Below are 288,358 nucleotides of genomic sequence, written 5' to 3'. Positions count from 1 at the left end.
TTACTCCCAAGTAACAGCATATAGGATTGCAGCCTGAATAGTTAAAAATAAAGCAGATAATTTGTCAGCTTTAGAAAGCATATTTCTAAAAAATTAAATGTGTATTCTTAAAAGATCAAAACTGCTGTACGGAGAGATAATGAAACATACCATAAAACTATTAGTAATATAAAGCAATACAGCTGGAAAAAGATTGTTAGACTACATCAAAATGTCACAGGCATCATGCAGTAGGTTTTCATGATGATTTGATAGGCAAGCAACAATCACAATTGAAATCCCACAGAAATATGCATGTTGAGAGAAGCATTTGGATCTTGCACAACAAATGGATAATGATCATGTATTTATTGCACAAAAGATAGTTTGAAAAGATCCTATCTCATTATATTAGAATAATCTTTGGAAGATATGTTTAGAAAAACCATGGTTCCTGAGGGCCTACTTTCTCCTCTTAGTAAGAATAGATCTGCTGATGTGCCAGTGTATTTATTCAGAGAAATTTGAAAAGACACTAAATAAAGAGCTGGGACCTGCGGGTATAGGGCGGAATATAAATTCAATAAATAATATTTAAAAAAATAAGAATGCAATAATATTGTTTTACTTGCCCAAAATATTTGTGTTTGCTTTTTATCCATGGTCCTTCATGGGTGGAATCTAGACTGGATTTATATTAAAGCATATATGGATAAATATTGGCTTTTCCTTCTTTTTCTTTTTGAAAAAGAGAGCAAGTGCATGGTTTTTTAAAGCTACAGTTGTGTTGTAGTAGATTATTCTCAGAATCATATTAAACAGTTTCCACATTTGTATATATTTTTTGATCCACTCATGCAGATTTTTGCTATAGTTTGCATGGTAACTTGTGCATAAATTTTTGAAGTAAAATCTCATGTTTGCTTATTTTTCTATGTAGTGTCTCTTCTTGCAGTCAAAACAGAACCTATGAACAGTAGTGAATCAACAGCAACAACAAGTGGAGATGGATCTCTTGACACGTTTACTGGGTCAGGTAAAGGCATAATACACTCATTGTATTGTAAAGTCAGTTTTTGTCAGTTACTCTTATCAAAATAAGGATGCATACTCAAAATTCCTTAATAACAATTAAGTTATCTTTTTACTATCCTGATAAAGTAGTTAAAAGTCATGGTTAGTGGAATAACCAATCTTTGGTTAAAACTTAGGTAGCAGAGTTCAGAGTCCTAATACTGAATGGCCCTGTGTTTTTAGCAAGAGGGCAGTGACTCCTTGAGGATCCCTTATGTACCCTAGTGAGCAAAGAGGGGAGACCATTTGCAGCAGCAGCAACATGCCCATGACAACAGAGAGCAACTGAGACATCTGAATGTCAGACAAGACAAGGAGCTATCTGGAGCGGTGAAGGGATCCAGGCCAGCCTCAAACCAAAAACCATTTTTAACACTGCTTCTGTGGGAGAGAGAATTCCTGGGGTTCAAAGAGCCTCCACCCGATGCAAATAATGTGGTTTCAAATAGGCTTGCTGCCCCTTCTGGCTCTCAAGGCAGACTAAGGCGATAAGTTCCCAGAGAGCCAGACTTTGCCTTCCTCTGCTTTCCCTTCTGTCTAAATAGCTGCACTGCATGAGGCCCAGCAAATGCCACTAATGGTCCATAACTCATCAGTCTCTGTTGTTGCCATCTCTGGCAAAATGTAGTACAACAGCATCAAGAAAGAGCTCCTTTCACTCAGTTTTCTAGTAAATAAAACAGTGAGTTAGCTGTAGCTCTCACAGCAACTCAGCACAAAAGGGACACCCAAAAAATGAAACACTGTCCCTGTCTCAAGAGAGAACGGTCAAAATCAGTGGTTCATCTACTAACAAATTCCTCAGAAGACCTGATGGCCCTAGCCAAGATACTGCAGGTGATGGTATCTACCATCCAAGTAACACCATGGGTTAGGTTCCAGACCAGGCCTCTACAGTGAGCACTGTTTCCAAACCAATTCCTCATCACATTCAGTAAACACATAGTTTTTTCCTTCTACATTCTCTTAGTCTTACGGAGTATGGATTCATACGTTTTTGTTGTCCTAGCTTGAATAGGGGTGTAAGTGTGGTATTACATAATTTCCAAATGCTGTCTGTGTCTGTTGTGTCTGTCTGTCTGTTGTTGTTATTTGTACTGGGCATGGTCACTGGCTATGCTTACATTGTGAGGTAGAGGGTTCATTATTAGATCTGCCAGTTAGATCTTGAGGGTGGAATGGATCCTCCCCCTGGAAGAGGAAGCAAAAGACTTGAAAGGTCCTGCCTATCTGGTCCAGTGGGAGGAGTCATTCTATTAGTGAAATGTCCTCCAGTCTTCTCTTCAAACAGAAATTCATGGTAAGGACCAATTTCCAGTTTCTATTATATTGAGATGGAAATTTTAAATTCAGCTAATGAGCTTGTTGATGTAGCCAGGTTTCCAAAGAATTGCATTAGGGAGCTCAGAGCCCTTCATGTGCCATTGGGATTTAATTTATTTATTTTTGCTTTGATCAACAGGGTCCCATGCTGTCATGTGAAATAGTGGGGCCATGTTCTTTAAGAATCTCAAGCCCAAAACTCCCTTAAGCACCTAGAACTAGTTGTCCAGTTCTTTGGATCCTGCCCATAGTCTATTTCACAAAATAGTGAGGAACTATTCCATGTTTGTGCAATTCTGAAGGCTGTTTGCTAGTACCATTATGACATATTGAAGAAGGGTAAACTTTGAAATACAATTATGATCGATTAGACGAAAGAAATTCCAGAGCTGCTTTAATCTTTTTCAAAAGTGAATGAACAGCAGATGGCCTAATAAAGATACTCGGTATATTTGCCTAGTATGGATTTCTGTGAAGGCATTGGTTCAAAATTTTAGAATACATATATTTGGAACACATCTGTCTTAGTCAAGACAGATGGTTAGAGGAAAGAAACTTCAAAATGTTTGGATTCAGTCCAGGCTGGGCAGTACTCTTGAAAGATTTTTAATAGGATATGATTGTCATAATTCAAACTTGCCTAGAAATATACTCTTTGTATAGGCACGTAGTTAGTTGATGGCTACTGTACTAGACCACTTGATTTTTTCTGTGTAAAATTAAATAGATGTGCTACATCTATGGGGTGTGTGGAAATAAAGCAAGTCCTGGTGGCAGCCCTCCTATAAATGGAGATAATCAGATGTATTCATCGTGCAATAGTATCAACATAAGCCCAGGTTCCAAAGAAATGTGAAATCAGTTGAACCTAATGGTTTTCTTTTCTTGTTTGTTCTAAACTGACTTTACTTTGGACTACAGTCCTCTGCTTTGTCCTGCATAGCTTTTGAAAATCAGCTAACTTTGAGAAGTAGATCATGATATATGGCCTGGGGCGCAGCTGTTTAAAAATTCCGCTGCATTAATAAAAATCTCTTGTGCGAGCTTTGTATTATGACTCTATTTATCTAGCCTCCCCCCCCCCAATTTTTTAAAATCAAATCAAAACTTCTTTCACATGAACAATTGCCCCAAAGTTATTGCTATGCATCTAGAACTGTGCTGGCATCCCCATTCACACAGACTTCCTTCCCATGTAAGCAAGTTTTCTCATTCACTGTGGTGGAGATGGCAGTTCCATTCATCATTTAGCATTGCATGCATAACATGGCTTCCCACGCTCTCCTTATTGAATCCCTTGGAAGCACAGAATCTACTATGGGCATGGAGTCTCTACACTAGAATGACTCGCCCAGTTTGGTAAACAATTGCAACTCAGTCCATGGAGGGAAATAAATTAATGCCACTGGTTCTGCTGTGCCAAGTGTACAAAACCATGCTTTATGTGTAGGTGTGGTATGGTTTAAGTTCACATGGTAATGTAGTAAGACATGAAGCCAAACCTAACCCCAGACATCTCCAGAGTTTGTCACAATAACATGGACAATAGACTTCTATTGTTCCTACAGTTTTGTATAAGGATTTATATTTTTATTAGAAAATGCTAGTTTCATGAAGTATTTGCCAATATTGCAAAGGGAGCTTGTGGCTGGTTGGGGCTCAGAATAGGAAGATGAATAGAGAGACAGGACAAAATATTGGGTTCAAATAGGCCACAACTTTATTGCTTACAGGTGTAAGTAGGCTTTGGTGCAGACAATGGGTATGTATCCTCAATCAAGCAACCAACTGCAGGTTGATTATTGGCTTCGTCGACCCTAGGTTAAGGGTCATCCTATGAATACAGTGAGGGAGTATTTCCATAGCTAAGTGTCATGCCTGGCCTGCATGCTCACCTTCGGACAGCACCAAAGTCGGTTGCATAGGGTGTGAGTGTGGGGAATCCAACTCCAACTGAGCTGGCTAGAAGAGATGCAGCTTGACTAAATACCCAGCAAACGGACCAGACTGAAGTCCAGAGGTTTCTATGGTTCACTGCACAGGCCATGGTTGGTTCATTCAAATAGGCAGGCACACTTATTCATTTGTGGCCTACAAGAGGAAAAAGAGCCAGCTTTTTAAAAATGTCTGTATGTAGTTGCCTCTTAATTCTGCTCACCACAATTGACTAGGCAAGTGGTTATTTTTAAGTCTCACTTGTGTTTTGAATACTGTAATATGTTACTTTAAAACTTGTATTACTTGAGAAACTTTGTTGCATCTGAAACAAACACATTGTGTTTTGAAGTCCCCATCAGTAAACATAACAAGTATACCATACCCTTGTTAGGCCACCTTGCGAGGCTGGTGGGCTGCATTTGTGGGTCACCAGTTGTGCAGGAGTGATGGAACAGAATATTGGATATCATACTCAGTGACTTTTATTCATGCTGGGTTTCTAGATAAAAATATAGAACATAGCTGTTTAAATGTTGTCTGATTCATAGCAACTTTGATCAGAGCAGTCATACTTTGATTCAACAGTTTTTATATTGTTTATAAAATACCGTATTTTTCTGTGTATAAGACAAATTTTTTTTGCTATAAAAAATTGGCCAAAAGTTGGGGGTTCTCTTATACGTTGATAGAGAATTCATGGGTTTGGGCTCAGCCTCTGCCGTGGGTGGCTTGGATTTGGGTTCTTGCGTGGGCAGAAAAATATGGTACTTTGTTGGCTCCAAATATTCTCATACATTGAACATTCTGTACTCTTGGTTTTTTGCAGTAATAACAAGTAGTGGCTACAGTCCAAGATCATCACATCAGTATTCACCTCAGCTATATTCTTCCAAGTTAGTGAGCATGCACCTTCTTACATATTACTGCATATCATTTATTTTAGGTCATTTATTTAAAGAGTATTAAAAGTAACTGTTTTGTTTTATATAAAATGCATTTTATGTAATCTGAGTGGTCATTCAGTTCAATGGATACCAAAGGAATTTTTGTAACTTCTTTAGCAACGGAAATCAAGATATAAGATTCCTCTAAACCAGTGGTGTCCAAACTTTTTTCAAAGAGGGCCAGATTTGATGAAGTGAAGGGCCATGAGGCCAACCAAAGTTGTTAACCGTTTTTGAAGATTGAATATGTTGAGCTTTTTTTAGGATTTTACCCCAGGAAATAAACTGCCACAGGGGCCGGATTAAGCTGACCGGTGTGCTCAATTAAGCCCCTGAAACGGACTTTGGACATGCCTGCTTTAAACATATTTTCAATGTATTTCTGCAATGAATAACTATTGCTTGCTTCATAGTGTATAACTGTAAAGTAGGTTTCAACCTATAAGCCACAATTATTTTAGCCCAGAATAATTTTATAACAGTCAATGTGGCTTTATGGGGCTGTATCAGTAGTGTCCCTTGCTCTGACAGAAGACTTTTTGATATGGCAGAGGCTTCTGTTAATAGAATAGGTAGGCAATTTTCTCTTATTTCCCCTCCTTCCTGCAGCTCTCGCATTCCGTAAAATCTACTTGAGAAGGTTAGCAGACTCATTGGAGCAGACCAGGATCTTAAGGAGGAGAATTGGTAAAAATTGCCTTCCTCTCTGTTCCACTGGCAGAAGCCTCTGCTGGATCAAAAAGTTGTGTCTGTGTGAAGGACACTATTGTGTGCAACCCATAGTAGCTTAAAGTAATAATGATAGTTAATTTTTTATTTGCAGTGTTGGCTTTAGTGTGGAAAAGAACAATTTAACTATGATATGGTAGTCGTTACATATAAAGTCATCACAGTTTAGCTTTATTTTAATAATCTATTACTTAAAGTGTAATATGTTGCATTTTATGTAGGAAAAACGTATGCCAACAATGTGAGAGTAGTTTAAAAAAGAAAGCTGAAATGAAAAATAAATGAAATTAATAACATATTTAATCATGGATTTTAAAGGGTATGTTTCATTTAAATCAGCTTTTCTGTGTATTCATGTTAATTAAATTTCATTTTAATTATTAACCATTCAGTATAAAGTATGCATTTTGAAATATGTTTGTAATTCCTTTTAAGAAGAAAAAAGTGGGTGGTTTTGTGTAATGTGCATTTTTAGTTAAATGCTTCAAGTATTTTCAGTGATGTTTGGTTAGTCCCACTCTGTGATGACTTGAACTTGAGGACAGTCTTTTATTACATGCTCACATGTGGTAGACTGATAAGTATAGCAGTTTACTGATCTTGCTGCCACTATTCAGCTATTGTTTATACCATACCTCTTATGTAGATATATGTTGAGATTGGGAGTGGACTTTGGGTTTATGAGCATCATTTCTGCTATCTTCTCTGTCCCTTCGTTCACTGTGCATTAAATAAATGCTCAGACTAGATCCAGTGGAGTGTTTTTTAAAAAGAGACTTTTAAGAAAAAAGGGAATTCAATATTCGTGGTCACATAGAAATCCCACATTCTAATAGACATAGAATCACATGGTTCAGATTTTCACTTTTATTCATGGCTTGGGCTTCCCTGAAATGTACATAGACTTGAAGAGGAAAGTTTAAAGAATGACAGTCTTTCCTTCTTTCTCCCTCAGCTCTGTGTGCTTTTCAAGGTTCATATTGATTCTGCTGGTTCTGACTTTCTTCCAGTTTGCCTTCATGAATAATTGTGAGGAGGAGGAATGAGAATATGTGGGATTGTCTATTTGTTTGAATAAACTTGATATGTATATATTGTCACTTGTGATGATATTTCCCCCCCTGTTCTCTAGGCCCTATCCACATATTCTTTCTACTCCAGCAGCACAGACAATGTCTGCCTATGCCAGTCAGACCCAGTATTCAGGAATGCAGCAGCCAGCAGTGTATACAGCCTATTCACAGACTGGGCAACCTTACAGTTTACCCACTTACGGTATTTGACCTCAAGTTGTACTTTATTCTTATTCCAAGTATTTTTGACATCATGGAACTGCTGTGCTTTCCCCCCCATCTATAAGAATCAGATGAAAATTAATTTCTTATGCAGATTTGGGTGTAATGTTGCCAGGCATCAAGACAGAAAGTGGACTTTCACAAACGCAATCACCCTTGCAGTCCGGGTGCCTTAGTTACAGCCCAGGATTCTCCACACCACAGCCAGGCCAGACACCATATTCATACCAAATGCCAGGTCAGTCACCTATTGTCCTTCCTTGCTCTTTAGTGTTATCTTTGAACCAATTCAGAATCTATGTATTTCTTAACTTATGTGATAAGTATCTTGAGTGAAACTTCATGTCACCTGATAAACTCTTTCATTACAGTTACGATAGCTGTCTGTTGTTTAAATGAATGATAATCTGAAATTCTAAGATAATTTTGTTGATTATTTTCTAATATTTGTAAATAACAGCCTCATGTACCGTGTTAACAAAGTTACTCGTAAATTATCTGACGACAACATTTAATACACTGCTGGGGTACTTTAAAACTGAAAATAACTTCTTGAGAATGATGTAGACAACAATCCTAACTAAGCCAGCTGCACGTGAAATGATCCTTTGGGTGTTTGGCATTCATTTCTGAAATTTGGAGATCTCTAACAGGTCATTAAATCATTGAGCATATACATGTTCTAAGCATTTAGATTGTGTTGGATTCTACATTTGGAACAATCATGTTGGCCCTTCTGCCCATCTTGTTTGTTCCTAGTTATGTTGATAAAGGAAAACGGTGATACCTAGGGTGCAGGAATTCTAAAAATTCTGTTCTGCCCCTAAAATACCTAACAAAATGAAGGGATACAGAAGGACTTTCTGTTCCCTCTGTTCTTTTTAGCACATTAGTAAAGTGCATGGGTTGCCAGCTGCAGCCTCTTACAATTGAAATAAAAATAAAAATCAAGTAAGGGGACCGGGAACCTGCTGCAACCAAAGCTGACAGTTATTGGGTAAATGTGTATTAATTGAATGTTTTCTTAGATTTTTATCACATGATAGACCCTTTAGTCCTATGAACTATAAATTTGTTTGTTTGTTTTTTAATAAATTTTTATTGAGTTTTCAAATTTTTTATAAACAAACACACACACACAAACACCAAACACAAAAACAATACATATATAATTTTCATTACCCTCTTTCCTTGACTTCCCCACATCTCTCCTTCCCACATTCCAATTTTAATAGTTAATTCAGCAAGTTATTTCCTCTTCTCTGTATTATATTGTTATCTTCTGTTCTTAATATTTAGCATCTCTTGTTAGACTCAAATTTACTTATAAGTTTTTACACATTAACTCCTTTCTCTAAGGTCGACCTATCTTCTCTCACACGAATCCTCCCATTTTAAACAAAACATTTCCAAATTAAAAAATCATAACTCAAAAATTCTTACTATTCTACTCTCCCCCTCCCTCCCTGGCCCGGTTTCTGTCCCTTTCCACATTTCTATTCTGAAAATCAGTTTCAGCCCGGATTTCTCACATCCGAGGCCCTCAAGCCCCAGTTAGTCTCTCTCCGTCTATTTTGTTGCTTGTTGGCCTTCAATTCTCGAAGGAGTTGTATCCCAAGCTCCCTCTTCTTTCCTTCCGCCAAAGTCGATAGCAGTTGCTGCCAAGGATCTGCCAATCTCCCATGCTCAAACTCAAAGAAAAGGTCCCAGTCATACTTGTTCTTTCCTTCCACCGAATCAGTCCATAGCAATTGCTGCCAAGGGTCTGCCAGTCTCCCATACTCAAACTTGAGGAAGAAGTCCCAATCATGCTTGTTTATTCTTTTATATTCCAGTATTTCAGATATTCCAGGGGCTTCTTCCTTTGTCCTTCTCTCCTTTTGCAAATTTACGGTACACTGGTCCTGTTCATCAAGTCCTTTATTTTCTGAAGCTGCAGGCTTTTGGTTGATACTTTCCATCTGAACGTCCTCTCCTTCTTCTTCTTCCTTTCCCCCTATTTCCAAAACTATCTCTTCTGTTCTGGCTGCCGGGTTATTTTCCAGCTTTTTGTCATCAGCAGAGTTACACAATTTCAGATTCAAGGTCACAAGTTGTTCGCTCATATCTGCAGTCTGTTCTTGTAGAATTCCCACGAGAAAAAACATCCTTTCAATCTCTGCCAGTAATTTTCCTTCTGCAGCCATTGCAGTATCTTTTGTTCCCTCCAGGGGGATTGCCAGTCCAATCGTTCCTTTCCAACAGCTCGTTACTTTGTTATTCACAAATACTTTGTTTCCAATCAGTTCAGATACAATATGTCCCCTTTAATCCAAAAGAAATTTTCTAAGTCTCTCAATTCCAGCCTTTAGTTGCCCGTTTGACAGCTCTTTTGACAGCTGTCAAACTTTCTCCTTTTCCTCGGGCTTACACACAGGACCCTCCCGGGTCCAGACTGGGGGGGGGGGGAAATTACACAAAAACTTCTAAAGTTCCTCTCTCCTCTCCAGCACAATAGCTTTTTAATCCAATTCGTGCAAGTTGTTTTTCTAAGCACAAAAGTCTTTCCACCTCAGTGCTCTTCTCCTTGCTTAAATCTTTTTGTGGGGGGGGGAGTGTGGACTTCCTTTTAGCACATCCCCCGGTCGTACTCCAATCCAAGGTAAAATTTTAATATCAAATTTCCATTCTACTCACGGGTTCTTTATTTCAGTCCGAATTTCAGGAAGGAAGACAGCGCTCTCCGGCCATGGCTCGCGGCTTCGCTCCGCCGAGGTAGCGATGGACTCTCAGCACCGCGCCGCACCCCAGTCCACTCCGCAGCCTTTAAAAAGGCTCTTTGCGGGTCGGGGAGGGCGTTTAAGGTGCCCACCGAGTCACCAAGTCCGCAGGCTTCAGCGCCTGCGGTTTTTAAGGGTCCCCGTGTCGCCGGCACGGCAAGACCCGTCCTCAGCGGAGCCGATTCCCTCCGGAGCTCGGAGGGAATCCGCCATTACCGGATCGCGCTATCCCGGAAGTCTCCCTATGAACTATAAATTTGATCCATTCTTAATTATGCTTAGAGTGGACCCGCTGACATCACCATGACTTCAGTGATAAGTAGCTCGTTCTGTTGCTGTCTAAGTAAGAGCAAGTCTGAATCAAATTCTATATTCAAGATTAGTGTCGTTATCCCTGTCCCCCCCCCCCCCAGCCTTCTTTTCCAAGCCATCCACCATATTTCATTAGTGTGTCATTGGAACTGGATGCCAGGAGGGAAAATGGCAGGAAGCAGAAGAAAAGAAGCTGTTGAAAGAGAACAAGGACTCACCGATCAACACAGTGAAATTTGAGTGCATAGATTTCTTCATTAGTGCTTCTGTGAAGCTCTATATGGAAACCATAACATAGAATTAAAGCTTTGGCAACTAGATTTTTAAAGCAGAATATGGCATTGTTTATGGTATATAGTTATAAATAATGATCTCTTCAATGAAATATCAGAATAGCTAATATTTGCATATTTCACTTACATATTCTCTATATTTATATATGAAACCTTCAGATTTTTTACTTTTGATTTGTCTGCATTGTGCATAATGTATTACTTAGCTCTTATACAGAATTATTCTTTTAACTCTAGGTTCTAGTTTTACACCATCCTCCACTATTTATGCAAACAATTCAGTCTCAAATTCTACAAACTTCAGTAGTTCACAACAGGTATGATTATTACTATTTCTGTGAACTTCAAAGTCTATTTTATTTGACTTAGCAATTTTAAGTATTTTGAATGGACTGGACAAGAATGTATTTCACATTGCTGTATTTTAGATGGGAATGCTTAGAAAATCTTGCTAGAATTTCAAACATTGTTTCTTTCATTCTAGGATTATCCATCATATACAGCTTTTGGCCAAAACCAATATCCACAGTATTATTCAACATCAACATATGGAACATATATGACCTCAAACAACACTACAGATGGTACCTCTTCTTCATCATCAACGTACCAGCTCCAGGAATCTCTCCCTGGGCTCACTAGTCAACCAGGTACAGATCTTCATCCAGGTGAATGGTTTTTTGTTTCATCCATTTTGAAGTGGTGTTCAGAATTTCAAATATGACAGGTAAATTTTACTTAGAATCCGTTATTAATAAGCCATTAAGAGTTTAGAAAAGTAAGTATAGAAATTTGAAAGTAATGATATAAAAATCCTTACTGGAAAGAAAAGGAAATAATCACAAGATCTTAGAGAATATAGCATTTGAGAGCCAAATTACACGTGATGTAATTATGCAACATTTATTCTGGAGACTAACAATGGGAGTCTAATCCAGAATGTGTTCCTGGTCTTCATTGAAGCCTCATGCCATTTTTTTTGCTGAAAATAATCTTCACCTGACTTCTGTTTGTCCTGAAGTTGCTGACTTCAGGAAAGAGCACTTTCAGGGTCAAAAGGTACCCAGGAGAGAGGAAAACAGTGGAGAACCAAATCCCCAAGGAAGGATGTTCTAGATTGGGGCTCCATGGTTGCTATTTCTCCAAAATAAAAGTGGCCAAGTTAAGCATACTTTACAAATGTGTGACTCACCTCACAAACAGATTGTCTCTTGGAACTTGAGTCCTCACACTTGCAGAAACTCATTGCATTGTTACAGTTGCTGCAGTGTATGAACAGCTGCAATATCCTCTTTAGTAGGAAGATGGTGATGATGCAGGAAGTAGTCTAAGAAAGGTCCTTAGACTTTTTCCCAGTAGTCACTTCCAACCTACATGAAAATTATTTTAAAGGACTGTCACCATCTCCCTTCATTTATTTATTTATAATCTCAGAAAGGTGGCGGGGAGTGGGACTTGATATTTTGGTATTGGGCTTAACTAACACTATGTTACATGATCCTAGCTGTGGGTTCTTTGTGCTGTTTCCCACCAGCAGTTAATTCCCTGAAACCTTAAACTGGATAACAGTCTAAAAACATGTGGGGTGAAAAGTTATAGAAAAAGATATACAAAAACTGTGCCTTAAGGGTAGCTTTATTGGGGTTCAGAGGAACTGGGTCATTAGGACAGTTATAAAAGAAAACATTTTCCTTACTAAAACATGCCCCAACTAGGTAGACAGTAATTTCAGCACTGAGCTTCCAGAGTAGGTCACACAGAGGCCACTTGCTAATCTTCTCATCCTGCCCAGCAAGGGAAGGAATAACCAGAAATGTGAGGTGGACATGCAAGGTGAGGGAGGGGAAGCTCCATTGTACAGATGGAAGTCCTGGTGCTAGCAGAAATGCTTAGTTAGATCCAGCCGTATATTTTTAATGTTTTCTTTAAAAATCACCCTCCTTGTTCCCATGCTAGCTAAGAAGGACAGCAACATTACAGTGGGGAAACAGACTTCTTAATCATAAAGCTGATCAATTTTATTGTTATCAGTATAAAGCTATAAAGTGTCAGGTTTTGGCATACATAACATTTTAATCTTGTCTAGTTGCCTCACTGAAGCAGTAGAAGATGTCAGTGCTACCCCAGTTTTTCATAATGGATCCGGAAAGGAAATCAAAGAACCATTAACCCAGAGCTTTCCAAACTGTGTGTCGCAGTATATGGGTGTGTTGCGCAAATGCTCCTCACACTCCTCCTGGGGCTGGAAAGGGGTTAGTTTAACCTCCGGTTTGCTAGTAAAACTGAATTACTGTGTCACGAAATGATGCATGTCGAAAAAGTGTGTCACCAACATGAAAAGTCTGGAAAGGTGTGAATTAACCCATAATCTCTAAATTAGTTGAAAGCACTTTTAATATTAGAATTTAAGGTTTCAGTTGTAAAATATATAGAAGAACAAGCATTAATGATGAAGAATCACCATGGCTTCTGAACAAATATGGTATATAGATTGGGGATGATGCAACAGCATGTATATACTTAGGCTGCAATTCCATGCATACTGTCAGTAAGACCCACTAAATGCAGTGGAACGTTTTATCAAATAAGCATACATAGCCTTTCACCGAAAGCTCCCAAGTAGACTTAAAATCAATTAATGGGTTTTTGTTTTTTTTGCTAGAGTTTAGTTCTCCTGATTTAGACAACACTTTCAGTTTTAAAATGCTTCTTGCCTTTTGTAGGCTTTTGTCAAATATGCTTGCTCCTTCTTGGACTTGTGTCTTTCCTGCTACATTCCATTCCTGTTATATTTCCAGTTGCTCATTATTTCAACATTTTCTCGCTTGGCTACCTCCTTGATTTCTTTCTTCATCTCAAAATCACCCTCAGAGTTTTGGTGAAAGATGATGATATGTTCCCAGTACTAAATTGCATTTTGGGTTTGGCATTTCAACCCACATTGTTTCTGTAAATAAGTATATCCCTTGGAACTTTCCTAGTATGTTGGACTCTTGTCCTTTATGTATAGAGCAACACATACTCAATACACCTTTCCTACTTCTTTGTATAGATTTTATATCCTTGGACTGACATGCCCACTTTTTCAGCATTGCCTTTGAACAGCACTCTACCTTAGTTTGGAAACTTCTGTATTGCTATGTAAACCTATATATAGCAACCATTTCATGTGTCATTTCTCATAAGAAACTTTGTTTTCTTTAAATGTCTGTTCTTTTTTTCTATAGGCTCATTGCTAAGTTATGTCTGATCTCTTCTTCAGTGATCTGAAACATTTACACTATCTTCACAAAGGCAGTAACTACCCCAAATCAGATATTCCCAAGATCCTATCAGCTTTGACTCAGAAAGCATTTAAAAATTTCTTGAAGTTCAATGACAATATTCTGCTTCCAGTTTTGGTTGCAGATTCAATGGAATCTGTCTCTTTTGTACAAGTTCTGCTTGTTTGAAAACGTTCTCCAATGCCTAAGAAAAGGAAACGCTTTGTTCCAACACTGCAGTCTTATTTATGCACGGAGATTCCTCAGCGCTGCATTCCTTATGGGGCTTCTATATAGAACAGGATGTCCTGGGATGTTCAGGCATAAGTGCTTATGTAGCAAAATTAGCACCAGCCAGGCACAGGAGGGAGATACCAGCAGGCTTGACAAAGTCCTGAGGTTTGCAGCAGTACAAAAAATCTGATAAAAAGGAGCCTGAGGGAGGAACACCCCCCCAAAGGCTAAAACACTACTGTATATGGATAATTGCCTCTGCAATTCTTTTGCCATAAAAAAGTTGGTGTCAGGCTTCTTAAAGCCATTTCACAAACTCCAGGCTAAGTATAATGGCAGAAGGAAGTTGGATGAAGAACCAGTAGAGGTTGGGGAAAGATGTGAACAAAGAGACACAAGATAAATGAAGCTAGATCAGATGATGCAAAGGAAGAAGAAGAGATGGCAAGAAGGAGAAAAAGCAACTGAGACAAACCAAGAGGCTATTTCAGAGAGTAGAATGCAAATTGTCAGTGGAGACCAAGCAAGAACAGAGGTAGAATGAGAGAAATGGTAGGACAGTTTATAGACTAGAGAAGATAAAATGAGAGGTAATATAGAAATGTGGAATTGTGGAGGGTACATAAAGTATGAATTAACTGGCACAACATTTTGTTGTTGCCAGGCCCACACTTGTCCTGTCTAGAGACTTGACTTTTCTACTAGAACCTCTCTTATTTCCCAGCATCCAAGAAGGTCTTGTTTCTGAGCATTTAGCAGATGTCAGGTTCATTGTTTGAAATACACCTTGAAATACGGTATTCTCTTAGGCTGTTGTAGCTGATGTAAAGGATGGGTTTGTGTCTATTTTTCTATTTTGCCTGCACCAAAAAGGAGTCAGTCTATGACTCTCTGTGTCCTCATTCTTGCTTTGCTCAGTCTTGTTTGAAAAACTGAAAAACAAACACAGACCCATCCTTGACATCAGCTCCAATAGGCCTAAGAAATCCCATTCACTGTAAGTACCAATGGTCTTTTTTTTCTACATGAGCATATAGTGATAGTGTTTGAATTATTGACCATGCATGTGCACACAAATATAATATAGGGCACACTCTTCTGAGCATAATAGTTCTTTACAGGTGAAATAAACAAACACTACATGCAGCAGCTGTGATTTTGGCTACTAATGATTACCATTCTATTTTATTTCATGTCTTACATATAGAAACTTTCTATAGTAGACATATTAGAAGAAGGAACTATGTTCACTGTGTATGTGATAGAATTAGTTGTAACAAAATACATTCTGGCACATATTTTAATGACAAAACTTGTATTCTTATATCAGATTCTTTGAAACTAAGAATGAACAAGCTGGTGTGAAAGTTTTCACAGTGTTCTGCATTGCACGATAGAGAACTGTACTAAAGGTTCATGGTTTGCACATTCAAAACATTGCATTCCATTTAGATGAGTGTATTTTTAAAGTGGTACAGAAGGATAGAGGCATGTGGTGTATTTTCAGAGTGGGTGTGACACTGTGGCAAGTGTTGCATGATCACTTCAACACTACAGAGAATAGGAAGTGAGTGGGCAAGCTTATATTTCAGGTGCAAGGGCTATTTGAGAAGCCCCTGTTTTGAAAAGCATAGAATATATATACTTCTGCCTTATTATTATGTTATCATGGCAAATGTAAGTTATTGTACAAATAGATGAATAGATAAACTCGCATATGTCAGTATGGTAAGCCACTGTAGTGTAGTGGCTGGAATGTTGGACCTAGACCACACAGACTCAGGTTCAACTTTGTACTCTGCCATGCTTACATTTCTCCCTGGTTTTTTGTTACAGAGGACTAGGAGCCCTTGGGGTCCTTTGGATCCCATCTGCTCTGATTTTTTTTTGAACTGAATAGTGGCATGAAAGTGTCTAAATAAATAAATAAATAGATAAGTAAATAAAGGTTATTTATATCTAAACAAACTACATCTTTAAATAGGTTTGGGCTGATAAAAGAAGCAACCAGAGAACTACATATAATGCTGAATTCATGCATGGAAGTATTTCGTTCCCTGGGGCAGTCTGACTACATATAAGGTGGATAATGCTACTTGTACATATTTACTAGTCAAAAGAAGCTAGATCCATTTTACAGTCCTGGTTACTAAATCAGTCAGATTAATTAAAAACCTTTAATCAACATACTGTTGCAACTGATAATCAGAAAGCAGATTTGTGTTTTAAAAGATGTCAAACTAATTGTTATTATAAAAACTATGTCTAGGAAGTACCATCTTAAAAGAGGCATTTTCCTGTTTCTCATACACAAGAACAACAGCTCTTCTAAGTTACAGCATATATGCGTCATCTTAAAACAGAGAAAACATGTTTCATGCTCAATAAATATTGATTTTACCAATTTGCAAATTTAATTTATAGATGAATCTACAAATTGACAAAAACCCATATGGTTAATTACCGTATTTTTCGTCCTATAGGGCACACTGGCACATAGGACGCACTTATTTGGGGGGGGAATAAAGGGGGGGAATTATTTTCCCCCCCAGCCCCAAAGAGCAAAGAAGCCATGACAGTGAGCAGGATGGATCCCGCTCGCTCTCCTCGCTTCGTTTTTAGCCTCGGGGCTGGGGGTCCAGGAGCGAAGGCGAAGTTGTGCAACCTCGCCATCGCTCCCGGAGCTTGCGGGGCTGGGGAAGCCCAAGCTTCCCCCAATCCCAGCCCCCAGAATGGGTCCGAGAGTGATGGCGGAGTTGCACGCAGCTTCGCCATTGCTCTCGGAGCTTGCGGGGCTGGGGGGATAGCTTCCTGAAGCCTGCATTCACCCCATAGGACGCACACACATTTCCCCTTCATTTTTGGAGGGGGGAAAGTGCGCCCTATAGGGCGAAAAATATGGTAATTAAAATTTCTATTAGTGGGCTGCAATCTTATTTAGAAATGTTTATGTTTATTTCTTAAAACCTTTATAATGGTGACACAAGTTGAAAAGTTGTATAAGTTATATCCCTACATACCATTCAAGTAGCTTAAATTATTATTTCTTTTTGGAAATGATTTATTATTACTATTATTGCAGTCATTGCCCTATTTATGGAGCAGTATAATTGCAATTCTGCATTCAGAAAATCTAAATTCTGCATTTGATAATTATTCCTTTTGGACATATTTCATGTTCACTTTGATTTGTGCGTTGAAATTGTATAGTTGCGCATTTGTTTGCATTAGACGTTTGTTTTTTGCAGAATTTGAAACTTTGGAGAAGGTGTTAGGCTAGGGGGAAAATAGAGAGTATGTGGAGAAAGATAGGAACTGAGCCCTATAAAGAGGTACTGTACAATCAAATCCTACTTCTGGTCTACGGAATCCATATACATATCTGTTTTCTGTTTAGCAAAAGCTGCCATCTCGTTTCGAAGTTTTTTCATCCACAGTTGCCTGAGCTAAACAAGAAAGTTTAGTTGCCTGAGCTAAACAAGAAAGTTGAGATTCTCAGGATTCTGCCTCATAATCATAGCCACACAGATTTTCAGAGCCTTATATTATGCCTTTAACCACAAAACTATATCTCTGGGTCATTGGAAAAGTTCACAGACTACCTCATAACCTCCTTCTGGTATACTTTGTTTCATTTGGAAAGTCAAGTGTGTATTATTATTGCTGTTTCGACCTGGGGAAGTTTGACATAGTGCCTAGTTAAATAGTATAGTGCAAGAAGTTGTGATTGCCCTGTAGACAAACTGGGACTGTGGTATTTGTTCTGTCCATAGCTTTTCTCTTATGTGGAAAGTTCCATCTTTTCAGTACTTTAAATAACATATTGATAATATTTATGCCATGGCTGACTGCTTTTCCATAAAGTTTACCAATTATAGAAAGCTACTTCAGACATCATAGGTTTTGTAGCTATAAATATAAGTTATTGGTGTCTAGTCATCAGAAATGTCCGCCAAACTCATGTTTAACCAAGTTGCTCCTTGCGTATCAACTAGTGTGATGTTTTAGCAAAGACTGAAAACTACAACTTTGATTGTTTTAACAGTTATCTTATTGATTGACTACTTATGTATATTAGAATTGTATATATATGCAAAGAAAGAGCAAGTCACACAATCATGCGGTTCATGTGTAACAACCAAAACTTTAGTTGCCCAATGAAACTGAGCCTCAGGGTCTCACTCTGCCCCTTCCTCACCATTTAGAGGCAGGTTCTTGAACTGTTTAGTGCAAAGGTCGGCAACCTAAGGCCCATGGGCCAGAAGCGGCCCATGAATGTCGCTTAACCGGCCCAAGAGCCGCCCCCGAACTGAGCCACCCGTTTGGTGAGTCCCTGCACGCTGTGCTAAACCAGTGCAGAGAAGGGACTCTCTTCTGGAAATAGTGTCTGCGCATGTCCACAGCGCTGGAAATCGCTTCTGTGCATACCCAGATGCTGAAAATCGCTACTGTGCAGGAGCAATTTTCGGCATCTGGGCATTTGCAGACGCGATTTCTGGCATCACACTGAGCCAGTACAGCCCATGGAGGATTTCTGCAGGAGTGATCTGGCCCATGCCCGATAAGCTCTGATAATGAACTCTTTTATCAAGTAACCTAACCCTAGGCTTTCAGAAACATGCATGCATTGTTGCACTACACATTACTCAGTATGTTAAGCTCGTGAGTTGCAGCACTGAGAACCAGCATGAACCCCAAAGTTGTTTAATTTGCCCCATTCTTTGAAACATGTTGATTAAATCCTGTCCATTCCTGTTAGTTGTTTCTGCCACTAGAGGGAAAAAAGCAATCAAAGTCAACATCTTCAGCTTTCTTTCTTTCTACCCTTTGCCATGTTTACTATGTCACTGTGCGCAACTGGGACATTAATGCACCCAGAAATGTTCTATTTAACTACTCACAAATAGTTGTTCTGATATTTCAACACTGTTGTGTCTGTTGGCTTCCAGGAGAACTTTCAGATTTTATAACTGATATAAAGGGGTGGTTGTCTTATTTTGGACACAGAAAGGAATGATACAGTAATTTCAATAAACAGTTAATAAACCCTGTTGAATCTTTATTTTCTAGTGCTAGTAATATGGAAGAGTTTTCTCTACAGTTTCTACCACGGAAGGATTATTATTTATGCAATCTGGGATTCAAAAAGGCCTTTCATTTTTAATAGCTTGCTGTTCTTTCAGATTTATAAGCTAAAAAATGATAATTTCAAGTCACCCACAAAAGGATGGGGTTCTGGGAACTTCATCAGCTGTACAGTACACACTTGCGGAGGAAAAGGAGTGGGGGGGAGCGCACCGCCCCCAGCAGCGCTATCACGGTGGGGTGCCATCACGGCTGCCCCCCGCCTGCGCTGGGCACCACGCCCCGCCCCCAGGACCCGCATCACGCCCTGGCGGGTGGCGCACCACACCCCCGGGACACGCACCAGCCCCGCCCCCTCCTGCTCTCCAGCCCCCCCCCCCCGTGCCGGAGTATGAAGCTCCGCCACTGACAGTACAGATTTCCATTTTGAGCCTTGTCTGTGTTCATAGCAGGTTGCCTTGAACCTCTTCCACACATGCCTTTAAAGAAACTCACCTTGGCATCTATTCATAAAGTCTCAGAAGAGAGAATTCTCTTTTTGAATGGTTATTTGGGCTTGTTCTACAAAGTACTTGGCCTTCTACAGAGGCCAACTTCAGAAGGCAGGTAGCGCAAAATGTTCTACGAGAGTGATTTTTGAAGAGCTTAGAAAGAATGTGTACCACCATAGAATGGAACTGTTCTTGTACATCTGAATGAATATACAGCCCTACCACCATTAGTAGACTCATTTTTAACTTGTTTATAACTTTACTGTTCTTTCTAGTGAAAGTAAGGCAGTCATCACCCTACCCCCTAACATAAAATAATCAAAGATTTTTTTTTAATAAGTGGATTAGAACTAATCTTAAAACAGCAACTACCAAAATAACATAACTAAAATCCAATTGGAAGAAGTGGGATTTAAAGGCTTTTTTTTTTAAGACTGGTACTCATTGGTGCCAATCACATGTCCCTAGGGAGGAGTTCCATAAGTTAGGAGCTACCACTGAGAAGGGCCTGTCTTCACTAGGAAGAACAAGTAATTTACAGGTAAAACAAAATTCCCATTTTCAGAACTTTGGAGGCACTTTAAAAATTTGGGGAGGGGAGCAGTGGTAAATATAAAAAGCATATAGGAGTCTTTTATATGATGTTAAAAATAACATTGCCTTTTCATTAATTGTTTTGTTTGCAGGAGAGTTTGACACTGTACAGAGCCCTTCGACACCAATCAAAGATCTGGATGAAAGGACGTGTAGGAGTTCTGGGTCAAAATCAAGGGGCAGAGGGCGGAAAAATAACCCATCACCCCCTCCTGACAGTGACTTGGAGGTATGCAGGAACAGCAACAACAATTACATTAAGACATAGTTGTATTAAATGTAGCTCTGCATTCTCTGTACTGGCTACACTACACTTTCCTGCTCTACCTAGATGCATCAGTAAATTTCCTGATACCCTACTAAGTTACCTAATTTAGAATATTTATTTTACTTGTGTTTATTTTATTTCAAAATAAAATAGTTAACATTTCAGCCTGTATCTTCTAGGACTTCCTTTTTACTGTTAAGAAGGTGCTGTTTGTCCCATTCATGCAAATTGCTACAACCAGACAGATCAGTTCAGCATAGTCTAGATTTCCCATTCTTTGTTCCAACCAGTATACAGTGGTGCCTCGGGTTAAGTACTTAATTTGTCCCGGAGGTCCGTTCTTAACCTGAAACTGTTGTTTATTGGTGATTTTTTACAATTATTTCTGTTCCGTGCTGTCTGCTGGGGGATTATAACTTGTCTTTGGTTTCCCTACTGTTTTATGTCCACTGATGTTTGTCAATGCCTCTGTTTCAGCGCGTATTTGTTTGGGATTTGGATGAAACTATCATTGTCTTCCATTCACTTCTTACAGGATCTTATGCACAAAAATATGGAAAGGTATGTGACTCATAAATTCAAATTCAAAACATTAATCCTACAAGTTGCTTTTGTTGTGATACAATATTTGTGTATTGCCACTGTTAATCCACTTGTGAATCATGATTTTTGAACCTTGCAACAACCTCACAGAATTTGGTGGCATTTTCATATTCTTGTATTGGTGCTTCTTGTATCTTCATAGGATATTTCTCCTGTCTGTGACTTCTGGCAGATCCATTTTGCTTCCGTTCCCCACCCCACCCCCAGGCCGGTGCACCCAGAAACTCAAGATTCCATTATTGCCAAGGCTACCTGAGTTTTTTGTGGCTCATTGGGCAGGGATAAATTCTTTCAATATTAGTAAATGTTTGAGGACAGTTTCATCACATGGATAAAATACATATTCTAAGTATTCTGCATATGGGTAGTGTCTGGAGGAAACACTCTGCAGTCCACCTATCTCTTAAAATGAAGTTCTACTACTTAGAGAGTATCTGCATAGCATCAGTGTAAAGAAATATTCTCTTAAGCTGAATGCAGAGATTTTAGGGAAGACAATTTTAGTAATTTTATTACTTTTCAAATTGTGCCCCAGTGTAATTTGAAAAAAGGGTATCATATAAAGGAGCTTTATTAGTACATGTCCTTATTTAGTTGTATTGGGGGGAATATTTAAAGCTTTTCTCCTGATGCCACTACATAATATTAAACCATTTAATTTTGGCATCAAGAGAGGGGCAGTCTTTTGAAAGGATTCAGGCTCCTTTCCTTAGCCTGTCTCCTCAAAACTATAAGTGTTGGTTCTCCTGAGATATTTTTACTTTGTCTCCTAAGAGGCATTCACTAGTAGATGGCCCAATCTAGCACAGAAGTCCACAGACAGACTGTCTGGCTCCAATTTATGCCCACTGCTAACATAACCGAAGGCATTTGTATTTTGATATAGGGAAGTGTTATAGTTGATCTAGCTTCTCTTGCAATGCTGGCAATCTCTGGCTAAGTGCCATGTTCTCAAGAAGCAATGAACTAAGAAGTGTTTTGTTTGGTTTTTTAAATCAACAATACATCGGGGGGGGGGGTTAAATGGCTTACAGGGATGGGGAGGGTAATAATGCAGAACCATGCTTCGGATTTCCAGTGCAATTCTAACCATATTTTCTCAGAGTCCCCCTGTGCTCAACTCCTTACTAAGTGCATTCAGAATTGCAGCGTCAACCTCTCTTGCAGTAATTTCACTACTGAATATAATTAAAACACTTGTTTCTCGGCTTCTTCCTAACTTGCTTTCATACTTTATTTTAAACTGAAGGTCATTTCATGCATCATATTTATCATATAGCTGCAACCATGTGAAATTTGCTTCATGTGTGATTGGCACTCACCTTGAAATAAAAGCTTCTGCAATTTTCCACTGAAGTGATCTGCTCCTACATCAGCCCCGTGTATTATTCAGCCCAAAATAAACTGATTTAATAAATGTTGAAATGACCACAAGAAAAATTCTATCTGATCCCAAAAATAAAGCATTGACTGTTATTCTTAGGATCCCCCCCCCCAATTCCTACCTTACTCTTTGGCATCAACAATAACCATGTTTCTCCATCCCCAATCCCACTAAATATACAAGCAATACATTGTTTTGTATATACAGGCATTGTTATAGCAGTTAGTATAAACATTATTGTATACAAGTAATGAAGCTCACTGGATGACTTTGGGCCAGCCACTGCCCCTCAGCACGTTGTTGCCTATTGTTACCACCCTGTGCTCCGTGGAAGAAAGTTGGGATACTAATGTAATGCATTAATAAAATAAATAACTGTTATATACAGATGCATAAAACAGTGCATATAATTTCACAAAAATATTTAGAGAGGTGTGTGTGTGGTGCAGAAATATAGTAAAGCATGGGACTCTCATATGCACCATACTTATACATTTTGTGTGTATAATTTGGACTTTTTTTAAAAAAAAAAAGAACCAATCCATCAATGCACAAGTGGTTTGGACATAAGCAGGCACTTGCTGTAACAGGAGTTCCAATAAAGGCAAAATTTGAGTCATCAGGAACATCTCAAAATCAGTGTTTAGAACTCAGTTCTTCTCCATCTTTAATAAAATTTCATTTCCTCTGCCAGCTGTTTTCCCACATGTGAGAGGAAATACTGGACCTGCTAACTCCCATGTGGTAAGAGGCCAGTAAATCCTCAAATAGTAGGGAGTTTGAGATACTCTTCAGGATCAGAAGTGATTGAGTTATCTGCATATACTCATCCCTTTTCTTGGAATTGTAGACAAGAATCCTATTTGTGAGGCATCATCTCTACCCTAGCAGCTGGAGAGGGAATGATTAACCCTTACTTTCACAGTGGCGAACCTCAAAACCTGAACTCTTACCTTGGGTCAGAACCCCTGCAGTGCTGGGTTGCCATTTGTTGAAACAGAACATGTGACTTTGTATTGACTCCTCTTTTGCACATATAACATGTCATCATAGGGGTTCTGACCTCTGAGTGAGAGTAGGAGTCCACCATATCCCTTCCATGCCCCTACCTCCTCTCCCCCAGCCTTATACTAGCAGTGGGCTCTCAACAGTGCAAAGCTGTTGCTATACTAATGCATTTTTCCAGTTGTGGTGTGCTTCAGTACTGCAAGGGAGGTTGGAAGCAATCCCATCCTTCCCCTAGATAGGAACACTCTGTTAGTAATTTAATTTGTTTGATAATTGTTTTTAGTCTTACAAAAGAAATTAGATATGTTTTCAAACCAGACAGTGCTGTCACTATTTCAACATTGAGATCTCAAATTAATGGTTCTTTAATTTCTTTTCTTTGCAGCATTTTCACATAAAATAAAAGATTTATAGTTATAATACAATTATTGTATTTTAATTAACTAGATTGTTTGACATTAGCTTCCGAGCTGCTTAACATACATTAACAGCAGACTTTTTCTGTTGTGTAGATATCTATTTATATTTGCATCTAAAAGTAAATTATACCATTTCCGGCCATAATTACATGCAAATAAATCTATTTCAGTCTACAGGGCTTCTACATACATAATGCACAGAATTACCACTTTTAAGAGTTCAGTTTAATCTACTCATAACATGTTAAGGAAATCCATATTCTTTCCATTTTCCTCCCCAAGGATCCACCTGTGGCAGTGACTCTTGGACTTCGAATGGAAGAAATGATTTTTAATCTTGCAGATACACATTTATTTTTCAATGACTTAGAGGTATGTATCTAAAGAATGTATATTAGCCTACCAATATCCTAGCATCTAACCCCTTGTTTACTGCAAGTTATCAGTAGCTAGAAATAAAATCTTACAGAAGTAGGTTTGTAGCGTATATCCCCTTGTCAGGGGTTTCTTCTGTTGTTAGCCTGGCAGAAGTGTTTGAAAGTGAATGATAGCTGACAGTGATATTTATTAATTACCAAGTACCTACTACAATTAGGTACTACTGTAAACAGAAATTAAAACTGCAACTTTCAGGCTTACAATCTATAATGGAGGGTTTAAGTATCTCAAGATCTCAGTTAAAAACTGGATTATTCCACTGGCCCAAATATGCTTATCTAAGTGAATTTAAAAATAACCCTACTTTTAAAAAAGAAAAAAAAGTGAAGGGGACCCCTTAGTATTTTGTTTGTGTTTAAATCCTTGGTGGTTGTTTTTTCTCTTCCCTATATCTTCTGAAAACTTCTACCAAACTACTTTTTCAAGGGAAATACCTTTCTCAATTATTCAGTGCTGTGGCTTCTGGATTTAGCAAGAATTTGCACAGTTTTTAAGTGACAATATTATACTTTATTATGGATCTCTTGTTTCAGGGACAGATTTCTTACATTTCAGTATAATTATCTTCTACAGCACTATGATAGCTAAATTTCCATCTTGGACTAAGCCATGGTTTAGTGAGATGTGCATGAGCAGGAAGGTGTTGCTGCTAATCTCTGGATTGCATGTTCCCTTCCTCCCATATGGCCAGGATAAGATCTCTGGCAGTTTTTACCTTCACTTGGCTTGTTCAGCTAAACAGAATTTCTGTGTTGGTTTGTTTTGGAACTGATCAGAGTTTGTTTTATACCACAGTCCTTGGTCTGGGTGGCAGGACAAGCTGATATTCAGGCAAACTGGAAAAAAGCTGCTTGGATTTCTCCCATGCTTACAGGAAGGCAAGGGGTGAGCAAGTGAGTCCAAGGGTCACAGCGGCTCCTTCTTGCTCACACATCTCACTAAAGTATGGTTTAGTGTATTGTGTGAACCAGTCAATTCAGTATTCTTCCTGAACAGGAGGTGGCAAGCTCTGAAAATAAAAAGGGAAGATACTTGTCATGTGACACACTGAAGACATTTTTAAAAATAAATTAGTATCACTACCATTTTATTTACCTGTGTTTTGAATGAATATTCTTATGACACCTATCAACACATGGGTTCTCCCATAGTGAGTGACTTTTCAGAGATATAAATGGTCACTCCAGATTAATGAAAGTCCTACTCCATGTTAGCCCACTTTTTAAACTTTTGTTATTTCATTAAATGTTACTTTGCTAGTAAGATAATTTGAAGATGTAGTTGATGCAGTACTTGGAAAATGCTAGAAGTCACCTATTCAAAGAGATTACATTACAGAATATGAATCCCTTTTAGGCAAAATAAAATAATCTTTTCTTTAGTGTTAAAAGATTCTGTTGCTTGTGGCAGTTTTATGATGAGCTGTATGAAAATATTTTAAAGTAATTGCTTGTATAGGTTATATTTAGAAGTTGTACTGATAAGTGCAAGTAAGTTTCATATATGTCTCATTGTAAATCATGAAAATAGTCAACCTACACTGCATTTTTTACTATCAGGGAAGACATTTCTCGTATGCTTGGAAGATAATCCATACCAATTTTACTCTTGATTCCAGCAGATAATGGTGAATGGGAGTTGTTGTTCACCCTCAAGACTGTAACTTCTCAGATCTGCTACATAATAGGATTTTTGTTTTTACTGCAGTGAGTCATTGTTTTTATTGGATAATGAAATTACTGACAATTCCAAAAGGATCATTTTTGTGGGTCATCCGTAGGTTTTGCACTCCTTAGTAAAAATGTCAAGTCCTGAACATTCCTGCAAGGAACTTGTTGCACTGAGACATGAATTAAGTTAATGTTACTGCAATCAAAATCAGTTATTGTACATGAATTTGTAAACACACAGTAATGGAAAATATATTTTATCTTTCTTAGTTTTGAACTTGCACAGCCAGTGGTCCACTGTGACTTGAGTATAGCCAGTTCTGTAGCTGTTTTGAAAGGTATTTTACCTTAAAATTAAAATTAACAGAGAGCTTTTTTTACCATTTTTATCCCATCTCTATTACAATCAAACAACAATACCCTGATGTTATGCTAGCAGCCTGTTCATTTCCACTGGGAATGGGAGGGAATTAATTTAGGCTGATGTCCTAAAAGCACTTGGATTACATACTGAATGAACTATGTACAGTGCTAACTTCAGTAGAATTCTGCAGGTCCAAGTACATTTAGGAATTTAGCCTAAATTCTAGACGGCTCATCTGGGACTTGATGCAAACTACTGCATTTATTTATTTATTTTGCAGATTTTTGTCTTGTTACCTTGCGAAAATGGTAATAATTGAGTTGAGAATAAGTCTGGGGGAAGCATGTGCATGGAGCACAACAACTATTATCTAACACGTTCCTGTTAATGTTCAGCCATGCATAACAGGAAGTAGGTAACAAAGTAATGTATTAAAAGGTTGAGCCGTAGCACCACAGAAGGTGAAAAAATAGGCAACCCACTTTTTTTATCCTGTGATAATCCTATAGAGCAGGGTGTCAACTTGAATAAAATATTGTGGGGGCGCAGGTAAGCCCAGCCCCTGGCCCACATAATTGATCACATGACGCAGTGCACATGCACCATTTTAATGGGAATGCCCATAAACTTCATGGGGGCCCAGCCCCCTCAAATATTTTGTTGTGGGGGCCAAATCCTCCACAGCCCCTAGGAGTTGGCTCCTATGATATAGAGCATTCCGTCAGAAACAAACAAAAAACAAGGCAAAAGAGAGAGAAAATAATTTTCCTGGTACTTTTGATCCACATCATATATTCAAGATAGCGGTTTTCAGAACACAAGAAAAAAAGAAGCATATGCGCAGAGAAATAACTCCTTCATTGCTATTTTTAAAATTAAATTGTCACACATTTATCACTGGGATTTTAACAGTGAATGTTCCACTACTGTACTCTAGCAGCAAGACTATATATTATACAACTTCTGTCTTACATAATAATTTTTCATACTGATGTTCCATATGCCTGCATGTCCTCCTGTCCTGGTGTTGGTAAGAGAGGTACCCGGAAAAACTAAGAGGGATAGAATGATAATAGGCCATATGCGGAGAATCAATGGATTGTATTCAGCTCAGTCTTACTCAGAATAGACCCATTTAAATTAATGAACCTAAGTTATTTATTTAATTTCCAGTAGGTATCCTCTGATGAGACTAGCATTGAACACCATCCTGCAACCTTTTGTATGGGACAGAGCTGCTCTAAAGCCTTAATCCCAAAGAACCAGATAGGGGGAAGCACCTCAAAGCTTTCGGTGCCTTTGTGACATTACTAGCCAAAAAGTCAGTTCCACCACTCTTCTCATGATTGCTTCTCATTAAGCAAAGAGAATGCTAGGGTGGGATATTGCAGGAGCTACCAACGTGGAGGAACTATGTGATTCCGCAACAGAAACAGTCCTAACCAGCTGATGTAGGTTTGGAGAAAAGATAGTAAGTTAAGGGTTAAGGCAGAGGTTAGCTCCCTCCCTAGAACTAAGAGAAGGAGGAGTTGTAGGTGCTGTAATCTTGACTACCTCACTGGAGTTTCCTAGCCCTGCAAATGATAAAGGATGCTGCAGATTGTATGGGAGTATGAGAGTGAGTGATTGAAGAGGAAGGAGCAGGAACCACCAGCAACCAGCAGAACCTGTGTACACATGCTAATGGGAAGAAGTATTGAGTATTGTGAGGTGCAAGATCCTTGTGGGGAAAACATCAAGACTATTGTGCTAACTTTCCTGTGAGTTTACCATTGGCAGCTCACTCACCTACCCAAATTATGCCTTTTTTGCAGTGCTTGGGGAAGCCATTCAACTAAAAGAAAATACAAGGTCAGGAAGGAAATGAGATAAAAAGACCCCCCAAAACAATGATTGTCAAACATATTAGATACTGAACAATATTAGAAATGACTACGAGCACTTAGATATGAACCAAAGCTTATATAAATACAGCCGTACCTTGGAAGTCGAACGGAATACATTCCGGAAGTCGGTCCGACTTCCAAAACGTTTGGAAACCAAAGTACGACTTCTGGCAGGAAGCTTCTGCAGCCAAGCGGAAGCCCCATCAGAAGTTTGGCTTCCAAAAATAGTTTGCAAACCGGAACAGTTACTTCTAGGTTTGTGGCATTTGGGAGCCAAAATGTTTGAGAACTAGGCTGTTCGAAAACCAAGGTCCGACTGTACTATATACACACAACTGAGTGATAGTGAAGGATGTGAGAAAGTGGGGGTTTTGCCAGATGAAGGGTGGGGAAACCCATAAAAATGCTAATTGCACAAGGATTCACCTGTTCTTAGGACAGGTTTCCGTACAGCTTCTAGTGTAATGGGCCATGTCCATGGAGAGAGAAAGAAGGGTGAGATGGAACTAGACAGCGAGAGGCAAGAGGGCCCAAGGGAAAGAGAAAGGGAGAAAGATGGCATAGGAAAGGTAATAGAGGAAGCAGATGCTAACGGAAGAGAAACAGGGCAGGACTAGTTTGGTAGGAAACTGGGACTTGGATGGAAGAAGAAAAATCTGATGATAGTTGGATCTGGGACTTGTATTCCCATTCAGTTGTGGTGAATCTTAATAACCATTTCAACACTTTACACCAATACATAACAGCCAGACTTTTCAGCTGGGGAGAGAGCCTTCTAAAGAGCGCCCTAACCCTGGGAAGAACAGTAGGGCAAACCAGTGGTAAATGTCTTCTATGTTGTTAGAGGCCTTCATTGATACATTCCCTTTTTGTGTTTCACATAAACTTCCAAGAGGGTGCTGGACCATATTGCCAAATCAAAACTTAATATAGCAATCTACAGATTTCAATATAAGAGAAAATCAGTTATGCAGTTCTCAGAGAGACCCTATCCCTGAAACAGACATTCCCACAATGGAAAAAGGACGTTAATTAAGGCATTTATATACCACTTAATGGGACATGGGTGGCGCTGGTACGCGGGTGGCGCCGTGGGTTAAACCACAGAGCCTAGGACTTGCCGATCAGAAGGTTGGTGGTTCAAATCCCCGCGATGGAGTGAGTTCCCGTTGCTCGGTCCCAGCTCCTGCCAACCTAGCAGTTTGAAAGCATGTCAAAGTGCAAGTAGATAAATAGGTACTGCTCCAGCGGGAAGGTAAATGGCTTTTCCGTGCGCTGCTCTGGTTCGCCAGAAGCAGCTTAGTCATGCTGGCCACATGACCTGGAAGCTGTACACCAGCTCCCTTGGCCAATAAAGCGAGATGAGCGTCGCAACCCCAGAGTCGGCCACGACTGGACCTAATGGTCAGGGGTCCCTTTACCTTTACCTTTATACCACTTAATCACTGGCATTTCAGACACCTGTCTTGGGATCAAATGGGCAGAAGCACTGGAGGTACATGCTGGCCCCATCAGTAATCTACCAGCAGCAAACTAAACAGATAAAGTTGGTGCCAAAGAGTGGCAAAGCAAGCTGGGGCTGATCCTTTTCTCTTCACTTAGTTAGAACCCATCTTCATGGTGATGTTCCCATGCCTATACCTACATTTGGTGGGCATATTGTTTTAAGTTCCAGAAGAGCTGAATCTGTAGTAGGAAGAAAAAGAGTATCTTAGGAACACCAGCCCTCCTGATAGGAAGTGTTAATTTTTAATATAACCCATAAATATGAGACCTTTATTGCTAAACTCTACAAAATCTGCCATAACTCTATACTACCGATCTTCCCCATAAATTTCCCCCTTTGCAGATTCAAAGCATTTTCACTGCCCCCTCCTCTGCAAAACACATATTTTAATTCAAATTTTAACATTTGCTTGAAAAATATATAAACAAGAATTTCAGACACAGTTGAGTATAACTAGGCTTAATCTGTTCTGAACTGGTCTACTTTTGAGATTATGGAATTTTATTTATGGGAAACATGGCTATTTCTCTCAAAGGGTTAATATAGGTGACCTTCAGAATTAATAAACCTATGGAACATTTAAAAAAGAAAATGAGGAAAAAAACCCTGAAAATGTATCACCAGTCACTTCTACACCCCCCCCCCCAAGTCTCTGGTGCAATAAACCTGGTAGCCTCACCAGCCTTTAAAAAAACAACAAGTTTTTTTCAGCTGTCATTACAGTAAGCATGTTTTGAAGCAATTGCTGAAAGAGCATTAAATCTTGATGTAATGAGAAAGGTTGTAGCCTTTTCACTATATGGAAGGGTTGAAAGTGCTGTTGGCTACCAGAGCAGCCTAGAATTCCAAGTACAGCAATTAATTCAGGAACACCCCACTTTGGAAGGAATTGTTGGGGCAGATTCTGTGAAAAGAATAGTAGCCTTGCTTGTGAGAACTTAAATGTGCATATTCTGCCATCTTCTGGCAGTACAAGTACTACTCAGTATTAAGATCTTTTAATGTCTTAGAACTCTGCCACATTATGTTAATATTGCAAACAAGGTATCAAATGTTATTTTTAAAGAAATACTTTTTTCAACAGGAATGTGATCAAGTACATATAGATGACGTTTCGTCAGATGACAATGGACAAGACCTAAGGTAAGCAATGCCTTTTTTTAAAAAAAGAATTACATAAGCACATTTTTATAGTAAGTAAAAAGTATTCACTTTTGCATATTTTGGGTGTTTGCAGTACCTACAGTTTTGCAACTGATGGCTTCCATGCAGCTGCAAGTAGTGCAAACCTTTGTCTGCCAACAGGTGTAAGAGGAGGAGTTGACTGGATGAGGAAGCTGGCATTCCGTTACAGAAGAGTAAAAGAATTATATAATACTTACAAGAACAATGTAGGAGGTAAGAGTTTAATTATTTAGAAATGTCCGTAACATCTCTACTCTAAAATTCTTCTGAAAGAGAATTATAATCTCCCATTCATCTTACTGATGGGCGGGGGAGAGGGGGGTTGGAAAAAAATCTGAGCTATCTGCTGGTTTGTATTTATACAAGAAAATAGGACAAATAAGGAAAGAGAAGGAAGTTGGTCCTTCACTGGAAGTCTCCAAGCAGAAGACTGGACAACCGTCTGTTGGGCATGCTCCAGTCCTGAATTTCCTGTACTGAGCAGGCAGTTGCACTGACATGACTTATAAGGCTCTCCCTCCAACTCTGTAATTCTATATATCATTAAGGCATTTATTACTGCAGTTTGGAACTGAACTACACATTCTGAACTATCAACTCCTGTAGCGTTTCCCGCACCATACATCTCTTAGCCTTTTTCTAATGTGCTTTTTTATCTTATTTGTATAGGGAGTGAGCTATTTACATGGGATGTTTGTTGGGGGAACATCCACATCTTTTAGGAACATAGGAAGCTGCCTTGTACTAAGTCTGACTGTTGGTCCATCTGACTTAGTATTGCCTACACTGATGGGCAGCAGCTCTCCAGTATTTCAGGCAAGAGTCTCTCCAAGCCCTACCTGGAGATTCTGGGGATTGAATTTGGGACCTTCTATTTGTGAGGGAGATACTCTACCACTGAGCTACAGCCCTTTATTTCACACCTGCTGTCTAAAGTGGTATATACCACCTGAGGCTCTACTATGTAGCCCTATACATGCCTCACTCATGCATATATGTGCAGGAGACTGGGCTTGCCCCTTTAGCTCTAATCTGCTGAGTCTTATTCCTGCAACACTACACAATTTGCCTGCAAATAATTTCAAACAGCAGACAATTCTGCAGAAGGGGATTAAGTGACAGTGAAGATCTACATGTGAATAGCTGCTTTCAGGAAGGATGCTGGACTTGGCACACTGGATTTTATTGCCAATGAGGAGAATGGAAACAGGTGGAGATTAATCCCTTAATAACCTGACCATCCTGGCTTCTGATAACCCTCAACACTTGCTTTGTTGCTTGAGACCATCTGCTGAGTAGCAACATCTACCAGGGAACCACCAAGCGGAGGAAATTATGCTGAACTCTAGACTGTTTGGGAACTTCCTGCCCCAATCAAATATAAATAGCCCACTGCCACAGGCAAGCAGACCACCCATCTTCTTGGATATTCATGTCTGGATACATAAGTTGGGAAGGCAACACCCTTTTTAGTTTAGTGGTTGCTTGTGGTGTGTATGGGAGGGACTCCTGGATAAGAGCAGGGAACTGCACCTATGCTCAGGTGAATGCCAGATAGTGGGCACCTTCAGCTGGGTTGAGAAGCTAGCCGGAGTTGGTAGCTATCTATTCTTTATTGTATATATGATGAGCACCTCAGGGTATACATGGTTGTTAGAAAAACTGAGGAGTGCTCTGTGAAGAGGTTTAAGGTATAGTTACCAGGTGAAACTGGTGGGTTTCAGATTGTATAGATTTACTTGGGATGGTTATGAGTTGGTAGTGGTGGAGAGGTGTGTGGGATTGACTGGTCTTAAGTTAGTAGGGTGATTTTGTGTGTTTTTAAATGGATGTTGAGATTTGATGTTGTGGGGGTGGAGTAGAACTTTAGGTGGTGATTTTTGTCTGGTTTGGTGTAGAGGCGTCCATAGAAAAGCCCTGATACCAGTGACTACAGTCAGAGAAAGATATGGCATAGGTGGGATATTTAATTTTATTTATTTATTATGATGTTACAGTTATAGACCATCCTGTATCAGTTATAGTTATATGGAGGTAGGTCCATTCCAGAGTAAAATAAAGTAACATTTTTAAAATGTGTACATTTTCTTTTGTATATCAGGACTTCTTGGCCCTGCAAAAAGAGATGCATGGCTGCAGTTAAGAGCAGAGATTGAAGCTCTCACTGACTCCTGGCTAACAAATGCACTTAAATCACTATCAATTATTAGCACAAGGTGAGTATGTGTTTAATTTTAAATGCCAGTTGCAAAATAGCTTTCTGAAGCAAGGCAAAAGTAATTTTTTAGGCAAGCTGATATTTTAGTAGAACTGTTAGGAAGGCAGCTATCTCACTTAAAAATTGTCTATATTGGGTTGCTCCAGGTTTTATACAAGACTTCTCCCCCATCCGTATCCGAAGCTGCCGAGGATTAACCCTTAGTCCTTTTCTGTGCAGCACATATGTTCTCCCACTGAAGGTCTAACTATATGCGACACTAATTGTATCACTTGCAATTACATTAATTACAGTGACAGGGTTATTTTTATTGACACTGCTGCATGTGGAGAGCAGAGATTTAACCTTATCCTTCCGCACTTCATTCTCAATGAAAATATCAACATGAAGTTAGACTTAGCAGAGAAAACTCCTACAGATGCCAATATGCTATGCTGGGCCATCAAAAGGTTGCAGTAGTTTTCCAAATGAGCCACAAAAATGACATCAGCGTATGCTAATTCCCCCACCCCTCTGCTGATCTGCAAACTATTCTACAGAAGGGAATAAGTGATAGTGAAGATATAGGACAAAGGGACTAATAATTTTTCATCATAGTATTATCAGAGTTGTTTCAGTATCTAAATAAGCTTTGGTTGCAAGGCTTTTGCTGATAACAGAAAGAAACAGTTTTGCAGTAATAAGGCATGTAACCAACTTGTTTTAGAGAAACTTTTTATCATTATATGGATTTATGCTGTGTCTTTTCTCATAGGAGTAACTGTGTAAATGTTTTGGTAACAACAACTCAACTTATACCAGCTCTTGCAAAAGTCCTGCTGTATAGTTTAGGAGGTGCATTTCCTATTGAAAATATTTACAGTGCAACTAAAATAGGTAAGAAAATTAGTCTTCCCAGTCTTTCCTTGTTTTGTGGATGGGTCTCAATTTTCCCCTATTACTGCCAATACTTTGTCTCTTTTGGTTGGACTAAGCAATTTGTTCAATTCTGATGAGGACCAACATTAGTTGGCATACTTAGTTACAGGTAATGCACAGAATTGCATATCAGTTTCATGAACATTGTGAAAATGATCCACTTATGCTTGAAAACATTGGAGTTGTGATCTTTGAAGTTTAAAGCTCCTTGACAGGAGGAGGGCAGCTAAATTTTGGGAGATCCCCATCCTCTTGGGATGGGTAGGCAATCTTCATTTTTGTGTCTGGAGATGGAAGGCTTTGATCTTCAGTCCCCAGACAATTTCTTGCATTTGTGTGGGTAGTCAGGCTCCAGCAGAGTCCATGCTTGAAAGCCATATCAGATTTCTTGGGAGTCCCATATCAAATGGTAGCAGCAGGTAGATATAAATAAACAAATAAAGTGAAAGCTACTATGAAACAAAGACTGAGAAAAGCCCCGCAGTTGAGGACCACTTGAGTATTGCTCCAACTGGCTTAGTAAAAGAAAGATGGATTCTGTACAGGTGCTTCCCCAGCACTGTACTGAACACCATAGCCTCACACAATCAACATCTCCTTCCACCACCCACAGCACTCCAACCAAAGTCATGGTGTTCTTTCCATAGGAAAGTGACCTTCATCTGTAATGTTTCTTGCAGTAGCAAACTTTATCATTAGATAAAGCAAAGTAATTTTCCCCACCTTTAGCTTTATCTGAGAAACAGCCACAAGCCCAAATTGGTGTGAAAATGTGGGTTTTAGACACTCCTAACTTTTTACAGGACTCTCCTATCTTTTGTAGATCTTTGTGATGCCTGTTTTTGATAGCTCAAATAAGTAGTGCATTGTTTTTCAGGAAAAGAAAGCTGTTTTGAGCGTATAGTGTCCAGGTTTGGCACTAACATAACTTATGTTGTGATTGGAGATGGCCGAGATGAGGAGCATGCAGCTAACCAGGTAATATCTCTCAACTGTATCTCATTTATCTTCCAGGAAAAGAAAGTTGCTTTGAACGAATAATGCAAAGGTTTGGCAGAAAAGTAGTATATGTTGTAATTGGGGATGGTGTAGAAGAAGAACAGGCAGCAAAAAAGGTAACCTGTCTCATGAAATGTCGGTGTGATACGTAGATATTGATGCAAGCTTCTCTGTTTGCATTTCTGTTAGTGTGGCACATTGGCAAGTAATTGTTGTTAGATGCCAAAAGCCCAAAACATAAGACCTACAGATTAAACCATTTGGATTCGAGCATATTCTTTATGATGACTTGCATGATTTGGAGATAAATCAAAATGGATATTGATTATAGATCTTAAAAGAACTAAGTGGCTTCAGATATAATAAGCGTACATAAGATACAAGTAATATATAATAAAATGGGTGCTTTTGAAATTTGATGAAGGCATGCAAAAGGTTATCTGGCAGATGTGGAAAACCAATAGAAGGAATGCCAAGTTCAGCTGTCACAAAGTAAAATGTATCTGAAAAGCATGAATAAAAGGTAATTAGCTTCCTTCCATAGAGGGGCAGCTTCACCCATAGAAGTTCTATAGAAGACAAAAGCACCACCAAGAACTTACTCTGCTATATGCGAAGGAATTGCAATATGAACATTTGACAACTCAATAATAAGTGCACTTTAAAAAAAAAAACCTAGCTGGAGGTTTCAATATTCGTCACATTTCAGAATAATTGACAGCAATGTAGATAAGGCATAAACTTTATTAAATACATTTTGGGCTCTAACCAGAAATAGCCCACACTATCCTAGACTTGGGGAATCTAAGGAGACATATCATTCTGATATCAGATAGCATCTGTGGGTTTTGCTCTTTAGCTATAGTGGTTTTATTAACTTATACATGCTGGTTCCAAATGGTTGCTTCATATAGATGCAGTACAGGTGCTGGGATTGTCTTGTAGTTTTTTTTCCAGAAAATCAGGTGATTGGTTTCTTTACTTTATGGTTGGCATGCTTTCCTCTAACTGTACCCGTTGCTTGCATGAACAGTTGTGGAAGAATAAATGAATGCAAATTCTTCACAAATAGATCTGAACATAATGAAAGTAAGGTCCTTAAAGTCCAAATTATGTATCCACAACATTTTTGCAATGTTTTATTTACTGAGATTTGATTTCACAACTCTTGCACTGGACCCATTAATCCTAGGACCGACCCTGTCATGCCTCAGTCCTCCACCAGGAGGCTGAGAAGGATATCCAACCAATGCCTAAGCCAAATCCTACCTGCCTATGGAATCAGTAAAGTTGTGGCCAATTTCAAATCCTAGAACATTGTTTTGCCCAGTTTGTTCACCTTCTTGAGCTACTAGGCCTTGCTCCCTGGACAGGGGTCACTGCGAGTAGGTCCGCAATGATAATGTAAAACTAAATCTTTCACTTGTGGGGCAAAAAACATCTCCCATGTAATGTCCACAGCTGAAAAACTGGATCACTAGCTTTTCCACAGGTAGCTTCTGAAGGTGTGCTTGCATACATAATAACAAGTGCATAAGCTTTACGTATGGAAAGTACAGCTTCCAGTTGTACATAAACTTTGTGCATCTCCTTGCAGGGGAGAAATACATAATTTTCCATTGGAAATTGTCACCTCTTAACTATTCATAATTGATAAGCGTTATTTCTCTTTCACTCTCAATAGAAAGAAAATTGAGTTTACCCTATGGTCCTTACTGTAAGTTCATATCTATTTGGGTCTGACTTTTTCTTCGCTGTCTTACTAAGAAAAATCAGGATAATTCTCTGGTGTTCATTTAAACTCCATGAAAGCAAATATAAATAATGGTGGTTTTGGGGGGTGATTTGTCAAATATATTGTTCATTTCTCCTCACCTTTCCCCCTCTTAACTAACACAGCACAACATGCCTTTCTGGAGAATATCTAGTCACTCGGACCTCCTGGCTCTACACCAAGCGCTGGAATTAGAGTATTTGTAACTGCTGTCACATAGTTGACAAATACTTTTTATATTTCAAAGTACACTGATATTTTTTATGTGTGATCCAGTGCCTCTGGCTTTTACACATATGTATGGTCTTAAGAAGGAAAAGCAATATTTGGAATGAAAATTCCATTGTGAAGAATTGAGATCACTGATTGGTGGAGTTACAAGTTTTAATTCTACACAAGGATGTTCTACATGGTCTTATACACACAACATTTTTGACGATTAAAGAACTATAGAAGAAGGTTGCTGGTACACACCAATGAGCCCTAGCCAGAGTGAACAGCTTTTGCAATGGACTCAGACTGGGAAAGCAATGACACGCGTTTTCTGATCGACAAAGGGTGGTATTCAACAACATTCCTCACTATGGGATATATTCTCAGCACTGAGGTTTGAATCAAACTTTAGTCTACCTAGCCCAAAAAATCTGAATTGGAATGTACTCAAACTGTGCATTGACAATCCTGTCTAGATCTGTAATATGTGTAAATTATTGATGAAAATAATTTACTGTGACTTTTATTAGCAGCTGACTTTGGAAGTGGATGCAATTTCTTTTGTTTTGGAGGTGTGTGGGATGGGGGTATATAATAATTATTATTGTCTCTTTTATAAGTTTGGCAAACAGAATGTGCATAATGATGTGTTGTGCCTTAAAAGACAAGATCTTGTTTGTGTGTTACAATGTAACATTGGTTTAAAATAATGTAGATAAAAGAAATAAACCTTTGTGATAATTTTTGACATGACCAAATTTCAAATTCAAATAATCAAAAGACAAGGGTGTGTATCGAAAGCACTTAAAAGTTTGTTGCAGTAAGGGGTGAGGGAAGTATAATAACTGACAGCTGGTGCTTTTATTTAGTTTCTTAATAATTCCACAGATTGCAGGAGGCAAGTAACTTAAGAGAATGTCAAGAGGCTGAAGTGATATTGGGCACTGTGGGATTAATAATTAAAATGGCTGATTACTTGAGAACCATTTCTCCATTTTCATCTTTAAAGGAAAAAAAACAAGTACTTGCACTGCAATGAGTTTGATTTGATAAAGTACATATAAGGAGCAGCAAATTATTTCCCATTTACCAAGTCTCAAATTGTTAGCCAATAGGTTACATGAAAATATGGTTGATTCCTTCAAAAAAATATACAATGTGCCCTCTCCTTCCTTGTGTGCTGTTCTGGGGGATTCTCCCAACCCACCCAAGCCAATTTGGGAAGTGTGTACAGGGGAAGAAGAGTGAGGAGCTCTCTTTGAGCAAGTGGAAATCCTTGTGTGGGCTTCTGGTAGTGGGATCAGTTATCTGGCCCTTGGTAGCCACAGTACAATTCAAAAGTAACTCCCCATTGGCCATGTTGGCTGAGGCTAATAAGACTTATAGTGCAGCAACATTGGGGGGACGGGACACTATGTTCACTAGTCCAACTGTAGGTTGTTCACAGTATGTTGTAGCCAACAATCCAGGAATTTCCACCAGCATGTTGTTTATTAAAACATTTTCTAACTAATTTTAAGCTTGGAGAAAAAGATCAGCATAGCACTCAATGGAACTCTTTCCTTTTTCCCCTCTGTGGTCAGCCCTTTACCACACAGATCACGCATGCTAGCCATTAGTTTCAACAGTAGATCAGTGTGTGTGTCCTATATTCTTACCATCTCCATGGCTCCAGCTTGCAAGTTACTCTGTGCATGTGTAGCCACTGTGTGTGTGTGTGCATGCCATTGCTCACAATGGCGGGACAGGATGTGCTTTCCATATACCTACCCAGCCATTATATGCTCTGCTTTCTAGCTCTTTGCCTACCAGTTACACCTTTTATTGACATGTAGCTTGTGGAATGGATGCTTGGGAAGGAGAGAGGTAATACTGGGGCAGCTATAGATCAGCCCCTTATTAATGCCTGCTGCACTATGGTATGCATGCATGGCAAAGGATACAGCTGGATACAGACAGTGCTCCATGGAACTGTTTTCAGATGCCCTCTTACAGACACAACTGCATTTGTGTAGGGTGAATAATGTACTTAATTTTCTATTTTTTTATATTGAAATTCTAATTATTGGAGTAAATTTATGTCATTTTATTTCTGAAAAAGTTTATCTTTAACAACAGCACTGGTGTAGAATAATTCAGTGTGATAATTCGGTTTCTGGTTTTCTTTCTAGTAATGTTCAAGGAAAGAGAATTATATATACTTGTCCCTACACTCTTGTTCTCTACTTTGCAGTCCCAGTGTTTTAATTAATCTCAAATAACAACAAGTTCTCCAGTATCGACTTTGGGTGCAAAAGATCCTTAAAATAGTGTATGATGAGCCATATGCCATCCCACTATTCAGTGGGTACATATATACTGTTATTTGGGAGGATGAAAAAACTTCAAGTTTTGTAGCTTCAAAGATAAAAAGGCACATATGCAGTTATGTCATAAAAATCAGTTCAGATCATCGTGTGTGAAATGTAACCCATTCCTGTTCTTTAGTAAACGCACAACCTTTACAATAACTGATGTGCACAGAAATCAGTATTTTAGTTCCCTAGGGCACAGAAAAAGAGGGCAGGGGAACAGGCATTAAGTTAAGTGAATTAGATTATAATGTGAATGTAAAACCTGTACTACCTGAAATTGACAAATGCAGCACAATCCCACGCATGGTTATGCAGGAGTACATCCAACTGTGTTGAGTGTGGCTTATTTCTAGGAAAGTGTGCACAGAATTGCAGATTTAGATTCTCTGCTATGCTGTGTCCTGCATTAACAACATTCGTAACCAGCCGGACAGAGGGTCAGTGTTGCGACTTCTTAGGCTAATGTGTAAAAGTGTTTTTCACTGATACAAGAATAGCCAGGAAGGATGGGATATATAGTCAAAAATATCTGGAGGGCTCCATATGGGCTGACCCTGCCCTAATCTGTGCTGGATTTTGCCCCTGTGGACATACCAAAAAGGAATACTTACATCATCATATCAGATAATGAAGTTCCTTGCTCTGCATTGATGCACTCAGATGCATAAATCTGAGTGAGATGTGAGATGTCACTTTGGTGCAACTACTTACAGGCTATTGATTCAAGGTTTTTTGTTTTTTGTTTAAAGGAAAAGTACTTGGCATATATACTTTTTTAAAAAGGCAGCCATGTTGGTCCATAAGGGAAAACTCCAAAATCTGCAGTTTGAATGTGTTTTTTAGGACCAACCAAAATGTCACTAAATAGGAGAATTTTGAGTTCCCTGAATTTGTCATCAAGCTAGATTCGTCTTATAAATGTAGATTTCTTGCAGAGTTTTTTTCTTCAACCATTTTTTAAAGAGATCTATTCCAATGACACACAGAGAATGAAAACCAGCTTATGTTGACAAAACTATAGAATATCATTAATGCATATTTTATTCATTCAGAAATAGTGTGTAGTTGACAATATGATGTGGTCACAACAGATACACAGTTCTGATGTGGTCTGTATTCATTGAGCTCCCCCCCCCCCATATTTCCATTAATATTCTGATTCACAAAAACTCATATAAATGATGTTGATGCTGGAGGGAGAGGGGGCTAGGTTTGCAATGCAGGCCCTTCTACACCAGCCTCTGTGTCTGGAGAGAAGTGAGGTCTGTAGGCCTCCACTGCAGTGACAGCCCAAGTTTTGGGTAACCGGCCTCCAGTGTTGTCCCAAAATGGTCATTTTGTGGTGGGGCACACAGAAATTCAAAGTTCTTCAGATTCCCTGAGGGGTCTGATCCTCAGCTATACCAGCCTTGAAACTGTCACAATAAAAACTGGTGAAAAACACCCTTTTCCTATTCTCTGACCTAGCTGGCAGTAGTCAACAGGAGGAAATCTTAATAACAATTATTTTAAAAGAGAAAGAACAAACAAACACTCTTCAAAATGCAAAAGGGGGGGGGGGAGCAGAGGGCTTCAACACTGACTCTTCCTCAGCCCTGGCAGAATACTAAGGAATCAAAATTGCCAAAATTCTGGATACAGAAACAAACTGTGTCAAATACTGAGCTGCTGTGTGATAAAACTCTGCATGAAAAAAAATGGAATGTTGCCACTGAATTTTGCCTTAGGTGAAATTTGAAGCAATTTCGAATGTGCTCATTTAGGTAAAACATCTGTAGGAATTTCGATAAAAGGGGAAAGAACTGCAGTAAGATCAGTGAACTTTCTCAGAGGAGAATGGAGGGAGCTTCACACATCTCTAGGGAAGCTAGAATTTAAGGCATGCCAGAATATTCCAACCAAAGCATGGTTTTGTGCAAATTGAAATTTGGTCATTTGGATCGTGAGTTGTATTTTATATCATTATATATATGCAATCAAAAAACTTGTCCTCTTAACTCTTACCCTACCACAGAGAACACAACTATCCCATGTTTTAAAAGGTTGTGCAATTAAAATAGTGAACAGTGTGCCTTTGCAGTTGCTGTACCAATATAAATGGAAGCAGCACATAAATATTAAGCACTTTGAATATTGTGCTTAAGATACAGAAATAGAGCACAATTTGAATGCATGTAAATACAAAGAAATAAGGGAAAGGTGGACTCAATTCAGTAAACCACTAAACTGAAAAGTTTTTTTTAAAAAGCTATATATGCAGATTGTGCACAAAAATATAGAGCACAATTTATCCCCACAGTGCTCAATAGAGCCTCCCTCCCTCCCACAGGCCCTTGGCTAAAAAATACACATAGTGTAGTATATCAGTCATTACCTGTTTTGGGAGGCCCATATGTAGCCCACAACTGATAAGAACCACACACACAAGCTACCCATGCTCTGCTGTTGTGTTGGAGGAATTGTTTTTACTGCTGGATTTAACTGGGTTTCTTTAAATCTCAAGTAAGAGCAACAACTTGAGCATGCTGTAAAGAACTAAGCAGTATGTCTGTGTGTTTAAACTCCAAACTTTGAACTAAATGCTCCTGAAATAATAGATCAGAACTTAATCTAAATCTTTCCACATGTTGAGGGCGTATAAGCTATGCCCACTGCAGTTTTAGATGTGATTTTCATTTCAGATTTATTGGGGTAGGGTGGGGTGTTTTGGAGCCATGTCTAGATGCTTGAATAAATGTGATATTTAGTGTCTTTAGAAGGGAACTTAACTGACATGAGCCAATATTGCATTTGAACTCCCAGCAATTGCAGCCTTGTGGAACTGTTGAAGCCAAGGGTCTATGTAATGTAAGTTGTGATTTATTTGGGGATAACATTATTTAAGAAAATGTAAATTAATATTGAAAGCTTGTAAAAAATGTGTATATCTTTACTATTTCTCAATAAATACACGTGGAAATGTTGTCATTTTCTGCACCATCCCCATGCTACACTATCATTTTCTGATTGAAATTGTGCTTTTCCTACAGTTGATATTTGCCCAGATTCACAGGAGAACACATTTTGGGGGGGGGGGGTGTTAAAGATTAAAATCCCAGAAAGGTGAAATCAGGAGGACTGAATGCAGCTCCTGCTCACACTCCCAAATAACTGGTTGCAGGAACTTAAATCTTTTTGGAAAGGCTTGCATTCCTGGCTAGTCTCAGGTAAGGGACTCCTGACCATTAGGTCCAGTCGTGACCGACTCTGGGGTTGCGGGGCTTATCTTGCTTTATTGGCCGAGGGAGCCAGCGTACAGCTTCCGGGTCATGTGGCCAGCATGACTAAGCCGCTTCTGGCGAACCAGAGCAGCGCACGGAAACACAGTTTACCTTCCTGCCAGAGCGGTACCTATTTATTATCTACTTGCACTTTGACATGCTTTCGAAATGCTAGGTTGGCAGAAGCAGGGACCGAGCAACGGGAGGTCACCCCGTAGTGGGGATTCAAACCGCCAACCTTCTGATCAGCAAATCCTAGGCTTTGTGGTTTAACCCACAGCGCCAGCAGCGTGTCAGGTGTGGGAACATTACATTTTAAATCCTGCTTTTCCTCCAAGGTGTTCATGGCAGCATATATATAGCCACCTCTACCATCACCATTTTATCCTCACAACTGAAGAGTGACTGGTCACCCAGTGAACTTCATGGCTGAGTGAAAATTTGAACCTGGGTCTCCCCAGACTTAGTCCAATACTTCTTCCACTGCACCATGCTGAGTTAGAAAGGAGTGCTTGCTTTTTGAGCATGGTACCACCTGAGAGTGGTACCATTGCTACCACTGTCCTGGGGGTGCAGGCATTTTAATCCTAGTCCTCAGCAGGAAAAAATGTGCCACCTGGGACCTTGATCACCTGCTGTCCCCTTTCCTTGCCCAAATACTAGTTTCTGGGCTTTGGAGAAGGGAGGTGTGATGGAGGTAGGTGCTTTTTGACAAGCCATGCGGCTGTTTGTTTGAAATGCTCACAAAAGTTGGAAAGCTTTGGGGCATCAGTAAAAGAATGCTCATATATTGACTTCAAATATATTTTCTTGCAGTTTTCAAAAAACTAAACAAAACCTGAAATAATGCAACTAAGCATTGTGTGTAGTTTGAGCCTAAGTAATTAGGAAGAACCCCCACACAAAGCTTTTCTCCGTATCAATGCTGCTTTAAGTATTTGCTTACATCCACTAATCATCAGCTTTGGTGATTGTGTGTATTTTTTGAAAATGACCCCTTGGGCTATAATGAAATGCAGGCAGTTTTGCAACGAGGCCTTTAGCCTTTTATATTTAAAATTGGTTTTTGCAAACATTCAAACTCATCTCCCTGCCCTCAGTTACACCCGTTGGCGAACTGCCTGACTCACTGTGGTTTTGTGGTCATCAGGTACAATCCTGAACCCAAGCAGTTGTATACCTGTGAAAAGACTGACCTTTCAACTTTTAATGTTACGTTTGCTCCAATAATGAACCAACAAATCATTAGCTTGACATTAATAAGTCATTTGCTTAGATAGCTATATCTTCTCAAGCAGAACAGCTATTTTATGGGTGAAATTGCTTGTTTAAAAACTTTTGGTGCACAGATAAATTGCCATGGCATGACCAGAAAATACCTCATTTTAGCAGATGGTAAAAGTGTACATAATTAATGTATTCAGTATTCCCACCCCCACCCCCCAAAAAGCTGGTAAATGCAACTTATTAGAATTTCCTCTTGAAAGCTGGATTTATTAGCTTCAAAATACTGAGACTTTGCCAAATACATCTCTGGGAGATTGTATCCTGTGTTGCCATCTGTATTACACTAGATTCCAACAAGACAAAATTGAAAACTCTTGGGTGGCTCTTGTCCTGTCACATTCTATTCAAACTGAAGGGTAAGGATAGCGCACTCTTTTAGTGCCCCTTTTCACCTCTTCGTTCTTCTTTGCTTTGCTTTCTGGGTTGTTTCCCCTCCCCCCTTTTCCATTTTAAAATAAAGTGTGATAGGTGTACCATTTATTTCCACAAAATGAGTTTAAATTCATCATATTGGTAGTACCTAATAAAGTTGCATGTTTAACAATGTTAAAGGAAATCAGGCATTTTAATGTTTAATTTGGGGGAGGGACCATATTTATGTAGTGTTACAATAATACTGTTTACTTGGCTTCTTGCAGTCTATTCATCATTTGCAATACCTCTTCACAATATGCTTTTCAAAACTAAGCACTGGAATGCTGAGCAATAATTCAGAATAACCCATAAATAAGGCAGCCCAATTGACCCTTGGGTGTTGGCAGATATAGAAAGAGGGGCACATGGTCTAATATTAATAAATGAGGCAGGTTTGTTGTTTCAGCCCTGCCTCTTTTCTATCCATTTCAGTCAACCAAGTGCTTCTTCACAGTGCTTTTATTATTAAAACAGTAACACCACAATAATTTCTATGAGAGTCTCACTCTGAGGCAGGTTCTTGGTATGTCCATATTTTTGAGTCTTAAGTAGACACAAACATTTATTTATTTTTACAATTTTCCTGAGAGAGAATTTGCATGAGAGGTGCCGCTACTGAAAAATAAAAATGTGAGAAAACTATACTTGCACTGTGTTACTTGTTTTACAGTGAAATATACACAAATCCTCTTGAGCCCAAATCTCGCGTTAGCTGGATAAGAGTGCATAACCAGATTATTCTCAATTTTAAGGTATTTGTGGAAGGGGCTGTACTTTATTCAAATTCCACAGGGCACCCTGCAATATACCCATATCCACAACCAACACCCTCCCCCCCCTCACCTGAATCTGCATAAGTTCCTAGTGGAGAGGGCATTTCATATTTTAGGTCATTACTGATCACAACAGGAGTAGCAATAAAAAGAAAAGAAAGGTTAAGCGCAATGCCTTATTAAACACGTCTCCAGAAATTACATTGGTTGCCATTTGAACTTCAGCAATGAGGTGGACAATCAAGAATTTTGGCAAATAATATACATATTTGTTTAACATGCAGAAGACAACATGTACTGAATAAAATAGAAAGGGAAGATGAGGGGAGGGTGGGCATTGTAAAATGCAAAATTTTGGATATATGCAATTACAACTTGTTGAGACAAAGAAATTCAATAAAAATGTATTATTTTTTAAAAGAATTTTGGCAAATAATTTCACAGCTGATGTGCCACCACCATGAAAGCCCTGCTCTGCATAACCCCTAACTGCTTTTGAGATGGGGAACAGGGAATGACAATGGCTAGGGTGAACTGGGAGCCATATAGGAGGAGATTTTCAGATCTCTGTTCCTGGTGCTTCCTTTTTCTTTTCTCCCTTACGTTCACACACATACAAACACAGTTAAAAACTGGCACTCTGGCGTGTGTGTGTTCCCCCCCCCCAAAAAAAGTTGTGAGTTTCATTCGTTTTTAAAACAGTGCTATATACTGCCCTTCAATTTAAACTGCAGAATGCTTTACAGTAACTAATAAGAACACATGCACATAAGCAATGGAAGGTAGTGCTAAAAAATAATAATAGCAGGAGAGAAATAACACAAGAGATTATAAGCCTTTTACATAAGCATAGATGCCCTTTTGGGAGAGAGAATTTTACAAGTGAACTCCACAACTCAAAATACAGCATTATCGTACTGAGTCGGGGGTGTGTGTGCAATGCTTTCTCCAAATATTCATTCCAATGTTACTTGAAGACAGAATTGCACACAGTTGTTGTTGAAAATGCCCTTCTGGCATAACTTCCATGATTATGTGGGAAAGACCCTAGTTTCCTGTCTGTGTCCTTTCTTTCTTACTAGAAGGAGTGAATGTATTTGAAAGAGTTGGTCTATTTTTGTTGCTCTTACAACAGAACACTGGCTTAAATCTAATTTTAGGTATAAAGTCACAGAGAGGCACTGTCCTGCCTTCAGTGGCTATAAGCCCAGCAGGCTTATATGAGAGGGGCTTCCTCACAGTAGGACATTTAGCAGAATCGAAGGACAAAGGGGATTCCTGCTCCCTAGAGCGCAACTACATGCTTGGAAAAGTTCTAACCTCATACCTGCTAAATTGGAAAATTGAGATGAGCAATTCTACCCATCGACCATGACTTGGGAAAAAGCCATCCAGATGGTTACAGTTTCCTCTGAGGTTTTGTGTGGTTCTAAGAGAAGAGATTGGCTTGGGATCCCAACTGGAAAGGCTAAGCACAAATCTAGAAAGAAAACCCCCTGTGGGGTCTCTTCCCCCAGGATAGGTCCATCAATGGCTGTTGACCACAGTGGTCAAATAAACCCCTTCTGTGTTCATAGGCAGTATTCTGAGTTCTGGATGCTGAGAGCAAGCAACAGGGTAGGGCTACTACCACTCTGGTTATTCCCAAATGTGTCTTCCTGATGGCTGCTGAAAGCAAGACTGCTGCACTAGATTGACCTTTAACCTGAGCCAACAATAACATGCTTATACTCTCACATCACTGAACCTGCCACCCAAATACTTGCTGCTAACATCATCTATCTGTGTGCTCCAGCAGTGTTGGTTCTAAGAAGAATGGGGAGTAGATGTGATGAGTGGACTGACTAGGCCTTTTCCCCCCAGTTGAGCTAAAGATGTGCCCACCAGAAAGCTTACTAAGATGGGGTAAGAACATCACACAGTATTTCCTCTCAAGGCATGTTCAGATGGTACTAATTTCAGGAAGTTAAAACACTGGTGGTAAGCAGGTAGTGCCATAGGTTTAGGAAAAGCCACCCCCTCCAAAAAAGAAAAAAACAGCCTTGCTTGTACACACACGAGCTAGCAATTCATAGCAGAATGCAATTCACAACTCTGCTGCTTTTATTGACAGCTATCCGGAACTCAAGGCCTGGGCAGACAAAATCCTTTATTAGCAAGCAGCAGTGAGTCAGGATCAATTAAAGCAGCCTTGCGCAGGTACGCTGTTACTGAAAAAATAACAGCACCCAGCATGGGTGTGGGCCACAATTCAAGAGCTATGTGCCCTGTTTACTGCTCTATCTTACCTCTGCTGCCACCAAGCGGTGCCCACTGGGGGGGGGGATTTTCACCTGCTTGCTGCTTCCTTGGCAGCAGCCACCTACAACTGGATGCCCCACTGAATACACCAGCAGTGGCAGATGGTCATGTCTCAGTCAAGGCACCCACCAAATGAATGCTGGGTGCTCTTGAGCACCATAATGGTATGCGTTCAAATGTGTGACACACAGCATACGTCAGTGTATGGTAAATGTTTGGCAGTGTACACCACTGGCATCTAGCTGACACTGGTACATACAAAAAAAGCAATTGTCACACACACACACTTCTGTCCTCGCAGTGCCCCCCCCCAAGTCAGGTAAGAGAAGCACAGGGCTTTGGGAAGGAGGCAAAAGACTCTGGCAGGGTCCTAGAGCCCCCAGCCTCCTTCCTCAAGCTGGGGAAGTGCTAACTAGGCTGGAGGAAGGAGGACTCTAGCACCTTGTCAGAGTCTCAGGCCTCCTTCCCCAAACCCTCGCTTACCTGGGCTTTGAGATGGCTCAGCACCCATTGCGTGTGTACCACTCGCACAGCCCTGAATCTGCCCAAGGCTAGATGTAATGGGCTTACATTACAGGAGAGTGGATTTCAGTTGAATTTTTAGGAGAGAAATCTTGATAAGAGCAGTTTGGCAACTGTACCAATAAGCAGGGAGTTGAAGTACTGCACATAGATGTTCTATAAGCACCCCTTCAGCTCTATGGCCTAACAGAATGTTCCTGAACAGGGACTATTCTTAAAGGCAGGCATAGTTTATATTTCCCAATCACTCTGCTTAGCTATCATGACATTCTAGTCATTTATTTTCCAAGTATTGCTTTTTTTATTTTTAACCAAGGAGGTTAGCTCGCATCGTGACACTCAGGCTGATATTATAAATAAAACAAAGGGTTGTGTCCTCACCCACTGGGAATGCTCAGAACTGAGTGTCAGAAACAAAATGGATGTGTTGACATTTGCCCTGTCAGTAAAAGCCAACTGACTTAGTGGCAGAATATGCCATCTCTGGAATCCCGGGCTGGCAGGCTGGCTTTATCCTTTGCTACTTTGCAATCTAAATTGCCTGTGCTGAAAATTTTCAGTCTTTTTCAACATTTGGAAAACAGCTTAGTTTGAGTTAAAAGTTGTTGGTTTCAAATAACACAGACTCGTGGATTAGAAAAATAAGGTGTGGAAGCATGGCCATAAGCCAAGATTTTTGTTGGGGTGGCAGGCCTTTTGTTGGGGGGGAGAGAACCTCAGTTTACTATGTATTTTTATTTATTTCCATTGATTGGGGGGGCAGCTTCCCCTCCCTGTGCCCCGTCGTCCGTCCCCCCGGCTATTCCCATGTGTGGAAGTGAGCTTTTATTTAAGCAATAATTGAAAAAGTGAAAGTTTGCCTAGGACTGGTTTGGGCCTTTTTTGTTTCTGCTACTTGGTGTATTTTGTGTGTGTGTGTTGTTGTTGTTTTGCATTTGAAAAAAAACTGTTGACAGACTGCATGGTGTGACCTGAGGGAACACAAGCCACCACTATGATACTGCTTTCTGTTTTTATTAATTTGTCAGTACATGGAACCTCTGCTTACAACCATAATCCATTCCGGAGGTCCAGTCATAACTAGAAACGTACACAAGTAGAGGCACACTTTTCCATAGAAAGTAATGGAAAAGTGAATTGAACCGTTCTAGATGATGAAAAATACCCCCTAAAACAGCAATTTAACACGGATTTTACTGTCTAATGAGACCATAGATCCATAAAATGCAATAATCAATGTACTGTACTATAAAATAAATAAGACAGTATTGTAGGTGAAAAAAATTAACATTCCCCCCCCCCTTATGTGCACTGATGATACAGTAGCCATTGTTTGGATGGGGGAGGGGGGCTTTTATCCATTTATGCAGTCACACAACCAGTAGCTGAACTGGGTGCCACACAGTCACAAAAACAAGTGCTCTGCAGCCGGCGGGGTGAGCTCCAGCAAACCGGAGCCCTCTACCCGGCGGCGGAGGCCCCAGCACTGCCCCACAGCTGGCCAGGCGAGCCCCGGGCTGCCGGCAAGGCCTCTGTTTGTATCTAGAGGAAAGTTCAGTCGAAGCACCTACTGAAGGTCGTAATTGGAATTGTACGTAAGTAGAGCCATACGTAAGTCGAGGTTCCACTGTAATAGTATTTATCCCTCAGCTTTCCAAAGGAATATTACCAAAGGCTGAAAACATAGCATGCATCAAACTACAAATGAAAACTCATTGAAAAAGAACAGCGCTAAAAACAAAGACAATTCTAATCATAGTTGCATGCATTCAAAGAAACATCCAAATAATAGGCTGAAATCCAGCTTAACATTTGGTTTTTGAATTGCTATTGTAAAAATTAATCTTCTACATCAGACATGTTTAATGCGTCCACCACAATCAACAGGTAGATCATGCATGAATTCTGGTCAATCGCCACCCGCCCTCTGCTGGAGACGTTGGGAGGGACTGTTTTGACACTGCACGTGCGCCCACCCCTGCCCTGTTGGCACATGCCCATTCACCCTGCACCCATCCCTGCCCCCTTAGGGGAAGTAGCCAGTGCCCACCCACCTTTCGCCCATCCCTGGGTGGTAGATCACTACAGTTTTTATATTGGATTGTGGATCACAGTCAACTTCAAGTTGGACATGCCTCTTTCTACATCATGAGGTAACTCACCCATAACCTAACTGATGTTTTCATGTAGAGAGAGGCTGGGCTGTTTTTATAAGCCAGGAAGGGCAAAGAGACGCAAGGAAAGCCAAGGACTTGGCCTAAACTGGAATTAGTTGGGAGTGTTCGGTTTTGCTGCTCTGCCTCTGGTCCAGATACGTTCAGTTCCCACAAGAAAAAAAAACAGCTGCCACCTTCTTACAGCCAAGCTCCCGTGGCTTTGACAGCTGCAGAACAGGCAGGAAGAGGAGAGGTGCAGCTTTTCCCATCACATTTCTGTGCTGGGAAACACTTCACCTTTGGGGAGTCTGCTGTGCGTCTGTGAAAGGCACAGACCTAGTCTGCCCAGAGAAAGAGCGATGGGTCTGCCCTGCTCCCTCAGAAACTGGTCGGGTGGCAGGTCATGAAGGGCGGAATCTGGCAGAAATCTCCAGAAGCCACATCACTGTTGATAACTTGGTGTCACAAGGAAAAGGGAAGATACGCAGGTAGGATGGTAAAAATGATCCTAATGATTTATATAGCACAGTTTGAACATTCAAAGAACTCCAAATACCTTCTTTCAGGGCCATACTGCATATAAACCGCCCCAAGACCTGCGAGTATAGGGCGGAATATAAATAAATAAAATTATGCGGCTGCATATCACTTTTATTGGTCTGAACATTGTTTTGGGGAGGGGAGGGTTGATAACAGAACACTGCCTAGTGGAAGGGCACCCCCTCCAGCAGCAAGCTTCTCATTGAGCCTGGAAAAGAGGAGACAGAGCCATCTTCAAATATCTTAAGGGCTGTCACATGGAAGATGGCGGAAGCTTGTTTTCTGCTCCGGAGAATAGGACCCAAACCAATGGCTTCAAGTTACAAAAATGGAGATTCTAACTATAAGCATCAGGATGAACTTTCTGACAGAGCAGTTCAACAGTGGAACGGACTCCTTCAGAATGTGGTGGATTCTCCTTCACTGGAGGTTTAAAGCAGAGATTAGGTAGCCATCTGCAGTAGATTTTGCTGAATTTTTTGCATTGCAAGGAGTAAGACTAGATGACCCTCGGGATCCCTTCCAATTCTATGATTCTATGAGTGGTGTGTGATTTGTAGGCGCAACAGCTAAAGCAGGTAATGGTTTGTATCTCTTCCTCTACCCCAAGCTCAGAATACTTCAGTATTTTCAGGTCTGTCAGTATTTTCAAACTTCAGTCAGGCACACATTTCCATGTATGGCTGAGAAGAGATTTGAGTTCATGTCTGAAGCAGGGATATGAAGCATATTTTTAATCTTCCTATAAATTTTCATTTAATATTTTTACCAAAAAAGCAGTACTATTACTATTACTATTGTTATTATTATGTGACCATTATGTTTGATAGGCCACACAGTCAAAACAGAAGACAATATACAAAGTTAGGATGAAGGATGTAATTAATTCACCCAAAGTTTCAGTCATCCCATTGCTGCTAAGGGATTGAAATGAGGAAGAGTTGTGAAGGTGTGTTTTCATTTGAGTGATGATAAGGAGTGATAATGTCTATTGTGGAGGAGATGAGACAGATGAATCATATTACCAAAACATAGTTTAAAGGAACTGCTTTTATTTTATAAAGCTGAGCCTGGAGTCTTCTCATGGACTGCCTCAGAGCCTAATGCACAGAGGGTCATGGCCAATGTTAGTCCTACTCAGAGTAAGCCCATTGACTAACTTGGGCCTATCAATTTCAATGGGTCTTCTCCGAGTAGAAGTTTGTTGGCTACAGACCAGAATATCTGAGGTGATTTAAGTTGAAACTCAGCACAGTGTATGTGGTCTTGCAATCGGCTGAGAAAACATGGGGAAATTTGTACAACAAATGTGCTAAACTTTGGCAAGGAGACATTGGCTCTGGTAATGATCAGCAACATGGAGTAATTTGAAGTGTTTCAGAATGTCTCAGCCAGCCCAACGCATTTGCCAGGAGCCATGATTCATCCACAAATTGGACCGGACATAATGCTTCCTTTATAAAGGAGGAGGAAAACATTCTCAAGCAAGATTGTGGCAATCTTTTCACATTCCAGCGAATAAATGTTTGTATACTGTGAAGATAGTAGTCAGAGAAACTCCTGACTATAATTTATAAATATATAAATTAAGGCGTAAAAAAAGGACAGTCCTGCTGGAAGGATAGAGTCCAGCAGCATCCTGTTCTCACAGTGGCCAACCTCTGGGAAGTCCACAGGCAGCACTTGAGTGCAATAGCGCTCTATGAGCTTGTGATCGCCGGAAACCAGGGTTCAGAGGCTGTGCAAACACCATGACCAGTAGAAATCTGTGAGTTCTCCTGTAATCCTCCTTTAATGTCATTCAGGTTGGTGGGCATCACTTCATCTTGGGGAAGGGATTTCCAGTTGCACTAGGGGCTGTGTGAAGAAGCCCCTACTTTCCTCTGTCCTGAATCTTCCAACATTCACCTACACTGGATGACTCCATTATGAGAAAAAGAAATACTTACCCTATCCACTTCCTCCACACTTCACATACTTTTTATACTCCTCTATTGTATCCCTCCCTTACCTCCCCCCTCCTCCAACAAAGTCCTCAACATCGTGCCTTTCCTCATAGTGGAATTCCTCCACTCCAGCCTCTTGATCATTTTCACTTGCCCCTTTCTAAACCTTTTCCAGCTCTAAACCATGTCATTTTTGATGTGGGGCAGTGAGAACCATACTCTGTAGTACAAGAGTGATCACAGCCTCTGGATATAAGCCACCCATAGACAAAAAGACTTATCAGCAGCTCTCTAGAGCCAAGCTTGCACTTGCTTAGATGGCTTTCAAATGACACATTATTTTGATGGCAAATCAGTCTCAATCCCTATATGTGATGCTACAGCCATGTATTTTGAGCTGGAGCAACCAGCTCAAACTTCTTCCCATGTTGAGCTTATCAGGTAGAGTGAGGGGAGAATAAAGGCTTTGTTTCTAGTTACTCCCAAGGTGAGGAGAAGTGGATTCAGCTAAGCCTGGTAGGACAGCTTAGCCCCTTAATTCATTAATTAGACTTAAGCATGTTGGTTATATGGGGCTGGTTATCCCACAAAAAGTCCAGTCCACAGCATCTCAGCAGCATTTGCCTGGGAATGAAGAAGAAGAAGAAGAAGAGTTTGGGCTTGATATCCTGTCTTTCACTCCCCTTAAGGAGTCTCAAAGCGGCTAACATTCTCCTTTCCCTTCCTCCCCCACAACAAACACTCTGTGAGGTGAGTGGGGCTGAGAGACTTCAGGGAAGTGTGACTAGCCCAAGGTCACCCAGCAGCTGCATGTGGAGGAGTGGAGACGCAAACCCGGTTCCCCAGATTACGAGTCCACTGCTCTTGACCACTACACCACATGAGTCAAATAAAGTACTGTCCAGTAAAACACAAGGAAGTGCTGTCAGTTAGTGTTGACAGTACTGGATAATATGGGGTAGTTGTGGTGTGACCACATGCAAGGTACCATTCTATGTCCTTAACAGGCACATTTTCTTTATTCACTTTGAATGGAGCCTAATCTACATAATACTGTCATCAAATCATTGTCCTTCTGTGGTTTTGCTATGTTTATTCTATCTTTTTTTCAGATCACAGAAAATCTGACTTTTTTAAAAAAAAAAAAAAAGTATGGAGCAATAAAGGAGTCTGCAGGATTAAAAGGCCATCCTTTTGTAAATAAATCCCTTTACCTTTTTTAAAAAGATGTGTGCCTTTGAAATGTGCAGTGATGCATTGGGCAGGTGAGACTCATCATTTTTTATCCCAGCAACCCATTTTATCAGCATGGTTTTGTAAAAAAAAAAAAAAGCTTTCTAGGCCTTTGCTTTGCACTTGGATTCTGTGGTGTTGATTAGGTTCAGATATAATGATTTGCACAAGACCACCTGGAAAGAGACATTTCTAATCAGGATTTTGCATTTTACCTCCCAACCCTTTCTACATAGTGCCAGCCATTCTACCCCTCTTTCTACACAGCATCATAGTGGCCCCATCAAGTCTTTGTCTAGAAAACAACCGAGATCTGTCAAATAATAAATTCCATGTGCACAGAGTTCCTTCAAAGATTTCTATTTTACATAAAGGTCTGCCACTTCCTGCATTTCCATCATTGCAAAAGAGACTGTAACAGCTGCACAAGAGACAGAAACTAACCAATGAAGCTTCTCCTATTGCTTCATCACAATGTTTGGGGAAATTTTGAATTCTGCATGTTCTGTAACCATTTTTTATCCCAGCAACCCATTTTATCAGCATGGTTTTGTAAAAAAAAAAAAAGCTTTCTAGGCCTTTGCTTTGCACTTGGATTCTGTGGTGTTGATTAGGTTCAGATATAATGATTTGCACAAGACCACCTGGAAAGAGACATTTCTAATCAGGATTTTGCATTTTACCTCCCAACCCTTTCTACATAGTGCCAGCCATTCTACCCCTCTTTCTACACAGCATCATAGTGGCCCCATCAAGTCTTTGTCTAGAAAACAACCGAGATCTGTCAAATAATAAATTCCATGTGCACAGAGTTCCTTCAAAGATTTCTATTTTACATAAAGGTCTGCCACTTCCTGCATTTCCATCATTGCAAAAGAGACTGTAACAGCTGCACAAGAGACAGAAACTAACCAATGAAGCTTCTCCTATTGCTTCATCACAATGTTTGGGGAAATTTTGAATTCTGCATGTTCTGTAACCATTAAAGGTGCAGTGATTGTAGAGGCGGTTTTATGGTAGCATGACCAGTATGGCTGCACTGGGCACAGCACTGCAGGAGACATCATAACAATGTTGTAGAATGGAGTGAGAGAGGTGGAGGGGGTGTTGAGTTTTAGCATTTCACAGGCTGCCACTGAAATTTGAGAGCCCCAAGTCTGCCACGGAGTGATTGAACATCTCTCTGATAAAAGGTGGTCAATACAGCAAATGGAGGATGCCTTGATTTCATTCCTGTTTGGTGTTCCAAACTGTCTCCATCATTTCATTGTGTTCCATTCTTGAATGTCCCTCTTTTAAAGGTTCTCTGGCCAGTGGCCTGATGATTAAGGTCCAGATCTGAAAAGAATCTCTCCACAAGGAAGGGGGTTGAAGAGTAATCTCAATTTCCTGCATGGCCAAACGATATCTCTGGTGATTTATTTAGCCTGAGCATGAGGCCATAGGTCAACCATCCGCAAAGAGGATGTTTTGGTACTTGAAAACACTAAAAAATAAAACTTTGTTTCTGACTTATCACCACTATTTGCTAAATTTGTTTTAGTCATTTATTTCACAACATTGATATACTGCTGGATTGTGATAAAACCTCAAAGCGTTTACAAAGTGAATAAAATCAATAAAATAGGATCAGGATTTTCAAAATTCAAAAATTAATAATAATTAAAACCAACAATAAGCTAAAACCAGATAACGCATAACAGCTTTTACATGTTCAGAGAAGCTTGCCTAAACAAAAATGGTTTTAGCTGGTGCCGAAAATGTGTGCTACTATCTGACATGTTTGCTTGTTGTCCTTCTAGAGCTTGATATAAAGTTGGCTGCAATTGTGGGGTCAAATTTCTTGAAAGCAAAATAACTGCTCTAAATCTTTCTGTACAGAGAGGGTGTTTGTTTGTTTGTGCTACCAATATCTGAAAACCTTCCTAGCAAGAAACGATCTGTGTAGGGACATGCTGCCCTCTTCTGGTAATATCTGTGCCTTCTGTTCACTGCTCTTTCAAAAAAAAGAAGAAAAAGGAAAATATGCTGTAAACCTTTCTGGAGATCCTTTGAGCTATGTTGTCAAGTTACAGGGGGAAAATAAAAAATAAGCATAGCTTATAAACAATAGCAGTTTAACTGATATGGCTTGCCCCAAGGAATCCTTGAAACTGTAGAAGAAGAAGAAGAAGAAGAAGAAGAAGAAGAAGAAGAAGAAGAAGAAGAAGAAGAAGAGGAGGAAGAGGAGGAGGAGGAGGAGGAGGAGGAGGAGGAGGAGGAGGAGGAGGAGGAGGAGGAGGAGTTTGGACTTGATATCCTGTCTTTCACTCCCCTTAAGGAGTCTCAAAGCGGCTAACATTCTCCTTTCCCTTCCTCCCCCACAACAAACACTCTGTGAGGTGAGTGGGGCTGAGAGACTTCAGAGAAGTGTGACTGGCCCAAGGTCACCCAGCAGCTGCATGTGGAGGAGCGGAGACACGAACCCAGTTCCCCAGTTTACGAGTCCACTGCTCTTGACCACTACACCACACTGTAGTTTGGCAAGAAGCTCTGTTAAAGAACTCCACCCCAAATGATAGTTCCCTGCATTCACCAAAGAGGGGGAAATCACTGCTAAACCAATTTAGGTATGTACTGTAGACTAAAACAGAAGCAGTCGGTGAGGATGGCACCAACACACCTGGCCTCCCAGCAGCAGAATTGGTGCTTACTGGGAGGGGGGTGAAGCAATGGAGAGAACGATGCTGTGCAGGTGCATCAGTCCGGTCCTCTGCCAAGGCAGCCACACAGCACCAACTTCCCTGCTGCCTCTCTCTTCGCCCTCTCCCTGCAGGGAAGCGGCACTGACTCTGCTGCTGGGAGGCCGGGGGCTTGGTGCCACTTCCTGCAATAAAGCACCCAAGACATGGGGGATCCTTTGCAGCCCAAAGGCCACATCCCCTCCTGGGTAACCTTCCAGGGGTCACATCCCCGGGTTGGGTTGGGCCAGAAGCAAAAATGGGCACAGCAACAAATGGAGATGGAACCTTTGTAGAGTAGGCTGGTTTCTATATGCCTCTCGATCCTCCATGCAGGCAAGCAAGAGGCATCGTCTAGGGCACATTCCAGCCACGTGCAACTGCTTGAGGGTGCAATTCAAGGAATGCTAAGGGGCCTGGCCTAGGGAGAAGGGGTGCTGCTGGAGAGGGGGTGTGGTGAGGCAAGTGTCCTGTGGGCCAGAGAGAGAAACATCTAGCATTCCCCATCCATGCCCTAAAATATCCGCCCAGGACAACTGGTGCACAAAGTACAGGTAGCACATTTTTATGTTATTTCTCATGTGAAATTATAACCGCTGGTGTGCTTGTTGTTTCCTGCTCAGAAGCTGGTGGCAATTCTTAAAATGTACTTCCATTGCAATTTTGTTAGCAACATTTTAGCATTTTGAGGTGCTGTCTGTAAACCACACTGAGAACATGTATAAAAAGGTAGGGTGGATATATTTTAACTAGTAAGTAAACAAAAACCTGTGAAATGAGCCTATATTAAATGAGCAAATATTAATGTTTCAATAACCAAAATTCAACGAAAGAAATCACAAAGAGCAAACGGATACTATATTTTGGATATTAAGCTACCCTAGGGGACTATATATTGGGGACTAGGGGACCAGGCCTTAAATCTTTTGAGGCTTGTTTTGCTTACAATGGATAGCTTCCTTTACTCTTTTTTGTTTGCTTGCTTTATAGTCCCATATAAATGTGGCTTCTTTACTTTTTTAAAAAAGTTAATTGTCAAGTGCCCTATGTCTAACACAAGAGGGCATTGTAATCTTGGAACCGTGTTTTCTATGCTGCCTTCTGGTGTACTAAAGGAATGAATTCACCACCACCACCAATTTTCACTTTCTATTGTGCCAACACTTTGGAGTGTATATGGAAAATAATAAGACCTTTTTTTTATTTCTAAGAATGTGAATAGTGAATGAATGTGGGGTGCTAAATGATGCCATTAAAAAACCATCTTCGCACGTTTTCAGTTGTGTTATTCGTCAGCTAAGACAATGAAGTCAATCTAGTCCAGAACAGCTGGTTGTTTTGCAATGTGTAAAGTTAGTGAAAGTGCTAGAAATTATGTTGCTTTATGCCACAGGCAGCTTGCTTAGAGTGCAGGTGTTTGGAGGTATCTGCCATGTTTCTGAGTAGGGGTGCAGAGATTGTCAATTTTGGTTCTTAAATCAGTTCTCCATATTTCTGCAGCATTCTGCAATAGTAATTTCAAAAATCCTCATGACAATTCATCAGCATATTTATGCAAATTTTTCATCAAAACACCTTATAGTTTTGACTACCATACACATTTTGGCAAGCAATTTCCATAGATGATAGATAGATAGATAGATAGATAGATAGATAGATAGATGATAGAATGTTATTTTTGTTTATTTAGAAAGATGTAGATACAGGTTTTTATGCACTCTTTTCCTTTTTATATATGCATTTTTTACTAATTGATTGGAGAACTGCATCACAAAATTGGATACATGTGAATTTTATAGAATGGTTGTGTTTTGGTTCTCATAGTGTTTCAGAAAGTGCATATTTGAATACCTTTTGATACCAAATGAACCAAATTTCTCATACATCCCTGTTCATTAGTGACCTTGTCTGTGCTTATTGCTTCTTTTTGGGGGTGGGGGTGGTGGGTAATTACAAGCCAATCCAGTCCAGATTTTCAACAGCACTTTGGTGAAATAAAAAGATCAGGGATCAGTACTATGAGCTATTTGCCTACCTGTGACACCTCAGAGGACGAGATGGTTGGACAATGTTCTCGAAGCTACCAGCATGAGTTTGACCAAACTGCGGGAGGCAGTGGAAGACAGGAGTGCCTGGCGTGCTCTGGTCCATGGGGTCACGAAGAGTCAGACACGACTAAACAACGAAACAACAACAACACTTCTCCAAACTGGTAGATTTTTTTACTGGAAATTTCCTAGTATTTAGTCATGCATGAACAACGCATGGCCCATGGTTAAGTCATATTTGTTGCCCACTCAACATCAAATTTTGCAATTATTATCGGGAGGAAGGTCACACAGCCTTCTCCCAATGTAATTTGTTCTTCCCTAGCCCACAAAACAACTGATTACAATGGGCAACAAGGTATGTCGTGAGAGTTATCCCTGTGCACCTCCCCCTGTGTAAATTGGGTTTCCCTCAACGCCATCGCCAATTTCTGTGAGAGTCAAACTAAACGTGACATGATTTATGCAACTAGAAACTGTGAATGTTTTTTAAAGTGAAAAATGTAATGTGAAAATTACTGATGTGGGGCCACTGATTCAGAAAAGTGGGAGAGAGGGGGGCTCAACCCTTCAGACCTGCTGTGGTGGCCCTGACCTGGTTTGGGCCCTCCACATGTGCTTAAAAAAACACCAAACCGAATTAAAGTTCCCAATGGCATGAATTGTGTGAACAATGCCATGTTTAGTCTGGCCCCGGTGGAATAGAGAGGGTTAATGATTTCATGGTGTTTAATACCTGACATGGCTTGGGTCCCAAGTATCTGACAGTCTCTTTCCCTCAAGTCCTTACTGGTATTAAGATCATAGCTGTCAACTTTGATTTGAAAATAAGGGATCAGCAGCCTCATCTGTCCTGGGGACAGTCTATGGGATATCTAACAATCCAGGATAGCAGTGGGAAGCAGCGGGAAACGGTGCTGGAACAAGGGAATTTCCCGCAAAGAAAGGGAAGGTTGACAGCTATGATTAAGATTGGCAGAGGAAGCCCTGTTGGTGGTTCCACCACCTGTTGTTAGTTCCACTACTCTCAGACTTTTGAGAAGTGATGACCCAGGACAGGGTATTCTCTGTGGTGTCCCCAAAATTATGGAATGGCCCCCTACAGGTGTGCACTTACTGCCATCATTATTCAGCTCTTATCATAGGCCGAAGCTGGACCTCTTTACCCTGGCCTTTGAGAGCTGAGAAGTATTTTTCATGACCTGCTTATAAACAGTAATTAGCATCAGTGTTGTATATGATTGGTTTTATTTTGTTTTTGATGGTACTGTTTTTGTTGCTGTAATCTACCCTGGGACGTTATGGTGAAGGTAGGAAATCTAAATAAATAACTATTGCTTCAAATCTTTGCACTAAAAAGTTGAAGCTGGCTTTGTCTTGTGAAGGTGAAGTTGGTGGGTTTCAGTTTTATTCTGAGATTCTGTCTAGAATCTAGATGAATTAACTTCCATAACAAATTATTGGGCAGGAGGGTGGTGATTTTTGCTTGCTGTGTGGGACATGATAAAGGGAAATGGCCTTTTTTTCACCACCTGAGTTGTTTTTTTCCTTTCTTATCCATGAAACAAGAACTGGGTGAGGTTTGCCTTGACGCTGCATGCATTCCACTTTTGGGTGCACTGCATCAGCTGTTCTCTCAGCATGGAGAGCAAACATTTAGAAAAATCATCTGACATAATCCTCCTTGGATTATAACTGTTTTTGACTCCAGTTAAAAAACTTGTTAATTTTTTTATTACAATGTAAAAATATGTGGAAATACAGCAAACCAGCAGATCAAGCAGAAGGTCAGGCTGGAACTTTCTCTATCATGTGCCAGTTTTCTATATACATGGAAGTTTTTCTGTGGGGAATCATGACCTTTCCTGAACCAGATCCAGTACGGGGTATGGCTATTTGGAAATACAGTGATCAGTTCTGAAATATACCCTGTGCTAGCTGAATGAATGAATGAATGAATGAATGAATAACTTTGGATGTTGCACTTTTGGACACAGAGAAAGAGTCTGACGATTAAGTCCTTCCCAGTGCTTGTAACTGAATTAGTTCTAAATGAGTGTACTATATAAACCAATAGCATTGCAGTGATCTGTCATCTTTTGATGGAGATGTCATTTCATCTATTTTCTTTAGCCCTGCCTATAAAAACATTGGTTGCTTAATGGAAAAGTGAATAAACTATTGGCAAATGGCAGAAGACAGAAGGGTATAGAACAAGCGCATTGGGGGGGGGGGATACTCTAGAAGTGGGGCAACGGCATCAAGGGAACTAATGTAATCTAATTTGCTCCAGCTGCCAGATGAATAGCAGAGACAATGCCAGATGTACTGGAACATGAGCAGAAGAGATTATATGTTGTCCAGTGCCAGGAGGGGGGAATGTTCTTGAGCAGAAGATTAAACAATTCAGTTGTGAACAGAAACTGCCTTCTTGGAGGCGTTATGAACTGCTACGATGGTCGGGTTCTAATTAAGGTTGTTGCACAAAACTTAAGTGCTTCCAAAATTGTGTTTGAAGGGTAGACTTGCAAAGTAGCCATCTTGTCTGTGAATGTTTCTTTTGAGATGTCAGCAAAAGAGCTTCTGTTGGAGCAACCCAAGTGATCCAGGATTTTCTCAGGCATGGATAAGGACTTTGATGTCTCCTTGGCTGCTGTCTCATCACCAAAATCAACTAAGGCCATCCTGCTGCTGAACTGGTATCATGGAGCATCCTTGCGATATGATTTCATGCCCAGTTTACTAGTGATTCACTGAGTTTTGCAGATATACAGAGGTTTGGGTAATCAGAGGAAGCAAGAGAGACCACACAGAGTCAAGACAATATTCCACCATCTGTGGAATAATGAAACAGTTGGCTCTTTATTTACCTCAGAGTGTTCTCACAACCCTCACTGCTCTTCTTAATGTTTAGGTGGACAAGAGTAGCTCCATGTCCCACCAATAGTCTGTTCCCTGCCTCTAGAGCATGTGCTCTGAGCAATAGCAGAATGCCACCCTCACCCCCCAGATGATGGTACAACACAGAGGATTCATGCCAGCTTCTTCAGTACATCCTGGGGTCTTGCATTTGTCATCCTTCCATATGGGAACCTCAGTGCCCATTTTCCCAGAGGAATGGTTGGAAGATGGACTATATTAACCGATGACAAATTGCATGTGCATAATCTTGTGAAATGTTTTGACTACTAAAGCTGTTCCATAGCAGTTCATTACAAGACAAATAAAATATTTGAAGTTTACATTTTTATGTAAAGATCAGGAATGCTTTGGCTGATAGAAGAAAAACTATCAAGCATCTGTTTCTGATTTTTTAAACATTTTGCAGCAGTGGTTAGCCAGTTGTATATTAATAGCTGATCTTAACTGGATCAAAACAGTGTAGTTTCGTACCAAAGGTTAGCAAGTCACTTTCTACAACAATGCTTCCTATGGCTGCAACCAACAGCCATTCTTTGCACCAACATCTGGTTTCAAAATATTAAAACTGATAAACACTGCCAGATGCAGTCCACCTGGCCTTCCAGGATTGACCATCTGCATAATTTTTTGCTTTCCTTTTAAAACAATAACAGACTTAGTTAGTACTTAGTATACTTTTGAAAAATTGCCTGCCTTCCAAGTCCAGGGCAAGATGGAAGCTGAATGTCAGTAGATATCTGGTTGTTGTGTCTAAAAGAGATTCCTAAATGACAGAGACTGAAATTCTTGACTTGGTTAGCATTGATGCATGGCTGAATCAGGGGAGAGGTTATGCTGATGTGAATGAAAAGGACAGTGAAGTTTATAATAGGCTGTAGCTGTGGCAAATGACAGTGGTACTCCCTTAAAGGTGAACTTCTTATATCTACACAGCAATGATTTGTATATGATTGTATATGATTTCTGTACCACCATTACTGCTATGGGTTCCCATCTTTGGAACTATAGTCCTTCACTGTATCCTTCTAATCTAGAAGCAATATATTTCTTTAACGTGTTCATCATAGGTTCATTGCAGATTTGTGAAGGTTGTGATGCAGATTGGTACTTGTGGCTGTCAGAAAAGTTTGGGGTGATTGGCAAATAAGAATATAGCAGCTTTCTGATCAAAGGAAACTACTTGGAAAACTGGCTTCAGTGTTTGCATCTATATCACTAAAGCTACCTTGAAAACAGCTGCATTGCTAGAGCATGGAACTTTGAATCAACCACATATTGTGGAAAGTTTTTTTGTCTGTTTGCTAAGCATTTGGACATCCCGTAAGATACTTAACCCAAATTTGCATGGTGGTTCCTGAGATCAAGGAGCAGGTTTCCATGTGTGTTTGGATACAATTGGATGTCGTTTTGAATCAAGGGCTGAACCTTTCAAAATTGAACAGATTTTTACCACCAATTTCAAAGCCGCATTGATTGGGGGGGGGTCTTAGAATTCCTGAGGCTGCTAGTATGTTGAGCTCAAAGTGGATCACAATAACAAGAATTAAAATTTCCTAGTTCACAAGAGCAAAATCCAGCTCATGGACCATCTACACCAACCTCGGCTTGGAAGAGCCTTGGTCTACACAGAGTACACAAGTAGCTAACCCTGGGTACTGGTTTTAGTTTTGCAGCACAGGACTTGGGGTGAGGTTTTGGTTCAACCTTCCATTTCAAGGCTGGTGACTCACATACAGATGTAGGCAAATGAGCACATGTATCATTTTGTCTTCTTTACTATCCATTAAGAGTTCAACGAAATGCTTGAATGGAAAGTTTAATAACAAAAGACATTTATGATGTTTACTTAAATTTTCTGGACCATTACGTGCAAATGACATGAGTTATGGGACACCAAGAGTAGCCAAAAATTCTTTCTGACCACTCTGCTACAGGATGAGCTGCCAGCACCCCCCTTTTTTTGCAGTGAGGGGGGAGAGAAACCTTTGTGGCCAAAACGTAGTTTCTCAGTGGACTCTGGACTTAAAAATCACCATTTTGGCAAGGACATACCTATTGCAGTTTACATTACCATGGCTATTTATTTATTTCCCCTCGGCAACAATGACAGTGGTTGAGATAAACTGTTTAATTCCAAATAGAAAACACATCTGCTTTCTTTGCATTGTTTGTGGTTGCTGGAGGGGTGACAGTTTCAACCAAGTAGCATGCAGGACATTTTAAGTGAGACGTTATACGACAGTTTGCAGCTGCCGAGCTCTTCATTGTTAACCTTCGCAGCAGCTCCTGGTGGCTCTGTAGCATTTGAAGGCAGTGTTGGGGCCTACGGGCCCTTCAGAAGGATGTTTATTGAAGTAGCGTAAGGTTGGAGCTTTGCAACTTCTATGCAGCTGTTCAAGTCTACATGAACAGCTCTGAATGACTGCATGGGCTGCCCCAGCCACTTCCACAGCAAGGAATGTTCTGCGCAGTCAACAGGACAATGCCAGGGGCAAACGGCCAGGGGAAAGAGGTGCACCTTTAGGCTAGAGTCGAAGCTATACAACGATGCTAGGTGCAGCTCTGTGGAGAGGGAATGTCACAGTTTAGGAGCTGCCACAGATGAAGCTTCAGTGCTGGCTGACCGATGAGGCAAGGTGAGACGAGCACCTCAGGCAGCAGGACCCACAGAGGCAGCAGATCTGGCCTCCAAGGAATGCATCGCTTGCTGCTGCCATGGTGGCAGCAATGGCTGCAGTCCATTTCCTGGCAGTCCCTTCATGCTGCCTCTACAGCAGCTTCTCAGCAAATACAAGGTGCTGCTGGTCTCCCATCACTAGGAAGGAAATAGCGAGAGCTGTCCACAATACCTCAAGACCGCCTCTTTCCATATGAACCTCCCCAGACCCAGAGATCATCTTCTGAAGCCCTCCTTTGTGTGCCTCCTCAAGAGGTCAGGAGGGTGGCAACACAAGAACGGGCCTTTTCTGCAGTGGCTCCCTGTCTGTGGAATGCTCTCCCCAGTGAAGTTCTCCTGGCGCCTTCATTATACACCTTTAGGTGCCAGGCAAAAACGTTCCTTTTTAACCAGGCCCTTGGTTGATCCAATTTACATCCTATGCCCTTTTAAAATGTACTTTTTGTGGGGAGGGGCTACTGGGTTGTTTTTATTATGTATTTTGTGGTTTTATATCTTGATTTTATTCTGTGAACCACCCTGAGACCCCCAGGTATAGGGAAGTATATAAATTCAATAAAAGGGGGGGGGTTCTCCTGGGCTATGCAACCACCCAGTATGATTCAGAGAAGACCTCTCCACCCCTACCCACCACAGCCTGTTACTCCCACTTCAAATGTTTATTTGGATTCCTTCTCTTGTTCCCAATGTAGATCTTCACTCCCTCCTTGATCCCTTGTGGGGGAATACCGTTTTATAGTTTGCCTCAGGTGCCAAAATGTTTTGGGTCGGCCCTGTGAAGCCCTCGCCTGGGCTGCAATTCCCTGCTCTTCTTTGCCATACACATATCAATCGGTACAGATACAGCACTAAAAATGACATTGGTTTGAGGTCTTTTTTAAAAGATATTTTCATTTTAAGATAGATGATAGAGTCATTTTGTATTATTTTGATGCTCTTGATTAGGTTATTCTGAAGTATTTTCTGTTGCAATATATATATATATATTAATTTCCAGTGATAAGGAAATTTAAAAGAAAACGCCCAATTTTAATCCAGTATGTGTGTCATCTCTGAAGAGAATATAAACTAGAGTTACCAGTGATTAGCAAGCCAGTTGAAAATAGTTTTGGGTGGGGATAACTTTCGTATGCTTTCTAGTCACTGAAAATGACTTTATGCTGCCGATAAATCCACATCACAATTGAGATGAAGTACATTCAGAAGAAATGTACACTATGCAAAAAGGAGTGGGGTTCTTATATCTCCATTCAGCAGATTGGCTGAGAAGTCTATACCAATTACATCACCTCATTCCCAACTAGAGCTGGGGATGGCAAAAACGTATCATCACTTGATCATGTAGCACTTGATGACTCAGTGCCTGATGACTCTCAACCAAATGTATTAACTGGTCTCCAGTGAAAAGGGAGAAAGAAATGTCAATATGCATACAGCGGTTAATGTGAAAATTCTGTCTCTGGTGCTTCATTCATGAATGCAAGTCATCACTTTCAATTTTTTTGTATTATATTTTCAAAGCAGCACATGTTTGGTTCCTAAGTGGCCATCCATCCAGGCATGGCCCAGGCCCAGGTGCACTTCAGCAAAGTGGTGGTGGTGGTTTCATGTGCCTCCAGACCTAACAAGTGTTGAAGTTATCCATGCATTAACTAGTCCTTGGGTTTTCTTCCTTGAGCTCCAGAAATGCATACCTGCCTTCTTGATCACATATCCTCTTTTGGGTACCAAAGACATCAAATTGAACAAAAACCATTTTCTCCCTCCACAGTTGGTATACCATTTGAAGCTATTGTTAATCTTGGTTTTTCAGTGCTCCATAGATTTATGAACTGGTTGTTGTATAGGAAAGTTTGTTTGTGGTAGAACATATTGATGCAGTTTGCCCTCTCTATGTTATCACATCTCTGCCAGATCATTCTTTATCTGAGGGGACCTGGAGTTCATAATAAATACCATTTATTTCCCTTGAGATGCACCCAATTGTAGCAAATATTTTAGCAAGCATTCTCAGGGAGGACACTCTAAGCTAACCCCAGGGTCTCCCTCCATCCCACACAACCCTCTTCACATTGAAGAGTCTGAACTTTGTGCTACACTATTGAAGTGCTCAGTATATTTTCAGAAACAAAGTATAAACATTTCCATCCAAGTGGAGCTGTAAATGCAATTTTTAGCCTACTTGCCTTCTTATAGTCATGGGAGAACATTTTTATTTCACAGGAAGAAGAGAGGGGTGGGACTCTTCTTGATATTTTGAATCAAGCATTTTTAGCGTTGCCAACAGACTAGGTTGCATGTGTGCCTGGTTGTACAGTGGTGTGGAGCCCACAACAGTATCTCAGGCTTCCAAATGTGCCACCAGGTCATAAAACTTAGTGGCCCCTCCCATTCCTGATGGAGCCTGATGCATCTCCCTTGGCAAGGGAGAATGTCTTGCTCACAGTTGCCATCAGCAGTGCCTTTGAACTGGGCTTCAGATGACGATCAGACCATACAGAGAGCAGCATATGGAAGAAACCTCAAAGTACCCAAGCCCCAGGCTTCAAAGGTTAACACCAGCACTTTGAATTGAGCCTGGAAACAAAAGTGACAGTACAGGCCATGCAGAATGAGTTCAGTGAAGTAAAAGCACCAGTCATCCATCAATAAACTGGCAGCATCTTTTTGTACTACTTGCTGTTTCTGGGCACTTTTCAAGGACAGGTCCAGATATGGTGCATGACGGTAGTCCAATCTGTAAATGGCCACTAGGGTCAAAGTCAGTCTTGTATGGAAGGGTTGTGATTGGTGATCCAGCTGAAGCTGGAAAAAGGCATCTCCAAGGTATGATATTCCTTTTTGATACTGAGATATCAAAGCATTATGACACTGGCCATGTTATGTTACATACCTTTCCCAATAACCAGTATCTCTGAATTCGACTTTTCCATCACCTTCGCACACTGACTAGATGGTATAATTTGATCTCTCTTCCACAATGCCAAGATCTCCTTCCTGGTCCATCTCTCCCCTTTCAGGCCCTACTATTGCATATATGTGTTGTGGGAAGGAACCTCCAAAGAGCATCCCTTTAGACTTGCTTGCACTGGACCACACTTACATTTTGTTTCCCATTCTATTCATCCTTTTTGGAGAGGCCCCTTTGGAGCTCTTCCCAGTCTGCTTATGTTTACCATCCTCAGTAACTTGGTGTCATCTATGAACTTGGCTGCTTCACTGTTCACCCTTGACTCCGGATCATTTATAAATGTTAAATAGCATCAGTCCTCCCAGTACAGATCGAGGAAGCCCATTGCTTACTTTCTGCCTCTTGCTCATTTCTTCCTAGCTCCTCCCTCCTGTTCTTTAACCATTTATGAATCCTACCCAAGACCTTCTTACCTGTGACTTGATACATTTATGCAGAAACCTACAGTGAGGTTCTTCACAAATAGCTTTCTGAATGTCCAAGTATATCACATCTATCTTCTTTTTAAGGAGCACAGTCCATGTATTTCAGGATTGTTTGCACCAAGGCTGGAAAATCTGTGGCCCTCCAAAGACTGAGACTGATGGAATCCAACACTAGCCATCCTCATTCCTGCTCCACATTGGCTGTTAGTGGCTCTCTGGGGTTTCTTTCCCAATCCTAGCACAAGTAGCCACAGGTTGAACCTGGGAGTGTGCATGTGCTTTAGCATTGAACTATGTCCCTTCTTTCTTCATTACAGTCTAAAAATATTCTAACATTTTCATGAAAACATTTGCTAGAGTTGGAAAGGCAAGACTTTACTTAATCATTGCAGCTTAATGTTTTCCACACCTGGTATTAGCCATTAAAGTGAAAGATCTATTAAGTCCTAGCTCTGCTGAATCAGGGTCAAGCAAGCAGACATTCCACAGAATCAATGCCCAATCTTAGCAGCTATAAGAAAGTCAGGAAGATGTTGCCTTCTTTGTTTTTGTGTTGAATCGGGTTTTTAATTCTGATATCCATATTCGTTGAGAGGCTTTACGAATTCCACCCACATGTGGCTTTGTTGCAGGAGGTTAGAACATTTCCTTCTCTGTGGAAAACATCAAACATTGCACAGGCTCCTCATAAAGTTTATATAAGGCATCCATGTGTAGCTTGGTAGAGTTTCTTCCCCCTCCTTATTTTTATTGATCTGGTTCCAAAAGATTAGACCCCGATTACAAAAAATAAATAAGTAAATGTTGAATTATTGGATGCCTACAGAATGAGCTGCTAAGCACATCACACAATTCTGCTGCAAACATGGTTGTGCAATAAAATGAAAATGCCATAAACAGGACATAGGTCCTTGCTATCTTTTTGGAAGAAGCTGCAGCCTACATATTTCAAGTGATTGTTGGTATGTGTGCTACTTTATCTTCATTATAAAAACAACATGGATATGAGCTCTGGAAGAAATTTATAGTTGCTCCATGACACAATTAAATTATAAATGTCCCATTAGAGATTGCCAGTTTACCTCTGATAAAGGCTCTTTAGTCTTTCATTTCAATTTTTGTTTCCAGGCCCTTAAAAAATCCTGTACTCCTTTAAAATGTATGTTATTATAGAGGCAAACCATAAATATAAATGGAGGGCTTTTTAATGTAGATAAAATAACTGTAATTAAAAATTGAGGAGCCAATAATACCTACCAAAATTTAGTTCACAAGGAATAACTTTTCTTAATTCTCATTGCTGATAGCTTGGTAATTGCTGCCCCCCGCAAAGGGGTTTCAGTCACCTTCTGTCTTTCAGTCATTGGAATTGTTAGTATCATAGAATCTTAGAGCTGGAAGGGACCCCAAGGGTCATCTAGTCCAACCCCCTGCAATGCAGGAATCTCAGCTAAAGCATCCATGACAGGTGGACATCCAACCTCTGCTTCAGAACCTCCAAGGAAGGAGAGTCCACCACCTCCCAAGGGAGACTCTTCCACTGCTGAACAGCTCTTACTGCCATAAAGTTTTTCTGAATGTTTATTTGGAATCTCCTTTTTTGCATCTTGAAACCATTGGTTCAAATCCTATCCACCAGAGTAGGAGAAAACAAGCATGCTCTCTCCTCCATGTGACAGCCCTTAAGATATTTAAAGATGTTTCCCGTATCTCCTCTCAGACTCCTCTTTTCCAGGCTAAACATACTCAGTTCCTTCAAGCACTCCTCATAAGGCTTAGTTTCCAGACCCTTGATCATCTTGGTTGCCTTCCTCTGCACACGTTCCAGTAGTTTCTTGCCCTTTAGCAGGTTTCTGGAGCACCACCTCGGTTTCCTGAGCATCAGTGAAGCTATTATCTTCAGTGCCAGGTGCTCTTTTGTCGTTCGTATTGTTTTCTCCCTCCCCCTCAAGATCCAAGTTAAAGCTGTCCTGAACAGATTCTCAAGACTCTTGGCAAACACATTCTTGCCAACTGCTGTGAGGTGCAGCCCATCTCTTGCCAGAAGTCCTACCTCAAGGAAGTGAAGGCCATCTTCAAAGAAGCCAAATCCTTCTGGACAACACCACCTGCACAGCCAGTGGTTTACCTCAAATATTTTCCTCTCTTCTTTTAACAGGAAGGAGTGGTGAAAAGACTACCTGTGCCCCAAGCCACTTCAGCTCCTTGCCCAGTGTCTCATAGTCCCTTGCTATATGTTACAGGCTATGTGTGGCAGTATTATTTGTACCCATGTGAATCAGAAAAAAGGAGTAGCGGTCAGTGAGCTTTATAAGACTTGGCAACTTCTCCATCACATCGTGAATCTTTGCACCTGGAAGACATCCTGTTTCTTCCACACACTACTGCCTCTGTTCCCCTCAGTAGGGCATCACCTATCACCACCACTTGTCTCCTCTTCCTCTGGGGAGTAGCTGGACTCATTCTGTGGACTGTGCCTTCCAAAGGCTGCTTGGAGTGTTCTGAGGTCTGCTTCTGTTGCTCTCAAATCTTCCCCCTCTTGTTTATTGAAGCTTATATTGATATTGTTGGGATAAGTTACAAAGGCTGGAAACATATGGTTTGAGTACTTCCCACTCCTTCCTCCCAGCTTTTCATCTCTAGGCTTCAATTCCCTTTCTCTAATGTCATCTCCACTGAAGGTAGCAAGTACCTTCATGTCTTCTGAAGTTGGCAACTGCTGTCCTAGCTCTTCTGGTCCAAGGTGAGAGCATGGAAGTGATTTTGCAACTCTAATGGCAATGTAGTAATTTCTGTGCAGATGGGCTCGTATTTCCTTTTTCATTGGATGAATGCTCTTATTCGTCTATGTGTGGGCTAAAATAAAAGTATACATTTGTATGCTGTCATTTCAAAGAGCATACAGTAAGAATTCTACATGTGTCTACTCAGAAGAAAGAGTGTATAGGATTACAGCATTGGGGAATCTTAGGAGAATGTGTGGGGTGGGTGGTTATTCCATTTTATGTTATCCACCATGACAACCATGAAGTAAGTTAAGAAGAGAGATTAGGACTTGCCCAAGGTCACACAGCTAGTTGAATGGCTTTGCACCTTGGTAGGTGCACTTGGTATACACTTGGTATTCAAGTCTATTGTGTTTATTTATGTACCACCCTTCTAATGATCTGAGTGAACAGGTAAGGCTATATAGGAAATTATGTTCTCTTAAGTAACCTGATTCCAAGTTACTTATGCTACCTACATTTATAGACTGCCACTCAGCCACACAAAGGCAGTGGGTGACAGATGAAGATCCACATAATTCAGCTCTTAATGGTTCAAACAAACAAATCCAAGCACCAGTAAGGAATACAGTGGTACCTCGCAAGACGAAATTAATTCGTTCTGCGAGTTTTTTCACCTTGCGAATTTTTCGTCTTGCGAAGCACGGATTCCCATAGGAATTAACGGGTATTAATGGTTTTAAGAAAAAGGAAACAAACTTGCAAGACGTTTTCATCTTGCGAAGCAAGCCCATAGGGAAATTTGTCTTGCGAAGCAACTCAAAAAATGAAAAACTCTTTCGTCTTGCGAGTTTTTCATCTTACGAGGCATTCGTCTTGCAAGGTACCACTGTAGCTGCAATCAAAATACAGTGGTACCTCGGGTTAAGTACTTAATTCATTCTGGGGGTCTGTTCTTAACCTGAAGCACCACTTTAGCTAATGGGGCCTCCTGCTGCCGCTGTGCCGCCGAAGCACAATTTCTGTTCTCATCCTGAAGCAAAGTTCTTAACCCAAGGTACTATTTCTGGGTTAGCAGAGTTTGTAGCCTGAAGCGTATGTAACCCGAGGTACCACTGTAAAAACAAAAGCTGGACAATGACAGTACAACATCAGGATAAAGAAAATGATAGGGAGGAATTAAACATCACACTATGGCAGTTGTTCCATCAGGGCAAATATATATGGCTTGCCAAATGGAATAATCCCATCTGTTCCTCCTGTGTGCTGTTCTAGAAGTTCTCCCAACACCCCCAGAGCAAATTTTGGGGTGGTGCAGAAGGAAGAGAGGGGTTAAAAGCCCCAATGTGCAAGTGGAAGATCTTGCTCAGGACTTAAACTGATGGGATTTGTTAGTTGACTCCTGCCTATGGTTTGGGCTCATTTATATGCTGTCATCCCCCCCCCCCGCCCTCAAATGTAGATGAGAGGGAATCCATAACTCTTTTATTTCATCCTCTCCCCCTGCCCACTTGCTTTTTGCCCCTGCACCCTCAGAGATCTACAGAAGGTATCCTCTCTATTCTTAGTTTGGTTCGTGTTTGATAAGCTGCCTGCTAAAGAAAGTTACATTTATGGCCCTTTGCTGTTATTGCTGGATATTGTGGCATGACCACACTCTCATCCCTATTTTGACTAGACTGTTTTTTAAGCACCTGATCCCAGAGCAAAATAAATATGTATTTGCTTCATACTTCTTCAAATATCATCCCCATCCCATAAATTATTAAGAACTGATAACCTGCCAGAGCAGCATGAAGTTATTGAGTCTGCACATTTTAGTAACTGAGGAGGAATTAATGGTTGAGAGGATATTTGACTGTAAACATAGCTTTTGTTGTTTTCTGTTTTGGACTCCTTTAGGAGGAATGATGGGATAGAAATAAATAAAATAAATAATCTCTCTTGAGTTTCTTTAGTCCATGTTAAGGACACCCACAGCAGGCCAAGTGAATATTTTGACACTGCAAGGCATTCAGATCCTACAGCATAGAAAAAGAAAATGTTTCCTGCACTTTCTACCTAGATTGATTCAATTGGGATTAGTTAATGGGGAGTATATGAGAATCAGAAATTCCAGACAGTGAAATGCAATAACCTGCAAATTCCTGATGAGCTTTCTAATAAGCCAGATTTTAGGAAAGTCAAGAATTAGGTGCTTATAAGTAGAACCATTTCTCTGGAAAGAGTTAGATCTTCAAGTTTAGAAATCCTTGGCCTGTTCTCTAAACAAAGATGTGGGAAACTATTAATGTTTATATTAAAGATCTCCTTGAGGATTTATTGGTCACTGTGGAATATGAGCAGCAATGTCTTGTAAAACTCTTACAGTCATCTTCAACATTTTTATACGAGGCACCCAGATATATGGAACGCTGGAACAGGAATATGATCTGATGCGATGCAACTGTTAAAACACCTCACCTAGGTTTTACTAGTTTTAATTCAGGATGGGCCAGGCTGGAGGAGTGGGGAGGGGGACTGAAAAGTTGAGGCTGGGGGCTAAGCCTTCATCTTTTAAGCTTTCAAAGATTGGCAGGTATGCCAGTGGTACCACAGCCAACCATTACTAGGTAAAACACTTACCAAGTTTTGTTTATGGTTATGACTCTTAATCAGAATCAAAGATCCTTTTTAAAATGTTATGGTCTCTCTCCCTCTCTCTTTCTGTCGCTGTTTATCATATTTGGAAAGAAAGGAAGATAAAAAGCAGGCCCCTCATTATCTAAACCTAAATAATCTAAAGTCCTTAGGGCTGTTCACACAGGGAAAATAATGGCTTGCCTCCTCATGTAATCCTATTAGGGGAAAACATTTGCTCTGAAATCCACGTGCAGAAGATACTGCTGTATACAAAACCAATAGACTAGAATCGGCAGCGTACACATTCAGCCTAGGGCAATTTCTATGAGCCAAGAGGCACCGGGAAATCATAGGAATCATAGAACTGTAGAGTTGGACGGGATCTTAAGGATCATCTAGTCCAACCCCCTGCAGTGCAGGTAATTTGCAACCTTGGCATTATCAGCACCACGCTCTAACCAACTGAGCTACCCAGGCATGAGTGTTCATCTTTGTAGCCATTTTAGATACAGTTGTCGTTTGCATCATCTCAGCCAATACCTTCCATTCATAGCCAGAATGGTAAATGTTCAAAGCCCTGTTCAGGTATACAATTCCTTGTGTAAAGGGGTGGGTAGGAAAGTGTTCATTGGTCCTCCCCTCCATCACATCCCAGTTGACTGGCCCCGCTGCACTTTCTGTGTTTGCAGTGAAGGTCTGAAGAGGGCAGCTTGTTCTGTATGATTTAGAATCCTAATCACACACCTTTAGCACATGTGTTGCTTATGAGTGTGGAACAAGCTCCCAGCTTTTACAATACTCCAGTCTGCAATCCTAGCCACACTTACACGGGAGTAAGCTCCACTGAACACAGCACAACTTATTTCTGATTTCTTAGGGACATACAGGGCTGTGTTGTAAATCCTATCAGGATTAGAAGTTACCACGTCTTGATGCTGTTCACCTGCCCGAGCACAATGGCAGCTGTCAGAGATGAGCCAGGGAGCCACAGCCAGAAAGATCTTGTTCAATTAAGATACCAGTCCCACAAACAAGAAACGTTTTAGCACAAGACCAATGGGAAGCTCCTGTTTTCCACTGCCTCCCGCAGTTTGGTCAAACTCATGCTGGTAGCTTCGAGAACACTATCCAACCCTCTCGTCCTCTGTTGTCCCCTTCTCCTTGTGCCCTCCATCTTTCCCAACATCAGGGTCTTTTCCAGGGAGTCTTCTCTTCTCATGAGGTGGTCAAAGTATTGGAGCCTCAGCTTCACGATCTGCCCTTCCAGTGAGCACTTAGGGCTGATTTCCTTCAGAATGGATAGGTTTGATCTACTTGCAGTCCATGGGACTCTCAAGAGTCTCCTCCAGCACCATAATTCAAAAGCATCAATTCTTCGGCGATCAGCCTTCTTTATGGTCCAGCTTTCACTTCCATACTTCACTACTGGGAAAACCATGGCTTTTGCTATACGGACCTTTGTTGGCAAGGTGATGTCTCTACTTTTTAAGATGCTGTCTAGGTTTGTCATTGCTTTTCTCCCAAGAAGCAGGAATCTTTTAATTTTGTGGGTGCTGTCACCATCTGCAGTGATCATGGAGCCCAAGAAAGTAAAATCTCTCACTGCCTCCATTTCTCCCCCTTCTATTTGCCAGGAGGTGATGGGACCAGTGGTATAAAGCTCTATTATACCACTTTAACAGCCATGGTGTCCCTTCGCCGCAAGAATCCTGGGAACTGTAGTTCATTATGAGGAGTTCTCTGTGAGGGGTGTCTCAGCACCCTTAAGAAATTAGAGTTCCCAGGATTCTTTACGTGGGGAGGCATGGCTATTCAAGTGGTTGAAAATGGCATTGAGTGTATTATGTGGATGCAACATGCTTTGCCGGTAAGATGTTCCAAACTGCAATTCTGATAGCTCGCCACATGGGGCAGCTGCATGCAGAATGGTTCTAGCCTTACTGGTTCTAGCCTTGTCAAATCCTGACACCAAGTCAACAGAGAAATACCTTCTGTGTTCCTGACCACAACTTTAGCATAAAACTCTAATGTCTAATCTAGGTGGAATCTACACACATGCAATAAATGCTGTGAAAATGCCTTTTTTAAAAAAATGGTTTGAAAAATACATTGAATTTTGCATAGCTCACTTTTGCCATCTAGTGTCATATTTGTATATTGCACTTTACAACACATTTACAATATTTTATTTGCATCTGTGTAGCTGAGTCCCTAGCCACAGGAAAGGCCACCAATATCCTCAGTTTGTGAGGCTGAAAGACAGCACATCGATTTAACTGTCAAGCAAGACAGCAATTGGGCATGTTTCAAGTTAATAATAATAATAATAATAATAATTTATTATTTATACCCCGCCCATCTGGCTGAGTTTCCCCAGCCACTCTGGGCGGCTCCCAATCAGTGTTAAAAACAGTACAGCATTACATATTAAAAACTTCCCTGAACAGGGCTGCCTTAAGATGTTTTCTGAATGTCAGGTAATTCTTTATCTCTTTGACATCTGATGGGAGGGCGTTCCACAGGGCGGGCGCCACTACCGAGAAGGCCCTCTGTCTGGTTCCCTGTAGCCTCACTTCTCGCAATGACGGAACCGCCAGAAGGCCCTCGGCACTGGATCTCAGTGTCCGGGCTGAACAATGGGGGTGGAGACGCTCCTTCAGGTATACAGGACCGAGGCCGTTTAGGGCTTTAAAGGTCAGCACCAACACTTTGAATCGTGCTCGGAAACGTAACGTACTGGGAGCCAGTGCAGATCTCTCAGAACCAGTGTTATGTGGTCCCGGCGGCCACTCCCAGTCACCAGTCTAGCTGCCGCATTCTGGATTAATTGCAGTTTCCGGGTCACCTTCAAAGGTAGCCCCACGTAGAGCGCGTTGCAGTAGTCCAAGCGTGAGATAACTAGGGCATGCACCACTCTGGCGAGGCAGTCCGCGGGGAGGTAGGGTCTTAGCCTGCGTACCAGGTGGAGCTGGTAGACAGCTGCCCTGGACACAGAGTTAACCTGCGCCTCCATGGACAGCTGTGAGTCCAAAATGACTCCCAGGCTGCGCACCTGGTCCTTCAGGGGCACAGTTACCCCATTCAGGACCAGGGAATCCTCCACACCTGCCCGCCTCCTGTCCCCCAAAAACAGTACTTCTGTCTTGTCAGGATTCAACCTCAATCTGTTAGCCACCATCCAACCTCCAACCGCCTCCAGGCACTCACACAGGACCTTCACCGCCTTCACTGGTTCTGATTTAAAGGAGAGGTAGAGCTGGGTGTCATCTGCATACTGATGAACACCCAGTCCAAACCCCCTGATGATCTCTCCCAGCGGCTTCATATAGATATTAAAAAGCATGGGGGAGAGGACAGAACCCTGAGGCACCCCACAAGTGAGAGCCCAGGGGTCTGAACACTCACCCTCCACCACCACTTTCTGGACACGGCCCAGGAGGAAGGAGCGGAACCACTGTATGACAGTGCCCCCAGCTCCCAGCCCCTCTAGACGGTCCAGAAGGATGTTATGGTCGATGGTGTCAAAGGCCGCTGAGAGATCCAGCAGAACTAGGAAACAGCTCTCACCTTTGTCCCTAGCCCGCCGGAGATCATCAACCAGCGCGACCAAGGCAGTTTCAGTCCCATGGTGAGGCCTGAATCCCGATTGGAAGGGATCCAAATGGTCCGTTTCCTCCAGGCGTGCTTGGAGTTGTTCAGCAACCACCCGCTCAATCACCTTGCCCAAGAATGGCAGATTTGAGACTGGGCGATAGTTGGCCAAATTGGCCGGGTCTAAAGATGTTTTTTTAAGAAGCGGTTTAATGACCGCCTCTTTCAGCGGGTCTGGGAAGGCTCCCTCACAGAGGGAAGCATTCACCACCCCGCAGAGCCCATTGCCCAGCGCTTCCCGGCTCGCTTTTATCAGCCAGGATGGGCAAGGATCAAGGAGACAGGTGGTCGGTTTCACTCGTCCAAGCAGCCTGTCCACATCCTCGGAGGTAACAGATTGGAATTGATCCCATATAACAGGACCAGACAGAACTCTAGCACTCTCCTGCCCTGGCCCTGCTCCCACGGTGGAGTCTACCTCCTTCTGAATCTGAGCGATTTTATCTGCAAAAAACTTTGCAAAAGCATTGCAGGAGATCTTGGGGTCCCTACCAGGCCCCGGTGGTACAGGTGGTTCCGATAAACTGCGAACCACCTGAAAAAGTCTCCTGCTGCTGTTTTCTGCAGATGCAATGGAGGCGGCGAAGAAGGCCCTCTTCGCCGTCGCCATTGCCACTTGGTAGGCTCGACGTTGAGCTCTAACCCGTGTCCGGTCTGATTCAGAATGAGTTTTCCGCCACCGGCGCTCTAGCCGTCTCAACGATTGTTTCATCACCCTCAGCTCCGGGGAAAACCACGGGGCTGTCCGGGCTCCATGCAATCGGAGAGGGCGCTTCGGAGCCAGACAGTCAATTGCCCTGGTTAACTCCGCATTCCAGCGGGCCACCAGGGAATCAGCTGAAAGGCCATCAACTTGGGATAAAGCATCCCCTACCACTCTCTGGAAACCAATTGGATCCATTAAGTGGCGGGGGCGGACCATCCGAATCGGTCCCACCTCCCTGCGGAGGGGAAGGGTTGCGGAGAAGTCCAGTTGCACCAGGAAGTGATCTGACCATGGCACTTCTTTTGTTTCGCTTTTAGTTAATGTCAGATCACCAACATCCGTAGAGGTAAACACCAAGTCTAAGGCATGTCCGTGGCTATGAGTTGGGCCAGACTTATTCAGGGACAGCCCCATGGAGGCCATGCTTTCCACGAAGTCCCGAGCGGCTCCTTGTAAGGTCGTGTCGGCATGGATGTTAAAATCCCCCAGGACAACCAAGCTAGGTGTCTCCAGGAGCATATCCGCCACGACCTGAAGCAGCTCGGGCAGGGAATCCTTGGTGCAGCGGGGAGGTCGGTACACCAGTAGGAATCCTGTACTGCCCCTATTGCCCAACTTCCAGAACATGCACTCAGAAAACTGGGTCTTCCCAATAGGAAATGTTAACATTTAAAATGGGATAAACAGCCTCATATAACTAACATTCTCAAGTCTCATAAATGCATGAAGGGGTTAGTGCTACAGAATAAACTGTCCTTCCAGGCTTAGCTAGGTCACTCTGCTTCACTTTGTAAGGAAGGTAATCAAGCCAAGCCTTTTGCTCACCTCAGTCTACCCGAGAGTGTGTAAAGAGGTCTGAACCTAAATTATACCAATAATTTAGGAACTAAGCCAAGTTTTACTGTGTGTTTTCTGACTGCTGTATGGAAAAGCATATTAATCTGACCTTTGGAGAGTTGTAAACCATTTTTAACTTGAAAAAATGTATGGTCTTTTTCTATGCAAGGGGAAGAGGGGAACTTTGGAAGCAACTTAGGGCTTATTTTAAACGCTTAACAGTCTATTTTCATGCTTTATTTTGCTGCATATTTTACGATTTTAAATCTCTGCTGGGGTTCCTTTACCAAAGCGTACTTGCCCCAAACCTGGATCTTGCCATCCAGAAAATTCTCCTTTTATACTTATTTTTTACCTTGCCAGCAACAAAAAAATGCATTGTGTTAGACAAAACTGCTTTGCAAAACTGTTCATATTAGGCAAAATTGCAAAGAAACATCTGTCTATTAGAAGAAATTCACTGATTAATTTTCATGACATCTTAAAAGAATAAAATCAGAAACTTATGCAGGGAGCTGACCTTAATATTGGGGGGAAATGAGAAACCAAGAAACCAGATTGAATAGATTTGCCCATCACTGTGAAGACTCAACTTTTGCTTCGCCCCATTCTTCCAATATTTGGAAACATATGTGCTGGAATTTAAATTATGTCTGTACAACTTAGAGCCATTGTGCACCATCCTTTCCACTGACTTCTCTACTGTGTGGTGGAAGCTCATGTGAAAAAGGTTCTATGTTAGTTTCACTTTCACCTTGAGTCGGAATGGTAGAACATTCCTCCTAGGTGGGCCTCCTTGTATCTTATCAAAAATATTTGATTGCATTATGTTTGAAATAACATGTAACCTTAGAGACTCCCTTAGCTTTTAGGCTGTCATGATGATTAAGGTCTCATTAAATTTCAAAACTACCTAGAGGCAAAACTTGTTATCTAATGTTAAAGATTTTGGAGAGCCTTTATCAGCATTATGTTACATAATGAATGTGGAAGAACCCTTTTACACACTAATTCTTTCTGACATAGCTTACAAGAATTGTTTGGTGATTTACACACATTTCAGACTCTGCCTACTCAAGCATACCCTACATGGATAAATCTGTATTTTCCTGTGTCTTGGATTTCTTTGCGCTGTGTTATCTAAAGTTACTTCCAAATTAAATACCCTCTGACTAATATGTATCTTCCCCACCCCTACCTCCTCACTCCAGAAGCATTAGGAAAAGGGGGTTGTGAGATTACGCCATACATTAAAGCGCATGGCTTTCTTCAAAGAATCATGAGAACTGTAGTTTGTTATGGGTGCTGGGAATTGTAGTTGAGTGAGAGATCACCTACAGTTCTCAGAATTCTTTGGAGGAACTCCTGCGCTCCAAATAGGCACTTTTAATTCAAAAGGTCTAACTGGAGAACCCAGCAACTCACTCAAAGAACTTCCCGGTGTCACCTCTTCTGTAAACGCTGACATGGTTTTCCTGTGTCTGTAAAACATCTCAGTTCATTAGGCAGATGTGAGATAGCAAAAGGGCCATGATGCATTGTGTTTGGGAACCCCCAAAGCCTGGTGTGTGTGTTTGGGGGGGGGCACATGCCTTTCTGTAGCAAGCCTGAAGCCTTTAACCCAACAGCAACTTTCGTCTAACGGGGGAGGAACCTATTTATGACTAGTCATGCAAATTAACAAATGAAAAGTATGCTGTAAAGTATGACAAAACGCTTTAAATAGTGTTGTCTTCATTAAACTTTCAACTGCATTTCTGTGTTTTATGGCCACGGTCTATGCTCTTTCTCGGATGTTTACTTCAGCAAGAAATCCATCATGTGAGGACCTTGAAAAGAATTAATCCCCCTACCCCTGGCACAGAACTCAGCTCCAACAATTCAGATCTAAATATTTAGTGATGGATGATACATGTTTATAGAACAGAGGGCAGCATGACATTTTAAATGGGATCTGGAGCTGCTATGGTGAACCAATGTTGTTGAAAAGAAACTGGAAGCCGAAGCGACGTAGCTATCGGAAGCTGATAATGCCGACCCCTATTTTCTGTGCGTTTTCTCCCTCCTATCGACTCCTCTTGGGTTTTCAAAGCCTTTGCGGAGAAGGTTACGAGCCACTCTCTGAAAAGGAGAGGGGTTCTGCTGACTGTTGAACATTTACTGGTGCATCCCATGCTTAAACTAATAGCCTCCTTGGGTGTCAGCCAAAGGTTACAGGCCTCTCAAAATATTCTTGAAGGGGGAAAAAAAGTTTATCACTGAAACACAGTTTCTCATTAGTAACCCTATGTTGTCTAATCTGTGAAATTACATGATTTAACTCTTTGGCAGAGACAGCTCCGGATGGCATTTGCATTCCCACAGGAAGTTATTAAAAGTATCACTGCGATAATTTCCCTACTTTGTACTCCGTCCCTGGGGTAAAAAGAAATTCATCACTAGGTGAGCCCTCTACAATAAAGCTATAGTTCATTCACAATTATTAAATGACCATCAGGGCTGGTGGTTATTTTTAAAGGACTGCAGTTGATGGGGGCCAGGATGTCTAGAGGAAGATGGAAGAAATTCGTCTTTGCTTTTGTTTTTCTATTGAAATTAGGAGCATGTTTTCTTTCTTGTTCATTGGGATGTGATGAAACGAATGTAGGTTTTCTCTGCTGACCTGTTGGACTCCATCTCCCATCAGTCTTAGCAAGCATGATCAGTGGTCAGGGATGATGGGAGCTATAGTTCCCCTTCCCCATGGTCATTATTGCCCTTTCTAGTTCACAATGGTCTGGAAAGTGAAAATGCCCCCAGTTCTAATGTTCAGGAAGAGGTGTTTTGGCACCAGGGAAAACTGGGCCAGATAATGAAAGATAACGGCATGTAGATTTTCATAGAAAGTCTTTTTGGTCAGTAGAGGTTGAACTCAGAATAGTAGCAAATAGAAAGAATTCGTCGCAGAGATTGTCCATGGATTCTTGCATTTTGTAGGCTTAATGAGCAGCTCCCTGAATTGAAATTGTTCTGTCCGAAATATTAAATACCTCCTGTCCTAAATATTAAATATCTCCTGGTGTTGTTGGCGTTTTTAAGATGTCACCAGCAGTAATGGCACTGAAACCTTGAACTGAAATAAGGGTTGGGGAGCAGAAACTAGCTCCCCCAGTTTAAGAAGTAACACTTTTATCAGTGGCAGAGACCTCACCTTTCAAGACATCCATTACCACTCAGGACCTTGACAAATGGAGTTCTCAATCACCATATGAATCTGCCTTGTATACCATCAAGTCATTGGACCATCTCCCTTATGTATCTATCTAGACCAGTATTGTTTACTCTGGCTGGAAGCAGCTGTCCACAGGAGGCAGGGATTGCCACCAGCCTAGATGACTTTGAAAGAGGATTAGACAAATTCATGGCGAGGACTATTGTGGCTATTAGCCACGGTGGCTATGCTCTGCTTCACAGCTGGAAGCCAAAACGCTTCCAAATACTAGTTGCTGGAAAGCAGAGGAGGGGAGAGTGTTCTTATGCTTGGGTCTAGTTGGCCACTGTGAAAAAAAGGATGCTGGACTAGATAAGTCATTGACCTGATCCATCATACTTGTCTTGTTTTCCTTGCATTGTCCTCTCTGAAGAGCAGCAGCAGCTCTCACACTCTCAAGTTGGGAGGTAATGCTCATCCACCTGCTACTATTCTTTTTTTAAAGCCAAAATGCCTGAGATTAAATCTGGGACCTTCTGCATGCCAAGCATGCTCTCTTTCACTGAGCTATGCCCCTTTGCCAGTGAGGGGAAGGGAGCCATGTAAGTAAATCACTATCCACAACTGGAGAAAGCAAGCAAATCAAGAATTTACCCTGTGAATCATTGCTGGCTTCTACACATAGTAGTAGATGTTCTGGAACAGTAGGAGTATGCAGAACCCACATGCTATACTCATAAAGTAATGTGTGATATGGGCCTTGTGCCTTGAAAGATTCTACAAATCAGCTGTAAGTACTCGGAGGACACATGTCAGGGTAGGTGGGGGAGCTGCACCTATGCAGGTATTTGTTTAGATGCTACAACTTTTGAATAAAACTTGGACCAAACAATCATGCACAGTTATTCTCATCATGCCACTTGGTGCAACCTTGCAGGATTCCTAGGCAAGGAGTCTACTTTTGCAATGTATATTATAGCTCACATTTGAATTAATATATTTAGACCGGTTGCCTTGCCTGCACAACATCTACTCCACCACTACCCTGTGCACATCCCCTAGTATGCCTGGCCATTCCCATACTCTTTCTCCAAAACCTTCTTCCTCTCACTTTTTAAAACCTCTGCTCATTGAATGTGTGGGTGTATATAGGCTTGGGGAGCCAGGGAGGGGCCCTTAATTTTCCTCCTGGGAAATTTAGCTTGACCCTCTTCCTGCTTCTACCTTACTTCAAAGAGAAGAAAATGTTTCCTTGTGATCCACTTACCTCTTAATTTGTGTCAGCAAATACAAGATCTGTAGCAAACTCAAAAAGAGTGACGTTTTAACTCTTTGCTTGTGTTTCCCCATCTGAGCTCTGAATGGAATTAATTAAGCATCACAAACTCCTGTGTGGATTGTAGCTAAATGTGTTTCTGAATCTGCAGCTCTTACTGTAGTTTAAGTACTGTTCTCTTTAATTTTATTTTAAAAAGTTAAAGTTAACATGGTTAACACACACTGTTGCTATTTCAGACGCTAGCCCCCTGTAACACATTACCTTACTTTTCTTTCAGACTTTTAATCCATATTTCACTTCAAATGTGGAGGATTCCATTATTCATCATGTTATGTTTTCGTTGGTAGAACACCAGACTCTCAGATGATTAGTGATAACTGATGCAGTGAACCTTCGGAGAAAGTTCAGGGGGTCCTGCGTTATATAAAATCCAATTTCTAAAATCACTGCCTTTGATGTCTTACCAGGATAAACATTTTACTCTATTAAGGCACTCATGTTAAGAAGGGCAACTATGCAAGTAAAGGCAAATCTCATTAGCATAGCTTAAAAAACATGTTAATAGCTCCAATCTATTTCCAGCTTATGGGAAATGGTCAGATTCACTGTCAGTTGGGGCAAACCTAACTCCCTTAACAGGGCAGTCCTCGGGGGTCCAGCAGCAGCCACTAAAATGGGTTTGGGTAAAGTAGGTGAGATCCTATGCATCCTCAGCAACAAACTATACTGTACAGCATATTCACAGTGTGATACTCTTAATCTCAGGATCATGGGTTCAAGTCCCAGGTTGAGCAAGAGATTGAGGGGTTGGATTAGATGATCCTCATGGTCCCTTCCAGCTCTGCAATGCTATGATTATTAGTTCCATAAAGAAAGAATGTAGCAACTGTCAATGGCGTATGGTGCCCATTCCGCCTCTTGAAGTGGAACATGCAGCAGATCACTGTAAAACAGAGCCATGGCGTTTGCTAGTGTAACAAATCAGTTTGAACAACCCATTTCACAGAAAGGAAAGTGGTGGTGCACAGAGGTAACCAGTCTGCCTATGAAACTGAGTGCAGGCTGAAATTCTATGCATAATTACACAGGAGAAGGTCCCAATTAACTCAGCAGAACTTTCCTCTGAGTTGACATACATAGGATTGTTCAGCATATCCTGTTAATATCTCTCTTTCTCAGTTTGCCAGATGCCAAAAAGCAAAAAAAGGGGGGCAGTGGATGATAATGCATCATATTCAAACCCAAGACATGATTCCTTGTGCAGACAATAAATCACCTGTCTTATCCCACCACCCCACATATAGAAAGTAAATGTTGCAAAGTAAATTTTTATGAATACAAACCCAGAGGCAGAATGCACTGGCAAAGCATTCTACAGAACTGGTGCAATCACACAAAAAATGCTCCTTTCATAGAAGCTGCCAGATGAATTGCACGAGGCACAGTGAAAAGCACCACTCCAGCCACTCTCCATGGGTAGGGTCAGAAATGTCTGGAGAAAGGCAACCCCTCAGGTCTGGCTCAAAGTTATTTAGTGCTTACTATACTAACAATAGAACTTTACATAAAACAATTTTATAAAACAATGCCTGCACTCGCACATGCACACACCCAAGTTTGTGGGATAAATTTGGAAGCATAACAGATTTCTGTTCCAGTTATATACATCTTGTTTTGGGGGCGGGGGTGGATAAAATAAAGGAAAGACCCCTTCAGCGTGGTGGTCTCTTTGCTGGTGTCATTGGCACAATGATAATTCATTGGTGATTGACTTAGATTGGAGCATCCACATGCCATTTGTCCCTCTAAGTTGTTCTGCACTGCTTCCCCAATATTACTAGGCCAGACACAGGAGTCAAGAAAGGTCAGGCAAAAGAAGCAGATTAGAATGGAGCTCAGTTAGCTGCAAGTCCATATGCAACACAGCAGTTTCACAGCCATGATCACCAGTCGTGCCATTGTGCACAGGCGATTTCCCCTCATTAGCCACTCAGAACCAAGCCATGTATGACAATGGCAAAATGACCCCATGTTGCCAGCCTGCACATTACACAAGTCGCCTCACAGCAGAGGTCGGCAACCTAAGGTCCATGGGCTGAAAGCAGCCCATGAGGGTTGCTTAACCGGCCCATGAGCCGCCCCCGAAACAAACTGAGCTGCCCGCTTGGCGAGTCCCCGCACGCCATGATAAACCAGCACTGCGTGGCACGGAAACTCTTCCGTGGCTCCGGAAATTGCATCTACGCATGTCTGCCATGCCGGAAATCGCTTCTGCACATGCCCAGACGCTGAAAATCACTTCTGTGCAGGCGTGATTTTCGGTGTCTGGGCATGTGCAGAAGCAATTTCTGGCATCGCGCTGCGTCGGCCCGGCCCACGGAGGATCTCCACGGGAGTGATCTGGCCCATGCCTGGTAAGCCTTGCCAACCCCCGCCTTACAGCATGAATACAAACATTTTTTCTAAGGGTGTGGGCCAAGTGCTCAAGAAACAGTGAGACCCACGACAGGAAGCCAAGAAAGGCCAGCACCCCTCTGGTTTTCTACACAAGAAAGAGCACTTGGATGAGGAACCGCAAAGGGGGTTTCAAGTTCTGTTCATAGCTTGGTGAGCAACGTTTATGACAGAGTGCAAAGTGGGTGGAAGAAAAAAGGCTAGACTCTGTAACACCCATTCTGCAGCACAACTTGCTAACCACAAACCACAGGAAGAAGAAAGTCTGGAGATATGAGGCCTGACCCTCCCAGTTCTCTTTTCTTCAGTTACTTAAAAAAAAAAATTCAAGAAAACTAATCACGTCCTCCAAACTTTTCTCTTTGTTTTTCAGGGCCTTCATGTCTCTAAGAAAGAGATGTAACTGAATGCTTGTAATGCCATTGGGACCCAGACAGGACTTAGGGTGTGTGAAGAACTGGGACAGCACAGTTCTAGAACACATAAGGTCCCAGGTTCAAATGCTAGATACAACCTCCTGACAGAAAATGCTGGAAGGAGCTACGCATGCAAACTCACAATACAGTGGTACCTCTGGTTACGAACTTAATTTATTCCGGAGGTCTGTTCTTAACCTGAAACAGTTCTTAACCTAAGGCACCACTTTAGCTAATGGGGCCCGCCACGCCGCCACCATGAGATTTCTGTTCTCATCCTGAGGTAAAGTTCTTGACCCGAGGTATTATTTCTGGGTTAGCGGAGCCTGTAACCCGAAGTGTTTGTAACCTGAGGTACCACTGTAATGCAGTACTATAGCCTGTCAGAAAGAGCATTGCATGGGCCAGCAGTCCTACAGAGGTACCTGTCTGCTTCTTATATCCCTGCAGCTGCCTGAGATTTTCTAGCTCCTTTATCCCATCCACCCATGTCCCATGGTCAATTGGTTCATGGTTTCCCACTGTCTGTTGGTTTCATTTTGAAGTTGTTCCTGTTGATATTAGGAAAAGAAAACATCCGCCAACCCAGCAATGACTTGGAGGCAGCAAGGCACTTTCAAGAACAGTGGGGAAGACACTTTCCCCCAAACCTGCTCTTCAGCAGCCCTGGAGAAAGTTGGTCATGCAGGGATTGGAAAGGTAGAGAGCAGTGCCTTCTGCCAAATGGCTGTGCTTAGAAGCAGTGGCCCTTTTCCAAGCAGAGAGAGCCTCAGCTCTGCTTTATCAGGATCCCTCGTAAGCCGCTATTAAGAAGTATTTCTCAACAATCTCATTTTTATTAGCTGTTTGTGCCCATTATAATTTTCTAGTTGCGAGTTTGTTATGGCTGTAATATAAATAAGGTTTTTAAAATGTCTTATTTGAAGAGTTGCAGGGCTGGCTGTGCCATTTAAACACAGATAAAAACAGGCAAAAAGGGTTTTCTCTGTAATAGGTCTATTTTATATTAAATAGAACTGTCATATAAACCTGCACTAACATTTAAGATGCAGTTTCTAGGCTATAAAATAAACACCATTTCTAATATTACGGTTGGCTTTTACTTATAGAACTCGGTTTGCTAAACTGTCCATAAGGCACTTAATGTTGGAGTGTCATTTGCTCCATATAGAAGTGGCAGCAAGTGTCCAGGGCTAGATAGGACCAAGTGGTTCTTTGCATCTTTCTGGCTATTTCCCTGTTTCTTTCCTCTCTCCAATGAGGTCAGCATTTCACCTGTGATCCCCACTGTTATTAACATTGTGCTTGGATAAAAACATAAAGAACAGCCCTGATGGATCACACCAAATGCATACAAACATGTGTTTACTTGGAGAAATGTGCAGTAAAATGCTGGTGAATTCTCATGAAGATTTTTTTTAAAAAAATACTATTTTTTTGTAGAAACATGGACAGCTGAAATTGACATTCATCCCTAGGGGGTGTACCATACATCTGCCCTGAGGCTGTGCAGGTGCACTAGCAGAAGTTCCTGCCTGGCTCCGCTCAAGCTTTCTCCTCCCAGCAAAGGAGCCAACTCCTAGTGGCCAAGGGGCCTTCACCCCCCCCCCAGTGGCAGAGGAAGGGGGTCAGGGGGTGTAGCCCACCCCGGGTGTCATTACTGAGAGGAGGTGAAAAAATGATTTTTTTTAAAAAAAATGGGCTTGCAGAACTTTTTAGGAGTGACATGGTGGCTTAGGCGCCTGCAGGTTCCATGCTGTTTGAAATGGCAGTGTGGGACTTGTGTCTGCCTACTGCTTCTCCATCAGCTGCCCTACAGCTGAGGGGGAAGTGGCGAAGAGGCTCCAAGCAGCAGAGAGGATCGCCCGGCCCCAATGGACCGATTGCCCAGCCCCCAGCTGCAGGACACCAGGCACCTCAGCGGCTAGCTACGCCGCTGCACCCCCCAATAAAATATTTGTGGGCCATTCAAATTGCCATTCAAATGGCATTTGTGTGCTATGTCTTGTGATTTATTATGTGGGACAGGGCTTACCTGCCACCCCCAACCCCTATATTTTATTCAAGTTGGCACCCCTGGCTCCCTGCAATCGAAGAGGCTATTTTCCCTCCCAGTAAGCAGGACCCTTGCTGGTACTCTGCCTCCTAATGTTGCTCCTAAGGGACGTTCAGTCCTGCAATCCTCCACCAGTAACTCAAAAGACTGGCTTGAAAGTAGGGGTGCTATATGTACACCTCCTCGTTTATTTGTTTGTTTTGTAACAAAAGAAAATCGTTAATAAAAACTGATTTTAAAGAAAGCAGCTCAGGTACTATTTTCCCATCGGATCAGCTGCTTTTCTAGAAAAGTGTCGAAAATAATCTTACGATGTCCTTGCGCTCAGTTAGAAAGCTGGGGAAGCAAGGAGATGGTAGATAGGCTCTTGGTAAGATATGCAGAAAGGTCCCCATGTTAATCCATTGCAGCAGAAGCAGCACTCTTTATTGCCTTAGAGGGATAGTTGCTCAGGCAGCTGACCAGTTCAAGAAGTTGGTTCTATTCACTCCATGCTAAACTGCTACTCTTAAATAATTGCCTACATTCATCCAAAATGAAGACAAAAAAATGCATGTTTGCTCTGAAGCAAATTTCCAACCAACCTTTACAGAGAATGGTTCGAGTGTCTCCTTATAATAAAAGGAAGAATGATTTTGACGCCGAAAAGATTGTAAGGTCAAAACTGGTTTTGTCAGTTTGAATAACTTCTTTGAAAGCGAAGTCTTTCATTTTGGCTGATTTAGACGCACACTCTTGACTTAGCTGCGTAGCTGGTTTTAAATACTTTTGGTAGCAGTCGTCCGCAATATAAATAGCTTCATCTTTCTTGCTCCTTATCAAAGTCTGACATGGGGAAGATAATAAAAAGGATTTTAGGACTATTGATGGAAAACAGTTGCCTCATTTAATCATCTTAAGTCAATAGTCCTTATGAGTTAATATTTCAAAACCAGATGTTCTTGGAGGTAGGGGTGAGGAGATGGATAAGAGAGGAGGAGCGGGTCAGTTTCCCTCTGTCCAAACGCGATTCATTGCTCTGCAAAGGTAACACGTTCAAATGCTATTTTTGCAGTCACATATTTCTCTTCGCTTTCTAGGAGCATGAAGTTTTGTGAAGAAATACGCCATGCCCTTTTAAGAGGGCTTTCAGGGTTAAATGCATTCTGCAGGCAGAACGCTGTCAGCACCCTAGCAAGTTAGCAGGAAGATAGGATGGCATTGCAAGGCATATGTCTGTGCAGCTATAAGCTGTCTTTGAAAAGATAATAGTGTTTTAATTTCTTAAGGAGAGGGTTTCCTCTCCCCTCCCCCCAACAAAATTGAATTTTTGCTTTGTTACCCTGAGGATATTATGGGCTCCTATGCTTATTCCTGACTGCTCATTTATAAATCTTTTTATTTATTTAACCACTAACATAAAGTTCAATAGCATACAAAAAAAAATATGAATAGGAAATAATACCATTGCATGAAAACTGAAATTAAAAACATGCACGCTAAAACAAATTTCGGTTGTTGCATTCACAAACCCTAGGAAAGACTATTATTATTGATATTACTATGTTGATAAATATCAAGTTGTCCCTAAGATCCTTATGACATTTTCACTTGAAAATGAAAAGTTTCTAATAATTCCAAATAGTAGCATATTTCACAGGAGGCATTTGAACATGGTTCTCAACATTTATATACAAAATACTTTTTGCCACATAATTGAAAATGTATCTTGTAGGACCTGTCAGGAGTAAGCATGGACCAATGGTATAAAATAGTATGGGAAACAGCCTTATTAGAAAAACTAACCAATAAACTGAAAGTGACATGGGGACAAATGGAAGAAGACATCTTCACCCTGGTATGGCTCCCCTTTATCACCTACACAGCCCAACAAGATAATGACAAAAATCCACCAACAGCATACGAATCAATATGGCTAACCTGATTCAAAAACACCCACCCCAAACACACATGAAAACAAAGTTCAGCACAGCCAATCACAAACAACCACACCCTAGGCCAACCCCAACCTCTCCCACCACCAAAGGAACACAAGCGAAGCTGACACAAAACATACATTAAGTAAAACATAATCATTGCCACCCGACTCCACCCCCTTCCACCATGCCCCCCTCCACCTCTTCCCCCCTTTTCTTCCTAATGTAACACTGTCTCAACAAATGAACCTGATCTGTAGAAAATGTAACTTGAAAAAAGAGACATTACACATAGTTTTGTTAACCAAGAAATCTTTAATAAGAAATACGCTTTCTTAAAAAAAATATTCTCTATGATTTGTATTGTATTCGTGACGTTCCATTTCATTATTGCTATTTATTTTTTGCAAGCTGCTTTGCAATTCACGTGAATAAAAAGCAGCATAGAAATATAATAAATCAAATTAATAAATGGATTATATATATTTTTTAAATGTATCTTGTTATATTTGTCTTCTAGCTTAACAATACCACAAAAACTTATTTAACTTCTCAGGAAAGTTCAATTTCCTTAGAACAACCATCCTGGCATCTAACAAAAAATATAAAGTAAATTCTTTACTCAAACAGCCTCCATTTGGCCCAGCTCATATCCCAAGTAATCCTAACAAAGGGATTGTTATCAGTCTTTGTTTTGTTATTAAATTATGTCTAGGAACACCATCTCCCCAAAAGCTGCCAAGTGTATGCCACAACTGCCTTATCAGAAGCTCTCAAAAATATAGCTGTTACAAATACTTTACTACAAACTTAATTGCTACAAATAGAAAGTTCCTAGTTTTATTTATTTTTACTTGGTGTGCCTATCTATTAAAGGCTTTTTTTGTTTAGAAAAAAGGGAAGTAAGTGATTGTGGTGGTGGGACACAATTGAGGATTGCAGTGAGAAGAAAGGGGACAGAGATGGTTTTATTTTCTCTGTCCTAGTACTAGATATGCAGGATCATGCTACCACAGTCCACATAGCACTTGTAATTCAGGAGCTACCTGGCGAGACTCTTTCCATATATTTTGGGAAATGGTTTTCCTAGACATGATTTAATAATGAAACAAAGACTGATACCAATCTCACTGATTTGCATACTAAACGCAAAATGCCAAGTTTGTTCTTTTCCTCCTCTCTCTCATCCTTTTTTCATTTTGCTGCATGTCTTTTTTATTGTAATCCTAGGGGCAGGGAAGGTCTTAGTTTTTATTGATCTGTTCCTGCTCTGAGACCCAATTTGGGTGAGGGAAGGATGAAAATGCTTTAAAAAAAAAAGTTGTGCCAAACTCACTCTCTGCACTGCCCAGACATTACATATGACTTAAGCTGCAACCTGCGTATGACTATAAATCCTTAGGGAAAGAAAGGGCTTTGTAATAAAAAGGCTACTTTGACATTCCTGGTAGCAAGAACGAGCAAGGGAGAAGGCATGCCACAGCCTTTTCCTTTCTACCAAGGAGGACACATCACTTGGATTCATATGGTGTAGGATTTTCCCCTTTTCATGACATTTTTATGAAGGTTACGTATATGACCGTTCATCTTCATTCGGCTGGTGCTAATTGCTGTCTATTGGACTCCTGCTACTGTGTACAGAGAACATATGCTCTCTCCTGACCCTGCCATGCCTGCGGGTGCTCTGGATCGTTCTGCTGTCTACGGACAGGAGCCTGCTGCTGCTGCTGCTCTTCAATAAGGCCCGGTCGCAACAGCTGGGAAGATTCTGCTTCCAAGACCTTATCTTCCTGATAGCAATTACACATTGGAAGACAAAACGAACAAAGAGAGGACCCTCGGCAAGAAACCCATGGCAAGAGAAGAGAGGGGGAGAGGGAGAGGAGCTTTCTTGTAGTGCTTGAATGTTTCTTTCATCTTGGAATCGACAGAGATGTGTTTAACATAGGTACTTCCTGTTAAGGAGCTGTGGTGAGTGGACAAAACCAGAAACCAGCCAAAAATAAAATAGATAGACAAGTCTGCAACCTCTTAAAGTATGTCCACTGGGCTCCTGAGTTCAAACTTCCATGCAAGAGTCTAGCAAATCCAGGCAATTTTGTAGCTGGCATCACCTCACAATGCGAAGAACTTGGCAAACCGCCCTTTGCAACTTGGGAGAAATGTGGAATGAGCATTATGTGACACCGGTAGTAGTTTTTGGAGTGCCTTATTTTGTTTTCTTGGCTCATCATTTTATTATTATTGGATGTCTCTGAATCTCTGAGAAGACATCAAGTAAACCAGGGATCCAGGAAGGGGCTTTACACAATTCTGTGGGTAGTACAACAAATTAAACTGTGCAAAATAAACTCATATTTTGCACACTTTTTTCAGCTAGAAAATTTGATTGTTTTTGATGCAACATTTGATTTGGGTGACCTTTTTATTATTAGTATTATGTATACTTTCCCCAAAACTTTCCCAGCCTTATGATAATGTACATATTCAAGAATGCCACCCTTACATGACTGAGGGAAGTAGGGCAGTGGAGCATCAGTGCCAGCTTTAAAATGCGCATTACACTTTTATGTTAAGGGTTTTCCTGTCGTACATGAGGCCTGCCTCCAGTGTCTTTTCAACAGCATTATTACAGACAGTCATTTATCAGGTGTACTATACTGCGTGGCAGAGTGATGTTTAGAAATTCCATTTGCCATGTGTTATTCATGATCCTTGCACATTTCCTTCATTTGTCATGGGATTTAGATCTCAGCTGTGTTTAGCTTTAAGGGCTTGAGAACAAGTCAGCCCATAGGCAGACACCTAATGATATAATTTTGAGCGGTGCAAAAGGTTTGACTGCCCTCTACCAACCTTTATGCAGGCAGCTCCTTTGAATACAGTAATGGATGACAGTATCAGAACCATAAATCTCAGCCAGACTTCAAGGTTTCTTGAAAAACACTGCTCTTAAGCTTCATTCGCATAGATACTTGGCACAATGTCAGAAACATTTGGGGCTATTCATTTATTCAACACTAGCCAAAAATAATCCGGGTCTCTCATGTGTCTGTTGATTTGTTTTGAAATCCATTCAGAGCAGCAAGGAACTTCAAGAATTAGCAACTGGCAATTGAGAAATGAAACCCCTGAAAAACAATCTTTTTCTTTTCATCTTGCACTATGTAGTGCTAAGCAAGCTGTGCTATGTTCCTCCTGTAAAGTATTGCCTTAGCATTCATAAACAATATTTGAGCAGCATGGAAATAATGAAATAATAATGTTGTTAAAGAAACAAAAATCCATAGAGTTGAAGGTACATACACCCACAGTTCCCCCATTACTCTTGGACAAATATATATTGCATTTTTTTCAGTTGGCGTTCCTTACACCAATATGTTTGGCCAGAGACAATGGGGCAGAAGCAATCAGTGTGTCAACACCACAGCTAATGATGCTTCTTTTGTCTTGATCCAGCTTGGGACGATATGTGTGCTGAATTAGGCTTCCATTTCCCAACCTTATCCATCAGCCATGGATATCACTGTATATCATATAATTGGTGGCATGCTCTTTCATCTCAGGGAGGGGGGAGCTGTTGGTGGGGAGCACTGATTCAGGGCCACTGAGAACAATCTCCCAATTGTACCAAATTATTTGACATCACTGTTGTTGCAGGAATTGAAGGTTATATTTCTTTGTGGGGTGTTTTGTTTGTTACGTCATATTTTTAATGAAGGGGTTTATTGTGCAGCAGTACTTTGCTGATTGATAGAAGTCATCTTGATTTAACAACAGGATGGTAAGATTCTAAATAGTAAGAAAACCTGAATGCTTTATTTAGCTCATAGAATTGCAGAGTTGGAAGGGACCTCAAGGGTCAACTACTCCAACCCTCTGCAATGCAGGAATCTAAACTAGAGCATCCAAGATAGATGACCATCCAACTTCTGCTTAAAAACCTCCAAGGAAGGAGAGTCCACCACCTCCCAAGGGAGACTGTTCCACTGTCAAACAGCTCTTACTGCCAGAATGTTTTTTCGTGTGTTTAGTCGGAATCTCCTTTCTTGTAACTTGAAGCCATTGGTTTGAGTGCTACCTTCCAGAGCAGGAGAAAACAAGCTTCCATGTGACAGGCCTTTATGTATTTGAAGATGGCTATCTTATCCCCTCTCAGTCTCTTTTCCAGGCTAAACATACCTTGCTCCTTCAACCGTTCCTCATAAGGCTTGGCTTGATTCCAATGGGACTTCCAGGTAAATGTGTATAGGATTGCAGCCTTGCTACACTTTATATATCACCTTTCCTCCAAGAAGGTCAAGGTACTGTATGTAGCTCTCCTTTTCTCCATTTTATTGCCACAACAACGCTGTGTGGTAGATTAGGTAGAGAGAGTCACTGGCCAAAGATTACCCAGTTTGCCTTATGGGGATTTGATGGATATGTGTAAAATACAATTGAGACAGGAGATTTCTTTTTTTAAAATGAATACAATATATAACTGTCATGGCACTTCCAGTCTTACTATTTTCAACTCCCATTTGCTCCACACCCAGTGGGCTCCCACCACTGGTTTCGGAAGTGGTGTACACATGATGTTAACCCCAATCTATATCTGCCATGTACAGTGGTACCTCGGGTTAAGCACTTAATTCGTTCTGGAGGTCAGTTCTTAACCTGAAACTGTTCTTAACCTGAAGTACCACTTTAGCTAATGGGGCTCCTGCTGTCACCGCACAATTTCTGTTCTCATCCTGAAGCAAAGTTCTTAACCCGAGGTACTATTTCTGGGTTAGCGGAGTCTGTAACCTGAAGCATCTGTAACCTGAAGCGTCTGTAACCTGAGGTACCACTGTATATATATCCTGTTATTTCAGATGAAATATAGCATCTTGCTATGTTTTTGCCGAAAGCGACTTCGATCGAAGTTGAGAAGAATAATGACTTAGCTGGATTTTAAGCTGGCAATGTGGACACAGCCCTAGTCTAACCTCCCTGTAAACAAATCAACATGGATGCTCAGAAAACTAGTCAGCTGGAAGTGCCCTGTATGCATCCTTGTTGTATCGGAAAGCTCACGTGAGAACCTGCAAAGCAAAATGCAGACTCTGAGTTCATGTATGTGACCATCCCATGGGGTAAAGGAATGTTTTGCAGGAAGAGGCTACAAAAGAAGAAAGCAACTGCAAGCCTAGGAGGAGGTTTCCATTATATCTAGGAAATGCCAGGAAATTTGATAAAACAACACTAAACAAAAAGAAAGGAGAACTATTTTGTCTTTTATGAAGTCCCTCAGAGGAAATAAATCTTTAGGAAAGATGCATAAGGGGAGTATGTCAAAGCTCTAACTTAGAAGTTGGCCATTTGTTGTTGAAGGGTTGGAGGTTAGAGGTGCAACCCGCCCAGCCACAACATTTTTCTTTAGGTCAGTAATCTTGGAGCAGTCAGGTATTTTTTAAAATTTCAGATAGACCTTCTTGTGTGTTCTACCATAAACATAGTTGTGCATGTGTGTTAAGGAAGATGTGTCATTCAAGTATGATATGGGCCTGCTTAGATTATTGTGCCTTTGTTTTGTATTTGCCTTTTAATCGGTTTGTTTTTATTTTAAATGAAGAATTTTCGTGAAACCTATAATGTGAAGTTTCCTAACTGTCCAGCAAACCTCCCACAAAAAAGAAGCACTTCTGAGAACCAGATGTTTTATCTAGGGCTGCCATACATCCAGATTTTCCTGGACATTGCCGGGATCTCAAAGGTGGAATTGACATCTGGGGGGAATTTATGAAAGGTGGTGCTTTGTCCTGGATCTTAGGCAAGTCAATAAAAAAAATCGCTCGACAACTTCTGGTGGTTTTCTTGTTGTTTCTCAAAAACTTTCAGGGTGTCTAATCTCTGAAAGTTGTCCTTCTCTTCCATCTCATCTCCCCTGGACTCATGCTTCTGTCTCTGCACTGTTGAAACAGACTGTAAGTTTAATAGGGCAAAGACATATTTGCCTGTGTTATTCTGAACAGTTTCTTGAACCTTAAGAGTACAGTAATAGGGATGATTAAGAAGAACATTTTCAGATTCCAGGCTTGGCCTACCATTGGCAAAATGAAGCAGTTGCCTCAACCAGCTGATTTTGAGGGCTACCTCCAGGTAGCCTTTTTATTGCATATTCTTTATGATTTGTGTTCATGATGGTATTGGAGCATGATGGCATTGTGCTCATGATGGCACTGGAACCATCCTGTTTTCATCACTGTGCCTGCAAAAGTTTTGGAGAGCTCATCCTGCTTAATGTCCAGTTAGTCCCATAGCCTCCTGCTATTAACTGCTATTAAGAGAGCCATCAAACTGAAGCTCAACTGAAGCTCAATCCAGATTAGAATGAGAACAGATGGATGGGTGGTGGCCTACTCATGATGGGGTTAAACTACCTCTGAAGAAGCAGGTACATAGCTTGGGGATACTTCTGTATCCGTTGCTGTCAAGTGAGACTCAGGTGGCCTCAGTGGCACAGAGTCCCTTCCATCAGTTTTGGTGGTGGCCCAGCTGCACCCCTATATGAACAGGGATAGCCTAATTCCTGTTGTCTATGCTCTGGTAACCTCTAGGTTAGATTACAGCATATACAAGGGGCTGCCTCTGAAGACAGTTCAGAAACTTCAGCTGGTGCAGAATTCAGCTGCCAGGTTGCTCACCGGGGCAAGATGGTTGAGCATATAACTCCAATCCTGGCCCAGCTACACTAGTCCTGCCTCATCGCAAGTCTACTGAAAACATCAGAGAGAGAGAATGGCCTGGCGGTTGCTCAGTGCTGCTGACTATGAACTGGCCGTGTTCCACCCTTAAGTGAAGAATGACCTTTTTTTATTCTTGGCGCAGGAGTATGTGAGTGCAGGAAGAAGAGAAGCTGGAAAGGAGGAGCAGCAACTGAGTTCTTTGGAACGTAGAAACGAAGGATCATGAACTGTGAATCATGCACTAACAATACAGCCAAAATTTTGGATCGCCTGAGCTCTTAATAATTAATTAATAGCTGAGTTTTATTGCCTATGCTGCAGATGGGCCCTTAAAGGCAGTACTATTATACTTCCAGGAAGAATTTCTCCTGCGCCTAAAGCATGAATATAAAACCACTGTGCAAATTATAATTTAGGCTTCCTTCTGCAGGCACTTGCAGCCTTTTGAGCTCCAGGTTCTGCTTTGTTTTCCACTAGGAGGTCCACCCACCGGAGCCAGGTACAAAATAGGGTCTTGGGAAAGCAGCCATAGAAGAAAGGAAGCTGCCTTGTACTGAACTGGCCTATCTAGTTCAGTATTGTCTACACTGACTGGCAGTGACTCTCCAGGGTTTCAGGCATGGGTCTATCCTAGCCTGGAGAAGGCAGGGATTGAACCTGGGACATGCTGCATGCAAGGCCAATGTTCTGCCCCTAGGCTGCAGCCCACAGAAGGAGGTGGTTTGAGCATATGTTGAGCCTGGGAATTTGTTTTCAGTACCAGAACTGGACTTCCCACACAACTCCTTTAAAAGGAAAATCTACTCTTGCTTTTTCAAGCATCCTTGATATCAGAGTCTTAATTTGTAAGGAAAAGGAGGGCTTTTGGTCATTGTTGTTAAGCCATTAAGAACAAGAACTTCTTGCTAGTCTACAATCAACCAGATTTCATCTGTCTTCTGCTGCCCCTGCCCTACGGTTTTAAAACTGTGTAAGATTTCCATCAGAAAGAATCTGATATGTCATTCTCATGCTGTCTGGAATTCAGCAATTCCTCTTCCAGTTCCTGCGTACATGTCATTTCCACAAGTTGGATTTTACTCTGTCATTTGTAAATATTTATATCTCTTTTGAAAGAATACATGGGCAGAGTTGCATTTTTCCCTGATTACTTAATGTGCCTTTTACATGTATATATTTGTGCTAGGTTTCACATCTTGTATTTTTTACATGAAGAACTTGAACAGACATAGTTCTATGAACAAAGCTATGTGACAACTCTTCCTGCTAATGCAGGAAGAAGAAGAAAAATTAAGGACACAAGGTTTAAAGGGGCTTTTCAATTTACTTAAAGAAGACATGTCCAAGATTATAATCTCACAGATCTTTGAACATGCCTTTAAGTGTGCAGTTCTTTTGTCTAATTGCACATAATTCTATATGTCAAACAGTTGTGTTGAATCCTGATCATGTCTGTGCTCTGAAGCAGGTTTAAATTCCTCTGCAGGAAAACAGCCAGGTGCAGTTGGGCTAAAGGAGACAACACTCAGAAGATCTGAGCTAAGATTTCTTTTAAAAACATAAAACAAAAACCAGCTGCAGGGCCATGGTGCTTGGGGCAGGAAAGTATGGTCAATGCCATTTTGTTTCAAAGGAATCCCTCCCTCACCCCACAATGCAAATTGTAAGCATGAGCAATTGCAGGCATTGGTAGCTTTATTCAGATGGTGATTGCAGATGAGGACAAAAGACCTGAATTTAAGAAACCTGACTGATCAGAAGGTACATGGCTTCCCTTGGGTCCACACCCTGGCCATTTAAATGGCCCACTGCTGGAGCACATTTATGCAGAAAAGCTGTGTGCACATTGAAATCATCACCATCTGCCTTGACATAATACCTCATTGATCCTCCCCATGCCCCAAATGGCTCCTTGTACATGGGAATATATTTATATTCATTGCCTCCTATCTTCACCTGTTTCAGATTGTTCATTTGTGAGGACAGTTTTAATATCCAGGAAGGATCTGAATACTAACGTTAATGATGAAGCAGCAGCAGCAATGTGGTACCAAAGTCTAAAAGGCTATAGGTACTGTACAAAAGTCTAGGAACCAAAGTCTTGCCCAAACACAGGCATTGTAATGGTTGGTTTGCTATCAATATAAATGCATATAAAATAACACATTGTTCTACCAATTATCACTGGCTTCTAAACAGTTGAAACTCTCTAATGCTTGTAGGATGTTTGTGATTGTGAAACTCTCCAGAGACTTGCTCTTGGTAAACGAATTGCAGCCTATCTAATCTAGCTGGGCTCTTTGACTATCTGTCCAATCTTTCTGAATTCTTAACCTCATGCTTCCTCCTTCCTCCTACTAGATGTCCATTGGGACAGATATTGGATACTTGGGATGAAACATTTTCATCCCAGTGCCTAGCCTCTTGTCAGCATGTACAACCTAGGACCCTGTTTAGTTGTTTGCTTTAGCTGCATTCTCCTGCCTCTTTGCTTGTTCACAAGAAGGCGGGTGGGGACTTCCTCCCTCAAAGAAATTGGAGCCTCTCCCTCGTTTCCTCTACCACCTCAGGACTTTTCCACACCATCATTTTAGCACAATAAATGCCCAATAATTGCTTATTTGTTATATCCAAAGAAGAATTCAGGTATCTTTCCTCCAGGTTGCATATGCATTATGAGAACATTGTATTTCCCTGGAATTCAAAGCACAATGTGCTGCTACTGCGGAAATTTAAATCTAATAAAGATTAGAAAAATGTTATTTTACCATCCCCAACTAGCCTGTCTATTGTGCTTTTGCAAATGTCACACCTGTCTCATCAGTAAGTAACATATCTCTATACAGCCACGGCAGGCGCTGTAACCACAGTTTGACTTCACCTCCAAAGGCAAAGCCCTTTTTCCATGGAGAATTTCATGGAGAATTCAGGCAAGGTGCTTGTCACATCATTGCAGACCACTACTTTCTTTGTTACCATCTTGTGGTGAATTTTTATTTTATTTTATTTTTAGAAATTGCAATAAAATATAATTGCAGTACTTACCTGGGACAGGCAAAGCACTATTGTGATTTTGAAGGGGTCCTGTGCATTTAATTAAATGTTTCCTGCTTAAGAATTCTGTCTGTTTTATTGCTTCCTATGTGATATTAGTGATAAATGCCCCTTGACTGTTCCATTTGTGTAAAAAGGTAAAGGGACCCCTGACCATTAGGTCCAGTCGTGGCCAACTGTGGGGTTGCGGCGCTCATCTCACTTTATTGGTTGAGGGAGCTGGCGTGCAGCTTCCGGGTCATGTGGCCAGCATGACTAAGCTGCTTCTGGCGAACCAGAGCAGCACACGGAAACACCGTTTACCTTCCCGCCGGAGCGGTACCTATTTATCTACTTGCACATGCTTTCGAACTGCTAGGTTGGCAGGAGCAAGGACTGAGCAATGGGAGCTCAACTCCGTCGCAGGGATTCGAACTGCCGACCTTCTGATCTGCAACTCCTAGGCTCTGTGGTTTAACCTACAGCGCCACCTGCGTCCCTGGTTACATTTGTGTAGCAGTGAGAAAATCAATATGTAATTAACTTAGTAAGTAAAGCCTCCCCCTTTGCCCTCTACAAAGGCTGAACATGTGAAACTCGTTTGTGAAAGCCATGCACTTTCCCTTTGCAACTCAAATACATATATTCTTCATTAAAAGTAAGAGTAGACAAGAAAGCAACCAGCAGAAGCAGAGCTATTCCCTTGGAGCAAGACTATACCCACTTCCATTGCATGAATGGAGCAGAATGATGCTGAAGCAGGGTTTGTGCACAGGATGAAGGAAAGTGTTTATCACCTAAATGGGAAGCATGGCCAGAAGGGCTACACATAACAATTTTCATTGCACAAGTTGAAATTTTCATTGCACAAGTTCAAATTCCACACTTCTTCAACTTGTGTGATGCAGAAATGAAGCCCTGCAGTTTCTTTCTCAGAGCACTCTCAGGAGACAAATGACTTTATAAAGCAGTGTCAGTGGGTGGATGCACCAGCAGAGAAAGTGTTCTGCTCTTTCTTTCTGCTAGTCCTACTGGGTTTGAACTCTCTCCAGCACATGCTCACTTGGTAGGGATCTGGAGATGCAGGATTGGGGGGTGGGTAGGAGGGCCATGGACGCCTGATGGTACATAGGCCTGGATTTTCCAACCGTTGTCTTCTTCCAAAGAAGACAGTGAAGACATATGCACATTTTATTTTATATTTATTTTCCAATATCTAAATCCTGTCTGTACATATTATAAAACTTGGGTTTCCTTAAGTAATACTGGAGTAGGTTGTCTACGAATCCTTCCCTTTTAATCAACTCTCACTTGAGCACCAATAGGAACAGAAGCTTACTCTTAGGAAGCACTTTTTTCTACTACGAAAATAATGGATTAGCAAAGTGACCTTTGGGGCAAAGTTGTTGGGACAAGGTGGAGGGTCAGTTGAGAAGCAATTAGATGGTTTCCCCAAGGGAAATGGCTAAATGTGACCTGAATAAGGTCATAGTAATGCAAAAGTTATTTTTTTAATAAAAGAAGATCAAGAACAGGAATCTTCAAGTTTTTCACAAGAAGCTGAGAAGGTAACTCAGAGGTTCATCTCTAGTACATTTTCGTTGCACTTCTGCACATACACCTGGCATTAAAAACATTATGATAGAAGTGTGGTTGTAAGAAACAACCACCCAGGCTGACCTTAAAGGAGGAACAAATCCCAGTAGCTGCTTGTGTGTACTGTAGTATACTTTCTGAACTTTGGATCAAGGTCATTCCCTTCAATAGGATTCATGCTAATGGAAAATATTCTTGCTCAAGTTCATGTATGTTTGTTCTTTTTTTCCTAAGGAAAAGGACACATCTCTTTTTGATTATCACAGATCGCAAGAATAGAGAAATCAGAATATATTTTCATTAGAACATGCACACAGGTGTCTTTGTCCATGTCTTCTTCTCTTATGAATAGACCTTGCCTAGTTCATTCTTAAAAATCAGAAAGTACAACTTTGGGTATTCAAATGGCCTGAATGAAGAAGAAGACGACGAAGAAGGACTCTGTGTTGTTCTGCACATCCCATTCCAAAGCCATTGCACCCTCTACTCCAAAAATGTTTTGATCAGGCTATGTTATTTTTTTACTCATATTCTTTAGTACTTCAAAACTAAATAAGAAAATGGGGACACAACGGCAAATACTCCCAGCTTGCCTCTATTTGTCAAGCATTTTCAAAGTCTCTGTGTACATGGGACTCCCAGATTGCATATTAGTTAAAATATTTAACAAATTATACTCCTTGCTTTAGATATCTATCTGAGCCTTTGAGTCTTTAATGTAATTTAAACACAATTGTCCCCGTGGGAAGGCCTGACACTCTGACCAGTTGCCGTGAAGAATGTTTGAACTCCCGAAGAAAACCTCTGGAGGATATATGAACCGAAGGGTAAAACTTCCTTGCACAGTCATTTCTGGAGGCGATAATGGTCCAGAATTTATATTTATTAATATGGCTTTATTTGGGTCAGACTCCCACAGGAAATGCTGAGGCGTGAATGTCTCTCTCTGGCATGCTTTATCTGAGATAGTTCCGTCCTTTTGGTATTGTGGGCTGATAGCGAGACGGATGAATACCTCTGAAAATCTCTGGTCTTTATAGGAGCTGAGGATGACAACAAGCAGGGCCTTCAACACTCTGCACAGACAATCCATCTACTTTCCCTTGTTATCATTAAAATGTCTTTTAGACGTAGGTCATACTGGGAACCTATAAATGATGTCTGTGTATTGGGCACCTCCCACAAAGCTGGATCCTGCTGTGATTACAATTTATCACAGTGTTCTTCTGGTTACAAATTCTCTTGAAATGTGTCATTCCTTGAGAGTATTGCCTGGAATCTTTTTGACGCTGATCCAAACTGCTTTGTATTCTCAGTTTCCCATACAAGTCCCAAGACTTGTGCGTGTGTGCATTTAAAATGCTGCTATTTGACAAATTGGCTTTTTATTTGTTTTCATTTCATACAGGTCAGTTATTTTATCTTCTGGTTAGGCATTTCCTTGCACTGAAGCATTTTGTGATGGGAAGCTTTTCATTTCCCACTTTGCTCAAGGAACAATAAACGGTGCATAAACTTGTATGGCCTGCTAGCTTTACCGTTAGTTTGCTTCTGAAAAGTCAGGGAGAAGGTTAAGCAGGACACACAGTAAAATATTAGCAAAGGATATAACATAGAATGGAGGAAGCGAACTTATTCTGTGTGCATCTTATCCTGCGGCATCTCTCCAAGGTCTTTAGGAATCAGTCTTTCACATTTCCTTCTGCCTAATCCTTTTTTGTTGGTTTAATTGGATTTAGCAGGGATTAAACCTGGAATTTTCCCCATGCATGTGTCCTTCCACTGAGATTCAGTCCTTTCCTATCTGTGCACAACTGGGATGTGCTGTTGCATCTACATCAAATTTGGGCTTCGTTAAATGTGCAAGATGGAACTCAAATGAAAATGTAGAGATGCATTTCAAAATAGGCAATGTACTGCAGGTAACAAGTATCTGAAAATGGCTGTGGTCTCTTCTAGAAACCAGTTAAGCTCAACAATGTACATAACTTTGGCTGGATCTTCTTCTGCTGCCTCTTCAACAGTTTATTAAGTCTTTCCATGTCAGAGAAAAAGAAGCAAAGAAGCAATAAAAACTCGGAGCACGTACACCTTTTGGTTACAGCAAACACAAGAGCAAAAGAAGTAGACAACAGAAAATCTCCCACAAAGATACAATCCATAACACACACACACACACACACAAACAAACAAACAAACAAACACTTAAATGAAACAATCAGACAAGCATCATGGAAGTAATCAACTAGCCAAGCATAAAGAGAAGAAGAAATTAACGCAATCAGCCTGTAATATCATTCCATGAGCCGATGTAAGAAACCAGTCATGCTCTTTGACCAAAAAAATACTTAATAAAACAAAAACATTTCACATAAAACATACATTCTCTTTGTGGTGTTCCTTTCCCACAATTGGCAAGTAAGTTTTTCCATAAGGGCCACCAACCAAATCTGAGAATGCCACTCTTCCATCAGATTGGTTGCTACTAATTTCCAGTTGAGGCTACCACCATAGGGTAGCCACAACAGAAAAGGAAACCAATAAATTTGTAAAGTATTTTTTGCCTCCGTCATTAGACAATAGTGCATAAATGGATCTGGGGTCACCGGCTGCCATGTAATCAGTTGGAGCTCATGAAAAGCCTTCTTCCAAAAGTCCTCAATCACTGGGCTTGTCCACCATACATGGTAAATTCTTGAAAGAGACATGGTGCTAAAATCAACAGCCTGGTGCTTGTCAAGGAAAGTGGTGAGCAGGACACAACATATGCCTCAGTTCTCAACCCAATGAAGCTAAGAAACCTGAGTCAAACATGTTCAGAACTCTGATGTGCTGAACTGACACTTAGATCCCCAAGCAAATTGTACCATAAATCAGTCTTGTTTCTGATAAAGGTACTGGGGGGGGGGGGATATATAGCAAGGCAAGTCATCCAAGCCTATGCTCAAGTGCTGAAAAGTGGAGAGGAGGGAGGGGATGGGGTGAAGCAGTGCATGAATAAAGTGTTTCACTTGCGTTGTGATGTTTTTAAGTAAACTATATAAGAACGGTCACAGACTTCAAAGTCGTTCCCAGTTTTTGAAATTGTCTGATGTAAAAGGTGCTAGTGCAGGGGGAGGTGAATGGAATAGCTGTTTCTCAAAGGCAGCTCTGTAAGGGGTCAAATGCTGGGCTGGCTTGCAGGGCTGTTTCCTCCAGTTGTGTAGCATATTGTGTAAACTAAATATAATGTAAAGATGCAAATGCTTCCAGAAATGTCATCTTATAGAAGTTGGCTTGGATTCAATCCACAGCTATGTGAAAACATTTACTTTGGGATCTGAAAAGATTATGTGAGTGTTCTATACATTTCGCTTTAGGAATATATTACTACCCAGACAGAAGCCATGGGAAAGACTTAGGGGGCAACCCTAAGCATCCAGACATGGAAGCTCCATTGAGATGAATGGCACTTCCTTTGGGGTAAATAAATTTAGGACTGTGTGTTCCAGTTGTGTTCCAAAGTGCAAGAACAGAAGAGTATTTAGAGATGAGGTTTGCCAAGTTGAACCTATGCAGGCTAAATTGGCTAGACTCATGGGTTCATTTGAGCCTGAAACATCACACATTTGGAGTTCCAGTAATTCCTCGGACATCAATACTTTAGAAGAAAACAAAGGATTCTGAGGTAGAGTCTGAGCTCCTGTGCAAAGACCTTCTCCACTCCTTTCCCCAAACAGAGCATCTCAGTACTCTTGATCCAACTCTAAGGGGGTGCAACTTTTTGTGTGAAATAACTAGCAAGCCAGATAAGAATAGACACTCCCACTGAAAGACGCATTGACACAGTAGCCAGTTCAGCATCATGATGCAATTACACACCTCTGTGCATTGCATCTGCTGCTTGAGCAAGAAACCTGATTCCAGACATGGACTTCCTTCTCTGGGTTGCGGCAACAGCATCAATCCCTTCCTGCATGTGAAGTTGCCCTCTAGATTGATAGCCTTGTGGACATACGAGCTCCATTATTCTTTTTCACACATCCAAAAGCCAGCTGCACAATGCTGACAAATAAATTGTATCTCCAACGCCCATCATGGCAATGCTGTAATAGAATACCAATACCAAGTTCTTGCTAGGTGAATCAATAGCACTTGGCTCGTCCACAAGGAAAGCACTGCAGTTGCATTGGAAGTCTGAAGGAAGTCTGAAAAATTGCCAAAAACCAAGTCGAGGAGCTCAGCAGGGAAAATTCTGGGCTGCAATGGTGCCTCAGTCATATCATCTGGATTTTTATAATGATGTGAATTCCAGAGAAAAATGACTAATGTAGAAGGGGGATGAGTTTATTTGTGTCCCAAGAGAATATCAGTGCGGTGCTTCTGAGAAATACAAATACAGAAGTAGAACACAAGAATTTATTTATTCTACCTCGAATATTGGAGACAGTTTACCTCTGAATACTAGCTGGGAAGAGTGCTACTGCATACAGATTTTGCTTGCAGGCTTCTTAGGGGAATCGTGAACCACTGTGAGAACAAAATGCTGGACTTGATGGGCCTTTGGCCTGCTCCAAGAGGGTTCTTCAGCCTCCCTGCTGAAATTAGGTGTGAAGAAGCATTGTGCTGTAGCCAATAGAATAGGTTGCTGTGTGTGTGATGCCCATGACAGTTTTCTGGCTCTCTGGATCAAAAAGGCTGGTGACCTCTGGCATAGTCTCAGATGGGAGTTGTAGTCCAACAACAGCTGGGGAACCAAAGTTTGAGAAACACTGCTAGGTTGCCTCTCGTCCACTGTAGTGCTGTGGCCTGGCTCAGTCACGTGCAAACAGACATAACTTCAGTGTGTGTTATGCATAATACTGGGTCATGTTCAAATCAGATCTTTTTGACAGGGCAAATCAGACACGTAAGTGGGAGAGCATTACTTAACTTTCAGCATGTTGAACATTACAGTCGGTGTTATCTCTGCGATGTTTTTCTTGGAGCTCAACCGAGAGCAGCTTTCGAAAGTCCAAGGAACTGAAGCACAGGAAGGCTGTGACTGCAGTTTTGGCAGGATCCTTGCTGGCTGCTTTTAAAAAGCGAGAGCAGTTTGCTCTTCGGTTTGTTCTAGTGAGACCTCTAGCTGCCTTTGCAGGTCAGTAACTTCTGGAAATGGAAATAAAATTGTCTTCAGAAGCTGGAAGCTTCAAGGGCTTAAAGAGGGGGCATCGGTAGGCAGGAGCGGATATCAAATAAATAGTACAGTTTTCGTAACCCAGACAAAGGGATGTAATCAAGGGCAGTGGCGTAGCGTGGGGGGTGCAGGGGGGGCGGCCGCACCGGGCGCAACATCTGGGGGTTAGGGTTAGGGGGCGCAAATCCACGGGTTAGGGGGCACAAATTACTTGCCTTGCCCTGGGTGCTGACAACCCACGCTACGCCACTGATCAAGGGGAAGGGAGTAGTACCTTAAATCCGATGCCATATAGTGGCTACAACTGTGATCCAATGCACATGTACCTAGGAATATACCCCCACTGAACACGGTAGGAGTTACTGAAGCCCAACTCTGTCATACTGGTGAACTGTAGGCATCACACTGCGGCCACATGAAAAAAGCCCTAGTGTAGAGGGCAGGAACCTTTTCCAGTCAAAAGGCTGCATTCTCTTTTAGACTACCTTGCGCCACTGGTGGGCGAGACCAGAAAAAGCAATGTAAATTTTGTCTTTTATGGTACGATACTTTCTACACCTATACACACCTTTATCCATGTTGTCATGGGAGCTGATATGCACAAGCGTCTTTTGGTTTCATGCTCTCGCACATGTGTGAAAGCTCAGGAACAAAAATGGAGTGTCCTGGTTTCAGTGGAAAAAATGTTGGACGGTATGCTGTAGTGTCAAAATGTACTTCCCTAAGAATATAGAGTTCTCTGGGAAGAGGGACCGGCTGTTAAGCCACTCTGAGCACTGTGAGGGGAACAGAGGTCTCACAACAACTCTCACACTCTTAATAAGCCACAGTTCCCAGAATTCTTTGGAGGAAGCCAAACTGCATTAAAGCCTTGGAAGTGACTGTTAGTCCTCTCTTGCAGTATTTGTGTGGACATACGAAGATTGCTAAAGCCAGATAGAAATGAAAAGGGAGACATTTTTAAGTTTTAACCATGTCAGAGCAAACAGTTGTTATGTTTGTTTGACACAAAAGAGGGTGAAAGAAAGAAAGAAAGAAAGAAAGAAAGAAAGAAAGAAAGAAAGAAAGAAAGAAAGAAAGAAAGAAAGAAAGACAGGAAAATATCTCAAATCTCACAGTATATGGTAAAGCTTTGATGACGTCCCCAGAAAGATATAAAAAGCGCACTGAATTTGCATTGGTTTTGCATGCATAAACTTCACCTCCCAAAGGACATGTAAAAACATTGTCCTAAATCTTCATTAAAAAGATTAATTAAATGTAGGAAGTTGCATGCAATTGAGGCTTGTTATACTTGCATGGTTTTGGCAGTTCTGAAATAAACCAGCAAACCTTGATGAATTGTGCCATATTTGCTAATAAGCAGACAGACAGCTCCTGATTAGAAAGCATTAAAAATGGTTGTAAATGGGGTGGGGTGGGTGGAAGTCAAGCGAGCAAAAGAAGATGCTGAATCTTTTAAAACTATTTTTGCGTCTTAACATTTTATGGGAAGGAATGACAAATAAATATGAATGGCAGTTGTTTACAGACTCTCTCTGCTCCTCCTCAGAAAACATGATAAACTTGTTTATGCTGTTGGCCACATTTGTATTTCTGAACTTCATCAAGTCTGTTATCTTTTTTTCAGTAAGCAAGTCTGGCTCAAGAATAGGTCACATACCCTGAAAAGCAGGACAGGGAATGGCCTTTCTCTAGTTCAAAACCCTGAAAATAAAATACAGTATCAGTACCGTGCTATTCCAGAGCTAAAAATAAGCTTACACAAATGGTTCCATTTGAACAAAACTTTGTCAAAATAAAAGAAGGCTGTCAATGGCTACTAGTTTGTGATGGCTATATATTACGTCCAGCATCAGAAGCAGTATATGATACTGAATCCTACTTGCCAGGTAGTACAAGTGGGGAAAGTTGCAGTTGGGTCCTGCTTCTGGGCTGCCCATAGGCATCTGGTTGGTCACTGTGGGAATGAGATATGTCTTTGGCCCCCAGCAGAGCTCTTTTCATGGTCTTAAAACCCTGGCATAACTGTTTCAAGCTATTATGGGTATGTAATCAATCCCCTTTCCCCAGTTTTTCAGTAATGAATTGGGATAGCACAGTCAGTCAACCAGAGGGTTGCAGGAGCTTGAAGCAGGGCTGGATTTAGGTTTGATGAGGCCCTAAGCTACTGAAGGTAATGGGACCCTTTATATGTCCAGGTGTCCTTTGTCAACAACAAATTGTCGCTGTTTTTGTGTGTTGAATATATGCTATATTGTAATTTATGGACCTAATAGGTATCTAAAGCATAGCTGTCAACTTTTCCCTTTTCTTGTGAGCAATCCTATTCGGAATAAGGGAATTTTCCTTTAAAAAAGGAAAACGTTGACAGCTATTATCTAAAGCCATTTGCATATGCAGAATGTAGGCACCCTGTATATAGAAATGAGCAAACCAGTGATATTTTAGGGAGCAGGCTAGTAGGCAGGGCCAATTACTTACATCATAGGAGTCTACACAACACAAAACACTGTTGTTGTATGTAGCTTTTATTTGTTTTTTTCTCTTATATTTTGGAAATGTACATCCAGGTTTTTTTCCCCTTTAATTTTTTGGGGGGGCCCCCAAGAGAGTGGGGCCCTAAGCTATAGCTTGTTTAGCTTATACGTAAATCTGGCACTGGCTTGAAGATCCATTACTATTTCTGCAGCAGTTTCCTAGCAGGGACCCTGCCTCCAGTGTCTTAGAGCTATCCAATCAGCATGGAAAGGAAACCTTTTAGCCACTAGTAAGGCATCTTCTCACCCTTTGTGATGATTGGAGCCAATAAGAGTGAAAGAAGGTGGGTCAGCCACTGAGGATTGGCTACTAGGGTCACTCTGGGGAAGGTGTGCAGCAAAAACTCTGAGAAATTGTGATTCTGTATGCTCCAGTGTAAGTATTTTGAAACACTGAAAACAGAAGTGTGCAAGTTCTGCTGCGTATAATGGAACTTCAAGAAAAACACAACTTAAGTCACTCTGAAAGAAAATATTGGACACACATATACCCCAAATCATTTGCCCATGTATGTGTACAGAAAGTAGTAGATCTAGCTGTAAGACAACACATGAAGATCAGCATTGACCATTACAATGGATCTATTATCATTATTATATCTTAGAAAGGACAGTGGCTGTGAGAGGGCATGGAGAGGCTGCACCCTGAATTTGCCACTACACTGCTGCAATCAGGATATTATCGGGCACTTCCAGACTATCACAATTTGTGGGATTTAATCTCATACTAGTCAATTCTGGTTGCACAACTAGAGTTGATTGGGAGGTCTTGTGCAACAAAGCTACCTCCTCAAAAGATCTGACTTTTTGTAATAAGAAAAGTGACCGGAAAATACACTGGAAAGTGTGAGATATTTGACACAACATCATCTAACCTCCCCACAAATAATTCAGAATAAATGCTTATTAGGAAGCCAATGTTGCCTAATCTCCCTGCAAACCAAATCTGAACAAATGTTTAATAAACAGGACCTAAATACCCTAAATCTTGCTAGAATTGCTGCTTCATAACAGAGCAGCCAAGTATCAATTGCAAAGGGTGGAGCACTACAGTTAGCAGAATTAGGAGGATGAAAGCCCTTTAAAAGAATGAGAGTTACAGAGATATTTTTGACAAATACTATAAAATTCCTAGGAAATCCAAGGAAGACCAGAACTTCTCTGAGCTTTCTTCTGATATGATGGCTGTAATTATTACCCCTTTGGTCACTCCTGGCTTTCTTCTCCTTTCACCCTATCTAACCTTCCAGGAAGAAAAGGCAGGAAGCTACAGGAAATAGTGCAAGATTTTAATGAGTAAGTACATCCTGAGTATGCTGCTTGTACAACTCCCTTAAAATATTTCAAGAGAATAATTTTTCCCCATTTCCCAAATGTTTGGAATTTGAACCCAGGGCAGCAGGATGGTGGCGTGTGTACTGAATTTTACTCATTCTGTAGCTGGTTTTGTTTGCAGTGTAGAGGATCTTCTGGCTTGGTTGGTGTGTAGCCAAGGTGCAGCTGAACTATACCAATTTGCCACAGTGCAGATAGCTTGCTTGCATCAGCAGTGGTGCACTGAAGAAATTTCAGACTCTGGACTAAATGGTCTTACATGGGCAGGCCCTCTTTAGATGGTGGCGTGTATTCATCCACTGACTTCAAAGTGTGCCAACACTGTTGCATTTGGGAAGCCTACTTTTTCTGCTGGTGTAGGGCTTCTCTTCTGCCCCAACATTCTGTCCTGGTGGCACAATTGGGCATCAGACTTTGCACTCAATATTGAGCATATTCTAGCTCAGTATTGTCTACTGTCAATAGCTCCCCAGGGTTTCTGTTTGGAGGCATTTCCAGCCCTACCTGCAGATGCCAAGGATTGAATCAGACACCTCCTGCATACAAAGCTGAGGATCTACCACTGAGCTACAGTCCTTCCCTCCACCAGCCAAGAAGTCCCACTTGCCTGGCTCAAATACATCCCCTTGGTGCCCACCAGTGGTTATGCCATGATGTAATTTGTACATGAGTGAAATTTCACCTAGGAAGTATTAGAATGGTAAGTGCAGGCTCCAAAGGGAAGCACTCTTGCACACAGCAGCTGGAGCCTGTTTTCACTAATATTTGACATCGCTCCTTTGGATCACAGCCAGTTTAAGCAGTGCCCAACACTTCCATGCTTCCTGCCACTCCAGAATCCTTTGTAGCTGCTCCTCAAGATTTAGATTCAGGGCAATCCAAGCCCCTTTCCTCCTCTTAATGTGCAGGCATCCCACCCTAATTAATTAACCCAACAGAGATTTCATCTTGATGCTCTGCAGCTTCCCACACTTTGCCCCCTCGCTTCAGCTCAAGGACATCAGCACATTCCTGACTTCATCACTTGTCAACTCCCTTCTGTCAAAGGCCAGTGTTCCCTTGCTGTGACCTGCGCCTTGGCTTGATCTTAATCAAAACTATCCTATTATTGCAAAATGGCAGGGCTCTGCAGAGCCGCACGGTTGTTCCCACCTCCCGAGAGACTCTTGAAAAACATTTACCTGTGAGTTTATATCAACTTATGGACTTCAAAGAAGTTACATTGGAATTACCTTCTGTGAAATGAGCTCAGTGGCAATATTACTTATTTATTATTTCAGATCGATAGCCTACCCTTCCTTACCAAGGGGAGCTCAAGGAGGCTTATCAAGCACATAAAACTATTCAAAACACTGCTACAATCTATTACAGACCAGAGTTAAAATCAGCAGTATAAAAGCTTCATAAAACTACAGTATCAGGCAAAAGCTTGGATTTTTTTTTTAAAAAAGTATTCACATGTTTTCTGAATGAAGGGAAGGAGGGGGACTGTTTGATTCCCCTTGGGATCGAGTTCCATAACTGAGATGCCACCACTGAGAATGCCATGTCTTTGTATTCTTCCTGCTGGGGAACCCATGAGAAGCCTCTCCCTCAGACTGAAGATTTGAGGGTGGCTTGTACTGCAGAATGTGATCTTTCTAGTACATGGGTACGAAGTCTTTTAAATCCTTTAGGGCTTTGTACACTAGTATTAAGACCTTGACTTCTTCTCACAGGTAGCTGGTGCCCACAGGATGGGGTGATATGATCTACTCTTGCTATATCATACATTAAATAGGCAGCCACATTCTACATATGACAGTGGTCTATCTCTGGCTAAACCAGGAGGGACTTCAGCCTGCAAAGCCCTGACTGAGCTCAGGCTCAACCAGAGAAAAAACTATTTGAAACTTTCCCGATCCTGGTAGATCTTGGGTTTGGATTGCTTCCTATCCTCAGCTAGTCAGACTTTCAGGATATGTACCATTTTCCTGTATCTCTGCTGTATTTTGCTTTCAAAATTGTTTTTGCGGGTCTTTGGGCTGCAATAAAAAATGTGTATGCGCTAGTGGAATCATCAAGCAGCAGCCATATGTCACAATAGTACACACAAAGTTTGCAAGTTTGTACTTTCCAAGTTTATAGATTTCACTGATTTTATACATTTCACTAATTTTACCATCATTTTGACATTTCAAAACTTGATTTCTTTCCCCTTCTTTCTGCAGTTCCTTAAATTTATTTTTAATATATTCTGCATATCCAAATTAACCTAATTTGCTCATTTATTAATCCTCTTTAATTACATACGCTTATGAAACTGCAGGTTATTACAAGAATCCTGCCAATGTTTTTATCTGTTTACAATTTATCTGTGAATATTCAATAAACCATTTCCATTGCTTTTTTGATTTCTTATTCTTCCAGTAAGTTTTGCCATTTCCTCATATTCCATAAGTTTTTGTATCCATCCTTCCTTTGCTAGGACTTCTGCTCCTTTCCATTTGGGGGCAAATAACATTCTTGCCGCTGTAGTAGCATATATGAATAAGTTTCTATACAGTTTAGGTAGTTCTGTCCCTATAATTCCCAAAGGAATTCTCTTTTTTTTGCAAAGGAGCTCCATAAATGTAGCACTCATATTAGGCTACCTGAACCTCAGCCCTCCAGATGTTTTTGGCCTACAACTCCCATGATCCCTAGCTAGCAGGACCAGGGGTCAAGGAATTGTAGTCTCAAAACATCTGGAGGCCCGAGGTTGAGGAAGCCTGACTCATATCATACATTACCTCTTGCACACAGTGGGAAGGGTTCACGTGTATACTCCTCCATCACACATAGTATATCTTGAGCTGGTTGAGTCTATAAGTTGGCCCATTGGGAATAACAATTCAATGTTCTTTTTCTTTTAATGTTCCTCCAGTATTTACTCTGTTGGAAAGCGAGACTGACCCAGTCAACTTGACCCAGGTTGCTGCAGCTTTTCAAAAGTTCAAAGAGCAGACATAAGTTTGTAGGGTGGCGGGAGAGTCCTAAAGAGATAAAAGAATGTCCATTTAACTAGTTTAACATTTGAGTGATAGTGCATTGCTCTGCTTTAAATTAAACTATGAGGCAGGTTTTTATATGAACCCTGAGGATAAGAAGGAAATGCAGTGCTGAGCATTAGTTTTCAAAAAGAGCATCCCACAACTAGTGCAAAAATGGCAATATAGCCGTTGACAGAAATCCAGGAGCAGAAGCTCGTACGTATCTTCCTAAGCCAAAAAGCTACTTAGCACCTTTCTTTCGAATCACAGCAGAATTAGAAATGAAATCACAAATATAATAGCAATGCAGAACCATCCAATTACTTTTAATTTTGTAGTATAAATAAATAATACAAAGGGATGTTGCTGCTGATATCATTAATGGTCAGATGTTGGCAACTAGTCCTCTGCAAGCAAGCCTTTGAGCAACACATTCAACAGACAAGTAAGAGGGACTAGACCAGCAAGGGAATACAGTCACTCTGAAATCTAGTTGTGTTTATGCCCACTTGAAACCAAGTAATGGGATTAAGGTGCTGGTCAATTTCCTAATAGGTCAATTCACATGAAGCATTTATTTCAGTGGGGCTGAGGCATATCTAATTCTCTTGCTTGGGAAAGTTCATACAGGTTGACCCATTCTGTCACAGTCTCCCCCACATTCACACCTGATTGTAGTAAAACCCTCCTTATTCTTTGGTGAGATTATGCAGATCACCAAGCTATCCTAGAATAGAAAAGCTTGTTCTAGAGTAGTTTGGTTTGCAAAACTAAATGATCTCGGCCCAGTATACCTGAAGGAGTGTCTCCACCCCCATTGTTCAACCCGCAACCTGAAGTCCAGTTCTGAGGACCTTCTGGCGGTTCCCTCATTGCGAGAAGCAAAGTTACAGGGCACCCACCCTGTGGAACGCCCTCCCATCAGATGTCAAGAAAATAAACAACTATCTGACGTTTAGAAGACATCTGAAGGCAGCCCTGTTTAATGTATTTTTAACCCTTTGTTGAAAACTGCCCAGGCAGGGTATAAATAATATATTATTATTATTATTATTATTATTATTATTATTATTATTATTACTGCAAGTTTTGGAACAGAAAGCATACTTCATGATACTTATGTTACTTGTATGAGGTTAAAGTTTTGACTGATTTTTTGTTTAATGACAACACCTTAAACCCATTAGTTTGGGGCACACAAGAAGTATCTTCTCCCTCTTTGGTTTACTTGAAATATTGAGAATGAAGACCAAGGTGGCCTAATTTAACTAAGTAAAACCTAGAGTGAAGATTCTCAAGCAACATTTGTGCATCTCTGGCATGGCATCTTCTTTGCGTTGTATCTTGTCAGTGACCACAGTGGGTAATGATCTGTTTTGTCTTAACGGAACCTACTTGGTAGCAGCAAAAGAAAACAAACAGCTAGCAATCTTGATAACTACAGAGGTCTTGTTTAATGAATAAATGCATATGCATACTTTCTATCAGAAGGCCAGCTTTAAGATGATCTTACACGGATATAAATTTATAGTTTTCATTTACACATGGATCGAAATTTTCTTTTTTTCAGTTTCCATTATCTAATGTTAAAGTTAGGCTAAGGTTAGCCTTCTAATGGAAGGCTAAACGCCCATTGTAAAAAGCTGATAAGATTGAGGTCTATGAGGTCTGGATTTCCATTAAATGCTTTGGGTGCTATCCAACTAAGAGTAGACCTATTAAAAGCAATGGAATCATTTAAGTCCATTAATTTCAATCTGACTAGCGCTGGACACCATCCATCCTTTTTGTGCTTTCTCTGGAAACAATTTGTCTTTAAAATGTCAAGAGCAATGGTGTTATTTTTTAAAGCCATCAAAATGAAACCACCCTAGGGGAAATCAGGCCTGGATCCCTGTTTAGGTGTTGCATTTGGTTGTTGTACAAATCACCCTATGTTAGGAGCAAAGCCAATGGAATTCAATGAACACTTGTATTTATTTATTTATTTATTTATTTATTAAAAAATCATCTTCTCTATACCATTAAATCAAGAGGAGGGGGATCCTCTCAAAGTGGGACATGCAAAATAAATTAAAAACCAAAGATAAAAAGAACCACACTTTTTAAAATGTTTGTAGTTTAGCTCTCATATACTAATAGAAGTTTGACAGCTATTGTGGATGAATCATTCCAGAGCAAAACTGTGAAATTTAGAAACATGTTGCGTGAAGGATTGGGGGGAAGCTAAACTATTCCTGTACAATCGCACAGATCTGATTGGGATGGGTTAATTTTATCATAATATCTATATTTGCTCAGTGGCAGACATTGATAATAGTCACAAATTAAGGCAACACTTTTTAAAAAAGTTGTTATCTGTGACAATGAGCTCAAAAAATTATCCAAATGCTTGAGGAGAGAGAATGGGATTGATGAGTTGCTTCTACCCATTCTAAACTGACTGTTTACTAATTTCCTTAGGAAGCCGTATCTCTTTTTTGGTGGAGTTTACAATTACAAGAGTGGCTTATTAGTATAAACCGAGTCCTTTTCTGGGTCGAATTAAGGTTTAAGAACAACAAATATAAATCCACTTGTGATGCTAACTGGCCAGAGAACAAGTTGAGAGAAGACTTTTGCCTCTTTTATATGTTGGTGGCCTCTGGGCTACAGTCACAATATACCTCCTTCTCACTTGTCAGCGTTAATCTGTGTTCAATTATTTACCCTTTAAGGCTCTCCAGAGTGATTTATTCTCAGGATAACCTAATAATGTCAAACCCAACACACGGCTATGCTCTGTCACCCTCCAGAACGGTCCACAGACAGGGTGGGGGAAGGATCATAGAGAATCACCCTACCCTTCCCCTTTTCACGTGAACCTCTGATGAATGGCTAAACCACCAGTTTGGAAATCTAAGCTGGTTATTATAAACAACTCCCTTACACTTTCAAAAAAATAAGACTATGATAGAACAATTGCAACCTCAATGCCCAGCTCTTATTACCTGAGCTAATTATTGCCCAAGCTTAATTTCAAGCCCCTTCTCTCTCTGTGTGTCTTGTCCTTACAGAGAGAGAATAATGTTTTATGTTGCTAAAGCAATTAAGGGAAACTTTTAATATCCTCTGGCTGGAGAGATAAGGTGTTTAATTGTTAGCTTTCTGTTAAGAGCAGTGAAGCTTTTTCATTTTTGCTTTGTATATGTAACTGTACCTCTTGAGGAGCTCGTTGAAATAAAGTATACCTTCACACATCATGGGAGTGTAGAGGGGGATCAGTTTGGTTCACATTTAAAGGTGAACTGACCTGATTTACCCTTCTCCAAATTTTGCAGTGCTGCTCTCCAGCCAAGTAACTTGTACAAAAATGCATATTTTAGGGCCAGGTTTTCATAAAAATGCAGATATTAGTGAGAAAAACAAATACAAATGCATTATACTAGGCAAAAATGCTTTGAGAACTTGAGTATATTAAGGACAATTGCATACAAAAATATGTATACCATATTGCCCTGAATATACAGTAAGCCTCAATTTTTTTTACCAAATTCCGACCATGAAAAGTTAAAGTGCGGCTTATATTTGTGACTTTATGGCATGCAGCCAGGAACATGGGGCAAACAGTGTCAGGAGTGCAGCAAAGTGGTGCCCACCCTGTGCATAGTCCCCCATCCTCTCCCCCAAGGCCAGAGAGGGATGGAGCAGGAGCAGCGAGGAATGGAGTGGTTTATATTCAGGTACTTTTTCTTTTTTTCTTTTTTCTCCTCCTACAGGTGTGGCTTATATTCAGGTGCAGCTTATATTCGGGCCAATACGGTATTAGGAGAAATTCACACTATAATGCTGAGGATTATTTTTATTTTTTTAATCCTACTTGTATGGAAATGTGGATAACTGAATTTAAGATTGGAAAAAATAAGAAAAACAAACTGGCCAATTTGCCTCTTGCTACTTGAGTGTCTGCCCGGCAAGCAGTGCTTTCCCCCCGGGGGGGACACAGGGGGACGCATAACCCTGAACATTTTGTGAATCTAAGTTTGGCCTCACTGAGGGGCAGTATTTCAATATTAGGAAAATGAGAGTATCCTTAAACATTTTTTTAGCACTGCTGACAAGTATATTTAGTGGAGAGACATATAATTGATGGCATTCTGGATATTTGCCCTCAGCCCAAAGCACCTTAAATCAAAGACCTTTAATTTACTTGCAGTTTTGTCCAAGGGACAATATCTCTGCCTGTCTTGTAAATAAGGTTGCAGTCTTAACCTCCCTTAGCTGGGAGTAAGCCCCTCTGAATTTAATAGGACTCACTTCTGAGTAGACCCAGTTAGGATTATACTGTAAGCATATTCCAGTTTTCTACTAGTCCCCTCAAAGTGGCTTACAACATTTCTAAATTACAACAGATACACCAAGAATCATACACTCAAAATAAAATCATCAGCTCCACTGGAGCAGAAGCTGCCTTCTGAGATTCCCTCTCGTAGGGCAGGTGATGTTAGATGACAAAACACAAAGCACAATTCTTTGAGCTCCTTGGCCCCATTGTGTGATTTACTTTTAAGCGCTGAGTCTTGGAAGCAGACTGGCTAATGATGTGAAAAAGTGAGGACTGGCTTGGCGTCTGTCAGGTTTATGTCTAGAGAGGGGTGATAGCCATTTACTTTGCTGCCTTTGCCCACTTTTTACTTTTCCCCACCAATACTTGACTCTCTGCTTCTCTCTGGGATCCGTTACTGGTAATCATGCTTGTCCTTCTCTCTCCCCCCCCCACACCCCCAGTCATTTGTACCTATACTTACTCACCCTATAGTTTTAAGATGTCTCAGCTAAAGCCATTTACCTTACTGAATGACTTGCTCCCCTCAGAAGACAGATGTCCAGAGTACATGTATAGAACACTGATGGAAAGTTCTCACAGCTACCTGATGACGACTAAATAAAATGGAGAAGGCTTGCAGCAGCCTCCATGGGAATTTTATTCCTCACATTCTGTGAAACGAATGAGAACAGGCGTCCTGTTTCAATTCAGCCTTAAATAACATATCAATATAAGTCTCGCCACAATTTTCCTTTCTGATTTATGTTTAGAACATAGGATATTAGGGAAAGGGATTACAAATGGAGAAATATGTGAGTTATACCACTCACTAAACTCGGCTCTTTGAAACATCCCCCTATTAGGATTGATAATAACTGGGAATGTTTTGGCTTGGCCAAGGAGTAGGTTGGTGAGGCAGGGCAAACAGGGAGATAACCTTGGAAACAAAATATTGGTTTTACACTGTAGGGTATCTGTTACAAGAGAATTTCCTCTGGCGCCATCAGGTATTTGAGTAGGCATCTGGATGGATCCCAGTGGGGGTAAAAGTAAGATGGGATTTTGGGGCTGTGGGGATCAGGACATTAAAGCCACAAATACACCAGCATAAAGTGCTTCCCTAACCCACCACAATCCAAGCTTTTTTGTTAAAATGTCATTCTAAAACAGATTATAGCTTGCGCAAAAACGAGTTCAATTCATTGACTCTGAAGCAACTGCTTATTCATTTGGAAAGGCACTGCATTGATTAAAAGCCTCCGAAAGGTATTTATGGACAGTTTTCTGCCATTTGCTCATTTTGAACAAGGCATGTGGAACACCCTTCAGACATTGCTGGACTCCAACTTCCATTAGCCCCAGTCGGCATGGCCAACAGGGAGGGATGAAGGACAGAGACTGATATGAGAGAGACAAGTTTTGTTGCAGCTGGGGAAGATGAAGGTGTCCGGTTTTGCAGTTTTGAAAGCTTTCCCCCTCATGCAAATAAAATACTGAAGGGCCCATGTATTGGTCAGTGACATAAATATTCTGAGCTATAAGAAAACCTTAATTAATTTTTTCAGCCTTGCACAAATTTAAGGTGTTACAGAATTTAGATTTTTCTGGCAAATTTAGGCTGCATTCCAGCCCCAGTTCTGCCAGGGTGTGGGGGTTTGAACTGAACAGAGACATCCCTAGGGTCACTTCTGCCAACTATGCAAGTGGCACTCTGTCAGTCCACATCTCCCCCTTCTGCCCAGAAAACAGGCAAGCAGGGGAGCCACCAGCTGTATCCCCACCGGTGGAGCCCAGTGGAAAGCACTGAAATGGGGAGTTCAGAGGGTAGGGCTTTCTCAACTGGCACCAGCTTAGAGCTGGCTCAAGGACTGACCCCACATCTGCCCACAACACCTTCTGGTGTTGCTGACATGAGGGGCCAGACTGTGGATGAAACAGTGGCTGTGCAGCTTTGCAGAGCCATGGCAGCTGGAGGTTAGGGCTGCTCTGACCCAAAATGGAAATTCAATATGAAATCTTAATTTTGAATTGGAAACGTTACGGCAAAGTTGGGCATCTGAGTTGTTTTTTATTTTGACACTGTCAAATAGGAAATCCTGTAGGCAATAAGATTGGAACCCAGCAACCCATTGCAGTCAAATACCAAATGCCCTTGAACATCAGTCGACAAATATCATATCAAATATTAAATACTGAGATAAACTATATATAATATAATTTGATGTCAAATACCAATAGCAAAAATTCACTGAATATTGGGAAAATGTCTAGAATAATTGAATATCCTTCATCAACATTTATTTACAGAGGACAAGTTTGGAGAGCAAATTCATTCCCATTCTACTGAAACATACTATTTGGATGTAGGCAGTAGTACTGGAATATATTACTTAATATAGTACACATTTCATTATCAAGCAGGAAACAGGTGGTATCAAATTGGCTTCACTATAAAATGTGTGGTTTTTTAGCCAGCCTTTCATCTCTGTAGTCTTGATGTGATATAACTTCATTGGAGGTCTGAAGGCCAATTCATTAGGCAGCTGTCTGCTGAAGCGCTTAGCGAAAGGGTGTCTCAGATTTATTTGGGTTTGCCACTATAAAGGTCTTGGGAGACAGTTATTTATCTGATAGGATACTTGACTAATTGGTCCTGAGGATCTGGACAGAACACAGGAAGGGTTATCCCACATAGTACCACTTGAGAAGAATACCACTTTGAGGATTTTTTAACAATCAAGCAATGCATAAATTTTACAAAATAAATAAATAATAAACAGGTAAAAACGTATTCTCTACCTGCTCAAGAGCAAAAGGGAAAGAATAAAGCTCATCCACAAAGCCTCCACTCAGTGCTATTTTTCTAGAAAAACTCACCATGAACACCTCTCTTGTTCTCTTATAATAGCAATGGAGCCCACCTGATTGGTGCCGGAACTGAGTCTCGGTGAGTTCTAGCTGAAAAAAGTCCTTCCTAGAAATTAGTTACCACCATGTGCAAAGCCCATATTACACTTAGCTAGCTTCCCCCCCCCCCCCACTTTCAACTATTTTTTAAAAAATAGGTTCCAGTAAGCTAGCACTTAGAGCCAAGTTTTAGCAATTGTGTGATTATGTGTTTGTTTGTTTGTTTGTTTGTTTGTGTAGATGGCAGGTGGCAAGATCCAGATTGGGCTACAGTTATGGGAAATTTAACCCTGTGGCCCTTGCTGTGGTTCCGTTGTTACCAATGGAAGTTTTCCCCATCATGCAAATAACTGGTGTGGGTGTGCTCATTGCCACAAGCAAATGGCAAAGACAGGGAGGATCCCCCCACATCTGAACTGGGCCCTCCACCTTTCACTATGGGAAACGCCATAGCTCAGTGGTAGACCTTCTGTTCTTGGGCCACCTGCTTTTTACATGGTAGCTATCTATGGTGGCTTCCATACAGGAGCTTACTACTGTAGCTGGATTCTCCAGTTTATCATGAAAGAGTCAATCGCTACATTTTTTTTAAAGTTAAAAATTCACACAATTGCACTTAAGTCATCATTGATCTGTTTTATTAAAGTTTATGGATGCAGATTGTGTGTGTGTTTAAAGGAAATGGTGAGGTTAAGGGCAGATGAGAGGAAACCAGGAAATTATTAATTGAAAAGTCCGTGTCAACAATGGCAGGAGAAGCAGGAGCCCCGTTAAACTGCATCAAAGGGGAAGGTGCCGGAAGGCTTCCATCTATGTACGCTTTCTAGGGCATAGCCCTCATTGAACAGAATGGAACTTGTTCCGGAATAGACATACGCTCTATCTCACTCTAGGATTGGCAAGCCAACTAAGTGGGGACAGAGCAATGGCTCAGGACCACAATACCTCAAGGACCACCTCTTTCCATATGGACCTACCGGGATACTGAGATCATCTTCTGAGGCCCTCCTTCATGTGCCTCCTCCTCAAGAGGTCCAGAGGGTGGCAACACAAGAACAGGCCTTCTCTGCAGTGGCTCCTCGTCTGTGGAATGCTCTCCCCAGGGAAGTTTGCCTGGCGCCTTCATTATATACCTATATGCACCAGGCAAAAATGTTCCTTTTTAACCAGGCGTTTGGTTGCTCTGTTTGACATCCTATACCTGTCAGGGAACTGACATCGGAGCCAGAAGTGGAGGCAGGGCTCCCAAGCAATGCCGGAGAAGGGCCAAGCAGGGAGAGAGGGGACTCAGCAGCTGGGGAAGGAATTCAGTGTAACACCAGGGATAAAGGGGGGCGGATGGGGGAATCGGAGAGAGGGCTCCAGGACTCTTCACTGGAGACCAGCGGGGAGAGCACAGGTCCTCCACTACCCACACCCACCCTGCGCAGAAGACTTCCGCGCAGGGAAAGTAGGCGGAGACTTGGTGTCAAAGAACTTCTTTGCTGTAAGAAGTTCAAGAAATGCCCACTGACGGATTCTGCTAGCGACTGAACAGCCACGAAGTGAAGGGCTGTCCAGCCAGGAAAGGTTTAACCAGGCTACCTAGCCAGGAGTGGCGGCAACTTACGCACGAGCAACGCCATATAACCATTACAATACCCTTTTAAAATGTGGCTCTTTTGGGGGGCGTGTTAGTGGGTTGTTGTATTTATTCTGATTATATATGCTGTGATCTTTTCTATGAACCGCACTGAGACCTCTGGGTATAGGGTGGTATATTAATAATAATAATAATTAATAAATAAATAAATAAATAATGGGAGGTTAAATCACCCTATAAAGTGTAGTGTAGAACCACAGCAATGGTTCTCTTTCCACCTCATCCTTCTTCAACAGTAATGCTTCAGCACCAATACAGAAAACTCTAGCATGGAAGCACTCTTAGTTCTCAATGGCCATATAGAGCCCAAACTCTATCATCAAACTCATTTGATTCGCATTTCTCAAGATGAGAATGGATTATTAGAATTTCAGCACATTCTGTGTTCACCCCCATTACAACTGTCAGGTGCCTTCCACATGTGCTGCATCAGGAAGATTTTGGGCATCATGTGGCAGGACAGAGTGTCAAAGAAAGATGCATTCTCCCAAGCCCACATTCCCACCATGTTCACATTCTTGTCTCAGCGACGTCTACACTGGCTTGGTCATGTCCACAGAATGGAAGATGGCAGGATCCCCGAGGACGTGCTCTATGGGGAGCTGGCTTCAGGCACCAGGCCCATTGGCAGACCAAATCTGCTTGGCAAAGATGTATGCAAGCATAACATGAAGGCTGGCAACAATAGCCCCACCGCGTGGGAATCCCTTGCAGATGGCAACAGTGCCTAGGGACACAGTCAGGTCGTGTACCCACAGCAGTGACCAGAGGAGGAATGATCACTAGGAGAAGCGATGAAAGAAGAAATGCCATGGTGTTTCTGTAGCAGCAAAATTGGACACCTTCATCTGCCCCAGCTGCAATAAAACCTGTCTCTTTCATATCAGTCTCTGCCCATCATCCCTCCCTGTTGGCCATGTTGACTGGGGCTAATGGAAATTGGAGTCCAACAATGTCTGAAGGGTGTTCCACATGCCTTGTTCAAAATGAGCAAAGGGCAGAAAACTGTCCATAAATATCCTCTGGAGGCTTTTAATTAATGCAGTGCCTTTCCAAATGAATAAGCAGTTGCTTCAGAGTCAATGAATTGAACTCGTTTCTGTGAAAGTTATAATGAGTGGTTTCCACAGTGAGCATTTTATTATACCAACTAGATATCTTTAAGAATTTTGCCTTGGGAAACTTCCTACCTTATCTCTATTCCTAAAATCAAGGGGAAACTGAACTGTACCCTGTAACCGATTTAGGAAAAGAAAGAAAACACTCAAATGATGGCTCATCCATCATTGAACTTCTCTCCCACCCCCCTGACACTTCTATAATGCATCCCAGAGCCATTTTGCTGCTTCTTTTTAAACATTGTGTTTATTCTAGAGGAAAAAACAATGGAGGTATTCCCTCCCCCCTCTCAAACAAAGTAATTTTTTACCATTTCTTTTTCAGTGGCTGAGAACTGTGCTCTTCTTGAAAGGTAATGTGGACTGCACTGCTTTGTAAAACATTTGGGATTTTCTAAAAACAAAAGTAATGGACCTCTGGAAGTAAAAGCTATATTTAAATCTAACCAAAATAGAGTTTGCATATACTTTGCCTGGAAACTCTTGTGCAAATAAATACGTGTGGCTAGACCATTATGGGTGCAGTTAACTATTTCTGATTAATGGCCTCTTTGAAAATCTGATCATGATGAACTCAAACTGGCAATGAATTTAGTGAGAGAATTGCACACAGATTGACCTTAAATTGTATTGGTTAAATGGGTATGTGGTTTTTTTCAAAAAGAAATTAAGGTACACAGATTTTTAAACATATCTTCCTAAATAATGCAGACTTGAAGTAAGCGATTTAACAATTTAGGCTGTAATCCTTATCTCGTTTACCTGGGAGTAAGTCTCGTTTAATGCAATGGGACATACTTTTAAGTAATAGGATTGGGAACTGTTAAGCTTTCCTTAAAAACAAGTGGGAAGGGGAGAATAATTAGAATAAAGCCAGTGCAGGACACAACTGAAAATTTAGAACAAGAAAAGCTGACACGAGTTCCCAAGCTTGTTTCACTTGTAAAATTCTGCCCCTTACAAAGGGGAATCATATGAGGAAGGGTAGCGCATTTGCTTCTCATGCAGATGATCCCAGGTTCAATCCCACCTGGAATACTATCTCCAGTTCTGGGCACCACAATTTAAGAAGGCTATTGACAAGCTGGAATGTCTGCAGAGGAGGGCAACCAAGATGATTAAGGGTCTGAAAACCAAGCCTAATGAGGGATGGTTGAGCCTGATAAAGAGGAGACTAAGAGGAGATACAAGAGACATCTTCAACTATCTAAAGAGCTGGTAACATGGAAGGTGGAGCAAACTTCTTTTCTCCTGTTCTGTAGGTTAGGACCCAAACCAATGGATTCGAGTTACAGTACAAGAAAGGAGACTCTGACTAAACACCATGCAGAACTTTCTGACAGTAAAAGCTGTTCAACAATGGAATGGTCTCCCTCGGGAGGTTGTGGACTCTCTTTCCTTGGAGGTTTATCAACCAAGGTTGGATGGCCATCTGACATGGATGATTTAGCTGAGATTCCTGCATTACAGGGGCTTCGATTAGATGATCCTTGGGTCCCTTCCAGCTCTACCATTCTGGTCCCATAGGGCTGCCAGAATTCCCCAAAAGTTGTTGAGCTTTTTTTTAGGAAGACCACTTTCGAAACAGTAATCCTATAGGAAATCCTGAAATCCTGCAGCATGTAAAAAAAAATTGCTGAGATGATGATGATGATGATGATGATAATTATGATGATGAATTTTAGTCAGCCAGCAGACTTTTTAAATTCTCCAAGGCTTTTAACCTCTTTATATGTTTTTTGTTCCTGCTGTGACTGCTTTTAGCACTGCCTTTTATTAATTATTGTAAACCACCTTGGAAACTTTGAATTGAAGTATAGAAATGTTTCAGATAAATGATCATTATTATGATTATTTGCTGCTGCTATAAGTCGTACTGCTTCTTATACACCACCACCAATGCACACAGTGCTTTAAATATTAAAATTGCATTACATCCACATTTAAGAAAAACAATTATACTGAGTCTTTGGTGATGGGACAGATTAAAAATCCTGATGAATCAATAAAGCAAGCAGCCAATTTAGGAAACCAAATGGGCATGTCTTCAAATAGCTGAAGTTCTTTCTTCCCTTGTAAAGTCAACGTTGCTTATATCAATTTCACTCTTGCTTATATCTAGCTAAGTGCCTATCTACTCCATTGTATCAGCTCAGAAACTTTCATTAAATCAGCACAGCCAAAGTAAGCATGTCCATGTAATTGATTCCCAGACATTGCTGAACCAGGTTCAAAACCATTACATTAAGTTTGGCACCATCGAAATACCTGTTTTGCTTCTTTATAGGCAAGAGGGGGGGGAGTTTCATGCTGAGGGTTTAGGGATGTGAGCAGTGGTTGTGAGATTGTTTTGAAATTAGATGTGTAGAACCTGAGACAAGTGAGAAGGCTAGAGTGCATCGTCAAACGTGCTGATGGACATCAGTCTTAAATCATCATTTGTAGAGTAACACTTTGATCATTTTCTTGCACGCAGAGGCCCTGTGCATCAGTTGTTCAATTGTTTGTAATGAGTGATTCTCCTTTGATGTTGTGTACAAATTTGGCCTTGGAACTGCTCTTCTCAATAGTTAACTTCTAGAGGCTTTTATTTCTCTGTGAAACACCGAGGTGACAAATCATAGAATGTTGCATGCACTATATTTCCTTCCAGCTACAGTGGTACCTCGGGTTAAGTACTTCATTCGTTCTGGAGGTCCGTTCTTAACCTGAAACTGTTCTTAACCTGAAGCACCACTTTAGCTAATGGGGCCTCCTGCTGCTGCTGCGCTGCCAGAGCACGATTTCTGTTCGTATCCTGAAGCAAAGTTCTTAACCTGAAGCACTATTTCTGGGTTAGCGGAGTCTGTAACCTGAAGCATATGTAACCCGAGGTACCACTGTATTATGTTCAAGTTTTCAGGGTTGTTCTGTTTGTTTTGGTAAACTGGGCTTTTTAACAAACGTCATAAATGAACAGTCAGCAGAAGTAGATTTAAGGCGGGAATAAAATTAATCTGCTTGGATCTAGCAGTGGGGATATTTATTCATGTAAGTAAGCAGGATCCTGCATCCAGTCACTGCCTACCCTGTTGTAAACATGACACATGAACAAATCTAGCACCCTATGCAAGCAGTTAAGATCAAAGACTTGAAAGGCACTTCAAGGATCATCTAGTCTAGCCTTCTGCCAACGCATGAAATCTACTGTGAGAACATCTGTTCCAGGTGTCCATCCAGCCTCTGCTAAAAAGCTGCTTGGTTCATAGAGGACAGGTCTATCAATAGCTGATGGCCATAATAGCCAAATCCAGGATTTGGTGGTGACCCTCCGTCAGGGCATCCTCAGTAGATTTTTTAACATGGAAGAGGCACAGCACGCAAAGCAAGCATTTATCTATTTGTTGCCTTTATTTACTAGATGCTTGGGAGAGATTGCTCTCTGGACATCCTACCAAGAAGACATGGGGGCGGGGAGAGATCCATTAAAACATGCTCAGCAATGAAGAGTCAACAACAAATATGAAACCAGCATTAAGCGCGTGTAAAATGGAACTAAAACTATATTAATCAGCGAGCAAACTTGTAGATACCACAGAGTAAAAACACATTTAACAACGACAGAAACTGAGTATTGTAACAGGACATGCGAAGGCTGCAGATTTAAAAAACTGCATTCCTTAAGACTGTATGCAGCCGTGACGTTGGAGCAGGCGGAATATCTGTGAGCAAAGAGAGTGGTATTGTACCCATTGACACCCCCATGTATGATAACAGAGGCTCTTTCAAAAGTTTACAAAAGGTGCATAGGAAGCAGGTGCAGTGCTTTCTCCCCCTAGAAAAATAGGTGTTGGTACTCACCATGAAGTTCTTACAGTAAGTGCCACACTTTTTAACAACAAAAAAGAGGCACCAGTACTACGTACTCTGGAGTACCCCCTGGGGGGAGCACTGGGCAGGCGTGGTGTGCCATCCTACTTACCTCCATCAAGTTAACTCAGAAAATAATACCTACATCATTCTATCAATAGCTGGTTCCGCAAGAACACCAGGAGGACAGCTTAGAAAGTTTCACCTTCTGGATAAAACCTCTTTTTAAAGAATGCTTACTGTTGTAAAATGTGGGTGGGGAACGCCACAGTTATAAAATATTTAAAAAATTCCCCGATGGACTTTTGAATTGTTTCCTTTAAGCACAATGAACTAAGAATTCCCAGGTCATGAAATAAAAACTTCTTGCCACAAGTTCCAATGCACTCCCTTTCTGAAATGTTTACTTGCAGAGAATTTACAGCAAAAGCTAACGTTATAAAGGCTCTAATCAGATCCAAACTGTTGGAACCTCTGTCTGTGCCACTGAAAGAACCAGACAGTCACCAGGTTCAAACTTTTACTTCCTTCTCAGGAGAATCGTCTTTTCTTTTCTCTTTTCTTTTCTTTTCTTGTGACTTTTTCTGATTTCTCCAATGAAGGGAGTAAAGTTTCTGGGAAGTTAGGAAACAGAAGAAACCCTCTTCAAAACTCCATGTAACAGAATCACCTCCAGACTGTCACTATTTTGTGGGAGGGTACAATCACATCCAGGAAATTTAGGTTTGCACAGTGGAGTAAAGCTTTGGGGGGGGGGTGTAATGGTAAATGACTATTTGCAGCTAGTAAAGTGATCGGGGAAATGCACTGAAAGATGTGGAATAAATGACTGACGAACAGGAAGACATATAACCACCATCATGGGCATAGCCAAGGGGAGCAGGGGGCAGGGGAGCAGCTAGATCAACTAAAACAATAGAAATACTTGACTAACTGACTAATCATGTCGGTTATTCCCCCCCAACAAAAGTCCTCCCCCTCTAACAAAGTCAATCCCCCCCCCAACAAAAACCGTGGTTATGCCCATGACTACCATGCAAGCTAATCAGGATAAACGTTTATCACTCCGAATGAAATCTCCTCGCAAAAGAAATTAGAACTAATGCTCAACAAAAATTGGACATCACATAACTTCCACATAAATTTTGCGCAAGCAAATTACGACGAATAAAGTGTTGCACACCACCCCAGTCTTCACGTGATGTGATATTCCAGGGGTTTCAAGTACTTATCCAGGGTTTGGTTTCCTCAGGATGAGGGACAGCAGAGATTGTGGGTTTTTTTATGAGATGTGGTTTATTTACCCATATATACAACCTGAGCCTACGATGGTGAGGTTTACAGCATTAACAGCCCAAGAGGGTATTGCTTCTCTCAAGGCCACAGACTGGGATTCCACGAGAGATCAGGCCTGGCTCTGTTTCCTTGCTGCCCAGCCTGCAGCCTCCTGCTTCTAGCTCAGCTCTGATCTTTGTCTTTCTAACTAACAGACAGTTGAGGGAAGACGGGGCACTCATTTTTCTTCTGGCACAAAGCCACTTTCTTTGTTCACTTAACCACCCATAGTTTGAGGGCCATTACCAAGAAACTTGTCTGGTTATCCCAGCACTTGTTGGATCCAGGAATTAGAAGGGATTCAGGTATACAGCCTGCCTCCTCGCAAACTCACAACAATGTATTTTGGAGAGAGGTTTGTAGATATGTCTGCCCATCTATTCTCTGTGAATTCAGACACCTCTCGAGATATTTATTGCAAAACTCAGCATGAGAGGGGAAGCAGTTTTTATCAACATTTGGATGCCAGCCACCATTTTAAATAAATTTTTTGAATAAAATTGGTGGACTGAAATATTACTTTGGCATGACTTTGCCCATCTTTCTGCCAAAGGTTCAGCCACCTCTCAAGGTACCATCACCAATCTCAGTATCACTCTCTCAAGGTTAAATTAATCTTAGCTTGCAGTTTTTACCAACACACTATGCTGGAGACTGACTGACTCTCCTTTACCTTCACTTTAAAGAAGCATGTTGAGCAGCCATTGCGTAGAGGAGACTTAAACATAAGCATATAAGTTACCACTAAAAATGAAACATGTACACAAACTCTGAATTGTACTGTAGAATTGCATTAGTTGTTATAATGCAGGAGAAAGTACAGAATTAGTCATTTTGTAGGGGAGGTCCAGCTATAACCAAGGTGTAAGAAAACACTCTAACGGTTAGTCTAACCTATGACAGATCTCCTTTGAGACTCCAGTGTCATCCACAAGCGGAAGGATTAGAGGAAACTTTTAAATAGTGCTTTATTTTCCTTCCTGGGGAGCCAAGGGACTTCTGAGTACTTTACTAAGGTCATTTGCTATTTTCTGCTATAATGTTACCAGCCCTGGCTTTTTTCTTTTCTTTTTGCATTGCCTCAGTTAAAGCCTTTTTAGCTTAAATCTTCCTTAGTATTCTAACTAACCTGGTTCTAACAATGGTTTTTTTTCGTCCTGAGGGTATTTATATTGCTTTGGCATTTTGAAAGTTGCCAGAATGATGCTGGCTTATGATTCAGACATAGAATGAAGTACTTTTGCAAGTTTAGATAGCCAATGGAAATCCACATAGGGATGCTTCTGAAAATCTCCCGATCCAGTTGTTTGCCCAGTTTTTGGACCTCCAAATTTATCTAGGCAATAATTTAGGTAGAGGGATGTACCCTGACTCACTTGTTTTCATCTGCATATCAGAAGGGTCTTCTGTCTTGTTTCCAACATAATCCCAATCCATTAAGAATCCATCACCTGAATTATGAATCTGAATAGTGTGCAGAAATCTCTGTGCACACAGCTTGCTACTATTTCCTTTAGCTCATTTCCTTTAGCTCATTTCTATTTGCATGCCCATCTCATAAACATTGTACATGTATATATTGCTAAATATTCCAAATATAAAAACCACCACATACACAATATCATGTGATCACACATACCGCTGCCTCCAGCTTCTTTGTGTGCAGTGATTTGCTGATGTATAGTTGTGTGAATTGATACAATCCTACAAAAAAAAGGCTATAAATAGCTACTAGTTATGATAGCTATATTGTCTCCAGTATGCCTCTGAATACCGGTCACTGGAGATCGTGAGCAGGAGAAGGCAACTGAACACATATCCTGCTTATGGAACGGGCTTCTTGTGATGTAGGCCATTGTGAAATCCTAACACTGCACTAGGTAGACTGCACTTGTGTTCTTATTTTACTAGATTCCAGTAAAAACAGTGTGCAAAAAATATGTATTAGGAGCATAGAATTGTAGAGTTGGAAGGGAAGTTGGACAGGACCCTCAGGGTCACTGAGTCCAACCCCCTTGCAATGCAGGAATCTCAACTAAAGCCTCCATGTCAGGTGGCTATGCCTCCTTAAAAGCCTCCAATGACTTCTGAGGGAGTCCGTTCCATTGTCAAACAGCTCTTACTGTCAGAAAGTTCTTCACACAATCACATTGATATGGGGGGGTGGGGAAAGGTTGCTGTGTTTTATCAATGCACACATGAACATTGGTAACGTTTGAGGGCAGTGTGTGTGCAAATATGCCAAAGAAAATGAATCCTGCAAGAAACTGCATGTGTTCTAATTCCAGACCGGATTTGCCTAGCAAGAATTCATGATGAGTGAGACTTGAAGCAGTGTGTGCAATGTATGCATTATCAGCTAAACCTGGCTTGTGGCCTCTTTATGAGGAAGAGTTATGACCCAGAAGGCCAGCTCCCAGAGAGCTGACTCAGAGGTGTGGCGTGGCTGGAAGAGTTAGTTACTATTCTGTGCTGGCCCCCAAGCCTCATCAAGAATAAAATTTAATTTCTCATTAACTCAGGTTGTAGCGAGTTCATACATAAGCAGCAGAAGACAAGACCAAGTGGATCTACTGAAAAATAATGGAACAAGTAAAATCCTCTAGCCTCTACGTAATACTAGAATGTAGCAGGTTCTCCCAGTAAATTGTATGGGAGTAGATTCAGAATGGACCAAATGCAGCATTTCTTCCTACAACACACATACTTAATGTCTGGGATTCCTAGCTACAAGATGTGTTGATGGCTACTAGTTTAGATAGTTTTAAAAGGGGATTAACGTATTCATGGAGGCTAGGTGTATCATCAATGGCTGATAAGGATACTTACAGGGAAGGAAACGCCATGTTATGTGTTCATTTTGTACATTTCTGTCTCTTGCATTTTTCCCTATCTTGGGATTCAAGGCAGCATCCATAGGGTTCCCAGGCAATCTCCCGTCTGGATACTGACCAGGCCCAGTTCTGCTTAGCTTCAGCAAGGTGGCTGCTTCATGTGTGAACAGCAGTTACTGGGGAGCAACAGCTGGGAAGAGCTATTGTCTTCAGACCCTGCTTGTGAGTTTCCAGAAGCATCTGTCTGGTCAGTGTGGGAAACAGGATGCTAGACTTTAGGCCTCTTTAGGTCTCTTGTGTTCTTATGCGCCTCCTGCGAATGTGCTTGGTAGCAATCCAGCCAGGCCCCAAGTGGTAGTCCTCAACTGATTTAAGGGGAGGCACTCTACCTTAGCTGGTGAGAGAACCAGGGTTTGAAATTTGTAGTTCTATGCCTCTAAGAAGCTGGAATCATCTTTCAGAACTATATCCAAGTCTAATTGCTGGGAAGGAAACCCAACGAATGATTTCTTATCAACGGGTTTCATCATGCTCGTAAACCACAAAAATGTAAAGGATTAGCCAACATAGAAACAGCATGTAAAGAGAGATTCGGAATCAAAACACTTTTAATCTTTGGGTTATAAGTTGTCGTGAAACACTGGAGTCGCCCCCCTGCCCCAAACACACTCAAAGGCTTTTCTGAATATTTCGAAGAAGGAATTGCAACATTTAGTGTGATAAAACATTTTATAAATATTTCATAGAATTGTGGAGTTGGAAGGGACCACAAGGGCCAATTAACCCCCTGCAATGCAGGCATCTTTTGCCCAACATGGGGTTCAAACCCATGACCCTGAGATTAAGAGTCTCATGCTCTGCCAACGGAGCTATACTGATGCATTTCTCGTCACTAAGGCCAGATTCAGCATTACGCTTAAGAAACTTGCAGCCTCTGCTGTGCTCTGATTACATCACTGTGACTCTGTGTGGAAAGCATGTCAAACCTTTTATCTGCACTGGGGATTTTTAAGATTGCCTACAGCTCAGTGTGGCTATTCTTTCATGTGATATAAGGCCATATTCTTTGTTGTGAAGAAACCTTGTTGTGGCCCAACTGTAAAACCAGATGTATTATATGGTATGTGTCAGGGGCTCAGGAGCAGAGGCAAAGGAAAGGGAGGAAATGGAGAGCGAGGGGGAGGAATCCGAAGGAAGCGTAAGCGATGACAGTGGCCCGAGGTCTCTGAGTCTTTCCAGCGAATCGGAAGATTCACAGAAAGGGGCTCCCATGGTCAGAGCAAGGGGGTGCCTAGGGGGACACCCCAGGAAGAAGGGGCCAGAGGGGACTCAGAGAGCAGCAGTTGGAAATCAGGACCAGCTTCCCCACCAGAGCGCAGTAGGGGGGAGGAGTCCCAGGTATCGGGATCAGGCTGCTCACCGCCAGCGGGAGGAGATGAGTCAGGATTGGCCACGCCTCCATCGGAGAGCGAGGAAACGGTCAAGAGGAAGGTTGGAGGCTGGGCGCGCGCGCCAAGTTCAAATATACAGGCGAGCGGCACAGTCGGTAGCCCGGATAGGGAGCCAGGTCCTAAAGCCCGCCGAAAGGAGGGACAGGAGTCAGGGGGGTCAGCGTCAGAAGAGTCCAGAAAGGAGGAGACCCCGGGGGGCAGAAGGACCCAGAGGAGAAAAGAGCGACGGAAGAGGTGGAGTAAGGCTAGAGTCTTAAACTGGTGTACAGGCGGTGGAGACTCAGACGGAGCTTCGCCGATCTAGCTTCTAGACGTAGAGCTGCACGCTGCAGCTTGTAAATGGAAACTGAACTTCAATAAAGACTTCTGTACATTACTACCGGCTAGCGTTGGTCCTCTGTGAGCTGGGACCTGGAGGCAGCTCTGACAGTATGTAATATTGTAATCAATTTCACATGTGACATTAGCAAGATTGCAGTAGTGTGCAATCAGGCTATGGAATCACTAATAAATGCAGTTCTGAACTGGACCTGCCACCTCACTGAATCTATGGCTGCTTGGATATTCTAGTGCTGGCAAAATGCTGGCATTCTCACTGCAATTTTAAAACTTTAGCTTATATCAGTGACACTTCTACCACATTTGGATTCAAGTCATGTGCACATTGAACTGGACATTTTAAAGCCTATGTACATGTGTACCTTTTTTAACCACACACACACACACCCCTAGCAATCATAGAGTTAAAAAACACTGTATTATTATTTTATTTTAAAAGGTCATTCAAGATGCATAAACTGAATATTAGCAATTTGTCCAGGCAGACTCTTTCAGAATATTGACCAGCAATGAATCTGGGTTGTTGTGTAATAATGCTAAATTCATGTTTTGAGACAGCTCAAGACATTCCATATTTCCTGCTCTTGAACTTTCAATGCTACATTCTCTTCCATTACATGCTACTGATACTTAAAGGGATTTAGGGCATGGGCCCCCAGTGGTAGAAACCTCTGTTGTTAACTTTTACGTCGAATCAATACTCTTACAAGCCTTTATCTCAGTTTAAACAGCCATGCATGAAAGTATCCAGGAACTCCATTGTCTCTTAACCCTGCACTGTCCACTAGAGTTCTGGGTAAGAAACTTTCATTTTGTGTGCCATCACTTCAGCCTGCTCATGTTCAATGACATGAGTGACTGTCTACCTGATATTTTGGTCATCCTCAAACTGAGGGAGGCTTCTCGTACAAGTTTCTGGTATCAATCACTTGGATCATAAATCTTGACTGTGGAAAACAGCCATTTAGAGGTCCACCTGCACAAACAACAATCAGGCACGTAAAATAAGAAAGACCATAAATCTCAGACCTGATGATTAGTAATTTAAAGGGGGGCGGCTGGAAGAAGGGATGGTCTAAAGTAACAATTCCTAATAATTAATTAAGCCCGAAATGCTGACAGTCTGTTTAGTTAAAAGTACAGTGAAAACACAAACAGACTGCATCACATGAAGCTAACACTTGTAGACGTGTTGACTCAGAAGAAAGACTCATTAATTTTAATAGGACTTACTCTCAGGTAAGCCTGCCTAGGGTTGGAGCATAAGGGGAGCATGGAGGGTGTTAGCCAGTGCATGGAGCGTGTTAGCTTGCACTGAAATGGCAAGGGGTTCAGTTTCACTCTTGGCTCTTTGGTGTTTTCCATGGCTGAATGAAGCACATGCAGATAAAGAGGTAATACAGTTTTGTTGCTCATTATTAAGGAGGAGGATCAATATCATGCAACAACCTTTAGCACACCTTTAAATGCTGAGGTCTCCATTGAACTGGGTCTCCTGAAGCAGCCAAAGTATAGCTGGCTCCCCTGTTGGTATGCTCACCAAACCTCAGAAACAACACTGGATCTAGTTTATATGAAGTGTGATGAAGACCATCACCTCTTGGGAGTTCTTTGGGCACTCTCTATTAATAATTATCACATCTTTCTTGGGGGGGGGGGTTAATTCTCTGAATCCAGTTCCACATCTTACAGTTGGCAAGATTCAAATACAGCATGTGATAAGGTTCAGTCCCTGGGTCCAATCTTGTGACCAGAAAAGCGTAAGCTGAGGGCCAAATAACATCCAAGAACTTCAGCATCTGCAGATACAGGACACAGATGCACAGGGACAGCAGATCCAGCCTCCTCAACTAGATCATACATGACAGATGGCCAGCCAACCTCAGCTTAAAAACTTCCAGTGAAGGAGAGTTCACAGCCTCCCAAGAGAGTCTGATCCACTGTCAAACAGTTCTCACAATCAGAAAGTTCTTCCTGATGTTAAGCCAGAATCTCCCTTTGTAACTTGATGCCATTGGTTCAGATCCTAACCTCTGCAGCAGGAGAAAACAAGCTTTTTCCATCTTATGTTACCATCACATTTGAAGATGTCTCTCATATCTCCTGTCAGCCTCCTCTTTATCAGATTAGACATACCAAACCCCCTCAACCATTCCTCATCAAGCTTGGTTTCCAGACCCTTGATCATCTTCTTTGCACACATTCCAGCTTGTCAACATCCTTCTTAAATTGTATTGCCCAGAACTGGACACAGGACTCCAGGTGTGGTCTGACCAAGGCAGAATAGAGTGGAACCATTACCTCCCTTGGTCAGGACACTATACTTCTGTCCCATCAGCCCCAGCCAGTATGGCCAGTGGTCAGGAATGATGAGAGCTGCAATCCAGCAACATCTGCAAGGCCACAGATTCTACATTCCTGTCCTGTGGAGATCCCTTTGTGTGGGAGTGCATGCTGCACTCACAGTGAACTGGATTGAGCCCTATTTGTTTATTCAAATGCCATCCGCCAGGAAGTGGATCTTATACACATCTTTTCCAGGCATATAAAAGAGCCAGATAAATATAACCATAAATCCAATATATAGATATTGGAAGAAGGAAGTCGTTACTTGACATGACATTTTGGTTTAAAGGCAACTCGTTATGCAATCTTTTAAATGTACAGTAGGTAATCATCTGTTTAGGCTTTTATTTTACTTTTTATTTTAGGATAGGAGAGGGAAGGTTTCTTTGTGTGTTTAAAAAATGTAGCATCAAAGAAAATATTTTTAAAACACTTCATTCTACATTTACGTCAGCAGTACACAGGGGAAGAGCTCTAGATTTCCAGCAAAACATTGATGAATTACATCTCACACCACAGCTGTGAATAAGTGAAACTCTAGTATCTATCATTCCCATTTCACAGATGGGGAAACTCAAACCCTGAGAGGTTAAACTGACTTGCCAAAGGTCGTGCAGGAAGTCCATAGCAGAGCTGAACAATATCCAGATCCCTTGGCTCCAAACTGTAGGTCTTAATCACGACTCAAGCCATGCTTCTGGGTTTCAAACTCCTCTTCCCTGCAAATTTACTTGTGAACAAAAAAAGGGGCACCCTCCAATAGCCAGACACACAAGACTGACCCTCTGTGTGTTGACCCAAAATCCCAGGTATGGAGTCTCAGACTGAAGCCACAATTTTCCTTCAGACAATAGCCATGATTTCCAACACACGGAAACAGTTCCCATGATGGAACTATTCAGAAGTAAATGAGTTGCACCCTTTTGTAAGGCGTACTAACTTTAGAACTGACTTCACAGACAGAGGTGAGAGTAGGCAGGGTCAGTTGAAAAATAACAATAAACCCTGAAAACGCTAGAATACCAGTGTAACATTTCAGCATCATTCGTTGTTGCGGGGACTACAACTCCCATCATTCTCTATCCTTGGCCATGCTGGCTGGAGCTGATGGGAACTGTAGTTCACCAACCTCTGGAGGACACCAAGTTAGCTACCCCTGCACTTCTGAGTATATTATTATTATTATTATTATTATTATTATTATTATTATTATTACTATTACAACAACTGAATACAGGTTGTAGCCCAACAGAAACTAGGGCAGACATGAATTTAAGTCTACACCATGCAAATGGCTGGTGCTTTAATTGGTTGTGCTGCTGTACCTATCTTTGGCCCGGAAGAAGAAGAAGCTGGTATAATCAGCAGGGCAGATGATGTGCAAGGTCCACATCATCAGTTTCTGCTCCACTGAGACAAGTTCCTCTCTCTGCTTCCCTCACAAGCCTCCTTGCTCCACGGGTCCTTGGGTCGTTGTAATGACAGAAAACTGCTTGAAAGCTCAAGAGCCAAATATTACAGTTTCTCTCAGTGCGCTGATAGAAAGAGAGAGAGAAAGCTTGGCATTGGATCCATTCGGCAAAAAAAGAGAGAGTCGTGATATTTGAAATAGGAGACCTCTATTCAGGCCTGAAAGCAACCAGGCCTCTTCTTAGAAAGGCTCATCTCTAAGGGAGACATCCAAGGAGCTAGACTGGGTGACAAAGGAGAGAGAGAGACAAAATCCAAGGGAAGTGAAGAAGGTGGCAGCCCTGCTAAGATCCCTGTCCCTGATCTACTTCTGGAGTCCCTCTTGCTTCACCCAGGAACGCGGGTGGGGAGAGACTGGCGCGATCAGGCAGGGGCCGTGGCCAGCCCCGGGGAAGCCCCTCCCCTGGGCCGGCCGGCTCCCCATCCATCCCCCCCAGGATAAATGACTCCGGTGTCCGCTTCGTCGAACTCCTCGCAGCCTTCCCTCTCACCGTCCGAAGGCGGGCGAGGGAGGGAGGTCCAGGAGGGGATCCGAGGCGCGGCGGGCTCACCCGCCTGCGGCTGCCCACTCCTCCCCGGTGGCATCTGCCGGCCCCCACCATGTCCACGGGCTCCCTGAGCGATGCAGAAGACCTTCCCGAGGGGGAGATGCTGGAATGCGACGGCAGCCTGAAGATGGGCGGCTGCTCCCCGACGCCGCGGCCGCTGCCGGCGCCTCCGGCTCCCCTCCGCTGCCACGAGAGCAACGACGAGGGCTCCGGGGGAGGCGGCGATCGGGTCTCCCCTGCCAAGGGCCGAGGCAGCGCCCCCTCGTCGGGCAAGCGGAAGAAGGCGCCGGGCAAGAAGAGCCCGCTGGGCGGCGTGGGCGTGCTGGGCCCCGAGGGCAAGCAGGTCCAGCGGAACGCGGCCAACGCCCGCGAGCGCGCCCGCATGCGGGTGCTGAGCAAAGCCTTCTCCCGCCTCAAGACCACCTTGCCCTGGGTGCCGCCCGACACCAAGCTCTCCAAGCTGGACACGCTGCGCCTGGCCTCCAGCTACATCGCGCACCTCCGGCAGATCCTGGCCAGCGACAAGTACGAGAACGGCTACATCCACCCCGTCAACCTGGTAAGCGGCCTGGAAGGGAGAGCGCCCCCCACCCCCACCCCACGGAAGGGAGGCAGCGCCCGGGACCAGCTCGGAGTCCTGACAGGCCCCTTCGTGCAAAGGAGCCCATACCTCCAGCTCTGCCCTCTTCCCCTTTCCCACCACCTCCGCTTGGGAGGGAGGGGGGTCACGTCGGTTTCTGCAGGCTTACAGCCAGCCCGATCCATCAGCTCCGGGTAGCTAGGTTTCTTTTTAGACCCAGAAACTTTACCATCCCCGGCCCTCCCCGTCTGTCGCTTTTTAAGTAACAACGGTACCTTATTGTCCTTGCTTGGAAACGTGGTCCATTAGCCCCGGTCATTCCACTGAGTGGAGGCTCTGGTCTCTCCCCCCCCCCCCCCGCCAAGTGTTGCCCCGACGGCACCATAGCCTCTTTTTTCAAAGCACACACCATCACCACGGACGTGTTTGACCTAAAGGCGACCCTGATTCCGTGAGGGGAAACGGGAGAGCAGCCCCCGCCCCACTTGGCACAAACCGGGCAGGAGCTGTGGGGCGCCCCAAAGATCCTTCGACGCGCTTGCTCTCGAGGGGTTCTGAGAATAACACCCCCCCCCCAGCAAACCTCGCTTGTCTGCTCTGCTGCTTTATTTATTCGGAGGAGCTGTCATTCCCTGAGCTCAGTTCTCTATACCTAAGTTTTTGTTGCTGTTGTCATTTATTAAATTTGTATACCGCCCTTCATCTGGAAATCCCAGAATTTCCTGTTCACAACAGGAAAAATACAAAAAGAGAACACAAAATACATAACTAAGAAACCAAGGAACCCCAACCACCTTTGTTGTTGCTGCTTAAAAAATTCGTCGAATACGGCCTGGAACGGTTGGGCTGGGAATTTCCTCCCTTCCTCGTCATTCCAGCCGAGCTGGATCACCCCGGAATAAGTGCAGGGAGGGGAGAGGGCTGCTACTTCGCATTAAGTCCTCTCCAGTCGCCTTTGGCGACTAGACCCCGGGTGGCAGCCTGCTTCAGACACAGCGAGGCTCTTTCAGAGCCAGTCCTTTCTCACCTCCCTCTCGCTCAGGGTTGAGGTTGGGGGCTTGGGTGGGCACCACAGAATTAGGTTAGGCACTTGGGCCACCCGCTTCGTTTTATTCAAACGGCGAGATGCGCTTCTCTCGCCGAGGACACTAACTGAACTGCGAGAGACGCCCGATTAATTCACTGAAGGGCGTCGAACGTCGGAACGCGCGACCTCCCGTGTCTATTTCCAACCCTACGTCGTAACTTTTATTATTGGAAGATCAAGATGAAACAACAACAAACGAATTTTGAAGGTTAGCGTGCAGCTGCCCCCATTATTTTCATGTTCTGTCGACAGGAGTCTCTGTCAGTTCCAGTTGGTCCGGGGGTCGCGGGCGATGACACACCTTCACATTTCTGACCACTGGTTCCAGTAAGGGAGCTGGAAGGGAGATGGAACAGGGCGGCTTTGAATGTTTGGGAACCGTCTGCATCCCACTTCCGGATAACTAAGAGGACAGGGGAGATTCTAAATGGGGCAGCCATAAGGCATAAAAATATATTTAAAACCCCGTTTCAAGAGTGGGTGTGTAACAGTTATGTCCCCAGGAATTGAGATATTTAGCATCTCTTACAGCGCAAGCCAATGCCTGTCTAGTGGTTACTCAAATGTAAATCCCATATACGTAGTTCCATGGGGCTTAGTCCCAGGTAGGAAGGGACAGGGTAGCAAACTCAATAGCTTGCTGCAGCGACTAAAATGGTTTATATTTTTAAAACACAAAAGCAAATCCTTACAGCTCAGTGGAACAAACTCCATCCCCCAGGTTTTAAAAGTCCAAGACTTTTTATTTTAAATGAATGAGTACCATGGGGGGGGGGGGAAATGCATTCCTTTCTCTATTTTCCATAAAAATTGTCGTTTTGGAAAATTAAAAAAGTAGTCATTTTTTATATAAGCAAAAACGATTACAAAAACAGCAGCAGCAATTAAATATGTTAAAATTAACAGAATCCTTTTTGAATTAAAATGTATTCGTTATTAACAAAAATTAACACAATATTGGTGTCCATACTTATATGAGTATAATTATTTTAGCAAAAAGATGCCCCATTAATCAGAAAGCAACGAAGCACAAAAAATGTTTCCAAAATATGTTCTGGTTGAAGATAAGATTTTTTGTTATATAATATGTCCGGACTATGTTAATTTGGTCATTGTTATTGTATTATTGTTTAATATTATTCTAAACCATAAGATAGTAGTGCAGCGATTGCTGTAACAAGCATAAAAAGATGCGCAGATTTTTAAATTATAAGTATTTGCACATTTTTTAAAAATAAAAAGCAACCTGAAGTAATTGTAACGCTTTATGTCTGGAAAGAAATTTAGCGGATATAATGGGCTTTTGCAGTTTTAAAATTTACACACCCACTGCGTTCAGCTGAAGGGCTTTTCACCTCAAAGGAACTTTTTGGAAACCAAAAGCCAAGTATATCGTGGAAGAGAAACGAAATGGCCAATTCTGAAACGCTTTTAGAACCAGATAGCGCTGTTATCATTTTCAAAACAAAGCAGCAGCCGTGCCTTGACGTTACCCAGTAGAGAATGGACAGGTTTTAAATCTGTCTACCACAATCTGCCTGTGTGAGCCGTGTCAATTAATATGCTTTAGGGAAACATTATCATTTCTAATCGAACGTGGCACATTTTGCTATCGAGGATAAATAAAGCGTGACCCGTCACCCAGAGGATTACAGAGAACTATGGGGAGAGGGGGAGAGGGCGCACCCGCGCGCCGCGCAAAGAGAGAGCGGGAGATGCTGTTATGGACCAAGTGTTTTGTGTTTGCGCTGTGATTCCAGACAATACGGCGGAGCCATCTTAAAGACCTGGTTACGCTCAGTAGCTGAAACTGTCTAGTCTAACCACTTCTTCTCATTGTTTAGAAAGAACACCTGGGTAGTCTATGAAATTCTGACAGTTGGCTATGCTCTATCGCCGTCCAAGTGCTACACCATTTAAAGCACACTGATCTCTCTCTCTCTCTCTCTCTCTCTCTCTCTCTCTCTCTCTCTCTCTCTCTCTCTCTCTCTCTCTCTCTCTCATCTCTCCTTTCCCTCTTATTCTGTTTTTTCTGTCCCCCCCCCCTCTCTCCCTTATGGCTCCAGACATGGCCCTTTATGGTTGCTGGCAAACCGGAGAACGAGCTGAAAGAAACAGGGAGCACCACTCGGTTGTGTGGCCCTACAGCATCCTGACCCAAGATGTCCAAGCCTGGGAACAGCAACCTTGTTTGCATGCAGCGGTTTCTGCCTGTGCATGCAAGTATGTGGGCTTACTCGTGTGCAGGACTGTTGGTGATGAGAAAGGAAGGAGCCGACCAGATCGCTTCCCCGTGAGGAATAAAAACACACACTAAATCTGAAGAGGAGACCAAATGCACCATGCCAAAGGAAGAAGGGGGGGAAATCCCACAGTGCACGTATTTAACTTTATTAACTTGTATATATTTGACTATCCTGCAACAACGCCTTGCTGGTTCAAGGACTGTTTTCTGGATTCCTCCTCCTAGACTTTGCCACTGTCTGTTTTTGTGTGTCCCTCCCCTTTCTTGTGAAAGACTGCGATTCCTAGAATCAATTATTTCGATAGTCACATCTCTCTCAAAGAATTCACATTAAAGATATTCTATGGATATATTTTCTTCAGACAGGCTTTGCTATATTTTGTTTCAATTAAAAAAGGGGGGGACCACTGGTCCTTAGCTGGAAAAGAAAATAGCACATATAGTGACTTGGGTTTCTTTTAAAAGATACAGTATTTTTTAAAAAGAAATTGCTGAACAGGATCATATTATCAGTTCTTCTGCAAACCTTTAAATGGCGTGATGCATCACAAAGCAAAATTGTTTGACTCTAGATTGCAAAATGTTTATTTTTATAATTAAGAAGAGCTAGACTGTGTCCTTGCGGGGTGGGTGGTTTGGAGGGCTAGAAAAACAGAGCACAGGGGCTGCCAAACTTGTAGAAAGCACACACACACCCCTCCAAAATGTAATGAGAGTTTTGATTGGGAAATGGATGCATTGTGACATTAGTTGTGGAATCAGATGTTTTGTGATGTTAACTCAATCCAGAAACTGATTGAGGTGGAGGAACTAGATTCTGAAACATTTTCACTATTAACAACTTTAACAGACTCCTGTGCATAAGTAAGTAAATTCAATGGGTAAATATATATAAGATTATAGCCTAAGACTAGGATTTATCATATGCAAATATGGTTAATATGGCAATGGATGTGGGAAACACAGTTTTAAATTGCCCATGTACTGAAGACACTATAGGGAGCACTTTTTACTGAAGATGCAAACTATGTCTTTTAGTATAGAGTGTGTCCCTTTTGAATGTTGCCGAAGCAAAGATTGAAAGTGGAAGAGCGCAGCTTGGAAGTAGGCACCATTTCTTTCAATGGAATTGTCTGGAAGCAAGGTGCTTGCAGGATTAAAAAAGTTGTTTCCTATTGGGAAATATGTTCTGTGGTTTCAAAGGGATTTGATGCCCAGTGTGTGTCTAGAATTAGGTTGCTGGCTTTGTTTGCTTTCAGTGGGATTGCTCTTAAGCCATTTTGTTTGGAAAAGTGCTCCACTTTCAATGGCACATAATGTGTTTAGGATCTGGGTGCAATGTGGAGAAAAGTTATGAGTTTACATTTTTACATCCTCGTTCAGCTGTGGACCTTCCTTTATGTAGAATAGGTTACTTTTTTTGAAAACCAAATTATAGAGGGTATCAAATTAAGCTGACACAGGTGGCGCTGTGGGTTAAACCACAGAGCCTGGGGCTTGCCGATCAGAAGGTCGGCGGTTCGAATCCCAGTGATGGGGTGAGCTCCCGTTGCTCAGTCCCTGCTCCTGCCCACCTAGCAGTTTGAAAGCACGTCAAAGTGCAAGTAGATAAATAGGTACCACTCTGGAGGGAAGGTAAATGGCGTTTCCATGCGCTGCTCTGTTCGCCAGAAGCAGCTTAGTCATGCTGGCCACATGACCTGGAAGCTGTGCGTCGGCTCCCTCAGCCAATAAAGCAAGATGAGCGCCGCAACCCCAGAGTCGGCCACGACTGGACCTAATGGTCAGGGGTCCCTTTACCTTTACCCCTAAATATTCTATGAAGGATCCCCTAACCATCCAGAAACAATGGGGGGCAGTGAGACTCCGGGGGATGCAGTCAATAGAGCCAGTTTCTGTTGTGAGGACTAAATGAGGGAGAACCATGTACTCCAACTCAAGAGAAAAAGATGGGATAAAAATGCAACCCCCCCCAAAAAACCCTTAATCTCCCCACTCCCAAACCTTGAATCCCCCAAGTTCAAGCTTCAGCACCTTGAGGAAGTGTTGTAAGACCTACCTGGGTGAGATGTTCTTTAAAGCTCAGGAAAGAGATGGAATTTTAATAAATCTGATGAAAACTTGCTGGGATGCATGTTTGCTTACTCTGTTATCCACCTGATGTGGAGCGAGTTGAATGGGTTGTGCATCTACATGAACACTTATATTTCCTGGCAAGCACTAACACAATCCTGGCTGGCTACCACTCTTCATCCTCCTTATTCCAATCCTAGGCTCACTGACGTTGGTACAGAGCGTCCCATATGCTTGCTTTCTATCAGAGGTGTGTCTCATTTTGTTGTCTGCCAGACAGATGACCAGAATTAACTAACAGACATTGCATCACAGTTTGGGGGGAAAGGTGTTGTCAGAATTTTCTAAAATCAGGATGTCCCCCAAATACACATACCAAATCTGTGCGTTCTATGCATCGCAGAAGGCACTTAAACAATGTTGTTCAGTTGCATGATGATTGAATCACTGAAGCCTTGTTATATGCACAGACATACACTGATGATTCAGTGATAATCTCAGTATAAAATATTAGCGATGCTTAATTTCTTAAGAGGTTTGCTGGCTCGGATCTCTTTCAACTTCATGTAACTTGACATCCTCCATTCCTAATCCATTAAAGAAAAAATGTAATTGCTCTCAAGTGAACACATAGCATTCTGTAGTACAGTGGTTCCCAAAATCCTTTGCCACTGAGCCACATGGAAATTGCTGGGAGTCCTAATGCTTTTCCTTAATGCTTTTTCTTCTGTTTGTTTTAGCAGTTGCAATGAGTGGTGCTGGTTGCCGTATGCTTTTCAATTATATTTTTACTTTCATTTTTTATATTTCATTTCATTGTATTACAACCCGAATTCTATGGAATTCAAATTGTAATACATTAAAACGCAATAGAAGAAGCGAAATAGTAAAAATACGGTTTAAAAACCAATACGAAATATTTAATACGGACACTCCACGGACCATATTAATCTTGCTGGTGGACTGCTGGAAATGCACGAACCACAGTTTGGGTGCCCCTGCTGTGGTATATTCTCAAATGAATTCTCATCTTTGTTTTACTTCACATGAGCCTTGGCTATCTAAACAGGTTTGGTGCTAATCCCTTTGCGATGTGGCTTGAAGGAAACATTACCCATGAGTGGTAAAAGCCTGATTCAAAGATACGGACATGATCACATTAGGAGGTGGTGGAGCCAGGGGCTGCACCTAAGGAGAATTAAGGAATACTGATGGAGTAGAGTGATTTGCATTTGGGGGGAGGGGTATACCTCTGCTTGGCCCAGCTGTATGGTGCCTTCTGGCTTCTTAACTTAAACAACTTTCTTTCTATTGAATTGAATTGATTTGTTACTCGGTGGGAGATTAAGCCGGGAGATAAACAGAAAGTGCTGGTCTCTTTCCCCTGAACAAGCTCAGTCCAGAGGCAGCTGATGCGCCAGATCCCAGAGAGCTGTTTAATGTTTCAAGGTTATGACCGCACTGTTTACAAGATGTCTTCGGTTATTTATACTGTTTTTCCCAGCAGAGGGGCTTTAAATTTCCGCTTCACTTGCTCTTTCAATATATATATATTTCTATATATTTCTGTACTGTTCAATTCAATAGCCTAGAGATTTTATTGCCCTTCTCCTTTTGGGAAGAAAGGGAAATACGTCATAACATTATCACAGGGGAAAAGCATGATTTGGAAATGTACAAACGCCCAGCTGAAAGTATGCAAGTAAACAAAAGGAGATTTGGTAGCATGGAGAGATGTCATTAAGAGCTGTTGCCCACTGGCTGCTTTTGACTACAGCTGCCATCAGCTCCAATCAGTGGACATAGGTCAAAATAACAGTCATGCAGTAGCTGCTTCCCAACTGACACTGTTTTCTAGATGTGATCCATATCTAGATCCATGAGAGATATGATCATACACAAGCAAATTGAGGTTGCACAGTTGAAGGGGACTTGGTGCTCTCATTCAACAAACACACTTTAAAAAAATGTGATAAGAAAAGTGCAAGAAAATGCACCGGAAAGTGGCGTGTAATGATGCTGTCAGTGCTGACCTTTAAAGCCCTGAACGGCCTCGGTCCTGTATACCTGAAGGAGCGTCTCCACCCCCATCGTTCAGCCCGGACACTGAGATCCAGCGCCAAGGGCCTTCTGGTGGTTCCCTCATTGAGAGAAGTGAGGTTACAGGGAACCAGACAGAGGGCCTTCTCAGTAGTGGCGCCTGCCCTGTGGAACGCCCTCCCTTCAGATGTGAAGGAAATAAGCAGCTATCTTCTCTTTAAAACATATCTGAAGGCAGCCCTGTTTAGGGAACTTTTTAATATTTGGTGCTGTATTGTTTTTAACACTCGATTGGAAGCCACCCAGAGTGGCTGGGGAAACCCAGCCAGATGGGTGGGGTATAAATAAAAAATTATTATTATTATTATTATTATTATTATTATTATTATTATTATTATTTAGTAGCAATGTATGTAGTGGAGCAGAATCATGGAGCTGCCCTGCTTCACTGCTGCTTACCTGAATGGGGCTGGAGCAGGTAAGGCTGTGGCTGTGCGGCTGCAATGAAAGGACCACCATCGGCCAATCCGCTGTCCCATCATCCCCCCTCCCACTGCCCTGACCTTGCCGTTATCCATCCAGGCAAGCAGTGTCACTGTGAGGAGGGTGGCTCTGTCCACATCATCTCAGCACAAATGAGAATGAAACTTAGCAAACAGTGGCCGTGTACAACCTCCGCACAAACTTTGTGCCAACCAAGCAGGAGGAGTGTGCAATTACATGGGTCCAAAGACCTTGCCTGTGGCAGAAGATTTTGTGAACCAGAACCCATTTTTCAAGTGCATGAAATAGTCTCATAAGTGGGTGGATTACACAAAGAAGAAAGACTTTAAAAAAACACAACCCATGACAATGGCTATTTAAATGTTGTGTTTCAATACAAAGTGATGGAATGTTAAGAATGCTGACATTTGGGGGAACAAGGTACAGGGCCAGCCCAAGGCATTTTGCTGTCTGAGGCAGAGTAGCAACAGTGGGGAGATCAGAGTGTCTGATTAGGATGTGGGAGAGCAGGGTTCAAATTCCCCCCTTGGCCATGAAGTTCAGTGGGTGACCTTAGGCCAGGCACTGCCTCTGTGCCTAACCTACCCCATAGGGATGTTGTTGGGATTAAATGAGGTGAGACAGAACCCTGCATGCCACCTGAGTTCCATGGAGAAAAAGGTCTGATATAAATACAGCAAAGAACCAAAAACTCACCATCCAAGTCAAGGTGCACTGCACTAGGTATTTTGGTGCTTGAGGCAGAAAACCCCAAAATTCAGCAAGTATTGTGTTTTTACTCCAATTTCTTTTTACTGGAGATAAATCGGCTAAAAGGCTAGGGTTGCAGTGGTTAGAATTAACTGGAAACAAGTAATATTTACAGTAGAGGCTTGCAGCCTTTATCAATTAACCTGGACATGCAGAAGGCACACTGACAATATATAAGGTAGAAATAGTTGGCATTGTGAATGAAGTCAGCCCCCAATAGCAGAAGTATGAGCAACACATTTCACTGATAGGTGTGATGAAATACCTAACGGCTGGCAGCCCTTGCATTTGGCTTGAAACTCAAATTCTTACCCTATACTACTTTAGATCTGGAGTAGCTAATGTGCTGCCTTGCACATGTTGCTGGACGACAATGCTTCTCTTCCCTTGACCACATGTGCTGCAGTCCAATGACATCAGGAAAGTACCGAATGGCCTACCCCAACTTTAGATGGTGATACTTGTGGGGAATGGTGACTGGTCAAATGTTGGCATTGGGATTATTTGTGTTTATTGAATTTACATCCTGCCTTTCCTCCCAAAGGAGCCCAGGGTTTCAAACAGATCCACAATTTAAAAACAATTACTGTTTTAAAAATATTCTAAAAGCAGTCGCAGTTAGAAAACATTCTTCCATCTAGCGATCTCGGGTTTGCCAGGAACAGTATTCTGGGATTGGAGACCTGATCTTTACATTGGGAAAAAACGAGAAACTGAGAGAAGTGAAATTGACTGATCCTTCCACCCCAGGGTAGCCACTTAAGCATTGCCAAGGAAAAAGGAAATGCCTCAACACGAAAGAGCATACATATTAGTTTAATATGTTAAATTGTATGCATAGATGCAATTTTATAATGACAATTATTGAAACTGAAATTCATCTCCAGGTGCTGTTCCTGGGCATTGCTAAGACCCACCCACCTGCATATGCTCCCTTCTTGGAGTTCTTTACCTTTAAACCAGATGTGGACTGGAAACCCCTTCAAACAGAGGACTCCTTCAAAGAGAGGGCTGTCCTCCGATAACCTGTCAAGTAGAGAACTGTCCCCTGTAAGAGGACACATGGCCACCCTGACAGCTGATGCATGCCATTCATTTCATAAATGGGGAAGAGAGGAGGAGATAACTCCCACTTTCTGCGGCACCCACACTTTAGCTGTAGTTACGGTCATAACCCACAGCCTCAGTGTAAACAGCGCACTAGATCAATGGTGAGGGGAAACACAAAAGTTGTAAATGAAGAATGCCAGAACCCTCTCTGGTTATTTGACGTATCTCCTGGAAATCACATAAATTGGGACAGCTCAAACAGGTTAACCAGTCTCTCTTCTACATTCTATAATCTTTCCTGGGAATTGTTTGTTTAACATCAGCTGAGTTTGCATCACAGCGTTCCTTTCTGATATACAGTGGTATCTCGGGTTACAGACGCTTCAGGTTACAGACTCCGCTAACCCAGAAATAGTACCTTGGATTAAGAACTTTGCTTCAGGATGAGAACAGAAATCGTGAGGTGGTGGTGCGGCGGCAGCAGCAGCGGGAGGTCCCATTAGCTAAAGTGGTGCTTCAGGTTAAGGACAGTTTCAGGTTAAGAACGGACCTCTGGAACGAATTAAGTTCTTAACCCGAGGTACCACTGTAAACATATTGTGGATTATTATGCTTCTTCTAGTTTCTCCCTTTTCCACCCTCCTCCCTCCAGAGCCTTTTTCCTTATGTGTCATGTGTTTTAGACTGTAAGGCTGTGACCAATGCCCTGCAGCCAGTGCCCTGCCTTTGGCAGCAGCAAGGCTTAACAAAGCAGTGGGGGGGGGCACTGCCATATCCACAGCCCTGCTGCTCACACTGGCCAGAAAGTGGGGTGGGGTTGCTAATTAGATCCATATTTTGCAGGAAGGCCAGCAGATCCCAGACTAGCTCTGCTCTTCCCCCACCCCTGCAGTTCCCCGATTCAGGTCTTTCTCGAAGCTGAAGCTGGCAGAGATCCCGCCAGTGGCACTTCTGCCCTCCTGCACGTTTGGTGTGTGAAATGGAGACCTGTGTGCCAGCAGACATCTTCATCCAAACCAACCCCACTCCCAAGCTTTGTGCAAAGGCGCTTTGGCCTGCAGTCCCCACCTGAGAGTAGAGACTATTTTATCATTCACATTTGTAAGCGACTCTAGGAACCACTTTTTGGCTGAGAAGCGGAATAAAAATGCTTTTAATAAACAAACTCTGAACCCATAAATGTAGGTCTGCATACAGGAGACAGAATCTATGAAGAAGCATGATTGAACAATACAAACAACGTCTTATAAAAAGCTATAATCTCAGGTTACAACTGGGTGCTTATTGAAGTGGAACTTATCAGAATATATTAACAGCCAACTTGGGGCTCTTAAAAGGTTCATTTGAGGAAATGCTCAAAGGAAAAATAATTTTAAAAAACAACAACTTTGCACCAAGTTGTGGATTGTGTAGCTCAACATGCCTTCATAACTACTTTAAAACAAACAACTATTTCCTCAACTGTTAGCAATGCTAAAGTGATTACCAACAACTACCATTCTGAAGGATCACTGTGCTTGTTTTTCATACAGTTAAGCTCTAACTGAATTGGCAGACTGTGCTTTCTACATTTCATTGCTATTTAACTCAGACCTCTACATTTCCTTCCTTATAACCATGTGTGTGCATACCTGCCAACTGAGGATTACACTTCATATATTTGATGAACTGGACTCAAACCTAGGAAAGTTCATGCCGTAATAACTATATTAGCCTATAAGGTGCCACAAGATTCTTTGTTACTTTTGCTGCAACAGATGGGAACACGGGAACCTTTCTGGAAATTATTTCCATCATTTTTTTTATTCATGGGTCAGCAACTTCACTTGCATGTAACTTAATATTCTACTTTCAGATGCCACAGGGTGGCAGTCTTGCTACATACAAAAATAAACAGATAGTATTAAATAGACTCTGGACTCTTCAACTTATCTTTTGCCCCGCTTTTTGCAGGTAGAGGTCTGAGCTTTAATCCCTCCCAGCTTTCCCTGAAAAATCACACTCTTTCAAGCTGAATCAGAGCAAACCTCAACTTGGGATTTTTGCAGATTGATAAAGGGTGGGTTTTCACAGGGAAAGCTTTGAGGCAAACAAAAATAAGAGCGTTCAGACGCAGAGCTTTAATGTGTGGACCACGTGTGAAAAGAGCGGAGGAAAGTTAATTGTAAGCCTTCCATTGTTTACAAAAAGAAGACCTTGGCACAGACTTTGGCTTGCGCTTATCTTTGGCAGAAAGGAACTCCAAAAACTGTATTCAAGAGCTATAGCTCTATTCTGCCCTTGCACACCTTCTTGTTAAGCCCTTCAGCCTTGCTTCTGCTAAGCTCATATCATGATAATTCTCTGTCAGCCCCCAAATCTTTGTTTGGGGCCTGCAAGTTCCTCATCCTTCCTTCCTCAACCCTTCTCTCAATTTATAGCTGCCACAGCAAAAACTCAGATGCCCAAACTGGCAATTACCACCACCACCACCATTTTTTATTTGTATGCCGCCTTTCCAGTTAAAACAATGCTCAGGGCTGCTTACAAGATGAAAAGATTTTCATAATTATAAACATAACAAAGTAGTCATAAAAATAAAGCACATTAAAAACTACATAACCAAACTGAACAATTTCCACATAAAAATAACGATGCAAAAAGTTAGTATCAGTACTCTCAGTTAATATCAGTAACAAGAGCAAAAACTCCCAGCAAAACTTCCCTCAAAATACCCTCATCCTTGCTGGTTAGCAGCCGCAGTTGCAGTTCTTATAGCCACGCTGGGCCAGGTGGAGATTGGCCGGAACAGGGCCCTCAGGCAGGGAAGTCCTCCTCCCAGCCTCAACAGACTGAACTGAGTGGAGGTTGAGGCACCAAGTTATCCATTTGTGCCCTAAACCTATTCCCATATTAGCAGGTCTACTAAAATCTCAGCAGCAATATATGCTGACCTACTGGTTGTCTGAAAAATACCTTCCAACGAGACTAATCTACTGATATTTGGCCTCACTATTTATATCTATATGTACATTCCACAACAAAGCAAAAATACACTCTGCACAAGTTGCTCCTTCGGCCAGGTGGCGCAATAGTCAAAGCAGTCGGACCGGCAGTCGTACTCTGTGCTGCGATCAGAAGGATAGTCTATCCAGTTGTCAAGGGCTGTCTGGATGCGGAAGAGTGGTGGGAACCGCCTGCCCAAGAGCCCCCCAGGGAGGACACAAAAGACTCAGATCCCAGATCCTGGTGGTGGTACACTAAACAGCAGCCTGCAGAATGGACAAGCTGGGAGGTGCTAGAAGCAGGGTCTGAGTGATGGGGGGAGGCCAGGAAGAGGGCCTTCCAGGACAGGGTTAGAGGCCTAGAGTCATGGTGTGAGTGCAGATTCAGAGAGGAGTCAGAGGTTGGCCCTGCTACACAGCAGCAGGACAGTCCCAGTCCTACTGGCTCTACTCCCGCCCCCCCCAATCAAATAGAGTCCTGTACAGGCCAGACAGGCACAGAGGAGCTCACACCCCCCCCCTCGACGCAGCCTCCATTTGCATGGGAGGGATCCAGAGTGAAAGACTGGGGAGGATAAGGGTGGAGCTAGTGGTCAGTTTCAGCAATGTCCATAGGCGCCGACTCCATGGGGCTTGAGGGGGCCCGAGCCCCCTCAAAAATTCGTTTGGGGGGGCTCTGCCCCCTCAATAATCTCCGGCGCCCCTCCAGCAGAGCGCCATCGCCGCCCCTCCCCCAGCCCAAAATGCACAGGGAGGGGCGGGCTGCATGCCTCCTGCCCTCCCTCCCGAGCAAAAGCTCCACCCAATTTCCTTTGGAGCTGATTAATAGGCGCAGCACGCTCTCCCCTATTCGCTCACGAGGAGGCGGCGCCACTTTATTTGCATATTCATGAGCTTATTTATTATTCATGAGCTTTCCCGCCCCCCCCCCCATATTTTTTATAAGTCCGCGTCCCTGGCAATGTCTCAACTGGATTAAGGCAAACCAGAGAACTCTGCTGTGTTGTTTTCTGTTAATAAAAAGCTAATTGCATTCCATACCTCCCGTGTGTGCCTGCCCTGCAGTTGACCCGGCTCACTTTTCAGTTCCACACCAGTTCCCTCTGCCGGAATATCTTGGGCTACCTGCAGAATCAAACTGCCAATGGAAGTCCCTGCCCCCCCCCCCACACACACAAAAGAGGGTTTTAGGATTGTCTGTAGTGTTCTAGGTCATCAGAGCCTACAGGATTCCTGCTTCCCAAGTTTGAAGAAACAGTCAGAAATGTAGCTTTCATAAAATTAATAGAACCAGAGCATCTTGGACTAATGTTGGGGTTGCGACCTTTGGTCAGGCAAAATAAGGGATGGGGCAGGGGAATTGGGGCACTAAAAATTGTCATACATGGTGCAGAAATGACTTCAAGGTCATTACAATGGCACACAGTGCTTTATTCAGTGGAGAAAAACAAAAGCTTTATGATTTGTAATTGGTTTGACACAAACCAACATGAAGCAACTTAACATGGTGTTTAATATCTTTATTTCTGTGGAAAGGGCCACAGAAGTCCCTCTGTTTTGAGACAATAGTCTCTGTCTCTCTCTCCACTTCACCTTCCATGACTACTGTCACTCCTTGCTGCATTTAGCAGTGCTTTGTCCTTCAAAATAAGAGTGCACATGGCACATGGCTGTTCAAAGTTCAGAGAACTCAGGATCTCACTTTTTATCAGTTCCACAGAGCACCGGTTCTGAACATTACTCCATTTGTTCAACATCATGGAGGAAATCCACTCCACAGGGCAAAGCGGGTAGATCACTTGCTGTAAATATAGCCATCCACTTTGCAGCCACAACTTTGTTCTTTCACTGAGCAGCCTTTAAAAGCTGCTCCAGAATGCAGTTGGCTGTTACACTTTCATCATATAGCTTATCCATGTCCACTCTGGTAGCTGAGTGGAAGCTGAGATTTTCATAGACCTTTTCAATGTGTCTGTAGATGAACTTGCCATCTTGGAGGGAGAGGGGCTGGAGGTAGAAAAGCCAGTTGCAATTTGAAAAAGCAAACCATTTCTCAATGCAATGGCAGTCTCAATGAATAAAATGAATTCTCCCATTGCCCTGTTTGCATCAACTGGAGAAAAGCGCTGCAGCTTGACTTTGGTCAGGCCTCCAACAAACTGTTCACCACACTCTGTGCCAGTTTGGCTCTAAAGGAATACAAAATGGCATACAGCTCTATGCAGGTGGTGTTATTGGCCTCAAGCTTAACAGTATCTACAACGAGGGACAAAAAAATGTGATTGCAAAAAAGGAGATAAACCTCCACAACATAACTGTCTTCCTCATCCTGCACTTCTGCATTAATGTCTAGCTTCAGCTAGTGAGGAGTAGTCTGGGGAAATCCTCAACAAGCCTAATGAAGCAGGAGCAGAGACATGGTTCAACTGAAAGCCAAGTTATGCACAATATGAGCCTTGCGGTACCAACAAAGGGTTGTTTCTTCTTCTTTTTCTGTTTCTGTTTCTTCTTCTTCAACACTGTGTAGACCAAATTGTGAATACTGAAGTTTACATTGAGCAATCCCAGTTTTCTTAAAGTGTGCAGTATGCAATCCACAATCCCTTGGGATTCTCAATGAAATCAATCATCTTGTTCATGACTCCACTTTCAGAAGTGAAGAACTGCACTGCACGAGGGAAGGTTTTTCTGTTTTCCTTGTTGGAGGCATCTGTTTGAATGGAGAAAAACATTTCAACTTTCAGATTTCAACTTTTTCACCATATCTTCAACAACTTTTGGCTCAAGAACATCCCTTACTAAGGTCTCATATTTTGTTCTCCCATAGCTCAGTCCTGCAGTATCTTCTGGTTCAGTTCGTATGCACAATTAGCACTGTTACAACTGAAGTTGTGTTTAACAGTCTGATACGTGTGCACCAACTCCGCAGCTGTAACCTGCATAAAAGGAGTCCTAGTAGTACATAAAATATTAACTCAGCTATTAAATAGAAAAAGATTGATGGCTTTAATTCTTAGGAAATAAAAGCAACTTTGAAATATGCAGCAAGCTTTTGGATTGCAAAAGCTGGTAGTTATTTAGCCACACTGTATTGTAAGGTAAAGGTAAAGGTACCCCTGCCCGTACGGGCCAGTCTTGACAGACTCTGGGGTTGTGCGCCCATCTCACTTAAGAGGCCAGGGGCCAGCGCTGTCCGGAGACACTTCCGGGTCACGTGGCCAGCGTGACATCGCTGCTCTGGCGAGCCAGAGCCGCACACGGAAACGCCGTTTACCTTCCCGCTGGTAAGCGGTCCCTATTTATCTACTTGCACCCGGAGGTGCTTTGGAACTGCTAGGTTGGCAGGCGCTGGGACCGAGCAGCGGGAGCGCACCCCGCCGCAGGGATTCGAACCGCCGACCTTTCGATCGGCAAGTTCTAGGCGCTGAGGCTTTAACCCACAGCGCCACCTGCGTCCCCCCCACTGTATTGTACACTGGCATATTTAGATGTATATTATTTAATTATAAAATTGGTATAGGTGAAGACTGTAATAAAACCAAAGAAAGTGCCTCAAATAAGCAGGACCAATTTGCAGATAACTGCCTAGATCTTTGCTGACTGTATAATATAGCCAACATTAAGCTATAAGCCAATGTTACACTGGCAACACAAATAATTGAACCATATACCAGGTCTGCTTCGAGGGAGGTCTGAGGAATGAGAAAAGTAGCAATGGAAACCTGTGTATTTTGCTGTTTATTAGCTTGGATACACTCTGCCCTATACACTGACAGCCTCCTCTGCTTCTGGGGTTCTGCAAACATCCGGACTACATTTACAAACGGCAAAGGATCCTCTATGGAGAAAACAATGGAAATACTTGTTATGTTTCTCTTATTCAAAGAATCACAACAGTAACAATGCCCCCTCCTCTCCTACCCTGGGTCCTACCCCACAGGCACAGCCTGCCTGCCTCTCATGCTCACCTGTGCTGTGCTGCCCTCCAGCTCCTTGCCAGCTTTTTCTTTTTTATTAAAGATTTTCTTGTTTTACAGAAGTGTAATGTCTCTCGTATTTTTTTTATTGTAACATTTTTACAAATCCGTTTCATTTGTTGAGACATTAGGGTGAGAGGGGAAAACGGGGGTGGAGGGAGGGAAGATGGGTGGGGGTGGGGTCGGGTGGCGATGTTTCTATTATGCTTAATGTATATAGGGTTTGGTGTCAGCGTTGCTTGTGCTGTTCACTTGTGTTCCTTCGGTGCTGAGAGAGGTTGGGGTTGGCCTAGGGTGTGATTGTTTGCTTGTGTTTGGCTGTGGTGATCTTTGTTTTCGTGTGAGTTGGGTAGGTGGGTGTTTTGGATCAGGTTAGCCATATTGATTTGTATGCTGTTGGTGAATTATTGTCATTGTCTTGTTGGGCTGTGTATGTGATAAAGGCATCTTCTTCTGTTTGTCCCCGTGTCAGTTTCAGTTTATTGGTTAATTTTTCTAGTAGGCAACTCCTTGCCAGCTGAGCTCTGGCTGGCCTGCTGCTGCTCCTTTGTTCTGTCAAGAGGATATTTTGAAGGTGACTTATTTCCTGAAATCCAAGAGAAAGAAGTGTGAGGAGGAGGAGGAAGATGTAAAACAGGGTGTTTCAGTCTAAACTGGTGCAATCCATGGTGTATCAGTCTAAACAATGAAGAAACAGGGAAGTCAGCTGAGAGAGGAGTCACTTCATTCCAGGAATGTTCTCGAGGAGCCACTGGAAAGGAAGTCTCGCCCAGCCTGAGATGCCAAGGACTGGACCTAGGACTGTTTGCATGCAAGGAAGGTATTCTGTATCTGAGCTATATGGCCCTTCCTTCTGCATTTGGGAGATTTAACAGAACAAGAGCAGCCCTGCTGAATTGGGGGGGGGGGGTGTGCATCTAGTTCTGCATCCTCTGCCCTGCTGTGATCCTGCCAGGTACAACAATAAAAGTCAACCTAGCTTGAACAAATGCTTGGTTGTTGCCAAGCCACCACAATGTTCTTCTCACACACTTGACAAAAGAAATGTTTAAGCCTGGCTCCCAAGTAAGTGTGTACTGGCAAGAGTCCCAGTACATGAGACAGATGCTCCTATACATGCAAAGTAGAACAGAACACACGCACCTGAACAAGCAGACTGTGCAGTGATGCCAATAGCCAAAATGAACAACAATCTAATTTTGATGCATATAATTATATGAAATTTAACTCAATGATAGTATGCTTCAATGAAACCATTAATATTCCTGGACAATATATTAATGTTCTATGGAGTTTTGGGGGCACATTCAAAATTTAAGGAAGTGGTAGATTTAGTAAAAATATTAATTAAACTTGTATATGATTAACAATTTAATCTATTTGCAACTGAGAGGGCCAGCTGCAATTCTATGCAAGAAGAAAGCCCACTCAGTTCAACTAACTACTTTCCTATGAGTAAGCCACATTAGTAGTAATAACTTTATTATTTATACCCCACCCATCTGACTGGGTTTCCTTAGCCACTCTGGGCAGCTTTGAGCATATATAAAACCTATAAAACCTAATAAAATATAAAAGATTAAATAAGGATAATTTTAATTGCATCAGTAGGGCTTACTTGTGAGTAGATATGAATTTGCTTGCACCACTTACCAACAAGCACAAAGCATCCCCCCCCCTCAATTTGTCTCACCTCACAACTACCCAATCTCCCATTTCAGCAACAGGCTACCACTGTTAAATCTCCCCTGCCTTCATTTCCCCCTACTGTGACTGACAAAGGCCCTGCCCCAAAGGGCCCATCAAAGAAAGGGAGGGCAAGCGAGCAAAAGCATCATTTAATATATTTTTAAAAATTTAAATTTTAAATTTAAATAAAACATCACCTTATTCTTATTACTGGGAGGGACTCCATCCCAGCATTAAGCCCTGCGCCAGCCTCAGACAGGTAGCAAAAAGGCACCAAGGGTCGGTCGCACACCAACCAAGAAGAACCTCGTGGAGCCTCACCTGCTAGCGCGCTCTGCCTTCCCTCCTTTTATCCCTGCAGCAGGGCGGGCGTACAACGCTTACTCCAGCTCCACCGGCAATCAGGCAGCGCCAGTGCGAATGGCAAGCTAAACAACCAATCGCTGCAGTTTCTCCATGCCGTGCAAACCCCTCGCTATTTTAAGGCTCGCAATTTAAGACGTGCAGCGCGTGGGGAGCAGCAGCCGCAGCCGCAGCCCCAGATTCCGCGCCTCCGGGCTAGCCACGCCCTCCTTCCGTGGAATAAATCCCACCGCCTGGCCTTTCGCCCCGCCCCCTCCTCGCCCCAGCGGCCGTTATCCGGAAGTACACCTTCCAGGGAGAACATCCGGCTGCCGCTCTAGGCGGCGGGGATGCGGGCTCTGTCTATGGTGTTCGCGCGCTTTGTGATGTTTTATTGTGTCGCGGGGATTCGGTGGCCTCGAGACCCGGAACAGCTAGAGAAGGAGGCGGCGGCGGCGTCGTGTTGGAACGGCGGCGGCGGCGGCGGGTCGCGCAGCAACTGGGCTGCGCGGGAGCCTATAGGATTTCGGTGAGGAAGAGAAGGGGGGAGGAATCAGCGGCCGTTGCGCGGCAGTAACGGTCCTCGCGTCGCTAAGGCGTCCTCCGCCGGGCCGGGGGGGCGGGAGAGGGGGAGGGGCAGATCCGGGGGACTTCCCTGCTCCCGCCGCCCCTTCTTGCACCTGAGAAGGAACCGAGCACCGAAAAGAAGGCGGGATTCGTGTGTCCTTTAAATACGAAACTAAGCAAAATTCGGCAGCTGCTTTTCTACCCGGGGCGGAGGACTCTCTCTCCCTCCTCCGTCCTCCGCCCGCCCCACTTCCCCCGTCTTGCTTCTTGCTTACCGCTGCATGTGAAGCGCAGCCCCCTCCTCCTCGGTAGGAAGGGAAGAAGCGCAGGAGGAGGAGGCAGGAGAGCAGGTAACCCAGCATCCCTCCCCCACCCCCCTCCGCAGATTCTGGTTTGTCTCCTGGCAACCCTGGGTGACTCAGATTAGCCAGGAGCCTTTAGGAATAGGGACCTGCTCTGATCACTGCCAACAGGGTTTAGGAGAGAATTGCCTTTTTTAAAAAAAAAACGAGTTCTCTTCCCCCCACCACCTCAATCTCTCCTAATGGCAAACGCTGAACTCCCGTGCCATATCGGTATTGCAGTGAAATTAGCCTATGTGCAGTTAAGAAAGAGGTTTCCGTTCTCGAAGGGATTGCGGCTCATGTAAAGGACGGGGCTTGCAATCTGGGGGGGCCAACAAGAGCCAAGATTGTCACTGGAAGGGGCAAGTGGCGGCGCTCAGGCATGCAGCGCCCTTCGCAAGTTAGGGTTAATGCAACCCCTTCTGGATAAAGCTTGGCCAGAGTTGTTCATCGCATTGGTAATTTCTAGTCTGGATTGCTGTAATCACTTGTATATATAGGACTGCCTTTGAAGATTCTCAAAAAATTGAGTTAATACAAACCACAGCTACAAGGTTACTAACTTGGGTTAGTTATAGAGAGACCATATCATTTTGCCAGTTCTTAAACAGCTATACTTGTTTTTTGCTCTGTTTCTGGGCACAGTTCCAAGTCCTGGTTTTCTATAAAGTCCTATATGACTTCAAGCCTGCCCACCTGCCCAAACACTACAATGCCTACCAGAGGCTTTCTTCTGAGTGCCACCACCATCTGAGTTTAGGCAACTGATGACCAGAGAGAAGGTTGTCTTGACTGTAGAGCCTTCATATGGAATGCCGTACTAAAGAAGCATCCCTCTAGGAATATATATACCTTTATTATGAGGTATCACATAAGATTGCTATGGTTCAGTTGCCCCACAGAGCCAATTGTTAAGGTTAAAGGCTAGAAACTTGTATGTATACAAGTATCAAGGCTTGGGAATTGGATTAATGCCTCTTGAAGAGCTAGAAAGTGTAATATCTGTGTATGTACTACAAATACCTGAGTGGGTGAGCTGGGTGGATTGGATATGACTCAGCTTTACCAGCCCAGGTACTCTGTGCAGCACCAACAAATATGTGTATGCTTATCCATAGAGTTTCAATCTGTCTTACTCGAAAACTTGTTTGGGAGCTGGATTGTGAGGCTTTCTACCTGATGTTTGGCTGGAGAGACAGAAAATGATCTTTGCCTTTCACTACAGGGTATACATTAGGAGTGAGCCAGTGGAAGGGGCATGTGCATGTTGCCCTATTGTCATAGACAGACTACTCCCTGGTGATATTTGGTGTGATCGTGGCTGACTTCCCCTGAAGGGATAGGGACCTATTAAGGCCCTTTCCCAAAGATTTATGGTACCTAAGGTATTCCTGAGCACACTGGCTTTTCCAGCCCTTGCTCCAAGGCATTTTCCAGGCAGCACTGCTGGTGCTCCAGTCTCACTGTGGAACAGCAGGATGATCAGGGCTATCAACACAATCATTCCAGAAAGTCATGAGGAGCCCAGAAGGTTCCTTGTTTTTCTGAGGACCTGGAAAGCAATGAAGCAGGTTGGTAGATGGCCACAGTGACACCAGTGCCATCAGTGAACCACCCAACGGAGCTTTCTCAAATGGTGAGCAGGCTGGTTAAGTCCAATTTGGGAGTAGAAACAGCTAACCATTCAGTAGCAAAACACTGAGAGCAAAGTCAGTTGCATCCATCCCTAACTTGACATGGCAGTTGCTGCTGTCTGTGGAGGCTTTTAGAGCACCGTCTGGTCAAAATTTGTGAGATAAACATCAGTTGTTACAGCCTGAGGATGCTGGCAGGTTGCAGGGGTTAAGCCATTTGGTTCTCTTGACCCTTGCCCATCATGGCTCATCACTGACTATGTAGGTCTAGGTAGCAATTTATGTCCATCAATCAGCAATGATGCAAAGCAGAAAAGCAAGCAATTGGTGTTCCCATTTTAAATTAAATCTCCTTGGTTAACTTCCACAAATATAAGTGGTCAAGGGAAAGAGTGCTTCCCCCCCGCAAAAAAATAAAAACAGAGTGGCATTCATTGTTATACCCATTGAAATCAATGGACTTAAGTTAGAAAGGCTGTTGATTTCAGTGGGTCACCTCTGAGTATGACTTACTTGGATATCACCCAATACTAGTACTAATAATAAATAATATTATTTTTAAAGTGACACATCTTTGTGACACTATCTATAGAAAATATTATAGAATTATCTCCTTGGTGCTATCCTGAATTCATCCCTAGGTGTTTTGCAAAGATTTGTCATGCTTTTCAAAGCAGGACTTGTAGGATATTGAGGCAATCAGACTTTTTTCTAGATAACTGACCTGTATACCTTCTCTCCTTCACCACAATCAAGGATGTGATCTTCATGGTGTCGTCTTGGAATCTTGAGGTTTTAATCTGAGTCACCCCAATGGATGCAGAGAGTGATGTTGCCTTGGACATTTTAATCACAAATGTAGTCTGTGTCTTCCGAACAAGATGTCATTTAAACTTGCGAAAGATTGCGTTAGAGGGAGCAAATGTAATATACAAGCGTGATGTTGGGGTAAGTTACTTCTCAGTTGTAGTTCACTCGTTGACTTCTTCTAATAAGGCATATTCAACACATATACACCAATGTGTTGATTTTCATTCTCTATGCAGCAGTTTTGTTAGTGTTTCAGGGGCATTTTTCTTTTAATAAGAAATTGCAGAATTTAACACCGTCATACCCGATTTCAAAATACTGCCGTTGAAGACTTCTGAAGTTGGGTGATCTGATAAGTTTCATTTCTGTGTATTGTGTCATTTATTTATTTATTTGAAGTGACAAAATGCAGCTGTTTATTGAGCAGTACACAATTCAACACATTCTGAATTTTCATTAACCCCACCTTTTTTTAATAAGTATTGTGTCATTTGTGTGAAGGTCATTTCAATATTGCAGATACAGCAGCTTTGAGGAAACATCATGTGTTGACATATACAGCATATTTGTTTGATCAGAGGTGTGTGTGGTGTTTGAAAATATTTTTTTTAAAAAGACCTAAACTTGCTAAGTGTCAGATTGTAGCCTATGTATGTGAAGTTCTTGACAGTGTGCTTTCTTTTTATTAGCTTGAAATTCGGTTATTAAAACCTGTAGCAAAGCAAAATGTGCATTACAGTGGTACCTTGTGTTGCGAACTGTCCCCCTTACGAATGCTGCAGGTTATGCGCTCCACTAACCCGGAAGTAGATGCCCCTTGTTACGAACTTTGCCCCGGGATGCGAGTGGAAATTGCGCTCCGGCAGTGCGGCAGGCACCATTAGGGAAAGCTCGCCTCATGTTATGAGCGGTTTCCGGTTATGAACAGACCTCCAGAATGGATTAATTAATAATTCGCAATTATTCTATAACCGGAGGTACCATTGTAGTATAACCAGTAATAAGTAGTACATATTTCAGTGACCAAACATGCAGGAAAATGTTATTTTTGGTAGTGTAACTACCATGTGTGCCATTAGGAGCTGGCTTGGTGTAGCTGAACCCTGTAGCACCAGGGTTGAAGTACCCACTCAGCCATGAAGCTGATGGTGATGGATGTCCTTGGACCAGTTGCCTGACTCTCAGCCTAATCTACCTCACAGAGCTGTTGCGAGGATGAAATGAGGAGAACTATTTACACCACCTTGTGCTCCATGGAGGAAATGTGGAATATAAATGCAAGAAATAAATGAGTTTACTCCCCTTTCATTAAAATAATGACTATTGGGGAAGTTCAAGGGCTGAAATAGTTTTTAAAAAACAAAACAAAACTTTGGAGTTCATTAATGCCTTTAAAAAACAGGAGTGCATACATGAAAAACAATTTTTAAAAATCTTGTCCTGTTACAACTGCCTGTCTACAAAGGATAGTTGCAAGAAATACTGTATAGTATGTTAATTAAATAGAATAAATTAATATCTAAAAGCTTTACACCTTGGCTAAGGTTAAAATTATCCAGAAGGAAGCCACGATGAAATTAACAAATAATGGGAATAGTAACATGAACATAACAATAAAAGTGTATGAACTTTAGCAAAAATGGCATCATTTAAACCTGTAATTCGTTGTTCTCTTTTGCTACATCAGTAAGTTTCTTTAAAGTATATTTTTTCCTGACTGATTTCAGAAAGTATTAATGAAACTTCGGAAACCAAGGATTACAGCAACAATTTGGTCCTCAGGAAAAGTAATTTGCACAGGAGCTACAAGGTATATATTGTTTGTGTTTTTTATCATCCATAAAATCACTTGTGTGTTGCTGTTTTTTAACCCTTGCTCCCTTAACTTCTTAACCAATCACTTGTGTGGGTTTTTTCCCAATCTAGTGAAGAAGAAGCTAAATTTGGTGCCAGACGATTAGCTCGTAGTCTGCAGAAACTAGGTTTTCAGGTAATTATTTCAATCACTGATGAATTGTGGCCTTTTAAAATGTTTTTAATTCAGAGAATTGCTGTCTAAAGAGATCTGTTTCTAGAAAACCAGGTGATTAGGCTTACTGCTGAGCAGATTTCCAGAAATTTGCTTGGCAGTCGTGAGTATTCTTCCTTTGCGTTGCAAGTCCCTGGGTTTTGTGCTTATATAAAAAACCACACACATAGGAGATAAACCATACCTTTCTACTTATGGGAAGGAAACAAGGGGTGACGCTCTGTTCTTTTTCTGCAAAGGTTTTCGCTGCTGGTGCTGCCTTATAAAAAGGGGAAGGGAAAGGAGAAAGCAGCCCTTTTATTTGTATTTATTCAATTTATATCCTGTCCTTCTTCTAAGAGGAGCCCAGGGCAAACAAGTATAAAACACTAAAAACATCTTAAGACATTGGTTTCTCATTTGCTCTGGCAGGCACAAACCTTTGCCAAGTCAAGGGAGATCACTTGCTGCCGCTAAGAGGAAAAGAAGAACTGAACTGTTGCTTTTAAAAGTTAGAGCCCATCAAAATTTTCTATAAAAGGGTTTGTTTGAAATGAAGCAGGAACATGATTACAAGAATGATTATGATTACAGTGATTGTATTTCCCAATACTCAGCAGAATTTGTGGTTGTTGACAGCCATTGTAGCAACTAGTATAAACTATGCAAAGCTAACTGAACTGATGTCAATGCACTTCAGTTAACTGGAAGTTGACATCCTTTCTGAAAAGGTATAAATGGCACACCCTAGCAACAATTGAGCACTTTTAGGTTTAATGTGCTTAATTCTCTCCCATTGAAATCAATAGGACTTATTATCTTTAGCTTTGGAATTATTGTGCCTAAATGTAGCCTTTCATAGTTGTCTGTGATCTCCTTCAGGTAATTGAAAGCTATATTAGTACATTGTTAGTAAGCAAGAGAGTTCCAATATAAATTACACTAACTTAATTAGTTGTAATGAGACCTGAAAAGAAACTTACCTTGCCCTAGAACTGTCAAAAATTTCTAACCATTATAGAGTTTAAATTGCCCTTTATGTTGTATTTTTGTTCAAAGTTGTATTAAACCACTGCTGGCCTTTTAGTTAAAATGAAGCCAAAATGTGTATAAGTCCTTGGCTTTCAGATTAGTTCCTAATATTTTCATTTTTGTTCTTTTTCTTTCTAAAAGGTGATTTTTACAGATTTTAAAGTTGTCAATGTTTTAGCAGTATGCAATATGCCCTTTGAAATCAGATTGCCGGAATTCACAAAAAGCAACAGACCCCATGCTAGGTATAGTAGATTTTATATCCATTTTCTCTCTCTCTCTCTTTATTTTGCATTTTCATTTTTTAAAGTGAACTTTGCATTTCTCCTTAGTTATGAACCGGAGCTTCATCCTGCAGTGTGCTACAGAATAAAATCTCTCAGAGCTACTTTACAGATTTTTTCAACAGGAAGTATCACAGTTACAGGTATTCACCTTTTTGTGAATAAGTAACTTTCTCCGTGTTGTAGCTCAGGTAATTAAGTGTTTGATAAGGTCAGCATGTGTATATGACTTCCCACTAATTTCTGTGTACCTGTGCCATCTGATTATTGTTGTAGATCAGGCATGTCCAACAGGTCAGTCATAGGTGTGTCCCAGGTCAATTGCAGTATACAATTCAGTGATCTCCTTAGTGTTCCTTTTAGGACCCCCTCCCCCAAGAAAGCTCAACAACTTTGGCCAACCCTCCCCCGCAAAAAGCTCAACAACTCCTGGCAATGACAATGAGTAGATCACAGCCGGTCTCTTTCTACTGTGAGTAGATTGCACTCTCTTGGAAGTTGGACGTGCCTGTTGTAGATTAAAATGAGAGTTGGAGTATGATTTGTTTTGGAGATTTCGGTGGTTGCTTGAGCTAACTCATTAGCAAATAGGATTGCCGCATATTTAAGAAGAGATACTTTGATTTAAGCTGTCTCATCTCAAAGCCAACAGGGCGCTCAAAACTTAAATCAAAAGTATAACTGGGTTAGGTGTTGGACTGCTGGACTTGCCGATGGCAGTGTCCCAAACAATTTAGAATACTAAGTGCAGGAAGCATTCTTTGAAAAACGAAAGCATCTCTGCTGGGTTTTGTGCTGCCACTTCCTGTGTGGATTTCTGGCCTCTCTTTTTCTTGGTCTTCAGTGTGAGACAATGGAGATCAGACCAGAATGTACACAGATGTGATGTGGGATGTGTGCACATGGGTGAGGTGTGGCATGTGCTGAACAAGCATTTTCAGGTTATCCGAATTTACTTCCTACTTTGCCATGTAGCAGTTTCAAGTAATGCTAGAAATGCTGATATATATTGAGAATATTGGTCAATTCAGGTTTTGTTAGAGTTAAGTTCAAAATATATTCATGATCAAGGAACTGAAGCCATAGGGTTAGCTTTTGTGTGTATCCTTATTCTAATGTTTTATCTTGTCCTACCCCCAGGGCCAAACGTAAAGGCTGTTGCCACTGCAGTGGAACAAATTTATCCATTTGTGTTTGAAAGCAGGAAAGAAATTTTATAAGTTGCCACTTCACGGTTAGGCGACCTAACCAAGCACCTTTTATAAGACTGCTGCGCATTGGACTAATAGCAAAAAAAAGAAGGTGGGGAAGAAAAGGACAACTGGACCAACACAGCTGAGGAGGTGCAAACTCTTGGCCGCGGTGATAAACTCCAGTCCCTTTTGGATTTTATTTGGAACAGTGCTGTATTGTAAAAACAAACGTTTACAAGATACGAAATTGCTGCTTTTTACAAGACATTCTATTTATTTCTGCAGTAATTTCTGTGTGTTCATAAGCAGATTTGTCATGATATGCACTAAATTTGAAAACACTTCTATAGGTTGAGCTTGTGTTTTTATTTGTGAATATTCTTTACATTTTTGTACGCTGACTGTTGGGCACCAAAGAAGCTGTAGACGTTACCCTTTTTCACCTGATAAAACGTGCACAAATAAAAGTCTGCAAAACTTTTCTTTATACCTGTTCTGTTACGTTCCTTCTCCTTTTTCTATTAACAATTGTATATTGGCAAAGTAACTAGAGCAATGTTAGTGTGATCTTCTGCTCTGATTTTATTCCAATTTTTGTGCGCCTGTAAAGTGAATTGTAGCAGACTAGATTGACATGAATGAGAGATGTGTATGTGTTCTAAGGACAGAATTTGGTTTTATTGTAATATATTTGTAACTAAATGCAGAATTTAGGGGATCTCTTTCCAGCCAGTCTAAGCAAGGGTTAAGCATAATAGGCTTGAGTGATGAGAGAAGCTTCTGTTCTGAAGTATTTGACGTTAGTCAAATCAGCTATCCTATTTCCAGATGCAGGGTTGTTTTTAAAAGGAAACCTGCCTTGAACTACTGCTAGTGACTGATTTTAATTTTCAGGAAAAAGTGTATTTTTTCATGGATGCAGTTCTATACTACTTCTAAAGAACTCTGCACATATTTGCCAAATGTTGCTATAGCACTGTTAGAATTATTTTTTAAAAAATGCTAACAAAACAAGAAAGCTTGGCTTTGGCATGTAATCTTGGACTTGAAAAGCCAATATTGAAACTGCATATGGAACAGATGAGTGGTAAATCATAAGGCAAATGAAAATGGTACCCTTGCCAACTACAATAAATATGTCAAAATGCATCTATGTCTCTTTCTAAGTCTCGAGGTGAACAAAATGTGGGCATGACTGCTGCAGGTGCTAAGCATTCATTGTCCAGATTTGTACTTCACATTGAAACAAACTCAGTGGAGTACTGTAAATAAATTCCTTTTGAAAGCCTGCCCTTTTTTATTTTTGCAAAATACTGCAAAATATAATGAGAATCTTTGAGGAGGAAATGGATACAGAAGAATCAACTTGTTCGTGAACGGGGGGGGGGGGGGAATGGACAATGCCAACCAACCCTTAAAAGTTCTCTAAAAATGTATTCTCCTAGCAAGTGCCATGCAGTCAAATGTAAATAGTGACACATGAACCAGGTGATCAGGAGAAATATAGTTATAATTCTAATGGACGGTGAGAAAGGGCTGCCACAATCAGAAACTGCCACTATGGACTGGATTCAACAAAGTACAGTGGTACCTTGGTTCTCAAATGCCTTGGTACTCAAACGCCTTGGAACCCAAACACTGCAAACCCAGAAATAAGTGTTCTGGTTTGCGAACTTTTTCGGAAGCCAAATGTGCTCTGTTTTGAGTGTTACGCTTCCATTTTGAGTGTTATGCTGAGGTCTGTCTATTTTTCCTATGTCCAGAACAGCATGCAAGGGAAGGTTGTTTCATTGTGCAAAAAAAATCTTGTGTTGATGGAACATTTCTTTTGGTGTAGCGCTGAATTCCTTTATCTTTGGCTGCCGGTTTTACATAGAACGTTACACACCATAAGTGCATGCCTAAGAACCTTTGGGACCATTTGCATTTTTAAAAGTGTGTGAAATAGGAGGAGAGACAATTTGGCAAGTCTGATAAGGGGAGATAGCTTAATAACTTACTTGATATGTGTTGACTTTCATGACAGTGGCCCAACCACTTATGTAAGAGTTTGATACGTGGCACAAAGGCCAAATCACACAAAGTCAGGAATCCCAGAAACTCCTCCCACCTAAGAAGCAGAGGGCTGCTTACCAGGGTCTGGGAAGGTTGCAGGGTAACCCTGAGAGCCCTCACGCCTCCTTCCTAGAGGGCTGGTTAGGAAGCTGCCACCATACTTACCAGGCTTTGGGGAGGCCGTGCAAGGGCTCTGGGATGCTGTCCCAGAGTCCTCTGCTCTCTTCCTTAAGCAATGAAAGCTCAGATAAATGGAGAGCAGAGAATGGTGGATTTTCCAGGCTTTCCATGTATTTATTCGCCCTACTCCCATGTAAAGTTGCGATCTCATAAGCAAAGCAAGTGCAACTTGCAGCCTTGTGTTTTGCTAATCAGACTTAAATAGAAGTACCAACATTTATAAAAAGAAAGTTTCTGCCTGTTTGCGAGGTGAGTCGAGGAGCTGTAGAATAGAGCGGTTGCCACCCTCTCATCTTCTCCAACCTTAGGAGGAAGGCTGGAGGTATTCTGTCAGTGCGTTTTCAAGACAACTGAATAACCAAGGCATTACAAGCCAATCACATTAGTTCCTGTCACCCTTTTCTGCACACAACTGTTAAGAAAACAAAACACTGGGAAACCAAACTTGTCATGAAAATATAGGGTTTTTCATGTGTCTTTTAAAAAGTATTCTTGTTTCAAAGAACCCACATACATGTGGCAGGTGAAGATGCTTCTGAATCAAATTACTGTATGCTTACCATATTGACTTTCTGGACTAGCAGATTGGGGGTGGGGAACAAGGATGGTGAGCGACAGCAATCAAATACAGGCTGATTCATACATTTTACTGAGCCATGTTGTTTATCTGTTTTACATGTAGTGTTTCAAGTACACTTGAACAGCTGTGATAGCTCAGTCAGTAAAGCATGAGACTCTTAATCTCAGGGTCATGGGCAAAATATTCCTGCACTCTACAATACTGCACTTCTATCTGTTTTGGCTACTTCCTACTTAAGATAGAAGGGGATCAGGTCTTTCAAGGCTGCTAGGCCATAGATGTTGCTTCCCTACTGAAGTTTTTAAAATAGTTTGAAAATACAGCTTAATGGTTGACGCAGCAGTCATTGAACACAACAGTAGTTGTTAAACTATAATGCTTTTATGAGTAATCACAAATAATTAAGAGTGATCTGCCTATGCCATCATGGAAGTATACTTTATCATTCTTGATATTTGCTAGAGAAGTTGTAGCCCAGGGGTAAGTAATCTGTGACCTTCTAGATCATTTTGGATTCATCACTTCCATAAGCCCCAGGCAGAATTGCCCAATGGTCAGGGATGGTGGGAGCTGCAAGGCCACAGGCTAGCCATTCTTGCTGTAACCCCTTATGCCTGAGATTTGCTAAAATTCAAGTGTGCATAGTCTTTCAAGAAACAGCAGAGAGGCCTGTTGAGGACCTCCTACTTTAGTGCTTATGCATTTCCTCTCCTCCTGCGCTATGGAAACTGCTGCTTTCTCCTTTAAACTAATCAGAGTTTCCTGTTGCAACCTAACAGGGCCACACTGGTTAGTTTGTGGTGCGCTCAAACTAGAAAGCAGATGCTTCCTGCTTCACTGATGTGCTGGAGGAGAGAGAAGGGGTCGAGCAGGCTCATTCATTTAACACTAAACCATGGTTTGGCTGCTGTGCTTTAGTTTGGTCATTATGCTAAACCAGGCTTCCTCAACCTCGGCCCTCCAGATGTTTTTGGCTTACAACTCCCATGATCCCTAGCTAGCAGGACCAGTGGTCAGGGATGATGGGGGTTGTAGTCTCAAAACATCTGGAGGGCCGAGTTTGCCCATGCCTGGTATATTACTATATTACTATATTATATCATTACTATTCTTGCCCATCCTTCATCATAAGGTTCCTGGGTGAGTTGTAGCATAAAAATAAAAATAAAAACAACCCGTCCCATAATAACAACAACAACAAATGCCCACATTTTGGTCAGATTCACAAGCTCTAAATCACTGGTGGAAGATTCTCTCTGGTATATCCCGTTCACCTACCATAATGTGATATTTGAGAGATTTGTGCGATACATCGTGAAAAACCTTTTATAGAGTCCATTGAACCAAAAAATACAGAAAAGCTTATTTATAGTTGAAGAATATGCATATGGAAGTACTGCCAGCATTTCTGAGTATTCTACCATTTTGTCAACCTTTAAAAATATATTGATGTGGGTTTTGTGCACCATCCTGCCTTAGTAGAATTGTTCATGGGTCTCTTTGCTGGGAAGTTCTATAGGCATCAGTTGATCCTGGCGTCGGCCCCTCCAGCATTGAGTACTTGTTGCATACTTTCTGGAAGAAAAGGGAGGCAGGATCAAAGCAATATATTTTTACTATAAGAATTTCTATCCCTTACAGGCAACATTGGCAGTTGTGCTTTTGGAGCTAATTGAGTTGTGGTTGGCATGGGTCTTTGCCATCTTAGACCAGTGTGGTTTAGATATTTTTCTTTAAAGTTTTAACATTAAATGGAATTTAGTGAACTTCACACTTGTCATCAGATATGGTCTGACAACCATCATGTGACAGAAAACTGCTTGTTAAAAGATGAAACGCAAAGCTTGTTTTGAAGTGTATAAATCATGCAAATAGTACAAGTCTGCATTTTCTTTGCATACATAACATCAATTTATATGCACTGTTCCAAATTTTATAGAATTTGGATTTCTCTTAGTTTTTGCAAAGAACACACTGATGAAGAGACAGATACCATTTACAAAGAGCAGGTGAAAATATTTTTAAAGGCAATTTCTCAAACTCCTACAGTGGTACCTTGGGTTAAGAACTTAATTTGTTCTGGAGGTCCGTTCTTAACCTGAAACTGTTCTTAACCTGAGGTACCACTTTAGCTAATGGGGCCTCCTGCTGTCACTGTGCCGCCACCACGAGATTTCTGTTCTCATCCTGAGGCAAAGTTCTTAACCCAAGGTACTATTTCTGGGTTAGCGGAGTCTGTAACCTGAAGCGTCTGTAACCTGAGGTACAATTGTATTCTGAACAGGGAATTTAGACAAATAATAGTATTTTTAATGTTAAAAAAATGTAAAACAAACATGGCTGCAAGAGTGTTTTTCAATGCTAACTTCCCACCCCAGCTATAAAATTACTATGGATATATTACCTGGCTGACCTTACGAGTTAAAAGGTAAAGGTAAAGGTACCCCTGCCCGTACGGGCCAGTCTTGACAGACTCTGGGGTTGTGCGCCCATCTCACTTAAGAGGCCAGGGGCCAGCGCTGCCCAAAGACACTTCAGGGTCACGTGGCCAGTGTGACATCGCTGCTCTGGCTAGCCAGAGCCGCACACGGAAACGCCGTTTACCTTCCCGCTGGTAAGCGGTCCCTATTTATCTACTTGCACCCGGAGGTGCTTTCGAACTGCTAGGTTGGCAGGCGCTGGGACCGAGCAGCGGGAGCGCACCCCGCCGCAGGGATTCGAACTGCCGACCTTTCGATTGGCAAGTCCTAGGCGCTGAGGCTTTAACCCACAGCGCCACCTGCGTCCCTACCTTACGAGTTAGTTAGGAATAAAAAATAGTACTGTATATATAAGCATCAGCTGAGGTGTGAATTCTGCTATTAAAACAATGGACTGATTCAAAAATATCTTCAAAGGCCATGGGCGTAGATATTTGTCAGGAGGGGCAGAACCTCAGTTTGCAATGCATTTATTTTATTTTATTTTTTTATTTTTATTGATGAGGGGGACAGCTGCCCCCCCCCGGCTATGTAACAACATCTCACCTGGTTTTGTTAAAGGTCACAGAATTGGGCTCAGTGTGGCCTCTCCATGCAGGATTTATTAATAATGAAGCCACAGTATAGACAGCCTTGCTCTATGGAAAGCTTGCATATAGGTTCTGAGCCCATGAAGAAACCAACCACCGGGAATGGAGTCAGTGAGCTCTCAGTTCCCTTCAGCTGCTGCCATGTGTGACACATTACATGCCCACTAGATGGCAGTTTTTACTTCCAAGAGCATTTGTAACCTCATGAGGAAGGGTGTGCCATTTTTCACACTGCCTTACTAGAATTCTGTTAAAAACACTGTAACATCCATACTTACTGTTTTGCCAGTTTCATAGATATCTGCTCTAGGGAACATCCTTTTGTCTCGGGGATGAAGAAGACGACAAACGCCAACGCTGCCAGGCTCATCATGGCATAAACAAAATAGACCCACGGTAAACCAATGAGATCTAAGATTTTTTTAAAAAAATAAATAATTTGTTATTTTAGGAACCTTGTTCTCAGTCCAGGTCAGCAGAGCAGGGGGGAGGGGGAATCTGTGGCTTTCCAGATGTTGCTGAACATCAGCTCCAGCAAGCATAGGCAATGGCCAGAAAGGACAGGGGCCATCGGCCACTGCTCAGTCCCCTGCCTCCTCCCAAAATGTCACATGACATCGCATGTCACACATGTGACGTCACACACGCAACTGGCCCCTCAGTCATTGGTAAATGAGTTTCATTTCGCAGGCATGCCGTGTGCATGAACGCATTGTCTCTCATGCAAGGGTTGAGTCACAATAACCTTAGAGAAATGGGCCAAAGGGTGGGATTTTGAAATTCTCCCAACAGTTTTTCCTCAGAAAAATTGTCAGCTAAGAAATGTTAGTTCTCTAAGTGCAGAAGCAGCAATGTTATAGTGGTGGATGAAGGAAGCAAGGGATTAGAGGTCAGGAAGGACCTTTCTGAAATAATAAGCGAACCAGGAGAAACAGCCATTCTACAAAATCTGTGCTTTCTAAATGTTGCAGCGCAGTTCTCCAGCCAAGTAACGTATGCATTACATGTGCCTTTACATGCATATGTGTGAAAATAAGATATAAAAACACATTATATTAGGGAAAATATACTTTGCATGTATATTGGGCAAACTTGCACAACCCTTGGTCAAACACACACACACGAAATTTGAAGCCAACCATATTCTTGTGATTTTACACTCTTCTTAATGCTGCATTTTACGTTGTGGTGACCCATTATGCTCACCCTTACCCATACCAGCCTTACCTGTTGTAGTCAAAAAGGTTGAGGAGATTAGAAGATTAACACCCCAGTTCATGCTGGAGGTTAGAGCCATCGCTCTTCCTCTGATCCCACCAGGAAATATTTCACTCAGTACCAGCCAGGACACTGAAATTAAAAACACAAACGTAACAGTGTGTGGTGTTATGTAAGGGTCATCTAGTCTACCTTCGCAAACCTCTGTCCTGATACTATGCTCCCTCGTTCCACTAAACTGGGCAGGGGGGGAGGGGGGGCCACAGGTGCCAGAAGCAGCAAAGCCAGTGGGAGTTTTGGGTATTCCTTGATGCACAATACAGAATCAGGCCTGCACTCCTGCTTGTCTCTCCCCAGTATTGTACTGAGCTTCTTGCTGTACCTAGTTCAGCATACTAAAGCAAAACCACCTCAATACCTCAAAGGTACTGGGGCAGGGGGATGCCTGTGACCATGGATGGGGAAGCCTGGATAACTCAGTTGGTTAGAGCGTGGCGCTGATAACGCCAAGGTTGCAGGTTTGATCCCCGTATGGGACAGCTGCGTATTCCTGCACTGCAAAGGGTTGGATTAGATGATCCTCACGGTCCCTTCTAACTCTATAATTCTGCGATTCCAAGTCATGGAAGAACACATTATTTTCATTCTGAGGCTCACAGATGGTTCCAGACTATCAATATGTTGTGGGTGGGATATTAGTGGCAAACTATAATTGCACAATTATGGCAGATTTTGTGCTCTTCCAAACTGGACTTTTTGCGGTAAGGAAAGTGATGGCAAAATGTACTGGGAAGAGTGGGATAACAGTCATTTTACCTTCTGTTGTATAAGCTCATTACAAATCACCGCTCAATAAACAGCCAGAGAAGTATAATCTCCATGGAGACTTTGTGCAAACAGATCAGGAGGGATGCTCAATAAACAATTCTGAAAGCAACCTCAGCTTCCATTTTTAATGTCTCTAATTAAGAGGCCTCAGGTAGCTGGGAAATTTACTTAAGACATGTGTATGCTGTCTTTGACAGCAAAGCCCTCCCAAGGAAGTGGCAAAGCAGAATGAAAACATTTTTTTAAATTTTTTATTATTCTACCACAATCCAACTTCACAACGGAAAAACAGCAGCAATTTAAAAGCCCAATGTAACTGTTTTGTGAAAATGCAGTTTGAAATACAAATGTTTCAAATGTCTGGCCAAAGTGGGGATATGTACTTAACACTGTAGAACTGTAGAGTTTGAAGGGACCCCGAGGGTCATCTAGTCCAACCTCCTGCAACACAAGAATCATTTGCCCCACATGGGGCTCAAACCCACAACCCTGAGATTAAGAGTCTCATGCTCTACCAACTGAGCTATCCACCACCATCCCGCTTCTCTATGAGACCATTCCAAAGATATGGGGCTGCCACTGAACAGGCCTGCTTCCTAGAACAACACATCAGATAAACCAATGGTGGACCTGTGTACAGGGCCTCTGAAGCTGATCTATAAATGACAGCCAGGTTTGTAAGGGAGGCAGCAGTCCTTCAGATAACATAGTCCCAGAGTTTCAGTTCTTCTGTTTCAGCATCTCCTTGCATTGTTATAAAACTATTTTCCTTCTGCCACGAAGCAGCAAGAACCCAAAGGGATATGTCCACTTGGGCGATACCAGTACCCAGATGCCAGCTTTTTAAATTGGCAGCTGAAAATCTCCAAATCTCCATCTCTCTTTTCTCAACTGAAGAATCTGAAGCACTCTATCTGGCACAGTGCTTAGCTTCCCATGCCCATTCATTGAAGAAGCTACATTTCAGAATAGGATTAGACTGACCCCTGCCCACCCTTCTGCCTTTAAAGGACAACATTCCAATATCTGGTTGAAGTTCCTCACTGATAATGATTGATAAGTTTGGGTTTAAGAGTTAAACTGTACAGTTATCATAATAGTACTCTGGCAGATTAAATGTGGATGGAATGCAGGAAATAACCTCTTTGGGAGGCGAGTTATGGAAGGCTTTCACTGTGGCTGATGATATGAAAATAAAGTAGCTTAGAGTCTTTGGTCTGATGAACAAAACTTGCTCTGTTTCAGCTCTTATGTGAAACCCTCTGGCTTCTTATTGTGGGCATCCAAGCTGTATTCCAAACAGGCCTACGCAGAGTGTGCTTCTGACCTTGGAGGAGAGGATTACCTGTGAAACAGGCACTGAGCCAGAGCTAAAGACTCCAGACTTCCCAGCTCCATTAACTTCTCTGAGTTATGCATGTTTGCAGATAAGGGACAATACATACTGTTTTCTCCTGAGCACATATACCTGAGAAATTCATTTAAGAACTTTCTTTTTTGACCTTAACCCTTGCCACTGTAACAGGTGCAGCTATGTGGCTGTAATCTAAACAATATAGCAAAGAATTAACTTGGTTTTCTGACTTTTCTTCTTCTCTGTCTAGCAGGTTCAAGACTATTAAAGGAAAGTGGTGTGTGTGTTTCTTTAAAAAAGTAGAGTTCAAAGTACTTGAAATGGTTTATTGGGTTACAAAGGTACGCATTGTGGGGGGGGGTGGAGATCAGACAGATTTACAGCTTAGAAATGAATGAGGCATGGGATATGAAAGCCTCTGAAATAAATGCATGATTAAGAAGTGGTGTAAGCTGAGGGACAATAAGTAAAAGGGATTATTCGTCAAGCAATAGGGGTGGGGAAAAGAGAGCCATAGGCAAACTCGGCCCTCCAGCTGTTTTGGGACTACAACTCCCATCATCCCTATCTAATAGGACCAGTGGTCAGGGATGATGGGAGTTGTAGTCCGAAAACAGCTGGAGGGCCGAGTTTGCCTATGCCTGGCTGAATACATACAGCACATTTCCAAAGGCAAAAGCAACAAATGGACTAATGAATGCAAAAAACCCTGCTCTGTGAAGAAGGGACTCAGAAGGTACAGCTGATGACTTAGATGATGTTAGGAAGAAGCCCAGTGTGGCGTATGCACAGTCCTGTGGAACTTCTATTTATACATGCATATGATTGGGCTGTCTGAATCATTTGATGAGTTTTCTCAACTGAGATACAAGCCCTGAGAGAAATATGATCCTTGGGAGAGCTGATACTCACAGGGACATATTTTCTCTGCCTTCTCATCCAAACCAATCAAGGAAGGAAGGAAGGAAGGAAGGATTGTCCAAGCAAACCCAGCTTGTGCCTACAAGGCACTGAAAAGTAAAGCTCAGAATAGGCATCTTTATTTCTTAAACTTCAGGCATCACACAGATGCTTGAGACGACAATCCTATACACAGAAGGGGCTTGGCCGATTTGCTCCTCTGCTGTGCTTGTACCATGCTGGCCCTTTCCCCTCTCCCTCCCAGTAAGCAAGAGCAACTCACCTGCCAGGAAGCTAGCAGATTGGGCTCGCCCACACTTCCACTTGCCCTGTGCCTAGGAAGCCTTGGTCTGAGAGGTTTTCTGCTTGTTCCATACCGTTTGCCCTGCCATTTCCCCCCAGGAAAACCTGCTCTCTTCCACTGAATTGGAGCAAACCTCAATCTGCTGTAAACCCAATTGACATTTGCTCCAATTCAGCAGTAAAGAGTGGGTTTTCCCAGGGGAATGTGGTATGGCAAGAAGACATGTGGATGAGCCTGTCTAACAGAGCCCATGTCCCACCCAGCAAGCCACTCCTGCCCATAGACACTGTGGCCTCTTCTTACTTATCAGTCAAAACAACTTGCAACAAATAAATTGAAAAACACTTACTTGGTCCAAGTCCTATGGAGAAAGCAGCAATGTAAACAAGCAAGCAGGCCAAAGAGAGCCATTTCAGAGCTGATCGAACTTCCATTGCTTCTGTTGCTACCTGAGACTCTGTGTGGCTTGTTTCAGGGGCTCTGCCCCCCACTGACAAGGTCTTGTTCCACCTTTCCATATTAGAAATGTCAGCCTTCCATTGTGAAACTGTGCTGGACGAAGCCATGCTAGCAAATTGCTCCTCAAGAGTTTCATTTGTGGAGGTCAATTGTCCCACTCCGTGGAATGTGGCATCTTCCCAGGACTGGTTTCTACAGACAGCAGTGGCATTCACATGTATATTACGTGTGATCAATCCCATGGTGAACAATGAAACAGACATGAGGGATGAGCCAATAATAAGAAACGTCTTGCTTCCTATCTGGTCGACGAAAAGGGTGGCTGGGATTGTACTGACCACTTTGACCACTCCAACACCAGTAGAAGCCAAACTAGCTGCCTGGTTGCTCTGAAACCCAACTGCTTTCAAAACAGTGGAGGCATAAAACAAGATGTTAGGCTGTCCTGTTGTTTGTACAAAAAACACTAGAGTGATTCCGATCAGCATCCGAGTCCTCATATTGTCTTTTGAATGGAACAGATCCCAAAAACGGTACTGGTGCTCATCTTTCAAGGAAGATTTGATCATAGCAAGTTCTTTGCTGGTGTCTGTGGTTGTCCTGAGTTTTCCAAGCACTTGGCTGGCAGCTTCGTCAAAGCCTTTCATAACGAGAAAACGAGGACTTGGCAGAAGGAAATACAAAGCAATGGCCTGTAGAATCCCCAATGGAATGACCAGGCCAAACATATACTTCCAGCCATGGGAAACACTGGCAAAGGCATAATTTGAAACATAGGCAAAAAGTATGCCCACTACAATCATGAGTTCATTCAAAGACACAAGCAAGCCTCTTCTGTGCTGCGGGGCAATCTCTGCGATATACACACAAGTTGCGGTTGAGGAGAGTGAAATGGAAACGCCTATCACAATCCGCCCTATTATGAGGAGTCCGTATGAGGCGAAGAGTATCAGCACGAGACTTCCCAGTACAAGTAACCCAGATGCCAGCATAATGGCAACTCGCCTCCCATATTTGTCGATCAGGATCCCACCAGTCAACGAAGCAAGAAAGGCACCAATGAGAAGTGCACTTACAACTATCTCCTGTTGTCGGCATGAAAGGACTAGGATGCTAGTTAGCTGAAGAAGAGCTCCAGAGATAACTCCAAATTCATAACCCATCAGAAGGCCGCTGATAGCAGCAATGCCAGATGATAGAAGGGTGAGCATTCCGAATCCTGGAAATAAAGTTTATAGAAATATTCAGTTTTATTTTAGTATTTTCAGAAAGTACAGTATATCTTTGCCCAAGATTCTTAAGCCAACAGAGATGAAATTTCCATCCAAGATGATTAAAAAACAACCACCCAGATCTTTGTTTCTGATACTTCCAGTTATTAGAATTGTATAGTTAGTTTACTAATAATAACTACTTAAGCTTCATATTTTAAAAAGAGGGTATATGTCTGAGTGTCCCTAAATACTTGCATGCTTGCTTTTGTAGCTATTCCCCATGTTCTGAGCCCAACTGATCATGTAATCCTTGACTTGTTTAAATTTGTACTCATACTGTAATTTTAAGATCCGCCCGGTCAGCTCGTTTTCTCAATGGTTTTTTAATTACTACTTTTATGGTTTTGTTTTTGTACTTTGCACACATGTGTTTTAATTTTTATTGTAAGCCAGGCTTGATGCCAAACCGAAGAAGGCAAGATATAAATGCTTAAATAATAAATAAATAAAATTAAAATTGCATTGTGGGCCATAGCATGGCCCATTTAGAACTACATTCAGTTTCAAGTCAGGTGGCTCTGAAAAATCATGTATCTCATGTTGTTTCTTCCTAAAAGCCAGGTTTAGTTCAGTTATCATGATTAATAGTTCTGAATCACGTGCCTAAATCCTGTTGGTTGCCATGGTCATGTATTGGGCTGGATAATTCCACAGGTTAATTAAACAGCACTCCCTCTGTTTGCAACATTCAGGCTGTGAGTGCCATAACTAACGCAGCCAAAAGGGCACCAGACGCGTACAATAAGAAGACTACTGACAGACTGGGGGGGGGGACCCAAGGTTTGCAGAAGTGTATATCTTTATATATAAAGCTTCAGGGGGGAAACCCTCTGGGGAGGGGGGTGTTGCTGTGAGAACTGAGCATGCTCTGGTCATGGAATGTAGGCTGACTACTAGATAGGATAACGGGGGTGGGGTGGGGGTGGAAATGCTGGGGCAATTGCCTCAGGCGCATTTTCTGGGGAGAGAGGCTCATATCCCCCTCTTTGAGCCAGCCCTGCACCACTTTGTGAGGTTGGGATCTGATCAAATCCTAGCCTCACAAAGCGGCTTGAGGAGGGTGGCATGAGAAGGACGCCGTGCGCCCTTTGATCACAGCCTCCCCCTCCCCAAGGGGCTTGAACCAAAGGGCACGTGGTTGTTGCATCTTTCTCATGTCGCCCTGCAACCTCACAAAGTGGGACCGCCCTGTGGAGACATTGTGGCCTATCAGGTGTACAACAGTGCATTGTGCCCTGACAACCTCCTTACACTCCTTGTTTTGGCAATCTCAGAAAGGCAACAAGAAGAGATTTACCGAATATCTGGTGGGCTGTTTCTTGTGTCAGGTGGGCTGCATTTGGATCGGTGGGTCAGAAGTTGTGAAAGGGAATGGGGGTGGGGGGGTGGCAGCACCAAGCACAAGAAAGCAGAAAAGATAAAGGAAAAGTGGTAGTGAAAAGGAGAAGGGAAGAGAAAGCAATTTAACAGTAACCTATTTATTTATTAGATTTATAGACCACCCTTCCTTATAAGAGCTCAGGGCAGTTCACAGAATAAAATGCAGGATAAAACTAAGTAAATAACAAACTAGAAAGCAAAACAAAACAGCAAAGAACTTATTCTGATAATATACACATAATCGCTAATTATACCGAAACAACCCATTTTTAAAAACAAGTAAAGGACTTACCTTAATGCAACAAACCTAAATCTTTGCTAACCATCATACAAAACATCACACCTGAGCTTTGCAATGGAACATTAAAACTCTCAAGGTTCCTCCTTACAAAACCACAGTGTTATAATTAAAATGCATGTTGGTGCATAAACCCCTACAAGAATTATAACTGACAAGTAGGAGCCGCAACAGACTGGGAGCGTCGCTGTTCCGTGTTCAAGTTAGTCAGCGAGCCGTGTTTTTGCTCTACTCTATTCCAACCACAATGGATTTGTTCAAAGTAACATAGGTCTCCTTCAGGTAAAGGGCTGTAGCTCAGCCAGAGAGCACATGATTTCATGCAGTAGATCCCAGATCAGATACCTTGCATTTCCAGGTCAGAAACAGTAAAAGACCCATGTCTGAAATCCTGGTGTCACTACCAGTCAACATAGACAGTACTGAACTTGATGTACCAATTGTCTGACATGGTGAAAGGAAGCACCCAGTGTTCTTACTGCATAAAGTATTTTACACGTTGACTGCCATTCAGCCATGTTCCTATTAGCAATTGTGTGCATTGTAAAATGTCTTTTAAGAGAGTGCACTTTATAAATCCATGGCTAATTTTGTTTTAAAACTACTTTCTGTATGTATAAGAAACACACAAAAGCGTGAGCAGGCACTGAAAAAGTTTAAAACTTAAAATTCACTTTCAGTTGTCAAATGAAAAGGCCCCAAGATCAGTGGATTAAAGTATAATCTTTTCCTTATTCAGCACCAGTACATTCTGTGTGAATGTATTTACCCCATGTAGCTGTTTTGTGTTACTTTTGGAACTCGACAGCTTGGAAGTCAGTGAAAGACCAAGAATGAACAACATGTGGGATAAACAAACTGAAGCAACACTGACGCTGAGGTTCTTAAAAAAAAATTTAAAATAAATAAAAAATCTAGAAATAGCTACACTCCTCTTGGTGTGCTTAGAAACCAAAGCCAAAATCACTGGTGAAACATGGAAGAGAAGCATATTCTATAAAGTCTAGAGCAGGGTTTCCCAAACTTGGGTCTGTAGCTGTTGGACTACAGTTCCCATCATCCCTGACCACTGCTCATGCTAGCTAGGGATGATGGGAGCTGTAGTCCAAAAACAGCTGGAGACCTAAGTTTGGGAAACATTGGTCTATAGACTTGTTTTCACAACACAACACAACACAACCAGCCAGCAGCCATCATGGGCAACAGTGGTGCTCCAATGCTTAATGCGACAGAGCTGCAAAATCAGGGTATAGAAATTTATAAATAAACAAATACAAATTGCAAGCCCCATAAGAAAAGCCAGAAGCCAAAAGGCTTTTCAAAGTCCCAACTAGCCACCATCTCTTAAGTACACCTCAGTGATGCTGAGAAAATAAATGAGATCACTGGGGTCCTGTGTGTTTACTTCCCCAATTCCCTGAAAGCAGAGATATAAATGTGATGAATACCTAACATATTATAAAACTGTTAGTTCAAAAATAGCTCTTCCTTGTACATTAGTACAGTGGTACCTCAGGTTACAGACACCTTGGGTTAGACACTTCAGGTTACAGACTCTGCTAACCCAGAAGTAGTACCTCAGGTTGAAAACTTTACCTCAGGATGAGAATGGAAATTGCACGGCGGCAGCATGGGGGGTAGCGGGAGGCCCCATTAGCTAAAGTGGTACTTCAGGTTAAGAACAGTTTCAGGTTAAGAACGGACCTCCAGAACGGATTAAGTTCTTAACCCGAGGTACCACTGTAATTAGAAAGCCTAAAGACTAAAGGATTATTTTAGAAAGAAAGAAAGAAAGAAAGAAAGAAAGAAAGAAAGAAAGAAAGAAAGAAAGAAAGAAAGAAAGAAAGAAAGAAAGAAAGAAAGAAAGAAAGAAAGAAAGAAAGAAAAGATTGTCCCTTTGGCTCTTGTATTTATTGTTGCTAGGACTTTAGTCACATTCTATCACCATCTATTGCCCTGCAGGCACACTTGTCACTCAGACTATGTGGCTGTACCTGTTTGAGCAGGAAGCTTGTGCAGGCTGCAGTTGCTGCATTCCTCTCCTATATTCTGACATTGCTGGCTGAGGTCCTCTGTGTCCTGCGCAGGTACCATGGCTGTAGAAAAACAGCTCCCCAACTTGGTTACTTCTCAGCGATGATGCCAGGCTCTACAGCGAGAGCGTTTCACCCTTGCTGTCAAATCTGGTGCCTCTGGCTCTTCTGTCCATGGCAGCGTGGGACAGGAACAAAGTGAAATCTGGAAGTTACTGAGGGATCCGGGAGCAACTTTTTCTTTCTCTTCCAGCAGGTTTTGCCCTTTTTGGTGACACAGGCTGTTGCTATTTTGGGTAAGCCTATCATGAGCAAGTGGGAGGGCTTTTGCTCAGAGGTATTGTTTTTGCCTTTGAACAAATAGCTGGAGACCTTAGAGGGTTGCGCAGAGAGCTCAACAGGAGTTTCAGAGGTTTTGCTTACAGCTTTCCTCTCCTCCAAGCTGCGTATTCCCCCTTCTCCTTTTTTTCAATCTGTGAAAAAGAAAAAGAAAGAGTTAAAAGAGGCTGCTGTGTCAGCAAGAAGTGGTGCACTGAGCAAGCACACAACAGATGGTATTCATTACTGTGCCATTATGAGCAATTAAGAAATAAAGTAAGAAAAATGATCACTTTCAGCATACGAATTAGGTTTTAATAACAACAATAACAATAACCATCATCTGTGCCACAATAAAGAGAAAACAGAACCGCCACCTGAGAGAGGAAAATAGGTATACTCATAGACTGGAGAAGCTCAAAAGCTTCAAAAAATAAATGTCGGTGCCTGCCACAAAAAGATGGCCAAGTCGTAGCCAGTCAAGCCTTTCTGTGGAAGGAGATCCATGTGTGGAGAGCCCTAGTATGGCTGCTCCTCACCTCACAACAGCAGTGGCCACGGCATGGGAGCAAGAAGGGGAGGTGTGGGAATGGGGTTGACCCTGAAAGCCGGGGATGGTGGCTTCATAACTGGGCGGACGGAGAAAAGGGTACTTGGTAGTTGGAGTGTGTAGGAGAAGGCAGCTGCCGGAGGTTATCATGTGGGTGGTTTGTGTGTGAGGAGGGTTGAATGGAAGGAGGGAAAGGAAGCAGGGAGCTAGGCATGAAGGTGCAGAAGGGTGCAAAGAGGGCTGCAGAAGAGAAGACCAGAAGTGGCTCCCAGAAATGGGCCTGGGAAGGTAAAAAGCAAACTTAGTAGTTGGGTTGGATGGGGAAGCTCTAGGGAGTTAACAGGGGGTGGTAGGGGGTGTTGGGGTGACCAATGGCACAGCCCCTAGTATGTGTACACACACACATACATCCAGGTTCAAATTTCCACCAGTCCTCCACAGTTGTGACTGATGCCTTTCATTTACAGTTACAGAAACATGGGAACACATGTCCCTTACACTGAATGCCAATGCCCCAGACCTTATTGACAGGGATCTTAGGTATGTTCACATGATGCATGTGTCAATTTATTTATTGAACTTATATACCAACCTATACGTGGAAGTCTCGGGGCAGTTCACAGTAATGTCAGGTAATGTAATGTAATGTACTCCATGTAAGTACTTACTTTAAAAACAGCCTTTACATCATTTCTACAATATTGTGTCCTCTAAGTATATTAGTCTTTAATGACCTCTGTGCAGTAAGAATCGGTTGTAAACAGTGTGAGTGAGAAACAAATCTTTGGTTTTAGAGAAAGAACATTGCTACTGGGGAAGCAGCAAGAAGAGGCAATATTAAACTTATCCAAGATGCTTGGTATTTCAACACTTCAAAACAAAACTGGACAAAGACACACATCAAAAACCGAGGTGCTTCATTTCCTTGGAACTAAAAGAAATAACATGGAGCCAGCCCACGCTCCCTGCCGCCGCCGAAGAACAACTCAAGATCAGCACATATCGGATCACCAGTATTGTAGGACTAAAGTCTCTCTGACCATGTGTTGACTGACAGAGTGTGAAAGAAGGAGGCTTGAGCAACTAATCCCCAGACAGTGAAGCAATGAAGATCTAAGAGTCTGGACCGAAGATGGCACATTTTCACAGGATGGGCAAGAACTCTGCAGCCACTTGGAACATCCCGAAGTATCTGATGCAACAGCTCTGTTCCTTCTTCTTCCTTTGTTTACTGAACTAGGATGTGGCATTCTTATGCCCCCCCCCTAAAAGTGTCTCCCTATTTCCTTGAGGTTGGGCTTTATGCAAAACGTTCTACATAACACCACACACAGAAATTCATTTCCTACCCCTCCTATACCGGGGGTGCTGTATTATAAGGTCCTCTCTTCACACTCATCTGCCAATCATAATGATGAGCATTCTGCTATCCAGTATAAAATAGCACCATCTCTTTTGCATTGAAAGAAATGGGGATATGCTTTTCTACCAGCCCGATTGCAAATACAACAAAAAAGCATGAAGCCATACTCACATCAAACAACAGTAATGGGGTACTAGAGGTCTATTCCTCACAACCATTGTGAGGAAAGTTGAGCAGGTCCTGTGCATGCCTGTCATCTGCTGAATATTGATTATGTGTGCTATTACCGCTACCTTCAATCTGAGTTAGTAATGAGCAAGTTCAGAATGTGGTGCTGCATGCACACAATGCTAGCTAGGGACAGGTCGAAGCAGCTGGGAATCATCAAGGGTTAGGATTTTCCCAAAGTTGCACTTAAACACAGTAGATTCTGGTTCCAGAAGCTATCCAGCATCAGCTGCTGAAGTGAATGTGGGAGTTGACAGCAGCACTCTCCTGGTAAAGTTAAGCAGTGGATGAGGAGAGTGATGGAATTATGAGTCAAGTCAAGTCAACAGGCCCCAAAATAAATCAGGAGCAGCTGTTGAAGAAGAACTTAATTCTGCTTCTTTCTGGTCTCATTTTTTATGGCTTCTCAAAGTCTGACTCAAATGAATTTTCATAGCCATTAGGATGTGTTCTTTGTATAAATTGGGGACAAGTCACATTGAATGGATTTCTATCTACTATGCCACAACTGGAACTGCTCATTTGTCTTAAAATTGATGAATTCATGCTCACCAAAAGAAAAGAATTGTGTTTGTGACCTTATTACTAGTATTGCACACAACAGCAGATAATCTGTAACTCAGAGGGAAGCCATTCATGCCATGTTGGGTGAAAAGCTGAGACATCAATATTATTCATGCGCAGTTGTCGATCTACTGTAGGAAGGAACTGGAAAGGGCTCTGGCTGCAGTGAATGCATACAAACAAAGAGAGGAAGCACAGGCAAGTCCACACTGTTCAGTAAAGAAAATCCTTTGGAGAGAATGTATCATAAACCCAGAATGCACACTGTACGTACACTCAGTCAACAAAAGGCAGGTCACATCGCTTCAGATTTTTTCTCTGTGGGAGGGAATCGTAAGTACAATTAGCTATGTTCAGAATTCAACAGACATGTGACCTCATGAGCAATGCACTCCCCACAGCGCAAAATGTCTTGTTAACAAACATTAGTACCGTCCAATATCCCAGAACTGACGTCTATAAAGCAGCAGGCTATGTACATCATCTCTACAAGTTACAGTTACTGCAGTAAACCCACTGCTTTTATTCTGGTATTTTGAGAGTAAACCTGTCTTTTAGAACACTGACATAAATATGTCTAGAAGCCTGAACCCAATTATGATGTTTAAAGAAGTGCAAGCATGCATTAGCTGCACTTCAGGTTTTGCTGAAGAAACTGCTGGTGCACAACACTAGTGTCTCTACAGTCATAAGGTGCGGAGTTGACTTTAGTAAATTAAGTGTACACCTTTGACCTTTGAATTTAAGAGTCCAGAAGGGTAGCTGTGTTGTGAAAACAGCAAAGATGCAGACCATTCAAATAGGTTAAACCTATCAGCACCAGCCTGCAAAGAAGATGCATGCCTGAGACAATTTTTATTGATGCCTAGTGATTGAGCTAATGTAAGGTCCCATCACCTCCTGGCAAATAGAAGGGGAAGAAATGGAGGTAGTGAGAGATTTTACTTTCTTGGGCTCAATGATCACTGCAGATGGTGACAGCAGCCACGAAATTAAAAGACGCCTGCTTCTTGGGAGAAGGGCAATGACAGGCCTAGACAGCATCTTGAGAAGTAGAGATATCACCTTGCCAACAAAGGTTCGTATAGTTAAAGCTATGGTTTTCCCAGTAGTGATGTATGGAAGTGAGAGCTGGACCATAAAGAAGGATGATTGCCGAAGAATTGATGCTTTTGAATTATGGTGCTGGAGGAGACTCTTGAGAGTCCCATGGACTGCAAGAAGATCAAACCTCTCCATACTGAAGGAAATCAACCCTGAGTGCTCACTGGAAGGACAGATTGTGAAGCTGAGGCTCCAGTACTTTGGCCACCTCATGAGAAGAGAAGACTCCCTGGAGAAGACCCTGATGTTGGGAAAGATGGAGGGCACAAGGAGAAGGGGGCGACAGAGGACGAGATGGTTGGATAGTGTTTTCGAGGCTACCAGCATGAGTTTGACCAAACTGCGGGAGGCAGTAGAGGACAGAGGTGCCTGGCATTCTCTGGTCCATGGGGTCACGAAGAGTCGGACACGACTAAATGACTAAACAACAACAAGGTACCCAAGCTTTGGGGATATTTCTCTTTTCTCTTCTTGTGTAGCGGTGGGCTCTCTGCTTCCTCAAGTCTGTGTTCATAAACATCTAACATGTTCTCTGTCCACAGATGGAGGACTCTCTTGCCCATGATAGATCACACAACAACGCATTTATTGGTCTTCAAAATGCCACTGGGCTATTTGCTATTTCACATATGCATGCTTAAGGCACTTGTGAATATGTCTCATAAACCCTGAGGTTGTTACAGCAATAAAACAGACTTTGCAATGCAAATTTATCCCCTTCTTCATAACTATATATGGTACCGAATTGACAAGCAGCAGAACAGCACCAACTGGCTCCTGAAGGAGGAGGCAGGGCCCTGCAGTTATCATGCCATTGGCCACCAACACAACCCCTTCATAGGTACTTCACTCTTGGATTTAGCTGCACGGTTGCAGCTTCCGTCTGAAATTTAAGTGTAGAAATAAACAAAACAGCAACTTATTTATCACCTCATGCTAATCAGCCATGCAAATTATGCCATAGGCTGCATGGCTCTGCACTCCAACAGGTTTGTAACAGATGCTAGGTGCTGCAGCATCTAGGTTTGTTTTCTTTCCCTCCCTCCCTCCCTCCCTCCCAATTTCTTTTCCTTTTGTGCCATGATTGTAAGCCTAAGGCAGGGACTGTTGTCAATGATATAGAATCATAGAGTTGAAAGGACCCCAGGGTCATCTAGTTCAACTCCCTGCAATGCAGAAATTTCAACTAGAGCATCCATGACAGATGGCCATCCAACTTCTGCTTAAAAACCTCCCATGAAGGAGAGTCTACCACCTTCCAAGGGAGTCTGTTCCACTGTTGAGCAGCTCTTACTGTCAGAAAGTTCTTCCTGATGTCTAGTCAGAATCTCCTTTCTTGTAACTTGAAGCCATTGGTTTGAGTCCTACTCTCCAGAGCAGGAGAAAACAAGCTTGTTCCCTCTTCCATGTGACAGCCCTTAAGATGCTTTGGGAGATGCTCTGCGAACCTTTTGTCAGCTGTAGAGTGGGATAAATATGTTTTCCATAAATAAATATAGATATATTTGGCAGAACTCTGAAATACAAATTGACCTGGTAGTCCTGTATTTCGATGCCAGACATGTGAAGATTGGCTTTTGTGGTTACAAAGTGAATTACTCTGTGCATGCATGCTGGGTGCTCAATTCCACTCAGTCTGATAAAATACCATCAATACCATTCCGGGCCTGACAATGACTTCTAAAACAAATTTCCTACCTGAAATTAGGGAGCCATAGCATGTATGTGTGTATGTATGTATGTATCATCCATGTTATCTATCTATCTGTCATCTATCTTGGGGTGGTGGTGGTTGTAAAAGTGACTACCTCGACACATAGTCTATGCTTATAGGCTTATGCTATGTTTACAAGATGTGGTCATTCCCAGTTGTAGATCCCCACAAAAATAACATCATATAGCAGGGCCAGGGGACCTGTGTCCCTCCAAGAGGTTGCTGGATGAGAGTTCCAACACTTCAACCCAAACATCCTCTTGAGGGACACAGGCTCACCAACCCTATCACATGTCAGGTGTCCAAAGGACTTTGCATACATAACATTATTCATTCCATTCCCTTAGTCTTCCCATATGTGGCAAATATCAGCATCAGCTTCAGTATACAGGTGGTTATCACAGGCAAACAGCATGGAAGAAAAGGGTTAGCCCCCCCCCCTTATCTCAGCACTGCAGTCCTGATCACATTCAGGGGCCCATGCGATGGCTACTGAGATTACAAAGAAACAAGTAGGGCAACCAGTCAAAGGTTTTCTGGTGTCATATCTAGGCTGCAAACACACTCCCATTTGCTCTGCGTCCGGTGCACTCCCACTGCTTGTTTGGGAAGCAGCATACACACAATGTTCACTACAGTCCATAGGTATTGTGTCATTTTTAAAAATGAAATATTGCCATCGTCCCCCCCCCCCAAAAAAAAACCCAGCTTCAGCCCAGCTGAGAAAAACAACCTCATTGAGTTTTAAGCCAGTGATGGGTACACAGCCCTAGTTTGGTCTTGTGAGGAGCTGTCAGTTTTGACAGCGGGTGCTAACACAGGAACATAAAGGAAAGCACAGCTTTGGTCTGCCAAAGATCCATCTAGTCAAGGATCCTTTAGTCAAAGTTGCCAACAAGATGCCTGTGAAAAGTCCAAAACCAGGAACTGAGGGCAGCAGTGCTCTCCACACTTGTGATTCACAGCAACTGGTGTTCAGAGGCATACGGCCTCCAACAGTGGAGGGAAAACACAGCCATTGTGGAGGAGCCTGGGGCGGGAGGGAAAATAGCTCATTTGGTTAGAGCGTGGTGCTGATAAGGCCAAGGTTGCAGGTTCGATCCACGAATTGGATAGCTGCATTGCAGGGGCTTGGACTAGATAATCAGGGTCCCTTCCAACTCTACAGTTCTATGAAAAGTGGTCCAAGGATGTGGCCACAGCTAAGTGCCACCCTGAAGCAGCAGCTTCCTCACTCACACTCTAGTCTTAGCCACTGAGTTTTCCTGCCTTCTTAGTGGGAGAAAACGACCTGGAAACTGGAAAACATCCTTTCCCCTTTCTTTTTAACAAAAGATACCACTGCGTATGCTTTTACAGCTGCCTTTAAATTTTCCGGCAGGACTGAGCTGTGGCATTAAAAACAAGCTCAGAGTTGAAGTGGCCCCTCTTCTGATAAAGCCCTGGTGAAAGATGCTTTCTCATATTTGGGCTCTACATAATCATGGTTTCTTTTTTTAAAAAAGAATGTCAACCACAAGGGTTTTTGGAAGCCAACATTGAATGACAATCTGTCCTCTCAGTTGCCCGAGACCCTCCAGCCCAGCCTTCCCTTTCCCCCTGCCCTTTGCTCGCCCAGGTGTATGACCTTACCTGCTGTTGCCAGGCAGCAGGGCTGCAATCTCTTCTGCAGGGTTTCCTTTCTCTCCCTGACCTGAGGCTGTGAGAAGCGAGGAAGGCGGAGAAGCAGGGAGACGCCGGCCGACCTTTCTACGGCTGCCTCTTTTCAGCTGCTAGAGTGGCCCCTGCTGACAGGAGGGGAAACTGCGGGACTCTCTCCCAAGTTAAAACGAGGCCTGCAAGAGAAAAGCGATATAAGAGAATGGCTCGGGTGTTTGGCCTCCATTAGAATGTGCCAAAAATGCAATTTGCAAATAAGACAAGCACAAGCTTGTGTCAAGGGAGAAACGTGCTAAGAGGAAGGCACCGTGATCAACTCCCGCCCGGGAACCAATGTCCCCACTGTGGAAGGACGTGTGGATCCATAGTCACTTACGGACTCGTTGTTAAAACCATGTTTATGCAAGACAATCTTACTCGGCTACGAGTGATTGCCAAAGAAGAAGACATTAAAAGCACACCACTTCCCTCAAAGAAGCTCAAGAACTGTAGTTTACCCCATTACACAGTACAGTTCCCAGGATCCTTTAAATGTACAATATGGTATGTATGCAGCAGTAATAATAACAACAACAACAACAACAACAACAACAACAATAACAACAATAATAATAAGCCAGGACTAGCTCTTTCCTAGGTACTGATCTGACATTCAATAGACTTTTGGGTCAGGAATCTGAGACCCTCGTTCCAACAGAGGATTTTCCCTCTGTCTCTGTGTTTCTGATTTTAGAGTCCTTTAGACATGATATAGGAATTTGCCACCTGAGGTTCCCGGACTGGAACCTGCTTCTCCCTCCAAGCGAGTTTGCAACCATAAGAACTATGTAACAAGGTCTATCCTGCAAGACGGCAGAAAATCCCAAATAACCGTAGTGCCTCATCCGATAAAGAAAGAAGCCACTGCATGTGCTATGTAACAAATGAAAACTTTATTCCGGGTGTCAAAACATTGTATGTAGTTACCTCTCAGGAGGTTTCAAATTGTATGTGTTACTTTGTGCTTGTTACTTTGTGTTCAGTGAATATCTAAATGGAAATTGCAACCTTTCCCAGTAATTGTCACTTCCTTATGTAAACTATGTTTCTTGGGAGGATGAAGGCCTACTCTGTATCCAATCAACCATGCACTATCTGCTGCAACTGTGAAATCTTGAAAATCTATGGTTAAATATCAGCCACCAGTCATCCTTTCTTCCGTGCACTTGGGAAAAGAAAGGGTCGGCGTGTTCACTCAGTCACCTAGACTATACTTAGCATTTGACGTGCCCAGAGGGAACAATCTCCCCACACTCCACCTAAACCCAACACCCATCCACAAAGCCCCAGGTAACCCATGGCATACTTTCTTACATGTACATGATGTAGGCCTGGCACAAACAGGGAGGACATGGGAAATGTAAGATCACCACCAAAGGATATAAAAGCAGGGCCTATCTTTTGTTCTGGGTTCTCTCACCTGCCTCTCACAGACGTGGAAGGGGAGGGGAAACGCTGTTGCAACAGTACTTCAATAAAGATCAGGTCTACTAACCGCCTTGCTTCAAATACTTTGGCCTCAGGCTCCTTCCATCCCGACTGACAAAGGGCTCTTTGAGCTTCTTTGAGTGCGGGGAGGGTTCTGTTGGGTTCAATCTCTCTCCCGTTCATTGCATTCATCAGACATAAGGTACAATCTGCAGAGGAGAAGGCAGGCAGGTAGATGGTTACATTGCTCAGTGACATCTGTTACTGATTGCTAAACATAAGAGGCTTTGACAATGAAACAGACCTTTAAGAGAGCATGAAGTTATCTGGAGATTGTGCGTTGACTGGCATTCAGAAGGTGATGAATACTCTTTTGGATACCAGAACTGTCATCTTTTGTGCTATAAAGCACCTCACAAATGGTCTCATGCCATTGAAAAAGTGACTAGATGTACTGAGAAGATAAGCAGAGCAGTTAAACCTGCAATGCAGGCTATATTTAGGAAGGATAGCTGAAAGCATTGTACCAAGAGGGCATAACAGGCACCGGTTAGTGTCAGGCGTTCTCCTTCTATAGGAGGCTGTGCCAATAGACACAAAGGTTGCATTTTACTCTCACCTTTCAGTGGAATGTCTAGGGCTGTAGACCACCTATGTGGAAGTAAGTTCCATTTAACCCAATGAGGTTTCTGGGTAGACAGGAATTATCTGGACACATGTTAATTGAGATTAAGTGATTTCCTTTTTCACCAGGTTTTAAAGATTTTGAATTCGGTAAAAGAAATTGCTGTCAATAACAGTTTTTCTAATAGCCAAATAAGCCATCACATGAGTATTATGAGATTATCTCACAGCCTTTTGCTTTCTTAGAAATGAACGACATCTCACTTTCTGTATCTGCATAGATTTTGTACCTTTATGGACTTATTTTAAAGCTTTGTATTATTAGTTTAGCTTTCACAATATTTAGCCATATGGACTGACTCAGACCCTGCAATCATCATCTGAAGCCCTTTGTTGTGTGTCAACACAAGAAGAGGGCTTTTCCTTTGGAGGCTCCCCGTATGTGGAATGCTCTTCCCAGGGCGGTTTGCCTGGCACCTTCATTACATATATTTAGGTGCCAAGTGAAAATGTTTCTCTTCAATCAGGCATTCAGCCGGTTAACATTCTAAGGCTTTTTAAATGTGTTTGTGGGAGGGGGGTTATTGATTTGCTTTTGCTTTATTGTGTATTTTGTGTTCTCATTTTATATTTTTCTGTTGTGAACCACCCTGAGATCTTTGGGTGAAGGCCAATATACAAATCATGTAAATAAGTAAGTAAGTAAGTAAGTAAGTAAGTATTATTAATAATAACTATTTGAATTATTGCTGTAATTAAAATATGCAAACTGATTTATTCTTACTGAGCAAGAACCTGGACCGCATGTCTTTTCCAGCCCACATGGTGGCATCGTTCATCTAAATTTCACTTTAAAAACAAAACAGTTCAGTAGAAAATTCTGCTAGTAGTCCAAAGTTTTCTATAGAGAGCAGGACTCTAATAAAACTCTGGCAAGTGTTAACTGAGTGTTCTGAGTCTTCTTTGGTCTCTCAGCACTTATGCTAACAGGTAACATTGTCCTGTCACTTGCTACTGTTTGCTATAGAGGCCAAAAGTATAATCAATGTACTGATGGAAAAAATCCAGAAAGATAACTGTGCTAGTTCTCTTGCAGCAAAAACAAGGAGCCTTGTGACAACTTAAAGGCTGACAAATTTAATGTGGGATAAGCTTTAGTGCATTAAGACCCGCTTCATCAAATGCATGAAGTGTAAGCTGCAGTTGGCAGGCATATATGCACACGGGTGTAAGGGGGGGGGGAGTAAGCACTGGAGTTAAATGGCAATGGGATGCAAAAAGTACAGTCTGTGATCATTTAACTGGAGCTTGAATGTACGCAAAAGAAGCAGAGTGATAAATATATGTGCCCTGCGATCTTCAGACCATAAAAGCTATGGAATGCAGTTTGTGATTCCTAGAACATTTCTACTTGGTGAATGCAGGGCTTGCCAATGTGGCACTGTGGGCACCGTGGCACTCTCAAGTCTTCATCTGATGCCCATGAAGCCTCTAAGTCTCCTTGGTCGTGAAGTGAGGAGGGTGATTACCTTTTTCTCCCTTTAAAGTAAATAGAGCTGAGGGAGCAAACTGGAAGAGTCACACTCTTTCCCACTTCCTCTTTCAGCTCTGTGTGCTTTTCCAGGCTCTGAAAACCTGCTTTATCAATTCCCCTGGAAGGCCAACCCAGGGGGATTGGGGAACTATGTTTTCGGCAAGCACAGACAAGCCCTCTTCCAGTAAATGAGACAGAGCCTGGATGGTTTGTTTATCCACGCTGGCAATTAGCACAGCCGCCTGTGCGTGTACTTTTCACCCTAGTGTAAAACTGTATTGCACCTATACTGTAGTGATAAAACAAGGCTTTTATTGCCAATATGGTCAACAGAATCATTGCATATAACAAGTCCACTACATTCCTCTTACATCAGGCATGCAGGTGCAAAACAAGGCCATTTGCTGCTATGGAAATAATTTGGCTTCAAAGCAAGACCTTAAATTGGCTATCAGCCACCTCTCACAGCTGAGCTGACTGCACTCGGCTGCAAGACATGGCTGATGGCCACATTAGCTCTTCCCTCTGTGGCAAATTAATTTCATTTCATATAAGCATTTGCAAGTCATGAATATATACAAGAGAAGCAGAGCTGTGTGTATTATGAATTCCTGCAGTCACAACATCATATACCACATGTTTGGTGCCAGGTGAGGAATCTGGTGTGGTTCAGTTTGTTAAAACACACACACACACACACGGGGGGGAAGCAGGTTTCTAGATCTTCTGGCTGAAAAATAAGGTTGAAAAGATGCTCAGTGAGATGATGCTCACAGGATGAGGGGGTTGGTGGTCTGAGAGAAAATAGAAGCTGTCTTCCTATAAGGACACAGAAGGTAGTTGCTCTATACTAATACCATAGCTCAGGCTTGCTTTCAGAGAGTGGTAGCATCTTTTCTGGATTCCACGTATTCTCCCCCAGCCCTGCTTTATCTTGTTAACTGAGGATGCTGGGAACTGAATTTGGGAACTTGTGCAAAGCACATGATCTGTCACTGAGCTATGATCCCTTCCCAAAGGGGAGTGGGGACCTGGCTCACTCCCATCTCCCATGTCGTATGTGGTGATACTTTTGGAGCCTCCCAAGAGCAGGGATTGAATGAAAGATTTGGCATTTTCCACATCTGCTCTGCAAATCATCCCAGCCCCCCAGTCTCTTTAGACAGTTTTTTTAAAAAGCAGAGCTTGCCCTTAAATATTAGGTGGTGCTCAGCTATGAGTCAAACATAGTAGGCACATTGAAATTAATAGGCAGAGCTTAGTCACAACCATGAATTTCAGGGGGTCTACTTGGAGTTGGGTACCACCCATTGTAGAAGCACAGGCACACGTTCAAAGCAAGGTTCCTTGCTATAGGGTGTGCATTTTCTCTCAGATCAGGTTGGTTAACAGTGGGTGGAAGGTGAGCAGGGAGTTGTGCACACCATCTCCTCTAGCAGAGATGTGAGATGACTCACTTGTTTGAATATCGCCAGGTCCTTTTGCTAATCTAAATACATGATGCAACAGGCATGTTTAGCACTATGCGTAGTGACAAGTGAGGAGCAAACTGCTTTAGCCCCAGGTGACCCTGTGGTTCATTCCAGCTCCAGCTTCCAGATTCGTACTTGTAGTAAGAATACTGTTACCGCAGTAACATGAACAAGTGGGTTCAACCGCCAGGGAACACACTAGGGGGGTTTTGATTTTGCACAGCATCTACACAAGTTTCTAGATACGTCTCTGGAAATCACTCCTTTAGTCTGCTGTCCCCAGCATGCATGTGCTACTGGCAGCCTGAGAATGCCTACCCACCAAGTTGATTTGACAGCTGGCAATCGGAAAGTGCCAAGCCAAAGGAGGTCAAATGGCTGTGATAGCGTCAACAAATTCTGTGCAAAGCAGGTTTCTGGGATAGGAGTTTTCACTAGCCTATTACCAAAGCTTAGCTGGGTTGGTGGACATGCTGGACTGCTTGAGGGGTTTCTCACCAGGATCTGGTTGGCCACTGTGAAAACAGGACACTGAACTACATGAGCCTTTGGCCTGACTTTTCTTATGTCATTGATTTTCTCACTGGCAAGCATTTTATCAAATAGCCTGACTGTACAATACTGAAAAGACTACTCTTTCTATAGTAGTTTTTGACCCTTGGATATTTAAAAACATACGCATTTCATGTCTTGTGAAGGAAAATGCTAATGAAAAGGTGGTGCAGAAGAAATGATGTCTTGATCTTATAAAAGGAAGAACTGACAGCATTTATAGAAATATTGTCCAAGATTTTACTGCAAACCAATGAGTTTGGTCACAAAAATTATACATATTGTATAATAACCATGTAAAGTACATTATAATAGTGGTATACATTATAAGCCTTTAAAGGTTTTTTTTTCCTTTTTAAATATACATCTACTATTGCAACCAACTGTACAAGTCTTTTTACAAATACGTACAACCAGGAATGAAAAAAATTACAAACCATAAATAATGCCCAGTTTTACAGATGAACAAAAAAATGATAATGAAATAAACCAACAGCTTTGATAGACTGCAGCTGGGGCATTTTGGTCCCTAGAAACCCATTCTAAAAATAGAAATATTTATATATATATATATTTATATTTATATATATTTTTCCATAGCAGCAATGCTTTCTTCAAGCATTATGGGTACTAAGTCATTGAAGCCCATCATCATTATTTTTTACATTTTTTTTCTTTAAAAAAATCATCTATCTACACATATTAATTTATTGTCTTCCAAATATGGAAGGAACAAGCAATGCCCCCTATTGTAGAGTCCTGCAAGTGTCGCACTGATGCTTCTGAACAAAGTCCATCTGAAAAATGTGCACACCACACTGACACCATTGTCCTCATAGCAAACTCGCACATACACACAAAAGAAACACACGTGTGAATCAGGAAACACTCTTGTGACAGGAAAAGCTTTGGAGCTCACAAGATCTCAGGGGGAAAAAGGCACGTTTTCGTAAAATCATCCCCATCGTATCCAGAAAGATCTTCAAGCTAGGCTTTTCAGAACAAACTCTCTCAAAAAAAGGGGGGAAAGGGGGGGATGCACACAGGATGTTGTTCTTAAGCTTACAATCTATGGCAGTCTATGGCAGCAGTAGCTTCTTCCTTCTTTCCTTCTAAAGGCGATAGCACCACTTTGGTGGGTGGGAAGAACTGGAAGTTGAAATGTTTTGCAAGTTCATTTAAAAGTAGTTAGAATGTGCTCTTCCAAATGAACGGCAGGGACGACGACAACAAAAGCTTCCAGAAAAATAAAATAAAAAACGCAGTTGAAATTAAGGCTGCAAAGCTGCCACACAGTGAGAAGATGTGCAAAATAAAAATTCCCTCTCCTTTTTGAAGGTGACCGGACAAACTGGCAGCTCACACAGAAGGCCAACAGAAGGGTCATTATTAAATGGAAAAAAAGAGAAAAAGTACAAACAGATCACTATAATAGAAATTCACAAGAAAGAATCCATGGGAGGGGCATAGGAGAAGCCCAGAAATGCTTCAGCAGCTTCCTTGACGCTGGCAGTGATGAGGATGCTGTCTGAAGACTGGCCAATGGAGTTCGGGACAGGCTCATCTGTAAACTCAGGGTCAAAGTGCCGCAGGTCATTGGGGCCACTCTGAGAAAACAAAGAAGGTTCTGTTGTTAATGTCGGACTGGGAAGAAATGTTCAAATATTTCCTTAACTGGGAGTGGGGCCTATGTGTTTTCTTGTGTGTGTGTTTTAAAAAAGTAAAACCAATCTAGGCACTTCATGAGAAGGCAATTACATAAAACAAAACTGGATCACCCCCCTGAACTCGTTTCAAACAAAAACTAGAAATCTAATGGTGTGTGTGTGTTGGACTGGAGACGGATCTGGATTGGCTGCAGCGGTCTCACAGGTCAACATGCACCTCCAAGCTCATAGAGTTCACCTGACCTGATTGCCTCACCTCATACCTGAACTGCATGAGGCAATTCTGTCCACTTATGTATAAACTCAAGGCGGCATTTAAAAATTAAGACACCTGCCCGATTGCTTCACATTGATAACACACTAGAACCTTCTAAAACTTAGCCTGTCATTATTTTTATCTTCAACCCCTGGGTACCCCAGTATAAATAGAAAAGTCTCTCCCATAATTAGAAGACAACACTTACCACATTTGGGTTGAAAGGGGGTGTAATCTTCTTATTAATGAGATCATCCCAGTTAATTAGGGAGAAGAAGATGTGGTTCTTAATCTCCATCTGTTGAGGAAATGGAAATCAGATCAGTTCAGGCAAGAGTAATTGGAAAAGATTGTTATCGTCTAGCCAACTTCCGAAACTCCCCCACCCACCCCTCACAACTCGCAGGATTATACTTACAAAGTCCTCCTTTGCACCCAGCCTCTTGGTCCTGTCCTTTTGCAGAAGACCTTCCAAAAGGTGTCTCGCAGAGTTGGTAATATTTGGCTTCAGCTGCAGAGGTTTGTTCAAGATGTTGTCATACATTTCTGCTGTGTTTCTGCTATAGAAAGGGGGCTGGAGAGAGAGAAGGGGGAACAGATTTTTAGTCCCAAGAGTCTAACTTACTGTACTGCCAGTATCACAATACACTTAGTTTGATACCTATCTTGAGGCACTGGAATGGCTATGACACCTGTAACTACATCTTTCCCCTTCTCATGTCCCACCCACCCAAGGAGCATAAGGCAACTGCTTATATCGGGTCAGACCAATAGTCCATCTAAGTCAGTATTGCTACATGGCTCTCCAGGGTTTCTCAAGTAGGGAATAATTCCCAGCCAGGGACTGAACCCAAGACCTTTTGCATGCAAAGCAGATGATCCATCACTGAGCTATGGCCACAAATATGTGCACCATGTTAGAGATCCACATGCAAAATATTGGCTCCAACTGAAGTTCGCAACATTTATAAATTCAGTGGGACCAAGATTCAGCTCTTTCTTATGCTGGTAACTACTACAGATGGAAACATGACTGGTATGTGTTTGCAATTAGCCAGTTGCTCACTATTTTTGCTTACCAGTCCATAAAGCATCTCGTACAAAACAGCCCCAAGGCACCACCAGTCAACAGTCCGGTCATAGGGTTGCTTGTGAAGGACTTCGGGGGCAAGGTACTATCGAAAACAAAAAGATAGGAAACATTAGAATAAAGTAGCCAGCCTGCATTCTTTTAAATGCTCCACTTAAAAATAACCTTAGTGACCTGATTGAGTGGGGGCTGCACTTGTGGATAGATGACCACACCAATCTTTGCATCTGTAGAACTTTGTTCTGCAGGAATCCCTAGGTAACTTTATTTTTGCCCTTAAAGCCTTGCATTTGTAACCTCTGACCTTTCTCTCCCTCCCCCACCCGCTGCAGCTTTGTCAGCAGGGCTCATCAATCAAAGCCTGTCTGACTGCTTCACCTAAACAACACAACATGCCCTTTTGTCCCATCTGGGAAATTCCTCTTCCCTCTGCACACTTTGGGCACATGCATCACTGCCATGTGGATAAAGAAAGCAGAACCCAGACCTACCTCAGGAGTGCCACAAAATGTGGAAGTTGTGCCATTGTGTTCTATGTTCTCTTTGCAGAGTCCAAAGTCAGTCAAGACAATGTGGCCTTGAGAATCCAGCAAAATGTTCTCTGGCTTCAAGTCCCTAGGGCAAAGGAAGGAAAATACACAGGTGAGCCAATGGCTCTCAACTCTTATGTTTATTATAAGCAATGGGATTTTATCAGGTTTTTTTTTTTGAAGGGGGGGTTGTCCCTTTGAAAACAAACGGGTTTGATGGATAGCCCCCAAGCACTTTCTAAAGGTCATTTACCAACAGGATTTAGTCTGTGTGCATTAGCAGCATCTATTTACTGGTTCTTAACCCATAACCTGGAAGCGAATCTAAAAATTTTGTGCTGCACTGATCCCAGTACCCAGGGCCAGTGTCTTGGGAGCCTATTCCACAAGGTTCCTGACCTCCCCTTATTACATATTACAGCCTACTTCCCACAGTTTTCACAGAAACCATGCACATGTGCAAACCATCTGCCCTGCTTACCGGTAAACTATATTCAGTGAATGCAGATAACCCAGTGCACTGGCGATTTCAGCAGCATAAAAACGAGCTCTTGGCTCCAGGAAGCAACGTTCCCTCTGGAGATGGTAGAACAACTGCAGGAGACAAGGAAGGAGGGGGAGAAATCTGTTAGCGATCCCAAAACCATTCAAAACAATGCATTTAATTAAGCTCAATCTATATATATATAGCTAGAGAGAACAATGGTAGGAAATGGCCTAGTAATCCGCTGGCTGCTTCCTGCTGTGAGAGGCTGGCAAGCTGGAGACCCTGAATCTAGTAACTCCTCCCCAAAACTCCTCTTCATACTTAATAGGAAGAAAGCACTGCCTTATTTGTACACATGGCAGGGCTGACTTTGTTTTCAGCAAGGAGTTTCAATGATCTTTGGATCAAGCCCTGTGTATCTTTGGACACCCCCCCTTATGGTTCTGTGCATTCTTTCTGCTTACCTCTCCACCATTGATGTAGTCTAGGACAAAATACAGCTTGTCTGCAGTCTGGAAGGAGAAGTGGAGTCCCACCAGGAAAGGGTGCTTCACGTTCTTCAGTAGGACGTTGCGTTCTGACATTATGTGTTTCTCCTAAGAGGAAGGAAAGTAGGAAATCATTCACTGACTGAGCAGTAGAACAGTAGGACTATTATAATTAGTTTGCTGATTGGCATTTCTCGTGAAATGGGTATAATTCAGTTACGTACCTCTTTCTTTTTCAGGATTGCTTTCTTCTGGAGGACTTTTACTGCATAGAAGTGCTCTTCTGCCTTGTGCCTTGCAAGAAGAACCTGAAATAAACAGAGACACCCCCTTTGTTTAGGTGTGATCATGATGCAAGGGAACTATCAAGTCACAACTCAGCTATGTCCTTTCTGCTATCATGAGGCCCAGCCATAGAGCAACCCTGCACAACTCAATGGACTGGCAGTAAAATACCATCTATCAACATAATGGGTGGGTGCCACTGCCTTAAGGCAGGGAATGGGACAATACAGCCTTCATTTCCCCTTTGTGCCGTATGATCCATATAGCAAATTTTCTTACATAAATTTTAATGGAACCTTGATTTTCAAGAATACTCCACCTCACACCCCTTCAGAGTCACCAGTTCGCTTCTTATTAAATCCCCCTGGCACTCCCAAGTATTTTGATACCCTTAATATTACAGGCCCATTGACCAAATGAATATGTATGCTTACCTTCCCAAAGCTGCCTTTTCCAATGACCTTCAGGAAATGGAAATCTGATGGTTTAGCATGTGGGTTAGAAGAAGGGCCAAGGTTGATCTGCTGGGATGGACTGGGCTGCAGTGAACAAAAAGAGAAAAAAAATCAAACATTTGTACTGAAATACTTGGGTGCAGATTATTACTTTTTTAAAAACACACTAAATTGCATTGCATTCTTCTATGAGGGAAATAATATGCTTGAAATATTATGTCATTTTAAAAAGAGTTTTATCTGCTCTGGAGGGAAATGCTAAATCTTTATTGCAAAACACTTCTTTCCAAGTTGCATCACTACAATGTGTCCTGAATGGAAAAAACCCATGCCAGATTACCAACGGACAGAACATCTATCTTTAAAACCTGTTGCTATTACTGTCACATTAAAGTCTTCTCAAGATAGGCTGTGCATAATAGAAGCTACTTACTGGAGGAGAAGGATTGGCATTCATAAGTTCAGGCTCTTGAGGCTGGGAGATCTTCAAAATAGATTGAACTTCAGGGCTGCAAGAGATTAAAGTCAGGATAATTTGTAGAGCTGAACAAGGTACAGAACATTAAAAACATTTCACCACTAGGGGGCATGGTAACATTCTAGCTGGAAAGTTTCAGGTTGGCAGGCTGCTAAAAACAACTGGCTTACTAGGTTTCAGGGCTAAGATGAAACCGGAGACAGGAACAAACCATTCTGAGCAAAGAGACTTAAGTTTCCTCTGTAATTAAAGGTCAGAGGAGGGAATGAGGGATCAGGAAATCTAAACTAGGTGCCTTTCTCCAGTTTTCTATTCTTCAGCCAAACAGTAAAACTTAGCTGAATGCAATTAACTCAAAACTTAGAATATAATTTTCTAGATTTAATAATATCACGTTTCCTACTATTTTTTTACAGCATCTACTCTACTGCTGGTCTTTTATCTTTTCTTTTTTTGGCATAAGGTGTATCTACTCAAAAGTGAGCCCAATAAGATCTATTCCAAAGTGCATATAGGATTGCAGCTTTAATGACACCCGCTTCTACCACACAGGTGTCACTAAACTAAAGTTACTTTCTAGTAAGTATACTTAGGAGTGTAAGTCCCACTGAACTTACTGAAATTTACATCTGAGTAAGCATGCATGATACTGTAAACATTTTTTTAATTAAAAAAAAACTGCAAAAAAATAAATAATTTCAACAATCTCCCGCTGAAAGGAATCATATAATCTCTCATTTTCTGTTAAATTTTAGAACAAAATCCATGCAAGAAAAAAACACAACCCACAAAAAATACTTACTGTTTGCATGCGTAGGAGTTGGTGGCTATCTTCTGAATGAAGTCATTCAGCCCCATTCGTCTCTGTTTCATGAAAGCTGCAAACAATCACAAGAGAGAAGGGGGTTGTTACAGATTAATTCCCCATCTTCTTTCCTTTCCTTTATTTAATTAATGCGCGCGCGCGCGCCCTCTCCATCCCTTGAATGCAACAAGAGAGCCTCACTTCTACAACACGGTTACAATCGGGAGGGCGCACACTGTTTTATGCTCTTTTCTCTATTGCTATCTCCTCCTCGTTCCCACTCACCGATCAGTATTGCCACCATCCCTCTCATCTTGGAATACGTTAGCGTGGATCCCGAAGCTTCGGCTTTAACCGTCATTGCGGACTTTCTAGGTTTCTCAGTGTTGGGAAGAATAATAATCCAAGCAGATGCGCGAGGGGTAGAGAGTGGATGCGCGAGCGCCTTTCCAGGCACCTAGCTGCTTGCTTGCTTGCTTGCTTGCTCGCTCTGCTTCCGAGTTAGGGAATTAGCAGCGGGGGTAAAGCGCGCAGTGTCAAGATCGTTCACCCTGTTGAGTCAGCTCGCGTCTGCCGCTCCGCCGCTCGCCCCGGGGCTTTATATAGGCGCGGCCTCGGCGACAGCCCAGGCGGAGAGGAAGGAGGGGCGGAGCCAGAGGGGAACAATGAGGAAGAGTCTCGCTCTCCCCCCGCCCCAGGCGCCCGGAGCTGCCGGGAGACATGCAGGCCTGGCGCCCGGCCCTTCCCTTCCCCATGACATGTTCCCCTCCCTTGACGTTAGAAAGGAGTCTCGCAAGCCGGGTGGAGAGGAAGAAGCCCGCCAGCTACCACGCACCAGCCCCCCCCCCTTTATCCTTTTCCACCCTCAGCAAATTGCAGTGGCATTAATTGGCCCCAGTTCTAGAGAGGGAAAGACAATGTAACAAAGCTCTGGGGTTGCAAACAAACCTTGGAGAGAGATCCCACCCTTATTTTTATGTACTGATTTATTGCACGGCAGAATTAGAACTCCGCTCTTTGCCTTGGCTAGGCGCTCGGGGCACTCGCTTCGTCCTTCTGGGGTCTCCTCCCGCACTCGCCCACCGTGTGAGTTAAAGAGATGTGCCCAGGAGGTCGCTGACCCTCGAAGGCGCTAAATTAGCCTTGGCCAGCAGCCTTTTTTTTGTCCTTTAAATGTACCTGCCTTGTTCCTCAAGGCCACCATAACGCGCAAAGGAAGTCCCATTTTTGCCACTCTTTACACTTCCACAGAGAGACCCGCCGCGGGATAGGATAGCCTTGGTTTTTTTCAGACACCCCCAGGTCCGAAATGGACCTCATCCAAGGATCGATTTGTTCCAGAGATAAGAACAAAGGCATTTCCGTTGCGACACTCAGCCCTGTCTCCTACAAGAGGCGCCGAGGGCGGGGGGGGGGGATTGGGAGAGCCATCTCCAGGTCGTTCCCCCCTCCCAACCTGATAATCGGAAGGTACAGCCCCTGGACGTGGAATTTCCATTTTTAATCTATTATGGTTAAATCCACACTGAGGGGGGAAGCCCTTCGCGACCTTACTTAGCCCCCGGCAACTTACTTTTTTATATATAAGAAGTATCCGTACAGTTATTATATAAAGCTGTAACCGAGGGTGTCCTTGAACATATTTAGATGTTCTGTGAATCAGTGGACAACCACAGCTAATCCACACACACAAACACACACACGGAATTAGACATCGGGGTTTCCCGAGAGCTGTGACTCCCAGGCAGGCCGGGGCATCCTTAGACCTTCAGCCCTGCCCTCCTCCTTAGCATTAATCCGGCGGCATTCCCTCCAACATTAGCTATTTATGGCACACCTACATAGGAAGAAATCTCCTTAATCTAAGGCAATGAGAGCAAAGCAGGAATCCCATTGGGTCGGAAGGTCCTGTGCCTCTGGATTCCTCCATCAAGGCAGGCAGAAACTTTTCCTACTCTTGAGAAAATACGCCTTGCGGATCTGAGCCGCAGAGAGCAGACAGGGCTGCTTTTGAGGAGTCTCTGAACTTCTTCTGTCTGTTTCCACCCTCCCTTCCCTCCTTTGCCCTTTTCTTTATAAAACCACCTCAAAGCAACTCCACTGCCGTTCAGACTGCGAAACAGAAACCGCTGGAGTCACACGGTTCCTGCTTTTACCAGATGGTATTTATTAATCGCCAGAGAGCGGCGGGACGGGGCTGTCCAGGGGCTGCCTTGGCTGGCAAGCGCCGGGAGGCTCCAACCACGCGGCTCCAAAGGAATCCAGGGCCGAAGGGAGGCGTCCGGGGGCGGCTGTCAGTTAAGCAGGAGCTCATAGTAGGGAGGAGAGAGTCTCTCTCCCTTCACCCTGCAAGCAGCCCGAACGCAAGAAAGGGAGAGAGACGCAAGCAGAGCTGTAAAGGTCCCCGGCGCTGCGCAGGACTTCCTTACCCAGATCCCGGCCAGAAGCCCTGGTCTTTTCCGTTCCTTGCAACACCGGCGGTTCCTTCTCTGTCTCACATCTGCAGATGTTAAATTTATGGCAGCCTCCCCACCCCCAGTTCCAAGTATGTGAACCAAAGAGAGCCCCCCAGAGAGGATCTAAAGGAGCACCTCTGGGGTGAAGGCCGATAAGCAATGGCCTTTCCGAAGGGAGTGACTTCGGGGGGGGGGGGGGACGACACACTCTTGTTTCCTGCCGCTGCTTCCTCAATCCCACAAACAAGCGCCACTTCCAGGCGAGACCCCAGAAACCGATTGGCCGGGATATTGCCTTAAAAATATTGGGCGCGTGTGCGTGCGTAATAATAATGTTTAAAAACGAAAGAGAAATGCCATCTCATGGAATGAGATGATGGAAATCTCCACATTTACAAAAGCAACGGGGAGAGAAAGAGGAAGGGGGGTGGGAGCTGACTCAAGCTGCAACGATTTCTTCTTCTTTTCCTTCATTTGCACAATTGTTTGAGAACACTCTGTGCCCGGATGGCCCGTTTATTTATTTATGCCCGTCTCCGCAGGCAGCGTTGCGGAACACGTGAGGCATGTTTATGAATGGAGTTGGCCGGGACGCCGCCCACCGGTGACCTGAAGCACCGGCGGCGGCACGCAACGGACGGCAGTCATAACATATTGCGGGGAGGGGAACGGGGCGCGGGGAGCGAGCGGCGAGCTTGGGGCACTGCCTTCCGACCCGATTGTTGTTACATTCCACCCCACTGATAAATGCAACACGAATCAATTCAAGACCCCCCCCCCGCAAAATAATAATAATAATAATAATAATAATAATAATAATAATAATAATAATAATAATAATAATAATTCACCTTTGGGCACTGGGAGAGAGGCAAGCTTCTGATCAAGAGCTCGCCTGCTTATTTAGCTCATTATTATTTTTTAAGTAGTAGCCTTCCCATCATCGTTTCCCTGCAATATATTAAAAAGTCACCACCTTCTCCTTTCTCTTTTCCTATCACTTAAATGTAATATCTGCGATGCAAGAGCCTCAGCGAACGGACAGGCCTGCAAGTGCAATCCAGGCAGGATGACTCGAGAGGAAGCCCGCCCACCCATCTGTCCAAGGGGACTTTGGTGCAGCAATAAAACTGCAAGCACATTTGCTAAAGCTAAGCAGGGTTCGATACTATTTCAAACTGGATGAGGAACCACGTGTTGAGATTGCTGCACTGCAGGGGGTTGGACTAGATTACTCTCGGGGATCGAACACACTAAATTGATTGATACCAACTGGATCCCTGGAATCCACTATTTCTTTGTCCCTGAACGCTGCTCAGTTTTCAGCGGTTTTGATTTTTATTGGACTTTCTGCATAAGCCCCGCCTCCGTCCTTCCCTCTTCCTAGCTCCTCCGGCTCGCGCACGATTTCCTGCGCGCGCGCCTCTGCGCGCCCACTACAACATTGTTTTCCTGTTTCAAAGCTGGGGCGGATGGTTTGCAGAACCCAAAAATCCTAAACAGAAAGCACGAGTTGGAAGCGGGGCGGGCGCGTAGGGCTCTTCCTAGAATTAACACCCCAACAAAAGGGCTGGGCGGAAGCGCCTCGGGCCTGTGCGACTCCCACGGGCTGCCAGTTGACTTTGCTGACGCAAGATTTCAAAAGTTGCATTTTGGCTAATCCGTTGATTTATTTTTTATTTTTTAAAAAAACACTCATACAAAACCTTTCGACTCGAATCCTTCAAGAATTCGGGCGGTAGGAAAAAGCCGGGGACCAGTCCTCCTTTATAAGACCGCTTTGATTATTAACAATAATAATAACAATAACGAGATCCCCCGGGGAACTCAACCCTGAACTACAGCTTCCTCCGCTCCTTTCCATTACACGTATCTCCCCGCGGCCTTTTCCTCCGCCAGCAGCGGCAGGGCAGCACCCGGCAGCCCCCGGCGACACACAGCCTTTCTCGCAAACTTTACAAGCCTCGCATCGCCAGCAGCTCGAAGGGCCGGCGGCGCCTGGGGACTTCCGAAAACGCGCATGCGCTCAAGTCCCCGCTTTGGCTCCTCCTTGCCTGAACCCGGCGAAACTGCTCCTCCGCAGCCGCTGCAAGACTCAGCCTTGGAGCCCCATTCATTCGCGGCTTCATTCACTTATGTTGCTCTAGCGATCAGGTGGCACATGATGCCGAAGAGTCTCCTCTGTGTGCCCCCCCCCCCGCCTTGGCCACTTTTCGCCTGCTTGACCACACAGGAAGCTGCTTTTATATATACTGTATAGTCAGACTCATGGTCTCCGCTTGGGACCCCCAGTCAATCTGCCCATGTGATCTGCTTAACCGGAAATGCCTGCCAACTGGGATGGTGTTTTGGCCAGTTCACTAGAGGTCGTAATCCACGATGGCTGAGCTCTTCTGCCTCCCCTGTTGGAGGCAGCTCGCCTCCGGATACCAGTTGCTGGGAATCGCTGTCGTCCTCCTCAGGCCCTGCTTGCCCCCCCCGGGGGGGCTTTGCATAGGCATCTGCTCCCCCAATCTGGGAACATGGATGGCGGGTTAGATCTAGGCCAGTGGCCGGAGGTGGAAGGGCGCTTTTTACATTCGTAGGAAATGCCAGCAATCGAACCCGGAGCCAGATTCTGCATTCTCAGCATGAGCCACGATGCTTCTCATCTAATGTCACTGAGCCAGCCAAGGTCGTTCTCATCCTCATAGCACCATATTCTTCAGCATCATTTGTGCTCCCACAACATTAGTCCTGTGGCAGGTGGCTGGGTGAAGCAAGCCAGCTGCCCTGGTGAGCCTTCTCTACCAAGAGCGCAAGATTTGCATTCTGAAGGTCCCAGATTCAGTCCCCGCAGCATCTCTCGGTAGGGTTGGGTTTGGGGAAGGAATCCCTGGAGAGCTTCTGCGGTCTGCCAGCCAATACCGAGCTTTGATGCACTAATGGCCTTGGGAGAACACATCCTATGGTATTCACTACATCCTTGGAAAGATGCACTTGGAAAGAAGCCCTGCTGTAATACCTGCCCCCACTCCGCAAAAACCACCTCCCCCAAACATTTAAGTTGCACTGAGGCATCCAAGCCATTGTTCCACTCCTTCGTCCTCTTTGACAAGCCACCTTTCAGGGAAGCCCGCACAAGTAAAGCGAGTTCAAGGCAACATTCCTATGGATTTGCCAAGGAATGACCTACAGGCAGTTTTCCCGTAAGACTTAAGCCTCTAGCATACAAAACCATGGTTTTTACACAACTCTGTCCATCCACTCCCCCTCCTCCTGCTCTTTCAGAGGAGATTGCCTCGGAGCTAAGCTTATCAGCGCACCCAGAAAACAATTGAGCCTCCAGCCCTTATCTCCAGCCGCATCTGATAGGACTATTTTAAAGAGAGGGACAATATAAAAGTGTCCATCTCAACTCGAGATTCAAGCGCTCTCTTCCTTCCCTAGGTCAGAAGTTGTTGTGAAAGTTTCCCACCGCGGAAAAATATATATATAATGTTAATTCGACCAACCTTTCAGCGAAGACTTTTCTTCTTTCCCTCTCATGGTGTTTGTCTCTTTCACTCTGCCTGCTCCTCAAGATCCCACCACAAGTGCCAGGAGCCGCCGTTTCGGCAACCCTGTCGGGCTTTGTTGTATTGTAATTCCCAACCAAAAAGCGTCTCCTTCTTTGGGCCGTCCGGCTCTCCGTCAGCTTGCAGGGAGGCGGGCGATGAAATAAAGGAAACGAGCTGATCTGGCTGCCCAGTTTATGAACCTCGTATTAAAGGTGATTTACATACCAGAGAACTAAAGTTCAACAAGAGCCACGTTGTTGCAACATAAACCCTGAGATTGACTGAAGTCAACACTTGCTTATTATATATATACTGTATGTGTACACACACAGAAACATGCCCACACACAAACACACACCCAGCGCGGCAACTAGAAATGCCGGTCTCTTTTAATTGATGCAGCAGGAGACTTGAATCAAAACACAATTTGGGAAGGAAGGAGGGAAGAAAACACAGAGGGAGGAGGAGCCTGCGTCTGCGATCCCAAAATGCCCGCGTGACTTCTTTAATGTCCCTGTCTGTGCCCTCCAGGTATGGTTGGACATCAGTTCTCTCCAGCCCTAGCCAGTGGCCATAAGATTATGGGAAGAAGAAGAGGACGAGGAGTAGAGGCAGCCGGGCTCCTGAACATTTGCCATTCTTGTTATCATTAAGATTTTTTGCCAGCCCTTCACAGCAAACTATTTACATGCGATGTTAAAAACCATCAAGACAGATTTGCAGCCCAGCTACATCCCAGTTTGCAGCGTTTCCCACTGGTATCTGGTTGGCCACTGTGAGGACAGAAACACTGGACTAGATGGGCCATTATCTTGCTTGCTTGCATTTATATACCCCACCTCTGCTCCAAAGGGGGTACATGGTTCTGTCCTGGCCCGCTCTACAACAACCCTGCGAGGCAGGCTAGGCTGAGAGGCGGTGACTGGCCCGAAGGTCTCTCAGGGAGCTCCACGGCCCAGTGGGGATTTGAACGCTGATCTCCCAATTTCATAGCCCGACACTCGAACCACTTCCCCACGCTGGCTTTCTTGTGTTCCCCACCTCTGATGTGGTCTGGGAACGCTGGCTAAGGGTTCAAGGATGGGGATGGGGGATGTGGAGGCAATCCGGTGTTTTGTTTTGCTTTTTTAACCGTCGTGGATCATTGTAGGAAGAACCAGGCAGGCGACTTGAGCTGAAATGGGTTGAGGAGTTGGGTAGGTGGGGGATGGGTATCGTCTTACTGGAAGCTTGAAGGCTTAAGGAGGGGGCAGGCCAAAGGCAATGCGGGGAGACATCGCCCTCCTGCCCGCCTGCCTCTTCTGCTTCATCCCCGCGTCAGATTTGCGCTGGACGGCGACGGCAGCATCAGGCGGCGTCCGGCCGAGTTCCTCTCCGCTTCCCTTCCCGCCCGCCCAGCCGTCCGCTCCACTTCCCCCCTTTTCCTCTATATAGCAGCGGCGGGAGACAGCCGGGCTCCTGCTGCACACATGTCGCTTGCGCAGGAAAGGAGGCAAGCTGCGCGGAGACTGGCAGCCTTTTCCTCCCAGCCAGGCCAACGGAGGGGCGTGTGGAGGTTGGAGCCGGCGCCCCCATACCCCGCCCGCAGATCCTGGCACCTAAGCGCTTCCGAAAAGGAAAGCGACAGCTATTGCAGGGAGGGCTTTCCCCGCCGCCTGCGCCTCGCCTGCATCCCTCTGACGTCTCTGGTCCACAAACTCACAGGAGAGAGAGAGAGAGAAAGAAAGCAAAGGGTTAATAGCCTCCGACGGGGCGGTCGCTCCTGTAGTTTAAGTGTGGAATCGGCGACTAGGGGGCGCTCGAGCTCACTTCCCTTTCTCGTGGTAGAGGAGGGGGAAGGGCGCTTTAAAGAGCTCCCACCGTGGACTCCCTGCAGCGAGGAAACAACGCCGTGTCCCCATTTGGAAGGGACAGGCGCGCCCCTCGTTTTAAAGCCCCTGCCCCCTTACGATTCGAGAACGCGGCAGCCCTGCTGCTATCTGTACGAAGGCTACGGCCGGCAGATCAAAGGCACTTTGAAATTCTTGGCACCTGCAGTTGGCAGGCTGTGTCCCTGAGATGAGGGGTGGTTCAGGTCCTCGCTTTGCACGACGGCCTGCAGCACAGTTAGGACATGTCTGAGTCCGGAAGCTTCCCAGGCTGCTGGGACTAACTGACCCAGAAGCACAGGAAGTGCTCCTCCCTCCGTCCCCAAATAAAGCTACAAAGGAAGGAGGCGCAGGGCAATTTATTTCCGAGACTTCAGCATCCTCACTGGCCTTGCAATACGGCGCGTGGATCAGCGTAGCGATGGTTTGCATTAGCTGCGTGCCTTCCTCGGGGTAATCGCATGAACCCAAGACATGCTGAGTTAGACCAGTAGCCCATCACGGACCAGAAGTGGCTCGCTAATGTTTCTCCCAGCCCCACTATTATTTCGTAGAAATGTATGGGATTGAAACCAGTGGCGCCTGCCTAACACAGTGTTGCATTGAACCTCTGTGCTGACCAAATAGGCCAGCAGGATCAGTGCTATACAGTGATAGTAGAAGTAGCCCCCTCTGCAAGGTTCATGGTTACCATAGAAGTATTAAGACTAACAGCTTTTGCATGCAAGACCACGTTTCCAGGTTATTTTGATGGCTTGATTTTCTGTAATGTTCCAATTCTAACCACACTTATTGGGGGATAAGCTCTGTAAAACACAGCAAGACTTACTTCTGAGTAAAATATGCTTAGGATTGCATAGATTGATGGGTGGTAACAATGACAGGTGCTTATAGGAGACAATGTAGTAATCAAGGACGTCTTAACTGGTAATGGTGATTTGCCAGTATTGTGGTTTGACTCCGTAACCCCCCAAGTAGATGCAAAGACAGGTACCTAAATGTACCACTGGCAGAGGTGCAAGCTCTTGCTAGCCCCAGCAAATCACTCTGACGTGTGTCTGTGGTGGTGGTGGTTGTTTTTGTTGTTACAAAGCACCTAGAATAGATGTATCTACACACAGCTTCATCCAACTGGTCTGTCTGTGTCATGTCACAAATCGGGCTTCATATGCAACAGCTCTTTTCAAAGGCCTGAGGACTGATGCTCCTGCAAGCCAAATATCCATTTAAGCCAAAGCACTGAGTTTACACCAGTAGATCCCCAATCTGAAAATGTTTACTTAGAAGTAAGACCCATTAATTCCAGAAGAATGCATTGCTTCCAGATAAGTATGCCAGAACACCAGCAGTCCAAATCAGCAACATGACTAATGTCCCAAACATTTGCTCTCAAGGGATCTTAGTTATGATTTTGTTCTTGTTTCTGTTGGATCAGACCCTGTTACATGCAAACAAGTCCCACTGATCAGAAAGCAATTTGTTTCCACATTAAGTGCCCTTTGGCTTAGGCTATTTTTTTGTGTGTGTGTGTGTGTGTGTGGAAATAAATCCCCCCTGGAATCAGTGGGCCTACTTGCAAGTAATAGCCTCAAACTAACATGGTTTTGATGCAGAATAATTTAGCTGCGCTTTGACCCCATTTAAATAACTGTGACAAAGCAGTCACACAGCTAAGTGAAGTTCCATTGATTTCGATGGGAAAAAATAATCTCAACTAACAGCCTGGGTGGTTTGTGGTTCCTAGTCCTGTTTAGCATACTGAGACTGCTGGCCTCGGTTTCACTGCTTTTCCTGAGCTGCAGAATGGATGTGGCAGTGTACATATAAGCTGTTGACAATAAATAGGACACATTTAATAGATTTAATAATAACCGATTTAATTATTGCAATAGCAGGAGGCTGCCGAAAGACTGCTGGACACTTCTCCAGCAAGGAGATTGATATTGGCTGGGAAAGCTTCTATGGATCTGATTTGAGTGCCATATTTTGCCAAAGATAAATTTGCTACCTATTTTACAGTATTTCAGTTTGCTGCTGGCCATATCATGGGTTTATGGCACTGTCAATAAGAAGCTTTAATGCCAGGGGATTGGAAGTGCAGGATCATAAAGTGATGAGCCTCTGAACTAGGAGAAAGTAATTCCCCAACACGGAAAATTACAGCATCTCTTAGCTGGCGTGACCTGTAGTTAAAAAGTATCTGATACTTTCAGCATTGCTCCAATATTCCGTTATTGTTGGTTGTTAAACTAGCTGCAGTTATCAGAGAATTGTGACCTGGTGGTGACCTGGTGCACTCCCAGAGGTGATGGTCTGTTTGCTGCCTGCATGACCCAGCCCTTAGGGGGCTTCCAAGTGGAGAATTTTGTAAATCATAGGATTGTAGAGTTGGAAGGGACCATAAGGGATCATCTAGCCCAACCCCCTGCAATGCAGGAATCTTTTGCCAAACAATGGAAAACTCAGAAGGGAAATGGGGATCAGTGCCAGTCTAAATTGGACCTGCATTTGAAAACCCACACTTGCAAGCTTCTCTCCCTGCCAAAAGTTATTAATGGACATGAGGAAACAATGGTCTGGAATGCCCATGTGGTTTGCAATTGGCTCTAGCAAAGAGGTTTGCTCTGTGTTACAATGGACTTTCTGATTCATTGCCGATTAGTGATGGCTGATCAGGGTATTGTGAACAGTCTCATGAACGATATATAAGAAGTGTCTATAGATTCTGAAATGTGTGGTGCTTCAGGTTAAGAACAGTTTCAGGTTAAGAACGGACCTCCAGAACAAATTAAGTACTTAACCCGAGGTACCACTGTAATAATTTATTATTTATACCCCGCCCATCTGGCTGGGCCTCCCCAACCACTCTGAGCGGCTTCCAACAAAGTATTAAAATACAGCAGTCTGTTAAACATTAAAAGCTTCCCTAAAGAGGGCTGCCTTCAGATGTCTTCTAAAAGTCTGGTAGTTGTTCTTCTCTTTGACATCTGGTGGGAGGGTGTTCCACAGGGTGGGTGCCACTACCGAGAAGGCCGTGGCCAATGCTCAGGGTTGATAGGACATGTAGTTTAGCAGCAGTTTAGCAGTGTGTGTGTGTGTGTGTGTGTGTGTGTTTAAAGATGGTTGTAGCCTATCTCTAAATTCATCACTGAATTCATCCTGAAAGTTGTTATTACTGGTGTAAGTATCTGTGAAAAGTGGATAGCTGTTTCTGAGATGGGGCCCCAGGTTTAAAATGCAAGAAGTACTGTACGTCATAGCTTCAAAGGAGTTAATTTGTTTATGTAGCCAGAGTTGAAGTCATGCTTCTGCTGCTTGCAAGAGGGTTGTAAAGCAAACACAGAAAAAAACGTGTTGAGCCTTATCTGAAAGCGAGATTGCTTAAGTCCCTTTCTAAAGCACTCAGATCTCATCTGAAATTACCCCCATAAGCATTCACATAAGCCTTTGTAACTACTGTGGTGATCCCCACTTTGTTGTTAACAAACGCTTATTATGTATGTGTATGTCAAACCGTGCTCCCACTTGAAAAGTATGCGTAGGCCCACTGTGCTTCAGCCGGTCTGAGGTCATCCTGACGAAAGCTCTGCAGTCAGGCAATGCCTGAAGTGTTGACCCAGTTATTTGAGGAATGTTTGCCTTTGGATGTTGCAACCACATGGTCACAGTTCTCTGGGCCAATTACCTTGGCTGCACCTGGAGCAATCCCCCCCCCCATCAATTGCTTCCATTCATACCTTAGTCAGTGTTTATTAAGAAGGATCAACACACACGCATAATGGCTGTGCACACATCAATTAGCACAGATCTGTTGAAGACAAGCTGGTTGGTGGAAATATGTAACCGCAGCAGGACTACAGCCATAGGACAAGGATAGGATAAGTGCCATTATTAAATCACTGGCAATGTTATCGCCACGCATCTTTAATTCTTGTAACTGAAGAAGGCAATGCATATTCCACGTGCTGCTGCAACAGTGTAGCCTGCACTGAAAGAAGCTCCACTGAAAATAGAGAGAACCAAATTAAGGAAAGTCTCAAATGTTCCATCAGGAGCCAAGTGGGGAACCTGTGACCCTCCAAATGTTACTGGATCACAACTACTATAATTCCTGGCCACTGGCCATGCAGGAAGGTGCTGAGAGCAGCTGGAATTGGACATTACTGGAGTGTCTGTGACCAAGCTGTGGTGCTCTAGGCCAAACATATTTCTGCTAAGAGTGTTTACTGTGTTTTGGTGGAATGAATAATTTGTTAAAGATGGACACCTGGTTTCAAACAGGAGTGGCTTTTCTGTGACTCTCCAGATGTTGTTGGATTCCAGCTTGGCTTAGTCCAGGCATCCCCAAACTTGGTCCTCCAGATGTTTTGTGACTACAACTCCCATCATCCCTAGCTCACAGGGGCAGTGGTCAGGGGTGATGGGAGTTGTAGTCTGAAAACATCTGGAGGTCCGAGTCTGGGGATGCCTGGCTTAGTCAATGGGCAGGGATGGTGGGAACTGAAATCCAGCAACATCTGGAAGTCTACTAGTTAGCCATTTTGCTTTAAGCAATGCTGACGAGCTATTGCTCATTAAATAGTAAAGTTTCCTTTCCTTCCTGCCCTTTCCTTCCTTATCTCAAAAGGTTCCACATTTGGAAATCTGCATGTTTAATTATATTTAATGATTACTTGAGTACACGACACCTCGTTAATCAACACAGGGCCAAACTGCATGAGATGCTAAATGCGTCAGTAGAAGTTGCTTATCTCTTTCTTTAACTCAAGCAGGGACCATGATAAGTGATAAGCCTCCTATGCCACAGTCCCAACAAAAATCATTTGTCCAACTGTATAGGAGAATCCTCACCACCACATATGGAGTCTTTGCTCTCCAACAGAAAGCAGCTTTGGGACAGGGTCTGCCCTTGGTTGGGCATCAGCACCTCCTCCACATGTGCCATGGTCCCAACCCCAATTGCACAGCTGTCACAGTGAAGGGGCAGAGTTAAAAGAGAGAGAGAAAGAGAAGGAGGGGAAACTTCCAGTGACATTGCCATTTTAAACAAGGCAACACAAATCTTGTCTTTTTGGACAAAGAGATGTATGCCAGAAAAACATCCTGTAATTGTCGTTACCATTCTAGCCTAGTAGCCATGCTTTTGGTATGCTGTTGTTAAGTCTTAGATTATTATTCACTGCATCATTCATGCTGCTATTTAATTCTCAGCAAGTAATTACATGCTCCTATGTTCTATGCACATAAGGGCCTGGCTTCCTACGGCAATTATCTCCCTGCAATCATATTTCTCAGGATGTGATAGTCAAAATGAAAAGGATGGCAAATTGATTTCCACTATCAGTTAGCTAAATTGATTTCCACTATTTGAGGATCTCATTATTACCGTGCCGTTTGATTTTCATTTGCCTAAGTACTACACTGATTATCCTGCAACCTGGCGCAAAAACAAACATTTACTGCTGAGTGGTATTTAGAATCTCAGGATTGTAAGGTGGAAGAGTAACCCAACACACCCACACCCACCCAGATGGATAACCTAATGTCATCAAGATTACACCGCATGGCACAAACTGAATGCAGAAGCCAAAAAAGAAAAAGAAAAAAAAGAGGCACCATTGGAGGATTCCCTTAAAATGCAAAAAGCAGCTTTGGAGAAGCAATCTTGACAAGATTGTGAAAGAAAGATAAAGAGTTGAACTTCTCCTCTGCACTTTCCACAGACCTGAGGCTGCTTAAGTTTCCTCTCTGCTACTCTTTACATAACAACAACAAAAATCCTGATTCCTGACCATTAATAGCATTCACACATTTTTGCATTTGCACTATTAATGTAATGTAATGTAATATAGTTTGGCCTTCAATCAGTAACGGCGGTTGTTAAATCCACCAGATGTCAAGGATATTATCTCTCGCATGGCACAACTATATTTTTTCCTTGTTCCTCCCCGAGCTTTGGACAAGTTCCTATTCAAAGGAGTTCCTTTGACCCTCATTCTATGCATCTATAATCATTTGTCTCCGCCTAAAAATATAATGGCTCTCAATGAAGCCAAGAGTTTTGTGTACTGGAAATAATCCTGCCTATGAAGCATCTTTCCAGTTGATTTGCCAACTAAAATGCAGAGTCCTGCAGAGGCAGCAGGACAAGCCTTCAGTGAAAATAGCTCTGGAGTTTAGATATTGTCTGGGGGTGGGGCTGGATATTGGGATTGCCAAAGACAATTCTGACCATCACGTAGGAACAGAGGAAATTGCCTTGCAGTAAGCCGGATCACTGGCCTATCTAGTGCAGTGTCATCTTGTCTACACTGCCTGGCAGCAACTTCCCCAGTCCTAACTGGAGACACAAGGGATTGAATCTGGGATCATCTGCATTCCAAGTATATGACCTACCACCAAACTATGGCCGTTTCTGGTGCAACTTTTCAGATGTGGCGGGGAATGCATCAATGCTGTAAAATAAAAACTTTCAACAGCAGTCAGTCACAGGGAACTTGCAGACAATGTCAGGGACTCTGCCAGTTCATGTGACAGATGCATGCAGAATACAGAACATGCCTGTGGAAAATTACAAGTACTAGACTGACAGAAAATCCTCCCAGGACCATTCTCCAGCTATTTGCTGCTTTACACAGAAATCCAAACACTCTCCACCTGAAAGTTGCATTCCAGCCATTCCAGTGGAAAAGACACCCTGAGGAGTGAAACTGTCTGCCAAAGGTTCAGGGACAAGCGTGTCCCCTGGATGATTCAGCGGACAGGTTAACTTCAAAGTCAAGCTGGAAGCACTAAAATGGAAACATTATCAAGGAGCCTAAGGGAGCAAACACTCAACTGGAGCCACGGGGCAGCCAGAAAAAACAGAAGCTGAAGCTGATAATCCAAGGCTATCTGGCAACCTATACAATCACAGATGCAGTATGACCTGACTTACTGAGGTTGAATAGGATATTAAACACACACACACATGGGACCATCCTGATGTTTGACCTTAGTCAAACAGCTGCATCCCAGGAATAAAGGTGAAGACACATATATCCAAATCTGTGCATATTTTGTTACGTCATAGACATGGTGCCATAAAGATGCCGGTAATCCCTCTAGGTCAGGCATCCCCCCAAACTCGGCCCTCCAGATGCTTTGGGACCACAACTCCCATCATCCCTAGCTAACAGGACCAGTGGTCAGGGATGATGGGAATTGTAGTTCCAAAACAGCAGGAGGGCCGAGTTTGGGGATGCCTGCTCTAGGTGATTGCCTAGGCCTCTTTGTCTGGTCCTCAGGACCAGGCCTCATACCTCCTCTCTTCACAGCCCCTCACTGGTCCTGCCATGCACCCTGCTTGAGCATGCCATTGCCTGGATATAGGTTAGAGAGGGGTGTGTGAAAGTACCTCATACCTCATGTTACGTACCTCATACCTCATGTTACGTTTGCTTCATGTTACGTCCTGCAGCGACCCGGAAGTACCAGAAAGGGTTACTTCCGGGTTTCACCTATCGTGCTTTGTGCATGTGCACAAGCACCAACTCACGCCACGCACCTGCGCAGATATGGCGCTTCAGATTGCTCTCTTTTCATGTTGTGAACAGGCCTCCAGAACGGATCCCGTTCGCAACCAGAGGTACCACTGTATGTAGAAACATGCCTATGTACCAATTAAAATGAACATTATTTGCTTCACTGACTTGTTTCTGGCCTTGCCAACCACCACTGGCATGTGACCCCAGAAGGTTGCACAGAAAGAAATGTAGTTCTCAAGTTGGAAAAAAAAATCCCCTCCCCTGATCTAGGGGAAAGTCATCATACAGCTAGGGAAGAAGACTTTAGCGTCAACCCTTTTTCACATGAATATATTGCTCTGCTGTGATCCAATCCATCCCCCCCCCCTCGGAATTACTCCACCACCACCACCACCAATCAGGTGCCCTATGTAAAGCAATCTACCTGGGGGACAGACTAAAGAGGGAGAAAAAGGGCTGAAGTTATCTCATGTGAACAAAGCCTTAAGGACTTAAAGTGAACTAGACCATTTCAATTAGATACAGTTCATTAGAACTGACCCACTTTGGCGCCTATCAGCTGAACAGTAACAAATGCTGGAGCCCTCAAGTCGATTACTGCACTTTTGTAAAAATGCCATAATAGGGTTAGAACATGATAAACTAAATGGGCAATTAAACAGCGACTCTTCTCGGATTGCTTAAGTTAGCAGTAGCCTTATTGTGCCTTATCAGTCCAAGAGATTCTCTTTAAGCAGTGTTCCCAGTCACTCTCCTATGCAGATTTCAGTTTCAGATTTCCTTAAATATTATTGGCTTGGGTTGGGCATCCTGCCATTGGTTGCATAACCACCAGACCATTCATCCAGTCAACTGTTCTGCTAAATATCTAAGTGAGCTGCCTTACCAAGGTGCTGTGAATAAGGGGCTATGAATGGTTAGTTTTAAAACAGATCCTGTGCCCAAAACCTAATGGGTTCATGGGGCTGGACAGAATATAGGTGATACAAATGGTCATAGTGCATGTTAAGGTATGGAAGTTTCTTCCACAAAATGCATGGCCACCAACTTAAAAGGAGGCCAGACAAATAAAGCTATCAATGGCTCATAGTCATGGTGGCTGGGCACTGCTTCCAATATTAAAGCAGTCTGCCTCTGAAGATCAATTACTGGGGAGCACGTGGAAAGAGGCCTCAGATTGGCAGAGTTTGCCGTAGGCATTTGGTTGGCCACTGTGGGAAACTGGATCCTGCACTAGAGACACCCTTTGTATGATCCAGTAGGGATTTTCTTCCATCCTTATTCTGAAGTAGTGTAACCCTCAATGCAAGCCCTCTTTTGCAGGCTCAAACCTTCCACCACACTTAAAAAGAAGAAGATAATATGTTAGTTTGGGATGCAGTGTACTGTATGCATATTACTGCACAGGTGTGGTTTTTTTTAAAAAAATCCAAATATAATACTGACTGCAGCATCCTGAAGGATATGCCTTTACTTGCTAAATTCTTACCTGAGTCATCATTAGTCCAGAAAGTTCTCTGATCAGGTTGCGCCAACAGATCTTCTTTACTGTAAAGTTCTTTCACCTATAAAGCAGAAGGAACAAAATGTATCTTGAAACATCTAAAACTTTTTTCTACTCCAAAGAAACCTTTTAAATACACAGGTGTATTGTATACAGGTGTATTGTATACAGCTGTGCACTGAAGTGTGGACTTTGTATTTTGTGATATAGTTTCTATGTAAAGTTTATGAGATTGCTTTGCACAGTGTTGAGGGAGAATCTTATCTCAGCCCTGTCAGTCAGACTGCCTGCCCATACCCAGCTGGTCTCCTTCTGGCAAAGGAAAATTTCCATTAGTTGTACATGGAGGAAAAGTGTAAACGAAAGACTCAGTTGTGGTCATTATACACATCACCAAAAACAGGATCATAACAGGGACACAGATTTGCATTAAGTGTGCATATGCTACTTCTATGCATAGATGCAAATAGAAATGATTCATACAATTTAAATGGCAATCTGGTAAATCTTGCCATAGCAGGGAGGGCTAGGTGTGGGAAAATGGTAGCTAGGAAAATGTGTGCCTGCTTAATCTGCAACCCAGGTGCTAACAACTGATGGGCAACTTCAAGGTCTCTGCTCTCACTTCTTGTGGCTCCTTATCATTAAGTCAGACTTGGACCAAACAACTATTCAAACAAAAGGACTAGCTTTGGATGGTCACATCCCCCACCCCACCACAGAGAAGCCCCTTCTTTCCCTACGAGTATTGCTGCTGTGTGGTGGTGAAGTAGAGTTTATCCGACACCCTCAGAAGGTGTACCTGCACTCTGCTCTGAAGAGTTGAGACAGTGTAGTCTGTTTCCCAGAGACAAGTGTGTACACACAAAAAACTTAAGGGTTTTTTTGGGGGTCCTAAACCTATTTACCTGCACCTGGAAATTCCCTGTGTCAGATTATATGCAAATTTGCGGGAGATAGATCTAGATATATTGGCATCTTATAAATACTAAAGCTAGGAAAGCACATGGACGAAAAGTACTGTTAAATTACACTGGTGTAAAATTGGACATAACTATTGTTTATATCAATATATATTGATATAGCAATATACTGATATCGATATATATCAATCAACCTCCAGATGGGAAGCATATTTATGTGCTTTCAAGACATGAAACCAAACACTCTCCGCATCACTGAGACTAACTCTTTCTGTGGACAGTACATGAATTTCATAAATAGTGAGGAAATATTTTGTCCAGTGGTCTACTTATGACTAGGTTGAAAAAAGGCATTGATTCACGAATGCTAACTCTTTCCCCACCACATTCTGCCCCCAAACGAGAAAATGACCAGGGAATGCTTTTCTTCCATCCCAATAACTGAAGACCATATGAACTGGCTGGAAGTCTTGTCCTCTTGAACTTGCCCATTTGTTGCACTTATTGCTCTTTCGATTTTTGTTCCTTGAAAAGTTTTCCTCCAGAAAACATGAGCTTTCTGCATGCCTTCTTCATGCACTCAAATGGCATTTCCCAATGTACCTGCTTAGATTTCTCTTGATATTGCTTAGACTAAGTCAATTTGGACAATCAGACAAATTGCTTAATAGGAATAGCTGGGTCTTTTTGTCTCTTTGATTGTTTGGCACACTTAAGCTTTGGCAGATAGCTACTGAAAGTAGTCAAATATTTTAAAACACCAGTTAAGACAATGGGCGATCAGGAGACAAAAGCCCTGTGCAGTCTATCGTATCATTACACACTGAACTCGGAGTCTCCAGTTCCCCAGGTATGTTGCACTTTGACCCACAAAAATAGAACACCGGAGCTTAAGCACTCACTTGATCGGCCTTAATGATTCTTACCTAAGGAATAAGAAATGTTTGGCAGAATACAGTGACTCATGGAAAATTCTTACCAGTTCCATACCAGTATTTATATTTTATATTGGATTTAAAATTATAGGGCATTTTGCTGCCAGAAGCTTCCCCAAAGAAGCTTACAACCAGTATCTTTGAGACAGGAGTGTGACTCCTGCCATGTGATGCCCTAAACCTTTCTGACACAGGGCATGTGGAAGGCATCGAGGCATTGCTCCTGGTGGTTGTAAGTTGCCCACATCACGCTACCATAAAGCAGCATGCGCAACACACCAGCCTGGTAGACCTTCATCTTGGTATTGGTCATTAGCATCACATTCTCCCATAGCCTTTCAGAGAGGTGAGCCATTGCCATAGCTGCCTTGCCAATACTATTGTACAACTCAACATCAATGGAGAGGTTATGAGTTATGGTGGAGCTCAGGGAGACAAAATCATGTACATCTCAAGCATGTGGTCATCAATGCAGATGTGTGGGGTGCTGGCAGTGTCATGACCCAGGATGTTGGTCTTTGTCAGGCTGACTTTAAGAACAGAAGGAAAATGTGCTCTGGCCCAACCCATCAACTGGAAGCAGGACTGGCCCTACCTTTAGGCAGTGTGGACAGGGCACCTCGGGCAACAGATGCTGAGGGACAGGGAGCAGTTGTGAGGTGTTGGAGGACAGAGCTGCTCTGTGGCCTCAAAGTTAGCCTGCTGCCTTCAGATGTCCCATCCTTAGGGCCAGATTGAACTAACTGGTCCTGCTCACATAAGGACTTCCACTAGTGCAATCTTCAGCCTCTTTCAGACAGCTGCAGCTGAGAGCGGCTTCATGGATGATGTTGCTGCAGAGATAACAGGAAGTGCAGCTGTTTCACACTTCCTGTTTCTCCTATCTCATACAAGTTTCCACATCTCTTGAGTAGAAAAGCAGAGGCATTCTCAGTTCTCTGGGCCTCAAAGAACCACTCTTTGAAGAAGACTTGGAAATTATGCACCATCACTTCCGATCTCAACCCACATACTTAACCAGGAGGGTCAGTGCCAACCATGTAATGGCTGAACACTGACCAAGGGAGTGAGGGACATGGATATGTGAGAGTGTGTGCCACAACACCACCCAGTGTCTGAAATCTTTTCCACAGCATGTCTACCAAAACCTGATTTTACTCTACCTGCATTGTGTGTGACCATAGTGGTACTTTCTCAGCGAAAAAAAACCCCACCCTGATATTATTAGAAGCCAGCACCACATTTCTACATGGCTGCAGCCTATTCAGGGATGTCAACATGTTTAGTCATCAGCATCAGATGCTGCCAGGAACATTTTCAGTCCTGCTTCCAAACATGCATCCTTAATAGATGGAAGAGGTTGTTGTTGTTGTTGTTGTTGTTGTTGTTGTTGTTGTTGTTGTTGTTGTTGTTGTTGTGAAATGGGGATCCTGTGGCTCTTTGGATGTTGTTCGGCTCCAGCTCCCATGCTGGCTGGGACTGATGGAAATTGGGAGTCTAGCAACAATGGGAAGGCCACAGGTTCCCCACCTCTACACTACAGATTGAGGAATGAACATCTGAAGGACAATTTTTGGTCAGCCATGTAGATACAAGCCCTGGGCCCTGACAGGAGGGGGAAATGTTTTTGTAGGGATTTCTGCTTGGTTAAGTAGCATGCTTCTGAATGTCAGTCGCTGGGAATCATAGGTGGGGGAAATGCTATTGTATTATTTTTTTTCCGATATAAATTTTTATTAGTTATTTCGTAAAGAAAAACAAAGATTAACACACAGGTAAAGGAAAAGATACACACAAAAAAAGAAAAAAAGAAAAGAAAAACATCATACAATAAAAATAAATAAAAAATACAAAAATACACAAAATTATTATTTTCTTAACTCTCCTATATCGTGGCTATGTCTTTCAGGACTTCCTTCAGCTTGGCCGCAAATCGTTCGAAGCAATAGATAAAGTTACACGTTTCATCGTTTATATTGCCATTATACCTAATTTTGTTCTCTATTTTCCTTACACAATGGAAATGCTATTGTATTAAGATCCTGCCTGCAGCCTTCCCATAGGCTAAAATAATAATAATAATAATAATAATAATAATAATAATAATAATAATAATAATAATAATAATTTATTATTTATACCCCGCCCATCTGGCTGGGCCCCCCCAGCCACTCTGGACGGCTTCCATAGAAACCAGGAAACACTAAAATATCATACATTAAAAACTTCCCTGAACAGGGCTGCCTTAAGATGTTTTCTGAATGTCAAGTAGTTGTTTATCGTTTTGACATCTGATGGGAGGGCGTTCCACAGGGCGGGCGCCACTACCGAAAAGGCCCTCTGCCTGGTTCCCTGTAGCTTTGCTTCTCGCAATGAGGGAACCGCCAGAAGGCCCTCGGCACTGGACCTCAGCGTCCGGGCAGAACGATGGGGGTGGAGACGCTCCTTCAGGTATACTGGGCCGAGGCCGTTTAGGGCTTTAAAGGTCAACACCAACACTTTGAATTGTGCTCGGAAACGTACTGGGAGCCAATGTAGGTCTTTCAAGACCGGTGTTATGTGGTCTCGGCGGCCGCCCCCGGTCACCAGTCTAGCTGCCGCATTCTGGATTAGCTGTAGTTTCCGAGTCACCTTCAAAGGTAGCCCCACGTAGAGCGCATTGCAGTAGTCCAAGCGGGAGATAACTAGAGCCTGCACTACTCTGGCGAGACAGTCTGCGGGCAGGTAGGGTCTCAGCCTGCGTACCAGGTGGAGTTGGTAGACAGCTGCCCTGGATACAGAATTGACCTGCGCCTCCATGGACAGCTGTGAGTCCAAAATGACTCCCAGGCTACGCACCTGGTCCTTCAGGGGCACAGTTACTCTATTCAGGACCAGGGAGTCCTCCACACCAGCCCGCCCCCTGTCCCCCAAAAACAGTACTTCTGTCTTGTCAGGATTCAGCCTCAATCCATTAGCCGCCATCCATCCTCCAACCGCCTCCAGGCACTCACACAGGACCTTCATCGCCTTCACTGGTTCTGATTTGAAAGAGAGGTAGAGCTGGGTATCATCTGCATATTGATGGACACCCAGTCCAAACCCCCTGATGATCTCTCCCAGCGGCTTCATATAGATGTTAAAAAGCATGGGGGAGAGGACGGAACCCTGAGGTACCCCACAAGTGAGGGCCCAAGGGTCTGAACACTCATCCCCCACCACCACTTTCTGAACACGGCCCAGGAGGAAGGAACAATTCTGACATAGAATTGTAGAGTTGGATTGGACCCTGAGGATTTGGAAAGCTCTGATCTAATTCAACCCCTTGCAGTGTAGGAATATGCAGCTGTCCCATATGGAGATCGAACCTGCAAAACTTAGCGTTATCAGCACCAAGCTGTAACCAACTGAGCTACATCTGGTTGGCTACTTTCAGCACAGGATGCTGGTCTAGATGGGTGTTTGACCTGGTCTAGCAGGGCTCTCTTGATGTTCTTGGTGACCAAGTAATACTGGTTATGGAGTCTCTGAATGAGTTGAAATGACCTATCATATTGAGTCAGCGCTAGTTCTTGTATAGATAAGTCTTTACTCACTCCCTGAGTACTATCATAAAGCTAACTGTTCAGATTGTTTGTACATAATGTTTGCATTAAGGTCATCTGATGAGCCATTCTCTGAGTTCCGTCTGTAGAAAATATGTTTTATGGATTCACTGAGGGCATTTGCAGTGATTGTTGCCCAGTTTTGGAATGACTTCCCAAAGGTAAAAGACTGGTGCTGACACGGGACTCTTTTTGGCAACACGTTAAGATGTTTTTATTTGCCCAGACATTTTATTTTGAGTACAGTGGGGCAATCACTGATGGGTAAACTATGTTATCTTTTCAAAAATCCTGGCAAAGATGAGACTATTGCAAAGTGGGAGTCTCCTTAGCGAGTTCACATGCACTGGGATTTTCCACTAAGATAACTTCCTTGAGTTAAGTGACTTCCATTTGAAAAGGACAATGTCCATGAAAGTGTATAGGCAGCTGGCCTCAGGCAGGTGTACAGATAAAACAGCACAGGAGATTTTGCACAGTTGCTGCATGTGCTAATCAAACCTGTGGAAAAGTTTCTAAAAGTTACTTGCTAGGGCTGAAAAAGTTAAGGTCACATTCAAAGTTCATTCTGAGCTACAGGTCTCGCTAAGCCCAATTAAGCCCATACAGACGAAGCTGTGTGCTGACTGCTCCACTGCAGGGCTGACATAATTTAGGAACTACTTTGGACAGGAGTCGAAGAAATAAGGGGACTTTGGATCCTGCAAACCCTTAGCTGCCCCAACGTACCCCATTTTGGAACCCCACCAGAGAGCATTCTGCTGCAGGTGTACTGGGGGTGGGGTCCAGAAATGAAAGTGCTGCCCTGCTGGTAGGCCTCCCTCTCTGCCAGTTGAGTAGCACACACCTTGTTTTCAGCAGGCTCTCTGATGGCCTTGGGCTAGCTTTAGCATCACTCCACAATTTGCATAGTGCTTGATGAGTGACAGAAGTACTTAATGATTGGCGGCATGATATCACTCAGTTTTCCACCATATTACATAGAAGTCCTCCATTGTCAGTTGCCTTCCCAAAACGTAACACTTTAGTCTTAGAAAAATCCAGGAGTGCGAAAATGTTTGAATGGAGTTATGAGAATCTACATCTCATGAATCAGAAGAACAATGTGCACCCTTATTCTAGCCATATATTTGCAGAGTGGCATTGTTCAACATTTCTCTGGCTAATGAGATGTAAGCATGCAGTGGCCATGAAAAGCTTTTGAACAATCTTTCTGTTAGGCTTAGGATATTTGGCTTCTGTAAATGTTGTTCTGTATTGTTGCAGGCCACCCCAATATCTGTGAAGTGGTAGCAAGATTCCAGGGGTTCCAGGTGCTCACCCAGGGTTGTGTTTCTGCTGGGAAAACCGAGGCACAGTGGAAAGTGGTGTCTTTAAGAAATATGGTTTATTTTACACATATCTACACCTAAAACCTTCAGTGGACGGGGTGCACAACATTACACCCCAAGAGTATCCCTATTACTCCTTTCATAGCTTCAGCAAGCTTGGGTCCAAAGAGGCAGCCAGTTTTGGTTCCGGGTCTCTCTTTGCAGCATCCTCCAGTCAGCACTGCATGGAGTTCTCTTTTTTGTTCCCCTCCTTCCTCCCAGAACACCTTGCCAAAATGCAACACACACCCCTTCTCCAGACCTCTCTCTCTCTTTTTAGAAGGACCACATTTTTATGTGCGACATCACATTCACATTACTATAGACCCAAGCGTCATCATTTGATGGTTATCAACACCTTTGTAATGCTTAATGACAACCCAGGCTATACCCTGAAAAACAAGCTTAGACTGCATTTTTACACTGCTAAGCTGTCTCTCACCCGCCCCGTCCCCCCCCCCCGAAGACCCCAAGCATTTAGTAATTTCTAGCATTCAGTAACTTCTAACATTCACTAACTTTTTAGAATTATGGGCGCTTTTGTACCCCCAAACTCTAGTATCCCAAATCTGTAATAGTACTAGTATGGGTAGAACTCCTTACAGCCTCCAGAATTCCACAGATGAATGTAGGGACACTTCTAGGATGCTTATTCTTACACCAAGGTCCAAGGATCATTGCCTGAGGGCCCTGGCACTTTGTTACACACTACTGAAAGTTCTTGTCTGCATTCTGTATTTATTCACTCTGCAATGACTGGTCCTATAATATGCTATAATATAAAATATAATATAAAATGTATAATATAAAATATAATATAAAATATAATATAAAATGTCCTATAATATAAAATGTCATGGAGTGGAATTCAGTGTTGCACCCTTCCAGGCCTTGCACAACTTAACTAGAATGCCATACCGGTGACTCTTCATTTCTGAAAACCTCTCGACAGAAAACAGATCACAATCTCATGTAACTTTGGCATGTTGACATTTTGACATTAAATGTCAAAAAGAATTGCCTTGTGCAACTCAGAAACACATTTCTGATACAATAAGAGGCGCCTCAAAAGCACTCCCTCCTTCAAACTAATGCTTCCTAACATGTTTCTTTTGTTCATGCTTAATAATTAAATTATTAAGAACCTGGCCAAGGGCACAATTTTGTGAACAGAGAACGGTCATTTAAATTGCTGTGTGTTGAGCATAACATAGACCTCGCTTTTCAAATCATGAATGTGTCACCAGCGGCAGAGCATATGCCCGCGCTGCTCAGGGCAGGCGCTCTCTTGAGGGGGGCATAGCGTGGAGGGTGACCTGCCAGGCACGGGATAGCCACTCAGATGCCCGGAGCAGCTGGGGACACAGCAAGCCACCCATGGCAGACATTCGGCGCACCACCTGCCTGCGACTCCCAAGCCTCCCCCAAGCTGTCAAAACAAAGAGGGAAGGGGGGAATGCCGCCAGCAAAGTGGCACAGCTCCTACCTTACCCCGACAGCTTGGGGTAGGCTTGGGAGACATGGGTGGGCGGCGTGCCTAATGTCACCCCCCTCAGTGACCACCCCCTGGGGTGGTCTGCCCAGACCGCCCCCTTTCCTACACCCCTGTGTGTCACAAACACTGGGTTTCTTGGATAGATCTGTTGCTGCTGGAAGAAAAGCAGCAGCTGAAGAATGCCAGTCCCCTTCTCCTGAGACCCTGGTCAGGAATTGACCTTTGAGTCAAACATAGGCAATAGGAACAATAGTGCTATACTATCTCTTAGTTTCTGTCCTGATGGCCAACAACTTTCATTATAATGTTTAAAAGGTAAAGGTAAAGGGACCCCTGACCATTAGGTCCAGTCGTGACCGACTCTGGAGTTGCGGCGCTCATCTTGCTTTATTGGCCGAGGGAGCCGGTGTACAGCTTCGGGACATGTGGCCAGCATGACTAAGCCGTTTCTGGCAAACCAGAGCAGTGCACAGAAATGCCATTTACCTTCCTGCTGGAGCAGTACCTATTTATCTACTTGCACTTTGACGTGCTTTTGAACTGCTAGGTTGGCAGGAGTAGGGACTGAACAACGGGAACTCACCCCGTCACAGGGATTCGAACCGCCAACCTTCTGATTGGCAAGTCCTAGGCTCTGCGGTTTAACCCACAGCGCCACCCGCGTCCCTTATTATAATGTTTAGCTAGATGTAAATCCAAATCAGCAAAGGTCCCTTGTAACTTTAATTAGAAGCTTTCTCCATCATTAGTTTCAAACACTCTGTTTGTGTGTATGTGTTGTTCCGATGTGATTAATCCACGATAAAGGGCATGGGTGATGCCCAGCTACAGTAAGTCTCATACAGAGAAGACCCACTGATATTAATGCACTTGTCCAACTCCATTGATTTCAATGGGTCTGCTTTTATTATGACTAACACTGGATACCACCCTGGGATATTAAACAATCACTCATCAAGGGCCCCATAAAAATTCAGATTTAGAGTTTAGGAATGGACTTCCCTTAATTCTCAAGTGCTTAAATTCGCCTCTCCAGATTAGTGCTGCCCTCTTTACTTTTCCACTTGGGAAGAGGCAGCAATCCAACCCATACCAGTGGTATTTGCTTTTGTCTATGATGCCTCAGAACCCTTGAACAGATTCAAGTGGGATTTAATAATGCTTGAGTGCAGTCACTGCTGATTTGCATAGCAGGCGCCTGACCTATCATGTCTCAGATCTGAGTCATACTAAAGATTTGCCAGCTTTCCTTGGAATGACATTTGTTCTGTCATCAAGAACTGGGGAAGGGGAGGAGAGGGGGAAAGAGGAGGAGCACCAGCTGCAGTTTGATGGTGTTCATTGGAATTACATATAATTTTAGCCTGCCCATTTGCTGGCTCTCCTTCCCCATGCCTCATTTGAAAACTCTTTGTGTTCAGTTCTTCTGACGCATCTAAATAACTTTCGTAATAACCCTATATCAAACCATTACGAAACCATGGAAGCAGATATGGTATTTCAATTTAATAATCAGAACAAACATCCTGCTCTCACAGAAGATCCTCTCTCCAAACTACTCAGATTTTGCAATAAAAACTCCTTATCTTCTTCTTAAGAATGATAAGGCACTAGAATAGTAAAAGGCTGGGCATAGTAATATACCTGCTATCTCTGTACTGTATTTGCTGCTCTGTCCAAGTAGGTACTTAGCTTGGGCAGCCTAATGGATCCACTGATGCTTTTGGAGAAGCAATGGCCAAAAACTCGTTTTAAAAATCAATTATATCTGATATCTCAGATATGTCACTTTCTGGATAGCCAAGACCTCTCAACAGTTATCTGTGCGCTTTGTTACACCAAGGACTGACTACTGTCATGCATTCTGCATGGGGCACCCCTTGAAGATGAATCACATGTTGCAACTAACGCAGGTTGCCACATTAGCAGCCAAGAGCATATTCAGCTGTTCTTGTGCCAGCTGGGCATTGGGCCTCTGGGTTAAATTTAAAATGCTGAATCTTAGTTTTTCAGAACCTCATGGGCCAGGACTAAGATATCAGAGAACGCCTCTTTCCATTTCAGCCTCTGAATCACCACTTGAAAGGCATGAATATTTGATCTGTATTTGATCAAATCAAATTATGTGCCAGGACATTTCTTTATTTTTGTAAACAGGCTCTTATTCTGGAAGAGTCACTCAGATCCAACAAGCTACTACAGAGTAGCGATATTAGATTGCAGTCCGTATCAGTAGATTCCACTGAAATCACAGTACAGTGGTACCTCAGGTTACAGACGCTTCAGGTTACATATGCTTCAGGTTACAGACTTCACTAACCCAGAAATAGTACCTCGGGTTAAGTACTTTGCTTCAGGATGAGAACAGAAATCGTGTGGTGGTGGCGTGGTGGCAACAGGTGGCCCATTAGCTGAAGTGGTACTTCAGGTTAAAAAACAGTTTCAGGTTAAGAACGGACCTCCGGAACGAATTAAGTTCTTAACCCGAGCTACCACTGTAATACAATATTTATATTGCCAGTCAACTTAGTCATTGAGAAGTGACTGTTTAGGAAACGGGCCAAAGCTATGGCTTCGATTTCAGAATTTTGGCTCACAATTTAAGGGATGATTTTGGTTTTTGCTAACCCACATAAACCAAACACTTTGCAAACCAGCTGCTGTTGGATTTTAAAATGAGGGATGCTGAAATACCCATGCTCTAATTGCTCCCAAATGCAGATTTAGTTATTTTTAAAATCTGTTTTTGGGTTTTAAGACTGGATGACATGTGTATAGTCAAAAATTTTATTAGTGAGTGCCTCCATACGCTCTACTAGGTCACTCGTCGTGCCAACCGTATGAAGATAAAGTGGACAAAGATCATAAGATGGCTTCAGAAGCTGCTGCTTTCGTACTTCTGAGCTACATTTGTCCATCCACTGTGCCATTTCATGCGAATGCTTACATAGTGCAGCCCCCCCCTTAACCTTTCTTAGAGCCACTTTGAGAGGGGACAACTGAGAGCAGGAAAAACAGTGGATGGCCTCACAACTCCTCCCTCACTCTCAGTGGCCTCTGCCTGAAGCAGCTTTTCAACCTCACAAAAGGGCAATCAGGTCACAGTTACAGGCATCTGTATGCAGGGCCAGTTCAAGATCTCTTGGTGCCTGAAGCAAAGGGCAAGATGCCATCTCCTCCATTCCTGATACAGAAGCTGATCAGATGGGCGCTTGAATGCTGGTTGAAGGGCCAGTATCATTCACTGCTCCTGCACAGCAGCAGATACTGGTGTGGGGCACTGCTGCCTGCTCACCTGGCCTCTGCTCAGAGGGGGAGAGGTGAGGCTGGCATGCTGCAAATGCACACCAGCAGAGCCAATCCAGTATTGCCTGTGGCCTACCCATGAGGCAGAGTGAGGCAGCCACCTCAGGCATGGGGAAGTATCCCCACAGGTGCCCCACACGCCCCTGCCACTGCTGGAAAAGTGAGGAAAAGTGGCAGCTTCTGGCTAGAAGCTCATTGGAAGCTGCCACTGCTGGTCAACCCCAGTAAGCAAGGCTTTGGTGGAATAGCAGTAGTGGGGATGGTGCCTCATGTCACCTCAGGCAGCAAAAAGGGATGTGCTTCTCCGGTCTGCCAATGCATTAGCACAGGGGTAGGCAACCTAAGGCCCATGGGCCGGTTTCGGCCCAATCACTTTCTCAACCCAGCCCACGGATGGTCCGGGAATCAGCATGTTTTTACATGAGTAGAATGTGTCCTTTTATTTAAAACGCATCTCTGGCTTATTTGTGGGGCATAGGAATTCGTTCATTCAATAGAGTCCGCCCCCCCCCAATGGTCTGAGGGACGGTGGACCAGCCCATGGCTGAAAAAGGTTGCTGACCCCTGCATTAGCACCACACCACCTGCACCACTGCCTCCCCCCTTCCCCTCTGCCTCTGGGTTGGCAGCAGTGATGCAACCAAATGAGGCCAGGTGAGAAGTGTCTCCATGCCACGTCATCCACTACTGCTCCTGAGGGCCCCATGTCTAGCTTGGATGGTGCAGGGCAGGCTGCATGTCCAGTCCCCACCCCTCAGTACCTGAAATGCTGTTTGTATGTAAGGTCATCAGCTATGTCAGTCTCCATTGGACCCACAAGAGGCCCTGTGATATCACAGCAGACCTTTGTTTCTCTTGAAAGTGATTGAGTTGCCCAATAGACATTGGCTCAACTTTTCGGAAGCCCCAGCCTGAGACACCACAGGCTAGGGACCACATAGCTGACAGATCTGGGGCAACAAGGAAGCATTTGGTCCAACATTCATCTATAGGCAACTTTGGGCTAGGTTCAAAAATTGGATTGGGTACTTACGAATGCTGCTTTTAAACGACACCTTACCAAACAGTGGCACATGAGTAGAGGGTTGGAGCAGGAGTGATGCCCTTTCCACAGCAGTCATGCTAATTTCTGCAGCAGGTGAGGGCATTAGCAAGATCACCCAACATGGCATTTTTGGCCTTACCCCCCACATCTCTGTCCCAGTATTGGAAGCACTGCCACTGAGAGGGCACTGCTGCTACACTGACGCCTCACCTGCTGCTGCTGCTACTGCTGCTGCTGCACCTTACAGCTGTTAATAGGTTGCACCAATTAAAGTTGCAATCCTAATCATCCTTACTAGGGAACAAATGAACATAGCGGGACTTACTTTCTAGCAAACATGAACAGGGTTGTACTATTAGAGTCTTTTTGACAGACGATAACAGATTTATCTTGTTTATTGGGTAAGAGAAATGTTTGATGTATCAGAAAAATATTTGGAATTCATTATTTTTGAAGTCTTTAGGTCAATTAATCTAAAAACAGAACTAAAACACAACACACTTGATTTTCTTTTTTCTCCTGCCAACATCATTTAAAACTTCTCTGCTTTTACTAATATTTCTGTGGTGGGTGACAAAGCAAATCAATAAATCAATACAGCACAACTATGCCAGAGAAAATCTTATTGAAGGGCTTATGTGTTTTCCATGTTAATCCAAGAGTTGCACAGCCAGTTTTGAGAGAGAGAGAGAGAGGTGGGGGAGGGAATATTCATCTAAAAGCAAAACTGGTATTTAAACTTGTTGTGCCAGCTCTTTTAAAGCTAGGTTATTTTCAGTTGCCCTTGTTATGTAATGTGTGCTTGGCTTTGTTTTGAAAGTTAAGGTTACAAGCGTCGAATGAGGCAGCACATGCTTTAATTGGCAATGTTCACATGGAATAAAATAGAAAAAAAATCACAATCCTTTTAACCTAGTCAGAGGTGTGTCTGTTTGAGCACCTCCCACATTCCCAGTTCAGCACTTAAGGGTTAAAAACTGCACATGAGAGCAAAAGCAAGGATGATGTATCAGAGAAGGCAAAACAATTTTAATTCAGGGAGGTGAATTATCTGTGCCAGAAATGCTGGTCTTGTGACCCTTCCTATCCAACAATGCACTCCAGATGCACTGGACTTGAAACACGATTGTTCTGTAGCCGATGGCAAGAGATCAGAGTCATTGAAGCTGCAAGTTTGATCCCTGCAATGCTGCCTATTCAATCACAGCCCCAACACTTGCATTTATTTCGAATTTATACTCTGTATTACAAGTAAGGTTGCCATATTTTGAAAAGCAAAAAAGAGGACGCTATGACAGCCATTCATAGCAAATAAATGCAATTTGTCTCAAATTTTACCCCTGAAAAAGAGGGTGTGTCCTGGAAAAAGAGGACACATGGCAACCCTACTTACAAGGAACCTCAGGACAATTTAACATGCACTTAGTGTACACTTACATGGACAACATTCCATGCCAATATTCATAGTAAGTGATGAAAACAACAGTGGACCAATCCTACAGGGCCCTCATTGAATGCTCTGCTAATGCTCTCATACAGCCATCCTTCATGTCCCCCACTTCTCAAGAATGGATTTGCCAGCACAGCAGATCTCAGGAAGGCCCTCCTCACAAACGCACCCAGAAGCCACTTTCCCCATAATGCAATCCTACACCACTGGGTAGTGTGTGTGATTTTCCAAACATATGGGCAAGGCTGATTGTTTAATTTTCCCATCCAGTTGTGCCTTTCCCTTGCCCTTTCACACACACTGTGGTTTGGGTGATCAGTGCCATCCCTCCCTCCCTCCCTGAAAGGTGCCCATTTGGTACAGAAGAGCCAGGACATTAGTTGCCCTGACACGTTTGCTTTTCTTGAGTCTGCACTTGCCGCTTTGGTGCAGGATTGTGCTTCGATGGCAGCAGCTGGCATGCCTCTCGATGAGTGTGCAAATCCTTAACATTGAAATACTAGTCCTTGGGTGTCAAAGGCTCCCTGCCTGCTAATCTTTCATGAGCAAATCCTATGGGTTGTCCTATGTGCATATCCTGCTTTGTGCACATGGTGCGCTTTTAAGTGACCTTTTCAAACTGTGTCAAGATTGTGGAATAGCATCTCCTCTTTGTGCTTTTTTCCTGCTGAGGAAACATCTCTGCATCTCTAGGCTGCCTTTAGCAAAAGGAAAGAGGGGTGAAGAAAATCTCCATTCAGCTAAATCTTTTCCATATGAATGTGCAAATGTAATGGAAATCAGCTATTGAGGCCTTTTTTGTGCAGCAGGCTCCGACATGCCTGAGTCTAAGAGCTAGCATAATAATTTACACAAGGGTCTTTTATTTCTTTAATTATTTGGTCAAACTTCATATTTTAGGGGAAAGTCATCACTGGAACTCAGCTTCTGAAGAATAATTAGATTTTTTTTTTATTATGACCAACATTTTTATTCACCTATTGCTGTTTCTTTTTCTAATGTGGAGCTATTACTGTTTTCAAGTACCTTTTTAAAAACTCCTATCATAACAAAACCAGGAGATTGGTAACCCTTCCGTGGCTTGAATGGTCCACAATGTGAGTTTTGCTTTCTGAGAAACCTGGATTTCTTTGGCTGCCAAAATCCACAGTGCAGAAGCAGATGCAATTTTCATAATCTGGCTAGGTTTGCTATATTGGAATCTTCTTTTTGCTGGGGCTGCTTCTGCTGAAGCATATTGCCTGCTAGCTTCTTATTAAACAGGGATTTGTTAAGGTTATTATACTGAATGCCACATTTCCTTTTTTAAAAAAACCTCAGAGCCGTTTATGTGGTGTTGTGGTTAGAATGTTGGACTAAGACTGCTGAGAGCCAGGTTCAAATTCCCACTCAGCTATGGAACTGACTGGGCAAAGTTGGGCCAGTCCACTATCTCTCATCCTAACCTTCCTTCCTACCTTTCTTCCTGGGTGGTTGTGAGGACAAATGGGGTATGTGTGTCACTATGTACATTGCCTTTTGCTCCTTGGAGGAAAGGCAATATACAGTATAAATATAATAAATAAGCACATGGGAAAGTGGGTCTTCCAGTGGCCTCCAGCAGGACTTTACTATCAATCAAGCACTCCCAGTCAGTTCACCAAGTCAGTGTTAACAATTAATGGTGCTGCGAGGGCTGCCCGCGCCATGTGCTTTTTCTGAATATTTAGACCAGTTTTATGATGGAAACCATTTGGCTGGCTCTGCCAAACACAGGGGGCACAACTGTCTATGACGGAGGATTGCCATAAGGCCCCATGACATACTACAAAATTGCCAGGAAAATAACCCAGTGGAATCAACAAAGTAAGAGTGGGTGATGGGCGTCTTCAGTTCTCTCCATTAGAAACATTGGAAGCTGCCTTAAACCAGGTCCTAATATTTGTCGATCCAGATCACTATTGTCTACTCTGCCTGGCAGCAGCTCTCCTGGACCTCAGGCACCATTCACATCAGCCAAGGACAATGCCACTGCTGTGTCAGAGGAGCCCTGACCTTACCACTGCCCTGCCCAGTCCAGTATGGACGTTGGCTTCAAGAGGGATCGGCTCCACTGCACTGGCTGCTACTGGTGTTAGGGATTGAACACAAGGTCTTCTCTATGACAGATAAGTACTCTACCACTGAAGTACTATCCCTTCCAAACTAATCCAACAAATGGAGAGTGTTCCACGCTTATTATTTCGATAACGGATGGTGATACAGGGGGCATTGCAAGGAGCTCGGCAGCATGGGTTTTATAGCCAATGTTCTTATTAGACAAATCCATGGAAGAGATACGGATATCAATAGCTACTAGTCATGGTGTTCTCCCTCCACTCTCAAGTCGTATGCCTCTGTATTCCAGTTGCTGAAAGTCATAAGGAGAGCTCTGGACCACTCAGGCCCTGCTTGTGGACTTCCAGTTGACCTGACTCAGTAGGGCCCTTAGATTTTTACATTGTGCAGATGGAAGGCAACTTGCTCAACCAATCTTCCTGTTCCTCATTCTCCTGAAGACCCAAGCCTCCCCCCAAAAAACCCTCCCCAGAGGAAGGCTCCAAACAGTGAGGGCTCTGTCACATGGGTTTTCAGTGGAAAGAGGGAACTGTCAAACGTTGAGCAGAGAGATCTTGCACAAGTGGAGCTGCTACTGGAGCAAGATCCCTTGGCCTGATTCCAAGGGATTTCCTCCTTGGCACTGCAGCTCCACAGGGCACAGCCTCCACTGTTCAGGCTCCCAACCCCCTTGAATCAAATCAGGGGTGATACAAAGGAGGGAGGAGGGAAGGGCCAGATGGGTTGCACTAGCTGTTTTCCACTCACCTAACCATTGGATAGAGCCCCCTGCCTCTGTGCAAAGTCAACACATGCACAAAAGCAAGCTAGATGGGGCTTTTAGCTCACATCTCCTCTAGCTCATACCACTTCAAAGGGACCCCCATTTCACCCTTGAATGTATGAATTGCAGCCCTTTCCCTATAGAAAGCTAGGTGTGATATGTTCTTATCACAGAGGAGAACGGCACGTGGCGTGAGAAGTGAGGAAGAATTTTGCTTACTTTGCAGCTTCTGTGGTCTTCCCAGGAACACGACTCTGTGTCCTGTGGGACAATCCCTCTTGGAAAAGCATGATCACTGAAGCACATCTGACATAACGGAGCCTCAATGTCAGGCTCCCCTTGAGGTATATGCATCACAGTGGACCCCGGGTATTTGAGGCTGCTGGCCTGATGTTTTTCCATGCTCACCATAGGGCTCTTAATCCATCTTCGTACCTGTAAACATAAAACAAATCCTCCGTTTAACATCTGCCCTGCGGATTTTCTGACACAGGCTGTTTAATGCAAAGCACATGTGGATAATCAGATGGCGATGACTAACATTTGGACTGGGCTCAGAAGAAAATATCTATATTAAAAAAAACAGTCTGAAAGTCTGTTTGAGGGAGAATGCACAAATCCACCCTACCCAGAACACTACAGAAACTTCATGCATTAAGAATAGACATACTGCAAGTGTTAAACGAGTTCAACACATTTTAGTCTCACTCTGCTCACAGAGCAACAACTTTTGTGTTCAACTGCTATCTTAAATGGTCTCATTACTTCCCATTCTGTTGATAGTGCACCCCTGGCAGCAGTGATGGTCAGATTAGGAAGTGCCTGTTCTGCATCCTTGGTCTCCTCTCTGCCTTTTCGCTGTAGCTTTTTGTTCTGAGATCCCACGCATAAGGTGTTCCAGTTTAAAAACTATATTGCATTTTCAAGACATCTCATCTCATTCACATTCTAATTTTGCAACCTGCAGGCCCTTGAACCAATGTTACCTTCACTCCAAATCTGCTTTATCCCTACCAAATGAATCAAAAGTTGCAGTGCTTCATTTTCCACAGAGGAGCAAATGGCAGTCACAAACTTACAAGGGAAGTTCAGGTTGAATGAGTACAGCAACTCTTCTCAGTAGACCTTGCCTCAGTGAGGCAGTTGAGAAGACTGAAGGTTCCCGCCTTCCCACAGTTCCCTAAGTCTTTTCCTCCCCAGATCCTTCCCAAGCAGGAACCAGGGAACCAGGCAGAGGGCCTTCTCGGTAGTGGCACCTGCCCTGTGGAACTCCCTCCCATCAGAGTCAAGGAAATAAAAAACTACCTGACTTTTAGAAGACATCTGAAGGCAGCCCTGTTTAGGGAAGTTTTTAACGTTTGATGTTTTATTGTGTTTTTAATATTCTGTTGGGAGCTGCCCAGAGTGGCTGGGAAAACCCAACCAGATGGGCGGGGTATAAATATTACTACTACTACTAACTCCATCTTGTCTTTCTTTGCTCTGCCCTCTTCACTAATCTTTGTGTTCTGGGAGACCAGGGGGGAGGCAAGCTGGTCACAGCAGGAGGGGGAGACTCCCTGGCTTCTTCAGCAGTTTGCCTCTTGGCTACACTCCCGTCCAGCCTCTGCTTCTGCCTCTGATTTTGGACTGCTCCCTGCCACAGACTCTTCCTGCTCACTAAACCCTGTTACCTCTTCAGCTCCCAACACCTCCTTCTCCCAGTCTTTTCCCTCTGCCCACTCATTGCTGTCCCACCACCAATCCCCTGGCTCTGTGCCTTCTTCCCCTGGGGGTTCCCGTGGGGGTTCCCTGGATGATGCCTCCCACCATTCCTGTGCACCCAGTCAGTCCATTATATCCTTGGAGGAAAAGGTGGGATATTAATGCAATAAGAGAAACACTTTGTTTCTCACAGAACAACTGTGCGTCTTTTGGGGAAGTGGGTTTGTTGTGCAAGATCTATCTCTACGCAAGCTGAATTTGCCCATATGTGTCTGAACCTGCCTCCAAAATAGCAACAGTCAGGTTTCTGTTATCTTTCTGATTCAGAAGACCCTCTCCATTCAACTATTTTAAAAGCCCCTGAACTAAAAACAAAACAGAAGATAGTGCACAGTTGACTGTATCTGTCAAGTGGGAGTAACTTTACCCTCTCTGACAGGGTTGCTCGGCTGATGAATGAGAAACGCATTGAATGATTACAGTTACAGTAACACAGGATGGCTCAAAGATCTGTTGCTGCTTCCTGTGTTGTGTGTGGTGTAACCCAGCATAGAATTTGGGGTGGTTTGTTTGCATGTTCTGTATTAGATCCAGGCTCACGCTCTGAATGGGGAAATTAACTGTTTCATGAATCATCATTCCTGCCATAGCAGTGAGAGTACAGCCTGGCATCTGGTAACCAAGGATACAGGTAAACAAAGACAATGACTCTGATGAGTTGCTAAGTCTGAATTTTGCGCTGTTGTGTTGGTTTGTGGGGAAATCACACAAACATACCTCTCTATGGACACAAAAACAAATAAATGGACTCATCTTCTGGGGAAGGGGGAATATGCCTGTCATTTTCCTATGTTTCCTCTGCCTGTGTCTTCCACCCTCTCCAGGACTACTAGTTTCTGTTGATTAGTTTAAATTGCAACTCCTTTGATGTTTCTTTGAGGTCTCCATCCTTTTGTGTCCTTCAGCAGTCCAGAACCCCTGCAGATGGGTCCATGATTCATATAATGTCTGTGCTTTTCCAACAAAGCCCAAGATTTAAAACACTCACACACTCACACACAGGGCAAAATGCCGAGTGAAATCATTTTTCCATGATGCAAAAACCAAATGTGTTTTTGATCTGTCTTCTTCTGTTTTTATAATTCCCACATTCCTTAATAGGGTACATGGTCTGTTCTTTTTAGTCTTGGTTTTTTGCCAGACTGTTTTAAATATATATATATATATTAAAAAAAGCTTTCTGTTTCAATATTTTAAAATTTAATTCATTTATTTTAGTTTGGCAGGTCTTCATGGCATTCATTTTGCCAAAGATCATATAGCCTGAGATTGTTTAGCACATCATAGATGTGAAATCATCAGTGTGTGTTTTGACCTATTTACCAGGGCTTGGTATCGTGACAAGAAACATTATATTTCCTTGGACAAACAGACAGTTTCTTTTTCAGCTCAGTCATGCTATCAAAGGCACTGCATTAGGTATATCTACATCTATTTGGTTTTGCATGGATGGAGTGGATCTAAACTTTATTACATCTGCATCAAAAGCCGATGGAAACTTTCTCCTGGAAACATTTACTAGCCATACTCTTAATATGTTTTCACTATGGGTTTTGGCATCGGTAGAAAGATGTGAATTATTTAGAATGAGAACTTCTCAAATTTGACCATCAGAAGTCAAGCCAAGTCAAGAAAAAGTATGTGAATTATTTAGAATTAGAGCTTCTCAAATTTGACCATCAGCAGTTAAGCCAAGTCAGGACAATGTACATTTGAGCTCCTCACTTCAGTATAACTGCTTCCCTAAGCCCAGCGGCTATACACCCTTTGTTCCTGGCTTACTACAAAACCATGAGGAAACTATGATGAGATGAGTCAGAGAATAACTCCTGGCTTCCTTAGCTAAGTGGGATAAGCTGGGATGTGATGAGTGATCCAGTGGGCAATGGAAGCAGTCATGGAGGCCCTTCAGAGAGCTGAAAAGAGGGATATAAATAACTCTTATAAATAAATACAATGCTTTTGTCAGGCCCAGCATCCTTGGACAGCATACAGAGCACATGTGTCCAGGCAAGGGCCCCCAGAACAGGCATTTACTGTAGGGCAACCAAGGATAGTCAAAGACATCTTGGCACCTGAGGCGAACCACAAAATGGTGCCTCTCCCAGCCAGAGAAGAAGGGGTGACTGAAGAGCTACATCAGGAACAAGGGGGCAATAAAGATCTACATCAGGAGCAGGATAGGGAGAGACTCGCAGGTTTTCCTATTCATCAAGAAGACACTGTAGAAGTGGAATGGGGGGTGTTGCTGAGGAGGAGGCAGATTGCCTTCCAAGGAGAATGCTGCAGTGAAGGATACATTCCTTGGATGTCAGATCTGCTGCCCCTGTGGATCCTGCCACCTGCTTCATCTTGCCTCACTAGTGGCCCTCACTGCCACCAATGGATTTAGTTTCTCCATTCCAGCAGTGCAGCAGCCAGTCACTCACCTCTAACTGACACCAGGAATTGTATTTTTTTGGAAATATAAGCTGGCACCTCTCTGACTCCAGTGGGGTGGGGGGAGTCTACCACATCCAGGTAGGCACATCGAGGAGAGTGAGTTGTGGTTGTAGCACCACTAGGATGTCAAATGGCTGTGGACAGTGGCAGATTCAATGGCAATGGCCGAGGTTTAGTGGTTAACTAGTATGTGGGTGGAAGCATTATTGCAATCTCTGGGGACCAGCTTGGATTTGCGTCTCTGTGTTTACTGTTACAATTGAGCCACTGGATCCAAGAGAGATTTCAACCACCTGGTCTCCCAAGCAATAGCCTAGCAACTTACAAGAGGTGCTGGCTGCTGCCTTGCAGCAACAACGCTTCCTGTTAGAGTGCTGCTGCTGAATTTTATTTTATTTTAAAAACGCAGATCTGATACCAAAAGCCGAAGACGATTTAAGTACTGCAGGGGAGCAGAGTGAAAATACTTCTGACAAGATGTGGACAGAGACATCTGCCATGGAGGAGGCTTAAGCCTTTCCACACCTGACAAGTACCCCCTACAAATATTTCCTGTGCCCAACTGACTCCCCTATAGTTTTACAGCCAAACTTAGGTGCAGAAATGACTTGCCTTATACCAAGTGATACTATTGGTCCATCTATCTCAGTATTGTCTACATTGACTGGCTGGAGCTTTCTAGGGTTTCGGATGGGAGCGTTTCCAAGCCCTAACTGAAGACACCAGCAGCTGAACTTACAGCCTCCTGCATTAAGGGCCACGGCCCATAAGATGCAAATGTTGAAAGGTGGGCAGGCATGTTGAAAGATGGGCTGTAAACACTCTTGTGAGTTTAAAAGTGGAATTGTTAACTAGTTTTAGCAGGTGTGTTGAGTCCTTGAAGCAACGAAGGGCCATAACTCAGTGGCAAAGCATCTGCTTTCCATGCAGAAGGTCCCAAGTTTGATGCCTTGCATCTCCTGGTAGGTCTGAGAATGTCACCTTGCCTGAAAACTGAGAGTCCCACTGTCAGTGTAAACAATACTGAGGTGGATGGACCATTGGCCTGACTCACTGTAAGGCAACTTCCTGTGTTCCTAATAAAATGACCAAGAACATCTTTATTGCAGCTGGGCGGATTAAAGGAGGCCAAGATGAATGGAAAGCTTGGTGACTTTAGAAAATAAGCACAAACACTGACTGTTGCTCTTAAGACTCTGCAGAAATGTCCATCACATCCAGCCCATGTTAATTCATCTACTCTACTGCTGGAACCAGCTCAACCCCATTTGATCATGTTTGGTTAGGCAAGGTTCAGGTTCACATGTGTCCAGCCAAGCCCAATGTGGTTTGTTAGCTTAATAGAAGCAGTTTAGGTTTCAGTCCTGTGTGCTGCTCCAAATGAACCCCATAACCCACTGAAAAAAAGTTCCTGAGGTCAATTAACTGAAGGCTGGATTTGGCAGGAAGTTCCTGGAAGCTGAGCAGGCTTTTAAAGCTCTTGCATTTTAGACAGCAGAGATAATGAGAACTTGGTATCCTTGTTAGCAGCCCCGTCAGCTTTTAGAAATGAACCCTACCTTGTGCTATAGTTATTTTAAACAATTCAGCAAAATAAGCACCTATTATTACTGGAACACACAGTGGAAAAAGTGGATAATTTATTATTGAGATTGGTCCCAAAGCATTTCAAATGCTGAAGAAGAAGAAAAAAGCTCAAAAGACAAAGAACTGACTGGCTTTTTACTCTGTTGCATCAATGCCAAGAGCTGATTTCGCTTGTGGGTCACATGGGAGAATACTGTTACTTTACTCCTGAAACAGCGACTGGAAGTCCTTTGATGTAGGGTTGCCATGTTTTGAACAGCAAAAAAGAGAGCACATTTGCTGACTTCTACTTTCAATTATGGATTGCTCTACCCATGAAAAAGAGGACATGTCCTGGAAAGAGAGGACATATGGCAACTGGAAAATAATGGGTTGGGTCTCATGAGAGTCATAACGGTGGCGGCAATAAGCTACCCATTTCCCTCTAAGGAAGTCCTAGCAACATCTGATTTCATTGACATAGAACCAGTACGCCATATTGAAAACGTAAGTTGAGTGGATCTGTGAAAAGTTCAGCCAGTAGTCACTGGTGCTAGTTGGAGCTCGTGGAGTGGGGAGCAGGACTGCTAATTGTAGGTGGAACCAGAGGTAACAATAGACAGAGCCAACTACTTCTGGTTTCCTCCCCATCCTCCTCCTTTGCAGTTTGTATTCAGGGTGGCCACATTCTTTTTAAAGTCCAGAACTCCTGTACCTTTAGCAGTACTGCATAGGCGCTGACTCCATGGGTCCTGAGGGGGCCCGAGCCCCCTCAAAAATTCGGTTGGGGGGGCTCTGCCCCCCCAATAATTTAAGAAAATTATTAGTTATATTATGCTTTGTAAAATCACAAAATTATGTTGGTATTTTTTATTTTCCTTGTTTGACGATAGTTACCTTTTAAAATACATTCAGTAATGAGTTAAAACAAAGCCACTCCCGATCTAGAGAGGGGGTGGGGTTGCGGGCTCTCGACCCATCAACAATCTCGCGGGGCTGGCATCAGCTCCGCGAGAAGCGGGGATTCCCCCTAGCTCATTAATATTCACCGCCCACGGCGGCAGCCAATCGGCTGCCGCAAAGGGCGAGCCCTCACAGGTTCACTTAAGGTCGGGGCAGCCCGGGGCTCACCCCTTTCGTTCCCCCAGCAGCAGCGGTTTGGAGGTCTTGGGCCCCCCCAATATTTTTTATAAGTCGGTATGGGCCCCCGCCCCCCCAATATTTTTTATAAGTCGGCGCCCTGAGCAGTAGGATTGAAAATTCTCTCCTCTACACTATGTAGGAATACTGTCCTCTTTTGCATCCAGTCAATACATACAACAGAAAGGTCTCTCACCTTCTTTCAGGTGTAGGGAACCTTTGGCCCGCCAGATGTTGCTGAACTACAACTCCCACCAGCAAGCACAACCAATGACTAGGGACAATGGCAGTTGTAGTTCAGCAACATCTGGAGGGCCAGAAAGTTCTCCATCCTCACTTGGTTTGCCATTCTTAATCCTTTTGGAAGAGTTTTCTCTTTCCTTCTCCCTCCTTCCCTGTCCTCCCATTTTTGATGAGTCTGGAAGGAACTGCTTCCATCTCTCTTTTTAGACAGAGAAGACAACACACACCTCTAATTGATTGATGGCTATATACGGGTGTCGGGAGTGGAGAAAGAGTGGACTCTGGTTCTGGGTTTTCTTTCAGGAAGCCGCAGCCCCAGTTTGCCAAGCTGAAAAACTATCCCTGGAATTACCTTGTACTCCTTGTGCTTGATGGAAATGCCATCCTGCCATGCCAAAATTTGTTTTTGAAGCATTACTGTTCGGGCAGAGATCCAGAAACAATATATATATTTCTTTAAAAGAGCAAGGCCAGAACTATGCCAAGTGATCCAAGTACAGATAGTTCAGATATGGTTCAGGTGAGGAGTGCTTATAAGGTGAATATCTGATCTGCAACCTGGCTGGGTTGGAGAGAAGCCGGTTATTAATCCTAATCCACATTGGAATTGTGACAAGCAGAGACACTCATTTGCCCCCAAGGCAGCTGTTCCATTGACACCTTTTGCAAATAGGCCTTTCATTTTGCTAAAAGGTATTAATGTATTTGTAGAATGTTGGGCTATTTTCTCAGGCTTCTTGGAGCTTTTTACTAAACAAAAACTTTTTGAAAACATGATATCCCATCCCGTTAATTCCTTAGAAAATTGCCAAATGTGCAATTGGGCAAGATTTGGTGAGTCATTACAGGATTATTATTTTCCACCGTCCACAGCTTTTCCTGTTATATAACAGTATACAGGTATAGCTTTTCAGGCATTTGCAGTGGCATCTGTCAGTTCAGCACACTTGGGAACTCAGTCAGCCTTAATTCATAAATCCACCTCATTCATAGTAACCACAAGCAATGTTTCCCATGAGAGAACAATATTGCAATGTTTCAACTGCTGTCAGTGAAAACAATTGATCAGCCAGTCAAAGCGATTGCTACGCGTATGTTCTGAAGGCTGCACACTGACTTTGCATTTATGCATGCTTACTTTAGAGTAAGCTCTACTGGACTCTGTAGGACTTATTTCCAAGCAAACATGCATAGGATTGCTAAGCAAGTCCCTATCAGAAGAGTAACTGGACTTCTGGATTCTATATATTTATTAGCAGTATCCGAAGGCTTAAGCATTATGATGGAGTCCCTGAGATATTTTTAATGGTATTCTGACTTTCCAGGAGTCTGTCTCATCCTTTTTGAAACTCAGTTACACTACTGGGCAATCCTATTATGGGTGGCAGTGAGTTCCAAAGGTCGACCAACGCGGTTTCCCCCTCTCAAAGCACTTGAGGAATCCTCATATACAACTACTGAGTGCTATGAAAAGGTGTAAAAAATAATGTTGTGCACAACACATCCTGGAGAAAGGAGCATATGATTGTATTTGAGGGCAGGAGCAGTCAACAGCACTGTTCAGACATTTGTCAGAACATGTGTGTACTCGGAAGTGGGATACAGTGGTACCTCAGGTTACATACGCTTCAGGTTACATACGCTTCAGGTTACATACTCCGCTAACCCAGAAATGGTGCTTCAGGTTAAGAACTTTGCTTCAGGCTGAGAACAGAAATCGTGCTCCGGCGGGGCGGCAGCAGCTGGAGGCCCCATTAGCTAAAGTGGTACTTCAGGTTAAGAACAGTTCCAGGTTAAGTACGGACCTCCGGAATGAATTAAGTACTTAACCTGAGGTTGAGGAAGCACCTCAATAAAATTGAAAGAGCCTAAGACCTGGCAGACTGCACATGCTCACAAATTGTAGGCCAGAGCTTTCTAAGCTGTGTGTTGAGACACATTAGTGTGTCGGCTGCATGTGTCGTGTGAATGTTCCCTGCACTCCTCCAGGACTGGAAAGGGGCTAGTTCAATCTCTGGTTTGCTAGGGAAACTAAATTACTGTGTCGTGAAATGATGCATGTCTAAAAAGTGTGTCACCAACATGAGAAGTTTGGAAAGTTCTGCTATAGACTCTTGCCTATGAGGTAGGGGAGGGGTAGCTAATGTGGGACCCTCCAGATTGGGACATCAGCCCCAGCCAGCATGGCTAATGGTGAGGAGTGTTAGGAGTATAATACAAGGACAGCTGGAGCGCAGTTTTTTGGCTACTTCTGGGGTAAGGCCTGGGCTAATAATCATGAGCAGGCATGGCCTGGTCCCCCCCTTTCTACAAGGCATCCTGAGAACATCTGGACAGGGCTTTGAAGAAAGCAGAATTTTCCCATGGCATGCTCATATCTTTCTCTCTCTCTCTTCTATGGTTGCCTCCAGTTAAAGCTGTCTTGACTCCAGGCTTAGGGCTTATTCACACTTTATCTTGTCCCGCTGCCTCCTCCCTGGAGAAAAGGGCTATTTAGCCTTCAGTCAAAGAAAACGGCAATTCAAGCTTCCCCCCCAAATTGTCACTTGTTCTGATCTATCACTAAATAATAGGTTTTAGCTCAGAAAGAAGCGGTGCAAGGGATAAACCACTTGGATCCAAGCTTTCTAAGCATGGCATACATGGAAGTGTGGACGAGATCCTAGTCATAAAATGTGCAACAAAGCCTGAATATTATGTCAGGGATCCAGCAGGCGGCTGGGACTTTGAGGACCAGAGCTCTTCTGTTCCAGGGCACAGAGCCTTGGTGCCTGAGCTGAGCAAGATTCCAAAGTCCTGTCCCTTGACTGCAGAAGAACTCCCTCCAGCTCAGATATTTGTGCTCTTTTTGCACTAGTGAAACAAAATGTACTTTGGCCGGCCTTGACTCTCAAAACAGATTATTTTTGAAATGAAAGCGAAAGCTCAGCTTTCACTTTAGAAAGTCAGATTAGGGCGAATCTTGGCACATTCCCAGACATGCAAATCCTGCTGGATGCTTTGACACCCAGTTCATAGCCACTTAACAATTTGTTTTCTTGGCCAATCAAGGATGGAGATCCTGCTTTCTTGATGTCCCCGGAATGCTAGTGTCAAATTGAATTGCAACCCATTTGTTTTCCGAAGCTCTCAACCATCCACTTCTTACTCTGCAGCCACTGTTCCCTGAATGAATATTCATTTCCCCCTCCAGACAGTAACTTATACTGTGTTTGAGATCTAGGCCTGCTGATGTGTTTGCATGTATTCTGTGTCTCAGCAATATCAAATGTTTTCTCGTCCCCTCCTGGTCTAGCTGCAGTCCATCTGATCTGCTCTCCCCTTCCTGCAGCATTATCTCATTGCACCTCGGACCACTTTTGCAAATGTAAGGTGCACATTGTATGCAGAGCCCATGGAAATAATCTCCCAGGAACCTTAGGGGCAGCCTTCAGGAAATCCACTTTATATGGCCCTGGAACAGATTGTCCGCATGAAAGATACATTGTCCGAGCTGTGTACAGTTGGTTAATTAAGCAGGCTGAATAATGCCAGAATGGCAGTTTATATTGCTGCTCCCTGGTTTGACTTCGGTATTTAGTTCTGTTTTGCCTCACTGGAAAAGTAATACGGTGAGAAAACAAGTTTGCCAGATAACAACCAGCTACTGTTTCATTCCAAACTGTGCAGTGTGTCATTTTGCTTAATGCACCTATTATTTCAGGTGGGAAATGAGTCACCTAAATATTTTGTTCACTCTTGGAAATGATCTAGGAGTGTGCAAATGGCATGAAACTAAATGACAGAGGTCACTGTGGCAGTTTTGGTCTTGAGACAGAATTATTTCAACATTTCTCAAAACTATTTTCACCCCCTTTCCGGTTCCACAGTCCAGCACAGCCTATTTCTTTCACTGGTGAAAGTGCTGACAGCTTCTGCTGAATGGGAGGTTCAGTGTACAGGGCCAGTAATCCAACACTGGTTTTAGCAGAGGAAAGGAAAGTGTGGTGTAGTGGTTAAGTCAGGGATAACCAAAGTGGTACCCTCCAGATGCTGTTGGACTGCAACACCCATCACCCCTACTGTTGACTGTGATGACTAGGGATGATTGGAGCTGTAGCCCAACAACATCTGGAGTTACCGCAATGGGTACCGCATTTGCTGCCTCTTGGTTAGGCTGTCAGGCTAGAAGTGGGGAGACTCAGCTTCACATCCCCAAAACACATTGGGTGACCTTGAGCCTGCCTCTCTCTCTCTCTCTCTCTCTCTCTCTCTCTCTCTCCAATCTACTTCACAGGATTGTTCTGATAAAAGGGAAAGGACAGGGAAGAACCATGTGTGCTGCCATGAGCAAACTGGAGAAAGGTGAGATATAAATGTAAGAAGTACATGTCTGAACCTTTCCTAAAGCTACACCTAGGAGAATGCCAAAGGGACAAAGCAGCAGCAGTGATCTCTTCTTAAATCAAGATAGTATGCCCTGTTAGATCAGAGGGAAAGCAACCACTTCCACCAACCCAGCATTGAAGAACATTGCTCTTCTGCAAAGGGTATTTGGGGAGGGGGGAATGGAGTGTCAGAATTATATCCAAGGTATCATGCACCTCTAAGCATATGGAGGAGATTAAGCATATAGTCATACCTCGGGTTACAGATCCTTCAGGTTGCCTGTTTTCAGGTTGCGCACCGCTCCGAACCCGGAAGTACTGGAACAGGTTACTTCCGGGTTTCGGCACTCGTGCATGCACAGAAGCACTAAATTGTGCTTTGCGCATGCACAGAAGTGCCAAATCATGACCTGCACGTGCACACACGCAGCACTGTGGGTTGCGAAAGCTGCGGGTTTTGAACGTGCCTCCCTCATGGATCATGTTTACAACCCAAGCGTCCGCTGTATTATACTTAGTTATTTTAAAGAGGGAAGTTTCTAGGTTGAAGGGCATTTGGGGTACACTCACGTGTTTTGTTGTGCTAGGAAGTCCCTCTTCAGTAAAAGAAAGAGTTGCATAGTGTTTCACTGGCCTTGGGGAAGCTTGGATTCTGGTCCCCACTCTGCCAGGAAGCACAGCTGATGACCTTGGGTCAGTAATTCTCTTCCAGCCTAATCTACCTTACAGAGTTGTTGTGAAGATAAGGTTGAGGAGGGAAGAATCATGTATATCACTGTAGAGCATATAGAGCTGCATCCTTTAAGTACCAGGGGAATTATAAAGCTCCCTAATGATCTGCTTATTTGCCACAAGTGCCTTCACATTGTTCCCCAAATGGTTCTTGTCTAAACAAATGAATAAATAAACTAAGAAATCAAGCACAAGTGGTGGTTGCGGTGGGGTTGTTGACTCAGTCTTAGGCAATGGAATGCTTGCTTTTCAATAGAATCACTGTCGGTTTTGATGCGCTGCACATGCTCTCAGTGTGCATTACGGATATCGGATGCCAAACGCTGTATTGTACATGACACAAGCAAAATATCCTCCTGATAGAAGCTTTTTTCTTTTTTTAATGCTTTTGTGCTAGACACAATGCAGGCACAATGAATGGATCCTGTGTCACCCAAATCATTCTGATTATAGCTTATTTCATAGAATGGCAGTACAGACAGGCCAGAAGCCAGACTTGCACAACTCATGGCCCACCAAGCCGAATGCAACCATGTAGGGCTCACAGAGGGCTCAAGAAACCACCTGTTTTTGCAGCCTGCAAGAGACCAACAAAGCACTGAGACTGTTTGGGAGGCCAAGTGCAGGACTGACTTCAACTTGGAGGATGAGAAATTGTGCAGGCCTGGCATGAGCTTGGCCCAGGGGTCTTTCAGACTGTAATCCTACCTTGGAGTAAGTTCCAATGCAGGGGGTTACTTCTGAGAAGAAATGTATGGGATTGTGCTGCAAGTCTATTATTATTATTATTATTATTATTATTATTATTATTATTATTATCATTATCATTATTATTATTATTATTACCAGAATAATCGCCATGGCCCATCACTGTGTTTCACATTGACAGCTCAAGAACACAGGTTTGAGATCCCTTAAGAGTAAAGGGATTACTAATCAAAACAGATCCTAAGCATGCACAATTGCTTAAGGCAGTGGTTTTCAACCAGTGTGCCGTGGCCTTGAATGATGGTCAGGGGTACTGCAAGCAACACTGGCCTCTGTCCCTCTTTCCTTTCCTCCCTCCACTGATGCCCTCTCACGTCTCACCCGCAATGGGGTGAGCTCCCGTTGCTAGGTCCCTGCTCCTGCCAACCTAGCAGTTCGAAACCACGTTGAAGTGCAAGTAGATAAATAGGCACCGCTCCGGCGGGAAGGTAAACGGCGTTTCCATGCACTGCTCTGGTTCGCCAGAAGTAGCTTAGTCATGCTGGCCACATGACCCGGAAGCTGTACACCGGCTGTACTCCCTTGGCCAATAAAGCGAGATGAGCACTGCAACCCCAGAGTTGGTCGTGACTGGGCCTAATGGTCAGGGGTCCCTTTACCTTTTAGACTATAGTTGATCCAGCACTGAACAAGACAATGCAAATCCAGGTCTGAATTTCTATGCTGTAGAGCACTTGCTTTGCATTCCAAAGTTTGTTCCCTGGCTTCTGCAGGCAGAGCTGGGAAAACTGACACCGTGGAGAACTGTTGCTAGTTAGTGTAGAGAATACTAATCTAGATGGACCAATGGTCTGGCTCAGTCTAAGAAAGGTTCTTCTGCTCCCCAGGGTCAGAGAGAGACAGATGGAGACAACAAGGCTTGACTGGGCAAGGCTGAATTCTACACAAGCTCTCCATCCTTTGCTAGCACAAGAGCACATGATTCCACAGTAGCATAATGGACAAGAGTATCATGTCATCATCCATAAACATCAAACAGGCAGTGACAACAACAAAAATATTTCAGACATTTATACTGTATTGTATCTTTTCTCAGCCTGCTATTCTTCCAAGCACATGGTTACAAACTGCAAGAAACATATTGCCTGCCTTAGGTTTTTTTTTTAAAAAAATAATAATTCTAATAGATTTGCAAAAATCCTTTGCTAGGACCACTGCAACACAAATCCTTGTTTTGGAAACAGATGATGAAGTGAAGCCAGCAACAGTGATTCACCAGTTGGAGTCTCAGGGCTGGAGGCTTCCTCATAGCTGCTTGAGCACTAGGAAATCTATGTCTGAGGAGGCTTGCTTTCATTTCCTTATTCCACATGCCCAGTTGTTTGTATATGAATATATGTGAGAGGATTCCAAAGACTTTTCCTGGTAAACAACTTCCCCTGGCATGCAGACAGGGTACAGCTTTAATAAGACTAAAAATATGCATTACATAAGGGAGGGTTATCATCTAAAGCGAAAAGCCCTCCAGGTAGAAGAGCATCTGGGATTTCATTTTGGCATCCATACAGCTTCATTTGAAAGCATCAGAGTTTGGGTCAATGTGACCCAGACTGAACAGAAGTGGCTCAGATTTCCTTAAAAACTAAGTGATTCACAGACAGGAGAGAGACAAGAAGGCAGGCAATGCATAAAGGCTAATAACAGATGCTAGATAACATATAATTTTGCAAGTGGGTACATGAAAAACACACATACCAGGATGGACTTGTCTTTATCAACACACCATCAAGCCCTGTCTGAGGTCTGTTTTTCCTGTTGCGATTGCTCATCCTGATGAGAGTGCACTTCCCCTTAGAAGTACATTTTTTACCTGTGGCAATCGTACAAAGCGCAACCAGGGATTTGTAAACAATCTGCATTGCTGCTATTGTTTAGTTAGTTATTTATCTGATGGATTTATAGTCTGGTCTTCCAGGGTGGTTCACAATAATGATGATAACAAAATGCCATGATCATAATAAAACAATTTCTGAAACCAAGAAATAATATAAAATAACAGTGAACAGCGGTGCTAAAACTCTCTGCAGAACTGCATCACAGGGGCTTAGAAAACATAAAGAGAGCCCTTCTGGATCAGACCAAAGGCCCAACTAGAACAGGATGCTAGAGTCACCCCAGGAGGACACTGGAGGGTAGCACTATCTCTGTCATTCTTTGAAAGACGATCATCAAACAGTGTGACCAAGTTTGTTTAAGTGCTGTAAAGAGATCTGAAGCCAGACTGAAATCAATCAAGACAGCCTGTTTCCTTCAGAGTATACCCTCCAATATTCCTCTGATGAAAATAGGGATATCTAATAATAATAATAATAATAATAATAATAATTTTACTATTTATACCCCACCCATCTGAATGGGTTGCCACTCTGGGTGGCTTCTAACATAAATAAAAACTTAATAAAACATTTAAAAAACCCTTCCCTATACAGGGCTGCTCAGATGGCACAGGGGGTCGGAAAACTCTATACCCTCCAACATTCCTCCATAGGGAGATCATAAGGAAAAGTAGGACATTCTTGGATCAAATCAGAAACCGGGATGGCTTCTGTAAATCTGGGAAATAGGGAGACTTGGAGGGTCTGTCAGGGTTGATTGCAGCTGGCTTGCCAACATCCCCTCAATCAACTTGGCCAACCACTCTGTCAGTCACTTTGGTGGTGGCAGCGAAATACACAAATGAAGGCTGTGACCGTGTACCCCTGTACCTCAGAGTAAACCCTATTGAACTCAATGGGACTTGCTTCTTAGTAGACATGAGTAGGATTGTGCTGCTAATGACTTGCCTTAGGGATGGGGAATATGTGACCCTCCAGATCTTGTTGGACTCCCACTCCCATCAGCCAGAGCCAGCATGGACAGCTTACATGTATGATGAGTGTTGTAATCCAACAACATCTGCAGGGCCAGCTATCTCCCAACCAAAAACACAGTTAGAATGGTGTTACTTTGTTTCCTCGAACCTTGCAAATTAACTTAAACTTCCAAAATGGCTGTCATTTAACATTGTTAAATCACCACAGACCATTGCCTCTGACCACCTCAGGCAGACAGTCCAAAAGTGGAAGCCAGGCCGAGAGATGATAGCAGCCAATAATCCACAGGCAGCTCAGAAGTTAATTTCAATAAATGGTATCCTTGAGGCCATTTTTGCTGCTTCAGTAATCTGGTTGCAAGCCAAAGTAAAAGGTGGACAAGATGAGCAAATCCACCTGCCAGAGAGAAAGCCAAAATAGAGAAATATTTCTCCCCTGAGAGGATTAGAGGAAGGATGGAGTGTATAAACTAGAGACTCAAGGAGGAACCAGCACTAAAAGCATTAAAGGAATTATTCAACAACACAATAAATCAAAGCTGCAAACCTAGTTATTAAAAGTGCAGCCATCCAACTTGGACCCCGGGGGGAACATAACCAGTGACATTACTCACAGATGAGCCACTGTCAAGACAAAACGTACAAACTATGAGATAAACAGCAGGTTCAAAATAATAATAATGAGCTGAGATACCTATGTTCCTCCTGAGGACTCTGCCGCTTCTTTTCTGCAAGGTTTTAGACAGGCACTGTCTAAATTATAGTGCCCCTACTCTTGAGGGATGCATTTAGGGTGACAGAGTATTGCTCTTCAAACACTTCGGTGGCTGTGGAGAGACTTTTCATGCACTCTTACAGCTCCACTTCCTACACTGGATCCTAAAGTTTGGAAGAGTGGAAACTGAAATTATAGAAGATGCATGATCTAGAGTGCAATCCTGCACACAGGTAGGCTACTTAAATCCCACCAATGTCAAAGGGCTCATTTAATCACCTTACTCTGTTTGCAGCCACTCAGCTCCATCCTATTCATACCCTCCAACTTTTCTCTGATGAAAATAGGGATGCCCTATCACATAATAATAATAATAATTTTACTACCCATCTGACAGGGTTGCCACTCTGGGTGGTTTCTAATACATATAAAAACATAATAAAACATTAAACATAAAAAAACCCTTCCCTATACAGGCCTGCTCAGATGGCGCAGGGGTTGGAAAACTCCATACCCTCCAACATTTCTCCATAGGGATGTCCTAAGGAAAAGTGGGACATTCTGGGATCTAATCAGAAACTGGGATGGCTTCTGTAAATCTGGGACGTCCCGGGAAAATAGGGACACTTGGAGGGTCTGACTATGTATGCCTTAATGGACAATTTATATGAGGCCCATTTCAAGGAAGGGTGCATAGGGATTATTGCATCACTGAATCAGATTTGTAGAGGTGTAGAGGAAGCTCTTGTTGGATTTCAGTCACTTCTAATAGCTCTCAGTGTTTTGCAAGAGGACTACAGGGGATCCGCTCAGGGGAATCTCCCCATCTTGTGCTTCTCTGCTATCTGATATGGTTCGTATTGAGTCGGGGCTTCATTCTGGACTGGAGAAGCCACTCCTCTATGGTGTGTATTTCTATTAGAATTACAGTAATTCTTTCCAATGTGCATCTATACAAATGAATGGGCACAGGGGTGCCAACTTGAATAAAATATTGTGTGTGTGGGGGGGTGTAAGCCCCACCCTGCATAGTTGATCACATGACACAGTGCATGCACACCATTTGAATGCCAATGTCCATCCACTCAAATATTTTATTGGGGAGCCCAAAGGGACCTCAGCCCCTAGGAGTTGGCTCCTTTGAATGCCATATGCCAACTTTATGCAAATCTGTGTCCTCCTCTTTTGGGCCTCTCTTTTTTTGGCATTTTCAATCTGAAGGCCCTCTGCCTGAGTCCTTGGAAAGCCCCTGCTGGCCAGAGGCATGGCTCTGTGCCAGGCAACTTCGTATGTGTACAAACAGGAGCATTGCCATAGCAAATACTGCACCACTGTGTAAATACAGCAAAAAGGGAAGTGGAGTAAGGTTTTGCTGAGAAAAAGTCGGAATAATAAACCAGACTAGAGTGCAGACTGGGGAAGTATATAAACAGCGGACAGACTGAACCCCTTACGTTGAGGGAAAGAATGTAAACATCAGGATCCCAAGTTTCATTAAAATTACCATGAAACTAAATATCCTTGTAGCAATAAATCTGAGCTCTTGCTTGGGGATGAGCACCAAAGGGAACGATGTTATCCTTGCACCGGCCCTGAGGGAGAACTATGCATTCGCTTCACATTCCTGTGGGGACAAGATTGCTGAACAAACACGCGAACCTGCTGATTAGTGGCCATCTCTGGTTAAAGAATAAATCTTTAGAAAAACACACCTGGAGAGATGCTTGACACCAAAGAAAGTGAACATGGAGTAGTCCTAAAAGTGAAATCCAATGCTATACATATTTAGTAGGCTTCCCAGTCAGGGAAAGACGGGAAGGGGGGTAGTTACATAAGCTGCTTTCCGTTTCCCTTTGAATTGGGCTTGGCTGCGATTGAAAATGACTTGATCCAGATGAAAGCAGGCACCTGAGCCAATTTATTCAGGCAAGCGTCATTAGGGAGGTCTATGTTTATAGGAAGAAATAGCGAGGACTTTCAAACATATTGATAGCTTTAGAAACAGTGTCACTGCCAGAGATCAAGTGAAGCAAAGGGAGGGAAGAGAGACTCCTTGTGGGATCTCGTGTTTATTTGCACATTTACAGCAAGGTGGAGGAGCAGCAATCAGATATTTCTGCATTTAGACACAAAGATGCTCATAACTTCCTGAAAAGATTCATTAGGGAATCCTTGCCTCGGAGCTCGTCTGGCTCCTACTTCTCTCCAACACACTCACCCTCCAGATACTCGTTGGCATTCATGAGAGGCTCTTTATGGATTCCCTTTGATCTGAGGCATCATCAAAGGCGAGCTGATATCTCTGAGTATTTATTCATGAATGTCTCCAGTAGAAGTAAATGCGATCTGTCTCACTCTGAAATTCTGTCCTAACACCAACAAACCAATCTGGCCCAAGTCAAAGCACTTTGAGGTCTGGCAGATTTCAGTGGCAGTGTTGAGCACGGCCTTCAGTCTCTCCTGTTGAAATCAATGGACCTTAGACATGCTTCATGTCAGTCAGAAGGTGTCTGAGCTGATGAATTAGCTATGAAGAGAGGGAAGAATGCTGCACTCCTAATACAAATAGATGCTTATGCAACAGCCATGGCTATATATGTGTTGCCCTGGTAAGGTGGTGCAAACAGAACCAACCAAGGGGAGGACAGGAGAAACTAAATATAGCATCCCATTCCCCTTTCAACCTGTTTGCTGATTGAAGGGTGAAGCAAGGTTAACGGGAAGACCATCAAGCCCGAGGGTAGTTCTGCTGGTCTCTTGCAGCAGGAACAATAAGTTTAAAGTTTTAGGGCACTTTAAAAACAAGCAATAATGCATTATGCCGGAGTATCCTTGTTCATCAAATGCATGAAGGTTACCTTCAGTTGGTAGGGGAGGGATATATAGTGTTTCAGTCACGTACTTAGGGCTTAATTGCATCTGGGAGTGAGGACAATTCAAATTCTTGAATGTCTTCCTTTGGGCAGAATTGCCAGATGGAGGGGATATGTGAGCTGCCCTGTGGATAGAGCTTTGGAAATGTTGGTCCTTCTGCATTCCACAAGGGGAAGGCAAATGTCTAATCTCCCAGTCTGATAGGGGAAAGGTATATCAGTGGGAGGGGAAAGTGGTACACTGCAGAATGCAAAAGCCAGTGTCTTTGAAGAAGTGAAAGGCTATCAATGGCTACTCATCGTGATGGCTGTGCACCACCTCCAATCTCAGAGGCAATATGCCTCTAGATACCGGTAGCTGGGGGTCATGAATGGGAAACAGCTATGTGCTCATGTGCAGCTTGCACATGAATCTAGTTACCGGTAGTTACTGATCCAGAAGGGCTCTCTCTCAGCCCCTGAGGAAACTGTGCAGTTTCAGTATCATGGTTTTAATAGGCACTGACACTCACTCCCTGCAGATGACATTCATCCATTTCACAGTGTGACAAAACTATGACATTCATTTCATTTTCCCAGGAGCTCTTATGCAGCTTGTTTGTCTGCCAAAGCAATGCAATGGCCTATTTGGCAACACCCTGCATCAGCTACCGAGGAGATCAAGACTTCTGTATTGTTCTCTTCTCGCCAGACGTGCTCATAGTTTCTGACTTTGCACTGGTCTAGCGCCAGCTGGGATCGTCTAAGGAGGGCAGCCTACAGTAAGTGATGTTACGGCTGTTGAGATGAGTTATGATAGCAGAACTGTCATCATACTCAGCAGATGAGCAGCTTCCAAGAACTGCATTCCAAATTCCCTGTCCTTCCCTGAGCACAGATATAGACATGTTCAGAGAGGCACATCCAACACGCACAAGAGAGGGATGGGAATATCATATCATTCCTCTTGTCTGCAGTCATTCAAATGGTATGAATGGTATGAAGAGCAAGGTAATGTTAAAATGTCCAAAGGTATCTAAACCCAATCAGATCTTCTTTTCTGGATGAAGCCTCCTTTCACACTTTTGCTGTATGTTCCAAAAACAGAGTGAGAGGCATCTACAGATGTTGTGCTTCAAGGCCAGAGACAGCAATAAGGCTATGCTTATTAGATGAAGTGGTTTATTTACTTTCCTTGCTCACATTTACCATGCAGACTCGTGCTTTCCCTTCCAGAATTTTCTGTGAGTCCTGAAGTGGACTAATTTATCCTTAGCTCAGAGCACTTTGGAATTCTGGTCTGGATCAAGCAACAGATCTGTCATAGACATTACAGAAGAGGGACTGAAAAATGTGGAGAGTTGGCATGTCCGACACTTCAAGTCTCCTCTATGTATGATGTTAGAAAGGAGATCCCATAGATTTTATTCTCTGCCTTTCTCCTCTCAGTACTGCACCACATCTACTACACACAGATTCATATGGATACAGAGGTACCACACCGTAGAAGAAATCCAGCAGAGGCAAAGGGTTGAATAACAGAATCATAGAATTGTAGAGCTGGAAGGGACCAAGGGTCATCTAGTCTAACCTGCTGAAATGGAAGAATCTTAACTAAAGCATTCATGACAGACGGCTATCCAACATCTGCTTAAAAACCTACAAGGAAGGAGAGCCCACCACCTCTCGTGGGAGTCTGTTCCACTGTCAAACAGCTCTTACTGTCAGAAAGTTCATCCTGATGTTTAGTCAGAGAGGTGATATGGAGGAGATATGGAGATCTCTTCATCCTCACAATTTCCCTTTTCCCTTTGCCTGATTGCCTTTGTCCTTTTCATGCTTATATTGCTACCTCACAAATGTTTCAAGACCATCTCCCTCATGGTTTTAGTTTGTGAGAGCACCAAGAGATATCTTTGTGGCCACAAATAATTTATGTACTTCGTGATCAAGGATGTTTTCTTGGATTGCTGTTGCAGTAGCAATTTAAAAAATGGTGCTGGTTGGTCTTGCTCATCCTTCTCAAATTTACACATGTATTATGAGAGTTCATAAACTTGTATATACCCTACTTAAAAGGTAAAGGGACCCCTGACCATTAGCTCCAGTCGTGACCGACTCTGAGGTTGTGGCGCTCATCTCGCTTTACTGGCCGAGGGAGCCGGTGTACAGCTTCCGGGTCATGTGACCAGCATGACTAAGCCGCTTCTAGCGAACCAGAGCAGCGCACAGAAACGCCTTTTACCTTCCCGCCAGAGCGGTTCCTGTTTATCTACTTGCACTTTGACGTGCTTTTGAACTGCTAGGTTGGCAGCAGCAGGGACCGAGCAATGGGAGCTCACCCCATCGTGGGGATTCGAACAGCCGACCTTCTGATCAGCAAGTCCTAGGCTCTGTGGTTTAACCCACAGCACCACCCGTGCCCATATACCATACTTAGTCCCTACCAAACTGAGCTTTCACTTGAGAGTCTGAAAAGCACTGGACATTCTCTTTCCTTCTTTTGATTATGTTTTGCTCAAGCAAACCATTGCATGGCCTTAGGAGCAGCCTTTTTTTTATAATAATAATAATAAACTTTCATGAAAATGTCCGATATTGTGCATTGTCATCTTCTCAGAAGTATTTCTCTCATTTCACCTTGTCCTTTTCCCCATCTGCTTAGCACATGGGATGCTCAGAGGGGGTCTGCTCTGCTGAAGGCATGAGATAAAAACATTCTAAGTCTGTTCCGAAGAGAAGCTGAGCACCTGTATTTCTTTTACTAGACGCAATTAAACTTCAGTGATTCAGTTGCCCAGTATCAGGGGAAGAAAAGTATGATGGGAAAGACATTTGCTTCTTATTTGGGTTGCAGCCCACCAGAGTCTTATTTTGCTGAAATCTGTTTTAAATGCTACTTACTAACAGTTGAGGAAAGGGGGGGGGGGAGAATGCCTCCACCTTTTTTTTTTCTAAAGCATTAGACAGTTTTAAAAAATAGGCAACTGTCCCAGATCTAGCTGGCATTTTCAAGATTTCCCCTTCCGTCTCCCGAGGGAAAAGCCATTATCATCCTAAAGAGTCTAGTTTGCAGTGGTTTCTTGGATCTATTCCTGGCTCTGCAAAAGTAATGTTGCAAGAAGCAGAGCATAAAGCATATTTCCCATGAATTATACCACAAATGCTGCTTAACCACATACAGTCAACTCTAAATGTTTCTTTTTAAGGGACTTAAATACTGTTATAGGGCTCTTAATATGCAATTAGAAAACAGGCAAATAATTATGCACTCTCCTCCTCAGCAGCTTACCCCCCTTGAGCAAGCAAAGCATTTTACCCCCTCTCACTTGCATGCTAATTACATAAATTGTTTTCAGTGCAGGAGATCAGACCTAAAATGTGCCCATCAGTACCCTAATAGATATTGCTGCACTCTCCCCTTCCCCATTGTCCCTGACCATCGGCCATGCTGGCCAAGGTTAATGGGAGCTGGCACTCGACAACATCGAGTGGGCCAGAAGTTAGCCAACCATGGGTTAGACAAATGACGGATGTGTCTATCAGCAAATAGTAGCCAGGAAAGCTAAACAGATCCTCCATATAGACCTCTGAATTCCAGATGCTGGAGCCAATGAGAGAGAATGGCCATCACCTGCATGTCCTGTTTCTCAGCCCTTGGCAGTCCAGTCTGGCTGGCCCCTGCCAGGCTAGGTGTGATCCAGCTAGTCAGTGCATTTGTATTTTATGATGATGCCTGTATTGAATTAGGACAAAGAACATATATAGGAGTGCATGGCCCAAGTAGGCTTGAAGCCCAGGACATATTCAGTTTAGAAACTGGTCACTCTTGATTCTGATGTGAGTACATTTGCCAAAACACAGAATATCACTTTTTACATGTTTTGAGAAATGGATGAAAGCATGAAGCAGGAAATGTCTCTTTTGTCCTTACAAGTCCAGCCCTACCATTAGCCAGAGTGAGTGAGGTGGCAGCCTCAGTAAGCAGTTAGGAACATAGGAAGGTGCCTTAAAGCAAGACAAACCATTGTTCCATCTGGCTCAGTAATGTCTGCATTGACTGGCAGCAGCTCCCCTCAGTTTAAGGAAAATTCCTCCACCCAGTCCTTCCCAGAGATGCTGGGCATTGAATTTGGGACCATCTACATGCAAGATGTATGGGACGCGGGTGGCGCTGTGGGTTAAACCACAGAGCCTAGGACTTGCCGATCAGAAGGTCGGTGGTTCAAATCCCCACAACGGGGTGACCTCCCATTGCTCGGTCCCTGCTCCTGCCCACCTAGCAGTTCGAAAGCACGCCAGTGCAAGTAGATAAATAGGTACAGATCCGGCGGGAAGGTAAACGGCATTTCCGTGCGCTGCTCTGGTTTGCCAGAAGTGGCTTAGTCATGCTGGCCACATGACCCGGAAGCTGTACGCCGGCTCCCTCGGCCAATAAAGCGAGATGAGCGCTGCAACCCCAGAGTCGGTCACGACTGGACCTAATGGTCAGGGGTCCCTTTACCTTTACCTTACATGCAAGATAGATGCTCTTCTGTGGAGCTACAGCCCTTCCCAAAGATGGGGGGGCAGCCATTTTTCCTGAGCTTACTAGCCATTCTCCTCTGTTTGTAGATAGAGCTGTGTGTGCCACATAACCTCTCTGTGTCTCCTAAACTAATCCTGTTTTTCTCCAGTGTGATGGAAGCGGCTGCCCTGTGGCCAGCATTGATTCAGTTGCCAGTCCAATCAGTTTCTGAACATGGAGTGAGCAGGCGACAGGCGCCATCTTGTCTTGGGCTGACTTGTCTTCATAGCTTGGCCCAAGTTGCTAATTACTGAACATTTTCTAGGATAAGCCAGTTGACAAGACTTTAATCTTTTTCTCAGGCTTTTGATTAATGAACCCTAAATCCACCCGAGTATAAATAAACAAAGAAGAGTCGTTCTTTGGATTCTCTCGCTGCTTTTTGGAGAGTGTTACATTCTTGTTCCCATTCATCATTTATTTATCTTTTTAGCCTTTCTCAACGGACAAATAGCTTCCCCTTAATAAAATAGGGGAAAGCCTAGGTTACTGCTTTATCTGCCACTGTACTTAGTAAGACGGACATTTTGGTGCTCGCAAAATCTTTCTTTCTTCCTGCTCTCTTTCCTTTATCCCATTTGATCAGATGTCACACCATGTTATTTCATGAAAGCTGAAGATGATCTCTCTCAAGAAGCTGAGCAATAAACTTTTTTTAAAAAAAAAGGGAATGAGCATCAAAGACAGAGTGGGGAGAATAAAACGGTGCACTTTGAAACAGCTCTTATTAAAGCCATCTGGCAGCAATTTTGGCATATATAAATATGCAGGCATAGGAAGACGCGTAACCTCTACATCCCAGGAGACATAGAAAATGCATTTCAATATTCCCCGCCCTATGGTTTACTGATCAGATCCTCTCAGGATATCGCCAGCAGGGTTGCCATACGTCTGGATTGTCCCAGACATATACAGAATTACTGCTGTCGGCAGCAGTGTCAAGGTGGAAATCGGGAAAATGTCCAGGAAAATCTGGACGCATGGCAGCCCACATCAGCAGTGCCGTTTGGGCTGTTTTTCCATAAAAATAGCTCGGAAATGGCATTTCTTTTTGTGATTTTGCCCCAAAAGCTCAACTTTGGGCAAAACTTTAAAAATATGGCAGCCCAAATTGCCAGTCCAGTCTACAAAGTACTATGTTTTGTTTTGTTTTTGAAAATTATATTACTAATATGAAGAAAAATGGAATGTGCATTGCCTGCCCCTTCAGACCTTCTACTGAATCTGCAGAGGGCAGGAGGGTGGAGCAAGCATGGATGTCCACATTAGGGCAGCCCTTGGAACAGTATCTGGACTTACAATCTTGTCCTTCGGTGGTGTTATGAGGGTGGGTTTTTTCCAGAGTAGGCAGTATGCCTGGGCCCCCTTCTAATTCTGGGATCCAGCAAGTGCTAAAATCTAAGCAAAGATTCAAATTGATGAATTAGCCACACAAGTTTCTCTAAGTATGGGCCATTAAGGTAACAAATGAACTGGCTGTGTGCGGTCATGTTGTTTGGATGCAACTACTCTATTCCAAACTTAAAAATGAAAAGCTTAATGCTGGTGATCAACAAAAGAGGTTTAAAGACTCTCTCAAGGCAAATCTAAAAAAATGTTGTATAAGACAATTGGGAAACACTGGCTTGCGAGCACTCCAATTGGTGAACAGTCTTTACCAAAGGTGTCATAGACTTTGAAGACAATTGAACTCAGGATGAAACGGAAACATGTGCTAAGAGGAAGGCACCTTTGGCAAAACCTCACCATGATCAACTCCTGTCTGGAAACCTATGTCCCGACTGTGGAAGAATGTGTGGATCCAGAATTGGCCTCCACAGTCACTTATGGACTCACTGTTAAGACCATGTTCATGGAAGGCAATCTTACTTGGCTTTGAGTAATAGAAGAAGAAGAAGAAGAAGAAGAAGAAGAAGAAGAAGAAGAAGAAGAAGAAGAAGAAGAAGAAGAAGAAGAAGAAGAAGGGCACTCCCCTCCTCCTCAGATTACTGGTACAGTGGTACCTCAGGTTACAGACGCTTCAGGTTACAGACTCCGCTAACCCAGAAATAGTACGTCAGGTTAAGAACTTTGCTTCAGGATGAGAACAGAAATTGCACCATGGTGGCAGCGGGAGGCCCCATTAGCTAAAGTGGTACCTCAGGTTAAGAACAGTTTCAGGTTAAGAACAGACCTCCAGAACAAATTAAGTTCTTAACCTGAGATACCACTGTAATTAGAAAGACAAAGGCCAGAACTGGGAGTTGTGTGTGTGAGCTAGAAGTTGGCAAGCTGGACATCTGGGAAACAGAACCATGCCTGATGTCTGCTGAAACCCAAGGCTGGGCTATGGGAGAAGCAAGACTCTCTTGGGTGTTAATGCTATGAACCCCTCCATCATAGGCTCAGGTGGTATATATGGTATATGTAAATAAACCATACATCATAAACACACCACAGATCTCTGGGTAAGTGACTGGAACCCCTGAAATCTATCCCTGCTTGGTGATTGGGGTGGCATGCAATGTAAGATCAAGCTTTCCTCCCAGGCACAATTGCTGTGGTAATGCCAAAGAAGGCATGTTGATTTAAATGGGGATGACATCTGATTTCTCATTGAGCAGGACCAATGTTTCTAATAACTATCACTTAAAAGTTTCTAAGCATGAATCATCGTGCCTCTGAACTCCATGTAGCAAACTCAAATATTTCTATTCTGATGACCCCAAAATGTTCGGAAATGTCAAGAGACAGCGTGTGACAGCGTGAAGCCAACCAAGGGGGAATTATACCTCAGCAAGGAGAAACATACACAGCCTGGAGCAGTTTAAGAAGTTATTTCCTTGGTCTTTGTAGATTAGGCTACTGATGCACCAGAATGATGCCACTCTGTATCAAATAGTAACTATTTTCTCCTCTACTGAAAACAGCAAGGTAATGAAGGAATACACACACTATCAGTCTAAGCTATAAACACATGTGTGGTTTTTCTCAAAAACTTAAGAAATTATATCTGCAAGAAATTATAGGAAAATCCCTACCTTACTATAATAAAATAGAAACAAAAATAGCTTGTCTAAAACACCCACTTCCTGGCATTGCATAATTGTCCAAATCTTCAGAAGGGGGGCTATTTGCATGCTGAAACAGGTAACTCCTGTAGGAAACACCCCCCATGCCTCTGTTTGCACCATGTTTTAAGACACACACTTGAAAGAGAGGGCAACCCCACAATGCTGGAAAGATATGGAATGCATTCCAGGTTATTGCTTCAGGGTGCATATAAATTATGAATTGTGTATTATTGCTTTTGTTCTCTTATGAATACGGTTTCAAGAGACAAGAACAACCACACGTTTGTCTCCTTAAGAAACGAGAATTCCAGTCTGCTTACTGAAGACACTTTTACTGTTTCTTCTATGACTGAAAAATTAAATGCTTGATTTCGGTCAGGAATTGGCAGGCTGTGTTCCCTCAGGAGTTGTGAGGTGCCAAGTCCTGTCAGCTTCAGCCAGCATGTTCAGTGCTGAGGAACCAGGGGAGAAGCAGTCCAACATCTGAAGAGCCACAGACCCCACACCCCTGATTTAAATGAATGCAGAGTATTGGTAATAAACATTAGACTGTAGCCAACCAGGTCCTACTTTAAGCAGACCCACTGGGAATTAATGGTGTTAAATCATGACCATTGATTTCAATGGGTTAATTCTGAGGAGGGCTAGCATTGGATATAATCCTTAAGAGTGTGAAGTTTCATACAATCGCTATAACATTTAAATCAGGTTACTGCCTCCTAAATGTGCAGCGTTAGAATGACTACACTGGTGGGCTACTGCAGCAGTGCGTGTAACATCAGAAGTCATAAGCAAAGTACTCTCAGTTTGGGATTTTGTGGCTGAAAATAACATTTTTGGGTTTTTTTTATGGTTTCAGGATCCAGTTCATCAAAATAACATTTTCTTACTTATTGCCAGTACTTTTTTTCTGGGGGGCCCGCAGGGGTATGCATTCTCCTAAACATTTTGTGAATCTAAGTTTGGCCTCATTGAGGGGCAGTATTTCAATATGAGTAGGAAAATGAGAGTACTCCTAAACATTTTTTAAAGGAAAAAAACACTGGTTATAAGCTCATTCGCAGTATTGTTGTGGGGGTCAGATCACCAAGGAAGCAGGCAACAAAATTTAGAAAGGTTCTCATGTTGCCTGGAATCACAGAATTGTAGAGTTGGAAGGGACCCCAAGGGTTATCTAGTCCAACCCCCTGCAATGCAGGAATCTCAGCTAAAGCATCCATGACAGATGGCAATCCAACCTGCTTAATTCATACAAGTTCATTCAGCATGATACCCAAATCTCCAGCAACTTTAAAGATCAAATTTCTTTCCATATTTCCCAAATATGTTGGCTTATGTATTATGCCAATGGCTAAGGGCCAGACTAAACATGCCCATTTTTTCTTTCTTTTTTAAAAATGTAAATAGCTACAACATCCTCCTGACCGGTACTGAGATTTTGGTGGGTGAGCTGTGGGACTTCGCCCTTTTGCTCACTGCCATGTTTCCAATAAAAATCACCCCCAACCCCTGAGATGCTATAATCAAGGGTAGGGTAAAGTCTTTTTCAGCAGATCCTTGAAATCTGGACATCCAAAAGGGGCTCTGGATTTCATGAGTCTGTTGGTGCGTCTTACCTGTGGTTACCAATTCACACACACTTTTAAGTAGAACACACATAAATGAGTTCAACATAGGGAAAGCATAGCAGGCAAATAATCATAATGTGTTTTTCCTGTCTGATTTTTGGCAGAGGCTGAAGCTAGAAGAATTCCTTGGTGATGGTTAACTTCTAATTGGAGAAAATTCTGCAATGAATTTAGACTGAATGTAACACAAGGTACTGTTGTACAAATAAAACACAAGAGCTGAGTAACCTTTCCATGTTGATATTGATCAGCTATTGATTAGAAATAGTCACCCAAGGTCTAAAACATCAGGGATTCTGTGTCAAATAGTTCACAGTAGCTTTGGATCACAGGAAGAACTCAGGATAGTGAGGGATCAAAATGTCTCAAAGCAATTTGTCAAAAATATACCACTTGCATTAGGTTTTCTGCCTGCAATCTCTATCCTGAAGCCCAATCCTATGCACAGTTACTCAAAGGTAAAGCCCAGTTTCAGTGGGACTTTACTCTCAACCAGGGCTTCAATTCTACCATTTTATACCTGGGAGTAAGAGATTATAGGTCTGAAACTTAATGGGACTTACAACACCATCCTGTATATGAATCCAGAAGTAAGTGAATTTAAGATTGCATCCTTAGGGAGAGATTGCAGACCTAGTCATATGTTCATAATGTGGCTTAAAGGAACATGTGAGGAGCTCAGAGCACCTGCAAGTGCATTAGCTCCACCCCCATGCACATCGCCCCCCACCACTTCAAGTCTGCAGAAGGTTACCATGAATTTAAGAACCTTGGAAAACCCAGATTTCAAAACGTGCAGAAGCCTCCTTGAGTTCAGGAGGCTTCCCCAATGCAGACAGCCATCCTTGAATGTGCAGGGAGCAATGCAGATGGGGCAGAGCTGGCATGCTCATGGATGCTCTCCCCTCCTTGTGTGTTAAGCCATATTATGAACACCTGAACAGGTGAGGACAAGTACTGCCATACCAGCTTTATAAGAAGCTGTCTTCTATGTTGGACCTTTGGTCCATCGAACTCATTAGCAGTGACTCTTTGAGATTCAGGCAGGGGTTTGTTTCAGCCCTACATGGATATGCTGGAAACTGAACCTGGGACCTTCTGCATGCAGATGCTCTAGCACTGAGTTATGGTCCTTCATTGCTGGGGAGATGTCTCCAGTTTTCTATCTGATGCATGGAGGTTGTTGCTCTTGACTTATCATTCAGAGGTCCTAATTTATGCCACGGAAATGAAGAGGAGCTGGGCACGGCTGTCTGAGCAGAGGTTCTCCGAGTTTGACTGGTGGGCTAAATGAAGTGACAGCTTCCTCCATATAAGGCAGGCGGGAGGTGAATGGGAATGGGTGAATGAATGAACGGAACTGTCTGCCTTGTTTTACTACTCCGCCTCATTAAAGAGAATCCCCAGCCCTAATCATTCAGAAAAACAAAAGAAATCCTTACAAGAAGGAACTAGGTAGAATCTTATCCACCTGTGTTGGCTTGAAAAACAACATCAGTCTTGCTTTTGTCTTGTTTGTTCAGAATTCCTGTGTTGCCACCATAAGGGGAAAATGATCCTGCTGTATTAGCAAAATTTGGTGGAATATCAGATCCCTGAATGATGGTGGGTGCTCTTAACGTACTACTAAGGAACTATATGGGAACATAACTGCATGTATACACACAGAGATTTCCACAAGCATTGCAATATGCAGCCTTTCATCTCATGAAACACTAATTGCAATTATTTGGACACACTGAATCAGGCAAGCGGGCTAAGAAGAACCCAAGTATTTTAGTGGAGCTAGGGATGCTGTCATTGTCTTGCACAGCAAGTGCCTGCCTGATGCTTCTTCTCTGCCTCTGCTCTTATTGCTATTCGGTCGGCTGTGGGTTACTGGGTAGATTATAGGCGGTGCCATAGTTTTGCTGAACCTGCAAACATCTTAGCACAAAGCAATGAATGGAGGTGATATAATGCAGCACTTTGCTAGGTGTGAATGAATGGGCTGGAGCCAGCAGGTGAAGTGGACAAGAGAGAGGGAGACACAGAGTGGGAGAACTGGAGAACTGGGATCCTACTGGCACTCAGTTCTCATCGTTATAGCCACATATTATTGTATTATATTAATGTGCATAATGCTTTCCTATATTTTCACCTGTCAGATCTCGCCTTTATAATTCTACATTTCAGGGCATATGCCCCCATTTTACAGAAAGATGAATTAAGTAGGTCACAGAGCATTTCCGCCACCCCACCACCCCAAGATGGGAAATTGAGAGGGAGGAGGGGGGGAAACCAGATTTGCCAAAGAGAGTTAACAGTTAATGAGACAACTTCAGAATATCCGAAAAGTCCCTCTAGGTTAGCTCAATGGTTTATCTAGCCTAGTGCTTTGTTTCCATCAGTGGACAGCTAGATTACCCCTGGAAAGAGCACAACAGTTCTCTCCTGTTGTTGGTCCCCAGCATTTGGTATTCAGAGATATACTGCTCCTGTACATGGAAGTTCCTTTTAGCTATTGTGGCCAATAACCTTTGAAACAAGAATCAAAACCCCTTGGCTCTCTCTCACACACACTATACCTCTGGTCCTTCTCTGCTAATGCACACACCTCTTTCTTTAGGTATCTTCCTCCAGATAGTGCCTTTTTCTGGGTTCTAGACAGAGGTCTGTGAGTAGTAGCAGCACATTCCTCACCAAACAGCATTTATGTAATGCCACAATCATCGCCCAAAATGCACTTTCTGTTTGAAATTGGTACAATGACGATAGTTTTGCATGCTATCCATACTGGCGGTTCGCTCTTAAACACACACAGACACTCCTAAAGCTCCCGCGTCTCTCTCTCTCTTTTGGCATCACAGTAAATGATCACATCAATTTAAAAACACACAAAAAACCAGCATGTGCTCAGAGAGCATCCTTACCCTCTTTTTAAAGAACTGAAAAGCGGAACACTTCTTGACTGGGAATCCATTCATGTCTTTGTTGACCATTTTCCTCGAGGGAGGCGGACACACAGCGATAGATCCAGGGCAGGACTCCCTTGCGCTAGCAGCGCATCTGTTTCGCTCAGCGTCCCTCCTGCAGCCGGTGAATGAAGACAGAGCAGGGCAGGAGAAGCACAGGCTGGGCTCGGGCGACTTATCCCCTCTCACACATTCATTCTGCTGCACTGGCTACTGCAGCCTCGGCAGCAGCTGTTGCTGACTAGCTCTCCCCCCTCCCCAGTTGTGCTTAAAAAGAACGTTCCATATACATGCACATCAAAGGAGCCGCTATAGAATCCAGAGACAGTTAGCCAATCAGCTGGGGATGAGATGCAGGGGAGGGGGAAAGGACCTGGCTTCGCTTTACGCGGTGTGGTTCCTGAAAGCCTCCTAAGCAAAAGCAGGCAGGCAGGCAGGCAGGCAGGCAATTGCTCTTCTTCAGGTGATGGTGTGATTCACTGCTGTTTGGGAGGAGAGAGATGGTTTGTGCAAGTTCCAGAGGGAGATGCAGTTCAACAGCAGCAGCGGGGTGGAGGGGGGGGGGCGGCGGAGAGAGATGCACAGGAAGCGGCAGCGGAGCAGAAATAAGTGCAAAGGATGGGGGGGGGGAGAGCTCAGGGCACAGAAGGAGCACAAGGCAATCTGTTTCCCCCAGGGGAAAATGATACTGGCAGCTCTCGCATTACAACAGAGCCGTCTCAATACAGACAGGCGAAGGAGACTATCTTCGACGAGAAGATGCCAGCCTTGTAAGCACAATAGACTACATTAATTTGAAACAACAACAAAACCGTATCTAAATTTTCAAAGGATGGTAGAGTGGTGGTGTTTTGCTCTTGCTTGCTTGATTTTTGGTGGCAAGATAAAATGCAGGGGAACAAACTACTAGGGGTACATATAGGATGCTCTAAGAAAATATGATCATACACCCACCCCCACAACATTTTCTGCAGGGATAGGAACCAGGAAAGACATGCTTAATGCATCTGATATGTTTCTGCTGGGCTTAATTTCTCACAAGCCTGCAAGTTCCTTTTCAACATTAAGGTAACCCTGGAATATGTTATTTATTTCAGAAAAATATATATACCGCTTGATTGTAAACATCCACCCATCCCTACCTCAAAGTGAAATGATCACAAAGAAATTAAGAATCTCTAAGCATGTGCAGAAGGTTTTCCTCTCCTCACTGAGTAACAGACTGTACCCTCACCCAGCTCCTTTTTTGGATAGTCCATTTTTAAATAGTGAATGCATATTTATCCTGCAAGCTAAGATGCTTCTGTTCTGAGGGTGTTACATTTTCCCTACTTGGAGAATGTGATTCATGGGCATCCTTTTGAATAAAGCCTATTATAGAACTGGTGCCCTCCAGATGTTTTGGACAACCATTCCCATCAGCCCCAGTCAACACGCTCAGTGATGCATGTGCACACCAAACCTTTAGCACATTTTCTCCCCTTTCGCAAAGAATTTTGGGAACTGTGGTTAACAGTTCTAGGAACTGTAGGTGTGTGATGGGTAAACTACAATTCCCATAATTATTTCGTGTGTGGGTGTTCGATAAATATGCTTTAAAGGTTTGGTGTGCACACAGCTTATATCTCCTATCTCAAATCTGCAATAACATGCACACTTAGTAGCACATCTGTTTGAAGCCAGTGGGATGTATTTCTGAGTATATGCGCTTATGACCAAACTGCACAATTAACTACTCCCTTGCCCCCATAAAATTTCAGGTGTTTTAATTTTTTCCAAAAAATTCAGTTATTTTTGAGATCTCTAATGTGTTCTGAGTCAGACAAAGCTTTGATCTGCCACTTGCAGTTATTCCCCCCCTGTAGCTTAACATAATTCTGTACCTCTCTAGTAGAATTTCTTTACTCCTTCTGCTTGTTTCCCAAACAGATTCAGTGCTCCTATTAGCATATTAATTGCATACCACATATCTTTAGTGATACTTCATGGATGTGGCGATATCATTTCTTGCTATTTTATGAATATTTGCTCTACATGCCACTACAATCCCTCTCTTAAAAAAAAGCCTGTTAAACGTATTCTTACTTTTTATTTCTTCCCTATATTTTGCTACACACTACTACACTTTATTAGCCAGCCAGGCCAGCTATGTCACCACTGGAAGACACCTATTCTGAAGTGACTTGGAGGGAAAGCATCACCAGAAAGGTTAAGAAAATTCCACACATCACATTGAATAGGGTATATCCAGACCAGCACAGTGATTCAAGTGATTTTCACGTTGAAATAAAGTGAATGGTAAGTGTAGCTTTGTTCTTTGTTGCATGACCTGTCCTAATGTTGACCTTGCAAATAAGTCCACCAAAGTCCACAAATAATTTTTGGCAGCTTGCCTGAACACACAGGTCAATTATATGTAGGACATGAACTATTTGGAAACGAAGAAAAACCCAGTCCTCTTCCTCTTTGCACAATCTTCCTTGTTTGGTCTTCTGCAGGCAATTGTTGCTTTTGACAGTTGACTAGACAAATTGCTATTGACCCATGCCTGGAGTATAAATTTTCACTTCACACTCTGTTCCTGAGAAAATTAATACCTCATTTAACACCCTATTGATCATGCCCCTTGTTCATGCCTCTCACCATGGCTGTTGCCCTGCTTCCTCTTGCTTTGATATCACAGTCTCTCCCCCCCCCCATTTCTGAAACCCAACCAAACCTGGTTTTATCACTTCATCAACAGAAGCTTCACTAAATTTTGTTTAAAAAACAAACAAGAGATACAGGTGAAATCACCCAATTGTCCTATTCAGATGTTCCTCCTAATGCTTCAGAGTTCTAAATCATGTGGGGAGCTGAGACAGACTCAAGCAAGGAAGACCATAGTTCAGTGAGGAAAGGCTGTAGCTCAGTGGCAGTGCACTCACTTTGTGCTCAGAAGGTCCATGGTTCAATCTCCAACATCTCCAGGTAGTTGAGGAATGTCTCCTGCCTGAAATCTTGGAAAGCCACTTTCTGACTTGGCATAAGACAACTTTATAAACTCTTGTGTTTCATTGGAGAAGTTCAGACCCCAACGTAGAGAGCAATAAAGCCCTTGATGGTGACACCACAGAGGGGTGGGGCTAACCCCTGCTCTTTTCCCTTCATGAAATTGGAACTACATGGGGAGTGGGGAGAGAGCATTACACCTACGGAAATGCTTGAATAGGGCTTCTGCCAAGGAGACATCATGGTCACCATTTCTCAGTCCAACCTACCTAAAACTGGCAGCAGGAGGAGAAACTAAGTCAACTTGATCTCCTTGGAAGAAACGTAGCATACAAATGCACATATATAGAGAGGGTAATAATTTATATATAAATATCTGAAAATAAGTTCTCCTCCCTCCCAGTGTAGTTTGCACACTATTGGGAAGTTTTTGTTGCAATGTGTATAGGGGGAGCAATTTATATCCTGCTGGGCCTATTTTGAATTTAATAAATATAGAAATTGTATCCAGTAGTGGCTTAGCAGAAAGTGCTCCAACCTGTGCAAGTGGGGAACCTGATTTTCATAAGAAAAAACAAAACAAGTACAAAAGGGGAAATTGTAATGTCTGTGAATGGTCAATCATTAGGACTCCTAAATATTAAAGAGTTGAGAAATTGTGGGTGAACACAGTTTTTCACATTCTGTAGTATGTAGTAGGTTAGAAAAAGGCATGAGAACTGTTTTTGATGGTGATGTATGCAAAGAAGTTGAAAGCAGAAGAATTTAGAGATGCAGTTTAGCTGGCAAGCTGGTTTTGGTTTCCAGGATAGCTGATGCTGCATTGGAACTAGGACTGCTGACACATGTGCTTTCCTCATACCTGCTCAACCTGTACATATCTAAGCAGATCATCAGAAAATGTCCATAAGTCTCCACCAAAGCCTCTCCCATTCACTCTCTCATTCTGCCCACCTGGAAATTCTATAATGGAGGAGCAGTAAGAATATTCTTACAACAGCACCTGAGCGTTCTTGGCAAAGGACATCACCGGTGGTGCCTGGTGCCCATTGGGTCTTGCAGGGCAGAAGGCAGAGAGATCGACAGGGAGTGCATCTGGAGCCAGAGCCAATGACAGACAAAAGTTTCATCCCAATCCTCCTGCCGACTAAGTTCTATGAGAGCAATACTGACACTAGCAAGAAGGAAATTGATGGGTGGTTCCATCACTTGGGCTGCTTGTAAAAAGAAAAAGTGGGCAGGAGCGGGTGGCATTCACCCTGGTGGACCAGCCTCCACTGGCTAGGTTTGGTGAGCACCTCAAGTCACCTGCAGGGTGAAGGCATGCTCACCCCCCACCTCTTTTTTTGCCAGCCAGCTCAAGAGGTTGTGGGATGGGGAAGACTTTATTGAACAGCAGCTAGAGTCAATGGAGGCTGAAAACTCATTGCCCTCAGCTGGCCTTTATGGCTGGATAGCTATGATAGATACTTGGATGGCACTGTGTCAGGACTGGGGTGGCAAGCCAGTCCCCATGCTTGCACATACCCCCTTTTGTGATTGCCTTATAAAACATAATATACCCATAATATTGTTTTGGGGTCTTCATTGCAGTGTGTGTGTGTGCACACGCGCGCTTGCATGAAAGAGCTTAGAAGCATGACCATTAAACTGTGCCATTCCCTGCTGGTGTTCCCTGCCGTTCCCGTGATTTTGCAAGCATGTCTTCTTAACACCCATCCCTTTCAATGTTGACAAATTTCTGGAAAGCGTCACTTAACATATCAAGTTGGCAGGCAGAAGTAAACAGAGGTGTGGTGCCATTTTGAAATGACAACTCCTCCAGCACTCTCAGCAAAGAGGAAGGGGAACAGGAGGGAATTTCCAGAGTTGTAAGCCTTGGAGGCCGCTTTGTGTCTGGAGGGGTTAGCAGAGGAAAGGGCTGCCATGTGCAAAATCTGGGTTGTTGTGGAGCAGCCTCAGGACTCTGGTTTCTCCTGTTTCTGTAGTGATGATGAAACATGAACTTTGCCCAGAGGGGATCTAGGGCTTCTCTCCAGAGCTTCATCTTGATTTAAAATTGTGCAGCGTGTGTGCAATGTAGCGATCTGCATTGACGCACCCACTCACTCACCCACGCTGAACATTGAGCAGATGTGTACATTGCAGTAAACGTTGAGACTTGCTGCATGTTGCCATTTATACAGGAAGGCCAACAATCTCAGATAATGTTTGTGCATGCTCTCCACCCCCAAACTCAGGAAGATGCCAATGAATGCCAAGAGTCACCTCACTGTGATTGCCAGCATCTGCTTCTTTATGTCTGAAGGGGGGGGCAGCAAACGGAAGCGACATTGGGCTCCTTTGACTGCAGCCTTCCTGCTGTGTGAAGTGGGGTCAGAGATCACCTTGCCATGTTGTGCTCTTGCAGAGCTTTGTTCCTTACTTACGAAAGGGGGAAAGGACAAAGCCCTTGCACAACATGGCAAGATGATGTAGGGAGCTGTGAGGATTGCCATTGATCCTATCTCTCCACACCTGAAGATGTCCGATTCTTCAACTGTCCCAGTTTTAGTAGAAATCAGGTCTGCATCATGCAATATGTGGGAGAAGAGACTTTCATGCTGTAAGCAACTTGTTGGATTCCCAGAAGCTACAGGGGGACTGCAAGGAGCTAGGAAGTCTGGCCATGGCTAGCAACAGAGGCTGGCATCTCTGGCAGCTTCCTTTGCTCTCACCCCAGCAGGAGGCCTGCCGTCAACTGCTGGTGCTCTTCAGCCTGGCAGTTCCTCCTCATTGCTGTCGCTGTGCACCTCCTCTAAGCAAGTGAACAGTGAGAGGAGCAAGAAGGAGGAGGAACAACCTCTGCTTGCCTTCTCCTGGCTGTGTGGAGAAAGTACAAAGGGAGAAGACAAGCAAAGGGGTAGAGGTGACATCAGCAAGGAGGAGGAGTGGCCCAGAGGCCATATTGCCTAAAGTTTCTTCCAAGCCTGGAGCCAGCAGTAAGTCCAGCTCCTGTGTGCCTATCCTTTTTGCACCCTTTGAACCTATAACCCCCTTTATTTTAGTTTGCATTATATCAATGAAAAACATAAGAAAAGTCCTGCATGTTCAGTCCAAAGGCCCATGTAGTCGAGCATCCTGTTCTCACAGTAGCCAGCCAGCCAGCCACCAGGAAGCCCACAAGCAGATTCAGAGAGCAACAACGCTCTCCCTGCATGACACCCCCAGCAATTTGGCTCTGACAGTGGAGCTTGCCATCATTCTGGTTGCCACACAATTTCTTACCATCTGCTCAAACGCTGTCCTTGGGATAAATGATTTGAATCAAGCCGCCCCCACGATCTGTAGCTGCTGTACCAATTGCATGAGTTTGGCTTCTATATGGGCACCAAATGTGGATTTTATGTTGAAGCGCAGAATGCCAAGTGCATCCTGGGAAGAAGACTAGATTAAGCTTCTCTGGAACTCAGGGGGTTGTGCTGTTCTAATTATGTCTGAATACATCCTCTATGGCCTTGCTTAGAGAGGCAAGGTAATGAAAGGTCATTATTATCTCAGGCTGCTAATTACATTTCTTTACTCTATCTAGACTGATCAGCCGGGGATAAACGTAAAAGCAGGAGCGGATATTTATTCAGAAAGTTTATTAATCTCAACTCTCTCCTGAAGTCTTTTTCTTTTTCTTTCTGAGATCCATTTACACAAGGAACTTCATTCAACAGCAGTTCTATTAGATTACTAGATCCTACCTTATACAGGTTGTAGGCTATCAATTCTGATGTTAAATGAGTTCTCTCCCAGTTCAGCCTCCTACAGTTCAACTGCATTTGTTTACTACTGTGAGTACACCATCAGTCTGTGTTGCGCAGTTGAGCATCAATGAGATTTTCATTGTGGATAACAAATCACAGGTGGGTATAACCCCCCTACCAAAAGAACAGGTGGCTGTAACTGAGGAGATAGGAAGCAAGGCATTATAAGGCAGCATTTTATTGTTATGGCAGGATAATAGTTACTGATCTAGATGCTAATCGTCTTCCACATGAGAGCTAGGAAATCAAACCAAATCCATTTATAGTTTGGCTACAGGTAGCAGGGTCAGGGATGCTGTGGGGGGTGATCTAACATTGTTGAACATCTCATGCTGAGAGAGACAAATATATTTCTAAGCTTAATTTATGGCTGTGCTCTCCAGGGCTTAACCTCAGCATCTGTTTTCAGAGCCGGAGCTTAACCCTCAAACAGATGAAGAACAGATGACAGTACCTCTATAGAATTATGGAGTTGTGAGGGTATACGCTGTTCCCTTAAAGGACATTTGAAGCACATTTCCCCTGTTTGTTAAGGGTTGGTGGGAACCATAACCCTGTGGGGGCTGAACTACCGTGCCCATAATTCTTTGAGAGAAAGAATGTGCTTTGAATGTACCTAAGCCCTTGCTGAATACTGGGTCTACAGTGCAAGATTCAGCTAGAGCATCTCTAACAGATGCATGCCTACCCTTTGCTGAAACACATCCAAGAGAGGAGAACCTACCACTTTTCAGTGCATTCTGCCCCACTGTCAAAAAGGCCCCACTGTTAGGAAGTTTCTCATGTTTAGCTAAAATTGGCTTTCCTGCCGTTGCCACCCATTGGGTCTAACTCTGCTCTCTGGAGCAACAGAGAACAATAAGATCATCTACATTACAGCCATTCAGGTATTTGAGGACTACTATCATGCCTCTCCTTAATCTTCTCTTCTCCAGGGTAAACATACTTAGCCCTTTCAGCCAATGGTTTTATGAGACTTGGTTTCCATGATTTTCATCATCTTGGTTGATGCCCTCCTTTGGACATCTTCTTCATCATGTGTTAACTTCTATGCCATTTCCCCACAAAATTGTGTCCAAAGTGACTCAGAACTTGTCAACTGAACAACAAATGAACAACGATTCAAAAAATATATTAGGAACAATTTGATTTAAGTATGGTGTCAGTATTTCTATACCTATAACTTTGTCCTGCATAAAAGGTGGGGCAAAAGAGCATTGGGGAAATGTCCCAGGGCCCTGCTACAGAAGTGGGAACAAATATGGATAGAGAAAATAATACACACCAGACTGAGGAATGGGAGGTAGTGAAGACAGAAAGGGGACAGTCTATGAGGAGGGCAAGAGAGAGATGAAAGAATAATACATTAGTTCTGGGTTTGTAAACCCAGTGGTGAGACTTTATCTATGGGAACTGCGACACTCATAAATGAATTTTCACAAAAAATTCGCATCAGTAACTGGAACTTCAGTAAATATCCATGTGGGAGATAGTTTGGGTTTTCCCCAAATTAGAGGCATACTTGCACAGATTAAAAAATTATTGGTTTTTTAAAAAATGGTTTTTCAGTGTCATCAACATTGCAAGCATTCTCCAATTATCATTTAAATAAGAACATGCAGGGAATTTTTTTTGAGGGAAGGAAACTACTCATAAATTATTCCAAAGTGGGCAAAAATGCTTTAAGAAACATTTGTCTCAGAGGAAGAGAAGCAAAATTGCAAGAATAACACAGACTAGTAACAAAGATTCACAATTGAAGAGGTGTGAATACAATTGAGTAAGTGATGGTGATCAGCTAGCTGGCATCTTCTGGAACATAATACAAATGGAATAGTGATTCCAGATGGAGGCAAATGCATTGAATAAATCCCAGATTTATTCACACGCAATGTTTCCCACCCACGATGCACAGGCGCAGTAAAATATGGCTAGATCACATAATTTATGGGAATACTGTATGCTCATCATAAAGTATCTTTTATATTGAGAGGATTGGCCTGCCCAGAGGAAACCATTTGACCCTTTATTATCACCGACCACACAACTCTTAGGAACTATCTGTGATATGAAGGGCTGGAAAACAACATTGTTGCCTTTGCTTTACTGAGGGGTCCTCTCAAATTCCAGCATAAAGATGTTTCACTCACATGCGAAGGATGGCCTGGGGTGGGAGACCATGCAAAATTCCCTCCTATCAGGCAATAGCACTTGAAGAGTCTGTTGAAGAGAACAAATGCCTGTAGTGCCTGCTTTGAAAGACAAGGTGAGATGAGATGATGCTGGCAATGCTTCATTCATTGGTGATGGCTTATGTGCAAACCCTGGGCATCCTTTGCTGAAAATTTGGCTTGGCAAGCATAAATTGTTGAGTTCCAAAAGGAGAAATGGACTATGTTTTATAGATTGTCTTCCCAAGCGCTTTGTACATGTGAGGTTCCCATTGTTGGCTAAGGAAGAAACAGTCCAGAGTCTTCCCACTCCCACACCCCCGCTATACACAACAATGGAAGATGTCCACCTATAAGAACTGAGCTATATTCCTGGCTGACAACCAGCTTCTCTAATCTGAATGGCTCAGGTCACATTTCCTGGGTGGGTGGGTGTGTGTGAAATGGCTATGTGAGACTTGGCAATGTTATTTCTTTCTCAATGAGCTGCTCTGTTTTCCTGCCTTAGCATTTATGCTGAAGTCCATTTTTCCTGCAGTAAAGTGAAAGTCACTAATTGTTTCAGATTTGCAATTAGGGAATTGCAGTTTCATTTGTAGCAAAGCTTTGATTGTGGCATAATTGTTCCAGCAGAAAAAAATGACTTTCCTATCAGAGGCTTCTGCTGTGTATTCATACTGTGCACATCTTTGGTGCTGTATATCTTTCCATTTTAATTACCAAATGTTTCCCCACAGAGCCTTTGCAAACCTTTGCAGAACTGGTGTTTGTACTGTGTGACTCCCACAGTATAAAACGGAGAGTGGAAATGCTCTCATGTACAACAGATGAAGGCAGAAGAGCAAAAGATAAATAGACATTTGATGTTTTAAATGCTTTCTCCACATTTGCCAAATCCTTGTGAAATGCCATGGGATACATCAAATTTCGATAGTTTTAAAATTTGCATTTCTGGGCCATGCACTTTTCCATTGTTTTCCCTTTCAAGCCAATGTTCTTTTATTGAAGTCTCTCTGCCACCATTGGATGTCTTTCACTTTCACAGAAATGAGTCCGTGTGGACTGGTTCTGAATCTTGAAATGTGTAAGTCTGGAGAATGACAATAGCTTTTCAAAAAACTGAAAAGTTACAAGAGACTCGCTGTTGGGGCTGTGCACAGTTTCACCTCTGGCAAACAGGTTGTGGGACAAAAGAAATTTGAGAGGGGGGGAGAGATGTCTCACTCAAACTACTTTCATCTTTCTTTCAAATTATTGTTTGTCTTTAGTCACAGTGAGTCATTTTAAAATGCTACCTTTCCTGGCAGAGTTAAGCAAGGTGAAAGCAGCTTCTGTGAAATGGGATGGTCCCCACAATGGCAAGGAATATAATTTAAGGCTTTAGAGTGTGAGATCTGAGGTGAAAAAAGAGGTCTAAGATTGCTTTCTCCCAGTGCAGCATTTTTGGAATGAGATCAGATAAACACAGGGCTTCCTCAAATGGGCAGACTGGAGCTAGGGGTGTAATAATGTATGTCTGAGTGTGCAAAAGCCACTCAGAGTTTAGATAGACTGGAAGCAGGACAAGGAAAGTGAGGCCTAAGGTAGTGATGTCAGCAAAAGGTGGACAGGTTCCGCATGGGGAGCAAAACTGGGGAAATGAAGAGATATATAGGATGCAGGAAAATCAGAAGAAAATCACAGGAAACCACACAGGGACACCATTGATTTGCCTGCCATCAATCTTGCCTACACAGCACTTTCTTCAGAAAAAGTAGGAATAGGTTGCTGATCTCGAAGTTTCAGATCTGGCCAACTAGAAGTTACAATTGGGAAATCCTGTTTGATCTGTTAATACATCCTGTATTGCAATGCAATACAAGCCATATCTCAAAACTATATTATACTCAGTGGACACACTTATACTGGTGCTTATTAAAATGTCATTTGCTGTGCCCCCAGACAACTCACTTTCATGCATGAGATAATGCATGGGCATTTCAAGTAGTTTTAAGTAGTTACCATGGCGATAACCTTCTTCCTACAATATTTCCACCTGCGCTTATTCATAGATAACTCTCATTAGTGCAAAGCTCTCTACTAGGTAGATAGCCATTTTGTTCCAATAACAGGAAGGATCCTAGTGACAGAAGACCTTAGCGCCTGCTCCCTCTCACACAGGGCCATCTAATAAAACTGTCCTGTGGGAAGGGCCCAAGAAGAGCGATGGAGGCAGGGACACTGAGGTCCACCTCTACAAGAAGTTATAGGGAACAAGACAGAGGGCCTTCTCGGCAGTGGCGCCCACCCTGTGGAATGCCCTCCCATCAGATGCGAAGGAGATAAAGAACTACACTTTTTGAAGGCATCTTTAGAAGGCAGCCCTGTATTGGGAAGTTTTTAGTGTCTGACATTTTATTATGTTTTTATATGTGTTATAAGCCACCTAAAGTGGCCGGGGTAGCCCAGCCAGATGGGTGGGGTATTATTATTATTATTTCAGGCACTGCACTAGCTGGGCTATCTGCTCTCTCTCCCTGCCCTCCACCCACAGCAAGCTCTTATGCCACCAATGTTCTGTGGCACCACCAAAAAAGAGGACACAAATTGGCATAAAAATGTAGAAATACATCTCACCATTGTGGGAAAGACTCTAGCTCGATGGCCTGTGTGCCTTCTCAGTCTGCTGCCTAGGAATTAACTGCTGGTGGGCAACTTCAAGGCCGCTGCTCACCTTTCGTATGATTCTTTCTCTTTGGACCAGATAACCCATGGAACAGAAACTATCCTCTGTTAAGTAGGTCACATGGCCACTCTACCCACCATCAAGTCTTTTTATATGTTGATATTTATTGTGGGGTTTTTTTAGAGAAAAAAAACAGCACCAACGAGTATTTTAATGTTACTTTTAAGCTGCCATGGAAAGATTTGTATCCTCCAAAGTGGGATATAACTAACTGCAATATTGATAAATATTCATTGAGCAATAAAGCAATATCTATGGCTATATGGCTGTAAAAGACGCACCGGATGTCTTCAGACACATTCATTCCCTGTTTCCAGTAGAAATAGGCAGGGTTAGTATACAAAATGGATTACAGCACGTGCATGATGCAGCTGGTAGCACTGGGCCGAAAAGGGGCACTGCCACATGCTTTTGTCATTTACAGAAAAGGCTTCTAGGGTTGTGCAATTTATTCACCTCTCAGGTTATACAAAATGAGATCTATAATAGCTGTAATAATGCCTTCCCTTTCAAATATAGTGGTGTGTCTGGTAGGTGGAAATTATGAACAGCACAGTTGTGTGCTCGTGCTTTTAGGGCCTCTGAAGTCTTTTTATTTTAAGTGAACAATTCCTTTCTCTTCCGAGAAAACTCCGGCACAGTTTTATTGTCTCAACTGGGTTTCAATTGTGCTGACTGTTGGTGCTGCTATTATTCTTCTGATCTGTTGCTCTCCAAGTAGATTTTGATTGTTGCTGTATTTTAAGTGATGTTTGGGAATTGACTTACACATGCTGAAAAGGAAGGTACCATATTTTAATTAGTGAGCTAACTTAATAGAACAGGAAGGGAAATGTCATGCATTCAGGATTTAACCTCCTTCCGTCAGGCCTGTAAGACAGAGCTCTCCCGCCTGGCCTTTAATTTGAATTCAGCCTGATCTTTTCCCTTCCTTTCCCCTTTTCTTCCCTCCCCCTCCCCTTTTATGAAGATCACCCGCTCTGAGACCCCACAGCTAATTCTCCCCTGGCCTCCTCACTGACCCAAGTAGGACCAATTCAGCCAGCTAGCCCTGGGGATTATCTAATTGATTTTTGATTTTTGAATTTTATTGTTATTCATATTGTTATACTGTATTTTATGCTGTAAAATACAGCGTATTAAAGTGTTTTAAATTTGTTGTTAGCTGCCCTGAGCCCGGTTTTTGAACCGGGAAGGGTGGGGTATAAATAAAGTATTATTATTATTATTATTATTATTATTATTATTATTATTATTATTAGCCATGGATTTTTACTTCATTATAGACCTGGGGTCGGACAGCTCCTTCCTGCCATTCTGCTTCCAAAGTCTCAAGAGGGTCCTTTCAATTAGGATCCGACACTGATCAGAATCCAGGGGTACAGTGTAAATTGAAGTTGTTTCTTTATATTTCCCTAAAAGGGGACAGCTCATTTTCCTGACCTGCATATTCAGACTGGAATGGTGACAAATCTAAACCCTTTTAGGGGAAACAAGAAGCCTTGCATGCAGCAATTTACCAATCTTTCGTGACATCTCCTTTGTGAAAGGTCATCTGTAACCCTTGGTGACCTGTGACAGTAAAGTCAAAGGAAAGGCATTTAGGGGCTCATTATATTGATAACTTATGACAGACAATCATTATAAAGATGCATGAGGGAATCGATAGGTTGTCTGTTGCTTAAGGCATTTCTGCTCCATTAGTCTCCAAGGCTTGACTGAGCTTCCTCATTGAGCCAATTGCAGGGTCATATCTAAGATATGGCACTGTAAGGGGTGACTGTGTAATGCAAGCTGAAATAATCAAGGCATAAAGACCATCACTTTTTATACTTAGTAGGTAATTATTGCTGCCAATACTGTCAATTTTCATACTTCCTTACACCATGCTTCTTTTGATAGATCTTTAGAATTCTTCCAGCATTTTGCAACCGCTACAAATAAACAAAATCAAGCATTTCCAGATGTTGCTGGCCTACAACTCCCATCTTCCCTGACGATTTGCCATATTGGCTGGTGCTGATGGTAGCTGGTGTCCAACAACATCTGGTGAGCAGCATGGCCACCCCTGAACCAGTCCAACGTTCTGTATCAAATAGTGGCCAACCAGTTGCCTCTTGGAAGCAAATCAGCACCACGTGAAAGCAATAGTCCATTATTCTTCTCACCATCTGGCATTCAGAGATTACTACCTCTGCATTTGGAGAGTCGTGCCTTAGGGCACTGAGGAAAATACAATGATTTCTTCCAGTCCACTGACTCCTCCATGGTTTATATTGATTACTCCATTAGGGATGTTTTAGTAAAGGTGCTCCTCTCATAGGAATTGTTCTCTAGCAATTATATGGATGGTCAACTGGTCTATAAGACTGCCTCAGCAATGAGACATAGTCAGCATGAACATTTCATGTTAAATTGTTACCTTGTGCTCTTGAGAGGATTTTTGGGGGGAGTGCATTTGTTCTTCTGACTCTCTCTTGGAAGATGAGCTCACATTGCTCAAATTCGCAGTTCTCTTATCCAGTAAGCCTTTATTGCAGCATTGTGGTGTAAACCACTGAGCCTTGGGCTTGCTGATAGGAAGGTCGGCGGTTCGAATCCCCACAACAGGGTAAGCTCCCATTGCTCGGTCCTTGCTCCTGCCAACCTAGCAGTTCGAAAACACGTCAAAGTGCAAGTAGGTAAATAGGTACCGTTCCGGCGGGAAGGTAAATGGGGTTTCCATGGACTGCTCTGGTTTTGCCAGGAGTGGCTTAGTCATGCTGGCCACATGACCCAGAAAAACTGTCTGCGGACAAATGTCAGCTCCCTTGGCCTGTAAAGCAAGATGTGTGCTGCAACCCCAGAGTCCTTTGTGACCGGACTTAACTGTCAGGGGTCCTTTACCTTTACCTTTTTAGTGCAACTATAGTGTAGACTAAGCCAAACCTTAAAGGGGAAAATTGACTTCTAGTCTTCGGACCACCACTTTGGAAATGGAGCAATTCCTCAGAATGCAAACTTTGGCCATCTGAAGCGCAGTTGAACTCTATACCTTTGCAATCCTACAATTCTTTATGGCTCTGGTATTAAACCAGGCATGGTGAGCCACAATGAATAAAATGAATGTGGAACAGTTAAAATCCCTGCTTCTGAATTAACATCCCTAGCCCACAGCTATGCCATCTGCTGCTCTACGATTTATGAGTAGTAAACTCTCAGTCCTCTGTCCCGTACATTTCAAATGCAGAGCTCCAGGACCCCTACGAATGTGACTAGCTTTGATTTATGAACACGACTAGTGCTTCTTCTGTGGTCCATTATGAAGATACTCTTTCACATAATAGAAAACAAGCCTTGCCACATTTCCATCTGACAAGCACTGAACGTTACGAAAGTATTTGAAACTGCCCAATTGGAAGAAATGAAGTAGCAAAGCAGACTGGTAATTCTCCAGCCTAAATATGTTTTGCGTTTTGCTAACAGCAGAAAGTAAAACATCTATTATAACAGGATGCATTATCATACTGCGATCATTCCCTATTTCTATCTAGTTCACCTGTGTGCATTTGATTGATCCTGATGCTTATTTTTCAACCTCTGTGGACCTTGCACATGATAGCTTGGACATACAGTACTTTTTTCAAGCCCTCAGCCTCTAGGTTTTTGAACCTTCCACTATAAACACAATCTAAAAATAAAGTAGCGGTATAGATATGTGTGTGCATGCAGACATGTCTTCATCATACAAGTACCCTGGGGGAACCTTTCAAGAGGATGATTCCTTCATTCTGATTAGAGAGGCGTGTGAAGTGCATTGGTTATTACTTTGCAAAAGGCATCCAGAACACCTCTGAGGTTCTTTGGGATCATGAGAGAAAGCACTAAGTTTAATGTGAAGTCCAAGTGAACAGGAACCTTGTTTTTATCTCTCTGAAATCCAAGGATAAACATTTCCTGAAATTCAAGAGAAAACAGATCACCGCTCATGAAAATGTCAAGAGCATTTTGATGTGACCACTGCCCATGATTTAGGTGTCAAAGGGACACTTAAGTACATAGAGTATTGTATTTTGTTGGTTTTCACCCAGTGGGTATGTTTTCATTTGGTATTTCTTTCTATGGATTTCTTTTGCTGGTTAACTTTACTCATGTATTGGAAGATAACCTGCCATGTCAGGCGTGGGGACCCTTTGTCATCTCAAGGGCCACCTATGTTCTGTGCCATCTTTTGAGGACCACATGCCAGTGGTGGGTGGAGCTGGAAGCAGAAGTAGGCAGGCCGGGCCAATCCTCTTTTAAAAATAATGGTTGCTTTGAAATTGTTGTCATTTTTACATGTCATTTTTTTAAAAGGCAAATTGGCTTCCAAAAGGCAGGTGTGTGTGTGTGTGTGTGTGTGTGTGAGTGTGTGTGTGTGTGTGTAATTAAACACAAAGAAGTGGAACGATGCAGGGTATAAAACCAGCAGAAGCAACACAAGGGCTACCCCTGGGACCTTTAACTAAATTTAGACCTCATTTACATCTGTGCATCCCTGATTGAACTGCTGCCTTGGTCCTAAGAGAAGAACTCATTGCCCTGCATTCAAATTTGCATTGGGTAATTATAAGACAGGGTGATTCACTGAGCAAGTCACAGCAATGCCAGGTTAGAATTTGCATTTCAAACACACTGCAGATGATTCACTGCCATTGTGCTATATGAAAACTGACAGCAGGCTCAGGAGGAATTGAACCACATCGTATGGAAAACAAACTCCAGCCACTGCAGAGGCCTTTAGGCAGGGTAAGAGAATTTGACTGGTAGAACTCTGCACAGAAAGGGGATTTCCAGACTGTCCCTATCTTCAGGTGAGATTCAGTCAGCATATTCAGGTGGTGAAATTATAATTGATCGGGAGCTCTTGCACCACAAACCCCACTTCCCCAAAATATCAGACATTTTGTGATACAGAAAGTGATGGGAGAATGGAAAGTGTGGGGTAATACTTGGGTTTGATGCAAGGTCATCTACTCACCACCCTCTGCCACAAACAAATCAGAATGAATGCTCAATAAACAGCACCCACAGCCTAGCCTCTGCTTAACTGAAGCCATGCCCTTTTCGATTTTCACAACTGGCTGGCTTACAAAGTAGACTTTCCTGAAGGACAGTTACAACATTGCTCTGTTGCCAGGGAAGAGTAGGAGGACAGGAGAAGAAACTACAGTAGTACCTCTGGTTACGAACTTAATTCGTTCCAGAGGTCTGTTCTTAAGCCGAAACTGTTCTTAACCTGAGGTACCACTTTAGCTAATGGGGCCTCCCACTGCTGCTCTGCCGCTGCGCAATTTTTGTTCTCATCCTGAGGTAAAGTTCTTAACCCAAGGTACTACTTCCGGGTTAGCGGAGTCTGTAACCTGAAGTGTTTGTAACCTGAGGTGTTTGTAACCCGAGATACCACTGTACAAGGGAAGCATGCATTTGATTATTGTGGGCAGAAAAGCCATTCGGGAATAGGGGTACAATTTGGAATGGGAATCAGTGAAAAGGAAGTAGGGTTTAGCATTCCAATATTGTTTTTCCAGTTATGATTACTTCTCTATAAGTGGCTTTGACTCTTTGGAAAACATTTGGGGTAACACTGGCCTTTGTTCCAAGATCACCTCATCCCTGGATTTTCTTTCTGCTGTGCTTACATGATGCAGAAGTAAGCTGAAAGCAAGGAAAAGGAACTCAATAACTATTCGGGACTTTACTCCTCTCTGGTTTTTAGCGTGTCAGTGTAAACAATAGCACAGTCATTATCCTGGGTGGGTGGAGTTCAAAATCCATGGAAAACAAGAAGGGCGTTGTGAAGAGGCAATTTGTTATCTGAGATTCCATGAATGCAGATATGGTACTGGGGAAAACTCTGGTATGAATCTTTGTGCATTAAAATATTTCTACCCCTCATGATTGTGGAGCTGTCATTGCTGTATCCAAGTAAGGCTGTGTTCACACCATACATCTAAAGCACATTCCTTTCCCTCCCTAAGAATCATAGGAGCTATAGTTAAGGTCACCAGGAATTGTAGCTCTGTGAGGGGTAAACTATAGTTCTCATGATTCTTTGATGTGTGTGTGTGTGTGCTTTATATGTATGGTGTGCGTACACAGCTTAAGAGTTTCAGGGTGTACCAAGGAAAAGTCCATTCACAAGAGCTTCTACAACCAACTCATTGCAAGTGCTGCCATTTAATTTTATTTTAATAAAGAGAAACACATTTTCACAAAAGCTCTGAATTGAGGTGAGGGGTGGGAGCCCATAAAAGGTTTCATAGCTTGAGGCAGGCAGCCTGCAGCTCATCCCTTCCTGCTTACCTCCAGTTACACATCACCTTACCATATGGTCTTGGTGCCCTTGGTTTATTCAGTCTCTTTAACTCCTGCAACCATAACACATTTTGAGTTTTGCAGTTTTTGAATTTCAAAGATGTGAGTTTCATAAGAAGGCATTTCACAGTCCTCTAGTTCAGATTTTGTCCAGCTTGATTTGACATGCACGTGGAAAGTTTGCTAATGCCTTCGTTGACATCTGACAATTTCATGCATACAATTAGTGTAATCTTAGAAGTGTTTTCTTTATTTTGTTTCAGCATTAGTTCAGTTTGAGTGGCATGATGCATAAATAATATAAGATAAATGCAATCATGTAGCACTGTTCTTTTTTTGTTCATTTGTTTCCAATATATTTTTTAATCTCCAAGGCTTAAAAAGGATCTGCTTATAATGGTGCAGCCTCACAGACTGATCAGTTTGTTTATTAATACCATACAGATGTAAGTTCTAAAGAGGAGTAGTGTGTAACACTCCTTTTATGTTGGATAATCACTGAACTATATTAAGTAAAGACTTCTTATGACAATGGAGGACACAACTGCTACGTAGCTGGAAGCAATAATTGGAGACAAGTTCCTTCTTTCAATCTAACAGCGGTCTCCTAATGTGGTAGTCTGGATACTTGAGAGACCTACTGGAACCTTAATTTTATGAACAAATTATTTCTTGTCTTCAAAAGCTTTTGATGTCAATCAACAGCTGGATGATTTATACCATCTGACTTGATTATATATATATATATGGTACTGTATTCAAGTTTTAAATTTATCAAACCATTCATCAAAATTTACATTTTTCTTTTTAAAAAACAAAACAAAAACAAAACATCAGCTGTGTTTTGCTTGGTCTAAAAACAGTCTCAATCTGTGGAATATTCTCAGCATTTTCTGTGATTTACAAATAGTCATGTCTACCAAGAAAATGAGAGGGCAGAATTACATGTACCCTTGTTGTCTCACATTTCTTTCAGCACCAAAGACAAGCAGATATCTGGAATACCTGACATAGCTGCAAGCCAAGTGAGACTAGCACAGCATGATGGGGGAAATGACCTCCTTAGGACCCAGCTACCAACACCTGCATGAGGAATCCCTACAGTCATCAGAAAACGGAGGGTGGTTGTGCCAGACTGGAGTTAGCCTGCTGAGATATGCATACGGTATGTTCTCTAAAGCTGGAATGACATGCCTTCTCCCCTGGCAAGCCATTTGTCACATGGAGGTCTAGAGGCGGCACCAAGGAAAATAAGCAAATGTGTTGAGAAACAGAGAAATATGAATGAGGAGTTCCCTGACCTTACCTGGATTTCCTAATTTTTCAACAGGTGCACCGAAAAGTAAAATGCAAGATTGTCACCCAATCTTAAAGCATAGTACAGTGGTACCTCTGGTTATCATTCTGGAGGTCCGTTCTGAAGCTGAAACCATTCTTATCCTGAGGCGTGCTTTCGCTAATGGGGCCTCTGGCGTGCGATTTCCATTCGCATCCTGGGGCAAAGTTCGCAATCGGGAGCTACTTCCAGGTTAGCGGAGCTCGTAACCTGAAGCGTTCGTAACCAGAGGTACCACCGTAAAGTTCTATAATAAACACTAAATTTTGGACAGGTTTTGTCATCTCTTTTAAAGTTATTGTGAGCCACCCTGCGTGATGAAAGTATTTTATTTTTTAAAAAATGATAATAAAACAAAAACCACACTTGCCTTTACCATTTTGGAAAGTGTTATATAGTCATAAAAAAAATCCTCTCTAGTACCACACAGGTATACTTATGTGACACACTTTTTAAAAGACCATGGAGAGCCCTTCCCTTACTACAACACCTGGTGTCTCACAAATCTCTGCTTTTCTCTGAGTTTTTAGTTCTTTGAACAATGTGTGCTCTCCTGCTTCAACTGGCAGTCCAATCTTATGCATGTTTTCTCACTGTGATCAATGACATTTACGGCACGGTCCTAACCATGTCTACTCAGAAGTAAGTCCTACTGAATTCAGCGGGGCTTACTCCTAGTTAGATGGCGTTAGGACTGCAGCTTTACTCATTGTGTAGACCTATGTGTTTAGGATTGCAGCCTCACTATGAGATGAGTGTGGGTGTTAGTCTGTGCACACAATGTACATTTACAACACACTTTAAGCACATTACTTCCCCTGCAAAATCCTGGGGCTATAGCTTACCCCTCAGAGAAGTGAAATTTCCAGCATGCTTATCAAACTACAATTCCCAGGATTCTTGAGGGGAAATAATCTGCTTTAAATATTTGGTATGCACACAGCCTTAGCATAAAAGCTACTGGTGCTACTAAGGTATTCCTAGCTGGCTCCATAAGGAAAGGAAAAACTTTGCTATTTTCCATTAAATTCCTAGGAAAAGTTGGTTTTGAGATGGATGTATCTCTCTCACATGGCAGGTTGCAGGTTTGCCAAATGCATCCTATTGTTTTCACCTCTCTCCGTGCTTTCCATCCCCCATATATATCTCTGCAAAACAGTTCAACAGGGGACGGTTGATGGACAGTCAGACAATCAACACTCACCGCTGTACAAGTTGTGGCAAAAGAAAGAATAATCAATAAATTGTTCAATATTTAGTTTCTGTACGTTATAAGAACAGAATGTAAATGTGTTCCATTTCATGTTCCCACTCCTGCAGTAGCTCCAATAATGGATTCATGACTATTCCAGCAGGAAGCAGTGAACTGCTTATGAAAAACACCGTCGATGTTGGGACACGTCAATGCAAGAGCAAGATGGAGCACGCACGCTGTGAATTTTGCTTTGCCAGCTGTGACTTACAGCATGTCCAGATGGATGTAGCCAGCCTGATTATTAACACATATACTCGGGGCTTACTGTAAAAAGCTGTTGTTCCCATGGAAGATTGCTTGGAACACATGAACAGAAGTGTTGAGACTGTGAGAATCATTTGATCAGCGCAGAGACTGGGAGGGTGAGCTTGGGTAAAGTGGTATCATATGTCAGCAGAACGTCTATGCATTACATAAGAATGGGATTGCATATAGACGTTTGAGCTAAGCCCCCCCAAGCACTTAAAGCAAGTTTGCACTAATGACATATTCAGACACTGGCTCACCAGACCGCCCAGCTTTATATATTCAATGTCTGTAGAATATTGGACAAGCATATTAACCAGATGGGGTTTTTTTTCTTTCTTGAAACGTGTTCTATTTAGAGAACACATTGTGGGGATTATAGAGGCAATGTGCTGCATGATAAAAATAAGTTCCTTCTTTTATTTTCTGACGGTTTAGCCAGAGCAGTTTTAACAGATGACCTCCACTCTAGCTCTTGTTTCCCCATTATGTTCCTTCTGAGCAGTTTAATTGCTGTGTTTCTGCCATCCTCCTCTCCTTCTCCAAAAATGCTGAAAACATTTACCACAGTTGCATTGCAGCCCTTTACAGTGTGAACTGACTGGTGCAACTGTACTGCCTGGTTGGGTCAGTAGCATGTACCATTGCTTTTCTGCATTATTTGCCCCACTGCCATTAACTTCAACATCCCCCGTCCTCTTGCTCTCTCAATAAAACTGGCAATAAACTGAAACTGGCAGGTCTTGGTGGTTCACTGTGCACCTACACTTCTGGAAAAATACATGTACGCTCACAGCAGGCCTCAGGTTTCCAGAATTTATGGTGGACTGGGATGTCCAACTGAGGGGTAGGGACAACACATGGTACAAATATGTCCCAGCCAGCACCATCCATTACTGCGGATGGGAAACAACGAAATAGGGTTTGGAGGCATAAAACTGAAAGTGCAGACACATAATCAGTAACCCACAAACCATCAGTCCATCTATATTACTACCATTGATGTTGAGGGGCAGCAGATTTTCAGTGTTTTAAGCACCAGTCCTTATTGCAGATATTCATATTGTGCAGCTTGAAGCAACCGGATGCATTAAACTGACTCCTTTTGGAATGAAACACTGTCCAGACCCATTAGATTGTTGAAAACTTTACTTGCGGAACTTTATTCAAAACGGAACAAAAACATCAAAGATACATCCAAATAATTCTATACAATACTGTGTACAAATCCAGCATAGGTTCACCTTCTTAGAAATAAAAGCTTATTCCAAACAGACCTGCAAGCAAAGGTTTCTCATCTTACAGCCTCCATTTTGCCTGGAGCACATCTTTACTCCCACAGAGCCTGAGAACAAAAGACTCGGCCACCACCCTTCCAAGATGGCAAATTTGCAATTTAATAGCTCTCATGTGATGCAAGGTTAATCACTCACGTGTAAGCTACTAGAGAACAACAGTTTATTATCAACCCATCAAGGAGCTCAGAGAGTTCTAAGTATACTCCAGCGGAATTTCCCTGTTAAGCCTTTGCCGCAATATATACAGGCACTCTCCATTTCAGTGCCAATTAAACAATTATACTTAACACTCTTTCCCAGCCTTATCTCTAGATACCAAGAATTGAACCTTCCATCTTCCACATGCAAAGCACGTGCTATTGAACTGCATCTCCTCTTTTACCCTCCTCTTTTGGCTGCCTCCTCTGCCCTGAGCTCACCTTTTGGGCTACTGCCTTCTTCCCTGCTCAGGCAGTCTAGATTGTGTGTGCATGTAAAAAGCAGTGGAACGGTTCACAAACAATGTATGGGTGGATGAGACATTAAGGCAAACCTTGGTTTAGCTGCTATGCTATGTTGTCTTAAAAAACCCATGGAGGAGCAAAATGGCTCCAATCTCCTCCTTGAAAGTCAGCACATTTGCGCATTCATACTAAACCATAGCTTGGCTTGGTATGCTGTGCAAATGCAGCCAAATTCACTTTTCCGTTTATTCTACTTTCCTCGCCAAAGTTGGTGAGGACAAAAGCTGGGCTTCTTTCTTTTTAATTTTTGAAGTTTATCGCCTGTTCTTCCCTGGAGACCTCAGCAAGCAGTAATGCTCCCAAATCCAGAGACAATAACAGAA

General features: G+C 42.8%; 5 protein-coding genes and 3 long non-coding RNA genes across 32 annotated transcripts in view; 4 read left to right on the top strand and 4 right to left on the bottom strand.

Moving 5' to 3' along the window:
* Positions 1–41,757, top strand: part of EYA4 (EYA transcriptional coactivator and phosphatase 4) — a 108,278-nt gene extending 66,521 nt beyond the window's left edge. For 11 of the 20 annotated variants that reach the window (XM_081907140.1, XM_081907134.1, XM_081907139.1 and 8 more), the window contains 15 exons: positions 920–1,015; positions 5,141–5,207; positions 7,120–7,262; positions 7,377–7,520; positions 10,884–10,963; positions 11,131–11,314; positions 20,406–20,542; positions 21,059–21,142; positions 24,278–24,367; positions 30,945–31,003; positions 31,098–31,258; positions 33,147–33,261; positions 34,018–34,139; positions 35,059–35,159; positions 36,095–37,073. In XM_081907140.1, the coding sequence (XP_081763266.1) occupies positions 920–1,015; positions 5,141–5,207; positions 7,120–7,262; positions 7,377–7,520; positions 10,884–10,963; positions 11,131–11,314; positions 20,406–20,542; positions 21,059–21,142; positions 24,278–24,367; positions 30,945–31,003; positions 31,098–31,258; positions 33,147–33,261; positions 34,018–34,139; positions 35,059–35,159; positions 36,095–36,337 (1,826 nt within the window). In that variant the 3' untranslated portion in view covers positions 36,338–37,073. The other 9 variants (XM_081907131.1, XM_081907125.1, XM_081907132.1 and 6 more) reach the window with 6 other exon arrangements.
* Positions 41,758–136,602: 94,845 nt separating this feature from the next.
* TCF21 (transcription factor 21) lies at positions 136,603–141,373 on the top strand. Its single transcript, XM_081907225.1, has 2 exons — positions 136,603–137,659; positions 140,834–141,373. The coding sequence occupies exons 1-2, from the start codon at positions 137,153–137,155 to the stop codon at positions 140,921–140,923; spliced, it is 597 nt and encodes a 198-aa protein (XP_081763351.1). The 5' UTR covers positions 136,603–137,152; the 3' UTR covers positions 140,924–141,373.
* A 10,455-nt stretch (positions 141,374–151,828) lies between these two features.
* On the bottom strand, positions 151,829–156,633 carry LOC309367680. Its single transcript, XR_014167273.1, has 3 exons — positions 156,277–156,633; positions 154,382–154,976; positions 151,829–153,123 (listed from the first exon to the last, which is right to left on the bottom strand). It is a non-coding gene; the product is annotated as an uncharacterized lncRNA (long non-coding RNA).
* Positions 156,634–156,774: 141 nt separating this feature from the next.
* Positions 156,775–165,442, top strand: TBPL1 (TATA-box binding protein like 1). Of its 3 annotated transcripts, none has more exons than XM_081907230.1 (7): positions 156,775–156,950; positions 159,723–159,914; positions 161,504–161,586; positions 161,703–161,766; positions 162,958–163,061; positions 163,149–163,291; positions 164,241–165,442. In XM_081907230.1, the coding sequence occupies exons 2-6, from the start codon at positions 159,780–159,782 to the stop codon at positions 163,267–163,269; spliced, it is 507 nt and encodes a 168-aa protein (XP_081763356.1). In that variant the 5' UTR covers positions 156,775–156,950; positions 159,723–159,779; the 3' UTR covers positions 163,270–163,291; positions 164,241–165,442. The 3 variants fall into 3 exon arrangements, with proteins under 3 accessions (XP_081763356.1, XP_081763354.1, XP_081763355.1); XM_081907228.1 differs by having other exon boundaries at positions 156,778–156,950; positions 163,149–163,243; XM_081907229.1 differs by lacking the exon at positions 156,775–156,950 and adding an exon at positions 157,053–157,338 and having other exon boundaries at positions 163,149–163,243.
* Positions 165,443–167,470: 2,028 nt separating this feature from the next.
* On the bottom strand, positions 167,471–187,795 carry SLC2A12 (solute carrier family 2 member 12). Its single transcript, XM_081907159.1, has 6 exons — positions 187,700–187,795; positions 180,188–180,699; positions 175,132–176,460; positions 171,406–171,528; positions 170,457–170,589; positions 167,471–168,683 (listed from the first exon to the last, which is right to left on the bottom strand). The coding sequence occupies exons 2-6, from the start codon at positions 180,285–180,287 to the stop codon at positions 168,584–168,586; spliced, it is 1,785 nt and encodes a 594-aa protein (XP_081763285.1). The 5' UTR covers positions 180,288–180,699; positions 187,700–187,795; the 3' UTR covers positions 167,471–168,583.
* On the bottom strand, positions 169,432–170,006 carry LOC309367694. Its single transcript, XR_014167289.1, has 2 exons — positions 169,900–170,006; positions 169,432–169,521 (listed from the first exon to the last, which is right to left on the bottom strand). It is a non-coding gene; the product is annotated as an uncharacterized lncRNA (long non-coding RNA).
* A 5,796-nt stretch (positions 187,796–193,591) lies between the features above and the next one.
* Positions 193,592–265,578, bottom strand: SGK1 (serum/glucocorticoid regulated kinase 1). Of its 4 annotated transcripts, XM_081907164.1 has the most exons (14): positions 265,339–265,578; positions 233,997–234,212; positions 216,795–216,870; positions 199,914–199,989; positions 199,067–199,142; positions 198,613–198,717; positions 198,118–198,201; positions 197,870–198,001; positions 197,400–197,512; positions 196,880–197,003; positions 196,378–196,473; positions 195,717–195,872; positions 195,507–195,596; positions 193,592–194,982 (listed from the first exon to the last, which is right to left on the bottom strand). In XM_081907164.1, exons 1-14 carry the CDS (start codon positions 265,405–265,407, stop codon positions 194,815–194,817), a joined length of 1,581 nt encoding a protein of 526 aa, XP_081763290.1. In that variant the 5' UTR covers positions 265,408–265,578; the 3' UTR covers positions 193,592–194,814. The 4 variants fall into 4 exon arrangements, with proteins under 4 accessions (XP_081763290.1, XP_081763292.1, XP_081763293.1 ...); XM_081907166.1 differs by lacking the exons at positions 216,795–216,870; positions 233,997–234,212; positions 265,339–265,578 and adding an exon at positions 205,867–206,058; XM_081907167.1 differs by lacking the exons at positions 216,795–216,870; positions 233,997–234,212; positions 265,339–265,578 and adding an exon at positions 202,346–202,476.
* Positions 265,579–281,696: 16,118 nt separating this feature from the next.
* On the top strand, positions 281,697–286,912 carry LOC309366212. The gene is made up of 3 exons (XR_014166578.1): positions 281,697–281,828; positions 284,374–284,562; positions 286,054–286,912. It is a non-coding gene; the product is annotated as an uncharacterized lncRNA (long non-coding RNA).
* Positions 286,913–288,358: the final 1,446 nt, after the last annotated feature.

The sequence above is a fragment of the Podarcis melisellensis genome (assembly GCF_964234715.1).
Source record: "Podarcis melisellensis genome assembly, chromosome: 3".
Taxonomy (NCBI): domain Eukaryota; kingdom Metazoa; phylum Chordata; class Lepidosauria; order Squamata; family Lacertidae; genus Podarcis; species Podarcis melisellensis.
Note: the sequence above shows the minus strand (reverse complement) of the source record. Positions and strands in the feature narration are given on the sequence as shown.

What these genes read in the sequence shown, in the direction of transcription:
- SLC2A12 (XM_081907159.1), bottom strand. Translation starts at nt 180,287, where the DNA reads ATGGTACCTGCGCAGGACACAGAGGACCTCAGCCAGCAATGTCAGAAT. An exon ending in AACCTTTTTGACTACAACAG is followed by an intron (nt 170,590 to 171,405) that starts GTAAGGCTGGTA and finishes AAAAAATCTTAG; the next exon opens with ATCTCATTGGTTTACCGTGG. An exon ending in TCTATGAAACTGGCAAAACA is followed by an intron (nt 168,684 to 170,456) that starts GTAAGTATGGAT and finishes CTTTTCTTCCAG; the next exon opens with AAAGTATGCAACAAGTACTC.
- SGK1 (XM_081907164.1), bottom strand. Translation starts at nt 265,407, where the DNA reads ATGGTCAACAAAGACATGAATGGATTCCCAGTCAAGAAGTGTTCCGCT. An exon ending in TTCAGTTCTTTAAAAAGAGG is followed by an intron (nt 234,213 to 265,338) that starts GTAAGGATGCTC and finishes TTATGTTTACAG; the next exon opens with GTACGAAGATGGATTAAGAG. An exon ending in TCACTGAATATAGTTTACCG is followed by an intron (nt 197,004 to 197,399) that starts GTAAGCAGGGCA and finishes CCTTTGCCCTAG; the next exon opens with GGACTTGAAGCCAGAGAACA.
- TBPL1 (XM_081907228.1), top strand. Translation starts at nt 159,780, where the DNA reads ATGGATGCAGAGAGTGATGTTGCCTTGGACATTTTAATCACAAATGTA. An exon ending in ATTTGCACAGGAGCTACAAG is followed by an intron (nt 161,587 to 161,702) that starts GTATATATTGTT and finishes TTCCCAATCTAG; the next exon opens with TGAAGAAGAAGCTAAATTTG. An exon ending in TGCAGAAACTAGGTTTTCAG is followed by an intron (nt 161,767 to 162,957) that starts GTAATTATTTCA and finishes TCTTTCTAAAAG; the next exon opens with GTGATTTTTACAGATTTTAA.
- TCF21 (XM_081907225.1), top strand. Translation starts at nt 137,153, where the DNA reads ATGTCCACGGGCTCCCTGAGCGATGCAGAAGACCTTCCCGAGGGGGAG. An exon ending in ACATCCACCCCGTCAACCTG is followed by an intron (nt 137,660 to 140,833) that starts GTAAGCGGCCTG and finishes TTATGGCTCCAG; the next exon opens with ACATGGCCCTTTATGGTTGC.